The sequence below is a fragment of the Meriones unguiculatus genome, chromosome 5 (genome assembly GCF_030254825.1).
Source record: "Meriones unguiculatus strain TT.TT164.6M chromosome 5, Bangor_MerUng_6.1, whole genome shotgun sequence".
Taxonomy (NCBI): Eukaryota; Metazoa; Chordata; class Mammalia; order Rodentia; family Muridae; genus Meriones; species Meriones unguiculatus.
In genome coordinates this window covers 68,293,175-68,573,117 of record NC_083353.1, presented here as the reverse complement: position 1 = coordinate 68,573,117, position 279,943 = coordinate 68,293,175, and positions in this window count along the sequence as shown.

Sequence of the window (279,943 nt, the reverse complement as noted above, 5' to 3'; positions counted from 1 at the left end):
ACGAAATCAACCCAGAGTACAAAAAATTCCCTTCCTACAAAATGTCTCCAGAGCACAGAAAACACGCTTCCAACGAAATGACCCACTACTTCAAAAATTTGCTTCCATCGAAAAAACCGGAGAACACAAAAAATTCGCTTCCAACGATATTACCCCAGAACACAAAAAATTCTTCTCCAACGAAATCTCCTGAGAAGACAAATATTCGCTTCCAAAGATATCATTCCAGAGCACAAAAAAATTCTCTTTCAACGAAATCACCCTAGAACACAAAATTTCCCTTTCAACGAAATCACCCGAGAACACAAAAAATTCACTTCCAACAAAATTACTCCAGAACACAAAATTCCCTTTCAACGAAATCACCCGAACCCAAAAAATTCGCTTCCAATGAAATCACCCCAGAGCACAAAAAATTCGCTTCCAACGAAATGACTCCTGAGCACAGAAAACATGCTTCCAACGAAATGACCCCCGACTTCAAAAAATTGCTTCCATCGAAAAAACCAGAGAATACAAAAAATTCTCTTCCAACGACATTACCCCAGAAGACAAAAAATTCTTTTCCAACGAAATCACCTGAGAACACAAATATTTGCTTCCAAAGATATCATCCCAGAGCACAACAATTTCGCTTCCAACGAAATCACCCTAGAACACAAAAATTTCCGTTCAAAGAAATCACGTTAGAATACAAAGAATTCGCTTCCAACGAATTTACCCCAGAACACAAAAAATTCACTTGCAACGAAATCTCCTGAGAACACAAACATTCGCTTCCAACGAAATCAACCCAGAGTACAAAAAATTCCCTTCCTACGAAATGTCTCCAGAGCACAGAAAACACGCTTCCAACGAAATGACCCACTACTTCAAAAATTTGCTTCCATCGAAAAAACCGGAGAACACAAAAAATTCGCTTCCAACGATATTACCCCAGAACACAAAAAATTCTTCTCCAACGAAATCTCCTGAGAAGACAAATATTCGCTTCCAAAGATATCATCCCAGAGCACAAAAAATTCTCTTTCAACGAAATCACCCTAGAACACAAAAATTCCCTTTCAACGAAATCACCCGAGAACACGAAAAATTCACTTCCAACAAAATTACTCCAGAACACAAAATTCCCTTTCAACGAAATCACCCGAACCCAAAACATTCGCTTCCAATGAAATCACCCCAGAGCACAAAAAATTCGCTTCCAACGAAATGACGCCTGAGCACAGAAAACATGCTTCCAACGAAATGACCCCCGACTTCAAAAAATTGCTTCCATCGAAAAAACCAGAGAATACAAAAAATTCTCTTCCAACGACATTACCCCAGAAGACTAAAAATTCTTTTCCAACGAAATCACCTGAGAACACAAATATTTGCTTCCAAAGATATCATCCCAGAGCACAACAATTTTGCTTCCAACGAAATCACCCTAGAACACAAAAATTTCCGTTCAAAGAAATCACGTGAGAATACAAAGAATTCGCTTCCAACGAAATTACCCCAGAACACAAAAAATTCACTTGCAACGAAATCTCCTGAGAACACAAACATTCGCTTCCAACGAAATCAACCCAGAGTACAAAAAATTCCCTTCCTACAAAATGTCTCCAGAGCACAGAAAACACGCTTCCAACGAAATGACCCACTACTTCAAAAATTTGCTTCCATCGAAAAAACCGGAGAACACAAAAAATTCGCTTCCAACGATATTACCCCAGAACACAAAAAATTCTTCTCCAACGAAATCTCCTGAGAAGACAAATATTCGCTTCCAAAGATATCATCCCAGAGCACAAAAAATTCTCTTTCAACGAAATCACCCTAGAACACAAAAATTCCCTTTCAACGAAATCACCCGAGAACACGAAAAATTCACTTCCAACAAAATTACTCCAGAACACAAAATTCCCTTTCAACGAAATCACCCGAACCCAAAACATTCGCTTCCAATGAAATCACCCCAGAGCACAAAAAATTCGCTTCCAACGAAATGACGCCTGAGCACAGAAAACATGCTTCCAACGAAATGACCCCCGACTTCAAAAAATTGCTTCCATCGAAAAAACCAGAGAATACAAAAAATTCTCTTCCAACGACATTACCCCAGAAGACTAAAAATTCTTTTCCAACGAAATCACCTGAGAACACAAATATTTGCTTCCAAAGATATCATCCCAGAGCACAACAATTTTGCTTCCAACGAAATCACCCTAGAACACAAAAATTTCCGTTCAAAGAAATCACGTGAGAATACAAAGAATTCGCTTCCAACGAAATTACCCCAGAACACAAAAAATTCACTTGCAACGAAATCTCCTGAGAACACAAACATTCGCTTCCAACGAAATCAACCCAGAGTACAAAAAATTCCCTTCCTACAAAATGTCTCCAGAGCACAGAAAACACGCTTCCAACGAAATGACCCACTACTTCAAAAATTTGCTTCCATCGAAAAAACCGGAGAACACAAAAAATTCGCTTCCAACGATATTACCCCAGAACACAAAAAATTCTTCTCCAACGAAATCTCCTGAGAAGACAAATATTCGCTTCCAAAGATATCATTCCAGAGCACAAAAAAATTCTCTTTCAACGAAATCACCCTAGAACACAAAAATTCCCTTTCAACGAAATCACCCGAGAACACAAAAAATTCACTTCCAACAAAATTACTCCAGAACACAAAATTCCCTTTCAACGAAATCACCCGAACCCAAAACATTCGCTTCCAATGAAATCACCCCAGAGCACAAAAAATTCGCTTCCAACGAAATGACGCCTGAGCACAGAAAACATGCTTCCAACGAAATGACCCCCGACTTCAAAAAATTGCTTCCATCGAAAAAACCAGAGAATACAAAAAATTCTCTTCCAACGACATTACCCCAGAAGACTAAAAATTCTTTTCCAACGAAATCACCTGAGAACACAAATATTTGCTTCCAAAGATATCATCCCAGAGCACAACAATTTTGCTTCCAACGAAATCACCCTAGAACACAAAAATTTCCGTTCAAAGAAATCACGTGAGAATACAAAGAATTCGCTTCCAACGAAATTACCCCAGAACACAAAAAATTCACTTGCAACGAAATCTCCTGAGAACACAAACATTCGCTTCCAACGAAATCAACCCAGAGTACAAAAAATTCCCTTCCTACGAAATGTCTCCAGAGCACAGAAAACACGCTTCCAACGAAATGACCCACTACTTCAAAAATTTGCTTTCATCGAAAAAACCGGAGAACTCAAAAAATTCGCTTCCAACGATATTACCCCAGAACACAAAAAATTCTTCTCCAACGAAATCTCCTGAGAAGACAAATATTCGCTTCCAAAGATATCATTTTTGAAGTAGGGGGTCATTTCGTTGGAAGCGTGTTTTCTGTGCTCTGGAGTCATTTCTATGGAAGCGAATTTTTTGTGTTCTGGGGTGATTTGGTTGGAAGTGAATATATGTGTTCTCAGAAGATTTCGTTGCAAGCGAATTTTTTGTGTTCTGGGGTGATTTCCTTGGAAGCAAAATTTTTGTGTTCTCGGGTGATTTCGTTGAAAGGAAATTTTTGTGTTCTAGGGTGATTTTTTTGGAAGCAAATTTTTTGTACTAGGGAATGATATATTTGGAAGCGAATATTTGTGTTCTCAGGAGATTTCGTTGGAAAAGAATTTTTTGTCTTCTGGGGTAAATTCGTTGGAAGAAAATTTTTTGTGATCTCCGGTCTTTTCGAAGGAAGCAAAGTTTTGATGTAGGGGGTCATTTCTTTGGAAGCGTGTTTTCTGTGCTCTGGAGTCATTTCGTTGGAAGCGAATTTTTTGTGCTCTGGGGAGATTTCGTTGGAAGCAAATTTTTTGTGCTCTGGGATGAAATCTTTGGAAGCGAATATTTGTGCTCTGGGGTGATTTCGTTGAAAGCCAATATTTGTGTTCTCAAGAGATTTCGTTGCAAGCGAATTTTTTGTGTTCTGGGTTGATTTCCTTGGAAGCAAAATTTTTGTGTTCTCGGGTGATTTCGTGGAAAGGGAATTTTTGTGTTCTAGGGTGATTTTGTTGGAAGCAAATTTTTTGTGCTCTGGGATGATATCTTTGGAAGCGAATATTTGTGTTCTCAGGAGATTTCGTTGGAAAAGTATTTATTGTCTTCTGGGGTAATATTGTGGGAAGATAATTTTTTGTGTTCTCCGGTCTTTTCGATGGAAGCAAATTTTTGAAGTAGGGGGTCATTTCGTTGGAAGCATGTTTTCTGTGCTATGGAGTCATTTCATTGGAAGCGAATTTTTTGTGTTCCAGGGTGATTTCGAGGAAGTGAATTTTTTTGTGCTCTGTGGTGATTCTGTTGGAAGCGAATTTTTTGTGTTCTCAGGTGATTTCGTTTAAAATTAATTTTTTGTGCTCTAGCGTGATTGCGTTGGAAGCGAATTTTTTGTGCTCTGTGGTGATTTCGTTGGAAGCGAATTTTTGTGTTCTCCGGAGATTTCATTGCAAGCGTATTTTCTGTGTTCTGGGTTGATTTTGTTGAAAGCGAATTTTTTGTGTTCTGGGGAGATTTCGTTGGAAGCGAATTTTTTGTGTTCTCGGGTGATTTTCTTGAAAGGGAATTTTTGTGTTCTAGGGTGATTTCGTTGGAAGCGAATTTTTTGCACTCTGGGATGATATCTTTGGAAGCGAATATATGTTTTTTTTGGAGATTACGTTGGAAAAGAATTTTTTTTTCTTCTGGGGTAATATCGTTGGAAGAGACATTTTTGTGTTTTCCGGTCTTTTCGATGGAAGCAAATTTTTGAAGTTAAGGGTCATTTTTTTTGGACGCGTGTTTTCTCTGCTCTGGAGTCATTCCGTTCGAAATGAATTTTTTGTGTTCTGCGGTGATTTGGTTGGAATCGAATTTTTTGTGTTCTGGGGTAATTTCGTTGGAAGCGAATTTTTTGTGTTCTGGGGTGATTTCCATGGTAGCAAATTTTTTCTGTTCTGGGGTGATTTCTTTCGAAGTAATTTTTTGTGTTCTTGGGGGATTTCATTGAAAGGGAATTTTTGTGTTCTAAGGTGATTTCGTTGGAAGCGATTTTTTTCTATTCTGTGATGATATCATTGGAAGTGAATATTTTTGTTGTCAGGAGATTTCGTTGGAAAGGAATTTTTTGTCTTCTGGGGTAATATTGTTGGAAGATTTTTTTGTGTTCTCCGGTTTTTTCGATGGTAGCAAATTTTTGAAATAGGGGGTCATTTCGTTGGAAGCGTCATTTTGTGGGAAGTGAATTTTTTGTGTTCTGGGGTGATTTGGTTGGAAGTGAATATATGTGTTCTCAGAAGATTTCGTTGCAAGCGAATTTTTTGTGTTCTGGTGTCCTCTCATTGGAAGCGTGTTTTCTGTGGTTTGGAGTAATTTCATTGGAAGCGAATATTTTGTGCTCTGTCTTGATTTCGTTGAAAGCGATTTCTTTGTGATCTCAGGTGATTTCGATGGAAGCAAATATTTTCTGTTCTGTGGTAATTTCGTTGGACGTGAATTTTTTGTGTTCTCGGGTGATTTCATGAAAGGGAATTTTTTTGTTCTAGGGTGATTTTGTTGGAAGCAAATATTTTGTGCTTTGGGATGATATCTTTGGAAGTGAATATTTGTGTTCTCAGGAGATTTTGTAGGAAAAGAATTTTTGTCTTCAGGGGTAATATCTTTGGAAGAGAATTTTTTGTGTTCTCCTGTTTTTTCAATGGAAGCAAATTTTTGAAGTAGATGGTCTTTTCATTGGAAGCGTGTTTTCTGTGCTCTGGAGTCATTTCGTTGGAAGCGAATTTTTTATGCTCTGGGGTGATTTCGTTCGAAGCGAATTTTGTGCTCTGGTGTGATTTGGTTGGAAGCGAATTTTTTGTCTTCTGTGGTGATTTCGATGGAAGCGAAGTTTTTATGTTTTAGGGTGATTTCGTTGGAGGCGAATTTTTTGTGTTCAGGGGTCATTTCATTGGAAGCGTGCTTTTTGTGCTCTGGAGTCATATCTTTGGAAGCGAATTTTTGTGCTCTGGGGTGATTTCGTTGGAAGGAAATTTTTTGTGTTCTCGGGGGATTTTGTTGAAAGGGAATTTTTGTGTTCTAGGGTGATTTCGTTTAAAGCTAATTTTTTGTGTTCTAGCGTGATTGCGTTGGAAGCAAATATTTTATGCTCTGGGGTGATTTCGATCGAAGCAAATTTTTTTCTGTTCTGTGGTAATTTCATTGCACGTGAATATTTGTGTTACCAGGTGATTTCGTTGAAAGGGAATTTTTTGTTTTCTAGGGTGATTTTGTTGGTATCGAATTTTTTGTGTTCTGGGGTAATTTCGTTGGAATCGAATTTTTTGTGTTCTGGGGTAATTTCGTTGGAAGCAAATTTTTTGTGTTCTGGGGTGATTTCGTTGAAAGGGAATTTTTGTGTACTAGGGTGATTTCGTTGGAAGCTAATTTTTTGTGCTCTGGGATGATATCTTGGGAAGCGAATATGTGTTCTCAGAAGATATCGCTGCAAGCGAATTTTTTGCTTTCAGGGGTCATTGGGTTGGAAGCGAATTTTTTGTGTTCTGGGGTAATTTCTTTGGAAGCGAATTTTTTGTATTCTCCGGTTTTTTCGATGGAAGCAAATTTTTGAAGTAGGGGGTCATTTCGTTGGAATCGTGTTTTCTGTGCTCTGGTATCATTTCTTTGGAAGGGAATTTTTTTGCGCTATGGGCTGATTTCTTTGGAACTGATTTTTTGGGCTCTGGGATGATTTCTTTGGAAGCGAATATTTGTGTTCTCAGGAGATTTCGTTGGAAGCGAATTTTTTGTGTTCTGTGGTGATTTCTATGGAAGCGAATTTTTTATGTTTTAGGGTGATTTCGTTGGAGGCGAATTTTTTGTGTTCAGGGGTCATTTCATTGGAAGCGTGCTTTCTGTGCTCTGGAGTCATATCTTTGGAAGCGAATTTTTGTGCTCTGGGATGATTTCGTTGGAAGGAAATTTTTTGTGTTCTCGGGGGATTTTGTTGAAAGGGAATTTTTGTGTTCTAGGGTGATTTTTTTGGAAGCGATTCTTTTCTGCTCTGTGATGATATCTTTGGAAACGATTATTCGTGTTCTCAGGAGATGTTGTTGGAAAAGAATTTTTTGTCTTCTTGTGTAATATTGTTGGAAGATTTTTTTGTGTTCTCCGGTTTTTTCGATGGAAGCAAATTTTTGAAGTAGGGGTTCATTTCGTTGGAAGCCTGTTTTCTGTGCTCTAGAGTCATTTTGTTGGAAGCGAATTTTTTTGTGCTCTGGGGTGATTTCGTTGGAAGCGAATATATGTGTTCTCAGGAGATTTCGTTGCAAGCGAATTTTTTGTGTTCTAGGGTGATTTCGTCGGAAGCGAATTTTTTGTGCTTTGGGATGACAATTTTGGAAGCAAATATTTGTGCTCTCAGGAGATTTCGTTGGAAAAGAATTTTTTGTCTTCTGGGGTAATATCATTAGTGAAGAATTTTTTTGTGTTTTCCGGTATTTCGATGGAAGCAAATTTTTGAAGTAGGGGGTCATTGCGTTGGAAGCATGTTTTCTGTGCTCTGGAGTCATTTCGTTGGAAGCGAATTTTTTGTGTTCTGGGGTAATTTCGTTGGAAGCGAATTTATTGTGTTCTCGGGTGATTTCGTTGCAAGCAAATTTTTTGTGTTCTGGGGTAACTTCGTTGGAAGCGAATTTTTTGTGTTCTGGGGTGATTTCGATTGTAGGAAATTTTTGAAGTATGGGATCATTTCGTTGGAAGTGTGTTTTCTGTGCTCTGGAGTCATTTCGTTTGAAGCGAATTTTTTGTGTTCTGGGGTGAGTTCGATGGAAGCAAATATTTGTGTTCTCAGAAGATTTCGTTGCTAGCGACTTATTTGTGGTCTGGGGAAATTGATTTGGAAGGGAATTTTTTGTGTCCTCATGTGATTTCAATGGAAGCAAATTTTTGAAGTATACGGTCATTTCGTTGGAAGCAAATTTTTTCTGCTGTGGGGTGATTTTGTTGGAAGCGAATTTATTGTGCTCTTGGGTGATATGGTTGGAAGCGAATTTTTTGTCTCTGTGGTGATTTCGATGGAAGCGATTTTTTTATGTTCTAGGGTGATTTCGTTGGAAGGGAATTTTTTGTGTTCTGGGGTCATTTCATTGGAATGTGTTTTCTGTGCTCTGGAGTCATTTCGTTGGAAGGGAATTTTTTGTGCTCTGGGGTGATTTCGTTGGAAGCGAATTTTTTGTGTTCTAGGCTGATTTCGTTCCAAGCTTATTTTTTGTGTTCTGGGGTGATTTGGTTGGAAGCGAATTTTTTGTCTTCTGTGGTGATTTCGATGGAAGCGAATTTTTTATGTTCTAGGGTGATTTCGTTGGAAGCGAATTTTTTCTACTCTGGAATGATATCTTTTGAAGCAAATATTTGTGTTCTCAACGAAATTTCGTTTTCCGTGCTCTCGAGTCATTTCGTTGGAAGCAAATTTTTTGTGCTCTGGGGTGATTTCGTTGGAATCGAATATTTGCGTTCTCAGGAGATTACGTTGCATGCGAATTTTTTGTGTTCTGGGGTGATTTCGTTGGAAGCGAATTTTTTTGTTCTCGGGTGATTTCGTTGGAAGGGAATTTTTGTGCTATAGGGTGATTTCGTTGGAAGCGAATTTTTTGTGCTCTGGGATGATATCTTTGGAAGCGAATGTTTGTGTTCTCAGGAGATTTCGTTGGAAAAGAATTTTTGTCTTCTGGGGTAATATCATTGGAAGAGAATTTTTTGTGTTCTCCAGTTTTTTCGATGGAAGCAAATTTTTGAAGTAGGGGGTCATTTCGTTAGAAGTGTGTTTTCTGTGCTCTGGAGTCATTTCTTTGGAAGCGAATTTTTTGTGCTCTGGGGTGATTTCGTTGGAAGCGAATATTGGTGTTCTCAGGAGATTTCGTTGCAAGTGAATTTTTTGTGTTCTGGGGTAATATCGTTGGAAGAGAACTTTTGTGTTCTCCGGTTTTTTCAATGGGAGTAAATTTTTGAAGTAGGTGGTCATTTCGTTGGAAGCATGTTTTCTGTGCTCTGGAGTTTTTTCGTTGGAAGCGAATTTTTTGTGCTCTGGGTTGGTTTCGTTGGAAGCGAATTTTTTGTGTTCTGGGGTGATATCGTTGAAAGGGAATTTTTTGTGTTTGGGGTGATTTCGTTGGAAGCAAATTTTTCATGCCCCAGGATGTTTTCTTTGGAAGCGAATATTTGTGTTCTCAGGAAATTTCGTTGGAAGCAAATTTTTTGTGTTCTGGGGTAATTTCGTTGGAAGAGAAATTTTTGTGTGCTCAGGATTTTTCGATGGAAGCAAATTTTTAAAGTAGGGAGTCATTTCGTTGGAAGCGTGTTTTCTGTGTTTTGGAGTCATTTCGTTGGAAGTAAATTTTTTGTGTTCTGGGGTGATTTCTTTGGAAGCGAATTTATTGTGTTCTGGGGTAATTTCGTTGGAAGCGAATGTTTTGTGTTATCTGGTGATTTCGTTGAAAGGGAATTTTTTGTGTTCTAGGGTGATTTCTTTGGAATCAAATATTTTGTGTTCTGCTTTGATTTCAATGGAAGCAAATATTTTCTGTTCTGTGGTAATTTCGTTGGGCATAAACTTTTTGTGTTCTCTGGTGATTTCGTTGAAAGGGAATATTTTGTGTTCCAGGGTGATTTCTCTAAAAGGGAATTTTTGTGTGCTAGGGTGATTTCGTTGGAAGGGAATTTTTTGTGCTCTGGGATGATATCTTTGGAAGCGAATATTTGTGTTCTCAGGAGATTTCATTGTAAAAGAATTTTTTCTCTTCTGGGGTAATATCGTTGGAAGAGAATTTTTTGTGTTCTCCGGTTTCTTCAATGGAAGCAAATATTTGAAGTAAGGGGTCATTTCGTTCGAAACGAATTTTCTGTGCTCTGGAGTCATTTCATTGGAAGCGAATTTTTTGTGCTCTGGGGTGATTTCGTTGGAAGAGAATTTTTTGTTTTCTTGGGTGATTTCTCTAAAAGGGAATTTTTGTGTTCTAGGGTGATTTCGTTGGAAGCGAAATTTTTGTGCTCTGGGATGATATCTTTGGAAGCGAATTTTTGTGTTTTCAGGAGATTTCGTTGGAAAAGAACTTTTTCTCTTCTGGGGTAATATCGTTGGAAGAGAATTTTTTGTGTTCTCCGGTTTCTTCAATGGAAGCAAATTTTTGAAGTAAGGGGTCATTTCGTTCGAAACGAGTTTTCTGTGCTCTGGAGTCATTTCTTTGGAAGCGAATTTTTTGTTTTCTGAGATGATTTCAAGGGAAACAAATTTTTGAAGTATGGTATCATTTCGTTCGAAGCGTGTTTTCTGTGCTCTGGAGTCATTTCGTTGGAAGCGAATATTTTGTGTTCTGGGGAGATTTCGTTGGAAGCGAATATTTGTGTTCTCAGAAGATTTCGTAGCAAGCGAATTTTTTCTGTTCTCCGGTTTTTTCGATGGAAGTAAATTTTTGAAGTAGGAGGTCATTTCGTTGGAAGCGAATTTTTTGTGTTCTCAGATGATTTCAACGGAAACAAATTTTTGAAGTATGGTATCATTTCGTTCGAAGCGTGTTTTCTGTGCTCTGGAGTCATTCCGTTTAAAAGCGAATTTTTTGTATTCTGGGGTGATTTCGTTGGAAGCGAATTTTTTGTTTTCTCCGGTTTTTTCGATGGAAGCAAATTTTTGAAGTAGGGTTTCATTTCGTTGGAAGCCTGTTTTCTGTGCTCTGGAGTAATTTCGTTGGAAAGGAATTTTTTGTGCTTTGGGCTGATTTCTTTGGACGCGAATTTTTTGTGTTCTTGTGTGATTTCGTTGAAAGGGAATTTTTTGTCTTCTAGGGTGATTTTGTTCGAAGCGAATTTTTTGTGTTCTGTGGTGATTTCGATGGAAGCAATTTTTTTCTGTTCTGTGGTAATTTGGTTGGATGTGAATTTTTGGTTTTCTCCTTTTTTTTGATGGAAGCAAATTTTTGAAGCAGGGGGTCATTTCGTTGGAGGTGTGCTTTGTGTGCTCTGGAGTCATTTCGTTGGAAGCGAATTTTTTGTGCTCTGGGGTGATTTCGTTGGAAGAGAATTTTTTGTTTTCTTGGGTGATTTCTTTAAAAGGGAATTTTTGTGTTCTAGGGTGATTTCGTTGGAAGCGAAATTTTTGTGCTCTGGGATGATATCTTTGGAAGCGAATATTTGTGTTTTCAGGAGATTTCGTTGGAAAAGAACTTTTTCTCTTCTGGGGTAATATCGTTGGAAGAGAATTTTTTGTGTTCTCCGGTTTCTTCAATGGAAGCAAATTTTTGAAGTAAGGGGTCATTTCGTTCGAAACGAGTTTTCTGTGCTCTGGAGTCATTTCTTTGGAAGCGAATTTTTTGTTTTCTGAGATGATTTCAACGGGAACAAATTTTTGAAGTATGGTATCATTTCGTTCGAAGCGTGTTTTCTGTGCTCTGGAGTCATTTCGTTGGAAGCGAATATTTTGTGTTCTTGGGAGATTTCGTTGGAAGCGAATATTTGTGTTCTCAGAAGATTTCGTAGGAAGCGAATTTTTTCTGTTCTCCGGTTTTTTCAATGGAAGTAAATTTTTGAAGTAGGAGGTCATTTCGTTGGAAGCGAACTTTTTGTGTTCTCAGATGATATCAACGGAAACAAATTTTTGAAGTATGGTATCATTTCGTTCGAAGCGTGTTTTCTGTGCTCTGGAGTCATTCCGTTTAAAAGCGAATTTTTTGTATTCTGGGGTGATTTCGTTGGAAGCAAATTTTTTGTTTTCTCCGGTATTTTCGATGGAAGCAAATTTTTGAAGCAGGGGGTCATTTCATTGGAAGTGTGTTTTCTGTGCTATGGAGTCATTTCGTTGGAAGCGAATTTTTTGTGTTCTGGGGTGATTTCATGGAAGGAAATTTTTTGTGTTCTGGGGTAATTTCGTTGGAAGCGAATTTTTTGTGTTCTGGGGTCATTTCGTTGGAAGCAAATTTTTTGTGTTCTGGGGTAATTTCGTTGGAAGTGAATTTTATGTGTTCTCGGGTCATTTCAATGGAAGCAAATTTTTGAAGTATGGTATCATTTCGTTCGAAGCGTGTTTTCTGTGCTCTGGAGTCATTTCGTTGGAAGCGAATATTTGTGTTCTCAGACGATTTCGTTGCAAGCGAATTTTTTGTGTTCTCCGGTTTTTTCGATGGAAGCAAATTTTTGAAGTAGGGGGTCATTTCGTTGGAAGCTCGTTTTCTGTGCTCTGGAGTAATTTCGTTGGAAAGGAATTTTTTGTGCTTTGGGCTGATTTCGTTGGATGCGAATTTTTTGTGTTCTTGTGTGATTTCGTTGAAAGGGAATTTTTTGTCTTCTAGGGTGATTTTGTTGGAAGCCAATTTTTTGTGTTCTGTGGTGATTTCGATGGAAGCAATTTTTTTCTGTTCTGTGGTAATTTGGTTGGATGTGAATTTTTGGTTTTCTCCTGTTTTTTTGATGGAAGCAAATTTTTGAAGCAGGGGGTCATTTCGTTGGTGGTGTGCTTTCTGTGCTCTGGAGTCATTTCGTTGGAAGCGAATTTTTTGTGTTCTTGGGTGATTTCGTTGGAAGCGAATTTTTTGTGCTCTGGGGTGATTTGATTGGAAGCTAATATTTGTGTTCTCAGGATATTTCGTTGCAAGCAAATTTTTTGTGTTCTGGGGTAATTTCGTTGGAAGCGAATTTTTTGTGTTCTCCGGTTTTTTCGATGGAAGCAAATTTTTTAAGTAGAGGGTCATTTCGTTGGAAGCGTGTGTTCTGTGCTCTGGAGTCATTTCTTTGGCAGTGAATATTTTGTGCTCTGGGGTGAATACGTTGGAAGCGAATTTTTTCTATTCTTGGGTGATTTCGTTGAAAGCGAATTTTTTATGTTCTACAGTGATTTCTTTGGAAGCGAATTTTTTGTGTTCTCGGGTCATTTCATTGGTATATTGTTTTCTGTGCACTGGAGTCATTTCATTGGAAGCGAAATTTTTGTGTTCTAGGGTGATTTCGTTGAAAGGGAATTTTTGCGTTCTAGGGTGATTTCGTTGGAAGCGAATTTTTTGTGCTCTGGGATGATATCTTTGGAAGCGAATATTTGTGTTCTCAGGAGTTTTTGTTGGAAAAGAATTTTTTGTCTTCTGGGGTAATATCGTTGGAAGAGAATTTTTTGTGTTCTCTGGTCTTTTCGATGGAAGCAAATTTTGAAATAGTGTGTCATTTCGTTGGAAGCATGTTTTCTGTGCTCTGGAGTCATTTCGTTGGAAGCGAATATTTTGTATCTGTGGTGATTACATTGGAAGTGAATTTTTTGTGTTCTCGGTTGATTTCGTTGAAAGGGAATTTTTTGTGTTCTGGGGTCATCTCTTTGGAAGCCTGTTTTCTGTGCTCTGGAGTCATTTCGTTGGAAGCGTATTTTTTGTGTTCTGGGGTGATTCCGTTGGAAGCGAATTTTTTGTGTTCTGTGGAAATTTTGTTGGAAGCAAATTTTTTGTGTTCTCCGGTTTTCTCGATGGAAGCCAATTTTTGAAGTAGGGGGTCAATTTGTTGGAAGCGTGTTTTCTGTGCTCTGGTGTCACTTGGTTGGAAGAGAATTTTGGTGCTCTGGAGTGATTTCGTTGGAAGCGATTTTTTTGTGTTCTGGGGTGATTTCGTTGGAAGCGAATTTTGTGAGTTCTGGGGTAATTTCGATAGAAGCGATTTTTTTGTGTCTGGGGTCATTTTGTTGGAAGAGAATTTTTTGTGTTCTGGTGTGATTTCGTTGGAAGCAAATTTTTTGTGTTCTGGGGTGATTTCGTTGAAAGCAAATTTTTTGTGTTCCCAGGTGATTTCAATGGAAGCAAATTTTTGAAGTATGGGATCATTTCTTTGGGAGCGTGTATTCTGTGCTCTGGAGTCATTCCGTTTAAAAGCGAATTTTTTGTGTTCTGGGGTGATTTCGTTGGAAGCGAATATTCGTGTTCTCAGAAGATTTCGTTGGAAGCGAATTTTTTGTTTTCTCTGTTTTTTTCAATGGAAGCAAATTTTTGAATCAGGGGTTCATTTCGTTGGAAGTGTGTTTTCTATGCTCTGGAGTCATTTCGTTGGAAGCGAATTTTTTGTGTTTTGGGGTGATTTCATGGAAGCAAATTTTTAGTGTTCTGGGGTAATTTCGTTGGAAGCAATTTTTTGTGTTCTCGGGTCATTTCAATGGAAGCAAATTTTTGAAGTATGGTATCATTTCGTTCGAAGCGTGTTTTCTATGCTCTGGAGTCATTTTGTTGGAAGCGAATATTTGTGTTCTCACACGATTTCGTTGCAAGCGAATTTTTTGAGTTCTCAGGTTTTTTCGATGGAAGCAAATTTTTGAAGTAGGGGGTCATTTTGTTGGAAGCTTGTTTTCTATGCTTTGGAGTAATTTCGTTGGAACGGAATTTTTTGTGCTTTGGGCTGATTTCTTTGGAAGCGAATTTTTTGTGTTCTAGCGTGATTTCATTGGAAGCGAATTTTTTGTGTTGTTGGGTTATTTCGATGGAAGCAAATATTTTCTCTTCTGTGGTAATTTCGTTGGACGTGAATTTTTTGTGTTCTCTGGTGATTTCGTTGAAAGGGAATTTTCTTGTGTTCTAGGGTGATTTCGTTGGAAGCGATTTTTTTGTGCTCTGGGATGATTTCTTTGGAAGCGAATATTTGTGTTCCCAGGAGATTTCTTTGGAAGCGATTTTTTTGTGTTCTGGGGTATTTTATTTGGAAGCGAATTTTTTGTGTTCTCGGGTGATTTCGATGGAAGTGAATTTCTTCTGCTCTGGGGTGCTTTGGTTGGAAGCAAATTTTTTGTCTTCTGTGGTGATTTCGATGGAAGCGAATTTTTTATGTTCTACGGTGATTTCGTTGGAAGCGAAGTTTTTGTGTTCTCGGGTCTTTTTGATGGAAGCAAATTTTTGAAATAGGAGGTCATTTCGTTGGAAGTATGTTTTCTGTGCTCTGGAGTCATTTCGTTGGAAGCGAATTTTTAGTGCTCTGAGGTCATTTTGTTGGAAGCAAATATTTGTGTTCTCAGGAGATTTTGTTGCAAGCAAATTTTTTGTGTTCTGCGGTGATTTCGTTGGAAGGGAATTTTTTGTGTTCTTGGGTGATATCGTTGAAAGGGAATTTTTTGTGTTCTGGGATAAATTCATTGGAAGCGAATTTTTTGTGTTCTCGGGTGATTTAGTTGGAAGCGAATATTGGTGTTCTAAGGAGATTTCGTTGCAGGCAAATTTTTCGTGCTCTTTGGTGATTTTGTTGGAAGCGAATATTTGTGTTCACAGGAGATTTCATTGCAAGCGAATTTTTTGTGTTCTAGGGTAATTTCTTTGGAAGCGAATTTTTCGTACTCTGGGATCATATCTTTGGAAGGGAATATTTGTGTTCTCAGGAGATTTCGTTGGAAAAGAATTTTTTGTCTTCTGGGGTAATATCGTTTGAATAGAATTTTTTATGTTCTCCGGTTTTTTTGATGGAAGCAAATTTTTGATGTAGGGGGTCATTTTGTTGGAAGCGTGTTTTCTGTGCTCTGGAGTCACTTGTTTGGAAGAGAATTTTTTGTGTTCTGGGTTGATTACTTTGGAAGTGAATTTTTTCGTGCTCTGGAGTGATTTCGTTGGAAGCGAATTTTTTGTGTTCTTGGGTGATTTCGTTGAAAACTGATTTTCTGTGTTCTAGCATGATTTCCTTGGAAGCGAATTTTTTGTGTTCCTGGGTGATTTCGATGGAAGCAAATTTTTTCTGTTCTATGGTAATTTTGTTGGATGTGAATCGTTTGTGTTCTCAGGTGATTTCGTCGAAAGGGAATTTTTTGTGTTAGAGGGTGATTTTGTTGGAAGCGAATAATTTTGTACTCTGGAATGATTTGTTTGGAAGCGAATATTTGTGTTTTCAGGAGATTTCGTTGGAAGAAAATTTTTTTGTGTTCTGGGGTAATTTTGTTGGAAGCGAATTATTTGTGTTCCTGGGTGATTTCGATGGAAGCACATTTTTGAAATATCGGGTCATTTCGTGTAAAGCTTGTTTTCTGTGCTCTGGAGTAATTTCGTTGGAAGCAAATTTTTTGTGTTCTGGGGAGATTTCGTTGGAAGCGAATATTTTTGTTCTCAGAAAATTTCGTTGCAAGCGAATTTTTTGTGTTCTGGGGTAATTTCGTTGGAAGCGAATTTTTTATGTTCTCTGGTTTTTCGATGGAAGAAAATTTTTGAAGTAGGGGGTCATTTCGTTGGAATCGTGTTTTCTGTGCTCTGGAGTCATTTCGTTGGAAGGGAATTTTTTGTGCTCTGGGGTGATTTCGATGGAAGCAAATTTTTTCTGTTCTGTGGTAATTTTGTTGGACGTGAATTTTTTGTGTTCTCGGGTGATTTCGTTGAAAGGGAATTTTTTGTGTTCTATGGTGATTTCGTTGGAAGCGAATTTTTTGTGCTCTGGGATGATTTCTTTGGAAGCGAATTTTTTGTGTTCTCGGGTGATTTCGATGGAAGCAAATTTTTAAAGTATGGGGTCATATCGTTGGAAGCATGTTTTCTGTGCTCTGGAGTCATTTCTTTGGAAGCGAATTTTTCGTGCTCTGGGGTGCTTTCGTTGGAAGCGAATTTTTTGTGCTCTGGGATGATTTCTTTGGAAGTGAATATTTGTGTTCTCAGGAGATTTCGTTGGAAAAGAATTTTTTGTCTTCTTGGGTAATCTCGTTGGAAGAGAATTTTTTGTGTTCTCTGGTTTATTCGATGGAAGCAAATTTTTGAATTAGGGGGTCATTTCGTTGCAAGCGTGTTTTCTGTGCTCTGGAGTCATTTCTTTGGATGTGAATTTTTTGTGCTTTGGTGTGATTTCGCTGGAAGCGAATATTTGTGTTCTCAGGAGATTTCATTGCAAGCGAATTTTTTGTGTTCTGGGGTAATTTCGTTGGAAGCGAATTTTTTGTGTTCTCGGGTGATTTCGATGGAAACACATATTTGAAATAGGGGGTCATTTCGTTGGAATCGTGTTTTCTGTGCTCTGGAGTCCTTTCGTTGGAAGGGAATTTTTTGTGTTCTCGGGTGATTTCAATGGAAGCAAATTTTTGAAGTATGGGATCATTTCGTTGGAAGCTCGTTTTCTTTGCTCTGGAGTCATTTCATTTGAAGCCTATTTTTTGTGTTCTGGGTTAAATTCGTTGGAAGCAAATTTTTTGTGTTCTCCGGTTTTTTCAATGGAAGCAAATTATTGAAATAGGGGGTCATTTCATTGGAAGCGTGTTTTCTGTGCTCTGGAGTCATTTCATTGGAAGCGAATTTTTTGTGTTCTGGGGTGATTTCGTTGGAAGCGATTATATGTGTTCTCAGACGATTTCGTTGCAGGCGAATTTTTTGTGTTCTGGGGTAATTTCTTTGGAAGCGAATTTTTTGTGTTCTCAGGTGATATCGTTGAAAGCGAATTTTTTTATTCTAGGGTGATTTCTTTGGAAGCGAATTTTTTGTGCTCTGGGGTGAGTTCGTTGGAAGCGAATATTTGTGTTCTCAGGAGGTTTCATTGGAAAAGAAATTTTTGTCTTCGGGGGTAATTTCGTTGAAAGCGAATTTTTTGTGTTCTCGGGTGATTTCGATGGAAGCAAATATATGAAATGGGGGACATTTCGTTGGAATCGTGTTTTCTGTGCTCTGGAGTCCTTTCGTTGGAAGGGAATATTTTGTGCTCTGGAGTGATTTCGTAGGAAGCAATTTTTTTGTGTTCTCGGGTGATTTCATTGAAAGGGGATTTTTGCGTTCTAGGGTGATTTCATTGGAAGCAAATTTTTTGTGCTCTGGGATGATTTCGTTGGAAGCGAATATTTGTGTTCTCAGGAGATTTCATTGCAAGCGAATTTTTTGTGTTCTGGGGTGATTTCATTGGAAGCGAATTTTTTGTGTTCTCGGGTGATTTCTTTGAAAGGAAATTTTGTGTTTTCGGGTGATTTATTTGAAAAAGCTAATTTTTTGTGTTGTAGCGTGAGTTCGTTGCAAGCAATTTTTTTTTTATTCTGGGGTGATTTCGATGGAAGCAAATTTTTTCTGTTCTGTGATAATTTCGTTGGACGTGAATTTTTTGTGTTATCGGGTGCTTTCGCTGGAAGCGAATATATGTGTCCTCAGAAGATTTCGTTGAAAGCGAATTTTTTGTGCTCTGGGGTGATTTCTTTGGAAGCGAATATTTGTGTTCTCAGGAGATTTCGTTGCAAGCGAATTTTTTGTGTTCTGGGGTAATTTCGTTGGAAGCGTATTTTTGTGTTCTCCGGTTTTTTCGATGGAAGCGAATTTTTTAAGTAGGGGGTCATTTCGTTTGAAGCGTGTTTTCTGTGCTCTGGAGTCATTTCGTTGGAAGCGAATTTTTTGTGTTCTCTGGTGATTTCGATGGAAGCAAATTTTTGAAGTATGAGATCATTTTGTTGAAAGCATGTTTTCTGTGCTCTGGAGTAATTTCGTTGGAAGCAAATTTTTTGTGTTCTGGTGTGATTTCGTCGGAAGCAAATTTTTGTGTTCTCAGAAAATTTTGTTGCAAGCGAATTTTTTGTGTTCTGGGGTAATTTCGTTGGAAGCGAATATTTGTGTTCTCAGAAATTTTCGTTGCAAGCGAATTTTTTTGTTCTGGGGTGATTTCGTTGGAAGCGAATATATGTGTTCTCAGAAAATTTCGTTGCAAGCGAATTTTTTGTGTTCTGGGGTAATTTATTTGAAAGCGAATTTTTTATGTTCTCCGGTTTTTCGATGGAAGCAAATTTTTTAAGTAGGGGGTCATTTCGTTGGATTCGTGTTTTATGTGCTCTGGAGTCATTTCGTTGGAAGAGAATTTTTTGTGCTCAGGGGTGATTTCATTGAACGCTAATTTTTTGGGTTCTAGCGTAATTTCTTTGGAAGAGAATTTTTGTGTTCTCGGGTGATTTCGATGGATGCAAATTTTTTCTGTTCTGTGGTAATTTCGTTGGACGTGACTTTTTTGTGTTCTCAGGTGATTTTGTTGAAAGGAAATTTTTTGTGTTCTAGGGTGAATTCTTTGGAAGCGAATTTTCTGTGCTCTGGAGTCATTTCGTTGGAAGCTATTTTTTTGTGTTCTCGGGTGATTTCGTTGAAAGGGAATGTTTTGTGTTCTAGGGTGATTTCGTTGGCAGCTAATTTTTTGTGTTCAGGGGTGATTTTGATGGAAGCAAATTTTTGAAGTATGGGGTCATATCATTGGAAGCGTATTTTCTGTGCTCTGGAGTCATTTCTTTGGAAGCGAATTTTTCGTGCTCTTGGGTGATTTCGTTCGAAGGGAATTTTTTGTGCTCTGGGATGATATCTTTGGAAGCGAATATTTGTGTTCTCACGAGATTTCGTTTGAAAAGAAGTTTTTGTCTTCTGGGGTAATATCATTGGAAGAGAATTTTTTGTCTTCTGTGGTGATTTCGATGGAAGCTATTTTTTTTGTTCTATGGTGTTTTCATTGGAAGCGAATTTTTTGTGTTCTTGGGTGATTTCATTGAAAGGGAATTTTTGTGTTCTAGGGTAATTTCGTTGGAAGCGAATTTTTTGTGCTCTGGGACGATTTCGTTGGAAGCGAATTTTTGTGTTCTCAGGAGATTTCATTGCAAGCGAATTTTTTGTGTTCTGGGGTGATTTCATTGGAAGCGAATTTTTTGTGTTCTCACGTGATTTCTTTGAAAGGAAATTTTGTGTTTTCGGGTGATTTCGTTGAAAAAGCTAATTTTTTGTGTTCTAGCGTGATTTCGTTGGAAGCAAATTTTTTTTATTCTGGGGTGATTTCGATGGAAGCAAATTTTTTTCTGTTCTGTGATAATTTCGTTGGACGTGAATTTTTTGTGTTATCGGGTGCTTTCGTTGGAAGCGAATTTTTTTGTACTCTGGGATGATTTCTTTGGAAGCGAATATTTGTGTTCTCAGGAGATTTCATTGGAAAAGAATTTTTTGTCTTCTGGGGTAATCTCGTTGGAAGAGAATTTTTTGTGTTCTCCGGTTTATTCGCTGGAAGCAAATTTTTGAAGTAGGGGGTCATTTCGTTGCAAGCGTGTTTTCTGTGCTCTGGAGTCACTTCGTTGGATGCGAATTTTTTGTGCTTTGGTGTGATTTCGCTGGAAGCGAATATTTGTGTTCTCAGGAGATTTCGTTGCAAGCGAATTTTTTGTGTTCTGAGGTGATTTCGTTGGAAGTGAATTTTTTGTGTTCTCAGGTGATTTCGATGAAAACAAATTTTTGAAGTAGGGGGTCATTTCGTTGGAAGTGTGTTTTCTGTGCTCTGGAGTCATTTCCTTTCAAGGGAATTTTTTGTGCTCTCGGGTGATTTCATTGCAAGTGAATTTTTTGTGTTCTCGGGTGATTTCGTTGAAAAAGCTAATTTTTTGTGTTCTAGCATGATTTGGTTGGAAGCAAATTTTTTGTATTATGGGGTGATTTCGATGAAAGCAAATTTTTCTGTTCTGTGATAATTTCGTTGGACTTGAATTTTTTGTGTCATCGGGTGATTTTGTTGGAAGCGAATTTTTTTGTGCTCTGGGATGATATCTTTGGAAACGAATATTTGTGTTTTCAGGAGATTTCATTGGAAAAGAATTTTTTGTCTTCTGGGGTAATATCGTTGGAAGAGAATTTTTTGTGTTCTCCGGTTTTTTTGATTAAAGGAAATTTTTGAAGTAGGGGGTCATTTCGTTGCAAGCGTGTTTTCTGTGCTCTGGAGTCATTTCGTTGCAAGAGAAATTTTTGTGTTCTGGGGTGATTTCAAAGGAAGCCAATATTTGTGTTCTCGGGTGATTTTGTTGGAAGGGAATTTTTGTACTCTGGGGTGATTTCTTTGGAAGCAAATTTTTTGTGCTAAGGGTGATTTCTTTGGAAGCGAATATTTGTGTTCTTAGGTGATTTCGTTGGAAGCAAATTTTTTCTGTTCTGTGGTAATTTTGTTGGACGTGAATTTTTTGTGTTCTCGGGTGATTTCGTTGAAAGGGAATTTTTTGTGTTCTATGGTGATTTCGTTGGAAGCGAATTTTTTGTGCTCTGGGATGATTTCTTTGGAAGCGAATTTTTTGTGTTCTCGGGTGATTTCGATGGAAGCAAATTTTTAAAGTATGGGGTCATATCGTTGGAAGCATGTTTTCTGTGCTCTGGAGTCATTTCTTTGGAAGCGAATTTTTCGTGCTCTGGGGTGCTTTCGTTGGAAGCGAATTTTTTGTGCTCTGGGATGATTTCTTTGGAAGTGAATATTTGTGTTCTCAGGAGATTTCGTTGGAAAAGAATTTTTTGTCTTCTTGGGTAATCTCGTTGGAAGAGAATTTTTTGTGTTCTCTGGTTTATTCGATGGAAGCAAATTTTTGAATTAGGGGGTCATTTCGTTGCAAGCGTGTTTTCTGTGCTCTGGAGTCATTTCTTTGGATGTGAATTTTTTGTGCTTTGGTGTGATTTCGCTGGAAGCGAATATTTGTGTTCTCAGGAGATTTCATTGCAAGCGAATTTTTTGTGTTCTGGGGTAATTTCGTTGGAAGCGAATTTTTTGTGTTCTCGGGTGATTTCGATGGAAACACATATTTGAAATAGGGGGTCATTTCGTTGGAATCGTGTTTTCTGTGCTCTGGAGTCCTTTCGTTGGAAGGGAATTTTTTGTGTTCTCGGGTGATTTCAATGGAAGCAAATTTTTGAAGTATGGGATCATTTCGTTGGAAGCTCGTTTTCTTTGCTCTGGAGTCATTTCATTTGAAGCCTATTTTTTGTGTTCTGGGTTAAATTCGTTGGAAGCAAATTTTTTGTGTTCTCCGGTTTTTTCAATGGAAGCAAATTATTGAAATAGGGGGTCATTTCATTGGAAGCGTGTTTTCTGTGCTCTGGAGTCATTTCATTGGAAGCGAATTTTTTGTGTTCTGGGGTGATTTCGTTGGAAGCGATTATATGTGTTCTCAGACGATTTCGTTGCAGGCGAATTTTTTGTGTTCTGGGGTAATTTCTTTGGAAGCGAATTTTTTGTGTTCTCAGGTGATATCGTTGAAAGCGAATTTTTTTATTCTAGGGTGATTTCTTTGGAAGCGAATTTTTTGTGCTCTGGGGTGAGTTCGTTGGAAGCGAATATTTGTGTTCTCAGGAGGTTTCATTGGAAAAGAAATTTTTGTCTTCGGGGGTAATTTCGTTGGAAGCGAATTTTTTGTGTTCTCGGGTGATTTCGATGGAAGCAAATATATGAAATGGGGGACATTTCGTTGGAATCGTGTTTTCTGTGCTCTGGAGTCCTTTCGTTGGAAGGGAATATTTTGTGCTCTGGAGTGATTTCGTAGGAAGCAATTTTTTTGTGTTCTCGGGTGATTTCATTGAAAGGGGATTTTTGCGTTCTAGGGTGATTTCATTGGAAGCAAATTTTTTGTGCTCTGGGACGATTTCGTTGGAAGCGAATATTTGTGTTCTCAGGAGATTTCATTGCAAGCGAATTTTTTGTGTTCTGGGGTGATTTCATTGGAAGCGAATTTTTTGTGTTCTCGGGTGATTTCTTTGAAAGGAAATTTTGTGTTTTCGGGTGATTTATTTGAAAAAGCTAATTTTTTGTGTTGTAGCGTGAGTTCGTTGCAAGCAATTTTTTTTTATTCTGGGGTGATTTCGATGGAAGCAAATTTTTTCTGTTCTGTGATAATTTCGTTGGACGTGAATTTTTTGTGTTATCGGGTGCTTTCGCTGGAAGCGAATATATGTGTCCTCAGAAGATTTCGTTGAAAGCGAATTTTTTGTGCTCTGGGGTGATTTCTTTGGAAGCGAATATTTGTGTTCTCAGGAGATTTCGTTGCAAGCGAATTTTTTGTGTTCTGGGGTAATTTCGTTGGAAGCGTATTTTTGTGTTCTCCGGTTTTTTCGATGGAAGCGAATTTTTTAAGTAGGGGGTCATTTCGTTTGAAGCGTGTTTTCTGTGCTCTGGAGTCATTTCGTTGGAAGCGAATTTTTTGTGTTCTCTGGTGATTTCGATGGAAGCAAATTTTTGAAGTATGAGATCATTTTGTTGAAAGCATGTTTTCTGTGCTCTGGAGTAATTTCGTTGGAAGCAAATTTTTTGTGTTCTGGTGTGATTTCGTCGGAAGCAAATTTTTGTGTTCTCAGAAAATTTTGTTGCAAGCGAATTTTTTGTGTTCTGGGGTAATTTCGTTGGAAGCGAATATTTGTGTTCTCAGAAATTTTCGTTGCAAGCGAATTTTTTTGTTCTGGGGTGATTTCGTTGGAAGCGAATATATGTGTTCTCAGAAAATTTCGTTGCAAGCGAATTTTTTGTGTTCTGGGGTAATTTATTTGAAAGCGAATTTTTTATGTTCTCCGGTTTTTCGATGGAAGCAAATTTTTTAAGTAGGGGGTCATTTCGTTGGATTCGTGTTTTATGTGCTCTGGAGTCATTTCGTTGGAAGAGAATTTTTTGTGCTCAGGGGTGATTTCATTGAACGCTAATTTTTTGGGTTCTAGCGTAATTTCTTTGGAAGAGAATTTTTGTGTTCTCGGGTGATTTCGATGGATGCAAATTTTTTCTGTTCTGTGGTAATTTCGTTGGACGTGACTTTTTTGTGTTCTCAGGTGATTTTGTTGAAAGGAAATTTTTTGTGTTCTAGGGTGAATTCTTTGGAAGCGAATTTTCTGTGCTCTGGAGTCATTTCATTGGAAGCTATTTTTTTGTGTTCTCGGGTGATTTCGTTGAAAGGGAATGTTTTGTGTTCTAGGGTGATTTCGTTGGCAGCTAATTTTTTGTGTTCAGGGGTGATTTTGATGGAAGCAAATTTTTGAAGTATGGGGTCATATCATTGGAAGCGTATTTTCTGTGCTCTGGAGTCATTTCTTTGGAAGCGAATTTTTCGTGCTCTTGGGTGATTTCGTTCGAAGGGAATTTTTTGTGCTCTGGGATGATATCTTTGGAAGCGAATATTTGTGTTCTCACGAGATTTCGTTTGAAAAGAAGTTTTTGTCTTCTGGGGTAATATCATTGGAAGAGAATTTTTTGTCTTCTGTGGTGATTTCGATGGAAGCTATTTTTTTTTTGTTCTATGGTGTTTTCATTGGAAGCGAATTTTTTGTGTTCTTGGGTGATTTCATTGAAAGGGAATTTTTGTGTTCTAGGGTAATTTCGTTGGAAGCGAATTTTTTGTGCTCTGGGACGATTTCGTTGGAAGCGAATTTTTGTGTTCTCAGGAGATTTCATTGCAAGCGAATTTTTTGTGTTCTGGGGTGATTTCATTGGAAGCGAATTTTTTGTGTTCTCACGTGATTTCTTTGAAAGGAAATTTTGTGTTTTCGGGTGATTTCGTTGAAAAAGCTAATTTTTTGTGTTCTAGCGTGATTTCGTTGGAAGCAAATTTTTTTTATTCTGGGGTGATTTCGATGGAAGCAAATTTTTTTCTGTTCTGTGATAATTTCGTTGGACGTGAATTTTTTGTGTTATCGGGTGCTTTCGTTGGAAGCGAATTTTTTTGTACTCTGGGATGATTTCTTTGGAAGCGAATATTTGTGTTCTCAGGAGATTTCATTGGAAAAGAATTTTTTGTCTTCTGAGGTAATCTCGTTGGAAGAGAATTTTTTGTGTTCTCCGGTTTATTCGCTGGAAGCAAATTTTTGAAGTAGGGGGTCATTTCGTTGCAAGCGTGTTTTCTGTGCTCTGGAGTCACTTCGTTGGATGCGAATTTTTTGTGCTTTGGTGTGATTTCGCTGGAAGCGAATATTTGTGTTCTCAGGAGATTTCGTTGCAAGCGAATTTTTTGTGTTCTGAGGTGATTTCGTTGGAAGTGAATTTTTTGTGTTCTCAGGTGATTTCGATGAAAACAAATTTTTGAAGTAGGGGGTCATTTCGTTGGAAGCGTGTTTTCTGTGCTCTGGAGTCATTTCCTTTCAAGGGAATTTTTTGTGCTCTCGGGTGATTTCATTGCAAGTGAATTTTTTGTGTTCTCGGGTGATTTCGTTGAAAAAGCTAATTTTTTGTGTTCTAGCATGATTTGGTTGGAAGCAAATTTTTTGTATTATGGGGTGATTTCGATGAAAGCAAATTTTTCTGTTCTGTGATAATTTCGTTGGACTTGAATTTTTTGTGTCATCGGGTGATTTTGTTGGAAGCGAATTTTTTTGTGCTCTGGGATGATATCTTTGGAAACGAATATTTGTGTTTTCAGGAGATTTCATTGGAAAAGAATTTTTTGTCTTCTGGGGTAATATCGTTGGAAGAGAATTTTTTGTGTTCTCCGGTTTTTTTGATTAAAGGAAATTTTTGAAGTAGGGGGTCATTTCGTTGCAAGCGTGTTTTCTGTGCTCTGGAGTCATTTCGTTGCAAGAGAAATTTTTGTGTTCTGGGGTGATTTCAAAGGAAGCCAATATTTGTGTTCTCGGGTGATTTTGTTGGAAGGGAATTTTTGTACTCTGGGGTGATTTCTTTGGAAGCAAATTTTCTGTGCTAAGGGTGATTTCTTTGGAAGCGAATATTTGTGTTCTTAGGTGATTTCGTTGGAAGCAAATTTTTTTTTTCTTCTGGGGTAATATCTTTGGAAGCGAATTTTTTGTGTTCTGGGGTGATTTCGTGGAAGGCGAATTCTTTGTGTCTCCGGTTTTTTCGAATGAAGCAAATTTTTGAAATAGGGGGTCATTTCGTTGGAAGCGTGTTTTTTTACGTGCTCTGGAGTCTTTTCGTTGGACGTGAATTTTAGTGTTTTGCGGTGATTTCGATGGAAGCGAAATTTTTGTTTTCTAGGGTCATTTCACTGGAAGCGTGTTTTCTGTGATCTGGAGTCATTTCGTTGGATGTGAATTTTTTGTGTTCTAGGATGATTTCTTTGGAAGCGAATTTTTTGTGTTCTCAGGTGATTTCGTTGGTAGCATTTTTTCTTTGTTCTGGAGTCTTTTCGTTCGATGTGAATTTTTGTGGTTTGCAGTGATTTCGATGGAAGCGAAATATTTGTTTTCTGGGGTCATTTCATTGGAAGTGTGTTTTCTGTGCTCTGGAGTCATTTCGTTGGATGCGAATTTTTTGTGTTCTAGGATGATTTCGTTGGAAGCGAATTTTTTGTTTTCTCGAGTGATTTTGTTGGTAGCGTTTTTTCTGTGTTCTGGAGTCATTTCTTTGGAAGCGAAATTTTTGTGTTCTGGGGTGATTTCGATGGAAGCGAAATTTTTGTGTTCTGGGGTGATTTCGATGGAAGCAAATTTTTTCTGTTCTGGGGTAATTTCGTTGTTAGCAAATATTTGTGTTCTTGGGTGATTTTGTTGGAAGGGAATTTTTTGTGCTCTGGGTTGATTCGGTTGGAAGTAATTTTTTTCTATTCTGGGTTAATTTTTTTGGATGCGAATTTTTTGTGTTCTTCGGTTTTCGTCGGAAGCGAATATTTGTTTTCTCAGGAGATTTCGTTGCAAGCTATTTTTTTGTGTTTTGGGGTAATTTCATTGGAAGCTAATTTTTTGTGTTAGCTGGTTTTTTCGATGGAAGAAAATTTTTCAAGTAGGGGGTCATTTCGTTGGAAGCATGTTTTCTGTGCTTTGGAGTCTTTTCGTTGGAGGTGAATTTTTGTGTTTTGCGGTGATTTCGATGGAAGCGAATTTTTTATGTTCTAGGGTGATTTCGCTGGAAGCGAAATTTTTGTTTTCAGGTTCATTTCATTAAAGCGTGTTTTCTGTGCTCTGGAGTCATTTCGTTGGAAGCGAATTTTTTATGTTCTCCGGTTTTTTCGATGGAAGCAAATTTTGGAGTTAGGGGGTCATTTCGTTGGAAGCGTGTTTTCTGTGCTCTGGAGTCATTTCGTTCGAAGGGAATTTTTTGTGCTCTGGGGTGATTTCGTTGGAAGCAAATATATGTGTTCTCAGAAGATTTCGTTGCAAGCGAATTTTTTGTGTTCTGGGGTAATTTCGTGGGAAGCGAATTTTTTATGTTCGGTTTTTCGATGGAAGCAAATTTTTTAAGTAGGGTGTCATTTCGTTGGAAACGTGTTTTATGTGCTCTGGAGTCATTTCGTTCGAAGGGAATTTTTTGTGCTCTGGGGTGATTTCATTGAAAGCTAATTTTCGATGGAAGAGTATTTTTTCTGTTCTGTGATAATTTCGCTGGATATGAATTTTTTGTGTTATCGGATGATTTCGTTGAAAGGGAATTTTATGTGTTCTTGGTTGATTTCGTAGGAAGCGAATTTTTTTGTGCTCTGGGATGATTTCTTTGGAAGCGAATATTTGTGTTCTCAGGAGATTTCGTTGAAACGAATTTTTTGTGTTCTGGGGTAATTTCGTTGGAAGCGAATTTTTTGTGCTCTGGGATTATAACTTTGGAAGCGAATGTTTGTGTTCTGATGTAATTACGTTGGAAGAGAATGTTTTGTGTTTTGTGGTGATTTCGTTGGAAGCGTGTTTTCTGTGCTCTGGAGTCCTTTCGTTGGAAGCGAACATTTATGTTCTCAGGAGATTTCATTGCAAGCGAATTTTTTGTGCTCTGGGGTGATTTCATTGGAAGCGAATTTTTTGTGTTCTCGGGTGATTTCGTTGAAAAAGATAATTTTTTGTGTTCTAGCGTGATTTCGTTGGAAGCGAATTTTTTGTGTTCTGGTGTGATTACATTGGGAACGAATATTTCGTGCCCTGTGGTGACTACGATAGAAGCAAATTTTTTCTCTCCTGGTGTAATTTCGTTGAAAGGGAATTTTTTGTGTTCTAGGATGATTTTGTTGATATCGAATTTTTTGTGCTTTAGGGTGATTTCGTTGGAAGCGAATTTTTTGTGCTTTGGGGTGATTTCGTTGGAAGCAAATGTTTTCTGCTCTGGGATAATTTCGTTGGACGAGAATATTTTTAAGTATGGGGTGATTTCGTTAGAAGCGTGTTTTCTGTGCTCAGGAGTCATTTCGTTGGAAGCGAATGTTTTACGTTCTGGGGTGATTTCGTTGGAAGCGAATTTTTTGTGTTCTCGGGTGCTTTAATGGAAGCAAATGTTTGAAGTAGGGGGTCATTTCGTTCAAAGCGTGTTTTCTAGCTATGGAGTCATTTCGTTGGAAGCAAATTTTTTGTGCTCTGGGTTGATTTCGTTGGAAGCGAAATTTTGTGTTCTGGGGTAATTTCATTGGAAGCAAATTTTTTGTGTTCTCGGGTGATTTTGTTGAAAGCCAATTTTTTGTGTTCCAGGGTGATTTCGTTGGAAACGAATTTTTTGTGCTCTGGGGCGATTTTCTTGGAAGAGTATTTCTTGTGTTCTGGGGTAATTTTGTTGTAATCGAATTTTTTGTGCTCTGGGGTGATTTAGTTGAAAGAAAAAGATTTTGTTCTGGGGTGATTTTGTTGGAAGCGAATTTTTTTGAAGTATGGGGTTCTTTCGTTGGTAGGGTGTTTTCTGTTCTCTAGAGTAATTTTTTGGAAGCAAATTTTTTGTGCTCTGGGGTGATTTCGTTGGAGGCGAATTCTTTGTGTCTCCGGTTTTTTCGAATGAAGCAAATTTTTGAAATAGGGGGTCATTTTCTGTGCTCTGGAGTCTTTTTATTGGATGTGAATTTTTGTGTTTTGTGGTGATTTCGATGGAAGCGAAATTTTTGTTCTCTGGGGTCATTTCATTGGAAGCATGTTTTCTGTGCTCTGGAGTCATTTCTTTGGAAGCGAATTTTTTGTGTTCTCAGGTGATTTCGTTGAAAGCGAATTTTTTATGTTCTAGGGTGATTTTGTTGGAAGCAAATTTTTTGTGCTCAGGAGGGCTTTAGTTGGAAGCGTGTTTTCTGTGCTCTGGAGTCATTTCTTTGGAAGCAAATTTTTTGTGCTCTGGGGTGATTTTGTTGGAAGCAAATTTTTTGTGTTCTCTGGTTTTTTCAATTGAAGCAAATTTTTGAAGTAGGGGGTCTTTCGTTGGAAGCGTGTTTTCATTGCTCTGGAGTCATTTGTTGGAAGCCAATTTTTTGTGCTCTGGGGTGATTTCTATGGAAGCAAATTTTTTGTGTTCTCTGGTGATTTCATAGAAATCGAATATTTGTGTTCCCAGGTGATTTCATTGGAAGCGAATTTTTTGTCTTCTGGGGTAATATCGTTGGAAGAGAATTTTTTCTGTTCTCCGGTTTTTTCGATGGAAGCAAATTTTTGCAATACGGGGTCATTTCGTTGGAAGCATGTTTTCTGTGCTCTGGAGTCACTTCGTTGGAAGCGAATTTTTTGTGCTCTGGGGTGATTTCGTTGGAAGCGAATTTTTTGTGTTCTCGCGTGATTTCGTTGAAAGGGAATTTTTGCGTTCTAGGGTGATTTCGTTGGAAGCAAATATTTTGTGCTCTGGGATGATATTTTTGGAAGCAAATATTTGTGTTCTCAGGAGATTTCGTTGGAAAAGAATTTTTTGTCTTCTGGGGTAATATCGTTGGAAGAGAATTTTTTGTGTTCTCCGGTTTTTTTGATCGAAGCAAATTTTTGAAGTATGGGGTCATTTCGTTTGTAGCGTGTTTTCTGTGCTCTGGAGTCGTTTCTTTGGAAGCGAATTTTTTGTGTTCTGGGGTGATTTCTTTGGAAGCGAATTTTTTGTGTTCTGTTGTAATTTCGTTGGAAGCGAATTTTTTGTGCTTTGGTGTGATTTCGTTGGAAGCGAATTTCTTGTGTTCTGGGGTATTTTAGTTGGAAGCTAATTTTTTGTGTTTTAAGGTGATTTCGATGAAAGCAAATTTTTGAAGTATGGGTAATTTCATTGGAAGCGAATTTTTTTGTGTTCTTGGTGATTTCGGTGGTCCCGAATTTCTTGTGTTCTGGGTAGATGTCGTTGGAAGCGAATTTTTTGTGTTCTGGGGTAAGTACGTTGGAAGCAAATTTTTTGTGTTTTGGGGTGATTTCGTTGGAAGCATGTTTTCTGTACATTGGAGTCATTTCCTTGGAAGCAAATTTTTTGTGTTCTGGGGTGATTTTGTTGGAAGCCAATTTTTTGTGTTCTAGGGTGATTTCTTTGAAGCAATTTTTTTGTGCTCTGCGGGAATTTCTTTGGAAGCGAATTTTTTTGTGTTCTGGGTGATTTCGATGGAAGTAAAAATTTTCCGTTCTGGGGTAATTTCGTTGGAAGCCAATATTTGTGTTCTCGGGTGATTTTTTTTGGAAGGGAATTTTTTGTGCTCAGGCTTGATTTGGGTGGAAGTAAATTTATCTATTCTGGGGAAATTTCTTGGGAAGCATATTTTTTCTGTTCTCGGGTGATTTGGATAGAAGCTCATTTTTTGTGTTCTGGGTTGATTTTGTTGGAAGCGAATTTTTTGTGCTCTTGGGTGATTTCATTGGAAGCATGTTTTCTGTGTTTTGGAGTCATTTCGTTGGAAGGGAAATTTTTATGTTCTGTGTGATTTCTTTGGATGCGAATTTTTTGTGTTCTGGGTTGATTTGTTTGGACACGAATTTTTTGTGTTCTCAGGTGATTTCGTTGAAAGTGAATTTTTTTTTTTTTTGCCTTTCGTAAATTCGTTGGAAGCGAATTTTTTGTGCTCTGGGTTGATTTCTTTGGAAGGGAATATTTGTGTTCTCAGAAGATTTCATTGGAAGCAAATTTTTTTGTGTTCTGGGGTGATTTCGTTGGAAGCGAATTTTTTGTGTTCTTAGGTGATTTCGATGGAAGCAAATTTTTGAAGTATGGGCTCATTTCGTTGAAAGCGAATTTTTTGTGCTTGGTGTGATTTTGTTGGAAGCGAATTTTTTGTGCTCTGGGGTGATTTCTTTGGAAGCGAATATTTGTCTTCTCAGGACATTTCTTTGCAAGCGAATTTTTTTGTGTTCTGGGGTTATTTCGTGGAAGTGAATTTTTTGTGTTCTGGGGTGATTTTGATGGAAGCGAATATTTTGTGTTCTGGGTTGATTTCGTTGGAAGAGAATTTTTTGTGTTCTGGGGCAATTTTTTGAAAGCGAATTTTTTTGAATTACGGGGTGATTTCGTTGGAAACGTGTTTTCTGTGCATTGGAGTCATTTCTTTGGAAGCAATTTTTTTGTGTTCTGGGGTGATTTTGTTGGAAGCGAATTTTTTGTGTTCTAGGGTGATTTCTTTCTAAGCATTTTTTTTGTGCTCTGCGGGGATTTCGATGGAAGCGAATTTTTTGTATTCTGGGTTAATTTCTTTGGAAGCAAATTTTTTCTGTTCTCAGGTGATTTGGATAGAAGCAAATTTTTTGTGTTCTAGGTTGATTTTGTTGGAAGCAAATTTTTTGTGCTCTGGGGTGATTTCATTGGAAGCGTGTTTTCTGTGTTTTGGAGTCATTTCGTTGGAAGGGAAATTTTTGTGTTCTGAGTGATTTCTTTGGATGCGAATTTTTTGTGTTCTAGGTTGATTTCATTGGACACGAATTTTTTGTGTTCTCAGGTGATTTCGTTGAAAGTGAAATTTTTTTCCTTAGGGATTATTTCGTTGGAAGTGAATTTTTGGTGCTCTGGGGTGATTTCTTTGGAAGCGAATATTTGTGTTCTCAGGAGATTTCGTTGGAAAAGAATTGTTTGGTTTTAGGGTGATTTCATTGGAAGCTAATATTTGTGTTCCCGGGTGATTTCGTTAGAAGCGAACTTTTTCTGTTCTCGGGTGATTTCGATGGAAGCAAATTTTTTGTGTTCTGGGTTGATTTCGTTGGAAGCGAATTTTTTGTGTTCTGGGGCAATTTAGTTGGAAGTGAATTTTTCTGAAGTATGGGGTGATTTCATTGGAAGCGTGTTTTCTGTGCTGTGGAGTCATTTCTTTGGAAGCAAATTTTTTGTGTTCTGGGGTGATTTCCTTGGAGGCGAATTTTTGTGTTCTGGGGTAATTTCTTTGGAAGCGAATATTTGTCTTCTCAGGAGATTTCTTTGCAAGCGAATTTTTTGTGTTCTGGGGTAATTTCGTTGGAAGCGAATTTTTGGTGTTCTTGGGTAATTTCGATGGAAGCAAATTTTTGAAGTATGGGATCATTTCGTTGGAAGCGTGTTTTCTGTACTCTGGAGTCATTTCGTTGGCAGCGAATTTTATGGGCTCTGCGGTGATTTCTTTGGAAGCGAATATTTTGTGTTCTCGGGTGATTTCGTTGAAAGCGAATTTTTTATGTTCTAGGGTAATTTCGTAAAAGCGAATTTTTTGAGCTCTGGGCTGATTTGGTTGGAAGTGAATTTTTTGTCTTCTGTGGTGATTTCGATGGAAGCGAATTTTTTATGTTCTAGGGTAATTTCATTTGAAGCTTGTTTTCTCTGCTCTGGAGTCATTTCGTTGGAAGCGATTTTTTTGTGCTCTGCGGTGATTTCGTTGGAAGCGAAATTTGTGTTCTCTGGGGATTTCGATGGAAGCGAATTTTTGAAATATGGGGTCATTTCATTGGAATTATGTTTTCTGTGCTCTGGAGTCATTTCTTTGGAAGCGAATTTTTATGCTCTGTGGTGATTTCGTTGGAAGCGAATTTTTTGTGTTCTCAGGTGATTTCGTTGAAAGGGAATTTTTGTGTTCTAGGGTGATTTAATTGGAAGCAATTTTTTTCTAATCTGGGATGATATCTTTGGAAGTGAATATTGGTGTTCTCAGGAGATTTCCTGGGAAAAGATTTTTTTTTGTCTTCTGGGGTAATATCTTTAAAAGAGAATTTTTTGTGTTACGGTCTTTTCGATGGAAGCAAATTTTTGAAGTAGGGGGTCATTTCATTGGAAGCGTGTTTTCTGTGCTCTGGAGTCATTTCTTTGGAATCGAATTTTTTGTGCTCTGCGGCGATTTCTTTGTAAGCGAATATTTGTGTTCTCAGGAGATTTCGTTAGAAGTGAATTTTTTGTGTTCTGGGGTGATTTCGATGGAAGCAAATTTTTTGAAGTATGTGGTCATTGCGTTGGAAGCATGTTTTCTGTGCTCTGGAGTCATTTCGATGAAAGCGAATTTTTTGTGCTCTGCGGTGATTTCCTTGGAAGCGAATATTTTCTTCTCAGGAGATTTCGTTGCTAGCAAATTTTTTGTGTTCTCGGGTGATTCCTTTGGCAGCGAATATTTGTGTTCTCAGAAGATTTCGTTGCAAGCGAATTTTTTGTGTTCTCCGGTTTTTTGGATGGAAGTAAATTTTTGAAGTATGGGGTCATTTCTTTTGAAGCATGTTTTCTGTGCTCTGGAGTCATTTCGTTGGAAGGGATTTTTTTTTGCTCTGGGGTGAATTTGTTTGAAGCGAATATTTGTGTTCTTAGGAGATTTCATTGCAAGCGAATTATTTGTGTTCTTAGGTGATTTCGTTGAAAGGGAATTTTTTGTGTTCTCGGGTGATTTCGTTGAAAGGGATTTTTTTGTGTTCTAGGGAGATTTCGTTGGAAGCGAATTTTTTGGTGCTCTGCGATGATTTCTGTGGAAGCGAATATATGTGTGCTCAGAAGATTTCGTTGCAAGCGAATTCTTTGTGTTCTGGGGTAATTTCGTTGGAAGCGAATTTTTTGTGTTCTTGGGTGATTTCGATGGAAGCAAATTTTTGAAGTATGGGGTCATTTCGTTGGAAGCGTGTTTTCTGTGCTCTGGAGTCATTTCGTTGGCAGCGAATTTTTTGTGCTCTCGGGTGATTTCGTTGGAAGCGAATATTTTGTGTTCGCGGGTGATTTCGTTGAAAGCGAATTTTTTATGTTCTAGGGTAATTTCGTAAAAGTGAATTTTTTGAGCTCTGGGGTGATTTGGTTGGAATCGAATTTTTTTATCTTCTGTGGTGATTTTGAAGGAAGCGAATTTTTAATGTTCTAGGGTGATTTCGTTGGAAGCGAATTTTTTGTGTTCTGGGGTAATTTCATTTGAAGCTTGTTTTCTGTGCTCTGGAGTCATTTCGTTGGAAGCGAATTCTTTGTGCACTGGGGAGATTTCATTGGAAACGAATTTTTTGTCTTCTGTGGTGATTTCCATGGAAGCGAATTTTTTATGTACTAGGGTGATTTCGTTGGAATAATTTTTGTGTTCTGGATTCATTTTTTTGGAAGCGTGTTTTCTGTGCTTCGGAGTCATTTTGGTGGAAGCAAATTTTTTCTGCTCTGGGGTGATTTCTTTGGAAGGGATTTTTTTTGTTCTAGGGTGATTTCGTTGGGAGCGAAATTTTGTGCTCTGGGATGATATCTTTGGAAGAGAATATTTGTGTTCTCAGGAGATTTTGTTGGAAAAGAATATTTTGTCTTCTGGGGTAATATGGTTGGAAGCGAATTTTTTGTGTTCTCGGGTTTTTTCGATGGATGCAAATTCTTGAAGTAGGGGTTCATTTCGTTGGAAGCATTTTTTCTGTGCTCTGGAGTCATTTCATTGGAAGCGATTTTTTTGTGCTCCGCGGTGATTTCGTTTGAAGCGAATATTTGTGTTCTCAGGAGATTTCGTTGCAAGCGAACTTTTTGTGTTCTGGGGTAATTTCGTTGGAAGCGAATTTTTTGTGTTCTCTGGTGATTTCGTTGAAAGCGAATTTTTTATGTTCTATGGTGATTTCTTTGGAAGTGATTTTTTTTGTCTTCTGGGGTCCTTTCATTGGAAGCGTGTTTTCTGTGCTCTGCAGTCATTTCATTGGAACCAAATTTTTTGTGTTCTGGGGTGATTTCGTTGGAAGTGAATTTTTTGTGTTCTGGGTTGATTTCTTTGGAAGCGAATTTTTTTGTGTTCTGGGGTAATTACGTTGGAAGAGAATATTTTGTATTCTCGGGTGATTTCGATGGAAGCAAATTTTTGAAGTATGGTATCATTTCGTTCGAAACGTGTTTTCTGTGCTCTGGAGTCAGTTCGTTGGAAGTGAATTTTTTGTGCTCTGGTGTGATTTCGTTGGATGCGAATTTTTTGTTTTCTCAGGTGATTTCCTTAAAAGCTAATTTTTTTGTGTTCTAGCGTGATTTCGTTGGAAGCGAATTTTTTGTGTTCTGGGGTGATTTCGATGGGAGCAAGTTTTTTCTGTTCTGTGGTAATTTCGTTGGACGTGAATTTTTGTGTTCTCGGGTCATTTCGTTGAAAGGGAATTTTTTATGTTCTAGGGTGATTTCATTCGAAGCGAATTTTTTGTGCTCTGGGGTGATTTGGTTAGAAGCGAATTTTTTGTCTTCTGTGGTGATTTCGATGGAAGTGAATTTTTTATGTTCTAGGGTGATTTCGTTGGAGGCAAATTTTTTGTGTTCTGGGGTCATTTCATTGGAAGCGTTTTTTCTGTGCTCTGGAGTCATTTCGTTGGAAGTGAATTTTTTGTGCTCTGTGGTGATTTCATTGGAAGCAAATATTTTGTGTTCTTGGGTGATTTCTTTGAAAGGGAATTTTTTGTGTTCTAGGGTGATTTCGTTGGAAGCGAATTTTTTGTGATCTGGGATGTTTTCTTTGGATGCGAATATTTGTGTTCTCAGGAGATTTAGTTGCAAGCGAAATTTTGTGTTCTGGGGTAATTTCGTTGGCAGCGAATTTTATGTGTTCTCGGGTGATTTCGTTGAAAGCGAATTTTTTATGTTCTATGGTGATTTCTTTGGAAGTGATTTTTTTTGTCTTCTGGGGTCCTTTCATTGGAAGCGTGTTTTCTGTGCTCTGCAGTCATTTCATTGGAACCAAATTTTTTTTGTTCTGGGGTGATTTCGTTGGAAGCGAATTTTTTTGTGTTCTGGGGTAATTTCGTTGGAAGAGAATATTTTGTATTCTCGAGTGATTTCGATGAAAGCAAATTTTTGAAGTATGGTATCATTTCGTTCGAAATGTGTTTTCTGTGCTCTGGAGTCAGTTCGTTGGAAGCGAATTTTTTGTGTTGTGGTGTGATTCCGTTGGAAGCGAATATATGTGTTCTCAGACGATTTTGTTGCAAGCGAATTTTTTGTGTTCTCGGGTGATTTCGTTGAAAGGGAATTTTTTATGTTCTAGGGTGATTTCATTCGAAGCGAATTTTTTTGTGCTCTGGGGTGATTTGGTTAGAAGCGAATTTTTTGTCTTCTGTGGTGATTTCGAAGGAAGTGAATTTTTTATGTTCTAGGGTGATTTCGTTGGAGGCAAATTTTTTGTGTTCTGGGGTCATTTCATTGGAAGCGTTTTTTCTGTGCTCTGGAGTCATTTCGTTGGAAGCGAATTTTTTGTGCTCTGTGGTGATTTCGTTGGAAGCAAATATTTTGTGTTCTTGGGTGATTTCGTTGAAAGGGATTTTTTTGTGTTCTAGGGTGATTTCGTTGGAAGTGAATTTTTTGTGATCTGGGATGTTTTCTTTGGAAGCGAATATTTGTGCTCTCAGGAGATTTAGTTGCAAGCGAAATTTTGTGTTCTGGGGTAATTTCATTGGAATCAAATTTTTGTTTTCTCCGGTTTTTTCGATGGAAGCAAATTTTTCAAGTATGGACTCATTTCGTTGAAAACGAATTTTTTTTGCTTTGGGTGATTTCGTTGGAAGCGAATTTTTTGTGCTCTGCGGTGATTTCTTTGGAAGCGAAAATTTGTCTTCTCAGGAGATTTCTTTGCAAGCGAATTTTTTGTGTTCTGGGGTAATTTCGTTGGAAGCGAATTTTTTGTCTTCTCAGGTAATATTGATGGAAGCAAATTTTTGAAGTATAGGGACATTTTGTTGGAAGCGAATTTTTTGTCCTTTGGGGTGATTTCATTGGAAGCGAATTTCTTGTGTTCTGGGATAATTTCGTTGGAAGCGAATTTTTTTGTGTTCTCGGGTGATTTCGATGGAAGCGAATTTTTTATGTTCCTGGGTGATGTCGTTGGAAGCAAATATTTGTGTTCCCTGGTGATTTCGTTTGAAGCTAATTTTTTATGTTCTGGGGTATTTTTCTTGGAAGCGAATTTTTTTCTGTTCTCGGGTGATTTCGATAGAAGCAAATTTTTCGTGTTCTGGGTTGATTTCTTTGGAAGTAAATTTTTTGTGTGTTGGGGTGATTTCGTTGGAAGCGAATTTTTTGTGTTCTCTGGGGATATCGATGGAAGCAAATTTTTGAAATATGGGGTCATTTCTTTGGAATCATGTTTTCTGTGCCCTGGAGTCTTTTCTTTGGAAGCGAATTTTTTGTGTTCTGTGGTGATTTCGTTGGAAGCGAATTTTTTGTGTTCTCGGGTGATTTCGTTGAAAGGGAATTTTTGTGTTCTAGGGTGATTTAATTGGAAGCAATTTTTTTCTGATCTGGGATGATATCTTTGGAAGTGAATAATGGTGTTCTCAGGGGATTTCCTTGGAAAAGATTTTCTTGTCTTCTGGGGTAATATCTTTAAAAGAGAATTTTTTGTGTACTACGGTCTTTTCGATGGAAGCAAATTTTTGAAGTAGGGGGTCATTTCATTGGAAGCATGTTTTCGGTGCTCTGGAGTAATTTCGTTGGAAGCGAATTTTTTGTGCTCTGCGGTGATTTCGTTGGAAGCGAATGTTTGTGTTCTCAGGAGATTTCGTTGGAAGCGAATTTTTTGTGTTCTGGGGTGATTTCGATGGAAGCAAATTATTGAAGTATGTGGTCATTTCGTTGGAAGCGTGTTTTCTGTGCTCTGGAGTCATTTGGTTGGAGGCGAATTTTTTGTGCTCTGGGGTGATTTCTTTGGAAGCGAATTTTTTGTGTTCTCGGGTGATTTCGATGGAAGCAAATTTTTGAAGTATGGGGTCTTTTCTTTGGAAGCGTGTTTTCTGTGCTCTGGAGTCATTTCGTTGGAAGCGACTTTTTTGTGTTGTGGTGTGATTCCGTTGGAAGCGAATATATGTTTTCTCAGACGATTTTGTTGCAAGCGAATTTTTTGGGTTCAGGGGTAATTTCGTTGGAAGCAAATTTTTTATGTTCTCGGATGATTTCAATGGAAGCAAATTTTTGAAGTTTGGGGTCATTTTGTTGGAAGCGTGTTTTCTGTGCTCTGGAGTCATTTCGTTGGCAGCGAATTTTTTATGTTTAAGGGTGATTCCTTTGGAAGCGAATTTTTTGTGCTCTGGGGTGATTTCCTTGGAAGCGAATATTTTCTTCTCAGGAGATTTCGTTGCTAGCAAATTCTTTGTGTTCTTGGGTGATTTCGTTGGCAGCGAATATTTGTGTTCTCAGAAGATTTCGTTGCAAGCGAATTTTTTGTGTTCTCCGGTTTTTTGGATGGAAGTAAATTTTTGAAGTATGGGGTCATTTCTTTTGAAGCATGTTCTCTGTGCTCTGGAGTAATTTCGTTGGAAGGGAATTTTTTTTGCTATGGGGTGAATTCGTTTGAAGCGAATATTTGTGTTCTTAGGAGATTTCATTGCAAGCGAATTATTTGTGTTCTTAGGTGATTTCGTTGAAAGGGAATTTTTTGTGTTCTCGGGTGATTTCGTTGAAACGGAATTTTTTGTGTTCTAGGGAGATTTCGTTGGAAGCAAATTTTTTGGTGCTCCGCGATGATTTCTGTGGAAGCGAATATATGTGTGCTCAGAAGATTTCGTTGCAAGCGAATTCTTTGTGTTCTGGGGTAATTTCGTTGGAAGCAATTTTTTTGTGTTCTTGGGTGATTTCGATGGAAGCAAATTTTTGAAGTATGGGGTCATTTCGTTGGAAGCGTGTTTTCTGTGCTCTGGAGTCATTTCGTTGGCAGCGAATTTTTTGTGCTCTCGGGTGATTTCGTTGGAAGCGAATATTTTGTGTTCTCGGGTGATTTCGTTGAAAGCGAATTTTTTATGTTCTAGGGTAATTTCGTAAAAGCGAATTTTTTGAGCTCTGGGCTGATTTGGTTGGAAGCGAATTTTTTATCTTCTGTGGTGATTTCGAAGGAAGCGAATTTTTAATGTTCTAGGGTGATTTCGTTGGAAGCGAATTTTTTGTGTTCTGGGGTAATTTCATTTGAAGCTTGTTTTCTGTGCTCTGGAGTCATTTCGTTGGAAGCGAATTCTTTGTGCTCTGGGGTGATTTCATTGGAAACGAATTTTTTGTCTTCTGTGGTGATTTCCATGGAAGTGAATTTTTTATGTACTAGGGTGATTTCGTTGGAATAATTTTTGTGTTCTGGATTCATTTTTCTGGAAGCGTGTTTTCTGTGCTTTGGAGTCATTTCGGTGGAAGCAAATTTTTTCTGCTCTGGGGTGATTTCTTTGGAAGGGATTTTTTTTGTTCTAGGGTGATTTCGTTGGGAGCGAAATTTTGTGCTCTGGGATGATATCTTTGGAAGAGAATATTTGTGTTCTCAGGAGATTTCTTTGGAAAAGAATATTTTGTCTTCTGGGGTAATATGGTTGGAAGAGAATTTTTTGTGTTCTCGGGTTTTTTTGATGGATGCAAATTTTTGAAGTAGGGGGTCATTTCGTTGGAAGCATTTTTTCTGTGCTCTGGAGTCATTTCATTGGAAGCGAATTTTTTGTGCTCCGCGGTGATTTCGTTTGAAGCGAATATTTGTGTTCTCAGGAGATTTCGTTGCAAGCGAACTTTTTGTGTTCTGGGGTAATTTCGTTGGAAGCGAATTTTATGTGTTCTCGGGTGATTTCGTTGAAAGCGAATTTTTTATGTTCTATGGTGATTTCTTTGGAAGTGATTTTTTTTGTCTTCTGGGGTCCTTTCATTGGAAGCGTGTTTTCTGTGCTCTGCAGTCATTTCATTGGAACCAAATTTTTTTTGTTCTGGGGTGATTTCGTGGGAAGCAAATTTTTTTGTGTTCTGGGGTAATTTCGTTGGAAGAGAATATTTTGTATTCTCAAGTGATTTCGATGAAAGCAAATTTTTGAAGTATGGTATCATTTCGTTCGAAACGTGTTTTCTGTGCTCTGGAGTCAGTTCGTTGGAAGCGAATTTTTTGTGTTGTGGTGTGATTCCGTTGGAAGCGAATATATGTGTTCTCAGACGATTTTGTTGCAAGCGAATTTTTTGTGTTCTCGGGTGATTTCATTGAAAGGGAATTTTTTATGTTCTAGGGTGATTTCATTCGAAGCGAATTTTTTGTGCTCTGGGGTGATTTGGTTAGAAGCGAATTTTTTGTCTTCTGTGTTGATTTCGATGGAAGTGAATTTTTTATGTTCTAGGGTGATTTCGTTGGAGGCAAATTTTTTGTGTTCTGGGGTCATTTCATTGGAAGCGTTTTTTTCTGTGCTCTGGAGTCATTTCGTTGGAAGCGAATTTTTTGTGCTCTGTGGTGATTTCGTTGGAAGCAAATATTTTGTGTTCTTGGGTGATTTCGTTGAAAGGGATTTTTTTGTGTTCTAGGGTGATTTCGTTGGAAGTGAATTTTTTGTGATCTGGGATGTTTTCTTTGGAAGCGAATATTTGTGCTCTCAGGAGATTTAGTTGCAAGCGAAATTTTGTGTTCTGGGGTAATTTCATTGGAATCAAATTTTTGTTTTCTCCGGTTTTTTCGATGGAAGCAAATTTTTCAAGTATGGACTCATTTCGTTGAAAACAATTTTTTTTTGCTTTGGGTGATTTCGTTGGAAGCGAATTTTTTGTGCTCTGCGGTGATTTCTTTGGAAGCGAATATTTGTCTTCTCAGGAGATTTCTTTGCAAGCGAATTTTTTGTGTTCTGGGGTAATTTCGTTGGAAGCGAATTTTTTGTCTTCTCAGGTAATTTCGATGGAAGCAAATTTTTGAAGTATAGGGACATTTTGTTGGAAGCGAATTTTTTGTCCTTTGGGGTGATTTCATTGGAAGCGAATTTCTTGTGTTCTGGGGTAATTTCGTTGGAAGCGAATTTTTTTGTGTTCTCGGGTGATTTCGATGGAAGCGAATTTTTTATGTTCCTGGGTGATGTCGTTGGAAGCAAATATTTGTGTTCCCTGGTGATTTCGTTTGAAGCTAATTTTTTATGTTCTGGGGTATTTTTCTTGGAAGCGAATTTTTTTCTGTTCTCGGGTGATTTCGATAGAAGCAAATTTTTCGTGTTCTGGGTTGATTTCTTTGGAAGTAAATTTTTTTGTGTGTTGGGGTGATTTCGTTTGAAGCAAATTTTTTGTGTTCTCTGGGGATTTCGATGGAAGCGAATTTTTGAAATATCGGGTCATTTCGTTGGAATCATGTTTTCTGTGCCCTGGAGTCATTTCTTTGGAAGCGAATTTTTTGTGCTCTGTGGTGATTTCGTTGGAAGGGAATTTTTGTGTTCTAGGGTGATTTAATTGGAAGTAATTTTTTTCTGATCTGGGAGGATATCTTTGGAAGTGATTATTGGTGTTCTCAGGAGATTTCCTTGGAAAAGATTTTTTTGTCTTCTGGGGTAATATCTTTAAAAGAGAATTTTTTGTGTACTACGGTCTTTTCGATGGAAGCAAATTTTTGAAGTAGGGGGTCATTTCATTGGAAGCATGTTTTCGGTGCTCTGGAGTCATTTCGTTGGAAGCGAATTTTTTGTGCTCTGAGGTGATTTCGTTGGAAGCGAATATTTGTGTTCTCAGGAGATTTCGTTGTAAGCGAATTTTTTGTGTTCTGGGGTGATTTCGTTGGAAGCGAATATTTGTGTTCTCAGGAGATTTCGTTGGAAGCGAATTTTTTGTGTTCTGGGGTGATTTCGATAGAAGCAAATTTTTGAAGTATGTGGTCATTTCGTTGGAAGCGTGTTTTCTGTGCTCTGGAGTCATTTGGTTGGAAGCAAATTTTTTGTGCTCTGGGGTGATTCCGTTGGAAGCGAATATATGTGTTCTCAGACGATTTTGTTGCAAGCGAATTTTTTGGGTTCTGGGGTAATTTCGTTGGAAGCAAATTTTTCATGTTCTCGGATGATTTCAATGGAAGCAAATTTTTGAAGTTTGGGGTCATTTTGTTGGAAGCGTGTCTTCTGTGTTCTGGAGTCATTTTGTTGGCAGCGAATTTTTTATGTTTAAGGGTGATTCCTTTGGAAGCGAATTTTTTGTGCTCTGGGGTGATTTCCTTGGAAGCGAATATTTTCTTCTCAGGAGATTTCGTTGCTAGCAAATTTTTTATGATCTCGGGTGATTTCGTTGGCAGCGAATATTTGTGTTCTCAGAAGATTTCGTTGCAAGCGAATTTTTTGTGTTCTCCGGTTTTTTGGATGGAAGTAAATTTTTGAAGTATGGGGTCATTTCTTTTGAAGCATGTTTTCTGTGCTCTGGAGTCATTTCGTTGGAAGGGAATTCTTTTTGCTCTGGGGTGATTCGTTTGAAGCGAATATTTGTGTTCTTAAGAGATTTCATTGCAAGCGAATTATTTGTGTTCTAAGGTGATTTCGTTGAGAGGGAATTTTTTGTGTTCTCGGGTGATTTCGTTGAAAGGGAATTTTTGTGTTCTAGGGAGATTTCGTTGGAAGCGAAATTTTTTGTGCTCCGCGATGATTTCTGTGGAAGCGAATATATGTGCTCAGAAGATTTCGTTGCAAGCGAATTTTTTGTGTTCTGGGGTAATTTCGTTGGAAGCGAATTTTTTGTGTTCTCGGGTGATTTCGTTGAAAGCGAATTTTTTATGTTCTATGGTGATTTCGTTGGAAGCGAATTTTTTTGTGTTCTGGGGTAATTTCGTTGGAAGAGAATATTTTGTATTCTCAAGTGATTTCGATGGAAGCAAATTTTTGAAGTATAGTATCATTTCGTTCGAAACGTGTTTTCTGTGCTCTGGAGTGAGTTCGTTGGAAGCGAATTTTTTGTGTTCTCGGGTGATTTATTTGAAAGCGAATTTTTTATGTTCTAGGGTGATTTTGTTGGAAGCGAATTTTTTGTGCTCAGGAGGGCTTTAGTTGGAAGCGTGTTTTCTGTGCTCTGGAGTCATTTCGTTGGAAGCAAATTTTTGTGCTCTGGGGTGATTTTGTTGGAAGCGAATTTTTTGTGTTCTGGGGTAATTTCGTTGGAAGGGAATTTTTTGTGCTCTGGGTTGATTTCGTTGGAAGCAATTTTTTTCTGTTCTGGGGTAATTTCGTTGGAAGTGATTTTGAAGTATGGGGTGATTTCGTTAGTAGCTTGTTTTCTGTGTTCTGAAGTCATTTTGTTGGAAGCGAATATTTGTGTTCCGGGTGATTTTGTTGGAAGCGAATTTTTTGTGTTCTGTGGTAATTACGTTGGAAGCAAATTTTTTGTGTTCACGGGTGATTTCTTTGAGAGCGAATTTTTTGTGTTGTAGGGTGATTTTGTTGGCAGCGAATTTTTTGTGTTCTGTGGTTATTTCCTTGGAAGCGTGTTTTCTGTGCTCTGGAGTCATTTCGTTGGTAGAGAATATTTTGTGCTCTGGAGTTGTTTCATTGGAAGCGAATTTTTTGTGTTCCTGGGTGACTTTTTTAAGTGTGTTTTCTGTGTTAAGGTGTCATTTCGTTGAAAGCGAATTTTTTGTGCTCTGGGGTGATTTCTTTGGAAGCAAATATTTGTGTTTTCTGGAGCTTTCGTTGGAAGCGAATTTTTTGTCTTCTGGGGTAATATCGTTGGAAGAGAATTTTTTGTGTTCTGGGGTGATTTCGTTGGAAGTGAAATTTTTGTGTTCTGGGGTGATTTCGATGGAAGCAAATTTTTTCTGTTCTGGGGTAATTTCGTTGTTAGCAAATATTTGCGTACTCGGGTGATTTTATTGGAAGGGAATTTTTTGTGCTCTGGGTTGATATGGTTGGAAGTAAATTTTCTCTATTGTGGGGTAATTTCGTTGGCCGCGAATTTTTTGTGTTCTCGAGTGATTTCATTGTAAGCGAATTTTTTGTGTTCTAGGGTGATTTCGTTGGAAGCTAATTTTTTGTGTTCTCAGGTGATTTCGTTGAAAGGGAATCTTTTGTGTTCTAGGGTGATTTCGTTGGAAGCGAATATTTGTGTTCTCAGAAGATTTCGTTACGAGCGAATTTTTTTTTCTGGGGCAATTTCATTGCAAGCGACTTTTTTGTGTTCTCCGGTTTTTTCGATGGAAGCAAATTTTGATGTAGGGGGTCATTTCTTTGGAAGCGTTTTTTCTGTGCTCTGGAGCCATTTCATTGGAAGCGAATTTTTTGTGCTCTAGGATAATTTCGTTGGAAACGAAGTTTTTGTGTTCTCAGGTGATTTCGTTGAAAGGGAATCTTTTGTATTCTAGGGTGATTTCGTTGGAAGCGAATTTTTTGTGCTCTGGGATGATATCTTTGAAAGCGAATATTTGTGTTCTCAGGAGATTTCGTTGAAAATGAATTTTTTTGTTCTGGGGTAATATCTTTGGAAGCGAATTTTTTGTGTTCTCGGGTGATTTCGATGGAAGCAAGTTTTTGAAGTATGGGGTCATTTCGTTGGAAGCGTGTTTTCTGTGCTCTGGAGTCATTTCTATGAGAGCGAATTTTTTGTGCGCTGTGATGATTTCGTTGGAAGCGAATATTGGTGTTCTCAGGAGATTTCATTGCAAGCAATTTTTTGTGTTCTGCGTAAATTTCGGTGGATGCGAATTTTTTGTGTTCTCCGGTTTTTTCGATTGAAGCAAATTTTTGAAGTTGGTGGTCATATCATTAGAATCGTGTTTTCTGTGCCCTGGAGTCATTTCGCTGGAATCGTGTTTTTTGTGCTCTGGGGTGATTTCGTTGGAAGCGAATATTTGTGTTCTCAGGAGATTTTGTTAGAAAAGAATTTTTTGTCTTCTGGGGTAATTTTGTTGAAAGCGAATTTTTTGTGTTCTCCGGTTTTTTCGATGGAAGCAAATTTTTGAAGTAGGGGGTCATTTCGTTGGAATTGTGTTTTCTGTGCTCTGGAGTCATTTAGTTGGAAGCTAATTTTTTGTGTTCTGGGGTGATTTCGTTGGAAGCGAATTTTTTGTGTTCTCTGGTTTTTTCGATTGAAGCAAATTTTTGAAGTAGGGGGTCATTTCGTTGGAAGCGTGTTTTCAATGCTCTGGAGTCATTGGTTGGAAGCCAATTTTTTGTGCTCTGGTTTGATTTCGTTGGAAGCAAATTTTGTGTGTTCTCGGGTGATTTCGTTGAAAGGGAATTTTTGCGTTCTAGGGTGATTTCGTTGGAAGCGAATTTTTTGTGCTCTGGAATATTTTTGGAAGCGAATATTTGTGTTCTCAGGAGATTTAGTTGGAAGCGAATTTTTTGTCTTCTGGGGTAATATCGTTGGAAGAGAATTTTTTGTTTTCTCCTTTTTTTTCGATGGAAGCAAGTTTTTGAAGTAGGGGGTCATTTCGTTGGAAGCGTGTTTTCTGTGCTCTGGAGTCATTTCGTTGGATGCAAAATTTTTGTGTTCTGTGGTGATTTCTTTGGAAGCGAATTTTTTTGTGTTCTGGGGTAATTTCAATAGAAGCAATTTTTGTGTTCTGGGGTAATTACTTTGGAATCGAATTTTTTGTTTTCTGGGGTGATTTTGATGGAAGCGAATTGGGTGATTTTGATGGAAGCGAATATTTTGTGTTCTGGGTTGATTTCGTTGGAAGAGAATTTTTTGTGTTCTCGGGCAATTTTGTTGAAAGTGATTTTTTTTGAAGTATGGGGTGATTTCGTTGGAAGCATGTTTTCTGTGCATTGGAGTCATTTCCTTGGAAGCAAATTTTTTGTGTTCTGTGGTGATTTTGTTGGAAATGAATTTTTTGTGTTCTAGGGTGATTTCTTTGGAAGCAATTTTTTGTGCTCTGCGGGAATTTCGTTGGAAGCGAATTTTTTTTTGTTCTGGGGTGATTTCGATGGAAGTAAAAATTTTCCGTTCTGGGGTAATTTCGTTGGAAGCCAATATTTGTGTTCTCGGGTGATTTTTTTGGAAGGGAATTTTTTGTGCTCTTGCTTGATTTGGGTGGAAGTAAGTTTATCTATTCTGGGGTAATTTCTTTGGAAGCGAATTTTTTCTGTTCTCGGGTGATTTGGGTAGAAGCACATTTTTTGTGTTCTGGGTTGATTTTGTTGGAAGCGAATTTTTTGTGCTCTTGGGTGATTTCATTGGAAGCATGTTTTCTGTGTTTTGGAGTCATTTCGTTGGAAGGGAAATTTTTGTGTTCTGGGTGATTTCTTTGGATGCGAATTTTTTGTGTTCTGGGTTGATTTTGTTGGATACGAATTTTTTGTGTTCTCAGGTGATTTCGTTGAAAGTGAATTTTTTTTTTTGCCTTTGGGTAAATTCGTTGGAAGGGAATTTTTTGTGCTTTAGGATGATCATTGGAAGCTAATATTTGTGTTCGCGGGTGATTTCGTTAGAAACGAATTTTTTCTGTTCTCGGGTGATTTTGATGGAAGCAAATTTTTTGTGTTCTGGGTTGATTTCGTTGGAAGCGAATTTTTTTGAAGTATGGGGTGATTTCATTGGAAGCGTGTTTTCTGTGCTCTGGAGTCATTTCTTTGGAATCACATTTTTTGTGTTCTGGGGTGATTTCGTTGGAAGGGAATTTTTGTGTTCTGGGGTAATTTCGTTGGAAGCGAATTTTTTGTGTTCTTAGGTGATTTCGATGGAAGCAAATTTTTGAAGTATGGGCTCATTTCGTTGAAAGCGAATTTTTTGTGCTTGGTGTGATTTTGTTGGAAGTGAATTTTTTGTGCTCTGGGGTGATTTCTTTGGAAGCGAATATTTGTCTTCTCAGGACATTTCTTTGCAAGCGAATTTTTGTGTTCTGGGGTAATTTCGTGGAAGTAAATTTTTTGTGTTCTGGGGTGATTTTGATGGAAGCGAATATTTTGTGTTCTGGGTTGATTTCGTTGGAAGAGAATTTTTGTGTTCTGGGGCAATTTTTTGAAAGCGAATTTTTTTTAATTATGGGGTGATTTTGTTGGAAGCGTGTTTTCTGTGCATTGGAGTCATTTCTTTGGAAGCAAATTTTTTGTGCTCTGCAGGGATTTCGATGGAAGCGAATTTTTTGTATTCTGGGGTAATTTCTTTGGAAGCGAATTTTTTCTGTTCTCAGGTGATTTGGATAGAAGCAAATTTTTTGTGTTCTAGGTTGATTTAGTTGGAAGCGAATTTTTTGTGCTCTGGGGTGATTTCATTGGAAGCGTGTTTTCTGTGTTTTGGAGTCATTTCGTTGGAAGGGAAATTTTTGTGTTCTGAGTGATTTCTTTGGATGCGAATTTTTTGTTTTCTGGTTTGATTTCATTGGACACGAATTTTTTGTGTTCTCAGGTGATTTTGTTGAAAGTGAAATTTTTTTCCTTAGGGTAATTTCGTTGGAAGCGAATTTTTGGTGCTCTGTGGTGATTTCATTGGAAGCGTGTTTTCTGTGTTTTGGAGTCATTTCGTTGGAAGGGAAATTTTTGTGTTCTGAGTGATTTCTTTGGATGCGAATTTTTTGTTTTCTGGGTTGATTTCATTGGACACGAATTTTTTGTGTTCTCAGGTGATTTCGTTGAAAGTGAAATTTTTTTCCTTAGGGTAATTTCGTTGGAAGCGAATTTTTGGTGCTCTGGGTTGATTTCATTGGAAGCGTGTTTTCTGTGTTTTGGAGTAATTTCGTTGGAAGGGAAATTTTTGTGTTCTGAGTGATTTCTTTGGATGCGAATTTTTTGTGTTCTGGGTTGATTTCATTGGACACGAATTTTTTGTGTTCTCAGGTGATTTCGTTGAAAGTGAAATTTTTTCCCTTAGGGTAATTTCATTGGAAGCGAATTTTTGGTGCTCTGGGGTGATTTCTGTGGAAGGGAATATTTGTGTTCTCAGGAGATTTCGTTGGAAAAAAATTTTTTGGTTTTAGGGTGATTTCATTGGAAGCTAATATTTGTGTTCCTGGGTGATTTCGTTAGAAGCGAATTTTTTCTGTTCTCGGGTGATTTCAATGGAAGCAAATTTTTTGTGTTCTGGGTTGATTTCGTTGAAAGAGAATATTTTGTGTTCTGGGGCAATTTAGTTGTAAGTGAATTTTTCTGAAGTATGGGGTGATTTCATTGGAAGCGTGTTTTCTGTGCTCTGGAGTCATTTCTTTGGAAGCAATTTTTTTGTGTTCTGGGGTGATTTCCTTGGAAGCGAATTTTTGTGTTCTGCGGTAATTTCGTTGGAAGCGAAATTTTTGTGTTCTCGGGTGATTTCGATGAAGCAAATTTTTCAAGTATGGGCTCATTTCATTGAAAGCGAATTTTTTGTGCTTGGGGTGATTTCGTTGGAAGCGAATTTTTTGTGCTTTGGGGTGATTTCTTTGGAAGCGAATATTTGTCTTCTCAGGAGATTTCTTTGCAAGCGAAATTTTTGTGTTCTGGGGTAATTTTGTTGGAAGCGAATTTTTTGTGTTCTCGGGTGATTTCGATGGAAGCGAATTTTTCATGTTCCTGGGTGATTTCGTTGGAAGCAAATATTTGTGTTCCCTGGTGATTTCGTTGGAACCTAATTTTTTATGTTCTGGGGTATTTTTGTTGGAAGCGAATTTTTTCTGTTCTCGGGTGATTTCGATAGAAGCAAATTTTTCGTGTTCTGGGTTGATTTCTTTGGAAGTAAATTTTTTGTGTGTTGGGGTGATGTCGTTGGAAGCGATTTTTTTTTGTGTTCAGGGGTGATTTCGATGGAAGCAAATTTTTTCTGTTTTGTGGTAATTTCGTTTGACGTGAATTTTTTGTGTTCTCGGGTGATTTTGTTGGAAGCGAATTTGTTTGTTCTCTGGGATGATTTCTTTGGAAGCGCATATTTGTGTTATCAGGAGATTTCATTGGAAGCGAATTTTTTGTGTTCTTGGGTAATTTTGTTGGAAGCGAATTTTTTGTGTTCTTGGGTGATTTCGATGGAAGCAAATTTTTGAAATACGAGGTCATTGCGTTGGAAGCGTGTTTTCTGTGCTCTGGAGTCATTTCGTTGGAAGCGAATTCTTTGTGCTCTGTGGCGATTTCTTTGGATGCGAATTTTTTGTGTTCTCCGGGTATTTCGCTGGAAGCAAATATTTGTGTTCTCAGAAGATTACGTTGCAAGCGAATTTTTTGTGTTCTGGGGTAATTTGGTTGGAATCGAATTTTTTGTGTTCTCTGGTTTTTTCAATGGAAGCAAATTGTTGAAATAGGGGGTCATTTCATTGGAATCGTGTTTTCTGTGCTCTGGAGTCATTTCGTTGGAAGGGAATTTTTTGAGCTCTGGGGTGATTTCATTGGAAGCAAATTTTTTTGTGCTCTGGGATGATTTCTTTGGAAGCGAATATTTGTGTTCTCAGGAGATTTCGTTGGAAGCGAATTTTTTGTGTTCTGGGGTAATTTTTGTTGAAAGTGATTTTTTTGTGTTCTCGGGTGATTTCGATGGAAGCAAATTTTTGAAATATCGGGTCATTTCTTTGAAAGCGTGTTTTCTGTGCTCTGGAGACATTTCGTTGGAAGCGAAATTTTGTGTCCTGGGTTGATTTCGTTGGAAGCAAAATTTTTTTTTAAATATGGGGTGATTTTGTTGGAAGCGTGTCTTCTGTTCTCTGGAGTAATTTTTTGGAAGCAAATTTTTTGTGTTCTGGTGTAATTTCTTTGGAAGCGAATTTTTTGTGTTCTTGGGTGATTTCGATGGAAGCAAACTTTTCCTGTTCTGGGGTAATTTATTTGGAAGCCAATATTTGTGTTCTCGGGTGATTTTGTTGGAAGGGAAATTTTTGTGCTCTGGGTTAATTTGGTTGGATGTAAATTATTTCTATTCTGGGATAATTTCGTAGGATGCAAATTTTTTTTGTCTTTTCATGTAATTTCGTTGAAAGAGAATTTTTTTGTGTTCTAGGGTGATTTCGTTGGAAGCGAATTTTTTGTGCTCTGGGGTGATTTCTTTTGAAACGAATATTTGTGTTCTCAGAAGATTTTGTTGGAACGAATTTTTTGTGTCTGGGGTCATTTTGATGGAAGCGAATTTTTTGTGTTCTCCAGTATTTTCGATGAAAGCAAATTTTTGAAGTAGGGGTTCATTTCGTTGGAAGCGTGTTTTCTGTGCTCTGGAATCATTTCGTTGAAAGCAATTTTTTTGTGTTCTGGGGTAATTTCTTTGGAAGAAAATTTTTCTGTTCTGAGGTAATTTCGTTGGAAGCCAACATTTGTATTCTCGGTTGATTTCGTTGGAAGCAAATTTTTGTGTTCTGGGGTGATTTTGTTGGAAGGGAAGTTTTTGTGCTCTTGGTTGATATCTTTGGAAGCAAATTTTTTCTCTTATGGGGTAATTTCGTTGGAAGCCAATATTTGTGTTCTCGAGTGATTTCGTTGTAAGGGAATTTTTTGTGCTCTAGGGTGATTTCGTTGGAAGCTAATTTTTTGTGCTCTGGGGTGATTTCCTTGGTAGCGAATATTTGTGTTCCTGGGTGATTTTGTTGGAAGCAATTTTTTTTGTGTTCTGGGGTAATTACGTTGGATGCGAATATTTTTGTTTTCGTGTGATTTCGTTGAAAGCGAATTTTTTGTGTTCTAGGGTGATTTGATTGGGAGCGAATTTATTGTGATCTGGGGTGATTTCTGTGGAAGCGAATATTTGTGTACTCAGGAGATTTCGTTGCAAGCGAATTTTTTTGTGTTCTGGGGTAATTTCGTTGGAAGCGAAATTATTGTGTTCTCTGGTTTTTTCGATGGAAGCAAATTTTTGAAGTAGGCGGTTGTTTCGTTGGAAGCGTGTTTTGGTGCTCTGGAGTCATTTTGGTGGAAGCGAATATTTTGTGTTCTGGGGTGATTTCGTTGGAAGCGAATTTTTTGTGTTCTTGGGTAATTTCTTTGGAAGCGAATATTTTGTGTTCTCAGGTGATTTCCATGGAAGCCAATTTTTGAAGTATGGGGACATTTTCTTGGAAGCAAATGTTTTGTGCTTTGGGGTGATTTCGTTAGAAGCGAATTTTTTGTGCTCTGGTGTGATTTCTTTGGAAGTGAATATTTGTGTTATCAGGAGATTTCGTTGCAAGCGAATTTCTTGTGTACTGGGGTAATTTCGTTGGAAGCGATTTTTAATGTGTTCTCGGGTGATTTCGATGGAAGCGAATTTTTCATGTTCTAGGGTTATTTCTTTGGAAGCACATATTTGTGATCCTGAGTGATTTAGATGGAAGCAAATTTCTTCCGTTCTGGGGAAATTTCTTAGGAAGCCAATATTTTAGTTCTCGGGTGATTTTGTTGGAAGGGAATTTTTTGTGCTCGGGGTTGATTTGGTAGGAAGTACATATTTTCTGTTCTGGGGCAATTTCATTGGACACGAATTTTTTGTGTTCTAGGGTGATTTCTTTGGAAGAGAATAGTTGTGTTCTCAGGAGATTTCGTTGGACACGAATTTTATGTGTTCTCGTGTAATTTCGTTGGAAAAGAATTTTTTGTGTTTTCTGGGCTTTTCGAAGGAAGGAAATTTTTGAAGTATGGGGTCATTTCATTGGAAGCGTGTTTTCTGTTCTGTGGAGTCATTTTGTTAGAAGCGAATTTTTTGTACTCTGGGGTGATTTCGTTGGAAGCGAATTTTTTGTGTTCTCGGGTGATTTCTTTGAAAGGAATTTGTGCGTTCTAGGGTGATTTGGTTGAAATGATTTTTTTGTGCTCGGGGATGATATCTTTGGAAGCGAATATTTGTGTTCTCAGGAGATTTCGTTGGAAAAGAAATTTTTGTCTTCGGGGGTAATTTCGTTGGAAGCGAATTTTTTCTGTTCTGGGGTGATTTCGTTGGAAGCGAATTTTTTGTGCTCTGGGATGATTTCGTTGGAAGCGAATATTTGTGTTCTCAGGAGTATTCGTTGTATGCGAATTTTTGGTGTTCTGGGGTGATTTCGTTGGAAGGGAATTTTTGTGTTCTAGGGTGATTTCTTTGGAAGCGAATTTTTTGTGCTCTGGGATGATATCCTTGGAAGCGAATATTTGTATTCTCAGGAGATTTTGTTGGAAAAGAATTTTTTGTCTTCTGGTGTAATATCCTTAGAAAAGAATTTTTTGTGTTCTCCCGTCTTTTCGATGGAAGCAAATATTTGAAGTAAGGGGTCATTTCGTTGGAAGCCTGTTTTCTGTGCTCTGGAGTCATTTCTTTGGAAGCAAATTTTTTGTGCTCTGGGGTGATTTCATTGGAAGCGAATATTTGTGCTCTCAGGAGATTTCATTGCAAGCGAATTTTCTGTGTTCTGGGGTGATTTTGTAGGAATCGAATTTTTTGTGTTCTCTGGTGATTTCGTTGAAAGGGAATTTTTGTGTTCTAGGGTGATTTCTTTGGAAGCGAAGTTTTTGTGCTCTGGGATGATATCTTTGGAAGCGAATATTTGTGTTCTCGGGACATTTCGTTGGAAGCGAATTTTTTGTGTTCTGGTGTAATTTCGTTAGAAACGAATTTTTTGTGTTTTCCAGTCTTTTCGATGGAGCAAATTTTTGAAGTAGGGGGTCATTTCGTTGGAATCATGTTTTCTGTGCTGTGGAGTCATTTTGTTGGAAGCGAATTTTTTGTACTCTGTGGTAATTTCGTTGGAAGCGAACATTTGTGTTCTCAGGAGATTTCGTTGCAAGCGAATTTTTGGTATTCTGGGGTGATTTCGTTGGAAGAGAATTTTTGTGTTCTAGGGTGATTTCTTTGGAAGCGAATTTTTTGTGCTCCGGGATGATAAGATTGGAAGCCAATATTTGTGTTCTCAGGAGATTTCATTGGAAAAGAATTTTTTGTCTTCTGGGGTAATATGGTTGGAAGAGAATTTTTTGTGTTCTCCGATTTTTTTGATGGAAGCAAATTTTAGAAGTAGGGGGTCATTTCGTTGGATGGGTGTTTTCTGTGTCCTGTAGTTATTTCTTTGGAAGCGATTTTTTTGTGCTCTGGGGTGATTTCGTTGGAAGCGAATTTTTTGTGTTCTCGGGTGATTTCTTTGAAAGGGAATTTTTGTGTACTAGGGTGATTTCATTGGAAGCGAATTTTTGGTGCTCTGGGATGATATCCTTTGAAGCGAATATTTGTGTTCTCAGGAGATTTCGTTGGAAAAGAATTTTTTATCTTCTGGGGTAATATCGTTAGAAGAGAATTTTTTGTGTTCTCCAGTCTTTTCGATGGAAGCAAATTTTGAATTATGGGGTCATTTCGTTGGAAGCGTGTTTTCTGTTTCCTGGAGTCATGTCGTTGGAAGCGAATTTTTTGAGCTCTGGGCTCATTTCTTTGGAATCGAATATTTGTGTTCTCAGGAGATTTCGTTGCAAGCTAATTTTTTGTGCTCTGGGGTGATTTCGTTGGAAGCGAATTTTTTGTGTTCTCGCGTGATATCTTTAAAAGGGAATTTTTGCGTTCTTGGGTGATTTCGTTGGAAGCGAATTTTTTGTGCTCTGGGATGATATCTTTGGAAGCAAATATTTGTGTTCTCAGGAGATTTCGTTGGAAAAGAATTTTTTGTCCTCTGGGGTAATGTCGTTGGAAGAGAATTTTTGTGTTCTCCGTTTTTTTCGAGGGAAGCAATTTTTTGAAGTATGGGGTCATTTCGTTGGAAGCGTGTTTTATGTGCTCTGGAGTCATTTCATTGGAAGCGAATTTTTTGTGCTCTGGGGTGATTTGGTGCTAGCGAATATTTGTGTTCTCAGGACATTTCGTTGCAAGCGAATTTTTTGTGTTCTTCGGTTTTTTCGATGGAAGCAAATTTTTGAAGTACGGGGTCATTTCGTTGGAAGCGTGTTTTCTGTGCTCAGGAGTCATTTCGTTGGAAGCGAATATTTTGTGCTCTGGGGTGATTTCGTTGGAAGCGAATATTTTGGGTTCTCGGGTGATTTCGTTGAAAGGGAATTTTTGCCTTCTAAGGTGATTTTGTTGAAATGATTTTTTTGTGCTCTGGGATGATATCTTTTCAAGTCAATATTTGTGTTCTCAGGAGATTTCGTTGGAAAAGAATTTTTTGTCTTCTGGGGTAATATCGTTGGAAGCGAATTTTTTTGTGCTCTGGGATGATATCTTTGGAAGCAAATATTTGTGATCTCAGGAGATTTCGTTGGAAAAGAATTTTTTGTCTTCTGGGGTAATGTCGTTGGAAGAGAATTTTTTGTGTTCTCCGGTTTTTTCGATGCAAGCAATTTTTTGAAGTAGGGGGTCATTTCTTTGGAAGCATGTTTTCTGTGCTCTGGAATCATTTCGTTGGAAGCGAATATTTGTGTTCTCAGGAGATTTCGTTGCAAGCGAATTTTTTGTGTTCTTTGGTTTATTCGATGGAAGCAAATATTTGAAGTAGGGGGTCATTTCGTTGTAAGTGTGTTTTCTGTGCTCAGGAGTCATTTCGTAGTAAGCGAATTTTTTGTGCTCTGGGATGATATCTTTGGAATCGAATATTTGTGTTGTCAGGTGATTTCCTTGGAAAAGAATTTTTTGTCTTCTGGGGTAATGTCATTGGAAGAGAATTTTTTGTGTTCTCCGATTTTTTCGATGGAAGCAATTTTTTGAAGTAGGGGGTCATTTCGTTGGAAGCATGTTTTCTGTGCTCAGGAGTCATTTCGTTGGAAGCGAATTTTTTGTGTTCTCGAGTGATATCGTTGAAAGGGAATTTTTGTGTTCTAGGGTGATTTCGTTGGAAGCGAATTTTTTGGGTTCTCGGGTGATTTTGTTGAAAGGGAATTTTTGCGTTCTAAGGTGATTTTGTTGAAATGATTTTTTTGTGCTCTGGGATGATATCTTTGGAAGTGAATATTTGTGTTCTCAGGAGATTTCGTTGGAAAAGAATTTTTTGTCTTCTGGGGTAATATCGTTGAAAGCGAATTTTTTGTGCTCTGGGATGTTATCTTTGGAAGCGAATATTTGTGTTCTCAGGAGATTTCGTTGGAAAAGAATTTTTTGTCTTCTGGGGTAATGTCGTTGGAAGAGAATTTTTTGTGTTCTCTGGTTTTTTCGATGCTAGCAATTTTTGGAAGTAGGGGGTCATTTCCTTGGAAGCGTGTTTTCTGTGCTCTGGAGTCATTTCGTTGGAAGCCAATATTTGTGTTCTCAGGAGATTTCGTTGCAAGCGAATTTTTTGTGTTCTGGGATGATATCTTTGGAAGCGAATATTTGTGTTCTCAGGAGATTTCGGTGGAAAAGAGTTTTTTGTGTTCTCCGATTTTACGATAGAAACAAATTTTTGAAGTAGGGTATCATTTCGTTGGAAGCGTGTTTTCTGTGTTCTGGAGTCATTTCGTTGGAAGCGAATATTTTTGCTCTCGGGTGATTTCTTTGAAAGGGAATTTTTGTTTTCTGAGGTGATTTCGTTGGAAGCGAATTTTTTGTGTTCTCGGATGATTTCCTTGAATGGGAATTTTTGTGTTGTAGGGTGATTTCTTTGGAAGCGAAGTTTTTGTGCGCTGGGATGACATCTTTGGAAGCAAGTATTTGTGTTATCAGGAGATTTCGTTGGAAAAGAATTTTTTGTCTTCTGGGGTAATATCGTTGGAAGAGAATTTTTTGTGTTCTCCAGTCTTCTCGATGGAAGCAAATTTTTGAAGTAGGGGGTCATTTCGTTGGAAGCGAGTTTTCTGTTCTCTGGAGTCATTTCTTTGGAAGCGAATTTTTTGTATTCTGGGGTAATTTCTTTGGAAGCGAATTTTTTCTGTTCTTGGGTGATTTCGATGGAAGAAAATTTTTGAAATATTGGATCATTTCGTTGGAAGCAAATTTTTCGTGTTCTAAGGTGATTTCGTTGGAAGAGAATTTTTTGTGTTTTCGGGTGATTTCGTTGAAAGGAAATTTTTGTGTTCTCGGGTGATTTCGTTTGAAACGAGTTTTTTATGGTCTAGGGTGATTTCATTGCAAGCGAATTTTTTTGTATTCTGCGGTAATTTCTTTGGAAGCGAATTTGTTGTGTTCTCGGGTGATTTCGTTGAAAGCAAATTTTTTCTGTTCTCGGGTGATTTCGTTGGAAGCGTATTTTCTGTGCTCTGGAGTCATTTCGTTGGAAGCGAATTTTTTGTACTCTGGGGTGATTTCGTTGGAAGCGAATATTTGTGTTCTCAGGAGATTTCGTTGGAAGCGAATTTTTGTGTTCTGGGGTGATTTCGTTGCAAGCGAATTTTTTTGTATTCTGCGGTAATTTCTTTGGAAGCGAATTTGTTGTGTTCTCAGGTGATTTCGTTGAAAGCAAATTTTTTATATTCTAGGGTGATTCGGATGGAAGCGAATTTTCTGTGTTCTCGGGTGATTTCGTTGGAAGCGTGTTTTCTGTGCTCTGGAGTCATTTCGTTGGAAGCAAATTTTTTGTGCTCTGGCGTGATTTCGTTGGAAGCGAAATTTTTGTGTTCTCGGGGGATTTCGTTTGAAGCGAGTTTTTTATGTTCTAGGGTGATATCGTTGCAAGCGAATTTTTTGTGTTCTGGGGTAATATCGTTGGAAGTGAATTTGTTGTGTTCTCGGGTGATTTGTTTGAAAGCAAATTTTTTCTGTTCTCGGGTGATTTCGTTGGAAGCGTGTTTTCTGTGCTCTGGAGTCATTTCGTTGGAAGCGAATTTTTTGTATTCTGGGGTGATTTCGTTGGAAGCGAATATTTGTGTTCTCAGGAGATTTCGATGGAAGCGAATTTTTGTGTTCTGGGGTGATTTCGTTGGAAGCGAATTTTTTTTGTTCTCGGGTGATTTCTTTGAAAGGGAAATTTTGTTTTCTGAGGTGATTTCGTTGGTAGCGAATTTTTCCTGCTCTGGGATGATATCTTTGGAAGCGAATATTTGTGTTCTCAGAAGATTTCGTTGCAAGCGAATTATTTGTTCTGGGCTGATTTCGTTGGAAGCGAATTTTTTTGTGTTCTCTTGTGATTTCGTTTAAAGGGAATTTTTGTGTTCTAGGGTGATTTCTTTGGAAGCGAATTTTTTGTGCTCTGGGATGATATCTTTGGAAGCGAATATTTCTGTTCTCAAGAGATTTCGTTGGAAAAGAATTTTTTGTCTTCTGGGGTAATATCGTTGAAAGCGAATTTTTTGTGTTCTCTGGTTTTTTCGATGGAAGCAAATTTTGAAGTACGGTGTCATTTCATTGGAAGCATGTTTTCTGTGGTCTGGAGTCATTTCGTTGGAAGCGAATTTTTTGTGCTCCGGGGTGATTTCGCTGGAAGCGAATTTGTCTTCTGGGGTAATGTCGTTGGAAGAGAATTTTTTGTGTTCTCCGGTTTTTTCTATGGAAACAATTTTTTGAAGTAGGGGGTCACTTCGTTGGAATCGTGTTTTCTGTGCTCTGGAGTCATTTCTTTGGAAGCGAATTTTGTGTGCTCTGGGGTGATTTCGTTGGAAGGGAATTTTTTTGTGTTCTCAGGTGATTTTTTTTGAAAGGGAATTTTTTTGTTGTAGGGTGATTTCGTTGGAATCGAATTTTTTGTTCTCTGGGATGATATCTTTGGAAGCGAATATATGTGTTCTCAGGAGATTTCGTTGGAAAAAATTTTTTGTCTTCTAGGGTAATATTATTGGAAGAGAATTTTTTGTGTTCTCCGTTTTTTTTCGATGGAAGCAAATTTTTGAAATAGGGGGTCATTTCGTTGGAAGCGAATTTTTTTGTGCTCTGGGGTGATTTCGTTGGAAGCGAATATTTGTGTTCTCAGGAGATTTCGTTGCAAGCGAATTTTTTGTGTTCTGGGGTGATTTCGTTGGAAGCGAATTTTTTGTGTTCTGGGATGATATCTTTGGAAGCGAATATTTGTGTTCTCAGGAGATTTCGGTGAAAAAGAGTTTTTTGTGTTCTCCGGTTTTACGATAGAAGCAAATTTTTGAAGTAGGGGGTCATTTCGTTGGAAGCGTGTTTTCTGTGTTCTGGAGTCATTTCGTTGGAAGCGAATTTTTTTGTTCTAGGGTGATTTTGTTGGAAGCGAATTTTTTTGTTCTCTGGGATGATTTCTTTGGAAGCGAATATTTGTGTTCTCAGGAGATTTCGTTGGAAGCGAATTTTTTGTGTTCTGGGGTAATTTCTTTGCACGCAAATTTTTTTGTATTCTTGGGTGATTTCAATGGAAGCAAATTTTTGAAATATTGGGTCATTTTGTTGGAAGCGTGATTTCTGTGCTCTGGAGTCATTTCGTTGGAAGCGAATTTTTTGTGCTCTGGGGTGATTTCGTTCGAAGCGAATTTTTTGTGGTCTGGGGTGATTTGGTTGGAAGCGAATTTTTTGTCTTCTGTGGTGATTTCGATGGAAGCGAATTTTTTATGTATTAGGGTGATTTCGTTGGAGGCGAATTTTTTTGTGTTCAGGGGTCATTTCATTGGAAGCATGCTTTCTGTGCTCAGGAGTCATATTTTTGGAAGCGAATTTTTTGTGCTCTGGGGTGATTTCGTTGGAAGCAAATTTTTTGTGTTCTCGGGGGATTTCGTTGAAAGGGAGTTTTTGTGTTCTAGGGTGATTTCTTTGGAAGCGATTTTTTTCTACTCTGTGATGATATCTTTGGAAGCGAATATTTGTGTTCTCAGGAGATTTCGTTGGAAAAGAATTTTTTGTCTTCTGGGGTAATATTGTTGGAAGATTTTTTTGTGTTCTCCGGTTTTTTTGATGGAAGCAAATTTTTGAAATAGGGGGTCATTTCGTTGGAAGCGTGTTTTCTGTGTTGTAGAGTCATTTTGTTGGAAGCGAATATATGTGTTCTCAGGAGATTTCGTTGAAAGCGAATTTTTTGTGTTCTAGGGTGATTTCGTTGGAAGCGAATTTTTTGTGTTCTGGGGAGATTTCGATTGTAGGAAATTTTTGAAGTATGTGATCATTTCGTTGGAAGTTTGTTTTCTGTGCTCTGGAGTCATTTCTTTTGAAGCGAATTTTTTGTGTTCTGGGGTGAGTTCGATGGAAGCAAATATTTGTGTTCTCAGAAGATTTCTTTGCAAGCGACTTTTTTGTAGTCTGGGGTAATTGGTTTGGAAGCGAATTTTTGTGTCCTCATGTGATTTCAATGGAAGCAAATTTTTGAAGTATACGGTCATTTCGTTGGAAGCAAATTTTTTCTTCTTTGGGGTGATTTTGTTGGAAGCGAATTTATTGTGCTCTGGGGTGATTTCGTTGGAAGCAAATTTTTTGTCTCTGTGTTGATTTCGATGGAAGCGATTTTTTATGTTCTAGGGTTATTTCGTTGGAAGGGAAAATTTGTGTTCTCGGGTCATTTCATTCGAAGCGTGTTTTCTGTGCTCTGGAGTCATTTCGTTGGAAGCGAATTTTTTGTGTTCTCAGGAGATTTCATTGCAAGCGAATTTTCTGTGTTCTGCGGTGATTTCTTTGGAAGCGAATTTTTTTTGTTCTCGGGGGATTTCAATGAAAGGGAATTTTTGTGTTGTAGGGTGATTTCTTTGGAAGAGAAATTTTTGTGCTCTGGGATGATATCTTTGAGAACGAATATTTGTTTTCTCAGGAGATTTCGTTGCAAAAGAATATTTTGTCTTCTGGGGAAATTTCGTTGGAAGCAAATTGTTTGTGTTCTGGGGTGATTTCGATGGTAGCAAATTTTTGAAGTATGGGGTCATTTTGTTGGACGCGTGTTTTCTATGCTCTGGAGTCATTTCTTTGGAAGCGAATTTTTTGTGCTCTGGGGTGATTTTGTTGGAAGCGAATATTGGTGTTCTCAGGAGATTTCGCTGCAAGCGAATTTTTTGTTTTCTGGGCTAATTTTTTTGGTGCGAATTTTTGGTGTTCTCAGGTGATTTCAATGGAAACAAATTTTTGAAGTAGGGAGTCATTTCGTTGGAAGCCTGTTTTCTGTGCCCTCGAGTCATTTTGTTGGATGCGAATTTTTTGTGCTCTGGGTTGATTTCTTCGGAAGCGAATTTTTTGTGTTCTCGGGTGATTTAGATGGTAGCAAATTTTTGAAGAATTGGGTCATTTCGTTGGAAACAATTTATTTGTGTTCTGAGGTGATTTCGTTGGAAGAGAAATTTTTGTGTGCTCAGGATTTTTCGATGGAAGCAAATTTTTGAAGTAGGGGGTCATTTCGTTGGAAGCGTGTTTTCTGTGCTCTGGAGTCATTTCGTTGGAAGTAAATTTTTTGTGTTCTTTGGTGATTTCGTTGGAAGCGAATTTTTTGTGTTCTGGGGTAATTTCGTTGGAAGCGAATTTTTTGTGTTCTCCGGTGATTTCGTTGAAAGGGAATTTTTTTTGTGTTCTAGGGTGATTTCTTTGGAATCGAATATTTTGTGTTCTGCTTTGATTTCAATGGAAGCAAATATTTTCCGTTCGGTAGTAATTTCGTTGGACGTAACCTTTTTGTGTTCTCTGGTGATTTAGTTGAAAGGGAATTTTTTGTGTTCTAGGGTGATTTCGTTGGAAGCGAATATTTGTGTTCTCAGGAGATTTCTTTGGAAAAGAATTTTTTGTCTTCTGGGGTAATATGGTTGGAAGAGAATTTTTTGTGTTCTCCGGTTTTTTCGATGGAAGCAAATTTTTGAAGTAGGGGGTCATATCGTTGAAAGCGTGTTTTCTTTGCTCTGAAGTCATTTCATTGGAAGCAAATTTTTTGTGCTCTGGGGTGATTTCGTTGGAAGCGAATTTTTTGTTTTCTCGGGTGATTTCTCTAAAAGGGAATTTTTTGTGTTCTGGGGTGATTTCGTTGGAAGCGAATTTTTTTTGCTCTGGGATGATATCTTTGGAAGCGAATATTTGTGTTCTCAGGAGATTTCGTTGGAAAAGAATTTTTTCTCTTCTGGGGTAATATCGTTGGAAGAGAATTTTTTGTGTTCTCCGGTTTCTTCAATGGAAGCAAATTTTTGAAATAAGGGGTCATTTCATTCATAACGACTTTTCTGTGCTCTGGAGTCATTTCTTTGGAAGCGAATTTTTTGTGTTCTCAGATGATTTCAACGGAAACAAATTTTTGAAGTATGGTATCATTTCGTTCGAAGCGTATTTTCTTTGCTCTGGAGTCATTTCTTTGGAAGCGAATATTTTGTGTTCTGGGGAGATTTCGTTGGAAGCGAATATTTGTGTTCTCAGAAGATTTCCTTGCAAGCGAATTTTTTCTGTTCTCCGGTTTTTTCGATGGAAGTAAATTTTTGAAGTAGGAGGTCATTTCGTTGGAAGCATGTTTTCGGAGCTCTGGAGTCATTTCGTTGGAAGTGAATTTTTTGTGCTCTGGGTTGATTTCGTTGGAAGCGAATTTTTTGTGTTCTGGGGTGATTTCGTTGAAAGGGAAATTTTGGTGTTCTGGGGTGATTTCGTTGGAAGTGAAATTTTTGTGCTCTGGGATGTTTTCTTTGGAAGCGAATATTTGTGTTCTCAGGAGATTTCGTTGGAAGCGAATGTTTTGTGTTCTGGGGTAATTTCATTGAAAGGGAATTTTTTATGTTCTAGGGTGATTTCGTTGGAAGCAAATTTTTTGTGCTCTGGAGTGATTTGGTTGGAAGCGAATTTTTTGTCTTCTATGGTGATTTCGATGGATGCGAATATTTTATGTTCTAGAGTGATTTCGTTGAAAGCGAATTTTTTGTGTTCTGGAGTCATTTCATTGGAATCGTGTTTTCTGTGCTCTGGAGTCATTTTGTTAGAAGCGAATTTTTTGTGCTCTGTGATGTTTTCTTTGGAAGCGAATATTTGTGATCTCAGGAGATTTCGTTGGAAGCGAATTTTTTGTGTTCTGGGGTAATTTCGATGGAATAGAAATATTTATGCTCTCAAGATTTTTTGATGGAAGCAAATTTTTGAAGTAGGGAGTCATTTTGTTGGAAGCGTGTTTTCTGTGCTCTGGAGTCATTTCGTTGTAAGCGAATTTTTTTGTGCTCTGGGGTGATTTCGTTGGTAGCGCATTTTCTGTGTTCTGGGATAATTTCGTTGGAAGTGAATTTTTTTTGTTCTCGGGTGATTTCGATGGATGCCAATTTTTGAAGTATGGGATCATTTCCTTGGAAGCGTGTTTTCTGTGCTCTGGAGTCATTTCGTTGGAAGAGAATTTTTTGTTGTCTGCGGTGATTTTGTCGGAAGCGAAATTTTTGTGTTCTAGGGTAATTTCGTTGGAAGCGAATTTCTTGTGTTCTGGTTTAATTTAGTTGGACGTGAATTTTTTGTGTTTTCGGGTGATTTCTTTGAAAGGAAATTTTTTATGTTCGAGGGTGATTTTGTAGGAAGAGAATTTTTTGTGCTCTGGGATGATTTCTTAGAAGTGAATATTTGTGTTCTCAGAAGATTTCGTTGGAAGCAAATTTTTTTGTGTTCTGGGGTCATTTCTTTGGAAATGAATTTTTTGTGTTCTCCGGTTTGTTTGATGGAAGCAAATTTTTGAAGGAAGGGGTCATTTCGTTGGAAGCATGTTTTCTGTGCTCTGGAGTCATTTCATTGGAAGTGAATTTTTTGTCCTCTGGGGTGATTTCGTTGGAAGCGAATTTTTTGTGTTCTCGGGTGATTTCCTTGAAAGGGAATTTTTTGTGTTCTAGGGTCATTTCATTGGAAGCGAATTTTTTGTGCTCTGGGATGTTTTCTTTAGAAGCGAATATTTGTGTTCTCATGAGAATTCGTTGCAAGAGAATTTTTTGTGTTCTGGGGTAATTTCATTGAAAGGGAATTTTATGGAGTGATTTGGTTGGAAGCGATTTTTTTGTCTTCTATGGTGATTTCGATGGAAGCGAATATTTTATGTTCTAGAGTGATTTCGTTGAAAGTGAATTTTTTTGTTCTGGGGTCATTTCATTGGAAGCATGTTTTCTGTGCTCTGGAGTCAATTTGTTGGAAGCGAATTTTTTGTGCTCTGGGTTGATTATGTTGGAATCGAAATTTTTGTATTCTTAGGTGATTTCATTGAAAGGGCATTTTTTGTGTTCTAGGGTGATTTTGTTGGAAGCGAATTTTTTGTGCTCTGGGATGATTTCTTTAGAAGTGAATATTTGTGTTCTCAGAAGATTTCATTGGAAGCGATTTTTTTTGTGTTCTGGGGTCATTTCTTTGGAAATGAATGTTTTGTGTTCTCTGGTTTGTTTGACGGAAGCAAATTTTTGAAGGAGGGAGTCATTTCGTTGGAAGCGTGTTTTCTGTGCTCTGGTGTCATTTCGTTAGAAGTGAATTTTTTGTCCTCTGGAGTGATTTCGTTGGAAGCGAATTTTTTGTGTTCTCGGGTGATTTCCTTGAAAGGGAATTTTTTGTGTTCTGGGGTCATTTCATTGGAAGCGAATTTTTTGTGCTCTGGGATGTTTTCTTTAGAAGCGAATATTTGTGTTCTCATGAGAATTCGTTGCAAGAGAATTTTTTGTGTTCTGGGGTAATTTCATTGAAAGGGAATTTTATGGAGTGATTTGGTTGGAAGCGATTTTTTTGTCTTCTATGGTGATTTCGATGGAAGCGAATATTTTATGTTCTAGAGTGATTTCGTTGAAAGTGAATTTTTTTGTTCTGGGGTCATTTCATTGGAAGCATGTTTTCTGTGCTCTGGAGTCAATTTGTTGGAAGCGAATTTTTTGTGCTCTGGGTTGATTATGTTGGAATCGAAATTTTTGTATTCTTAGGTGATTTCATTGAAAGGGCATTTTTTGTGTTCTAGGGTGATTTTGTTGGAAGCGAATTTTTTGTGCTCTGGGATGATTTCTTTAGAAGTGAATATTTGTGTTCTCAGAAGATTTCATTGGAAGCGATTTTTTTTGTGTTCTGGGGTCATTTCTTTGGAAATGAATGTTTTGTGTTCTCTGGTTTGTTTGACGGAAGCAAATTTTTGAAGGAGGGAGTCATTTCGTTGGAAGCGTGTTTTCTGTGCTCTGGTGTCATTTCGTTAGAAGTGAATTTTTTGTCCTCTGGAGTGATTTCGTTGGAAGCGAATTTTTTGTGTTCTCGGGTGATTTCCTTGAAAGGGAATTTTTTGTGTTCTAGGGTGATTTCGTTGGAAGCAAATTTTTTGTGCTCTGGAGTGATTTGATTGGAAGCGAATTTTTTGTCTTCTATGGTGATTTTGATGGAAGCGAATTTTTTGTGTTCTCGGGTGATTTCGATGGGAGCCAATTTTTGAAGTATGGGATCATTTCCTTGGAATCGTGTTTTCTGTGCTCTTTAGTCATTTCGTTGGAAGCGAATTTTTTGTTTTCTGGGGTGATTTCGTTGGAAGCGAATATTTTGTGTTCTCAGGAGATTTCGTTGCAAGCGAATTTTTTGTGTTCTCCGGTTTTTTCGATGGAAGTAAATTTTTGAAGTAGGAGGTCATTTCGTTGGAAGCATGTTTTCATAGCTCTGGAGTCATATCGTTGGAAGCGAATTTTTTGTGCTCTTGGATGTTTTCTTTGGAAGCGAATTTTTGTGTTCTCAGGAGATTTCGTTGCAAGCGAATTTTTTGTGTTCTGGGTAATTTAATTGAAAGGGAATTTTTTGTCTTCTATGGTGATTTCAATGGAAGCGAATATTTTATGTTCTAGGGTGATTTCGTTGAAAGCGAATTTTTTGTGTTCTGCGGTCATTTCATTGGAAGCGTGTTTTCTGGGCTCTGGAGTCATTTTGTTGGAAGTGATTTTTTTGTGCTCTGGGTTGATTATGTTGGAACCGAATTTTTTGTATTCTCGGGTGATTTCGTTGAAAGAGAATTTTTTGTGTTCTAGGTTGATGTTGTTGGAAGCGAATTTTTTGTGCTCTGGGATAATTTTTTAGAAGTGAATATTTGTGTTCTGGAGTCACTTCATTGGAAGCGTGTTTTCTGTGCTCTGGAGTCATTTTGTTGGAAGCGAATTTTTTGTGCTCTGGGGTAATTTAATGGAATCGAAATTTTTGTCCTCTCAGGACTTTTTGATGGAAGCAAATTTTTGAAGTAGGGAGTCATTTCATTGGAAGCGAATTTTTTGTGCTCTGGGATGCTTTTTTTTGGAAGCGAATATTTTTGTTCTCAGGAGATTTCGTTGGAAGCGAATTTTTTGTGTTCTGGGGTAATTTCGATGGAATAGAATTTTTGTGCTCTCAGGACTTTTCGATGGAAGCAAAGTTTTGAAGTAGGGAGTAATTTCGTTGGAAGCGTGTTTTCTGTGCTCTGGAGTCATTTCGTTGGAAGCGATTTTTTTGTGCTCTGATGTGATTTCGTTGGTAGCGCATTTTCTGTGTTCTGGGATAATTTCGTTGGAAGTGAATTTTTTGTGTTCTCGGGTGATTTCGATGGAAGCCAATTTTTGAAGTATGGGATCATTTCCTTGGAAGCATGTTTTCTGTGCTCTGGAGTCATTTCATTGGTAGAGAATTTTTTGTGGTCTGGGGTGATTTTGTTGGAAGCGAATATTTTGTGCTCTGGAGTGATTTGGTTGGAAGCGAGTTTTTTGTCTTCTATGGTGATTTCGATGGAAGCGAATTTTTTATGTTCTAGGGTGATTTCGTTGAAAGCGAATGTTTTGTGTTCTGGAGTCACTTCATTGGAAGCGTGTTTTCTGTGCTCTGGAGTCATTTTGTTGGAAGAGAATTTTTTGTGCTCTGGGATGTTTTCTTTGGAAGCGAATATTTGTGTTCTCAGGAGATTTCGTTGGAAGCGAATTTTTTTTGTTCTGGGGTAACTTCGATGGAATAGAAATTTTTGTGCTCTCAGGACTTTTTGATGGAAGCAAATTTTTGAAGTAGGGAGTCATTTCATTGGAATCGAATTTTTTGTGCCCTGGGATGGTTTTTTTTTGGAAGCGAATATTTTTGTTCTCAGGAGATTTCGTTGGAAGCGAGTTTTTTGTGTTCTGGGGTAATTTCGATGGAAAAGAAATTTTTGTGCTCTCAGGACTTTTCGATGGAAGCAAATTTTTGAAGTAGGGAGTCATTTCGTTGGAAGCGTGTTTTCTGTGCTCTGGAGTCATTTCGTTGGAAGCGAATTTTTTGTGCTCTGATGTGATTTCGTTGGTAGAGCATTTTCTGTGTTCTGGGATAATTTCGTTGGAAGTGAATATTTGTGTTCTCGGGTGATTTCGATGGAAGCCAATTTTTGAAGTAAGGGATCATTTGCTTGGAAGCGTGTTTTCTGTGCTCTGGAGTCATTTCTTTGGAAGATAATTTTTTGTGGTTGGGGTGATTTCGTTGGAAGCAAATTTTTTGTGTCGTGGGGCAATTTCATGGGAAGCGAATTTTTTCTGTCTTGGTGTGTTTTTGTTGGAAGCGAATTTTTGGTGGTCTGTGGTGATTTCGTTGGAAGCGTGTTTTCTGTGGTCTGGAGTGATTACTTTGGAAGCGAATATTTGTGTTCTCAGGAGATTTCATTGGAAAAGGATTTTTTGTCTTCTGGGGTAATATGGTTGGAAGAGAATTTTTTGTGTTCTCCGTTTTTTTCCATGGAAGCTAATTTTTGAAGTAGGGGGTCATATCGTTGTAAGCATGTTTTCTGTGCTCTGAAGTCTTTTCATTGGAAGCGAATTTTTTGTGCTCTGGGGTGATTTCGTTGAAAGCAAATATTTGTATTCTCAGGAGATTTCGTTGCAAGCTAATTTTTTGTGTTCTAGTTTGATTTCGTTGGAAGCGATTTTTTTGTGCTCTGGGATGATATCTTTGGAAGCGAATGTGTTCTCAGGAGATTTCGTTGGAAAAGAATTTTTTCTGTTTTGGGGTAATATCGTTGGAAGAGAATTTTTTGTGTTCTCCGGTTTCTTCGATGGAAGCAAATTTTTGAAGTAAGGGGTCATTTCGTGAAAGGGTGTTTTCTGTGCTCTGGAGTCATTTCTTTGGAAACGAATTTTTTGTGTTCTCGGGTGATTTCAATGGAAACAAATTTTTGAAGTATGGTATCATTTCGTTCGAAGCGTGTTTTCTGTGCTCTGGAGTCATTTTGTTGGAAGCGAATTTTTTGTGTCCTGGGGAGATTTCGTTGGAAGCGAATATTTGTGTTCTCAGAAGATTACGTTGCAAGCGAATTTTTTCTGTTCTCCGGTTTTTTCGACGGAAGTAAATTTTTGAAGTAGGAGGTCATTTCGTTGGAAGCATGTTTTCAGAGCTCTGGAGACATTTCTTTGGAAGCGAATTTTTTGTGCTCTGGGATGATATCTTTGGAAGCGAATATTTGTGTTCACGGGTGATTTCGTTGAAAGGGAATTTTTTGTGTTCTGGGGTCATTTCGTTGAAAGAAATTTTTGGTGTTCTGGGGTGATTTCGTTGGAAGCGAATTTTTTGTGCTCTGGGATGTTTTCTTTGGAAGCGAATATTTGTGTTCTCAGGAGATTTCGTTGGAAGCGAATTTTTTGTGTTCTGGGGTAATTTCATTGAAAGCGAATTTTTTATGTTCTAGGGTGATTTCGTTGGAAGCAAATTTTTTGTACTCTGGAGTGATTTGGTTGGAAGCGAACTTTTTATCTTCTATGGTGATTTCGATGGAAGCGAATTTTTTATGTTCTAGGGTGATTTCATTGAAAGCGAATTTTTGGTGTTCTGGGGTCATTTCATTGGAATGGTATTTTCTGTGCTCTGGAGTCATTTTGTCGGAATCGAATTTTTTGTGCTCTGTGTTGATTATGTTGGAAGCGAATTTTTTGTATTCTCGGGTGATTTCGTTGAAAGGGAATTTTTTGTGTTCGAGGGTGATTTCGTTGGAAGCGAATTTTTTGTGCTCTGGGATGTTTTCTTTGTAAGCGAATATTTTTGTTCTCAGGTGATTTCGTTGGAAGCGAATTTTTTGTGTTCTGGTATAATTTCGTTGGAATAGAAATTTTTGTGCTCTCAGGATTTTTCGATGGAAGCAAATTTTTGAAGTAGGGAGTCATTTCGTTGGAAGAGTGTTTTCTGTGCTCTGGAGTCATTTCGATGGAAGCGAATTTTATGTGCTCTGGGGTGATTTCGTTGGAAGCACATTTTTAGTGTTCTGGGATAATTTCGTTGGAAGTGAATTTTTTGTGTTCTCGGGTGATTTCGATGGAAGCCAATTTTTGAAGTATGGGATCATTTCCTTGGAAGCGTGTTTTCTGTGCTCTGGTGTCATTTCGTTGGAAGACAATTTTTTGTGCTATGGGGTGATTTTGTTGGAAGCGAAATTTTTGTCTTCTGTGGTAATTTCGATGGAAGCGAATTTTTTATGTTTTAGGGTGATTTCGTTGGAAGCGAATTTTTTGTGCTCTGGGATGATATCTTTGGAAGCCAATATTTGTGTTCTCAGGAGATTTCGTTGGAAAAGAATTTTTTCTTCTGGGGTAATATCGTTGGAAGAGAATTTTTTTGTTCTCCTTTTTCTTAGATGGAAGCAAATTTTTGAAGTAGGGGGTCATTTCGTTGGAAGCGTGTTTTCTGTGCTCTGGAGTCACTTCGTGGGAAGGGAATTTTTGGTGCTCAGGTGTGATTTCGTTGGAAGCACATTTTTTGTGTTCTCGGGTGATTTATTTTACAGAGAATTTTTTGTGTTCTAGGGTGATTTCGTTGGAAGCGAATTTTTTTGTGTTCTCGGGTGATTTCGTGGGAAAACAATTTTTGGTCTTCTTGGGTAATATCTTTGGAAGAGAATTTTCTGTGTTCTTATATTATTTCAATGGAAGAAAATTTTTGAAATATGGGGTCATTTCGTTGGAAGTGTGTTTTCTGTGCTCTAGAGGCATTTCTTTGGAAGCAAATTTTTTTTGTTCTGGGGTAATATCGTTGGAATGGAAATTTTTGTGTTCTCAGGATTTTTCGATGGAAGCAACTTTTTGAAGTAGGGAGTCATTTCGTTGGAAGCATGTTTTCTGTGCTCTGGAGTCACTTCTTTGGAAGCAAATTTTTTGTGCTCTGGGGTGATTTCGTTGGAGACACACTTTTTGTGTTCAGGGATAATTTCGTTGGAAGTGAATTTTTTGTGTTCTCGGGTGATTTCGATGGAAGCCAATTTTTGAAGTAATGAATCATTTCCTTGAAAGCGTGTTTTCTGTGCTCTGGAGTCATTTCGTTGGAATCGAATTTTTTGTGCTCTGGATGTGATTTTGTTGGAAGCGAAATTTTTGTGTTCTCGGGTAATTTCGTTGGAAGCGATTTTATTGTGTTCTGGGGTAATTTCGTTGGACGTGAATTTTTTGTGTTCTAGGGTGATTTTTTTGGAAGTGAATTTTTTTGTGCTCTGGGATGATTTCTTTGGAAGCGAATATTTGTGTTCTCAGAAGATTTCCTTGCAAGCGAATTTTTTTTGTTCTGGGGTGATTTCGTTGGAAGCGAATATTTTGTGTTCTCGGGTGATTTCAATGGAAACAAATTTTTGAAGTATGGTATCATTTCGTTCGAAGCGTGTTTTCTGTGCTCTGGAGTCATTTCGTTGGAAGCAAATTTTTTGTGTTCTTGGGTGACTTCCTGGAAGCGAATATTTGTGTTCTCAGAAGATTTCGTTGCAAGCGAATTTTTTTGTGTTCTGGGGTAATGTTGTTGGAAGCGAATTTTTTGTGTTCTCAGGTTTTTTCCATGGAAGCAAATTTTTGATGTAGGGGGTCATTTCGTTGGAAGCGTGTTTTCTGTGCTCTGGATTCACTTCGTTGGAAGGGAATTTTTGTTGCTCTGGGGTGATTTCGTTGGAAGCGAATTTTTTGTGTTCTCGGGAGATTTCGTTAAAAGGGAATTTTTTGTGTTCTGGGGTCATTTCGTTGGAAGCATGTTTTCTGTGCTCTGGAGTCATTTCGTTGGAAGCGTGTTTTCTGTGCTCTGGAGTCATTTCGTTGGAAGCGAATTTTTTGTTTTCTCGGGTGATTTTGTTAAAAGGGAATTTTTGTGTTCTATGGTCATTTCGTTGGAAGCCTGTTTTCTGTGCTCTGGAGTCATTTCGTTGGAAGCGAATTTTTTGTGTTCTGGGGTGATTTCGTTGTAGGCGAAGTTTTTGTGTTCTGGGGAAATTTCGTCGGACGTGAATTTTTTGTGTTCTAGGGTGATATCGTTGAAAGGGAATTTTTGTATTCTAGGGTGATTTCGATGGAAGCGAATTTTTTGTGGTCTGGGATGATATTGTTGTTAGCGAATTTTTTGAAGTATGGGGTGATTTATTTGGAAGCGTGTTTCCTGTGTTCTGGAGTCATTTTGATGGAAGCGAATTTTTTGTGTTCTGGGTTGATTTCTATCGAAGCGATTTTTTTGTGTTCTGGGGAGGTTTCTGTGGGAGCGAATTTTTGGTGTTCTGGGGTAATTTTGTTGGAAGAGGGTTTTATGTCCTTTGTAGTCATTTCATTGGAAGCGAATTTTTCTCTGTTCTGGTGTGATTTTTTTGGAAACGCATTTTTTTTTTTTGCTCTGGAATGTTTTTGTAGTAAGAGAATGTTTTGCATTCTGGGGTAATTTCATTGGAAGCAAATTTTTTTTGTGTGTGTGTTCTGGGGTGATTTCATTGGAAGGGAAGTTTTTGTGATCTGGGGTAATTTCGTTGGAAGCGGGTTTTATGTTCTTTGGAGTCATTTCGTTAAAAGCGAATTTTTCTCTGTTCTGGTGTGATTTCGTTGGAAATGAAGATTTTGTGATCTGGGGTGATTTCGTTGGTAGCGAATTTTTTGTGGTCTGGTGTGATTTCGTTGGAAACAAACTATTTGTGTTCTAGGGTGATTTTGATGGAAGCGAATTTTTTGTGTTCTGGGGTCATTTCGTTGGTAGCGTGTTTTCTATGCTCAGGAGTCATTTCGTTGGAAGCGAATTTTTTGTGTTCTCGGTTGATTTCGATGGAAGCAAATTTTTGAAGTATGGTATCATTTTATTCGAAGCTTGTTTTCTGTGCTCTGGAGTCATTTCGTTGGAAGCGAATTTTTTGTGTTCCAGGGTGATTTCGAGGAAGTGAATTTTTTTGTGCTCTGGGATGATTTCTTTGGAAGCGTATATTTGTGTTCTCAGGATATTTCGTTGGAAGCGAATTTTTTGTGTTCTTGGGTAATTTCGTTGGAAGCAAATTTATTTTGTGTTCTATGGTGATTTTGATGGAAGCAAATTTTTGAAGTAGGGGGCCATTTTGTTGGAAGCGTGTTTTCTGTGCTCTGGAGTCATTTCGTTGGAAGTTAATTTTTTGTGCTCTGGGGCAAGTTTGTTAGAAGCGAATATTTTGTGTTCTCGGGTGATTTCGTTGGAAGCGAATTTTTTGTGTTATTGGGTGATTTCGTTGGAAGCGAATATTCATGTTCTCAGAAGATTTCATTGCAAGCAAATTTTTTTGTGTTCTGGGGTAATTTCGTTGGAAGCGAATTTTTTGTGTTCTCCGGTTTTTTCGATGAAAGCAAATTTTTGAAGTAGGGGGTCATTTCGTTGGAAGCGTGTTTTCTGTGCTCTGGAGTCACTTCATTGGAAGGGAATTTTTGGTGCTTTGGTGTGATTTCTTTGGAAGCGAATTTTTTGTTTTCTGGGGTAATTACGTTGGAAGCGAATTTTTTGTGTTCTAGGGTGATATCGTTGAAAGGGAATTTTTAGTGTTCTGGTGTCATTTCGTTGGAAGCGTGTATTCTGTGCTCTGGATTCATTTCTTTGGAAGCAAATTTTTTGTGTTCTGGGGTGATTTCGTTGGAAGCGAATTTTTGGTGGTCTGGGGTGATTTCGTTGAAAGGGAATTTTTTGTGTTCTGGGGTCATTTCGTTGGAAGCATGTTTTCTGTGCTCTGGAGTCATTTTGTTGGAAGCGATTTTTTTGTGTCCTGGGGTAATTTCGTTAGAAGCGAATTTTTGTGTTCGGGGGTAATTTCGTTGGAAGCGAATTTTTTGTGTTCTCGGGTGATTTCGATGGAAGCAAATTTTTGAAATATGGTATCATTTCATTCGAAGCGGGTTTCCTGTGCTCTGGAGTCATTTCGTTGGAAGTGAATTTTTTGTGTTCTCCGGTGATTTCGTTGAAAGGGAATGTTTTGTGTTCTAGGGTGATTTCGTTGGAAGCAAATTTTTTGTGTTCTGTGTTGATTTCGTTGGAAGCGAATTTTTTGTGTTCTGGGATGATTTCAGTGGAGGCGAATTTTTCGTGTTCTAGGGTATTTTCGTTGGAAGTGTATTTTTTTTTGTTGTCAGGTTTTCTCGATGGAAGCAAATTATTGAAGTAGGGGGTCATTTCGTTGGAAGCATGTTTTCTGTGCTCTGGAGTCATTTCGTTGGAAGCGAATTTTTTGTGTTCTGGGGTGATTTCCTTGGAAGCGAATTTGTTCTGTTCTGGTATGATTTCGATGGAAGCGAATATTTTGTGTTCAGGGTTGATTTTTTTTGGAAGAGAATTTTTTGTGTTCTGGGGCAATTTTGTTGGAAGCGAATTTTTTGGAAGTATGGGGTGATTTTGTTGAAAGCGTGTTTTCTGTGCTCTGGAGTCATTTCATTGGAAGCAAATTTTTTGTGTTCTGGGTTGATTTCATTGGAAGCAAATTTTTTGTGTTCTGGGGTGATTTCGTTGGAAGGGAATTTTTTGTGTTCTTTTGTGATTTCGTTGGAAGCTAATTTTTTTGTGCTCTGTGATGATTTCTTTCGAAGCGAATATTTGTGTTCTCAGGAGATTTCGTTGGAAGCAAATATTTTGTCTTCTGGGGTAATATCGTTGGAAGAGAATTTTTTGTTTTCTCCAGTTTTTTCGATTGAAGCAAATTTTTGAAGTATGGTATCATTTCATTCGAAGCGTGTTTTCTGTGCTCTGGAGTCATTTCGTAGGAAGCAAATTTTTTGTGTTCTGGGGTGATTTCGTTGGAAGCTAATTTTTTGTGTTCTCGGGTGATTTCGTTGAAAAGGAATGTTTTGTGTTCTAGGGTGATTTCGTTGGCAGCGAATTTTTTTGTGCTCTGGGATGATTTCTTTGGAAGCAAATATTTGTGTTCTCAGGAGATATCTTTGGAAGCGAATTTATTGTGTTCTGGGGTAATTTCGTTGGAAGCAAATTTTTTGTGTTCTGGGGTGATTTCATTGGAAGCGTGTTTTCTGTGCTCTGGAGTCATTTCGTTGGAAGCGAATTTTTTGTGTTCTGCGGTGATTTCGATGGAAGGAAATTTTTTCCGTTCTGGGGTAATTTTGTGGGAAGCCAATATTTTTGTTCTCAGGTGATTTATTGGAAGGGAATTTTTTGTGCTCTGGGTGATTTTGTTGGAAGCAATTTTTTTCTCTTCTGGGGTAATTTCTTTAGAAGCCAATATTTTTGTTCTCGGGTGATTTTGTTGGAAGGGAATTTTTTATGCTCTGGGTTGATTTGGTTGGAAGTAAATTTTTTCTATTCTGGGGTAATTTCGTTGGACGTGAGTTTTTTTGTTCTCAGGTGATTTCGTTGAAAGTGAATTTTTTTTTGCTTTCGGGTGATTTCATTGGATGCGGATTTTTTGTGCTCTGGGGTGATTTCTATGGAAGCGAATATTTGTGTCCTCAGGAGATTTTGTTGGAAGTGAATTTTTTGTGTTCTGGGGTAATTTCGTTGGAAGCAAATTTTTTTGTGTTCTCTGGTTTTTTTGATGGAAGCAAATTTTTATGGTAGGGGGTCACCTCGTTGGAAGCGAAATTTTTTGTGTTCAGGGGTGATTTCGTTGGAAGCGAATGTTTTGTGTTCTGGGGTAATTTGGTTGGAAGCGAATTATTTTGTGTTCTCAGGTGATTTCGATGGAAGCAAATTTTTGAAGTATGGGGACATTTCGTTGGAAGCTATTTTATGTGCTTTGGGGTGATTTCGTCGGAAGCGAATTTCTTGTGTTCAGGGGTAATTTCGTTTGAAGCAAATTTTTTGTGTTCTCGGGTGATTTCGTTGAAAGGGAAGTTTTTGTTTTCGAGGGTGATTTCGTTGGAAGAGAATTTTCTGTGTTCTGGGGTGACTTCGATGGAAGTGAATTTTTTGTGTTCTCCAGTTTTTTCGATGTAAGCAAATTTTTGAAGTAGGGGGTCATTTCGTTATAATCGTGTTTTCTGTGCTTTGGAGTCATTTCGTTGGAAGGGAATTTTTTGCGCTCTGGGGTGATTTCATTGTAAGCGAACTTGTTTGGGCTCTAGGATGATTTCTTTGGAAGCGACTATTTGTGTTCTCAGGAGATTTCATTGGAAGCGAATTTTTTCTGTTCTGTGGTAATTTCGTTGGACGTGAATTTTTTGTTTTCTCTGGTTTTTTTGATGGAAGCAAATTTTTGAAGCAGGGGGTCATTTCGTTGGAAGCGTGTTTTCTGCGCTCTGGAGTCATTTCGTTGGAAGGGAATTATTTGTGCTCTGGGGTGATTTCGTTGGAAGCGAATTTTTTGTGTTCTGGGGTAATTACGTTGGAAGCGAATTTTTTGTGTTCTCGGGTGATTTCGCTGGCTGTGAATTTTTAGTGTTCTGGGGTCATTTCGTTGGAAGCGTGTTTTCTGTGCTATGGAGTCATTTTGTTGGAAGCCAATTTTTTGTACTCTGTGTATATTTCGTTGCAAGTGAATTTTTTGTGTTCTCGGGTGATTTCGTTGGCCGCGAATTTTTAGTGTTCAGAGTGATTTCTTTGGACGCCTGTTTTCTGTGCTCTGGAGTCATTTCGTTGGAAGTGAATTTTTTGTGTTCCGGGGTGATTTCGTTGGAAGCGAATTTTTTGTGTTCTGTGGAAATTTTGTTGGAAGCGAATATTTTGTGTTCTCCGGTTTTTTCGATGGAAGTAAATTTTTGAAGTAGGGGGTCATTTTGTTGGAAGCGTGTTTTCTGTGCTCTGGAGTCACTTAGTTGGAAGAGAATTTTTGGTGCTCTGGTTTGATTTCGTTGGAAGCGAATTTTTTGTGTTCTCGGGTGATTTCATTTAAAGGGAATTTTTTGTGTTCTAGGGTGATTTCGTTGGAAGCGCATTTTTTGTTTTCTGGGGTATTTACGTTGGAAGCGAATTTTTTGTGTTCTCGGGTGATTTCGTTTAAAGGAAATTTTTAGTGTTCTGGCATCATTTCATTGGAAGCGTGTTTTCTGTGCTCTGGAGTCATTTCGTTGGAAGCGAATTTTTGGTGCTCTTGGGTGATTTCGTTGGAAGCGAATATTTTGTGTTCTCGGGTGATTTCATTGAGGGAATTTTTTGTTTTAGGGTGATTTCGTTGAAAGTGAATTTCCTTGTCCTGGGGTGATTTCGATGGAAGGGAATTTTTTGTGTTCTAGGGTGATTTCGTTCGAAGCAAATTTTTTTGTGCTCTGTGATGATTTCTTTGGAAGCAGATATTGTGTTCCCAGGAAATTTCGTTGGAAGCGAATTTATTGTGTTCTGGGGTAATTTCGTTAGAAGCGAATTTTTTGTTTTTTCGGGTGATTTCGATGGAAGCAAATTTTTGAAATATGGGGTCATTTCTTTGGAAGCGTGTTTTCTCTGCTCTGGAGTCATTATGTTGGAAGCTAATTTTTCGTGTTCTGGGGTGATTTCGTTGGAAGCCAATATTCATGTTCTCAGAAGATTTCGTTGGAAGCGAATTTTTTTGTGTTCTGGGGTAATTTCGTTGGAAGCGAATATTTTGTTTTCTCCGGTTTTTTCGATGGAAGCAAATTTTTGAAGCAGGGGGTCATTTCGTTGGAAGTGTGTTTTCTGTGCTCTGGAGTCATTTCGTCGGAAGGGTATTTTTGTGTTCTGGGGTGTTTTCATGGAAGCAATTTTTTGTGTTCTGGGGTAATTTCGTTGGAAGCGAATTTTTTATTGTCTGGGGTCATTTGATTGGAAGCTAATATTTGTGTTCTCAGGATATTTCGTTGCAAGCGAATTTTTTGCCTTCTGGGGTAATGTCGTTGGAAGCGTATTTTTTGCGTTCTCACGTGATTTCTTTGAAAGGGAATTTTTGTGTTCAGTGGTGATTTCGTTGAAATGATTTTTTTGTGCTGTGGGATAATATCTTTGGAAGCGAATATTTGAGTTCTCAGGAGTTTTAGTTGGAAAAGAATTTTTTGTCTTCTGGGGTAATATCGTTGGAAGAGAATTTTTTGTGATCTCCTGTTTTTTCGATGGAAGCAATTTTTTGAAGTAGGGGGTCATATCGTTGGAAGCGACTTTTTTGTGTTCTCGGGTGATATCGTTGAAAGGGAATTTTTGTGTTCTGGGGTGATTTCGATGGAAGCGAATATTTTTTGCTCTGGGATGATAAGTTTGGAAGCGAATATTTGTGTTCTCAGGAGATTTCCTTGCAAAAGAATTTTTTGTCTTCTGGGGTAATGTCGTTGGAAGAGAATTTTTTGGTTTTCCGGTTTTTTCGATGGAAGAAAATTTTGAAGTAGGGGGTCATTACGTTGGAAGCATGTTTTCTGTGCTCTGGAGTCATTTCGTTGGAAGCGAATTTTTTGTGTTCTCGGGTGATTTCCTTGAAAGGGAATTTTTGTGTTCTAGGGTGATTTCTTTGGAAGCGAATTTTTTGTGGTCTGGGATGATATCTTTGGAAGCGAATATTTGTGTTCTCTGGAGATTTCGTTGGAAAAGAATTTTTGTCTTCTGGGGTAATATCGTTGGAAGAGAATTTTTTGTGTTCTCTGGTTTTTTCGATGGAAGCAAATTATTGAAGTAGTGTGTCATTTCGTTGGAAGCGTGTTTTCTGTGCTCTGGAGTCATTTCGTTGCAAGCAAATTTTTTGTACTCCGGGGTGATTTAGTTGGAAGCGAATATTTGTGTTCTCAGGAGATTTCGTTGCAAGTGAATTTTTTGTGTTCTGGGGTAAGTTCGTTGGAAGCGTATTTTTTGTGTTCAAACGTGATTTCGTTGGAAGGGAATTTTTGAGTTCTAGGGTGATTTCGTTGAAATGATTTTTTGTGCTCTGGGACGATATCTTTGGAAGCGAATATTTGTGTTCTCAGGAGATTTCGTTGGAAAAGAATTTTTTGTCTTCTGGGGTAATGTCCTTGGAAGAGAATTTTTTGTGTTCTCCGGTTTTTTCGATCGAAGCAAATTTTTGAAGTAGGGGTCATTTCATTGGAAGCACGTTTTCTGTGCTCTGGAGTCTTTTCGATGGAAGCGGATTTTTTGTGCTCTGGGGTGATTTCGTTGTAATCGAATATTTGTGTTCTCAGGAGATTTCGCTGGAAAAGAATTTTTTGTCTTATGGGGTAATGTTGTTGGAAGAGAATTTTTTGTGTTCTTCGGTTTTTTCGATGGATGCAATTTTTTGAAGTAGAGGGTCATTTCGTTGGAAACATGTTTTGGGTGCTATGGACTCATTTCGTTGAAAGCGAATTTTTTGTGTTCATGCGTGATATCGTTGAAAGGGATTTTTTTGCGTTCTAGTGTGATTTTGTTGGAAGAGAATTTTTTTGTGCTCTGGGATGATATCTTTGGAAGCAAATATTTGTGTTCTCAGGAGAATTCGTTGCAAGCAAATGTTTTGTGTTCTGGGGTAATTTCGTTAGAAGCAAATTTTTTATGTTCTCGGGTGATTTCCTTGAAAGGGAATTTTTGTGTTCTAGGGTGATTTCTTTGGAAGCGAATTTTTTTGTGGTCTGGGATGATATCTTCGGAAGTGAATATTTGTGTTCTCAGGAGATTTCGTTGGAAAAGAAATTTTTCTCTTCTGGGGTAATTTCTTTGGAAGTTAATTTTTTGTGTTCTCGGGTGATTTCCATGGAAGCAAATTTTTGAAGTATGGGATCATTTCGTTGGAGGCATGTTTTCTGTGCTCTGAAGTCATTTCGTTGGAAGCGAATTTTTTGTGTTCTCAGGTGATTTTTTTGAAAGGGAATTTTTTTGTTCTATGGTGATTTCGTTGGAATCAAATTATTTGTGCTCTGGGATGATATCTTTGGAAGCAAATATATGTGTTCTCAGGAGATTTCGTTGGAAAAAATTTTTTGTCTTTTGGGGTAATATCGTTGAAAGAGAATTTTTTGTGTTCTCCTTTTTTTTCGATGGAAGCAAATTTTTGAAGTAGGCGTTCATTTCGTTGGAAGCAAATTTTTTTGTGCTCTGGGGTGATTTCGTTGGAAGCGAATATTTGTGTTCTCAGGAGATTTCGTTGCAAGCGATTTTTTTGTGTTCTGCGTTCATTTCGTTGGAAGCGAATTTTTTGTGTTCTCGGGTGATTTTGTTGAAAGGGAATTTTTATGTTCTAGGGTGATTTTGTTAGAAGTGAATTTTTTATGCTCTGGGGTGAGTTCGTTGGAAGCGAATATTTGTGTTCTCAGGAGATTTCGTTGGAAAAGAAATTTTTGTCTTCGGGGGTAATATTGTTCGAAGCGAATTTTTTGTGTTGTCGGGTGATTTCGATGGAAGCAAATTTTTGAAGTAGGGTTTCATTTCATTGAAAGCATGTTTTCTGTGCTCTGGAGTCATATCGTTGGAAGTGAATTTTTTGTGTTCTGGGGTGATTTCGTTGGAAGCGAATTTTTTGTCTTCTGGGGTAATTTCGTTGAAAGCGAATTTTTTGTGTTCTCGGGTGATTTCGTTGAAAAGTATTTTTTTCTGTTCTAGCATTATTTCGTTGGAAGCGAATTTTTTGTGTTCTGGGGTGATTTCGAAGGAAGGAAATTTTTTCTGTTCTGTGGTAATTTCTTTGCACGTGAATTTTTTGTGTTCTCGGGAGAATTCGTTGAATGGGAATTTTTTGTGTTCTAGGGTGATTTTGTCGGGAGTGAATTTTTTTGTGCTCTGTGATGATTTTTGGAAGCAAACTATTGTGTTCTCAGGAGATTTCTTTGGAAATGAATTTTTTGTGTTATGGGGTAATATTGTTGAAAGAGAATTTTTTGTGTTCTCCGGACTTTTCAATGGAAGCAAATTTTTGAAGTAGGGGGTCATTTCGTTGGAAGCGTGTTTTCTGTGCTCTGGAGTCATTTCGTTGGAAGCAAATTTTTTGTGCTTTGAGGTGATGTCGTTGGAAGCGAATATTTTGTATTCTGGGGTGATTTCGAAGGAAGGAAATTTTTTGTGTTCTCGGGAGATTTCGTTGAAAGGGAATTTTTTGTGCTCTGGGATGATATCTTTGGAAGTGAATATTTGTGTTCTCATGAGATTTCTTGGGAAAAGAATTTTTGTCTTCTGGGGTAATATCGTTGGAAGAGAATTTTTTTACTTCTCTGGTTTTTTCGATGGAAGCAAATTTTTGAAGTATGGGGTCATTTCTTTGGAAGCATATTTTCTGTGCTCTGGGGTGATTTCGTTGGAAGCGAATTTTTTGTGTTCTCGGGTGATTTCTTTGAAATCGAATTTTTGTGTTCTAGGGTGATTTCGTTGGAAGGGAATTTTTTGTGCTCTGGGATGATATCTTTGGAAGCGAATATTTGTGTTCTCAGGAGATTTCGGTGGAAAAGAGTTTTTTGTGTTCTCCGGTTTTACGATAGGAGCAAATTTTTGAAGTAGGGGGTCATTTCGTTGGAAGCGTGTTTTCTGTGTTCTGGAGTCATTTCGTTGGAAGCGAATTTTTTTTGTTCTCGGGTGATTTCTTTGAAAGGGAATTTTTGTTTTCTGAGGTGATTTCATTGGAAGCGAATTTTTTCTGCTCTGGGATGATATCATTGGAAGCGAATATTTGTGTTCTCAGGAGATTTCGTTGCAAGCGAATTTTTTGTTCTGGGGTGATTTCGTTGGAAGCGAATTTTTTGTGTTCTCTTGTGATTTCGTTTAAAGGGAATTTTTGTGTTCTAGGGTGATTTCGTTGGAAGCGAATTTTTTGTGCTCTGGGATGATATCTTTGGAAGCGAATATTTGTGTTTTCAGGAGATTTCGTTGCAAAAGAATTTTTTGTCTTCTGGGGTAATGTCGTTGGAAGAGAATTTTTTGTGTTCGCCGGTTTTTTCGATGGAAACAAATTTTTGAAGTAGGGGGTCATTTCGTTGGAAGCGTGTTTTCTGTGCTCTGGAGTCATTTCGTTGGAATCGAATTTTGTGTGCTCTGGGGTGATTTCGTTGGAAGCGAATTTTTTGTGTTCTCGGGAGATTTCGTTGAAAGGGAATTTTTTGTGTTCTAGAGTGATTTCGTTGGAAGGAAATTTTTTTGTGCTCTGGGATGATTTTTTGGAAGCAAACATTTGTGTTCTCAGGAGATTTCGTTGGAAGCTAATTTTTTGTGTTCTGAGGTAATATTGTTGGAAGAGAACTTTTTGTGTTCTCCGGACTTTTCGATGGAAGCAAATTTTTGAAATAGGCGGTCATTTCATTGGAAGCGTATTTTCTGTGCTCTGGAGTCATTTTGTTGGAAGCAAATTTTTTGTGCTCTGTGGTGATTTCGTTGGAAGCGAATATTTGTGTTCTTAGGAGATTTCGTTGCAAGTGAATTTTTTGTGTTCTGGGGTAAGTTCGTTGGAAGCGTATTTTTTGTGTTCTCACGTGATTTCTTTGAAAGGGAATTTTTGTGTTCTTGGGTGATTTCATTGAAATGATTTTTTTGTGCTCTGGAATGATATCTTTGGAAGCGAACATGTGTGTTCTCAGGAGTTTTCTTTGGAAAAGAATATTTTGTCTTCTGGGGTAATATTGTTGGAAGAGAATTGTTTGAGTTCTCCGGTTTTTTCGATGGAAGCAATTTTTGAAGTATGGGGTCATTTCGTTGGAAGCGTGTTTTCTGTGCTCTGGAGTCATTTCATTGGAAGCGAATTTTTTGTGCTCTGGGGTGATTTCGTTGGATGCGAATTTTTTGTGTTCTCGGGTGATATCATTGAAAGGGAATTTTTGTGTTCTAGGGTGATTTCGTTGGAAGCAAATTTTTTGTGCTCTGGGATGATATCTTTGGAAGCGAATATTTGTGTTCTCAGGAGATTTCTTTGGAAAAGAATTTTTTGTCTTTTGGGGTAATGTCTTTGGAAGAGAATTTTTGTGTTCTCCGGTTTTTTGATCGAAGCAAATTTTTGAAGTAGGTGGTCATTTCGTTGGAAGCGTATTTTCTGTCCTCTGGAGTCATTTTGGTGGATTCGAATTTTTTGTGCTCTGGGATGATTTCGATGGAAGCGTATATTTGTGTTCCCAGGAGATTTCGTTGCAAGTCAATTTTTTGTATTCTGGGGTAATTTTATTGGAAGAGAATTTTTTGTGTTCTCGGGTGATTTCGTTGGAAGGGAATTCGGAGTTCTAGGGTGATTTCGTTGAAATGATTTTTTTGTGCTCTGGGATGATATCTTTGGAAGCGAATATTTGTGTTCTCAGGAGATTTCGTTGGAAAAGAATTTTTTGTCTTCTGGGGTAATATCGTTGGAATACAATTTTTTGTGTTCTCCTGTTTTTTCGATGGAAGCAAATTTTGAAGTAGGGTGTCATTTCATTGGTAGCATGTTTTCTGTGCTCTGGAGTCATTTCGTTGGAAGCGAATTTTTTGTGCTCTGGGGTGATTTCGTTATAATCAAATATTTGTGTTCTCAGGAGATTGCGCTGGAAAAGAATTTTTTGTCTTATGGGGTAATGTTGTTGGAAGAGAATTTTTTTGTGTTCTCCGGTTTTTTCGATGGAAGCAATTTTTTAAGTAGGGGGTCATTTCGTTGGAAGCATGTTTTCGGTGCTTTGGAGTCATTTCGTTGGAAGCTAATTTTTTGTGTTCTCGCGTGATTCCGTTGAAAGGGAATTTTTGTATTCTAGTGTGATTTCTTTGGAAGCGAATTTTTTGTGCTCTGGGATGATATCTTTGGAAGCGAATATTTGTGTTCTAAGGAGATTTCGTTTGAAAAGAATTTTTTGTCTTCTGGAGTAATGTCGTTGGAAGAGAATTTTTTGTGTTCTCCTGTTTTTTCGATGGAAGCAAATTTTAGAAGTAGTGGGTCATTTCTTTGGAAGCATGTTTTCTGTGCTCTGGAATCATTTTGTTGGAAGCGAGTTTTTTGTACTCTGGGGTGATTTCATTTGAAGCGAATATTTGTGTTCTCAGGAGATTTCGTTGCAAGTGAATTTTTTGTGTTCTGGGGTAATTTCGTTGGAAGCGTATTTTTTGTGTTCTCACGTGATTTCTTTGAAAGGGAATTTTTGTGTTCTGGGGTGATTTCGTTGAAATGATTTTTTTGTGCTCTGGGATGATATATTTGGAAGCGAATATTTGTGTTCTCAGGAGATTTCGTTGGAAAAGAATTTTTTGTCTTCTGGGGTAATATCGTTGGAAGAGAATTTTTTGTGATATCCGGTTTTTTCGATGGAAGCAATTCTTTGAAGTAGGGGGTCATTTCGTTGTAAGCGAATTTTTTGTGCTCTGGGGTGATTTCGTTGGAAGCGATTTTTTTTTGCTCTGGGATGATAACTTTGGAAGCGAATATTTGTGTTCTCAGGAGATTTCGTTGCAAACGAATTTTTTGCCTTTTGGGGTAATGTCGTTTGAAGAGAATTATTTGTGTTCTCCGGTTTTTTCGATGGAAGCAAATTTTGAAGTAGGGGGTCATTTCGTTGGAAGCATGTTTTCGGTGCTCTGGACTCATTTCGTTGGAAGCAAATTTTTTGTACTCTGGGGTGATTTCGTTGGAAGCGAATATTTGTGTTCTCAGGAGATTTCGTTGCAAGTGAATTTTTTGTGTTCGGGGGTAATATCGTTGGAAGCGTATTTTTTGCGTTCTCACGTGATTTCTTTGAAAGGGAATTTTTGTGTTCAGTGGTGATTTCGTTGAAATGATTTTTTTGTGCTCTGTGATGACATCTTTGGAAGCGAATATTTGTGTTCTCAGGAGATTTTGTTGAAAAAGAATTTTTTGTCTTCTGGGGTAATGTCGTTGGAAGAGAATTTTTTGTGTTCTCTGGTGATTTCCTTGAAAGGGAATTTTTGTGTTCTGGGGTGAATTCTTTGAAATGATTTTTTTGTGCTCTGGGATAATATCTTTGGAAGCGAATATTTGTGTTCTCAGGAGTTTTCGTTGGAAAAGAATTTTTTGTCTTCTGGGGTAATATCGTTGGAAGAGAATTTTTTGTGATCTCCGGTTATTTCGATGGAAGCAATTTTTTGAAGTAGGGGGTCATATCGTTGGAAGCGACTTTTTTGTGTTCTCGGGTGATATCGTTGAAAGGGAATTTTTGTGTTCTGGGGTGATTTCGATGGAAGCGAATTTTTTTTGCTCTGGGATGATAAGTTTGGAAGCGAATATTTGTGTTCTCAGGAGATTTCATTGCAAAAGAATTTTTTGTCTTCTGGGATAATATTGTTGGATACAATTTTTTTGTTCTCCTGTTTTTTCGATGGAAGAAAATTTTGAAGTAGGGGGTCATTTTTTGGAAGCATGTTTTCTGTGCTCTGGAGTCATTTCGTTGGAAGCGAATTTTTTGTGTTCTCGGGTGATTTCATTGAAAGGGAATTTTTGTGTTCTAGGGTAATTTCGTTGGAAGCAAATTTTTTGGTTTCTCGGGTGATTTTGTTGAAAGGGAATTTTTGCTTTCTAGGGTGATTTTGTTGAAATGATTTTTTTGAGCTCTGGGATGATATCTTTGGAAGCGAATATTTGTGTTCTCAGGAGATTTCGTTGGAAAGAATTTTTTTTCTTCTGGGGTAATATCGTTGGAAGAGAATTTTTTGTGTTCTCTGGTTTTTTCGATGGAAGGAAATTTTTGAATTAGGAGGTCATTTCGTTGGAAGCGTGCTTTCTGTGCTCTGTAGTCATTTCGTTGGAAGCGAATTTTTTGTGTTCTGGTATGATTTCGTTGGAAGCGAATTTTTTGTGTTCTCGGGTGATATCGTTGCAAGCGAATTTTTTGTGTTCTGGGGTAATTTCTTTGGAACCGAATCTTTGTGTTCTAGCGTGATTTCGTTGAAACGGAATTTTTGTGTTCTGGGGTGATTTCGTTGGAAGCGAATTTTTTGTGCTCTGGGATGATATCTTTTGAAACAAATTTTGTGTTCTCAGGAGATTTCGTGGGAAAATAATTTTTTGTCTTCTGGGGTAATATCGTTGGATACAATTTTTTGTGTTCTCCTGTTTTTTCGATGGAAGCAAATTTTGAAGTAGGGTGTCATTTCATTGGAAGCATGTTTTCTGTGCTCTGGAGTCATTTCGTTTGAAGCGAATTTTTTGTGCTCTGGGGTGATTTGGTTGTAATCGAATATTTGTGTTCTCAGGAGATTTCGCTGGAAAAGAATTTTTTGTCTTATGGTGTAATGTCGTTGGAAGAGAATTTATTGTGTTCTCCGGTTTTTTCGATGGAAGCAATTTTTTAAGTAGGGGGTCATTTCGTTGGAAGCATGTTTTCGGTGCTTTGCAGTCATTTCGTTGGAAGTTAATTTTTTGTGTTCTCGCTTGATTTCTTTGAAAGGGAATTTTTGTGTTCTAGTGTGATTTCTTTGGAAGCAAATTTTTTGTGCTCTGGGATGATATCTTTGGAAGCAAATATTTGTGTTCTCAGGAGATTTCGTTGGAAAAGAATTTTTTGTCTTCTGGGGTAATGTCGTTGGAAGAGAATTTTTTGTGTTCTCCGCTTTTTTCGATGGAAGCAAATTTTTGAAGTTGTGGGTCATTTCTTTGGAAGCATGTTTTCTGTGCTCTGGAGTCATTTTGTTGGAAGCGAATTTTTTGTACTCTGGGGTGATTTCATTTGAAGCGAATATTTGTGTTCTCAGGAGATTTCTTTGAAAGTGAATTTTTTGTGTTCTGGGGTAATTTCGTTGGAAGCGTATTTTTTGTGTTCTCACGTGATTTCTTTGAAAGGGAATTTTTGTGTTCTGGGGTGATTTCGTCGAAATGATTTTTTTGTGCTCTGGGATGATATCTATGGAAGCAAATATTTGTGTTCTCAGGAGATTTCGTTGGAAAAGAATTTTTTGTCTTCTGGGGTAATAACGTTGGAAGAGAATTTTTTGTGATCTACGGTTTTTTCGATGGAAGCAATTTTTTGGAGTAGGGTGTCATTTCGTTGTAAGCGAATTTTTTGTGCTCTGGGGTGATTTCGTTGGAAGCGAATTTTTTGTGTTCTCGCGTGATATCGTTGAAAGGTAATTTTTGCATTCTAGTGTGATTTCGTTGGAAGAGAATTTGTTGTGCTCTGGGATGATATCTTTGGAAGCAAATATTTGTGTTCTCAGGAGAATTCGTTGCAAGCAAATGTTTTGTGTTCTGGGGTAATTTCATTGGAAGCGAATTTTTTGTGTTCTCGGGTGATTTCCTTGAAAGGGAATTTTTGTGTTCTAGGGTGATTTCTTTGGAAGCGAATTTTTTGTGTTCTGGGATGATATCTTTGGAAGCGAATATTTGTGTTCTCAGGAGATTCGTTGGAAAAGAATTTTTGTCTTCTGGGGTAATATCGTTGGAAGAGAATTTTTTGTGTTCTCTTGTTTTTTCGATGGAAGCAAATTTTTGAAGTAGTGTGTCATTTCGTTGGAAGCGTGTTTTCTGTGCTCTGGAGTCATTTCGTTGGATGCAAATTTTTTGTACTCTGGGGTGATTTAGTTGGAAGCAAATATTTGTGTTCTCAGGAGATTTCGTTGCAAGTGAATTTTTTGTGTTCTGGGGTAAGTTCGTTGGAAGCGTATTTTTTGTGTTCTCACGTGATTTCTTTGAAAGGGAATTTTTGTGTTCTGGGGTGATTTGATTGAACTGATTTTTTTGTGCTCTGGGATGATATCTTTGGAAGCGAATATGTGTGTTCTCAGGAGTTTTCATTGGAAAAGAATATTTTGTCTTCCTGGGTAATATTGTTGGTAGAGAATTGTTTGTGTTCTCCGGTTTTTTCGATGGAAGCAATTTTTTGAAGTATGGGGTCATTTCGTTGGAAGCGAATTTTTTGTGCTCTGGGGCGATTTCGTTTGAAGCGAATTTTTTGTGTTCTCGGGTGATATCGTTGAAAGGGAATTTTTGTGTTCTAGGGTGATTTCGTTGGAAGCAAATTTTTTGTGCTCGGGGATGATATCTTTGGAAGCGAATATTTGTGTTCTCAGCAGATTTCTTTGGAAAAGAATTTTTTGTCTTTTGGGGTAATGTCGTTGGAAGAGAATTTTTGTGTTCTCCGGTTTTTTTGATCGAAGCAAATTTTTGAAGTAGGTGGTCATTTCGTTGGAAGCATATTTTCTGTCCTCTGGATTCATTTCGGTGGATTAGAATTTTTTGTGCTTTGGGATGATTTCGATGGAAGCGAATATTTGTGTTCTCAGGAGATTTCATTGCAAGTGAATTTTTTGTATTCTGGGGTAATTTCATTGGAAGAGAATTTTTTGTGTTCTCAGGTGATTTCGTTGGAAGGGAATTTTTGAGTTCTAGGGTGATTTCGTTGAAATGATTTTTTTGTGCTCTGGGACGATATCTTTGGAAGCGAATATTTGTGTTCTCAGGAGATTTCGTTGGAAAAGAATTTTTTGTCTTCCGGGGTAATGTCGATGGAAGAGAATTTTTTGTGTTCTCCGGTTTTTTCGATCGAAGGAAATTTTTGAAGAAGGGGGTCATTTCGTTGGAAGCGTGTTTTCTGTGGTCTGGAGTCATTTCGGTGGAAGCGAATTTTTTGTGCTCTGGCGTGATTTCGATGGAAGCGAATATTTGTGTTCTCAGGAGATTTCATTGCAAGCGAATTTTTTGTTTTCTTGGGTCATTTCGTTGGAAGCGATTTTGTTGTGCTCTGGGATGATATCTTTTGAAACAAATTTTGTGTTCTCAGGAGATTATGTGGGTAAAGAATTTTTTGTCTTCTGGGTTAATATCGTTGGAATAGAATTTTTTGTTTCCTCGGGTTTTTCGATGGAAGCAAATTTTTGAAGTAGGGGTCATTTCATTGGAAGCATGTTTTCTGTGCTCTGGAGTCATTTCGTTGGAAGCGAATTTTTTGTGTTCTGGGGTGATTTCGTTGTAATCGAATATTTGTGTTCTCAGGAGATTTCGCTGGAAAAGAATTTTTTGTCTTATGGGGTAATGTCGTTGGAAGAGAATTTTTTGTGTTTTCCGGTTTTTTTCGATGGAAGAAAATTTTGAAGTAGGGGGTCATTACGTTGGAAGCATGTTTTCTGTGCTCTGGAGTCATTTCGTTGGAAGCGAATTTTTTGTGTTCTCGGGTGATTTCATTGAAAGGGAATTTTTGTGTTCTAGGGTAATTTCGTTGGAAGCAAACTTTTTGGTTTCTCGGGTGATTTTGTTGAAAGGGAATTTTTGCGTTCTAGGGTGATTTCGTTGAAATGATTTTTTTGTGCTCTGGGATGATATCTTTGGAAGCGAATATTTGTGTTCTCAGGACATTTCGTTGGAAAGAATTTTTTTTCTTCTGGGGTAATATCGTTGGAAGAGAATTTTTTGTGTTCTCCGGTTTTTTCGATGGAGGGAAATTTTTGAAGTATGGGGTCATTTCGTTGGAAGCGTGTTTTCATTGCTCTGTAGTCATTTTATTGGAAGCGAATTTTTTGTGCTCTGGGGTGATTTCGTTAGAAGCGAATTTTTTGTGTTCTCGGGTGATATCGTTGAAAGGGAATTTTTGTGTTCTAGGGTGATTTCGTTGGAAGGAAATTTTTGTGCTCTGGGTTGATATCTTTGGAAGCGAATATTTGTGTTCTCATGAGATTTCATTGGAAAAGAATTTTTTGTCTTCTGGGGTAATGTCGTTGGAAGAGAATTTTTTGTGTTCTCCGGTTTTTTCGATCGAAGCAAAATTTTGAAGTAGGGGGTCATTTCGTTGGAAGCATGTTTTCTGTGCTCTGGAGTCATTTCGGTGGAAGAGAATTTTTTGTATTCTGGTGTGATTTCGATGGAAGCGAATATTTGTGTTCTCAGGAGATTTCATTGCAAGCGAATTTTTTGTGTTCTGGGGTAATTTCGTTGGAACCTAATTTTTTGTGATCTCGCGTTATTTCGTTGAAAGGGAATTTTTGTGTTCTTGTGTGATTTCGTTGGAAGCGAATTTGTTGTGCTCTGGGATGGTATCTTTAGAAGCGAATATTTGTGTTCTCAGGAGATTTCGTTGGAAAAGAAATTATTGTCTTCGGGGGTAATTTCGTTGGAAGCGAATTTTTGTGTTCTTGGGTGATTTCGATGGAAGCATATTTTTGAAGTATGGGATCATTTCGTTGGAAGCATGTTTTCTGTGCTCTGGAGTCATTTCGTTGGAGGTGAATTTTTTGTGTTCTGAGGTGATTTCGTTGGAAGCGAATTTTTTGTCTTCTGGGGTAATTTCGTTGGAAGCGAATTTTTTGTGTTCTTCGGTTATTTCGTTGAAAACTGATTTTTTTGTGTTCTAGCATGATTTCCTTGGAAGCGAATTTTTTGTGTTCTGGGGTGATTTCGATGGAAGGAAATTTTTTCTGTTCTGCGGTAATTTCGTTGGACGTGAATTTTTTGTGTTCTCGGGAGATTTCGTTGAAAGGGAATTTTTTGTGTTCTAGGGTGATTTCGGTGGAAGCAAATTTTTTTGTGCTCTGGTATGATTTTTTGGAAGCAAACATTTGTGTTCCCAGGAGAATTCGTTGGAAACGAATTTTTTGTGTTCTGGGTAATATTGTTGGAAGAGAATTTTTTGTGTTCTGCGGACTTTTCGATGGAAGCAAATTTTTGAAATAGGTGGTCATTTAGTTGGAAGCGTGTTTTCTGTGCTCTGGAGTCATTTCGTTGGAAGCAAATTTTTTGTGCTCTGTGGTGATTTCGTTGGAAGCGAATATTTATGTTCTCAGGAGATTTCGTTGCAAGCGAATTTTTTGTGTTCTCAGGTGATTTCCTTGAAAGGGAATTTTTGTGTTCTAGGGTGATTTTTTTTGAAGAGAAGTTTTTGTGCCCTGGGAAGATATTTTGGAAGCAAGTATTTGTGTTATCAGGAGATTTCGTTGGAAAAGAATTTTTTGTCTTCTGGGGTAATATCGTTGGAAGAGAATTTTTTGTGTTCTCCGGTCTTTTCGATGGAAGCAAATTTTTGAAGTATGTGGTCATTTCGTTGGAAACGTGTTTGCTGTGCTCTGGAGTCATTTCGTTGGAAGCGAATTTTTTGTGTTTTGGGGTGATTTCGTTGGAAGCGAATTTTTTGTGTCCTGCGGTAATTTCGTTGGAAGCGAATTTTTTGTGTTCTGGGGTGATTTCGTTGGAAGCGAATTTTTTGTGTCCTGGGGTAATTTCGTTGGAAGCGAATTTTTTCTGTTCTCGGGTGATTTCGATGGAAGCAAATTTTTGAAGTATGGGATCATTTCATTGCAAGCGAATTTTTTGTGGTCTGGGATGATATCTTTGGAAGCGAATAATTGTGTTCTCAGTAGATTTCGTTGGAAAAGAAATTTTTGTCTTCGGAGGTAATTTCTTTGGAAGTGAATTTTTTTGTGTTCTCGGGTGATTTCCATGGAAGCAAATTTGTGAAGTATGGGATCATTTCGTTGGAGGCATGTTTTCTGTGCTCTGGAGTCATTTCGTTGGAAGCGAATTTTTTGTGTTCTTGGGTGATTTCGTTGAAAGGGAATTTTTGTGTTTTAGGGTGATTTTGTTGGAAGCAAATTTTTTGTGCTCTGGGATGATATCTTTGGAAGCGAATATTTGTGTTCTCAGGAGATTTCGTTGGAAAAGAATTTATTGTCTTCTGGGGTAATATCGTTGGAAGAGAATTTTTTGTGTTCTCCGGTCTTTTCGATGGAAGCAAATTTTTGAAGTAGGGGGTCATTTCGTTGGAAGCGAATTTGTTGTGTTCTTGGGTGAATTCGTTGAAAGCAAATTTTTTCTGTTCTCGGGTGATTTCGTTGGAAGCGTGTTTTCTGTGCTCTGGAGTCATTTCGTTGGAAACCAATTTTTTGTACTCTGGGGTGATTTCGTTGGAAGCGAATATTTGTGTTCTCAGAAGATTTCTTTGGAAGCGAATTTTTTGTGTTCTGGGCTGATTTCGTTGAAAGCGAATTTTTTGTGTTCTGTGGTAATTTCATTGGAAACGAATTTTTTGTGTTCTGGGGTGATATCGATGGTAGCAAATTTTTGAAGTATGGGGTCATTTCGTTGGAAGCGTGTTTTCTATGCTCTGGAGTCATTTCTTTGGAAGCCAATTTTTTGTGCTCTGGGGTGATTTCGTTGGAAGCGAATTTTTTGTGTTCTGGGGTAATTTCGTTGGAAGCGAATTTTTTCTGTTCTCAGGTGATTTCGATGGAAGCAAATTTTTGAAATATGGGATCATTTCGTTGGAAGCGAATTTGTTGTGTTCTCGGGTGAATTCGTTGAAAGAAAATTTTTTCTGTTCTCGGGTGATTTAGTTGGAAGTGTGTTTTCTGTACTCTGGAGTCATTTCGTTGGAAGCCAATTTTTTGTACTCTGGGGTGATTTCGTTGGAAGCGAATATTTGTGTTCTCAGAAGATTTCGTTGGAAGTGAATTTTTGTGTTCTGGGGTGATTTCGTTGGAAGCGAATTTTTCATTCTCTGGTATGATATATCTGGAAGCGAATATTTGTGTTCTCAGTTGATTTCGTTTTAAAAGAAATTTTTGTCTTCTTTGGTAATTTCGTTGGAGTCAATTTTTTGTGTTCTCGGGTGATTTTGTTGAATGCGAATTTTTTATGTTCTAGGGTAATTTCGTAAAAGTGAATTTTTTGAGCTCTGGGGTCATTTGGTTGGAAGCGAATTTTTTGTCTTCTGAGGTGATTTCGATGGAAGCGATTTTTTTATGTTCTAGGGTGATTTCGTTGGAAGGGAATTTTTTGTGTTCTGGGGTCATTTCATTGGAAGCCTGTTTTCTGTGCTCTGGAATCATTTCGTTGGAAGCGAATTTTTTGTGTTCTCGGGTGATTTCATTTAAAGGGAATTTTTGTGTTCTAGGTTGATTTTTTTGGAAGCGAATTTTTTGTGCGCTGGGATGATATCTTTGGAAGCGAATATTTGTGTTCTCAGGAGATTTCATTGGAAAAGAATTTTTTGTCTTCTGGGGTAATATGGTTGGAAGAGAATTTTTTGTGTTCTCCGGTTTGTTCGATGCAAGCAATCTTATGAAGTATGGGGTCATTTCGTTTGAAGAGTTTGTTCTGTGCTCTGGAGTCATTTCATTGGAAGCGAATTTTTTGTGCTCTGGGGTGATTTCGTTGGAAGCGAATTTTTTGTATTCTCAGGTGATTTCTTAGAAAGGGAATTTTTGTGTTTTAGGGTGATTTCGTTGGAAGCGAATTTTTTGTGCTCTGGGATGATATCTTTGGAAGTGAATATTTGTATTCTCCAGAGATTTCGTTGGAAAAGAATTTTGGTCTTGTGGGGTAATATCGTTGGAAGAGTTTTTTTGTGTTCTAGCGTGATTTCGTTGGAAGCGAATTTTTTGTGTTCTCAGGTGATTTTGATGGAAGCAAATTTTTTTTGTTCTGTGGTAATTTCGTTGGAAGCGAATTTTTTGTGTTTTCAGGTGATTTCGTTGAAAGGGAATTTTTGTGTTCTAGAGTGATTTCTTTGGAAGTGAATTTTTTGTGCTTTGGGATGATATCTTTGGAAGCGAATATTTGTGTTCTCAGGAGGTTTCGCTGGAAAAGAATTTTTTGTCTTCTGGGGTAATATCGTTGGAAGCGAATTTTTTGTGCTCTGTGGTGATTTCGTTGGAAGTGAATTTTTGTGTTCTCAGGAGATTTCGTTGCAAGCGAATTTTTTGTGTTCTGGGTTGATTTTGTTGGAAGCAAATTTTTTGTGTTCTCGGGTGATTTCGATGGAAGCAAATTTTTTCTGTTCTGTGCTAATTTCGTTGGAAGCGAATTTTTTGTGTTTTCGTGTGATTTCTTTGAAAGGGAATTTTTGTGTTCTAGGGTGATTTCGTTGGAAGCGAATTTTTTCTACTCTGTGATGATATCTTTGGAAGCGAATATTTGTGTTCTCAAGAGATTTCGCTGGAAAAGAATTTTTTGTCTTCTGGGGTAACATCGTTGGAAGCGAATTTTTTGTGTTCTCCGGTTTTTTGGATGGAAGCACATTTTTGAAGTAGGCAGTCATTTCGTTGGAAGTGTGTTTTCTGTGCTCTGGAGTCATTTCGTTGGAAGTGAATTTTTTGTGCTCTGGGGTGATTTCGTTGGAGTTGAATTTTTTGTGTTCTGGGGTCATTTCATTTGAAGCGTGCTTTCTGTGCTCTGGAGTCATTTCGTTGGAAGCAAATTTTTTGTGCTCTGGGGTGATTTCGTTGAAAGCGAATTTTTTGTGTTCTCGGGTGATTTCGTTGAAAGGGAATTTTTGTGTTCTAGGGTAATTTTGTTGGAAGCAAATTTTTGTATCTGGGATGATATCTTTGAAAGCAAATATTTGTGTACTCAGGAGATTTCGTTGGAAAAGAATTTTATTTATTCTGGGGTAATATCTTTGGAATAGAATTTTTTGTGTTCACCGGTTTTTTCGATGGAAGCACATTTTTGAAGTAGGGGGTCATTGCGTTGGAAGCGTGTTTTCTGTGCTCTGGAGTCATTTCGTTGGAAGCGAATTTTTTGTGCTCTGGGGTGATTTCGTTGGGAGCGAATTTTTGTGTTCTCGGGAGATTTCATTGCAAGCGAATTTTTTGTGTTCTGGGTTGATTTCGTTGGAAGCATATTTTTTGTGTTCTCTGGTGATTTCATTGAAAGGGAATTTTTGTGTTCTATGTTGATTTCGTTGGAAGTGATTTTTTTGTGCTCTGGGATGATAATTTTGAGAGCGAATATTTGTTTTCTCAGGAGAATACTTTGGAGAATAATTTTTTTTCTCCTAGGGTAATATAGGTGGAAGATAATTTTTTGGGTTCTCTGGTCTTTTCCATGGTAGCAAATTTTTGAAGTAAGGGGTCATTTCGTTGGAAGCGTGTTTTCTATGCTCTGGAGTCATTTCTATGGAAGCCAATTTTTTGTGCTCTGGGGTGATTTCGTTGTAAGCGAATTTTTTGTGCTCTGGGATGATATCTTTGGAAGCGAATATTTGTGTTCTCAGGAGATTTCGTTGGAAAAGAATTTATTGTCTTCTGGGGTAATATCGTTGGAAGAGAATTTTTTGTGTTCTCCGGTCTTTTCGATGGAAGCAAATTTTTGAAGTAGGGGGTCATTTCTTTGGAAGCGTGTTTTCTGTGCTCTGGAGTCATTTCGTTGGAAGTGAATATTTTGTGTTCTCGGGTGATTTCGTTGAAAGCGAATATTTGTGTTTTCAGGAGATTTCTTTGCAAGCGAATTTTTTTGTGTTCTGGGCTGATTTCGTTGGAAGCGAATTTTTTGTGTTCTGTGGTAATTTCATTGGAAGCAAATTTTTTGTGTTCTGGGGTGATTTCGATGCTAGCAAATTTTTGAAGTATGGGGTCATTTCGTTGGAAGCGTGTTTTCTATGCCCTGGAGTCATTTCTTTGGAAGCCAATTTTTGTGCTCTGGGGTGATTTCGTTGGAAGCGAATTTTTGTGTTCTCAGGAGATTTCGTTGCAAGCGAATTTTTTGTGTTCTGGGTTGATTTCGTTGGAAGCGAATTTTTTGTGTTCTCGGGTGATTTCATTGAAAGGGATTTTTTGTATTCTGGGGTGATTTCGTTGGAAGCAAATTTTTTGCTCTGGGATGATAGTTTTGAGACGAATATTTGTTTTCTCAAGAGAATTCGTAGGAAAAGGATTTTTTGTCTCCTGGGGTAATATCGTTGGAAGAGAATTTTTTGTGTTCTCCGGACTTTTCGATGGTAGCAAATTTTTGAAGTAGGGGGTCATTTCTTTGGAAGCGTTTTTTCTATGCTCTGGAGTCATTTCTTTGGAAGCCAATTTTTTGTGCTCTGGGGTGATTTCGTTGGAAGCCAATATTTGTGTTCTCAGGAGATTTCGTTGCAAGCGAATTTTTTGTGTTCAGGGGTAATTTCGTTGAGAGAGAATTTTTTGTGTTCTCAGGTGATCTCGATGGAAACAAATTTTTGAAGTAGGGGGTCATTGCGTTGGAAGCGTGTTTTCTGTGCTCTGGAGTCATTTCGTTGGAAGCGAATTTTTTGTGTTCTGGGGTGATTTCGTTGGAAGCGAATTTTTGTGTTCTGGGGTCCTTTCATTGGAAGCATGTTTTCTGTGCTTTGGAGTCATTTCATTGGAAGTGAATATTTTGTGCTCTCTGGTGATTTTTTTGGAAGCAAATTTTTTGTGTTCTCAGGTGATTTCGATTATAGCTCATTTTTTTGTGTTCTAGCGTGATTGCGTTGGAAGCGAATTTTTTGTGTTCTGGGGTGATTTCGATGGAAGCAAATTTTTTCTGTTCTGTGGTAATTTTGTTGGAAGTGAACTTTTAGTGTTCTCGGGTGATTTCTTTGAAAGCGAATTTTTTGTGTTCTAGGGTGATTTTGTTGGAAGCGAATTTTTTTGTTCTCTGGGATGAATTCTTTGGAAGCGAATATTTGTGTTATCAGGAGATTTCGTTGGAAACGAATTTTTTGTGTTCCGGGGTAATTTCTTTGGACGCGAATTTTTTGTGTTCTGGGGTGATTTCCTTGGAAGCGAATTTGTTCTGTTCTGGTATGATTTCGATGGAAGCGAATATTTTGTGTTCAGGTTTGATTTTTTTTGGAAGAGAATTTTTTGTGTTCTGGGGCAATTTTGTTGGAAGCGAATTTTTTGGAAGTATGGGGTGATTTTGTTGAAAGCGTGTTTTCTGTGCTCTGGAGTCATTTCATTGGAAGCAAATTTTTTGTGTTCTGGGTTGATTTCATTGGAAGCAAATTTTTTGTGTTCTGGGGTGATTTCGTTGGAAGGGAATTTTTTGTGTTCTTTTGTGATTTCGTTGGAAGCTAATTTTTTTGTGCTCTGTGATGATTTCTTTCGAAGCGAATATTTGTGTTCTCAGGAGATTTCGTTGGAAGCAAATATTTTGTCTTCTGGGGTAATATCGTTGGAAGAGAATTTTTTGTTTTCTCCAGGTTTTTCGATTGAAGCAAATTTTTGAAGTATGGTATCATTTCATTCGAAGCGTGTTTTCTGTGCTCTGGAGTCATTTCGTAGGAAGCAAATTTTTTGTGTTCTGGGGTGATTTCGTTGGAAGCTAATTTTTTGTGTTCTCGGGTGATTTCGTTGAAAAGGAATGTTTTGTGTTCTAGGGTGATTTCGTTGGCAGCGAATTTTTTTGTGCTCTGGGATGATTTCTTTGGAAGCAAATATTTGTGTTCTCAGGAGATATCTTTGGAAGCGAATTTATTGTGTTCTGGGGTAATTTCGTTGGAAGCAAATTTTTTGTGTTCTGGGGTGATTTCATTGGAAGCATGTTTTCTGTGCTCTGGAGTCATTTCGTTGGAAGCGAATTTTTTGTGTTCTGCGGTGATTTCGATGGAAGGAAATTTTTTCCGTTCTGGGGTAATTTTGTGGGAAGCCAATATTTTTGTTCTCAGGTGATTTATTGGAAGGGAATTTTTTGTGCTCTGGGTGATTTTGTTGGAAGCAATTTTTTTCTCTTCTGCGGTAATTTCTTTAGAAGCCAATATTTTTGTTCTCGGGTGATTTTGTTGGAAGGGAATTTTTTATGCTCTGGGTTGATTTGGTTGGAAGTAAATTTTTTCTATTCTGGGGTAATTTCGTTGGACGTGACTTTTTTTGTTCTCAGGTGATTTCGTTGAAAGTGAATTTTTTTTTGCTTTCGGGTGATTTCATTGGATGCGGATTTTTTGTGCTCTGGGGTGATTTCTATGGAAGCGAATATTTGTGTCCTCAGGAGATTTTGTTGGAAGTGAATTTTTTGTGTTCTGGGGTAATTTCGTTGGAAGCAAATTTTTTTGTGTTCTCTGGTTTTTTTGATGGAAGCAAATTTTTATGGTAGGGGGTCACCTCGTTGGAAGCGAAATTTTTTGTGTTCAGGGGTGATTTCGTTGGAAGCGAATGTTTTGTGTTCTGGGGTAATTTGGTTGGAAGCGAATTATTTTGTGTTCTCAGGTGATTTCGATGGAAGCAAATTTTTGAAGTATGGGGACATTTCGTTGGAAGCTATTTTATGTGCTTTGGGGTGATTTCGTCGGAAGCGAATTTCTTGTGTTCAGGGGTAATTTCGTTTGAAGCAAATTTTTTGTGTTCTCGGGTGATTTCGTTGAAAGGGAAGTTTTTGTTTTCGAGGGTGATTTCGTTGGAAGAGAATTTTCTGTGTTCTGGGGTGACTTCGATGGAAGTGAATTTTTTGTGTTCTCCAGTTTTTTCGATGTAAGCAAATTTTTGAAGTAGGGGGTCATTTCGTTATAATCGTGTTTTCTGTGCTTTGGAGTCATTTCGTTGGAAGGGAATTTTTTGCGCTCTGGGGTGATTTCATTGTAAGCGAACTTGTTTGGGCTCTAGGATGATTTCTTTGGAAGCGACTATTTGTGTTCTCAGGAGATTTCATTGGAAGCGAATTTTTTCTGTTCTGTGGTAATTTCGTTGGACGTGAATTTTTTGTTTTCTCTGGTTTTTTTGATGGAAGCAAATTTTTGAAGCAGGGGGTCATTTCGTTGGAAGCGTGTTTTCTGCGCTCTGGAGTCATTTCGTTGGAAGGGAATTATTTGTGCTCTGGGGTGATTTCGTTGGAAGCGAATTTTTTGTGTTCTGGGGTAATTACGTTGGAAGCGAATTTTTTGTGTTCTCGGGTGATTTCGTTGGCTGTGAATTTTTAGTGTTCTGGGGTCATTTCGTTGGAAGCGTGTTTTCTGTGCTATGGAGTCATTTTGTTGGAAGCCAATTTTTTGTACTCTGTGTATATTTCGTTGCAAGTGAATTTTTTGTGTTCTCGGGTGATTTCGTTGGCCGCGAATTTTTAGTGTTCAGAGTGATTTCTTTGGACGCCTGTTTTCTGTGCTCTGGAGTCATTTCGTTGGAAGTGAATTTTTTGTGTTCCGGGGTGATTTCGTTGGAAGCGAATTTTTTGTGTTCTGTGGAAATTTTGTTGGAAGCGAATATTTTGTGTTCTCCGGTTTTTTCGATGGAAGTAAATTTTTGAAGTAGGGGGTCATTTTGTTGGAAGCGTGTTTTCTGTGCTCTGGAGTCACTTAGTTGGAAGAGAATTTTTGGTGCTCTGGTTTGATTTCGTTGGAAGCGAATTTTTTGTGTTCTCGGGTGATTTCATTTAAAGGGAATTTTTTGTGTTCTAGGGTGATTTCGTTGGAAGCGCATTTTTTGTTTTCTGGGGTATTTACGTTGGAAGCGAATTTTTTGTGTTCTCGGGTGATTTCGTTTAAAGGAAATTTTTAGTGTTCTGGCATCATTTCATTGGAAGCGTGTTTTCTGTGCTCTGGAGTCATTTCGTTGGAAGCGAATTTTTGGTGCTCTTGGGTGATTTCGTTGGAAGCGAATATTTTGTGTTCTCGGGTGATTTCATTGAGGGAATTTTTTGTTTTAGGGTGATTTCGTTGAAAGTGAATTTCCTTGTCCTGGGGTGATTTCGATGGAAGGGAATTTTTTGTGTTCTAGGGTGATTTCGTTCGAAGCAAATTTTTTTGTGCTCTGTGATGATTTCTTTGGAAGCAGATATTGTGTTCCCAGGAAATTTCGTTGGAAGCGAATTTATTGTGTTCTGGGGTAATTTCGTTAGAAGCGAATTTTTTGTTTTTTCGGGTGATTTCGATGGAAGCAAATTTTTGAAATATGGGGTCATTTCTTTGGAAGCGTGTTTTCTCTGCTCTGGAGTCATTATGTTGGAAGCTAATTTTTCGTGTTCTGGGATGATTTCGTTGGAAGCCAATATTCATGTTCTCAGAAGATTTCGTTGGAAGCGAATTTTTTTGTGTTCTGGCGTAATTTCGTTGGAAGCGAATATTTTGTTTTCTCCGGTTTTTTCGATGGAAGCAAATTTTTGAAGCAGGGGGTCATTTCGTTGGAAGTGTGTTTTCTGTGCTCTGGAGTCATTTCGTCGGAAGGGTATTTTTGTGTTCTGGGGTGTTTTCATGGAAGCAATTTTTTGTGTTCTGGGGTAATTTCGTTGGAAGCGAATTTTTTATTGTCTGGGGTCATTTGATTGGAAGCTAATATTTGTGTTCTCAGGATATTTCGTTGCAAGCGAATTTTTTGCCTTCTGGGGTAATGTCGTTGGAAGCGTATTTTTTGCGTTCTCACGTGATTTCTTTGAAAGGGAATTTTTGTGTTCAGTGGTGATTTCGTTGAAATGATTTTTTTGTGCTGTGGGATAATATCTTTGGAAGCGAATATTTGAGTTCTCAGGAGTTTTAGTTGGAAAAGAATTTTTTGTCTTCTGGGGTAATATCGTTGGAAGAGAATTTTTTGTGATCTCCTGTTTTTTCGATGGAAGCAATTTTTTGAAGTAGGGGGTCATATCGTTGGAAGCGACTTTTTTGTGTTCTCGGGTGATATCGTTGAAAGGGAATTTTTGTGTTCTGGGGTGATTTCGATGGAAGCGAATATTTTTTGCTCTGGGATGATAAGTTTGGAAGCGAATATTTGTGTTCTCAGGAGATTTCCTTGCAAAAGAATTTTTTGTCTTCTGGGGTAATGTCGTTGGAAGAGAATTTTTTGGTTTTCCGGTTTTTTCGATGGAAGAAAATTTTGAAGTAGGGGGTCATTACGTTGGAAGCATGTTTTCTGTGCTCTGGAGTCATTTCGTTGGAAGCGAATTTTTTGTGTTCTCGGGTGATTTCCTTGAAAGGGAATTTTTGTGTTCTAGGGTGATTTCTTTGGAAGCGAATTTTTTGTGGTCTGGGATGATATCTTTGGAAGCGAATATTTGTGTTCTCTGGAGATTTCGTTGGAAAAGAATTTTTGTCTTCTGGGGTAATATCGTTGGAAGAGAATTTTTTGTGTTCTCTGGTTTTTTCGATGGAAGCAAATTATTGAAGTAGTGTGTCATTTCGTTGGAAGCGTGTTTTCTGTGCTCTGGAGTCATTTCGTTGCAAGCAAATTTTTTGTACTCCGGGGTGATTTAGTTGGAAGCGAATATTTGTGTTCTCAGGAGATTTCGTTGCAAGTGAATTTTTTGTGTTCTGGGGTAAGTTCGTTGGAAGCGTATTTTTTGTGTTCAAACGTGATTTCGTTGGAAGGGAATTTTTGAGTTCTAGGGTGATTTCGTTGAAATGATTTTTTGTGCTCTGGGACGATATCTTTGGAAGCGAATATTTGTGTTCTCAGGAGATTTCGTTGGAAAAGAATTTTTTGTCTTCTGGGGTAATGTCCTTGGAAGAGAATTTTTTGTGTTCTCCGGTTTTTTCGATCGAAGCAAATTTTTGAAGTAGGGGTCATTTCATTGGAAGCACGTTTTCTGTGCTCTGGAGTCTTTTCGATGGAAGCGGATTTTTTGTGCTCTGGGGTGATTTCGTTGTAATCGAATATTTGTGTTCTCAGGAGATTTCGCTGGAAAAGAATTTTTTGTCTTATGGGGTAATGTTGTTGGAAGAGAATTTTTTGTGTTCTTCGGTTTTTTCGATGGATGCAATTTTTTGAAGTAGAGGGTCATTTCGTTGGAAACATGTTTTGGGTGCTATGGACTCATTTCGTTGAAAGCGAATTTTTTGTGTTCACGCGTGATATCGTTGAAAGGGAATTTTTTGCGTTCTAGTGTGATTTTGTTGGAAGAGAATTTTTTTGTGCTCTGGGATGATATCTTTGGAAGCAAATATTTGTGTTCTCAGGAGAATTCGTTGCAAGCAAATGTTTTGTGTTCTGGGGTAATTTCGTTAGAAGCAAATTTTTTATGTTCTCGGGTGATTTCCTTGAAAGGGAATTTTTGTGTTCTAGGGTGATTTCTTTGGAAGCGAATTTTTTTGTGGTCTGGGATGATATCTTCGGAAGTGAATATTTGTGTTCTCAGGAGATTTCGTTGGAAAAGAAATTTTTCTCTTCTGGGGTAATTTCTTTGGAAGTTAATTTTTTGTGTTCTCGGGTGATTTCCATGGAAGCAAATTTTTGAAGTATGGGATCATTTCGTTGGAGGCATGTTTTCTGTGCTCTGAAGTCATTTCGTTGGAAGCGAATTTTTTGTGTTCTCAGGTGATTTTTTTGAAAGGGAATTTTTTTGTTCTATGGTGATTTCGTTGGAATCAAATTATTTGTGCTCTGGGATGATATCTTTGGAAGCAAATATATGTGTTCTCAGGAGATTTCGTTGGAAAAAATTTTTTGTCTTTTGGGGTAATATCGTTGAAAGAGAATTTTTTGTGTTCTCCTTTTTTTTCGATGGAAGCAAATTTTTGAAGTAGGCGTTCATTTCGTTGGAAGCAAATTTTTTTGTGCTCTGGGGTGATTTCGTTGGAAGCGAATATTTGTGTTCTCAGGAGATTTCGTTGCAAGCGATTTTTTTGTGTTCTGCGTTCATTTCGTTGGAAGCGAATTTTTTGTGTTCTCGGGTGATTTTGTTGAAAGGGAATTTTTATGTTCTAGGGTGATTTTGTTAGAAGTGAATTTTTTATGCTCTGGGGTGAGTTCGTTGGAAGCGAATATTTGTGTTCTCAGGAGATTTCGTTGGAAAAGAAATTTTTGTCTTCGGGGGTAATATTGTTCGAAGCGAATTTTTTGTGTTGTCGGGTGATTTCGATGGAAGCAAATTTTTGAAGTAGGGTTTCATTTCATTGAAAGCATGTTTTCTGTGCTCTGGAGTCATATCGTTGGAAGTGAATTTTTTGTGTTCTGGGGTGATTTCGTTGGAAGCGAATTTTTTGTCTTCTGGGGTAATTTCGTTGAAAGCGAATTTTTTGTGTTCTCGGGTGATTTCGTTGAAAAGTATTTTTTTCTGTTCTAGCATTATTTCGTTGGAAGCGAATTTTTTGTGTTCTGGGGTGATTTCGAAGGAAGGAAATTTTTTCTGTTCTGTGGTAATTTCTTTGCACGTGAATTTTTTGTGTTCTCGGGAGAATTCGTTGAATGGGAATTTTTTGTGTTCTAGGGTGATTTTGTCGGGAGTGAATTTTTTTGTGCTCTGTGATGATTTTTGGAAGCAAACTATTGTGTTCTCAGGAGATTTCTTTGGAAATGAATTTTTTGTGTTATGGGGTAATATTGTTGAAAGAGAATTTTTTGTGTTCTCCGGACTTTTCAATGGAAGCAAATTTTTGAAGTAGGGGGTCATTTCGTTGGAAGCGTGTTTTCTGTGCTCTGGAGTCATTTCGTTGGAAGCAAATTTTTTGTGCTTTGAGGTGATGTCGTTGGAAGCGAATATTTTGTGTTCTGGGGTGATTTCGAAGGAAGGAAATTTTTTGTGTTCTCGGGAGATTTCGTTGAAAGGGAATTTTTTGTGCTCTGGGATGATATCTTTGGAAGTGAATATTTGTGTTCTCATGAGATTTCTTGGGAAAAGAATTTTTGTCTTCTGGGGTAATATCGTTGGAAGAGAATTTTTTTACTTCTCTGGTTTTTTCGATGGAAGCAAATTTTTGAAGTATGGGGTCATTTCTTTGGAAGCATATTTTCTGTGCTCTGGGGTGATTTCGTTGGAAGCGAATTTTTTGTGTTCTCGGGTGATTTCTTTGAAATCGAATTTTTGTGTTCTAGGGTGATTTCGTTGGAAGGGAATTTTTTGTGCTCTGGGATGATATCTTTGGAAGCGAATATTTGTGTTCTCAGGAGATTTCGGTGGAAAAGAGTTTTTTGTGTTCTCCGGTTTTACGATAGGAGCAAATTTTTGAAGTAGGGGGTCATTTCGTTGGAAGCGTGTTTTCTGTGTTCTGGAGTCATTTCGTTGGAAGCAAATTTTTTTGGTTCTCGGGTGATTTCTTTGAAAGGGAATTTTTGTTTTCTGAGGTGATTTCATTGGAAGCGAATTTTTTCTGCTCTGGGATGATATCATTGGAAGCGAATATTTGTGTTCTCAGGAGATTTCGTTGCAAGCGAATTTTTTGTTCTGGGGTGATTTCGTTGGAAGCGAATTTTTTGTGTTCTCTTGTGATTTCGTTTAAAGGGAATTTTTGTGTTCTAGGGTGATTTCGTTGGAAGCGAATTTTTTGTGCTCTGGGATGATATATTTGGAAGCGAATATTTGTGTTTTCAGGAGATTTCGTTGCAAAAGAATTTTTTGTCTTCTGGGGTAATGTCGTTGGAAGAGAATTTTTTGTGTTCGCCGGTTTTTTCGATGGAAACAAATTTTTGAAGTAGGGGGTCATTTCGTTGGAAGCGTGTTTTCTGTGCTCTGGAGTCATTTCGTTGGAATCGAATTTTGTGTGCTCTGGGGTGATTTCGTTGGAAGCGAATTTTTTGTGTTCTCGGGAGATTTCGTTGAAAGGGAATTTTTTGTGTTCTAGAGTGATTTCGTTGGAAGGAAATTTTTTTGTGCTCTGGGATGATTTTTTGGAAGCAAACATTTGTGTTCTCAGGAGATTTCGTTGGAAGCTAATTTTTTGTGTTCTGAGGTAATATTGTTGGAAGAGAACTTTTTGTGTTCTCCGGACTTTTCGATGGAAGCAAATTTTTGAAATAGGCGGTCATTTCATTGGAAGCGTATTTTCTGTGCTCTGGAGTCATTTTGTTGGAAGCAAATTTTTTGTGCTCTGTGGTGATTTCGTTGGAAGCGAATATTTGTGTTCTTAGGAGATTTCGTTGCAAGTGAATTTTTTGTGTTCTGGGGTAAGTTCGTTGGAAGCGTATTTTTTGTGTTCTCACGTGATTTCTTTGAAAGGGAATTTTTGTGTTCTTGGGTGATTTCATTGAAATGATTTTTTTGTGCTCTGGAATGATATCTTTGGAAGCGAACATGTGTGTTCTCAGGAGTTTTCTTTGGAAAAGAATATTTTGTCTTCTGGGGTAATATTGTTGGAAGAGAATTGTTTGAGTTCTCCGGTTTTTTCGATGGAAGCAATTTTTGAAGTATGGGGTCATTTCGTTGGAAGCGTGTTTTCTGTGCTCTGGAGTCATTTCATTGGAAGCGAATTTTTTGTGCTCTGGGGTGATTTCGTTGGATGCGAATTTTTTGTGTTCTCGGGTGATATCATTGAAAGGGAATTTTTGTGTTCTAGGGTGATTTCGTTGGAAGCAAATTTTTTGTGCTCTGGGATGATATCTTTGGAAGCGAATATTTGTGTTCTCAGGAGATTTCTTTGGAAAAGAATTTTTTGTCTTTTGGGGTAATGTCTTTGGAAGAGAATTTTTGTGTTCTCCGGTTTTTTGATCGAAGCAAATTTTTGAAGTAGGTGGTCATTTCGTTGGAAGCGTATTTTCTGTCCTCTGGAGTCATTTTGGTGGATTCGAATTTTTTGTGCTCTGGGATGATTTCGATGGAAGCGTATATTTGTGTTCCCAGGAGATTTCGTTGCAAGTCAATTTTTTGTATTCTGGGGTAATTTTATTGGAAGAGAATTTTTTGTGTTCTCGGGTGATTTCGTTGGAAGGGAATTCGGAGTTCTAGGGTGATTTCGTTGAAATGATTTTTTTGTGCTCTGGGATGATATCTTTGGAAGCGAATATTTGTGTTCTCAGGAGATTTCGTTGGAAAAGAATTTTTTGTCTTCTGGGGTAATATCGTTGGAATACAATTTTTTGTGTTCTCCTGTTTTTTCGATGGAAGCAAATTTTGAAGTAGGGTGTCATTTCATTGGTAGCATGTTTTCTGTGCTCTGGAGTCATTTCGTTGGAAGCGAATTTTTTGTGCTCTGGGGTGATTTCGTTATAATCAAATATTTGTGTTCTCAGGAGATTGCGCTGGAAAAGAATTTTTTGTCTTATGGGGTAATGTTGTTGGAAGAGAATTTTTTTGTGTTCTCCGGTTTTTTCGATGGAAGCAATTTTTTAAGTAGGGGGTCATTTCGTTGGAAGCATGTTTTCGGTGCTTTGGAGTCATTTCGTTGGAAGCTAATTTTTTGTGTTCTCGCGTGATTCCGTTGAAAGGGAATTTTTGTATTCTAGTGTGATTTCTTTGGAAGCGAATTTTTTGTGCTCTGGGATGATATCTTTGGAAGCGAATATTTGTGTTCTAAGGAGATTTCGTTTGAAAAGAATTTTTTGTCTTCTGGAGTAATGTCGTTGGAAGAGAATTTTTTGTGTTCTCCTGTTTTTTCGATGGAAGCAAATTTTAGAAGTAGTGGGTCATTTCTTTGGAAGCATGTTTTCTGTGCTCTGGAGTCATTTTGTTGGAAGCGAGTTTTTTGTACTCTGGGGTGATTTCATTTGAAGCGAATATTTGTGTTCTCAGGAGATTTCGTTGCAAGTGAATTTTTTGTGTTCTGGGGTAATTTCGTTGGAAGCGTATTTTTTGTGTTCTCACGTGATTTCTTTGAAAGGGAATTTTTGTGTTCTGGGGTGATTTCGTTGAAATGATTTTTTTGTGCTCTGGGATGATATATTTGGAAGCGAATATTTGTGTTCTCAGGAGATTTCGTTGGAAAAGAATTTTTTGTCTTCTGGGGTAATATCGTTGGAAGAGAATTTTTTGTGATATCCGGTTTTTTCGATGGAAGCAATTCTTTGAAGTAGGGGGTCATTTCGTTGTAAGCGAATTTTTTGTGCTCTGGGGTGATTTCGTTGGAAGCGATTTTTTTTTGCTCTGGGATGATAACTTTGGAAGCGAATATTTGTGTTCTCAGGAGATTTCGTTGCAAACGAATTTTTTGCCTTTTGGGGTAATGTCGTTTGAAGAGAATTATTTGTGTTCTCCGGTTTTTTCGATGGAAGCAAATTTTGAAGTAGGGGGTCATTTCGTTGGAAGCATGTTTTCGGTGCTCTGGACTCATTTCGTTGGAAGCAAATTTTTTGTACTCTGGGGTGATTTCGTTGGAAGCGAATATTTGTGTTCTCAGGAGATTTCGTTGCAAGTGAATTTTTTGTGTTCGGGGGTAATATCGTTGGAACCGTATTTTTTGCGTTCTCACGTGATTTCTTTGAAAGGGAATTTTTGTGTTCAGTGGTGATTTCGTTGAAATGATTTTTTTGTGCTCTGTGATGACATCTTTGGAAGCGAATATTTGTGTTCTCAGGAGATTTCGTTGAAAAAGAATTTTTTGTCTTCTGGGGTAATGTCGTTGGAAGAGAATTTTTTGTGTTCTCTGGTGATTTCCTTGAAATGGAATTTTTGTGTTCTGGGGTGAATTCTTTGAAATGATTTTTTTGTGCTCTGGGATAATATCTTTGGAAGCGAATATTTGTGTTCTCAGGAGTTTTCGTTGGAAAAGAATTTTTTGTCTTCTGGGGTAATATCGTTGGAAGAGAATTTTTTGTGATCTCCGGTTATTTCGATGGAAGCAATTTTTTGAAGTAGGGGGTCATATCGTTGGAAGCGACTTTTTTGTGTTCTCGGGTGATATCGTTGAAAGGGAATTTTTGTGTTCTGGGGTGATTTCGATGGAAGCGAATTTTTTTTGCTCTGGGATGATAAGTTTGGAAGCGAATATTTGTGTTCTCAGGAGATTTCATTGCAAAAGAATTTTTTGTCTTCTGGGATAATATTGTTGGATACAATTTTTTTGTTCTCCTGTTTTTTCGATGGAAGAAAATTTTGAAGTAGGGGGTCATTTTTTGGAAGCATGTTTTCTGTGCTCTGGAGTCATTTCGTTGGAAGCGAATTTTTTGTGTTCTCGGGTGATTTCATTGAAAGGGAATTTTTGTGTTCTAGGGTAATTTCGTTGGAAGCAAATTTTTTGGTTTCTCGGGTGATTTTGTTGAAAGGGAATTTTTGCGTTCTAGGGTGATTTTGTTGAAATGATTTTTTTGAGCTCTGGGATGATATCTTTGGAAGCGAATATTTGTGTTCTCAAGAGATTTCGTTGGAAAGAATTTTTTTTCTTCTGGGGTAATATCGTTGGAAGAGAATTTTTTGTGTTCTCTGGTTTTTTCGATGGAAGGAAATTTTTGAATTAGGAGGTCATTTTGTTGGAAGCGTGCTTTCTGTGCTCTGTAGTCATTTCGTTGGAAGCGAATTTTTTGTGTTCTGGTATGATTTCGTTGGAAGCGAATTTTTTGTGTTCTCGGGTGATATCGTTGCAAGCGAATTTTTTGTGTTCTGGGGTAATTTCTTTGGAACCGAATCTTTGTGTTCTAGCGTGATTTCGTTGAAACGGAATTTTTGTGTTCTGGGGTGATTTCGTTGGAAGCGAATTTTTTGTGCTCTGGGATGATATCTTTTGAAACAAATTTTGTGTTCTCAGGAGATTTCGTGGGAAAATAATTTTTTGTCTTCTGGGGTAATATCGTTGGATACAATTTTTTGTGTTCTCCTGTTTTTTCGATGGAAGCAAATTTTGAAGTAGGGTGTCATTTCATTGGAAGCATGTTTTCTGTGCTCTGGAGTCATTTCGTTTGAAGCGAATTTTTTGTGCTCTGGGGTGATTTGGTTGTAATCGAATATTTGTGTTCTCAGGAGATTTCGCTGGAAAAGAATTTTTTGTCTTATGGTGTAATGTCGTTGGAAGAGAATTTATTGTGTTCTCCGGTTTTTTCGATGGAAGCAATTTATTAAGTAGGGGGTCATTTCGTTGGAAGCATGTTTTCGGTGCTTTGCAGTCATTTCGTTGGAAGTTAATTTTTTGTGTTCTCGCTTGATTTCTTTGAAAGGGAATTTTTGTGTTCTAGTGTGATTTCTTTGGAAGCAAATTTTTTGTGCTCTGGGATGATATCTTTGGAAGCAAATATTTGTGTTCTCAGGAGATTTCTTTGGAAAAGAATTTTTTGTCTTCTGGGGTAATATCGTTGGAAGAGAATTTTTTGTGTTCTCCGCTTTTTTCGATGGAAGCAAATTTTTGAAGTTGTGGGTCATTTCTTTGGAAGCATGTTTTCTGTGCTCTGGAGTCATTTTGTTGGAAGCGAATTTTTTGTACTCTGGGGTGATTTCATTTGAAGCGAATATTTGTGTTCTCAGGAGATTTCTTTGAAAGTGAATTTTTTGTGTTCTGGGGTAATTTCGTTGGAAGCGTATTTTTTGTGTTCTCACGTGATTTCTTTGAAAGGGAATTTTTGTGTTCTGGGGTGATTTCGTCGAAATGATTTTTTTGTGCTCTGGGATGATATCTATGGAAGCAAATATTTGTGTTCTCAGGAGATTTCGTTGGAAAAGAATTTTTTGTCTTCTGGGGTAATAACGTTGGAAGAGAATTTTTTGTGATCTACGGTTTTTTCGATGGAAGCAATTTTTTGGAGTAGGGTGTCATTTCGTTGTAAGCGAATTTTTTGTGCTCTGGGGTGATTTCGTTGGAAGCGAATTTTTTGTGTTCTCGCGTGATATCGTTGAAAGGTAATTTTTGCATTCTAGTGTGATTTCGTTGGAAGAGAATTTGTTGTGCTCTGGGATGATATCTTTGGAAGCAAATATTTGTGTTCTCAGGAGAATTCGTTGCAAGCAAATGTTTTGTGTTCTGGGGTAATTTCGTTGGAAGCGAATTTTTTGTGTTCTCGGGTGATTTCCTTGAAAGGGAATTTTTGTGTTCTAGGGTGATTTCTTTGGAAGCGAATTTTTTGTGTTCTGGGATGATATCTTAGGAAGCGAATATTTGTGTTCTCAGGAGATTCGTTGGAAAAGAATTTTTGTCTTCTGGGGTAATATCGTTGGAAGAGAATTTTTTGTGTTCTCTTGTTTTTTCGATGGAAGCAAATTTTTGAAGTAGTGTGTCATTTCGTTGGAAGCGTGTTTTCTGTGCTCTGGAGTCATTTCGTTGGATGCAAATTTTTTGTAATCTGGGGTGATTTAGTTGGAAGCAAATATTTGTGTTCTCAGGAGATTTCGTTGCAAGTGAATTTTTTGTGTTCTGGGGTAAGTTCGTTGGAAGCGTATTTTTTGTGTTCTCACGTGATTTCTTTGAAAGGGAATTTTTGTGTTCTGGGGTGATTTGATTGAACTGATTTTTTTGTGCTCTGGGATGATATCTTTGGAAGCGAATATGTGTGTTCTCAGGAGTTTTCATTGGAAAAGAATATTTTGTCTTCCTGGGTAATATTGTTGGTAGAGAATTGTTTGTGTTCTCCGGTTTTTTCGATGGAAGCAATTTTTTGAAGTATGGGGTCATTTCGTTGGAAGCGAATTTTTTGTGCTCTGGGGCGATTTCGTTTGAAGCGAATTTTTTGTGTTCTCGGGTGATATCGTTGAAAGGGAATTTTTGTGTTCTAGGGTGATTTCGTTGGAAGCAAATTTTTTGTGCTCGGGGATGATATCTTTGGAAGCGAATATTTGTGTTCTCAGCAGATTTCTTTGGAAAAGAATTTTTTGTCTTTTGGGGTAATGTCGTTGGAAGAGAATTTTTGTGTTCTCCGGTTTTTTTGATCGAAGCAAATTTTTGAAGTAGGTGGTCATTTCGTTGGAAGCATATTTTCTGTCCTCTGGATTCATTTCGGTGGATTAGAATTTTTTGTGCTTTGGGATGATTTCGATGGAAGCGAATATTTGTGTTCTCAGGAGATTTCATTGCAAGTGAATTTTTTGTATTCTGGGGTAATTTCATTGGAAGAGAATTTTTTGTGTTCTCAGGTGATTTCGTTGGAAGGGAATTTTTGAGTTCTAGGGTGATTTCGTTGAAATGATTTTTTTGTGCTCTGGGACGATATCTTTGGAAGCGAATATTTGTGTTCTCAGGAGATTTCGTTGGAAAAGAATTTTTTGTCTTCCGGGGTAATGTCGATGGAAGAGAATTTTTTGTGTTCTCCGGTTTTTTCGATCGAAGGAAATTTTTGAAGAAGGGGGTCATTTCGTTGGAAGCGTGTTTTCTGTGGTCTGGAGTCATTTCGGTGGAAGCGAATTTTTTGTGCTCTGGCGTGATTTCGATGGAAGCGAATATTTGTGTTCTCAGGAGATTTCATTGCAAGCGAATTTTTTGTTTTCTTGGGTCATTTCGTTGGAAGCGATTTTGTTGTGCTCTGGGATGATATCTTTTGAAACAAATTTTGTGTTCTCAGGAGATTTTGTGGGTAAAGAATTTTTTGTCTTCTGGGTTAATATCGTTGGAATAGAATTTTTTGTTTCCTCGGGTTTTTCGATGGAAGCAAATTTTTGAAGTAGGGGTCATTTCATTGGAAGCATGTTTTCTGTGCTCTGGAGTCATTTCGTTGGAAGCGAATTTTTTGTGTTCTGGGGTGATTTCGTTGTAATCGAATATTTGTGTTCTCAGGAGATTTCGCTGGAAAAGAATTTTTTGTCTTATGGGGTAATGTCGTTGGAAGAGAATTTTTTGTGTTCTCGGGTGATTTCATTGAAAGGGAATTTTTGTGTTCTAGGGTAATTTCGTTGGAAGCAAACTTTTTGGTTTCTCGGGTGATTTTGTTGAAAGGGAATTTTTGCGTTCTAGGGTGATTTCGTTGAAATGATTTTTTTGTGCTCTGGGATGATATCTTTGGAAGCGAATATTTGTGTTCTCAGGACATTTCGTTGGAAAGAATTTTTTTTCTTCTGGGGTAATATCGTTGGAAGAGAATTTTTTGTGTTCTCCGGTTTTTTCGATGGAGGGAAATTTTTGAAGTATGGGGTCATTTCGTTGGAAGCGTGTTTTCATTGCTCTGTAGTCATTTTATTGGAAGCGAATTTTTTGTGCTCTGGGGTGATTTCGTTAGAAGCGAATTTTTTGTGTTCTCGGGTGATATCGTTGAAAGGGAATTTTTGTGTTCTAGGGTGATTTCGTTGGAAGGAAATTTTTTGTGCTCTGGGTTGATATCTTTGGAAGCGAATATTTGTGTTCTCATGAGATTTCATTGGAAAAGAATTTTTTGTCTTCTGGGGTAATGTCGTTGGAAGAGAATTTTTTGTGTTCTCCGGTTTTTTCGATCGAAGCAAAATTTTGAAGTAGGGGGTCATTTCGTTGGAAGCATGTTTTCTGTGCTCTGGAGTCATTTCGGTGGAAGAGAATTTTTTGTATTCTGGTGTGATTTCGATGGAAGCGAATATTTGTGTTCTCAGGAGATTTCATTGCAAGCGAATTTTTTGTGTTCTGGGGTAATTTCGTTGGAACCTAATTTTTTGTGATCTCGCGTTATTTCGTTGAAAGGGAATTTTTGTGTTCTTGTGTGATTTCGTTGGAAGCGAATTTGTTGTGCTCTGGGATGGTATCTTTAGAAGCGAATATTTGTGTTCTCAGGAGATTTCATTGGAAAAGAAATTATTGTCTTCGGGGGTAATTTCGTTGGAAGCGAATTTTTGTGTTCTTGGGTGATTTCGATGGAAGCATATTTTTGAAGTATGGGATCATTTCGTTGGAAGCATGTTTTCTGTGCTCTGGAGTCATTTCGTTGGAGGTGAATTTTTTGTGTTCTGAGGTGATTTCGTTGGAAGCGAATTTTTTGTCTTCTGGGGTAATTTCGTTGGAAGCGAATTTTTTGTGTTCTTCGGTTATTTCGTTGAAAACTGATTTTTTTGTGTTCTAGCATGATTTCCTTGGAAGCGAATTTTTTGTGTTCTGGGGTGATTTCGATGGAAGGAAATTTTTTCTGTTCTGTGGTAATTTCGTTGGACGTGAATTTTTTGTGTTCTCGGGAGATTTCGTTGAAAGGGAATTTTTTGTGTTCTAGGGTGATTTCGGTGGAAGCAAATTTTTTTGTGCTCTGGTATGATTTTTTGGAAGCAAACATTTGTGTTCCCAGGAGAATTCGTTGGAAACGAATTTTTTGTGTTCTGGGTAATATTGTTGGAAGAGAATTTTTTGTGTTCTGCGGACTTTTCGATGGAAGCAAATTTTTGAAATAGGTGGTCATTTAGTTGGAAGCGTGTTTTCTGTGCTCTGGAGTCATTTCGTTGGAAGCAAATTTTTTGTGCTCTGTGGTGATTTCGTTGGAAGTGAATATTTATGTTCTCAGGAGATTTCGTTGCAAGCGAATTTTTTGTGTTCTCAGGTGATTTCCTTGAAAGGGAATTTTTGTGTTCTAGGGTGATTTTTTTTGAAGAGAAGTTTTTGTGCCCTGGGAAGATATTTTGGAAGCAAGTATTTGTGTTATCAGGAGATTTCGTTGGAAAAGAATTTTTTGTCTTCTGGGGTAATATCGTTGGAAGAGAATTTTTTGTGTTCTCCGGTCTTTTCGATGGAAGCAAATTTTTGAAGTATGTGGTCATTTCGTTGGAAACGTGTTTGCTGTGCTCTGGAGTCATTTCGTTGGAAGCGAATTTTTTGTGTTTTGGGGTGATTTCGTTGGAAGCGAATTTTTTGTGTCCTGCGGTAATTTCGTTGGAAGCGAATTTTTTGTGTTCTGGGGTGATTTCGTTGGAAGCGAATTTTTTGTGTCCTGGGGTAATTTCGTTGGAAGCGAATTTTTTCTGTTCTCGGGTGATTTCGATGGAAGCAAATTTTTGAAGTATGGGATCATTTCATTGCAAGCGAATTTTTTGTGGTCTGGGATGATATCTTTGGAAGCGAATAATTGTGTTCTCAGTAGATTTCGTTGGAAAAGAAATTTTTGTCTTCGGAGGTAATTTCTTTGGAAGTGAATTTTTTTGTGTTCTCGGGTGATTTCCATGGAAGCAAATTTGTGAAGTATGGGATCATTTCGTTGGAGGCATGTTTTCTGTGCTCTGGAGTCATTTCGTTGGAAGCGAATTTTTTGTGTTCTTGGGTGATTTCGTTGAAAGGGAATTTTTGTGTTTTAGGGTGATTTTGTTGGAAGCAAATTTTTTGTGCTCTGGGATGATATCTTTGGAAGCGAATATTTGTGTTCTCAGGAGATTTCGTTGGAAAAGAATTTATTGTCTTCTGGGGTAATATCGTTGGAAGAGAATTTTTTGTGTTCTCCGGTCTTTTCGATGGAAGCAAATTTTTGAAGTAGGGGGTCATTTCGTTGGAAGCGAATTTGTTGTGTTCTTGGGTGAATTCGTTGAAAGCAAATTTTTTCTGTTCTCGGGTGATTTCGTTGGAAGCGTGTTTTCTGTGCTCTGGAGTCATTTCGTTGGAAACCAATTTTTTGTACTCTGGGGTGATTTCGTTGGAAGCGAATATTTGTGTTCTCAGAAGATTTCTTTGGAAGCGAATTTTTTGTGTTCTGGGCTGATTTCGTTGAAAGCGAATTTTTTGTGTTCTGTGGTAATTTCATTGGAAACGAATTTTTTGTGTTCTGGGGTGATATCGATGGTAGCAAATTTTTGAAGTATGGGGTCATTTCGTTGGAAGCGTGTTTTCTATGCTCTGGAGTCATTTCTTTGGAAGCCAATTTTTTGTGCTCTGGGGTGATTTCGTTGGAAGCGAATTTTTTGTGTTCTGGGGTAATTTCGTTGGAAGCGAATTTTTTCTGTTCTCAGGTGATTTCGATGGAAGCAAATTTTTGAAATATGGGATCATTTCGTTGGAAGCGAATTTGTTGTGTTCTCGGGTGAATTCGTTGAAAGAAAATTTTTTCTGTTCTCGGGTGATTTAGTTGGAAGTGTGTTTTCTGTACTCTGGAGTCATTTCGTTGGAAGCCAATTTTTTGTACTCTGGGGTGATTTCGTTGGAAGCGAATATTTGTGTTCTCAGAAGATTTCGTTGGAAGTGAATTTTTGTGTTCTGGGGTGATTTCGTTGGAAGCGAATTTTTCATTCTCTGGTATGATATATCTGGAAGCGAATATTTGTGTTCTCAGTTGATTTCGTTTTAAAAGAAATTTTTGTCTTCTTTGGTAATTTCGTTGGAGTCAATTTTTTGTGTTCTCGGGTGATTTTGTTGAATGCGAATTTTTTATGTTCTAGGGTAATTTCGTAAAAGTGAATTTTTTGAGCTCTGGGGTCATTTGGTTGGAAGCGAATTTTTTGTCTTCTGAGGTGATTTCGATGGAAGCGATTTTTTTATGTTCTAGGGTGATTTCGTTGGAAGGGAATTTTTTGTGTTCTGGGGTCATTTCATTGGAAGCCTGTTTTCTGTGCTCTGGAATCATTTCGTTGGAAGCGAATTTTTTGTGTTCTCGGGTGATTTCATTTAAAGGGAATTTTTGTGTTCTAGGTTGATTTTTTTGGAAGCGAATTTTTTGTGCGCTGGGATGATATCTTTGGAAGCGAATATTTGTGTTCTCAGGAGATTTCATTGGAAAAGAATTTTTTGTCTTCTGGGGTAATATGGTTGGAAGAGAATTTTTTGTGTTCTCCGGTTTGTTCGATGCAAGCAATCTTATGAAGTATGGGGTCATTTCGTTTGAAGAGTTTGTTCTGTGCTCTGGAGTCATTTCATTGGAAGCGAATTTTTTGTGCTCTGGGGTGATTTCGTTGGAAGCGAATTTTTTGTATTCTCAGGTGATTTCTTAGAAAGGGAATTTTTGTGTTTTAGGGTGATTTCGTTGGAAGCGAATTTTTTGTGCTCTGGGATGATATCTTTGGAAGTGAATATTTGTATTCTCCAGAGATTTCGTTGGAAAAGAATTTTGGTCTTGTGGGGTAATATCGTTGGAAGAGTTTTTTTGTGTTCTAGCGTGATTTCGTTGGAAGCGAATTTTTTGTGTTCTCAGGTGATTTTGATGGAAGCAAATTTTTTTTGTTCTGTGGTAATTTCGTTGGAAGCGAATTTTTTGTGTTTTCAGGTGATTTCGTTGAAAGGGAATTTTTGTGTTCTAGAGTGATTTCTTTGGAAGTGAATTTTTTGTGCTTTGGGATGATATCTTTGGAAGCGAATATTTGTGTTCTCAGGAGGTTTCGCTGGAAAAGAATTTTTTGTCTTCTGGGGTAATATCGTTGGAAGCGAATTTTTTGTGCTCTGTGGTGATTTCGTTGGAAGTGAATTTTTGTGTTCTCAGGAGATTTCGTTGCAAGCGAATTTTTTGTGTTCTGGGTTGATTTTGTTGGAAGCAAATTTTTTGTGTTCTCGGGTGATTTCGATGGAAGCAAATTTTTTCTGTTCTGTGCTAATTTCGTTGGAAGCGATTTTTTTGTGTTTTCGTGTGATTTCTTTGAAAGGGAATTTTTGTGTTCTAGGGTGATTTCGTTGGAAGCGAATTTTTTCTACTCTGTGATGATATCTTTGGAAGCGAATATTTGTGTTCTCAAGAGATTTCGCTGGAAAAGAATTTTTTGTCTTCTGGGGTAACATCGTTGGAAGCGAATTTTTTGTGTTCTCCGGTTTTTTGGATGGAAGCACATTTTTGAAGTAGGCAGTCATTTCGTTGGAAGTGTGTTTTCTGTGCTCTGGAGTCATTTCGTTGGAAGTGAATTTTTTGTGCTCTGGGGTGATTTCGTTGGAGTTGAATTTTTTGTGTTCTGGGGTCATTTCATTTGAAGCGTGCTTTCTGTGCTCTGGAGTCATTTCGTTGGAAGCAAATTTTTTGTGCTCTGGGGTGATTTCGTTGAAAGCGAATTTTTTGTGTTCTCGGGTGATTTCGTTGATAGGGAATTTTTGTGTTCTAGGGTAATTTTGTTGGAAGCGAATTTTTGTATCTGGGATGATATCTTTGAAAGCAAATATTTGTGTACTCAGGAGATTTCGTTGGAAAAGAATTTTATTTATTCTGGGGTAATATCTTTGGAATAGAATTTTTTGTGTTCACCGGTTTTTTCGATGGAAGCACATTTTTGAAGTAGGGGGTCATTGCGTTGGAAGCGTGTTTTCTGTGCTCTGGAGTCATTTCGTTGGAAGCGAATTTTTTGTGCTCTGGGGTGATTTCGTTGGGAGCGAATTTTTGTGTTCTCGGGAGATTTCATTGCAAGCGAATTTTTTGTGTTCTGGGTTGATTTCGTTGGAAGCATATTTTTTGTGTTCTCTGGTGATTTCATTGAAAGGGAATTTTTGTGTTCTATGTTGATTTCGTTGGAAGTGATTTTTTTGTGCTCTGGGATGATAATTTTGAGAGCGAATATTTGTTTTCTCAGGAGAATACTTTGGAGAATAATTTTTTTTCTCCTAGGGTAATATAGGTGGAAGATAATTTTTTGGGTTCTCTGGTCTTTTCCATGGTAGCAAATTTTTGAAGTAAGGGGTCATTTCGTTGGAAGCGTGTTTTCTATGCTCTGGAGTCATTTCTATGGAAGCCAATTTTTTGTGCTCTGGGGTGATTTCGTTGTAAGCGAATTTTTTGTGCTCTGGGATGATATCTTTGGAAGCGAATATTTGTGTTCTCAGGAGATTTCGTTGGAAAAGAATTTATTGTCTTCTGGGGTAATATCGTTGGAAGAGAATTTTTTGTGTTCTCCGGTCTTTTCGATGGAAGCAAATTTTTGAAGTAGGGGGTCATTTCTTTGGAAGCGTGTTTTCTGTGCTCTGGAGTCATTTCGTTGGAAGTGAATATTTTGTGTTGTCGGGTGATTTCGTTGAAAGCGAATATTTGTGTTTTCAGGAGATTTCTTTGCAAGCGAATTTTTTTGTGTTCTGGGCTGATTTCGTTGGAAGCGAATTTTTTGTGTTCTGTGGTAATTTCATTGGAAGCAAATTTTTTGTGTTCTGGGGTGATTTCGATGGTAGCAAATTTTTGAAGTATGGGGTCATTTCGTTGGAAGCGTGTTTTCTATGCCCTGGAGTCATTTCTTTGGAAGCCAATTTTTGTGCTCTGGGGTGATTTCGTTGGAAGCGAATTTTTGTGTTCTCAGGAGATTTCGTTGCAAGCGAATTTTTTGTGTTCTGGGTTGATTTCGTTGGAAGCGAATTTTTTGTGTTCTCGGGTGATTTCATTGAAAGGGATTTTTTGTATTCTGGGGTGATTTCGTTGGAAGCAAATTTTTTGCTCTGGGATGATACTTTTGAGACGAATATTTGTTTTCTCAAGAGAATTCGTAGGAAAAGGATTTTTTGTCTCCTGGGGTAATATCGTTGGAAGAGAATTTTTTGTGTTCTCCGGACTTTTCGATGGTAGCAAATTTTTGAAGTAGGGGGTCATTTCTTTGGAAGCGTTTTTTCTATGCTCTGGAGTCATTTCTTTGGAAGCCAATTTTTTGTGCTCTGGGGTGATTTCGTTGGAAGCCAATATTTGTGTTCTCAGGAGATTTCGTTGCAAGCGAATTTTTTGTGTTCAGGGGTAATTTCATTGAGAGAGAATTTTTTGTGTTCTCAGGTGATCTCGATGGAAACAAATTTTTGAAGTAGGGGGTCATTGCGTTGGAAGCGTGTTTTCTGTGCTCTGGAGTCATTTCGTTGGAAGCGAATTTTTTGTGTTCTGGGGTGATTTCGTTGGAAGCGAATTTTTGTGTTCTGGGGTCCTTTCATTGGAAGCATGTTTTCTGTGCTTTGGAGTCATTTCATTGGAAGTGAATATTTTGTGCTCTCTGGTGATTTTTTTGGAAGCAAATTTTTTGTGTTCTCAGGTGATTTCGATTATAGCTCATTTTTTTGTGTTCTAGCGTGATTGCGTTGGAAGCGAATTTTTTGTGTTCTGGGGTGATTTCGATGGAAGCAAATTTTTTCTGTTCTGTGGTAATTTTGTTGGAAGTGAACTTTTAGTGTTCTCGGGTGATTTCCTTGAAAGCGAATTTTTTGTGTTCTAGGGTGATTTTGTTGGAAGCGAATTTTTTTGTTCTCTGGGATGAATTCTTTGGAAGCGAATATTTGTGTTATCAGGAGATTTCGTTGGAAACGAATTTTTTGTGTTCCGGGGTAATTTCTTTGGACGCGAATTTTTTGTGTTCTTGGGTGATTTCAAAGGAAGCAAATTTTTGAAATATGGGGTCATTTCGTTGGAAGCGTGTTTTCTGTGCTCTGGAGTCATTTCGTTGGAAGCGAATTTTTTGTACTCTGGGGTGATTTCGTTCGAAGCGAATTTTTTGTGCTCTGGGGTGATTTGTTTGGAAGCGAATTTTTTGTCTTCTGTGGTGAATTCGATGGAAGGGAATTTTTTATGTTTTAGGGTGATTTTGTTGGAGGCGAATTTTTTGTGTTCAGGGGTCATTTCATTGGAAGCATGCTTTCTGTGATCTGGAGTCATATCTTTGGAAGCAAATTTTTTGTGTTCTCGGGGGATTTCGTTGAAAGGGAATTTTTGTGTTCTAGGGTGATTTCTTTGGAAGCGATTTTTTTGTACTCTGTGATGATATCTTTGGAAGCAAATATTTGTGTTCTCAGGAGATTTCGATGGAAAAGAATTTTTTGTCTTCTGGGGTAATATCGTTGGAAGAGATTTTTTTGTGTTCTCCGGTTTTTTCGATGGAAGCAAATTTTTGAAATATCAGGTCATTTCTTTGGAAGCGTGTTTTCTGTGCTCTGGAGTCACTTCGTTGGAAGCAAATTTTTTGTGTTCTGAGTTTATTTCGTTGGAACCGAATATATGTGTTTTTCGGAAGATTTCGTTGCAAGTAAATTTTTTGTATTCTGGGGTAATTTCGTTGGAAGCAAATTTTTTGTGTTCTCGGGTGATTTCGTTGAAATCGATTTTTTTATGTTCTAGGGTGATTTCGTTGGAAGGGAATTTTTTGTGCTCTTGGGTGATTTGTTTGGAAGTGAATTTTTTGTCTTCTGTGGTCATTTCGAAGGCAGCGAGTGTTTTATATTCTAGGGTGATTTTGTTGGAAGGGAATTTTTTGGGTTCTGGGGTCATTTCATTGGAAGCGTGTTTTGTGTGCTCTGGAGTCATTTCATTGGAAGCAAATTTTTTTGTGCTCTGGGGTGATTTCGTTGGAAGCGAATATTTGTGTTCTCAGGAGATTTCGTTGCGAGGGAATTTTTTGTGTTCTGGGTTCCTTTCATTGGAAGCATGTTTTCTGTGCTTTGGAGTCATTTCATTGGAAGCGAATATTTTGTGCTCTGTGGTGATTTTGTTGGAAGCGAATTTTTTGTGTTCTCAGGTGATTTCGTTTATAGCTCATTTTTTGTGTTCTAGCGTGATTGCTTTGGAAGCGAATTTTTTGTGTTCTGGGGTGATTTTGATGGAAGCAAATTTTTTCTGTTCTGTGGTAATTTTGTTGGAAGTGAATTTTAGTGTTCTCGGGTAATTTCGTTGAAAGCGAATTTTTTGTGTTCTAGGGTGATTTTGTTGGAAGCGAATTTTTTTGTGCTCTGGGATGATTTCTTTGGAAGCGAATATTTGTGTTATCAGGAGATTTCGTTGGAAGCGAATTTTTTGTGTTCTGGGGTAATTTCTTTGGACGCAAATTTTTTGTGTTCTTGGGTTATTTCAATGGAAGCAAATTTTTGAAATATCTGGTCATTTCATTGGAAGCGTGTTTTCTGTGCTCTGGAGTCATTTCGTTGGAAGCGAATTTTTTCTGCTCTGGGGTGATTTCGTTCGAAGCGAATTTTTTTGTGCTCTGGGGTGATTTGGTTGGAAGCGAATTTTTTGTCTTCTGTGGTGATTTCGATGGAAGCGAATTTTTTATGTTTTAGGGTGATTTGGTTGGAGGCGAATTTTTGTGTTCTCAGGAGAATTCGTTGCAAGCGAATTTTTTGTGTTCTGGGGTAATTTCATTGAAAGGGAATTTTTTATGTTCTACGGTGATTTCGTTGGAAGAGAATTTTTTGTCTTCTGTGGTGATTTCGAAGGAAGCGAATTTTTTGTCTTCTATGGTGATTTCGATGGAAGCCAATATTTTATGTTCTAGGGTGATTTCGTTGAAAGCGAAATTTTTGTGTCCTGGGGTCATTTCATTGGAAGCATGTTTTCTGTAATCTGGAGTCAATTTGTTGGAAGCGAATTTTTTGTGCTCTGGGATGATTTCTTTAGAAGTTAATATTTGTGTTCTCAGAAGATTTCATTGGAATCGAATTTTTTTTGTGTTCTGGTGTCATTTCTTTGGAAATGAATTTTTTGTGTTCTCTGGTTTGTTTGACGGAAGCAAATTTTTGAAGGAGGTAGTCATTACGTTGGAAGCGTGTTTTCTGTGCTCTCGAGTCATTTCGTTAGAAGCGAATTTTTTGTCCTCTGGAGTGATTTCATTGGAAGCAAATTTTTTGTGTTCCCGTGTGATTTCCTTGAAAGGGAATTTTTTGTGTTCTGGGGTCATTTTGTTGGAAGCGAATTTTTTGTGCTCTGGGATGTTTTCTTTGGAAGCGAATATTTGTGTTCTCAGGAGATTTCGTTGCAAGTGAATTTTTTGTGTTCTGGTGTAATTTCATTGAAAGGGAATTTTTTATGTTATAGGGTGATTTCGTTGGAAGCAAATTTTTTGTGCTCTGGAGTGATTTGGTTGGAAGCGAATTTTTTGTTTTCTATGGTGATTTCGATGGAAGCGAATTTTTTATGTTCTAGGGTGATTTCGTTGAAAGTGAATTTTTTGTGTTTTGGAGTCACTTCTTTGGAAGCGTGTTTTCTGTGCTCTGGAGTCATTTTGTTGGAAGCGAATTTTTTGTGCTCTGGGTTGATTATGTTGGAAGCGAATTTTTTGTATTCTCGGGTGATTTCGTTGAAAGGGAATTTTTTTGTGTTCTAGGGTGATTTTGTTGGAAGCGAATTTTTTGTGCTCTGGGATGATTTCTTTAGAAGTGAATATTTGTGTTCTCAGAAGATTTCATTGGAAGAGAATTTTTTGTGTTCTGGGGTCATTTCTTTGGAAATGAATTTTTTGTGTTCTCTGGTTTGTTTGATGGAAGCAAATTTTTGAAGGAGGGGGTCATTTCGTTGGAAGCGTGTTTTCTGTGCTCTGGAGTCATTTCGTTAGAAGCGATTTTTTGTCCTCTGGAGTGATTTCGTTAGAAGCGAATTTTTTGTGTTCTCGGGTGATTTCCTAGAAAGGGAATTTTTTGTGTTCTGGGGTCATTTCGTTGTAAGCGAATTTTTTGTGCTCTGGGGTGATTTCGTTGGTAGCGCATTTTCTGTGTTCTGGGATAATTTCGTTGGAAGTGAATTTTTTGTGTTCTAGGGTGATTTCGATGGAAGCCAATTTTTGAAGTATGGGATCATTTCCTTGGAAGCGTGTTTTCTGTGCTCTGGAGTCATTTCATTGGAAGAGAATTTTTTGTGCTCTGGGGTGATTTTGTTGGAAGCGAAATTTGTGTGTTCTAGGGTAATTTCGTTGGAAGCGAATTTCTTGTGTTCTGGGGGAATTTCGTTGGACGTGAATTTTTTGTGTTCTCGGGTGATTTCTTTGAAAGGAAATTTTTTATGTTCGAGGGTGATTTTGTTGGAAGCGATTTTTTTGTGCTCTGGGATGATTTCTTTAGAAGTGAATATTTGTGTTCTCAGAAGATTTCGTTGGAAGCGAATTTTTTTGTGTTCTGGGGTCATTTCTTTGGAAAGGAATTTTTTTGTGTTCTCTGGTTTGTTTGATTGAAGCAAATTTTTGAAGGAGGGGGTCATTTCGTTGGAAGTGTGTTTTCTGTGCTCTGGAGTCTGTTCGTTGGTAGCGAATTTTTTGTGTTCTCGGGTGATTTCATTGAAAGGGAATTTTTGTATTCTAGGGAGATTTCGTTGGAAGCGAATTTTTTGTGCTCTAGGGTGATTTCGTTAGAAGCGAATTTTTTGTGTTCTCGCGTGATTTCTTTGAAAGGAAATTTTTGTGTTCTGGGGTGATTTCGTTGAAAGGATTTTTATGTGCTCTGGGATGATATCTTTGGAAGAGAATATTTGTGTTCTCAGGAGATTTCTTTGGAAAAGAATTTTTGGTCTTCTGGGGTAAGATCGTTGGAAGCGAATTTTTTATGTTCTCCGGTTTTTTCGATGGAAGCAAATTTTTGAAGTAGGGGGTCATTTCGTTGGAAGCGTGTTTTCTGTGCTCAGGAGTCATTTCGTTGGAAGCGAATTTTTTGTGCTCTGGGGAAATTTTGTTGGAAGCGAATTTTTGTGTTCTCACGTGATTTCTTTGAAAGGGAATTTTTGTGTTCTAGGGTGATATCGTTGGAAGCGAATTTTCTGTGCTCTGGGATGATATCTTTGGAAGCGAATATTTGTGTTCTCAGGTGATTTCGTTGGAAAAGAATTTTGTCTTCTGGGGTAATATCGTTGGAACAGAATTTTTTGTGTTCTCCGGTTTTTACGTTGGAAGCAATTTTTTGAAGTACGGGGTCATTTCGTTGGAAGCGCGTTTTCTCTGCTCAGGAGTCATTTCGTTGGGAGCAAATTTTTTGTGCTCTGAGGTGATTTCGTTGGAAGCGAATTTTTTGGGTTCTCGGGTGATTTTGTTGAAAGGGAATTTTTGTGTTCTGGGGTGATTTTGTTGAAATGATTTTTTTTGTGTTCTGGTATGATATCTTTGGAAGAGAATATTTGTTTTCCCAGGAGATTTCGTTGGAAAAGAATTTTTTGTCCCCTGGGGTAATGTCGTTTGAAGCGAATTTTTTGTGTTCTCCGGTTTTTTGGATGGAAGCAAATTTTGAAGTAGGGTGTCATTTCGTTGGAAGCATGATTTCTGTGCTCTGGAGTCATTTCGGTGAAGCGAATTTTTTTGTGTTCTCGGGTGATTTCCTTGAAAGGGAATTTTTGCGTTCTAGGTTGATTTCGTTGAAATGATTTTTTGGGCTCTGGGATGATATCTTTGGAAGCGAATATTTGTGTTCTCAGGAGATTTCGTTGGAAAAGAATTTTTTGTTTTCTCGGGTAATATCATTGGAAGAGAATGTTTTGTGTTCTCCGGGTTTTCGATGGAAGCAAATATTTGAAATAGGGGGTCATTTCTTTGGAAGCATGTTTTCTGTGCTCAACAGTCATTTCATTGGAAGCAAATTTTTTGTGCTCTGGGGTGATTTCGTTGGAAGCCAATTTTTTGGGTCTCGGGTGATTTCGTTGAAAGGGAATATTTGCTTTCTAGGGTGATTTCGTTGGAAGCGAATTTTTTGGGTCTCAGGTGATTTCGTTGAAAGGGAATATTTGCGTTCTAGGGTGATTTCATTAGAAGCGAATTTATTGTGCTCTGGAGTCATTTCGTTGGAAGTGAATTTTTTGTGCTTTTTTGTGATTTCGTTGGAAGCGAATATTTGTGTTCTCAGGAGATTTCGTTGCAAGTGAATTTTTTGTGTTCTGGGGTAATTTCGTTGGAAGCGAATTTTTTGTTCTCGGGTGATTTCGTTGAAAGGGAATTTTTGCATTCTTGGGTGATTTCGTTGGAATCGAATTTTTTTGCTCTGGGATGATATCTTTGGAAGCGAATATTTGTATTCTCAGGAGATTTCGTTGCAAGCGAATTTTTTGTGTTCTGGGGTAATATCGTTCGAAGCGAATTTTTTGTGTTCTCCGGTGTTTCCGATGAAAGCAAATTTTTTAAGTAGGGGCTCATTTGTTTGGAAGCATGTTTTCTGTGCTCTGGAGTCATTTCGTTGGAAGCAAATTTTTTGTGCTCTGAGATGATATCGTTGGAAGCGAATATTTGTGTTCTCAGGATATTTCATTGGAAAAGAATTTTTTGTCTTCTGGGGTAATATCGTTGGAAGAGAATTTTTTGTGTTCTCCAGTTGTTTCGATGGAAGGAAATTTTTGAAGTATTGGGTCAATTCGTTGGAAGCGTGTTTTCTGTGCTCTGCAGTCATTTCTTTGGAAGCGAATTTTTTGTGCTCTGTGGTGATTTCGTTGGAAGCGAATATTTGTGTTCTCAGGAGATTTCGTTGCAAGTGAATTTTTTGTGTTCTGGGGTAATTTCGTTGGAAACGAATTTTTTGTGCTCTGAGATGATATCGTTGGAAGCGAATATTTGTGTTCTCAGGAGATTTCGTTGCAAGCGAATTTTTTGTGTTCTGGAGTAATTTCTTTGGAAGCGAATTTTTTCTTTTCTCGGGTGATTTCGTTGGAAGGGAATTTTTGTGTTCTAGGGTGATTTCGTTCAAAGAGAATTTTTTGTGCTCTGAGATGATATCTTTGGAAGCAAATATTTGTGTTCTCAGGAAATTTCGTTGGAAGCGAATTTTTTGTGTTCTGGGGTAATTTCGTTGGAAGCGAATTTTTTGTGTTCTCGGGTGATATCCTTGAAAGGGAATTTTTGCGTTCTAGGGTGATTTCATTGGAAGCGAATTTTTTGTGCTCTGGGATGATATCTTTGGAAGCGAATATTTGTGTTCTCAGGAGATTTCGTTGGAAAAGAATTTTTTGTCTTCTGGGGTAATATCGTTGGAAGAGAATTTTTTGTGTTCTCCTGTTTTTTCGATGGAAGCAAATTTTTGAAGTAGGGGGTCAGTTCGTTGGAAGCGTGTTTTCTGTACTCTGGAGACATCGTTGGAAGCAAATTTTTTGTGCTCTGAGGTGATTTCGTTGGAAGTGATTTTTTGGGTTCTCGGGTGATTTTGTTGAAAGGGAATTTTTGTGTTCTGGGGTGATTTCTTTGAAATGATTTTTTTGTGTTCTGGCATGATATCTTTGGAAGAGAATATTTGTGTTCCCAGGAGATTTCGTTGGAAAAGAATTTTTTGTCTTCTGGGGTAATGTCGTTTGAAGCGAATTTTTTGTGTTCTCCGGTTTTTTGGATGGAAGCAAATTTTGAAGTAGGGTGTCATTTCCTTGGACGCATGATTTCTATGCTCTGGAGTCATTTCGTTGAAGCCAATTTTTGTGTTCTCGGGTGATTTCCTTGAAAGGGAATTTCTGCGTTCTAGGGTGATTTCGTTGAAATGATTTTTTTTTTGCTCTAGGATGATTTCTTTGGAAGCGAATATTTGTGTTCTCAGGAGATTTCGTTGCAAAAGAATTTTTTGTTTTCTGGGGTAATATCGTTGGAAGAGAATTTTTTGTGTTCTCCGGTTTTTTCGAAGGAAGCTAATTTTTAAAGTAGGGGGTCATTTCTTTGGAAGCATGTTTTCTGTACTCTGGAGTCATTTCGTTGAAAGCGAATTTTTTGTACTCTGTGGTGATTTCGTTGTAAGTGAATTTTTTGTGTTCTCGGGTGATTTCGATGGAAGCCAATTTTTGAAGTATGGGATCATTTCCTTGAAAGCGTGTTTTCTATGCTCTGGAGTCATGTCATTGGAAGAGAATTTTTGTGGTCTGGGGTGATTTTGTTGGAAGCGAAATTTTTGTCTTCTGTGGTGATTTCGATGGAAGCCAATTTTTTATGTTCTAGTGTGATTTCGTTGGAAGCGAATTTTTTGTGCTCTGGGGTGATTGCGTTGGAAGTGAATTTTTTGTGTTCTCGGGTGATTTCTTTGAAAGCGAATTTTTTGTGCTCTGGGGTCATTTCTTTGGAAGCCTGTTTTCTGTGCTCTGGAGTCATTTCGTTGGAAGCGAATTTTTTGTGTTCTGGGATGATTTCGTTGAAAGCGAATTTTTTGTGTTCTGTGGAAATTTTGTTGGAAGCAAATTTTTTGTGTTCTCTGGTTTTTTCGATGGAAGCAAATTTTTGAAATAGGGGGTCATTTTGTTGGAAGCATGTTTTCTGTGCTCTGGAGTCACTTGGTTGGAAGAGAATTTTTGGTGCTCTGGAGTGATTTCGTTGGAAACAAATTTTTTGTGTTCTCGTATGGTTTCATTTAAAGGGATTTTTTTGTGTTCTAGGGTGATTTCGTTTGAAGCGCATTTTTTGTTTTCTGGGGTAATTACGTTGGAATCGAATTTTTTTTGTTCTGGGGTAATTTCGTTGGAAGCAAATTTTTTGTGTTCTCCGGTTTTTCGATGGAAGCAAATTTTTTAAGTAGAGGGTCATTTCGTTGGAAGCGTGTTTTCTGTGCTCTGGAGTCATTTCTTTGGCAGTGAATTTTTTGTGCTCTGGGGTGATTTCGTTGGAAGCAAATTTTTTCTATTCTCGTGTGATTTCGTTTAAAGCGAATTTTTTATGTTCTAGGGTGATTTCGTTGGAAGCGAATTTTTTGTGCTCTGGGGTGATTTGGTTAGAAGGGAATTTTTTGTCTTCTGTGGTTATTTCGATGGAAGCCAATTTTTTATGTTCTAGGGTGATTTCGTTGGAAGCAAATTTTTTGTGTTCTTGGATGATATCTTTGGAAGCGAATCTTTGTGTTCTCAGGAGTTTTCGTTGGAAAAGAATTTTTTGTCTTCTGGGGTTATATCGATGGAAGAGAATTTTTTTGTGTTCTCCGGTCTTTTCGATGGAAGCCTTTTTTCTGTGCCCTGGAGTCATTTCGTTGGAAGGGAATTTTTTGTGCTCTAGGGTGATTGCGTTGGAAGCGAATTTTTTTGTTCTCGGGTGATTTCGTTCAAAGGGAATTTTTTGTGTTCAAGGTTGATTTCGTTGGAAGTGAATTTTTTTGTTCTGGGGTAATTACGTTGGAAGCGACTTTTTTGTGTTCTTGGGTGATTTCTTTGGCCGCGAATTTTTAGTGTTCTGGGGTCATTTAGTTGGAAGCGTGTTTTCTGTGCTCTGGAGTCATTTCGATGGAAGCGAATTTTTTGTGCTCTGGGGTGATTTCTTTGGAAGCAAATTTTTTGTGTTCTGGGTGATTTCATTGGAAGCGAATTTTTTGTGTTCTGGGGTAATTTCGTTGGAAGCGAATTTTTTGTGTTCTGGGGTCATTTCATTGGAAGCAAATTTTTTGTGTTCTGGGGTATTTTCATTCGAAGGGAATTTTTTGTGTTCTCGGGTCATTTCAATGGAAGCAAATTTTTGAAGTATGGTATCATTTCGTTCGAAGCGTGTTTTCTGTGCTCTGGAGTCATTTCGTTGGAACGAATTTTTTGTGTTCTAGTGTGATTTCGTTTAAAGGGAGTTTTTCTGTTCTAGGGTGATTTCGTTGGAAGCGAATTTATTGTGTTCTGGGGTGATTTCGATGGAAGCAAATTTTTTCTGTTCTGTGGTAATTTCGTTGGACGTGAATTGTTTGTGTTCTCGGGTGATTTCGTTGAACGGGAATTTTTTTGTGCTCTGGGATGATTTCTTTCGAAGCGAATATTTGTGTTCTCAGGAGATTTCTTTGGAAGCCAATATTTTGTCTTCTGGGGTAATATCGTTGAAAGAGAATTTTTTGTTTTCTCCGGTTTTTTCGATTGAAGCAAATTTTCGAAGTATAGTATCATTTCGTTGGAAGCGTGTTTTCTATGCTCTGGAGTCATTTCGTTGGAAGCGAATTTTTTGTGTTCTGGGGTGATTTCGTTGGAAGCGAATTTTTTGTGCTCTGGGGTGATTTGATTGGAAGCTAATATTTGTGTTCTCAGGATATTTCGTTGCAAGCGAATTTTTTGTGTTCTGGGGTAATTTCGTTGGAAGCGAATTTTTTGTGTTCTCCGGTTTTTTCGATGGAAGCAAATTTTTTAAGTAGAGGGTCATTTCGTTGGAAGCGTGTTTTCTGTGCTCTGGAGTCATTTCTTTGGCAGTGAATTTTTTGTGCTCTGGGGTGATTTCGTTGGAAGCGAATTTTTTCTATTCTCGGATGATTTCATTGAAAGCGAATTTTTTATGTTCTAGGGTGATTTTGTTGGAAGCGAATTTTTTGTGCTCTGGGGTGATTTGGTTAGAAGGGAATTTTTTTTCTTCTGTGGTTATTTCGATGGAAGCCAATTTTTACGTTCTAGGGTGATTTCTTTGGAAGCGAATTTTTTGTGTTCTCGGGTCATTTCATTGCTTCATTGTTTTCTGTCTTCTGGAGTCATTTCGTTGGAAGCGAATTTTTTGTACTCTTGGGTGATTTCATTGGAAGCGATATTTTGGTGTTCTCGGGTGATTTCTTTGAAAGGGAATTTTTGTGTTCTTGGGTGATTTCGTTGGATGCGAATTTTTTGTGCTCTGGGATGATATCTTTGGAAGCGAATATTTGTGTTCTCAGGAGTTTTCGTTGGAAAAGAATTTTTTGTCGTCTGGGGTAATATCGTTGGAAGAGAATTTTTTCTGTTCTCCGGTCATTTCGATGGAAGCAAATTTTAAAATAGTGTGTCATTTCGTTGGAAGCATGTTTTCTGTGCTCTGGAGTCATTTCGTTGGTAGCGAATTTTTTGTACTCTGTGGTGATTTCGTTGGAAGTGAATTTTTTGTGTTCTCGGGTGATTTCGTTGAAAGGGAATTTTTTGTGTTCTGGGGTCATTTCTTTGGAAGCCTGTTTTCTGTGCTCTGGAGTCATTTCGTTGGAAGCGAAATTTTTGTGTTCTGGGGTGATTTCATTGGAAGCGAATTTTTAGTGTTCTGTGGAAATTTTCTTGGAAGCGAATTTTTTGTGTTCTCCGGTTTTTTCGATGGAAGCAAATTTTTGAAGTAGGGGGTCATTTTGTCGGAAGCATGTTTTCTGTGCTCTGGAGTCCCTTGGTTGGAAGAGAATTTTTGGTGCTCTGGCGTGATTTCGTTGGAAGCGAATTTTTTGTGTTCTCGGGTGATTTCATTTCAAGGGATTTTTTTGTGATCTGGGGTGATTTCGTTGGAAGCGCATTTTTTGTATTCTGGGGTAATTACTTTGGAAGCGAATTTTTTGTGTTCTCGGGTGATTTCATTGAAAGGAAATTTTTAGTGTTTTGGCATCATTTCATTGGAAGCGTGTTTTCTGTGCTCTGGAATCATTTCGTTGGAAGCTAATTTTTTGTGCTCTTGGGTGATTTCGTTGGAAGCAATTTTTTTGGGTTCTAGGGTGATTTCGTTGAAAGGGAATTTTTTGCGTTCTGGGGTCATTTCGTTGGAAGGAATTTTTTTGTGCTCTGGGGTGATTGTGTTGGAAGCATGTTTTCTGTGCTCTGTAATCATTTCGTTGGAAGCGAATTTTTTGTGTTCTGCGATGATTTCGATGGAAGGAATTTTTTTCCGTTCTGGGGTAATTTTGTGGGAAGCGAATATTTTTGTTCTCAGGTGATTTATTGGAAGGGAATTTTTTGTGCACTGGGGTGATTTCGTCGGAAGCAAATTTTTTCTATTCTGGGGTAATTTCGTTGGACGTGAATTTTTTTGTTCTCAGGTGATTTCATTGAAAGTGAATTTTTTGTGTTCTCGGGTCTTTTCATTGCTACATTGTTTTCTGTGCTCTGGAGTCATTTCGTTAGAAGCAAATTTTTTGTGTTCTCGGTTGATTTCTTTGGCCGCGAATTTTTAGTGTTCTGGGGTCATTTAGTTGGAAGCGTGTTTTTTGTGTTCTGGAGTCATTTCGATGGAAGCGAATTTTTTGTGCTCTGGGGTGATTTCGTTGGAAGCAAATTTTTTGTGTTCTGGGTGATTTCGTTGGAAGCCAATTTTTTGTGTTCTGGGGTAATTTCGTTGGAAGCGAATTTTTTGTGTTCTTGGGTATTTTTGATGGAAGCAAATTTTTTGTGTTCTGGGGTGATTTCGTTGGAAGCGAATGTATGTGCTTTCAGAACATTTCGTTGCAAGCGAATATTTCGTGTTCTGGCGTAATTTCGTTGGAAGCGAATTTTGTGTGTTCTCGGGTGATTTCGATGGAAGCAAATTTTTGAAGATTGGGATCATTTCGTTGGGAGTGTGTTTTCTGTGCACTGGAGTCATTGCGTTGAAAGCGAATTTTTTGTGTTCTGGGGTGATTTCGTTGGAAGCGAATATTCGTGTTCTCAGAAGATTTCGTTGCAAGCGAATTTTTTTGTGTTCTGGGGTAATTTCTTTTGAAGTGAATTTTTTGTTTTCTCCGGTTTTTTCCAATGAAGCAAATTTTTGAAGCAGGGGGTCATTTCGTTGGAAGTGTGTTTTCTGTGCTCTGGAGTCATTTCGTTGGAAGCGAAATTTTTGTGTTCTGCGGTGATTTCGTTGGGAGCAAATTTTTTGTGTTCTGGGGCAATTTCGTTGGAAGCGAATTTTTTGTGTTCTGGGGTGATTTCGTTGGAAGCGAATTTTTGGTGGTCTGGGGTGATTTCGTTGGAAGCCTGTTTTCTGTGCTCTGGAGTCATTTGGTTGGAAGCGAATATTTTGGGTTCTGGGGTGAATTGGTTGGAAGCTAATTTTTTGTGTTCTTGGGTGATTTCTTTGGCCGCGAATTTTTAGTGTTTTGGGGTCATTTCGTTGGAAGCGTGTTTTCTGTGCTCTGGAGTCATTTCGTTGGAAGCGAATATTTGTGTTCTCAGACGATTTCGTTGCAAGCGAATTTTTTGTGTTCTCCGGTTTTTTCGATGGAAGCAAATTTTTGAAGTAGGGGCCATTTGTTTGGAAGCTCGTTTTCTGTGCTCTGGAGTAATTTCGTTGGAAGGGAATTTTTTGTGCTTTGGGCTGTTTTCGTTGGAAGCGAATTTTTTGTGTTCTGGTGTGATTTCGTTGGAAGCGAATTTTTGGTGCTCTGGGGTGATTTGATTGGAAACTAATATTTGTGTTCTCAGGATATTTCATTGCAAGCAAATTTTTTGTGTTCTGGGGTATTTTCGTTGGAAGCGAATTTTTTGTGTTCTCTGGTTTTTTCGATGGAAGCAAATTTTTTAAATAGAGGGTCATTTCGTTGGAAGCGTGTTTTCTGTGCTCTGGAGTCATTTCTTTGGCAGTGAATATTTTGTGCTCTGGGGTGATTTTGTTGGAAGCGAAATTTTTGTGTTCTCGGGTGATTTCGTTGAAAGGGAATTTTTTGTGTTCCAGGGTGATTTCGTTGGAAGCGAATTTTTGTGCTCTGGGATGATTTCTTTGGAAGCAAATATTTGTGTTCTCAGGAGAGATCGTTTGAAGCGAATATTGTGTTCTGGGGTAATTTCGTTGGAAGCGAATTTTTTGTGTTTTCGGGTGATTTCGATAGAAGCAAATTTTTGGAATATGGGGTCATTTCGTTGGAACCGTGTTTTCTCTGCTCTGGAGTCATTATGTTGGAAACTAATTTTTTGTGTTCTGGGGTGATTTCGTTGGAAGCGAATTTTTTGTGTTCTCGGGTGATTTCAATGGAAGCAAATTTTTGAATTATGGGATCATTTCTTTGGGAGCGTGTTTTCTGTGCTCTGGAGTTATTCCGTTTAAAAGCGAATTTTTTGTGTTCTGGGGTGATTTCGTTGGAAGTGAATATTCTTGTTCTCAGAAGATTTCGTTGGAAGCGAATTTTTTGTTTTCTCCGGTTTTTTCAATGGAAGCTAATTTTTGAAGCCGGGGGTCATTTCGTTGGAAGTGTGTTTTCTATGCTCTGGAGTCATTTCGTTGGAAGCGAATTTTTTGTGTTTTGGGGTGATTTCATGGAAGCAAATTTTTTTTGTTCTGGGGTAATTTCGTTGGAAGCAATTTTTTGTGTTCTGGGGTCATTTCGTTGGAAGTAAATTTTTTGTGTTCTGGGGTCATTTCGTTGGAAGTAAATTTTTTGTGTTCTGGGGTTATTTCATTGGAAGTGTGTTTTCTATGCTCTGGAGTCATTTCGTTGGAAGCGAATTTTTTGTGTTCTGGGGTAATTTCGTTGGAAGTGAATTTTTTGTGTTCTCGGGTCATTTCAATGGAAGCAAATTTTTGAAGTATGGTATCATTTCGTTCGAAGCGTGTTTTCTGTGCTCTGGAGTCATTTCGTTGGAAGCGAATATTTGTGTTCTCAGACGATTTCGTTGCAAGCGAATTTTTTGTGTTCTCAGGTTTTTTCGATGGAAGCAAATTTTTGAAGTAGGGGATCATTTCTTTGGAAGCTTGTTTTCTGTGCTCTGGAGTAATTTCATTGGAACGGAATTTTTTTTGCTTTTGGCTGATTTCGTTGGAAGCAAATTTTTTGTGTTCTAGTGTGATTTCGTTGAAAGGGAATTTTTTGTGTTCTAGGGTGATTTTGTTGGAAGCAAATTTTTTGTGCTCTGTGGTGATTTCGAAGGAACCAAATTTTTTCTGTTCTGTGGTAATTTTGTTGGACCTAAATTTTTGGTTTTCTCCGGTTTTTTTGATGGAAGCAAATTTTTGAAGCAGGGGGTCATTTCGTTGGAAGCGTGTTTTCTGTGCTCTGGAGTCATTTCGTTGGAAGCGAATTTTTGTGTTCTGGGGTGATTTCGTTGGAAGCAAATTTTTTGTGTTCTGGGGTAATTTCGTTGGAAGCGAATTTTTTGTGCTATGGAGTCATTTTGATGGAAGCCAATTTTTGAAATAGGGGGACATTTCGTTGGAAGCTTGTTTTCTGTGCTCTGGAGTCAGATCGTTTGAAGGGAATTTTTTGTGCTTTGGGGTGATTTCGTTGGAAGCCAATTTTTTGTGTTCTAGTGTGATTTCGTTGAAAGGAAATTTTTTGTTTTTTTAGGGTGATTTCGTTGGACATGAATTTTTTGTTTTCTCGGGTGATTTCATCGAAAGGGAATTTTTGGTGTTCTAGGGTGATTTCGTTGAAAGCGAACTTTTTTTGCTGTGGGATGATTTCTTTGGAAGCGAATATCTGTGTTCTCAGGAGATTTCGTTGCAAGCGAATTTTTTTTGTTCTGGGGTAATTTCGTTGGAAGCGAATTTTTTGTATTCTCAAGTGATTTCGATGGAAGCAAATTTTTGAAATATGAGGTCATTTCGCTGGAAGCATGTTTTCTGTGCTTTGGAGTCATTTCTTTGGAAGCGAATTTTTTGTGCTCTGGGGTGATTTCTTTGGAAGCTAATATTTGTGTTCTCAGGACATTTCGTTGCAAGCGAATTTTTTGTGTTCTGGGGTAATTTCTTTGGAAGCGAATTTTTTGTGTTCTCTGGTGATTTCGATGGAAGCAAATTTTTGAAGTATGGGATCATTTAGTTGGAAGCGTGTTTTCTGTGCTCTGGAGTCATTTCGTTGGAAGCGAATTTTTTGTGTTCTGGGGTGATGTCGTTGGAAGCGAATATTTGTGTTCTCAAAAAATTTTGTTGCAAGCGAATTTTTTTTTGTTCTGTGGTAATTTCATTGGAAGCGAATTTTTTATGTTCTCCGGTTTTTCGGTGGCAGCAAATTTTTTAAGTAGGGGGTCATTTCGTTGGAATCGTGTTTTATGTGCTCTGGAGTCATTTCGTTGGAAGGGAATGTTTTGTGCTCTGGGGTGATTTCATTGAAAGCTAATTTTTTTGTGTTCTAGCGTGATTTCGTTGGAAGCGAATTTTTTGTGTTGTGGGGTTATTTTGATGGAAGCAAATATTTTCTGTTCTGTGGTAATTTCGTTGGACGTGAATTTTTTGTGTTCTCAGGTGATTTCGTTGAAAGGGAATTTTTTGTGTTCTAGGGTGATTTCGTTGGAAGCGAATTTTTTGTGCTCTGGGATGATTTCTTTGGAAGCGAATATTTGTGTTCCCAGGAGATTTCGTTGGAAGCGATTTTTTTGTGTTCTGGGGTAATTTCTTTGGAAGCGCATTTTTTTGTGTTCTCGGTTGATTTCGATGGAAGCAAATTTTTGAAGTATGGGGTCATATCGTTGGAAGTGTGTTTTCTGTGCTCTGGAGTCATTTCGTTGGAAGCGAATTTTTCGTGCTCTGGGGTGATTTCATTGGAAGTGAATATTTGTGTTCTCAGGAGATTTCGTTGCAAGCGAATTTTTTGTGTTCTGGGGTAATTTCGTTGGCAGCGAATTTTTTGTGCTCTGGGGTGATTTAGTTGGAAGCAAATTTTTTATGTACTAGGGTGATTTCGTTGGAAGTGAATTTTTTCTGCTCTGGGGTGCTTTGGTTGGAAGCGAATTTTTTGTCTTCTGTGGTGATTTCGATGGAAGCGAATTTTTTATGTTCTACGGTGATTTCGTTGGAAGTGAAATTTTTGTACTCTGGGATGATATTTTTGGTAGCGAATATTTGTGCTCACAGGAGATTCCTTGGAAAAGAATTTTTTGTCTTCTGGGGTTTTATCGTTGGAAGAGAATTTTTTGTCTTCTCCGGGTTTTTCGATGGAAGCAAATTTTTGAAATAGGGGGTCATTTCGTTGGAATCATGTTTTCTGTGCTCTGGAGTCATTTTTTTGGAAGGGAAGTTTTTGTGCTCTGGGGTGATTTCGTTGGAAGTGAATTTTTTGTGTTCTCGGGTGATTTCATTGAAAAAGCTTATTTTTTGTGTTCTAGCATGTTTTCGTTGGAAGCAAATTTTTTTGTATTCTGGGGTGATGTCGTTGGAAGCGAATTTTTTTGTGCTCTGGGATGATTTCATTGGAAGCGAATATTTGTGTTCTCAGGAGTTTTCGTTGGAAAAGAATTTTTTTCTCCTGTGGTAATAGCGTTGGAAGAGAATTTTTTGTGTTCTATGGTTTTTTTGATGGAAGCAAATTTTTGAAGTAGGGGGTCATTTCGTTGCGAGCGTGTTTTCTGTGCTCTGGAGTCATTTCGTTTGAAGAGAAATTTTTGTGCTCTGGGATGATTTCTTTGGAAGCCAATATTTGTATTCTCAAGAGATTTCTTTAGAAGTGAATTTTTTCTGTTCACGTGTAATTTCGTTGGAAGCGAATTTTATCTGTTCTCTGGTCTTTTCGATGGAAGAAAATTTTTGAAGTCTGAGGTCATTTCTTTGGAAGCGAATTTTTTGTGCTTTGGGGTGATTTTGTTGGAAGCGAATTTTTTGTGTTTTCGGGTGATTTCGATGGAAACAAATTTTTGAAGTACGGGGTCATTTCTTTGCAAGCGTGTTTTCTGTGCTCTGGAGTCACTTCGTTGTAAGCAAATTTTTTGTGCTCTGGTGTGATTTCTTTGGAAGCGAATATTTGTGTTCTCTGGAGATTTGCTTTCAAGCGAATTTTTTATTTTTTGGGTAATTTCGTTGGAAGTGAATTTTTTGTGTTCTACTGTTTTTCAATGGAAGAAAATTTTTGACGTAGGGGGTCATTTCGTTGGAAGAGAATTTTTTGTGCTCTGGGGTGATTTCGTTGGAAGCGAATTTTTTGTATCCCCTGTTCATTTTGTTGAAAGCGAATTTTTTATGTTCCAGGGTGATTTCGTTGTAAGCAAATTTTTTGCGCTCTGGGGTGATTTGGTTGGAAGCGAATATTTTGTCTTCTCTGGTGATTTCGATTGAAGCGAATTTTTTATGTTCTAGGGTCATTTTACGGGAAGCAAATTTTTTGTGCTCTGTGGTGATTGCGTTGGAAGTGAATTTTTTTTTCTCGGGTGATTTTGTTGAAAGCGAATTATTTGTGTTCGAGGTGATTTTGTTGGTAGCGAATTTTTTGTGTTCTGGGGTCATTTCTTTGGAAGCGTGTTTTCTGTGCTCTGGAGTCATTTCGTTGGAAGCTAATTTTTGTGCTCTGGTGTAATTTTGTTGAAAGCGAATTATTTGTGTTCGAGGTGATTTTGTTGGCAGCAATTTTTTTGTGTTCTGGGGTGATTTCGTTGAAAGAGAATTTTTTGTGTTCTCGGGTGATTTCGTTGAAAGGAATTTTTATGTTCAAGGGTGCTTTCGTTGGAAGCGAGTTTTTTGTGCTCTGGGATGATATCTTTGGAAGCGAATATTTTTGTTCTCAGGAGATTTCGTTGGAAAAGAATTTTTTGTCTTCTGCGGTAATCTTGTTGGAAGAGAATTTTTTGTGTTCCCCGGTATTTCTATGGAAGCAAATTTTTGATATAGGGGGTCATTGCCTTGGAAGCGTGTTTTTCTGCTCTGGAGTCATTTCGTTGGAAGCAAATTTTTTGTGTTCTGGGGTAACTTCATTGGAAGCGAATTTTTTGTGTTCTGGGGTGATTTCGATTGTAGGAAATTTTTGAAGTATGGGATCATTTCGTTGGAAGTGTTTTTTTTGTGCTCTGGGTTGATTATGTTGGAAGCGAATTTTTTGTATTCTCAGGTGATTTTGTTGAAAGGGAATTTTTTGTGTTCTAGGGTGATTTTGTTGGAAGCGAATTTTTTGTGCTCTGGGATGATTTCTTTAGAAGTGAATATATATTTGTGTTCTCAGAAGATTTCATTGGAAGCGAATTTTTTTTTTGTGTTCTGGGGTCATTTCTTTGGAAATGAATTTTTTGTGTTCTCTGGTTTGTTTGATGGAAGCAAATTTTTGAAGGAGGGGGTCATTTCGTTGGAACCGTGTTTTCTGTGCTTTGGAGTCATTTCGTTAGAAGCAAATTTTTTGTCCTCTGGAGTGATTTCTTTGGAAGCGAATTTTCTGTGTTCTGCTGTACTTTCTTTGGAAGTGAATTTTTTGTGTTCTCGGGTGATTTCGATGGAAGCCAATTTTTTAAGTATGGGATCATTTCCTTAGAAGCATGTTTTCTGTGCTCTGGAGTCATTTCATTGGGAGAGAATTTTTTGTGGTCTGGGGTGATTTTGTTGGAAGCGAATTTTTTGTGTTCTAGGTTAATTTCGTTGGAAGCGAATTTTTTGTGTTCTGGGGTGATTTCGTTGAAAGGGAAATTTTGGTGTTCTGGGGTTATTTTGTTGGAAGCGAATTTTTTGTACTCTGGTATGTTTTCTTTGGAATCGAATATTTGTGTTCTCAGGAGATTTCGTTGGAAGCGAATTTTTTGTGTTCTGGGGTAATTTCGATGGAATAGAAATTTTTGTGCTCTCAGGATTTTTCGATGGAAGCAAATTTTTGAAGTAGGGAGTCATTTTTTTGGAAGCGTGATTTCTGTGCTCTGGAGTCATTTCGTTGGAAGCGAATATTTTGTTCTCTGGGGTGATTTCGTTGGTAGCGCATTTTCTGTGTTCTGGGATCATTTCGTTCGAAGTGAATTTTTTGTGTTCTCGGGTGATTTCGATGGAAGCCAATTTTTGAAGTATGGGATAATTTCCTTGGAAGCGTGTTTTCTGTGCTCTGGAGTCATTTCGTTGGAAGAGAATGTTTTGTGGTTTGGGGTGATTTTGTTGGAAGCGAAATTTTTGTGTTCTAGGGTAATTTAGTTGGAAGTGAATTTCTTGTGTTCTGGGGTAATTTCGTTGGACGTGAATTTTTTGTGTTCTCGGGTGATTCTTTGAAAGGAAATTTTTTATGTTCTAGGGTTATTTTGTTGGAAGCGAATTTTTTTGTGCTCTGGGCTGATTTCTTTAGAAGTGAGTATTTGTGTTCTCAGAAGATTTCGTTGGAAGCGAATTTTTTTGTGTTCTGGGGTCATTTCTTTGGAAATGAATTTTTTGTGTTCACCGGTTTGTTTGATGGAAGCAAATTTTTGAAGGAAGGGGTCATTTCGTTGGAAGCGTGTTTTCTGTGCTCTGGAGTCATTTCGTTGGAAGCGAATTTTTTGTCCTCTTGGGTGGTTTCGTTGGAAGCGAATTTTTTGTGTTCTCAGGTGATTTCCTTGAAAGGGAACTTTTTGTGTCCTGGGGTCATTGCGTTGGAAGCAAATTTTTTGTGTTCTGGGGTGATTTCGTTGGAAGCGAATATTTTGTGTTCTGGGGAGATTTCGTTGGAAGCGAATTTCGTTGCAAGCGAATTTTTTCTGTTCTCCGGTTTTTTCGATGGAAGTAAATTTTTGAAGTAGGAGGTCATTTCGTTGGATGCATGTTTTCGGAGCTCTGGAGACATTTCGTTGGACGTGAATTTTTTGTGCTCTGGGTTGATTTCGTTGGAAGCAAATTTTTTGTGCTCTGGGGTGATTTCGTTGGAAGCGAATTTTTTGTGTTCTGGGGTGATTTCGTTGAAAGGGAATATTTGGTGTTCTGGGGTGATTTCGTTGGAAGTGAATTTTTTGTGCTCTGGGATGTTTTCTTTGGAAGCGAATATTTGTGTTCTCAGGAGATTTTGTTGCAAGCGAAATTTTTGTGTTCCGGGGTAATTTCATTGAAATGGAATTTTTTATGTTCTAGGGTGATTTGGTTGGAAGCGAATTTTTTGTCTTCTATGGTGATTTCGATAGAAGCGAATTTTTTATGTTCTAGAGTGATTTCGTTGAAAGCAAATTTTTTGTGTTCTGGAGTCATTTCATTGGAAGCGTGTTTTCTGTGCTCTGGAGTCATTTTGTTGGAAGCGAATTTTTTGTGCTCTGGGTTGATTATGTTGGAAGCGAATTTTTTGTATGCTTGGGTGATTTCGTTGAAAGGGAATTTTTTGTGTTCTAGGGTGATTTTGTTGGAAGCGAATTTTTTGTGCTCTGGGATGATTTCTTTAGAAGTGAATATTTGTGTTCTCAGAAGATTTCATTGGAAGCGAATTTTTTTGTGTTCTGGGGTCATTTCTTTGGAAATGAATTTTTTGTGTTCTCTGGTTTGTTTGATGGAAGCAAATTTTTGAAGGAGGGGGTCATTTCGTTGGAAGCGTGTTTTCTGTGCTCTGGAGTCATTTCGTTTGAAGCGAATTTTTTGTCCTCTGGGGTGATTTCGTTGGAAGCGAATTTTTTGTGTTCTCAGGTGATTTCCTTGAAAGGGAATTTTTTGTGTTCTGGTGTGATTTCGTTGGAAGCGAATATTTTGTGTTCTGGGGAGATTTCATTGGAAGCGAATATTTGTGTTCTCAGAAGATTTCGTTGCAAGCGATTTTTTTCTGTTCTCTGGTTTTTTCGATGGAAGTAAATTTTTGAAGTGGGAGGCCATTTTGTTTAAAGCATGTTTTCGGAGCTCTGGTGTCATTTCGTTGGAAGAGAATTTTTTGTGCTCTGGGTTGATTTCGTTGGAAGCGAATTTTTTGTGTTCTGGGGTGATTTCGTTGAAAGGGAATTTTTGGTGTTCTAGGGTGATTTCGTTGGAAGCGAATTTTTTGTGCTCTGGGATGTTTTCTTTGGAAGCGAATATTTGTGTTCTCAGGAGATTTTGTTGCAAGCGAATTTTTTGTGTTCTGGGGTAATTTCATTGAAAGGGAATTTTATATGTTCTAGGGTGATTTCGTTGGAAGCAAATTTTTTGTGCTCTGTAGTGATTTGGTTGGAAGCGATTTTTTTTGTCTTTTATGGTGATTTCGATGGAAGCGAATTTTTTATGATCTAGGGTGATTTCGTTGAAAGCGAATTTTTTGTGTTCTGGAGTCACTTCATTGGAAGCGTGTTTTCTGTGCTCTGGAGTCATTTTGTTGGAAGCGAATTTTTTGTGCTCTGGGATGTTTTCTTTGGAAGCGAATATTTTTGTTCTCAGGAGATTTCATTGGAAGCGAATTTGTTGTGTTCTGGGGTAATTTCGATGGAATAGAAATTTTTGTGCTCTCACGACTTTTGGATGGAAGCAAATTTTTGAAGTAGGGAGTCATTTCGTTGGAAGCGTGTTTTCTGTGCTCTGGAGTCATTTCGTTGGAAGCGAATTTTTTGTGCTCTAATATGATTTCGTTGGTAGCACATTTTCTGTATTCTGGGATAATTTCGTTGGAAGTGAATTTTTGTGTTCTCGGGTGATTTCGATGGAAGCCAATTTTTGAAGTATGGGATCATTTCCTTGGAAGCGTGTTTTCTATGCTCTGGAGTCATGTCATTGGAAGAGAATTTTTGTGGTCTGGGGTGATTTTGTTGGAAGCGAAATTTTTGTGTTCTAGGGTAATTTCGTTGGACGTGAATTTTTCGTGTTCCCGGGTGATTTCTTTGAAAGGAAATTTTTTATGTTCTTGGGTGATTTTATTGGAAACGAATTTTTTTGTGCTCTGGGATGATTTCTTTAGAAGTGAATATTTGTGTTCTCAAAAGATTTCATTGGAAGCAGATTTTTTTGTGTTCTGTGGTAATTTCTTTGGAAATGAATTTTTTGTGTTCTCCGGTTTGTTTGATGGAAGCAAATTTTTGAAGGAGGCGGTCATTTCGTTGGAAGCGTGTTTGCTGTGCTCTGGAGTTATTTCGTTGGAAGCGAATTTTTTGTGTTCTCGGGTGATTTCCTTGAAAGGGAATTTTTTGTGTTCTGGGGTCATTTCGTTGGAAGTGAATTTTTTGTGTTCTGGAGTGATTTCGTTGGAAGCGAATATTTTGTTTTCTGGGGAGATTTCGTTGGAAGCGAATATTTGTGTTCTCAGTAGATTTCGTTGCAAGCGAATTTTTCTGTTCTCCGGTTTTTTCGATGGAAGTAAATTTTTGATGTAGGAGGTCATTTCGTTGGAAGCATGTTTTCAGAGCTCTGGAGTCATTTCGTTGGAAGCGAATTTTGTGTGCTCTAGGTTGATTTCGTTGGAAGCGAATTTTTTGTGTTCTGGGGTGATTTCGTTGAAAGGGTATTTTAGGTGTTCTGGGGTGATTTCGTTGGAAGCGAATTTTTTGTGATCTGGGATGTTTTCTTTGGAAGCGAATATTTGTGTTCTCAGAAGATTTCCTTGCAAGCGAATTTTTTGTGTTCTGGGGTAATTTCATTGAAAGGGAATTTTTTATGTTCTAGGGTGATTTCTTTGGAAGCAAATTTTTGTGCTCTGGAGTCATTTCATTGGAAGCGTGTTTTCTGTGCTCTGGAGTCATTTTTTGGAAGCAAATTTTTTGTGCTCTGGGTTGATTATGTTGGAAGCGAATTTTTTGTATTCTCGGGTGATTTTGTTGAAAGGGAATTTTTTGTGTTCGAGGGTGATTTCGTTGGAAGCGAATTTTTTGCGCTCTGGGATGTTTTCTTTGGAAGTGAATATTTGTATTCTCAGGAGATTTCGTTGGAAGCGAATTTTTTGTGCTCTGGGTTGATTTCGTTGAAAGTGAATTTTGGGTGTTTTGGGGTGATTTCGTTGGAAGCGAATTTTTTGTGTTCTGGGGTGATTACGTTGAAAGGGAATTTGGGTGTTCTGGGGTGATTTCGTTGGAAGCGAATTTTTTGTGCTCTGGGATGTTTTCTTTGGAAGCGAATATTTGTGTTCTCAGGAGATTTCATTGCAAGCTAATTTTTTGTGTTCTGGGGTAATTTCATTGAAAGGGAATTTTTTATGTTCTAGGGTGATTTCATTGAAAGCAAATTTTTTGTGCTCAGGAGTGATTTGCTTGGAAGTGAATTTTTTGTCTTCTATGGTGATTTCGATGGAAGCGAATATTTTATTTTCTAGGGTGATTTCGTTGAAAGCTAATTTTTTGTGCTCTTGGATGTTTTCTTTGGAATAGAATATTTTTGTTCTCAGGTGATTTCGTTGGAAGCGAATTTTTTGTGTTCTGTGGTAATATCATTGGAATAGAAATTTTTGTGCTTTCAGGATTTTTCGATGGAAGCAAATTTTTGAAGTAGGGAGTCATTTCGTTGGAAGCGTGTTTTCTGTGCTCTGGAGTCAATTCGATGGAAGCGAATTTTTGGTGCTCAGGGGTGATTTCGTTGGAAGCACATTTTTTTGTGTTCTCGGGTGATTTCTTTAAAAGAGAATATTTTGTGTTCTAGGGTGATTTCGTTGGAAGCGCATTTTTTGTGTTCTGGGATCATTTCGTTGGAAGTGAATTTTTGTGTTCTCGGGTGATTTCGATGGAAGCCAATTTTTGAAGTATGGGATCATTTCCTTGGAAGCGTGTTTTCTGTGCTCTGGAGTCATTTCGTTGGAAGACAATTTTTTGTGCTCTGGAGTGATTTTGTTGGAAGTGAAAATTTGTCTTCTGTGGTGATTGCGATGGAAGCGAATTTTTTATGTTTTAGGGTGATTTCGTTGGAAGCGAATTTTTTGTGCTCTGGGATGGTATCTTTGGAAGCGAATATTTGTGTTCTCAGGATATTTCGTTGGAAAAGAATTTTTTCTTCTGGGGTAATATCGTTGGAAGTGAATTTTTTGTGTTCTCCTTTTTCTTCTATGGAAGCAAATTTTTGAAGTAGGGGGTCATTTCGTTGGAAGCCTGTTTTCTGTGCTCTGGAGTCACTTCGTTGGAAGGGAATTTTTGGTGCTCAGGGGTGATTTCGTTGGAAGCACATTTTTTTGTGTTCTCGGGTGATTTCTTTAAAAGAGAATATTTTGTGTTCTAGGGTGATTTCGTTGGAAGCGAATTTTTTGTGTTCTCGGGTGATTTCGTGGGAAAACAATTTTTTGTCTTCTTGGGTAATATCTTTGGAAGAGAATTTTCTGTGTTCTTATATTATTTCAATGGAAGCAAATTTTGAAATATGTGGTCATTTCGTTGGAAGAGTGTTTTCTGTGCTCTAGAGGCATTTCTTTGGAAGCGAATTTTTTTTGTTCTGGGGTAGATTTGGTTGGAAGCGAATATATGTATTCTCAGAAGATTTCATTGCAAGCGAATTTTAGTGATCTTGGGTAATTTCTTTGAAAGAGAATTTTTTATGTTCTAGGGTAATTTCGTGGGAAGAGAAGTTTTTGTGTTCTCAGGATTTTTTGATGGAAGCAAATTTTTGAAGTACGGAGTCATTTTGTTGGAAGCGTGTTTTCTGTGCTCTGGAGTCACTTCGTTGGAAGCAAATTTTTTGTGCTCTGGGGTGATTTCGTTGGAAGCGCATTTTTTGTGTTCAGGGATAATTTCGTTGGAAGTGAATTTTTTGTGTTCTCGGGTGATTTCGATGGAAGCCAATTTTTGAAGTATTGGATCATTTCCTCGGAAGCGTGTTTTCTGTGCTCTGGAGTCATTTCGTTGGAATCGAATTTTTTGTGCTCTGGGGTGATTTTGTCGGAAGCGAAATTTTTGTGTTCTCGGGTAATTTCGTTGGAAGCGATTTTCTTGTGTTCTGGGGTAATTTCCTTGGAAGCGAATTTTTTTGTGCTCTGGGATGATTTCTTTGGAAGCGAATATTTGTGTTCTCTAAAGATTTCCTTGCAAGTGAATTTTTTGTGTTCTGGGGTCATTTCGTTGGAAGCGAATTTTTTGTGTTCTTGGGTGATTTCGTTGGAAGCGAATATTTTGTGTTCTCGGGTGATTTCAATGGAAACAAATTTTTGAAGTATGGTATCATTTCGTTCGAAGCGTGTTTTCTGTGCTCTGGAGTCATTTCGTTGGAAGCGAATTTTTTGTGTTCTGGGGAGATTTCGTTGGAAGCGAATATTTGTGTTCTCAGAAGATTTCGTTGCAATCGAAATTTTCTGTTCTCCGGTTTTTTGATGGAAGTAAATTTTTGAAGTAGGAGGTCATTTCGTTGGAAGAATGTTTTCGGTGCTCTGGAGTCATTTCGTTGGAAGCGAATTTTTTGTGCTCTGTGTTTATTTCTTTGGAAGCGAATTTTTTTGTTCTCGGGTGATTACTTTGAAAGGGAATTATTTGTGTTCTAGGGTGATTTCGTTGGAAGCGAATTTTTTTGTGCTCTGGGATGATTTCTTTCGAAGGGAATATTTGTGTTCTCAGGAGATTTCGTTGGAAGCGAATATTTTGTGTTCTGGGGTAATTTCATTGAAAGCGAATTTTTTGTGTTCTCGGGTGATTTCAATGGAACCAAATTTTTGAAATATGGGGTCATTTCGTTGGAAGCTTGTTTTCTCTGCTCTCGAGTCATGTTGGAAGTGAATTTTTTGTGTTCTGGGGTGATTTCGTTGGAAGCGAATGTATGTGCTTTCAGAACATTTCGTTGCAAGCGAATATTTCGTGTTCTGGAGTAATTTCGTTGGAAGCGAATTTTGTGTGTTCTCGGGTGATTTCGATGGAAGCAAATTTTTGAAGATTGGGATCATTTCGTTGGGAGTGTGTTTTCTGTGCACTGGAGTCATTGCGTTGAAAGCGAATTTTTTGTGTTCTGGGGTGATTTCGTAGGAAGCGAATATTCGTGTTCTCAGAAGATTTCGTTGCAAGCGAATTTTTTTGTGTTCTGGGGTAATTTCCTTTGAAGGGAATTTTTTGTTTTCTCCGGTTTTTTCCAATGAAGCAAATTTTTGAAGCAGGGGGTCATTTCGTTGGAAGTGTGTTTTCTGTGCTCTGGGGTGATTTCGTTGGAAATGAATTTTTTGTGTTCTCTGGTGATTTCGATGGAAGCGAATTTTTTGTGGTCTGGGATGATATCGTTGTTAGCGAATTTTTTGAAGTATGGGGTGATTTATTTGGAAGCGTGTTTCCTGTGCTCTGGAGTCATTTTGATGGAAGCGAATTTTTTGTGTTCTGGGTTGATTTTGATCGAAGCGATTTTTTTGTTTTCTGGGGAGATTTCAGTGAGAGCGAATTTTTGGTGTTCTGGGGTAATTTTGTTGGAAGAGGGTTTTATGTCCTTTGTAGTCATTTCATTGGAAGCGAATTTTTCTCTGTTCTGGTGTGATTTTGTTGGAAACACATTTTTTTTGCTCTGGAATGTTTTCGTTGTAAGAGAATGTTTTGTGTTCTGGGGTAATTTCATTGGAAGCGAATTTTTTGTGTGTGTGTGTTCTGGGGTTATTTCATTGGAAGGGAATTTTTTGTGATCTGGGCTAATTTCGTTGGAAGCGGGTTTTATGTCCTTTGGAGTCATTTCGTTAAAAGCGAATTTTTCTCTGTTCTGGTGTGATTTCGTTGGAAATGAAGTTTTTGTGATCTGGGGTGATTTCGTTGGTAGCGAATTTTTTGTGGTCTTGTGTGATTTCTTTGGAAACAAACTTTTTGTGTTCTAGGGTGATTTGATGGAAGCGAGTTTTTTGTGTTCTGGGGTCATTTCGTTGGTAGCGTGTTTTCTGTGCTCAGGAGTCATTTCGTTGGAAGCGAATTTTTTGTGTTCTCGGTTGATTTCGATGGAAGCAAATTTTTGAAGTATGGTATCATTTTGTTCGAAGCTTGTTTTCTGTGCTCTGGAGTCATTAAGTTGGAAGCGAATTTTTTGTGTTCCAGGGTGATTTCGTTGGAAGCGAATTTTTTTGTGCTCTGGGATGATTACATTGGAAGCGAATATTTGTGTTCTCAGGATATTTCTTTGGAAGCGAATTTTTTGTGTTCTTGGGTAATTTCGTTGGAAGCAAATTTTTTGTGTTCTAGGGTGATTTTGATGGAAGCAAATTTTTGAAGTAGAGGGCCATTTTGTTGGAAGCGTGTTTTCTGTGCTCTGGAGTAATTTCATTGGAAGTTAATTTTTTGTGCTCTGGGGCGATTGCGTTGGAAGCGAATATTTTGTTTTCTCGGGTGATTTCGTTGGAAGCGAATTTTTTGTGTTCTTTGGTGATTTACTTGAAAGCAAATTTTTTGTGTTCTGGGGTAATTTCGTTGGAAGCGAATTTTTTGTGTTCTCGGGTGATTTCGATGGAAGCAAATTTTTGAAGTATGGGATCATTTCGTTGGAAGCGTGTTTTCTGTGCTCTAGAGTCATTTTGTTGGAAGCGAATTTTTTGCGTTCTTGGGTGATTTCGTTGGAAGCGAATATTCGTGTTCTCAGAAGATTTCGTTGCAAGCGAATTTTTTTGTGTTCTGGGGTAATTTCGTTGGAAGCGAATTTTTTGTGTTCTACGGTTTTTTCGATGAAAGCAAATTTTTGAAGTAGGGGGTCATTTCGTTGGAAGCGTGTTTTCTGTGCTCTGGAGTTACTTCATTGGAAGGGAATTTTTGGTGCTCTGGGGTGATTTCTTTGGAAGCAAATTTTTTGTTTTCTGGGGTAATTACGTTGGAAGCGAATTTTTTGTGTTCTCGGGTGATTATGTTGAAAGGGAATTTTTAGTGTTTTCTGTGGTCTGGAGTGATTACTTTGGAAGCGAATATTTGTGTTCTCCGGAGATTTCGTTGGAAGCGAATTTTTTGTGTTCTGGGGTAATATCCTTGGAAGCAGGTTTTATGTCCTTTGGAGTCATTTTGTTAGAAGCGAATTATTCTCTGTTTTGGTTTGATTTCTTTGGAAATGAAGTTTTTGAGATCTGGGTTGATTTGGTTGGAAGCGAATTTTTTGTGTTCTGGTGTGATTTCTTTGGAAAGAATTTCTTGTCCTCTGGGATGATTTCATTGGAAGAAAATTTCATCTGTTCTGGGGTAATTTTGTTGGAAGCGATTGTTTTCTGCTCTGGGATGGTTTCCTTGGAAGCGAATTTTTTGTGTTCTCTGGTTATTTCGATGGAAGCGAATTTTTTTGTTCTGGGTTGATTTCGTTGGAAGCGAATTTTTTGTGTTCTGGGATGATTTCAGTGGATTCAAATTTTTGGTGTTCTGGCGTAATTTCTTAGGAAGCAGGTTTTATGTCCTTTGGAGTAATTTCGTTAGAAGCGAATTTTTCTCTGTTCTGGTGTGATTTTTTTGGAAATGAAGTTTTTGTGATCTGCGGTGATTTCGTTGGAAATGAATTTTTTGTGCTCTGGGGTGATTTCCTTTGAAGCGAATTTTTTGCCTTCTTGGGTAATTTCATTGGTAGCTAATTTTTTGTGTTCTCCGGTGATTTCTTTGTAAGCTAATTTTTTGTGATCTCGGGTGATTTCGATGGAAGCAAATTTTTTGTGATCTTGATTTTGTTGGAAATGATGTTTTTGTGATCGGGGTAATTTTTTTTGGAAGCGATCTTTTTTGTTCTGGGTTGATTTCGATCGAAGTGAATTTTTTTTGTGTTGTGGGGTGATTTCTTTGGAAGCGAATTCTTTTTGTTCTGGGGTAATATCTCTGGAAGCAGGTGTTATGTCCTTTGGAGTCATTTCATTAGAAGCAAATTTTTCTCTTTTCTGGTGTGATTTCTTTGGAAATGAAGTTTTTGTGATCTGGGGTGATTTCGTTGGAAGAGAATTTTTTGTGTTCTGGTGTGATTTCTTTGGAAACGAATTTTTTGTCCTCTGTGGTGATTTCGTTGGAAGCAAATTTTTGTGTTCTGGGGTAATTTGTTTGGAAGCAAATTTTTTGCATTCTCGGGTGATTTCGTTGGAAGCAAATTATTTGTGTTGTAGGGTGTTTTCGTTGAAAACGAATTTTTTGTGCTCTGGGGTGATTTTGTTGGAAGCGAATATTTTGTGTTCCTCTGGTGATTTCGATGGAAGTGAATTTTTTGTTTTCTGGGGTAATTTCGTTGGAAGCGAATTTTTTGTGTTCTCAGGTGATTTCAATCAAAACAAAGTTTTGAAGTATGGGTTCATTTCGTTGGAAGCGAATTTCTTGTGTTCTGGTGTAATTTCGTTGGAATTAAATTATTCTGTGTTCTCTAGTGATTTCGATTGAAGCGAATTTTTTCTGTTCTCAGGTGATTTCGATGGAAGGAAATTTTTTTGTTTTCTGGATTGATTTCGTTGGAAGCAAATTTTTTGTGTTCAGAGGTAATTTCCTTGGAAGATAATTTTTTGTGTTCTAGGGTGATTTCTTAGGAAGCGAATTTTTGTGTTCTGGGGTGATTTCTTTGGAAGCAAATTTTTTGTGTTCTGTTGTGATTTGGATGGAAGCAAATTTTTTCTGTTCTGGGATAATTATGTTGGAAGCCATTTTTTTGTGTTCTCGGGTGATTTCGTTGAAAGCGAATTTTTTGTGCTCTCAGGTAATTTCGTTGGAAGCGTAGTTTTTTGTTCTCCATTTTTTTCGATGGAAGCAAATTTTTGAAGTAGTGGGTCATTTCGTTGGAAGCATGTTTTCTGTGCTCTGGAGTAATTTCGTTGGAAGTGAGTGTTTTGTGTTCTGGGGTGATTTCATTGGAAGCGAATTTTTTGTGTTCTGGGGCAATTTCATTGGAAGCGAACTTTTCGTATTCTCGGGTGATTTCGATGGAACCAAATTTTTTTGTGTTCTGGGTTGATTTCGTTGGAAGAGAATTTTTTGTGTTCTGGGGTGATTTCCTTGGAAGCATGTTTTCTGTGCCCTGCAGTCATTTCGTTGGAAGCTAAATTTTTGTGCTCTGGGTTGATTTTGTTGGAAGCGAATATTTGTGTTCTCAGGAGATTTCGTTGGAAAAGAATTTTTTGTCTTCTGGGGTAATTTCGTTGGAAGTGAATTTTTTGTTTTCTGGGGTGATTTCCTTGGATGCGTGTTTTCTGTGCTCTGGAGTCATGTCATTGGAAGCTAAATTTTTGTCTTCTGCGGTGATTTCTTTGCAAGCAAATATTTGTGTTCACCGGTGATTTCGTTGGAAGCGAATTTTTTGTGTTTTGTGGTAATTTCGTTGGAAGCGAAATTTTTGATTTCTGGGGCTATTTTGTTGGAAGTGAATTTTTGTGTTCTGGGGTAATTTCTTTGGAAGCGAATATTTTTGTTTTCTGGGGTGATTTCGTTGGAAGGCAATATTTGCGTTCTCTGGTGATTTCGTTGGAAGCGAATATTTGTGTTTCCGGTAATTTTGTTGGAAGCGAATTTTTTGTGTTCTCAGGTGATTTCGATGGAAGCAAAATTTTGAAGTATGGGGTCATTTCGTTGGAAGCGTGTTTTCTGTGCTCTGGAGACATTTCTTTGGAAGCGAATTTTTTGTTCTCTGGGGTGATTTCATTGGAAGCGAATTTTTTGTTCTCTGGGGTGATTTCGTTGGAAGCGAATATTTGTGTTCTCAGGAGATTCCGTTGCAAGCGAATTATTTGTGTTCTGTGGTAATTTCGTTGAAAGCGAATTTTTTGTGTTCGCCGTTTTTTTCGATGGAAGCAAATTTTTGAAGTAGGGGGTCATTTCATTGGAAGCGTGTTTTCTGTGCTCTGGAGTCATTTCGTGGGAAGCGAATTTTTTGTGCTCTGGGGTGATTTATTTGTTAGCGAATTTTTTGTTTCTTGGGTGATTTCATTGAAAGCGAATTTTTTGTGTTCGAGGGTGATTTTGTTGGAAGCGAATTTTTAGTGCTCTGGGGTGATTTCATTGGAAGCGATTTTCTTGTGTTCTGGGGTAATTTCGTTGGAAGCGAATTTTTTGTGTCTGGGGTAATTTCGTTGGAAGCTAATTTTTTCTGTTCTCGGGTGATTTCGAGGGAAGCAAAGTTTTGAAGTATGGGGTCTATTCGTTGGAAGCTAATTTCTTGTGTTCTGGGGAAATTTCATTGGAATTGAATTTTTCTGTGTTCTCTGGTGATTTAGATTGAAGAGAATTTTTTCTGTTCTCAGGTGATTTCGATGGAAGGAAATTTTTTTGTTTTCTGGATTGATTTCGTTGGAAGCGAATTTTTTGTGTTCTGGGGTGATTTCTTTGGAAGCGTGTTTTCAGTGTTATGGAGTCATTTCGTTGGAAGCAAAATTTTTGTGTTCTAGGGTGATTTCTTTGGAAGCGATTTTTTTCTGTTCTGGGGTGATTTCGTTGGAAGCGAATTTTTTGTGTTCTGTTGTGATTTGGATGGAAGCAAATTTTTTCTATTCTGGGATAATTACGTTGGAAGGCAATTTTTTGTGTTCTCAGGTGATTTCGTTGAAAGCAAATTTTTTGTGTTCTAGTGTGATTTCGTTGAAAGCGAATTTTTTGTGTTCTGGGGTAATTTCGTTGGAAGCGAATTTTTTCTGTTCTAGGGTGATTTCGATGGAAACAAAGTTTTGAAGTATGGGGTCATTTCGTTGGAAGCGCATTTCTTGTGTTCTGGGGTAATTTCGTTGGAATTGAATTTTTCTGTGTTCTCTGGTGATTTCGATTGAAGCGAATTCTTTCTGTTCTCAGGTGATTTCGATGGAAGGAAATTTTTTTGTTTTCTGGATTGATTTCGTTGGAAGCGAATTTTTTGTGCTCTGGGCTGATTTTGTTTGAAACAAATATTTGTGTTCTCAGGACATTACGTAGCAAGCGAATTTTTTTGTGTTCTGGGGTAATTTCGTTGGAAGCGAATTTTTTGTGTTCTCGGGTGATTTCGATGGAAGCAAATTTTTGAAGTATGGGGTTATTTATTTGGAAGGGAATAATTTGTGCTCTGGGGTGATTTCGTTGGAAGCGAATTTCTTGTCTTCTGGGGTAATTTCTAAGGAAGCGAATTTTTTTGTGTTCTGGGTTAATTTTGTTGGAAGCAAATATTTTGTGCTCGGGGGTGATTTCGTTGGAAGCGAATTTTTTGTGTTCTGGCGTGATTTCCTTGGAAGCGTGTTTTCAGTGTTCTGGAGTCATTTCGTTGGACACGAAATTTTTGTGTTCTAGGGTGATTTCTTTGGAAGCAAATTCTTTGTTTTCTGGGGAGATTTCGATGGAAGATAATTTTTTATGTTCTAGGGTGATTTCTTTGGAAGCGAATTTTTTGTTCTTTGGGGTGATTTCATTAGAAGCAAATGTTTGTGTTCCTGGGTGATTTTGTAGGAAGCGAATTTTTTGTGTTCTGAGGTAATTACGTTGGAAGCAAATTTTTTTGTATTCTCGGGTGATTTCGTTGAAAGCGAATTTTTTGTGTTCTACAATGATGTCGTTGGCAGCGAATTTTTTGTGTTCTGGGGTAATTTCTTTGGAAGCGAATTTTTTGTGTTCTCGGGTGATTTCGATGGAAGCAAATTTTTCAAGTAGGGGGTCATTTTGTTGGAAGCGTGTTTTCTGTGCTCTGGAATCGTTGCTTTGGAAGCGAATATTTTGTGTTCTGGGGTGATTTCTTTGGAAGCAAATTTTATGTGTTCTGGGGTAATTTCGTTGGAAGTCTATATTTGTGTTCTCGAGTGATTTTGGTGGAAGGGAATTTTTTGTGCTCTGGGGTTATTTCTTTGGAAGCGAATTTATTGTGTTTTCGGGTGATTTGATTAAAAGTGAATTTTTTGTGTTTTAGGGTTATTTCGTTGGAAGCGAATTTTTTGTACTTTGGTGTGATTTTTTGGAAGCGAATTTCTTGACTTCTGAGGTAATTTCTTTGGAAGTGAATTTTTTGTGTTCTCGGGTGATTTCGATGGAAACGAATTTTTTATGTTTTAGGGGGATTTCGTTGGAGGCGAATTTTTTGTGCTCTGTGGTGATTTCATTGGAAGCGAATATTTGTGTTCCTTAGTAATTTTGTTGGAAGCGAATTTTTTGTGTTCTCCGGTTTTTTTGATGGAAGGAAATTTTTGAAGTAGGGGGTCATTTGGTTGGAAGCATGTTTTCTGTGCTCTAGAGTCGTTTCGTTGCAAGCGAATTTTTTATGTTCTCGGAGGATTTCGTTGGATGCAAATTTTTTGTGCTTTGTGGTGATTTTGTTGGAAGCAAATTTCTTGTGTTCTGGGGTAATTTCTTGGAAGCAAATTTTTTGTGTTCTGGGGTGATTTCGATGGAAGGCAATATTTGTGTTCTCTGGTGATTTCGTTGGAAGCGAATATTTGTGTTTCCGGTAATTTCCTTGGAAGCGTGTCTTCTGTGCTCTGGAGTCATGTCATTGGAAGCTAAATTTTTGTGTTCTGCGGTGATTTCTTTGTAAGCAAATATTTGTGTTCACCGGTGATTTCGTTGGAAGGGAATTTTTTGTGTTTTGTGGTAATTTCGTTGGAAGCGAAATTTTTGATTTCTGGGGCTATTTCGTTGGAAGTGAATTTTTGTGTTCTGGGTTAATTTCTTTGGAAGCGAATTTTTTTGTCTTCTGGGGTGATTTCGATGGAAGGCAATATTTGTGTTCTCTGGTGATGTCGTTGGAAGCGAATATTTGTGTTTCCGGTAATTTTGTTGGAAGCGAATTTTTTGTGTTCTCGGGTGATTTCGATGGAAGCAAAATTTTGAAGTATGGGGACATTTCGTTAGAAGCGTGTTTTCTGTGCTCTGGAGACATTTCGTTGGAAGCGAATTTTTGGTTCTCTGGGGTGATTTCGTTGGAAGCGAATTTTTTGTTCTCTGGGGTGATTTCGTTGGAAGCGAATATTTGTGTTCTCAGGAGATTTCGTTGCAAGCGAATTTTTTGTGTTCTGGGGTAATTTCGTTGGAAGCGAATTTTTTGTGTTCGCCGTTTTTTTCGATGGTAGCAAATTTTTGAAGTAGTGGGTCATTTCCTTGGAAGCGTGTTTTCTGTGCACTGGAGTCATTTTGTTGGAAGCAAATTTTTTGTGCTCTGGGGTGATTTATTTGGAAGCGAATTTTTTGGGTTTTTTTTGGGTTATTTCATTGAAAGCGAATTTTTTTGTGTTCGAGGGTGATTTCGTTGGAAGCGAATTTTTTGTGCTCTGGGGTGATTTCATTGGAAGCGATTTTCTTGTGTTCTGGGGTAATTTCGTTGGAAGCGAATTTTTTGTTTTCTGGGGTAATTTCGTTGGAAGCGAATTTTTTGTGTTCTCAGGTAATTTCGTTGGAAACAAAGTTTTGAAGTATGGGGTCATTTCGTTGGAAGCGATTTTCTTGTGTTCTGGGGTAATTTTGTTGGAATTGAATTTTTCTGTGTTCTCTGGTGATTTCGATTGAAGCGAATTTTTTCTGTTCTCAGGTGATTTCGATGGAAGGAAATTTTTTTGTTTTCTGGATTGATTTCGTTGGAAGCAAATTTTTTGTGTTCTGGGGTAATTTCCTTGGAAGAGAATTTTTTGTGTTCTGTGGTGATTTCGTTGGAAGCGTGTTTTCAGTGTTATGGAGTCATTTCTTTGGAAGAGAAATTTTTGTGTTCTAGGGTGATTTCTTTGGAAGCGAATTTTTTCTGTTCTGGGGTGATTTCGTTGGAAGCGAATTTTTGTGTTCTGGGGTAATTTATTTGGAAGCAAATTTTTTTTTCTGGGGTGATTTCGTTGGAAGCGAATGTTTGTGTTTCCAGGTGATTTTTTTTGGAAGCGAATTTTTTGTGTTCTCCATTTTTCTCGATGAAAGCAAATTTTTGAAGTAGGGGGTCATTTCGTTGGAAGCGGGTTTTCTGTGCTCTGGAGTCATTTCATTGGAAGCAATTTTTTGGGATTCTTGGGTCATTTCGTTGGAAGCGAATTTTTTGTGTTCTGGGGTAATTTTGTTGGAAGCGAATTTTTTGTGTTCTTATGTGATTTCGATGGAAGCAAATTTTTGAAGTATGGGGTCATTTCTTTGGAAGCGAATAATTTGTGCTCTGGAGTGATTTCGTTGGAAGCGAATTTCTTGTCTTCTGGGGTAATTTCTAAGGAAGCAAATTTTTTTGTGTTCTGGGTTAATTTTGTTGGAAGCAAATTTTTTGTGCTCGGTGGTGATTTCGTTGGAAGCGAATTTTTTGTGTTCTGGGGTGATTTCGTTGGAATCATGTTTTCAGTGTTCTGGAGTCATTTCGGTGGATGCGAAATTTTTGTGTTCTAGGGTGATTTCTTTGGAAGCAAATTTTTTGTGTTCTGGGGAGGTTTCGTTGGAAGCAAATTTTTGTATTCTGGGGTAATTTTTTGGAAGTAAATTTTTTTGTTCTGGGGTGATTTCGATGGAAGATAATTTTTTATTTTCTAGGGTGATTTCTTTGGAAGCGAATTTTTTGTGTTCTGGGGTAATTTCTTTGGAAGCGAAATTTTTGTGTTCTCGGGTGATTTCGATGGAAGCAAATTTTTCAAGTAGGGGGTCATTTTGTTGAAAGCATGTTTTCTGTGCTCTGGAGTCATTGCGTTGGGAGCGAATTTTTTGTGTTCTGGGGTGATTTCTTTGGAAGCGAATTTTTTGTGTTCTGGGGTCATTTCTTTGGAAGTCTATATTTGTGTTCTCGAGTGATTTTGTTGGAAGGGAATTTTTTTTGCTCTGGGGTGATTTCTTTGGAAGTGAATTTATTGTGTATTCGGGTGATTTGATTGAAATCAAATTTTTTGTGTTTTAGGGTTATTTCGTTGGAAGCGAATTTTTTGTGCTTTGGTTTGATTTTGTTGGAAGCGAATTTCTTGACTTCTGGGGTAATTTCTTTGGAAGCGAATTTTTTGTGTTCTCGGGTGTTTTCGATGGAAGCGAATTTTTTATATTCTAGGGGGATTTCGTTGGAAGCGAATTTTTTGCTTTGGGGTGATTTCGTTTTAAGCGAATTTCTTGTGTTCTTGCGTAATTTCGTTGGAAACGAATTTTTTGTGTTCTCGGTTGATTTCGATGGAAGCGAATTTTTGAAGTAGGGGGTCATTTCGTTGGAAGCATGTTTTCTGTGCTCTAGAGTCGTTTCATTGCAAGCGAATTTTTTATGTTCTCGGGGGATTTCGTTGCAAGCGAATTTTTTGTGCTCTGGCGTCATTTCGTTGGAAGCGAATATTTGTGTTCCTGAGTAATTTTGTTGGAAGCGAATTTTTTGTGTTCTCCATTTTTTTCGATGGAAGCAAATTTTTGAAGTAGGGGTTCATTTCGTTGGAAGCGTGTTTTCTTTGCTCTGGAGTCATTTCGTTGGAAGCAAATTTTTGGGATTCTGGGGTCATTTCGTTGGCTGCGAATTTTTTGTGTTCTGTGGTAATTTCGTTGGAAGCGAATTTTTTGTGTTCTGGGGTAATTTCGTTGGAAGCGAATTTTTTGTGTTCTTATGTGATTTCGATGGAAGCAAATTTTTGAAGTATGGGGTCATTTCTTTGGAAGCGAATAATTTGTGCTCTGGGGTGATTTCGTTGGAAGCGACTTTCTTGTCTTCTGGGGTAATTTCTAAGGAAGCGAATTTTTTTGTGTTCTGGGTTAATTTTGTTGGAAGCAAATTTTTTGTGCTCGGGGTTGATTTCGTTGGAAGCGAATTTTTTGTGTTCTGGGGTGATTTCTTTGGAATTGTGTTTTCAGTGTTCTGGAGTCATTTCGTTGGATGCGAAATTTTTGTGTTTTAGGGTGATTTCTTTGGAAGCAAATTTTTTGTGTTGTAGGGCGGTTTCATTGGAAGCGAATTTTTGTGTTCTGGGTAATTTTTTGGAAGCAAATTTTTTGGTTCTGGGGTGATTTCGATGGAAGATAATTATTTATGTTCTAGGGTGATTTCTTTGGAAGCGAATTTTTTGTGTTTCGGGTGATTTCGTTAGAAGCGAATGTTTGTGTTCCCAGGTGATTTTGTCGGAAGCGAATTTTTTGTGTTCTGAGGTAATTACGTTGGAAGCAATTTTTTTGTATTCTCGGGTGATTTCGTTGAAAGCGAATTTTTTGTGTTCTACAATGATGTCGTTGGCAGCGAATTTTTTGTGTTCTGGGGTAATTTCTTTGGAAGCGAATTTTTTGTGTTCTCGGGTGATTTCGATGGAAGCAAATTTTTGAAGTAGGGGGTCATTTCGTTCTAAGCGTGTTTTCTGTGCTCTGGAGTCATTTGTTTGGAAGCCAAGTTTTTGTGCTCTGGGGTGATTTCGTTGGAAATGAATATTTGTGTTCTCAGGAGACTTCGTTGGAAATGAATTTTTTGTCTTCTTGGGTAATATCTTTGGAAGAGAATTTTTTTGTGTTCTTCGGTTTTTTCGATGTAAGCAAATTTTTGAAGTGGGGGTCATTTCGTTGGAAGCATGTTTTCTGTGCTCTGGAGTCATTTCGTTGGGAGCAAATTTTTGGGGTTCTGGGGTGACTTCGTTGGAAGCGAATTTCTTGTGTTCTGGGGTAATTTCTTTGGAAGCGAATTTTTTTGTGTTCTGGGGTAATTTTGTTGGAATCAAATTTTTTGTGTTCTGGGGTAATATTGTTGGAAGCGAATTTTTTGTGTTCTGGGATGATTTCGTTGGAAGCCTGTTTTCTCTGTTCTGGATTCATTTCGATGGAATGGAAATTTTTGTGTTCTGTGGTGATTTCTTTGGAAGCAAATTTTTTGTGTTCTGGGATGATTTCGTTGGAAGCGAATTTTTTGTATTCTGTTGTAATTAACTTGGAAGCCAATTTTTTGTGTTCTCGGTTGATTTCGTTGAAAGAGAATTTTTTGTGTTCTAGGGTGATTTCGTTGAAAGGGAATTTTTGTGTTTTGGGGTGATTTCTTTGGAAGCAAATTTTTCTGTTCTGGGATGATTTCGTTGGAAGCGAATTTTTTGTATTCTGTTGTAATTAACTTGGAAGCCAATTTTTTGTGTTCTCGGTTGATTTCGTTGGAAGCAAATTTTTTGTGCTCTGTGGTGATTTCGTTGGAAGCGAATTTTTTGTGTTCTGGGATGATTTCGATGGAAGCAAATTTTTGAAATATGGTATCATTTCGTTCAAAGCGGGTTTCCTGTGCTCTGGTGTCATTTCTTTGGAAGCGAATTTTTTGTGTTCTCGGGTGATTTCGTTGAAAGGGAATGTTTTGTTTTCTAGGGTGATTTCGTCGGAAGCGAATTTTTTGTGTTCTGGGTTGATTTCGTTGGAAGCTAATTTTTTGTGTTCTGGGATGATTTCAGTGGAGGCGAATTTTTTGTGTTCTAGGGTATTTTCGTTGGAAGTGTATTTTTTGTGTTCTCAGGTTTTCTCGATGGAAGCAAATTTTTTGAAGTAGGGGGTCATTTCGTTTGAAGCATGTTTTCTGTGCTCTGGAGTCATTTCGTTGGAAGCAAATTTTTTGTGTTCTGGGGTGATTTCCTTGGAAGCGAATTTGTTCTGTTCTGGGGTAATTTCTTTGGACGCGATTTTTTTGTGTTCTGGGGTGAGTTTTTTGGAAGAGAATTTTTTGTGTTCTGGGGCAATTTCGTTGAAAGGGAATTTTTTGGAAGTATGGGGTGATTTCGTTGAAAGAGTGTTTTCTTTGCTCTGGAGTCATTTCTTTGGAAGCAAATTTTTTGTGTTCTGAGTTGATTTCATTGGAAGCAAATTTTTTGTGTTCTGGGGTATTTTCGTTGGAAGCGAATTTTTTTGTGTTCTCCGGTTTTTTCGATGGAAGCAAATTTTTGAAGTAGGGGGTCACCTCGTTGGAAGTGAAATTTTTTGTGTTCAGGGGTGATTTCGTTGGAAGCGAATGTTTTGTGTTCTGGGGTAATTTCGTTGGAAGCGAATTATTTTGTGTTCTCAGGTGATTTCGATGGAAGCAAATTTTCGAAGTATGGGGACATTTCGTTGGAAGCTAATTTATGTGCTTTGGTGTGATTTCGTTGGAAGCGAATTTCTTGTGTTCAGGGGTAATTTCTTTTGAAGCAAATTTTTTGTGTTCTGGGGTGATTTCGATGGAAGCGAATATATTGTGTTCTGTGTTGATTTCATTGGAAATGAATATTTGTGTTATTAGGAGATTTCGTTGCAAGCGAATTTTTTGTGCTCTGGGGTGATTTCGTTGGAAGGGAATTTTTTGTGTTCTGGGGTGATTCCGTTGATAGGGAATTTTTTGTGTTCTGGGGTCATTTCGTTGGAAGCGTGTTTTCTGTGCTCTGGAGTCATTTCTTTGGAAGGGAATTTTTTGTGCTCTGGGGTGATTTCGTTGGAAGCGAATTTTTTGTGTTCTCAGGTGATTTTGTTGAAACGGAATTTTTTGTGTTCTAGGGTGATTTCGTTGGAAGAGAATTTTCTCTGTTATGGGGTGACTTCGATGGAAGTGAATTTTTTGTGTTCTCCGGTTTTTTCGAAGTAGGGGGTGATTTCATTAGAATCGTGTTTTCTGTGCTTTGGAGTCATTTCGTTGGAAGGGAATTTTTTGTGCTCTGTGGTGATTTCGATGTAAGCAAATTTTTTCTGTTCTGTGGTAATTTCGTTGGACGTGAATTTTTTGTTTTCTCTGGTTTTTTTGATGGAAGCAAATTTTTGAAGCAGGGGGTCATTTCGTTGGAAGCGTGTTTTCTGTTCTCTGGAGTCATTTCGTTGGGAGCGAATTTTTTTGTGCTCTGGGATGATTTCTTTGGAAGCAAATATTTGTGTTCTCAGGAGGTATCGTTGGAAGCGAATTTATTGCGTTCTGGGGTAATTTCGTTGGAAGCAAATTATTGAAGTATGGGATCATTTCGTTGAAAGCGTGTTTTCTCTGCTCTGGAGTCATTATGTTGGAAGCTAATTTTTTGTGTTCTGGGATGATTTCGTTGGAAGCGAATATATTGTTCTCAGAAGATTTTGTTGCAAACGAATTTTTTGTGTTCTGGCGTAATTTCTTTGGAAGCGATTCTTTTGTGTTCTCGGGTGATTTCGATGGAAGCAAATTTTTGAAGTATGGGATCATTTCGTTGGGAGCGTGTTTTCTGTGCTCTGGAGTCATTTTGTTGGAAGCGAATTTTTTGTGTTCTGAGGTGATTTCATTGAAGCAAATTTTTTGTGTTCTGGGGTAATTTCGTTGGAAGCGAATTTTTTGTGTTCTGGGGTGATTTCATTGGAAGCAAATTTTTTGTGTTCTGGGGTATTTTCGTTCGAAGGGAATTTTTTGTGTTCTCGGGTCATTTCAATGGAAGCAAATTTTTGAAGTATGGTATCATTTCGTTCGAAGCGTGTTTTCTGTGCTCTGGTGTCATTTCGTTGGAAGCGAATATTTGTGTTCTCAGACGATTTCGTTGCAAGCGAATTTTTTGTGTTCTCCGGTTTTTTCGATGGAAGCAAATTTTTGAAGTAGGGGGTCATTTCGTTGGAAGCTTGTTTTCTGTGCTCTGGAGTAATTTCATTGGAAGGGAATTTTTTGTGTTTTGGGCTGATTTCGTTGGAAGCGAATTTTTTGTGTTCTAGTGTGATTTCGTTGAAAGGGAATGTTTTGTGTTCTAGGGTGATTTTGTTGGAAGCGAATTTTTTGTGTTCTGTGGTGATTTCGATGGAAGCAATTTTTTTCTGTTCTGTGGTAATTTCGTTGGACGTGAATTTTTGGTTTTCTCCGTTTTTTTTGATGGAAGCAAATATTTGAAGCAGGGGGTCATTTCGTTGGAAGCGTGTTTTCTGTGCTCTGGAGTCATTTCGTTGGAAGCGAATTTTTTGTGTTCTGGGGTGATTTCGTTGGAAGCAAATTTTTTGTGCTCTGGGGTAATTTCGTTGGAAGCGAATTTTTTGTGTTCTCCGATTTTTTCGATGGAAGCAAATTTTTTAAGTAGAGGGTCATTTCATTGGAAGCGTGTTTTCTGTGCTCTGGAGTCATTTCTTTGGCAGTGAATTTTTTATGCTCTGGGGTGATTTCGTTGGAAGCGAATTTTTTCTATTCTCCCGTGATTTCATTGAAAGCGAATTTTTTATGTTCTAGGGTGATTTCGTTGGAAGCGAATTTTTTGTGCTCTGGGGTGATTTGGTTAGAAGGGAATTTTTTTCTTCTGTGGTTATTTCGATGGAAGCCAATTTTTTATGTTCTAGGGTGATTTCTTTGGAAGCGAATTTTTTGTGTTCTCGGGTCATTTCATTGGTACATTGTTTTCTGTGCTCTGAAATCATTTCGTTGGAAGCGAATTTTTTGTGTTCTGTGGTGATTTCGATGGAAGCAATTTTTTTCTGTTCTGTGGTAATTTCGTTGGACGTGAATTTTTGGTTTTCTCCGGTTTTTTTGATGGAAGCAAATATTTGAAGCAGGGGGTCATTTCGTTGGAAGCGTGTTTTCTGTGCTCTGGAGTCATTTCGTTGGAAGCGAATTTTTTGTGCTCTGGGGTGATTTGATTGGAAGCTAATATTTGTGTTCTCAGGATATTTCGTTGCAAGCGAATTTTTTGTGTTCTGGGGTAATTTCGTTGGAAGCGAATTTTTTGTGTTCTCCGATTTTTTCGATGGAAGCAAATTTTTTAAGTAGAGGGTCATTTCATTGGAAGCGTGTTTTCTGTGCTCTGGAGTCATTTCTTTGGCAGTGAATTTTTTATGCTCTGGGGTGATTTCGTTGGAAGCGAATTTTTTCTATTCTCCCGTGATTTCATTGAAAGCGAATTTTTTATGTTCTAGGGTGATTTCGTTGGAAGTGAATTTTTTGTGCTCTGGGGTGATTTGGTTAGAAGGGAATTTTTTTCTTCTGTGGTTATTTCGATGGAAGCCAATTTTTTATGTTCTAGGGTGATTTCTTTGGAAGCGAATTTTTTGTGTTCTCGGGTCATTTCATTGGAACATTGTTTTCTGTGCTCTGGAATCATTTCGTTGGTAGCGAATTTTTTGTGCTCTCGGGTGATTTCATTGGAAGCGTTATTTTTGTATTCTCGGGTGATTTCGTTGAAAGGGAATTTTTGTGTTCTAGGCTGATTTCGTTGGTAGCGAATTTTTTGTGCTCTGGGATGATATCTTTGGAAGCGAATTTTTGTGTTCTCAGGAGTTTTCGTTGGAAAAGAATTTTTTGTCTTCTGGGGTAATATCGTTGGAAGAGAATTTTTTCTGTTCTCCGGTATTTTCGATGGAAGCAAATTTTGAAATAGTGTGTCATTTCCTTGGAAGCATGCTTTCTGTGCTCTGGAGTCATTTCGTTGGAAGCGAATTTTTTGTACTCTTTGGTATTTTCATTGGAAGTGAATTTTTTGTGTTCTCGGGTGATTTCGTTGAAAGGGAATTTTTTGTGTTCTGGGGTCATTTCTTTGGAAGCCTGTTTTCTGTGCTCTGGAGTCATTTCGTTGGAATCGAATTTTTTTGTGTTCTGGGGTGATTTCGATGGAAGCAAATTTTTTGTGTTCTCGGGTGATTTCGATGGAAGCAAATTTTTGAAGTATGTTATCATTTCGTTCGAAGCGTGTTTTCTGTGCTCTGGAGTCATTTCGTTGGAAGCGAATTTTTTGTGTTCTTGGGTGATTTCGTTGAAAGGGAATGTTTAGTTTTCAGGGTGATTTCGTGGAAGCGATTTTTTGTGTTCTGAGTTGATTTCGTTGGAAGCGAATTTTTTGTGTTCTGGAATGATTTCAGTGGAGGCGAATTTTTTGTGTTCTAGGGTGTTTTTGTTGGAAGCGTATTTTTTGTGTTTTCAGGTTTTCTCGATGGAAGCAAATTTTTGATGTAGGGGGTCATTTCGTTGGAAGCATGTTTTCTGTGCTCTGGAGTCATTTCGTTGGAAGCGAATTTTTTGTGTTCTGGGGTGATTTCCTTGGAAGCGAATTTATTTTGTTCTGGGGTAATTTAGTTGGAAGCGAATTTTTTGTGTTCTCGGTTGATTTCGATGGAAGCAAATTTCTGAAGTATGGTATCATTTCATTCAAAGCGTGTTTTCTGTGCTCTGGAGTCATTACGTTGGAGCGAATTTTTTCTGTTCTAGGGTGATTTCGTTGAAAGGGAGTTTTTCTATTGTAGGGTGATTTCGTTGGAAGCGAATTTATTGTGTTCTGGGGTGATTTCAATGGAAGCAAATTTTTTCTGTTCTGTGGTAATTTCGTCGGACGTGAATTTTTTGTTTTCTCGGGTGATTTCGTTGAAAGGGAATTTTTTGTGCTCTATTGTTATTTCGTTGGAAGTGAATTTTTTGTGCTCTGGGATGATTTCTTTCGAAACGAATATTTGTGTTCTCAGGAGATTTCGTTGGAAGCGAATTTTTTGTGTTCTTCGGTTTTTCGATGGAACCAAAATTTTTGAAGTAGGGGGTCATTTCGTTGGAAGCGTGTTTTCTGGAGTGCTCTGGAGTCATTTCGTTGGAAGGGAATTTTTTGTGCTCTTCGGTGATTTCGTTGGAAGCAAATTTTTTGTGTTCTCAGATGATTTCGTTTAAAGGGAATTTTTCGTGTTCTCGGTGATTTGGTTGGAAGCGAATTTTTTGTGTTCTGGGGTCATTTCGTCGGAAGCGTGTTTTCTGTGCTCTGGAGTCAGTTTGTTGGAAGCGAATTTTTTGTGCTCTGGTGTGATTTCGTTGGAAGCGAATTTTTTGTGTTCTCACGTGATTTCCTTTAAAGCTAATTTTTTGTGTTCTAGGGTGATTTCGTTGGCAGCGAATTTTTTGTGTTCAGGGGTGATTTCGATGGAAGCAAAATTTTTCTGTTCTGTGGTAATTTCGTTGGACGTGAATTTCTTGTGTTCTCGGGTGATTTGGTTGAAAGGGAGTTTTTTGTGTTCCAGGGTGATTTCATTGGAAACGATTTTTTTTGTGCTCTGGGATGATTTCTTTGGAAGCAAATATTTGTGTTCTTAGGAGGTATCGTTGGAAGCGAATTTACTGTGTTCTGGGGTAATTTCGTTGGAAGTGAATTTTTTGTGTTTTCGAGTGATTTCGATGGAAGCAAATTTTTGAAATATGGGGTCATTTCGTTGGAAGCGTGTTTTCTCTGCTCTGGAGTCATTATGTTGGAAGCTAATTTTTTGTGTTCTGGGGTGATTTCGTTGGAAGCGAATTTTTTGTGTTCTCGGGTGATTTCGATGGAAGCAAATTTTTGAAGTAATGGATCATTTCGTTGGGAGCCTGTTTTCTGTGCTCTGGAGTCATTCCGTTGAAAGCGAATTATTTATGTTCTGGGGTGATTTCGTTGGAAGCGAATATTCGTGTTCTCAGAAGATTTCGTTGCAAGCAAATTTTTTTGTGTTCTAGGGTAATTTCGTTCGAAGCGAATTTTTTGTTTTCTCCGGTTTTTTCGATGGAAGCAAATTTTTGAAGCAGGGGGTCATTTCATTGGAAGTGTGTTTTCTGTGCTCTGGAGTTCTTTCGTTGGAAGCGAATTTTTTGTGTTCTAGGGTGATTTCATGGAAGCAAATTTTTTGTGTTCTGCGGTAATTTCGTTGGAAGTGAATTTTTTGTGTTCTCGGGTCATTTCAATGGAAGCAAATTTTTGAAGTATGGTATCATTTCGTTCGAAGCGTGTTTTCTGTGCTCTGGAGTCATTTCGTTGGAAGCGAATATTTGTGTTCTCAGACGATTTCGTTGCAAGCGAATTTTTTGTGTTCTCCGGTTTTTTCGATGGAAGAAAATTTTTGAAGTAGGGGGTCATTTCGTTGGAAGCTCGTTTTCTGTGCTCTGGAGTAATTTTGTTGGAAGGGAATTTTTTGTGCTTTGGGCTGATTTCGTTGGAAGCGAATTTTTTGTGTTCTAGTGTGATTTCGTTGAAAGGGAATTTTTTGTCTCCTAGGGTGATTTTGTTGGAAGCCAATTTTTTGTGTTCTGTGGTGATATTTCGATAGAAGCAATTTTTTTCTGTTCTGTGGTAATTTGGTTGGATGTGAATTTTTTGTTTTCTCCTGTTTTTTTGAAGGAAGCAAATTTTTGAAGCAGGGGGTCATTTCGTTGGGGGCGTGCTTTCTGTGCTCTGGAGTCATTTCGTTGGAAGCGAATTTTTTGTGTTCTGGGTTGATTTCGTTGGAAGCGAATTTTTGGTGCTCTGGGGTGATTTGATTGGAAGCTAATATTTGTGTTCTCAGGATATTTCGTTGCAAGCAAATTTTTTGTGTTCTGGTGTAATTTCGTTGGAAGCGAATTTTTTGTGTTCTCCGGTTTTTTCGATGGAAGCAAATTTTTTAAGTTGAGGGTCATTTTGTTGGAAGCATGTTTTCTGTGCTCTGGAGTCATTTCTTTGGCAGTGAACATTTTGTGCTCTGGGGTGATTTCGTTGGAAGCGAAATTTTTGTGTTCTCGGGTGATTTCATTGAAAGGGAATTTTTGCGTTCTAGGGTGATTTCGTTTGAAGCGAATTTTTTGTGCTCTAGGATGATATCTTTGGAAGCGAATACTTGTGTTCTCAGGAGTTTTTGTTGGAAAAGAATTTTTTGTCTTCTGGGGTAATATCTTTGGAAGAGAATTTTTTGTGTTCTCTGGTCTTTTCGATGGAAGCAAATTTTGAAATAGTGTGTCATTTCGTTGGAAGCATGTTTTCTGTGCTCTGGAGTCATTTCGTTGGAAGCGAATATTTTGTACTCTGTGGTGATTTCGTTGGAAGTGAATTTTTTGTGTTCTCGGGTGATTTCGTTGAAAGGGAATTTTTTGTGTTCTGGGGTCATCTCTTTGGAAGCCTGTTTTCTTTGCTCTGGAGTCATTTCTTGGAAGCGTATTTTTTGTGTTCTCTGGTGATTTCGTTGGAAGCGAGTTTTTTGTGTTCTGTGGAAATTTTGTTGGAAGCGAATTTTTTGTGTTCTCCGGTTTTGTCGATGGAAGCAAATTTTTGAAGTATGGGGTCATTTTGTTGGAAGCGTGTTTTCTGTGCTCTGGAGTCACTTGGTTGGAAGAGAATTTTTGGTGCTCTGGAGTGATTTCGTTGGAAACGAATTTTTTGTGTTCTGGGGTGATTTCGTTGGAAACAAATTTTGTGAGTTCTGGGGTAATTTCGATAGAAGCGATTTTTTTGTTTCTGGGGTCATTTCGTTGGAAGAGAATTTTTTGTGTTCTTGGGTAATTTCGTTTTTTTGTGCTTTGGGCTGATTTCTTTGGAAGCGAATTTTTTGTGTTCTAGTGTGAATTCGTTGAAAGGGAATTTTTTGTGTTCTAGGGTGATTTTGTTGGAAGCAAATTTTTTGTGCTCTGTGGTGATTTCGATGGAAGCAAATTTTTTCTGTTCTGTGGTAATTTTGTTGGACCTGAATTTTTGGTTTTCTCCGGTTTTTTTGATGGAAGCAAATTTTTGAAGCAGGGGGTCATTTCATTGGAAGCGTGTTTTCTGTGCTCTGGAGTCATTTCGTTGGAAGCAAATTTTTTGTTTTCTGGGGTGATTTCGTTGGAAGCAAATTTTTTGTGTTCTGGGGTGATTTCGTTGGAATCATGTTTTCAGTGTTCTGGAGTCATTTCGGTGGATGCGAAATTTTTGTGTTCTAGGGTGATTTCTTTGGAAGCAAATTTTTTGTGTTCTGGGGAGGTTTCGTTGGAAGCAAATTTTTGTATTCTGGGGTAATTTTTTGGAAGTAAATTTTTTTGTTCTGGGGTGATTTCGATGGAAGATAATTTTTTATTTTCTAGGGTGATTTCTTTGGAAGCGAATTTTTTGTGTTCTGGGGTAATTTCTTTGGAAGCGAAATTTTTGTGTTCTCGGGTGATTTCGATGGAAGCAAATTTTTCAAGTAGGGGGTCATTTTGTTGAAAGCATGTTTTCTGTGCTCTGGAGTCATTGCGTTGGGAGCGAATTTTTTGTGTTCTGGGGTGATTTCTTTGGAAGCGAATTTTTTGTGTTCTGGGGTCATTTCTTTGGAAGTCTATATTTGTGTTCTCGAGTGATTTTGTTGGAAGGGAATTTTTTTTGCTCTGGGGTGATTTCTTTGGAAGTGAATTTATTGTGTATTCGGGTGATTTGATTGAAATCAAATTTTTTGTGTTTTAGGGTTATTTCGTTGGAAGCGAATTTTTTGTGCTTTGGTTTGATTTTGTTGGAAGCGAATTTCTTGACTTCTGGGGTAATTTCTTTGGAAGCGAATTTTTTGTGTTCTCGGGTGTTTTCGATGGAAGCGAATTTTTTATATTCTAGGGGGATTTCGTTGGAAGCGAATTTTTTGCTTTGGGGTGATTTCGTTTTAAGCGAATTTCTTGTGTTCTTGCGTAATTTCGTTGGAAACGAATTTTTTGTGTTCTCGGTTGATTTCGATGGAAGCGAATTTTTGAAGTAGGGGGTCATTTCGTTGGAAGCATGTTTTCTGTGCTCTAGAGTCGTTTCATTGCAAGCGAATTTTTTATGTTCTCGGGGGATTTCGTTGCAAGCGAATTTTTTGTGCTCTGGCGTCATTTCGTTGGAAGCGAATATTTGTGTTCCTGAGTAATTTTGTTGGAAGCGAATTTTTTGTGTTCTCCATTTTTTTCGATGGAAGCAAATTTTTGAAGTAGGGGTTCATTTCGTTGGAAGCCTGTTTTCTTTGCTCTGGAGTCATTTCGTTGGAAGCAAATTTTTGGGATTCTGGGGTCATTTCGTTGGCTGCGAATTTTTTGTGTTCTGTGGTAATTTCGTTGGAAGCGAATTTTTTGTGTTCTGGGGTAATTTCGTTGGAAGCGAATTTTTTGTGTTCTTATGTGATTTCGATGGAAGCAAATTTTTGAAGTATGGGGTCATTTCTTTGGAAGCGAATAATTTGTGCTCTGGGGTGATTTCGTTGGAAGCGACTTTCTTGTCTTCTGGGGTAATTTCTAAGGAAGCGAATTTTTTTGTGTTCTGGGTTAATTTTGTTGGAAGCAAATTTTTTGTGCTCGGGGTTGATTTCGTTGGAAGCGAATTTTTTGTGTTCTGGGGTGATTTCTTTGGAATTGTGTTTTCAGTGTTCTGGAGTCATTTCGTTGGATGCGAAATTTTTGTGTTTTAGGGTGATTTCTTTGGAAGCAAATTTTTTGTGTTGTAGGGCGGTTTCATTGGAAGCGAATTTTTGTGTTCTGGGTAATTTTTTGGAAGCAAATTTTTTGGTTCTGGGGTGATTTCGATGGAAGATAATTATTTATGTTCTAGGGTGATTTCTTTGGAAGCGAATTTTTTGTGCTTTCGGGTGATTTCGTTAGAAGCGAATGTTTGTGTTCCCAGGTGATTTTGTCGGAAGCGAATTTTTTGTGTTCTGAGGTAATTACGTTGGAAGCAATTTTTTTGTATTCTCGGGTGATTTCGTTGAAAGCGAATTTTTTGTGTTCTACAATGATGTCGTTGGCAGCGAATTTTTTGTGTTCTGGGGTAATTTCTTTGGAAGCGAATTTTTTGTGTTCTCGGGTGATTTCGATGGAAGCAAATTTTTGAAGTAGGGGGTCATTTCGTTCTAAGCGTGTTTTCTGTGCTCTGGAGTCATTTGTTTGGAAGCCAAGTTTTTGTGCTCTGGGGTGATTTCGTTGGAAATGAATATTTGTGTTCTCAGGAGACTTCGTTGGAAATGAATTTTTTGTCTTCTTGGGTAATATCTTTGGAAGAGAATTTTTTTGTGTTCTTCGGTTTTTTCGATGTAAGCAAATTTTTGAAGTGGGGGTCATTTCGTTGGAAGCATGTTTTCTGTGCTCTGGAGTCATTTCGTTGGGAGCAAATTTTTGGGGTTCTGGGGTGACTTCGTTGGAAGCGAATTTCTTGTGTTCTGGGGTAATTTCTTTGGAAGCGAATTTTTTTGTGTTCTGGGGTAATTTTGTTGGAATCAAATTTTTTGTGTTCTGGGGTAATATTGTTGGAAGCGAATTTTTTGTGTTCTGGGATGATTTCGTTGGAAGCCTGTTTTCTCTGTTCTGGATTCATTTCGATGGAATGGAAATTTTTGTGTTCTGTGGTGATTTCTTTGGAAGCAAATTTTTTGTGTTCTGGGATGATTTCGTTGGAAGCGAATTTTTTGTATTCTGTTGTAATTAACTTGGAAGCCAATTTTTTGTGTTCTCGGTTGATTTCGTTGAAAGAGAATTTTTTGTGTTCTAGGGTGATTTCGTTGAAAGGGAATTTTTGTGTTTTGGGGTGATTTCTTTGGAAGCAAATTTTTCTGTTCTGGGATGATTTCGTTGGAAGCGAATTTTTTGTATTCTGTTGTAATTAACTTGGAAGCCAATTTTTTGTGTTCTCGGTTGATTTCGTTGGAAGCAAATTTTTTGTGCTCTGTGGTGATTTCGTTGGAAGCGAATTTTTTGTGTTCTGGGATGATTTCGATGGAAGCAAATTTTTGAAATATGGTATCATTTCGTTCAAAGCGGGTTTCCTGTGCTCTGGTGTCATTTCTTTGGAAGCGAATTTTTTGTGTTCTCGGGTGATTTCGTTGAAAGGGAATGTTTTGTTTTCTAGGGTGATTTCGTCGGAAGCGAATTTTTTGTGTTCTGGGTTGATTTCGTTGGAAGCTAATTTTTTGTGTTCTGGGATGATTTCAGTGGAGGCGAATTTTTTGTGTTCTAGGGTATTTTCGTTGGAAGTGTATTTTTTGTGTTCTCAGGTTTTCTCGATGGAAGCAAATTTTTGAAGTAGGGGGTCATTTCGTTTGAAGCATGTTTTCTGTGCTCTGGAGTCATTTCGTTGGAAGCAAATTTTTTGTGTTCTGGGGTGATTTCCTTGGAAGCGAATTTGTTCTGTTCTGGGGTAATTTCTTTGGACGCGATTTTTTTGTGTTCTGGGGTGAGTTTTTTGGAAGAGAATTTTTTGTGTTCTGGGGCAATTTCGTTGAAAGGGAATTTTTTGGAAGTATGGGGTGATTTCGTTGAAAGAGTGTTTTCTTTGCTCTGGAGTCATTTCTTTGGAAGCAAATTTTTTGTGTTCTGAGTTGATTTCATTGGAAGCAAATTTTTTGTGTTCTGGGGTATTTTCGTTGGAAGCGAATTTTTTTGTGTTCTCCGGTTTTTTCGATGGAAGCAAATTTTTGAAGTAGGGGGTCACCTCGTTGGAAGTGAAATTTTTTGTGTTCAGGGGTGATTTCGTTGGAAGCGAATGTTTTGTGTTCTGGGGTAATTTCGTTGGAAGCGAATTATTTTGTGTTCTCAGGTGATTTCGATGGAAGCAAATTTTCGAAGTATGGGGACATTTCATTGGAAGCTAATTTATGTGCTTTGGTGTGATTTCGTTGGAAGCGAATTTCTTGTGTTCAGGGGTAATTTCTTTTGAAGCAAATTTTTTGTGTTCTGGGGTGATTTCGATGGAAGCGAATATATTGTGTTCTGTGTTGATTTCATTGGAAATGAATATTTGTGTTATTAGGAGATTTCGTTGCAAGCGAATTTTTTGTGCTCTGGGGTGATTTCGTTGGAAGGGAATTTTTTGTGTTCTGGGGTGATTCCGTTGATAGGGAATTTTTTGTGTTCTGGGGTCATTTCGTTGGAAGCGTGTTTTCTGTGCTCTGGAGTCATTTCTTTGGAAGGGAATTTTTTGTGCTCTGGGGTGATTTCGTTGGAAGCGAATTTTTTGTGTTCTCAGGTGATTTTGTTGAAACGGAATTTTTTGTGTTCTAGGGTGATTTCGTTGGAAGAGAATTTTCTCTGTTATGGGGTGACTTCGATGGAAGTGAATTTTTTGTGTTCTCCGGTTTTTTCGAAGTAGGGGGTGATTTCATTAGAATCGTGTTTTCTGTGCTTTGGAGTCATTTCGTTGGAAGGGAATTTTTTGTGCTCTGTGGTGATTTCGATGTAAGCAAATTTTTTCTGTTCTGTGGTAATTTCGTTGGACGTGAATTTTTTGTTTTCTCTGGTTTTTTTGATGGAAGCAAATTTTTGAAGCAGGGGGTCATTTCGTTGGAAGCGTGTTTTCTGTTCTCTGGAGTCATTTCGTTGGGAGCGAATTTTTTTGTGCTCTGGGATGATTTCTTTGGAAGCAAATATTTGTGTTCTCAGGAGGTATCGTTGGAAGCGAATTTATTGCGTTCTGGGGTAATTTCGTTGGAAGCAAATTATTGAAGTATGGGATCATTTCGTTGAAAGCGTGTTTTCTCTGCTCTGGAGTCATTATGTTGGAAGCTAATTTTTTGTGTTCTGGGATGATTTCGTTGGAAGCGAATATATTGTTCTCAGAAGATTTTGTTGCAAACGAATTTTTTGTGTTCTGGCGTAATTTCTTTGGAAGCGATTCTTTTGTGTTCTCGGGTGATTTCGATGGAAGCAAATTTTTGAAGTATGGGATCATTTCGTTGGGAGCGTGTTTTCTGTGCTCTGGAGTCATTTTGTTGGAAGCGAATTTTTTGTGTTCTGAGGTGATTTCATTGAAGCAAATTTTTTGTGTTCTGGGGTAATTTCGTTGGAAGCGAATTTTTTGTGTTCTGGGGTGATTTCATTGGAAGCAAATTTTTTGTGTTCTGGGGTATTTTCGTTCGAAGGGAATTTTTTGTGTTCTCGGGTCATTTCAATGGAAGCAAATTTTTGAAGTATGGTATCATTTCGTTCGAAGCGTGTTTTCTGTGCTCTGGTGTCATTTCGTTGGAAGCGAATATTTGTGTTCTCAGACGATTTCGTTGCAAGCGAATTTTTTGTGTTCTCCGGTTTTTTCGATGGAAGCAAATTTTTGAAGTAGGGGGTCATTTCGTTGGAAGCTTGTTTTCTGTGCTCTGGAGTAATTTCATTGGAAGGGAATTTTTTGTGTTTTGGGCTGATTTCGTTGGAAGCGAATTTTTTGTGTTCTAGTGTGATTTCGTTGAAAGGGAATGTTTTGTGTTCTAGGGTGATTTTGTTGGAAGCGAATTTTTTGTGTTCTGTGGTGATTTCGATGGAAGCAATTTTTTTCTGTTCTGTGGTAATTTCGTTGGACGTGAATTTTTGGTTTTCTCCGTTTTTTTTGATGGAAGCAAATATTTGAAGCAGGGGGTCATTTCGTTGGAAGCGTGTTTTCTGTGCTCTGGAGTCATTTCGTTGGAAGCGAATTTTTTGTGTTCTGGGGTGATTTCGTTGGAAGCAAATTTTTTGTGCTCTGGGGTAATTTCGTTGGAAGCGAATTTTTTGTGTTCTCCGATTTTTTCGATGGAAGCAAATTTTTTAAGTAGAGGGTCATTTCATTGGAAGCGTGTTTTCTGTGCTCTGGAGTCATTTCTTTGGCAGTGAATTTTTTATGCTCTGGGGTGATTTCGTTGGAAGCGAATTTTTTCTATTCTCCCGTGATTTCATTGAAAGCGAATTTTTTATGTTCTAGGGTGATTTCGTTGGAAGCGAATTTTTTGTGCTCTGGGGTGATTTGGTTAGAAGGGAATTTTTTTCTTCTGTGGTTATTTCGATGGAAGCCAATTTTTTATGTTCTAGGGTGATTTCTTTGGAAGCGAATTTTTTGTGTTCTCGGGTCATTTCATTGGTACATTGTTTTCTGTGCTCTGAAATCATTTCGTTGGAAGCGAATTTTTTGTGTTCTGTGGTGATTTCGATGGAAGCAATTTTTTTCTGTTCTGTGGTAATTTCGTTGGACGTGAATTTTTGGTTTTCTCCGGTTTTTTTGATGGAAGCAAATATTTGAAGCAGGGGGTCATTTCGTTGGAAGCGTGTTTTCTGTGCTCTGGAGTCATTTCGTTGGAAGCGAATTTTTTGTGCTCTGGGGTGATTTGATTGGAAGCTAATATTTGTGTTCTCAGGATATTTCGTTGCAAGCGAATTTTTTGTGTTCTGGGGTAATTTCGTTGGAAGCGAATTTTTTGTGTTCTCCGATTTTTTCGATGGAAGCAAATTTTTTAAGTAGAGGGTCATTTCATTGGAAGCGTGTTTTCTGTGCTCTGGAGTCATTTCTTTGGCAGTGAATTTTTTATGCTCTGGGGTGATTTCGTTGGAAGCGAATTTTTTCTATTCTCCCGTGATTTCATTGAAAGCGAATTTTTTATGTTCTAGGGTGATTTCGTTGGAAGTGAATTTTTTGTGCTCTGGGGTGATTTGGTTAGAAGGGAATTTTTTTCTTCTGTGGTTATTTCGATGGAAGCCAATTTTTTATGTTCTAGGGTGATTTCTTTGGAAGCGAATTTTTTGTGTTCTCGGGTCATTTCATTGGAACATTGTTTTCTGTGCTCTGGAATCATTTCGTTGGTAGCGAATTTTTTGTGCTCTCGGGTGATTTCATTGGAAGCGTTATTTTTGTATTCTCGGGTGATTTCGTTGAAAGGGAATTTTTGTGTTCTAGGCTGATTTCGTTGGTAGCGAATTTTTTGTGCTCTGGGATGATATCTTTGGAAGCGAATTTTTGTGTTCTCAGGAGTTTTCGTTGGAAAAGAATTTTTTGTCTTCTGGGGTAATATCGTTGGAAGAGAATTTTTTCTGTTCTCCGGTATTTTCGATGGAAGCAAATTTTGAAATAGTGTGTCATTTCCTTGGAAGCATGCTTTCTGTGCTCTGGAGTCATTTCGTTGGAAGCGAATTTTTTGTACTCTTTGGTATTTTCATTGGAAGTGAATTTTTTGTGTTCTCGGGTGATTTCGTTGAAAGGGAATTTTTTGTGTTCTGGGGTCATTTCTTTGGAAGCCTGTTTTCTGTGCTCTGGAGTCATTTCGTTGGAATCGAATTTTTTTGTGTTCTGGGGTGATTTCGATGGAAGCAAATTTTTTGTGTTCTCGGGTGATTTCGATGGAAGCAAATTTTTGAAGTATGTTATCATTTCGTTCGAAGCGTGTTTTCTGTGCTCTGGAGTCATTTCGTTGGAAGCGAATTTTTTGTGTTCTTGGGTGATTTCGTTGAAAGGGAATGTTTAGTTTTCAGGGTGATTTCGTGGAAGCGATTTTTTGTGTTCTGAGTTGATTTCGTTGGAAGCGAATTTTTTGTGTTCTGGAATGATTTCAGTGGAGGCGAATTTTTTGTGTTCTAGGGTGTTTTTGTTGGAAGCGTATTTTTTGTGTTTTCAGGTTTTCTCGATGGAAGCAAATTTTTGATGTAGGGGGTCATTTCGTTGGAAGCATGTTTTCTGTGCTCTGGAGTCATTTCGTTGGAAGCGAATTTTTTGTGTTCTGGGGTGATTTCCTTGGAAGCGAATTTATTTTGTTCTGGGGTAATTTAGTTGGAAGCGAATTTTTTGTGTTCTCGGTTGATTTCGATGGAAGCAAATTTCTGAAGTATGGTATCATTTCATTCAAAGCGTGTTTTCTGTGCTCTGGAGTCATTACGTTGGAGCGAATTTTTTCTGTTCTAGGGTGATTTCGTTGAAAGGGAGTTTTTCTATTGTAGGGTGATTTCGTTGGAAGCGAATTTATTGTGTTCTGGGGTGATTTCAATGGAAGCAAATTTTTTCTGTTCTGTGGTAATTTCGTCGGACGTGAATTTTTTGTTTTCTCGGGTGATTTCGTTGAAAGGGAATTTTTTGTGCTCTATTGTTATTTCGTTGGAAGTGAATTTTTTGTGCTCTGGGATGATTTCTTTCGAAACGAATATTTGTGTTCTCAGGAGATTTCGTTGGAAGCGAATTTTTTGTGTTCTTCGGTTTTTCGATGGAAGCAAAATTTTTGAAGTAGGGGGTCATTTCGTTGGAAGCGTGTTTTCTGGAGTGCTCTGGAGTCATTTCGTTGGAAGGGAATTTTTTGTGCTCTTCGGTGATTTCGTTGGAAGCAAATTTTTTGTGTTCTCAGATGATTTCGTTTAAAGGGAATTTTTCGTGTTCTCGGTGATTTGGTTGGAAGCGAATTTTTTGTGTTCTGGGGTCATTTCGTCGGAAGCGTGTTTTCTGTGCTCTGGAGTCAGTTCGTTGGAAGCGAATTTTTTGTGCTCTGGTGTGATTTCGTTGGAAGCGAATTTTTTGTGTTCTCACGTGATTTCCTTTAAAGCTAATTTTTTGTGTTCTAGGGTGATTTCGTTGGCAGCGAATTTTTTGTGTTCAGGGGTGATTTCGATGGAAGCAAAATTTTTCTGTTCTGTGGTAATTTCGTTGGACGTGAATTTCTTGTGTTCTCGGGTGATTTGGTTGAAAGGGAGTTTTTTGTGTTCCAGGGTGATTTCATTGGAAACGATTTTTTTTGTGCTCTGGGATGATTTCTTTGGAAGCAAATATTTGTGTTCTTAGGAGGTATCGTTGGAAGCGAATTTACTGTGTTCTGGGGTAATTTCGTTGGAAGTGAATTTTTTGTGTTTTCGAGTGATTTCGATGGAAGCAAATTTTTGAAATATGGGGTCATTTCGTTGGAAGCGTGTTTTCTCTGCTCTGGAGTCATTATGTTGGAAGCTAATTTTTTGTGTTCTGGGGTGATTTCGTTGGAAGCGAATTTTTTGTGTTCTCGGGTGATTTCGATGGAAGCAAATTTTTGAAGTAATGGATCATTTCGTTGGGAGCCTGTTTTCTGTGCTCTGGAGTCATTCCGTTGAAAGCGAATTATTTATGTTCTGGGGTGATTTCGTTGGAAGCGAATATTCGTGTTCTCAGAAGATTTCGTTGCAAGCAAATTTTTTTGTGTTCTAGGGTAATTTCGTTCGAAGCGAATTTTTTGTTTTCTCCGGTTTTTTCGATGGAAGCAAATTTTTGAAGCAGGGGGTCATTTCATTGGAAGTGTGTTTTCTGTGCTCTGGAGTTCTTTCGTTGGAAGCGAATTTTTTGTGTTCTAGGGTGATTTCATGGAAGCAAATTTTTTGTGTTCTGCGGTAATTTCGTTGGAAGTGAATTTTTTGTGTTCTCGGGTCATTTCAATGGAAGCAAATTTTTGAAGTATGGTATCATTTCGTTCGAAGCGTGTTTTCTGTGCTCTGGAGTCATTTCGTTGGAAGCGAATATTTGTGTTCTCAGACGATTTCGTTGCAAGCGAATTTTTTGTGTTCTCCGGTTTTTTCGATGGAAGAAAATTTTTGAAGTAGGGGGTCATTTCGTTGGAAGCTCGTTTTCTGTGCTCTGGAGTAATTTTGTTGGAAGGGAATTTTTTGTGCTTTGGGCTGATTTCGTTGGAAGCGAATTTTTTGTGTTCTAGTGTGATTTCGTTGAAAGGGAATTTTTTGTCTCCTAGGGTGATTTTGTTGGAAGCCAATTTTTTGTGTTCTGTGGTGATATTTCGATAGAAGCAATTTTTTTCTGTTCTGTGGTAATTTGGTTGGATGTGAATTTTTTGTTTTCTCCTGTTTTTTTGAAGGAAGCAAATTTTTGAAGCAGGGGGTCATTTCGTTGGGGGCGTGCTTTCTGTGCTCTGGAGTCATTTCGTTGGAAGCGAATTTTTTGTGTTCTGGGTTGATTTCGTTGGAAGCGAATTTTTGGTGCTCTGGGGTGATTTGATTGGAAGCTAATATTTGTGTTCTCAGGATATTTCGTTGCAAGCAAATTTTTTGTGTTCTGGTGTAATTTCGTTGGAAGCGAATTTTTTGTGTTCTCCGGTTTTTTCGATGGAAGCAAATTTTTTAAGTTGAGGGTCATTTTGTTGGAAGCATGTTTTCTGTGCTCTGGAGTCATTTCTTTGGCAGTGAACATTTTGTGCTCTGGGGTGATTTCGTTGGAAGCGAAATTTTTGTGTTCTCGGGTGATTTCATTGAAAGGGAATTTTTGCGTTCTAGGGTGATTTCGTTTGAAGCGAATTTTTTGTGCTCTAGGATGATATCTTTGGAAGCGAATACTTGTGTTCTCAGGAGTTTTTGTTGGAAAAGAATTTTTTGTCTTCTGGGGTAATATCTTTGGAAGAGAATTTTTTGTGTTCTCTGGTCTTTTCGATGGAAGCAAATTTTGAAATAGTGTGTCATTTCGTTGGAAGCATGTTTTCTGTGCTCTGGAGTCATTTCGTTGGAAGCGAATATTTTGTACTCTGTGGTGATTTCGTTGGAAGTGAATTTTTTGTGTTCTCGGGTGATTTCGTTGAAAGGGAATTTTTTGTGTTCTGGGGTCATCTCTTTGGAAGCCTGTTTTCTTTGCTCTGGAGTCATTTCTTGGAAGCGTATTTTTTGTGTTCTCTGGTGATTTCGTTGGAAGCGAGTTTTTTGTGTTCTGTGGAAATTTTGTTGGAAGCGAATTTTTTGTGTTCTCCGGTTTTGTCGATGGAAGCAAATTTTTGAAGTATGGGGTCATTTTGTTGGAAGCGTGTTTTCTGTGCTCTGGAGTCACTTGGTTGGAAGAGAATTTTTGGTGCTCTGGAGTGATTTCGTTGGAAACGAATTTTTTGTGTTCTGGGGTGATTTCGTTGGAAACAAATTTTGTGAGTTCTGGGGTAATTTCGATAGAAGCGATTTTTTTGTTTCTGGGGTCATTTCGTTGGAAGAGAATTTTTTGTGTTCTTGGGTAATTTCGTTTTTTTGTGCTTTGGGCTGATTTCTTTGGAAGCGAATTTTTTGTGTTCTAGTGTGAATTCGTTGAAAGGGAATTTTTTGTGTTCTAGGGTGATTTTGTTGGAAGCAAATTTTTTGTGCTCTGTGGTGATTTCGATGGAAGCAAATTTTTTCTGTTCTGTGGTAATTTTGTTGGACCTGAATTTTTGGTTTTCTCCGGTTTTTTTGATGGAAGCAAATTTTTGAAGCAGGGGGTCATTTCATTGGAAGCGTGTTTTCTGTGCTCTGGAGTCATTTCGTTGGAAGCAAATTTTTTGTTTTCTGGGGTGATTTCGTTGGAAGCAAATTTTTTGTGTTCTGGGGTGATTTCGTTGGAATCATGTTTTCAGTGTTCTGGAGTCATTTCGGTGGATGCGAAATTTTTGTGTTCTAGGGTGATTTCTTTGGAAGCAAATTTTTTGTGTTCTGGGGAGGTTTCGTTGGAAGCAAATTTTTGTATTCTGGGGTAATTTTTTGGAAGTAAATTTTTTTGTTCTGGGGTGATTTCGATGGAAGATAATTTTTTATTTTCTAGGGTGATTTCTTTGGAAGCGAATTTTTTGTGTTCTGGGGTAATTTCTTTGGAAGCGAAATTTTTGTGTTCTCGGGTGATTTCGATGGAAGCAAATTTTTCAAGTAGGGGGTCATTTTGTTGAAAGCATGTTTTCTGTGCTCTGGAGTCATTGCGTTGGGAGCGAATTTTTTGTGTTCTGGGGTGATTTCTTTGGAAGCGAATTTTTTGTGTTCTGGGGTCATTTCTTTGGAAGTCTATATTTGTGTTCTCGAGTGATTTTGTTGGAAGGGAATTTTTTTTGCTCTGGGGTGATTTCTTTGGAAGTGAATTTATTGTGTATTCGGGTGATTTGATTGAAATCAAATTTTTTGTGTTTTAGGGTTATTTCGTTGGAAGCGAATTTTTTGTGCTTTGGTTTGATTTTGTTGGAAGCGAATTTCTTGACTTCTGGGGTAATTTCTTTGGAAGCGAATTTTTTGTGTTCTCGGGTGTTTTCGATGGAAGCGAATTTTTTATATTCTAGGGGGATTTCGTTGGAAGCGAATTTTTTGCTTTGGGGTGATTTCGTTTTAAGCGAATTTCTTGTGTTCTTGCGTAATTTCGTTGGAAACGAATTTTTTGTGTTCTCGGTTGATTTCGATGGAAGCGAATTTTTGAAGTAGGGGGTCATTTCGTTGGAAGCATGTTTTCTGTGCTCTAGAGTCGTTTCATTGCAAGCGAATTTTTTATGTTCTCGGGGGATTTCGTTGCAAGCGAATTTTTTGTGCTCTGGCGTCATTTCGTTGGAAGCGAATATTTGTGTTCCTGAGTAATTTTGTTGGAAGCGAATTTTTTGTGTTCTCCATTTTTTTCGATGGAAGCAAATTTTTGAAGTAGGGGTTCATTTCGTTGGAAGCGTGTTTTCTTTGCTCTGGAGTCATTTCGTTGGAAGCAAATTTTTGGGATTCTGGGGTCATTTCGTTGGCTGCGAATTTTTTGTGTTCTGTGGTAATTTCGTTGGAAGCGAATTTTTTGTGTTCTGGGGTAATTTCGTTGGAAGCGAATTTTTTGTGTTCTTATGTGATTTCGATGGAAGCAAATTTTTGAAGTATGGGGTCATTTCTTTGGAAGCGAATAATTTGTGCTCTGGGGTGATTTCGTTGGAAGCGACTTTCTTGTCTTCTGGGGTAATTTCTAAGGAAGCGAATTTTTTTGTGTTCTGGGTTAATTTTGTTGGAAGCAAATTTTTTGTGCTTGGGGTTGATTTCGTTGGAAGCGAATTTTTTGTGTTCTGGGGTGATTTCTTTGGAATTGTGTTTTCAGTGTTCTGGAGTCATTTCGTTGGATGCGAAATTTTTGTGTTTTAGGGTGATTTCTTTGGAAGCAAATTTTTTGTGTTGTAGGGCGGTTTCATTGGAAGCGAATTTTTGTGTTCTGGGTAATTTTTTGGAAGCAAATTTTTTGGTTCTGGGGTGATTTCGATGGAAGATAATTATTTATGTTCTAGGGTGATTTCTTTGGAAGCGAATTTTTTGTGCTTTCGGGTGATTTCGTTAGAAGCGAATGTTTGTGTTCCCAGGTGATTTTGTCGGAAGCGAATTTTTTGTGTTCTGAGGTAATTACGTTGGAAGCAATTTTTTTGTATTCTCGGGTGATTTCGTTGAAAGCGAATTTTTTGTGTTCTACAATGATGTCGTTGGCAGCGAATTTTTTGTGTTCTGGGGTAATTTCTTTGGAAGCGAATTTTTTGTGTTCTCGGGTGATTTCGATGGAAGCAAATTTTTGAAGTAGGGGGTCATTTCGTTCTAAGCGTGTTTTCTGTGCTCTGGAGTCATTTGTTTGGAAGCCAAGTTTTTGTGCTCTGGGGTGATTTCGTTGGAAATGAATATTTGTGTTCTCAGGAGACTTCGTTGGAAATGAATTTTTTGTCTTCTTGGGTAATATCTTTGGAAGAGAATTTTTTTGTGTTCTTCGGTTTTTTCGATGTAAGCAAATTTTTGAAGTGGGGGTCATTTCGTTGGAAGCATGTTTTCTGTGCTCTGGAGTCATTTCGTTGGGAGCAAATTTTTGGGGTTCTGGGGTGACTTCGTTGGAAGCGAATTTCTTGTGTTCTGGGGTAATTTCTTTGGAAGCGAATTTTTTTGTGTTCTGGGGTAATTTTGTTGGAATCAAATTTTTTGTGTTCTGGGGTAATATTGTTGGAAGCGAATTTTTTGTGTTCTGGGATGATTTCGTTGGAAGCCTGTTTTCTCTGTTCTGGATTCATTTCGATGGAATGGAAATTTTTGTGTTCTGTGGTGATTTCTTTGGAAGCAAATTTTTTGTGTTCTGGGATGATTTCGTTGGAAGCGAATTTTTTGTATTCTGTTGTAATTAACTTGGAAGCCAATTTTTTGTGTTCTCGGTTGATTTCGTTGAAAGAGAATTTTTTGTGTTCTAGGGTGATTTCGTTGAAAGGGAATTTTTGTGTTTTGGGGTGATTTCTTTGGAAGCAAATTTTTCTGTTCTGGGATGATTTCGTTGGAAGCGAATTTTTTGTATTCTGTTGTAATTAACTTGGAAGCCAATTTTTTGTGTTCTCGGTTGATTTCGTTGGAAGCAAATTTTTTGTGCTCTGTGGTGATTTCGTTGGAAGCGAATTTTTTGTGTTCTGGGATGATTTCGATGGAAGCAAATTTTTGAAATATGGTATCATTTCGTTCAAAGCGGGTTTCCTGTGCTCTGGTGTCATTTCTTTGGAAGCGAATTTTTTGTGTTCTCGGGTGATTTCGTTGAAAGGGAATGTTTTGTTTTCTAGGGTGATTTCGTCGGAAGCGAATTTTTTGTGTTCTGGGTTGATTTCGTTGGAAGCTAATTTTTTGTGTTCTGGGATGATTTCAGTGGAGGCGAATTTTTTGTGTTCTAGGGTATTTTCGTTGGAAGTGTATTTTTTGTGTTCTCAGGTTTTCTCGATGGAAGCAAATTTTTGAAGTAGGGGGTCATTTCGTTTGAAGCATGTTTTCTGTGCTCTGGAGTCATTTCGTTGGAAGCAAATTTTTTGTGTTCTGGGGTGATTTCCTTGGAAGCGAATTTGTTCTGTTCTGGGGTAATTTCTTTGGACGCGATTTTTTTGTGTTCTGGGGTGAGTTTTTTGGAAGAGAATTTTTTGTGTTCTGGGGCAATTTCGTTGAAAGGGAATTTTTTGGAAGTATGGGGTGATTTCGTTGAAAGAGTGTTTTCTTTGCTCTGGAGTCATTTCTTTGGAAGCAAATTTTTTGTGTTCTGAGTTGATTTCATTGGAAGCAAATTTTTTGTGTTCTGGGGTATTTTCGTTGGAAGCGAATTTTTTTGTGTTCTCCGGTTTTTTCGATGGAAGCAAATTTTTGAAGTAGGGGGTCACCTCGTTGGAAGTGAAATTTTTTGTGTTCAGGGGTGATTTCGTTGGAAGCGAATGTTTTGTGTTCTGGGGTAATTTCGTTGGAAGCGAATTATTTTGTGTTCTCAGGTGATTTCGATGGAAGCAAATTTTCGAAGTATGGGGACATTTCGTTGGAAGCTAATTTATGTGCTTTGGTGTGATTTCGTTGGAAGCGAATTTCTTGTGTTCAGGGGTAATTTCTTTTGAAGCAAATTTTTTGTGTTCTGGGGTGATTTCGATGGAAGCGAATATATTGTGTTCTGTGTTGATTTCATTGGAAATGAATATTTGTGTTATTAGGAGATTTCGTTGCAAGCGAATTTTTTGTGCTCTGGGGTGATTTCGTTGGAAGGGAATTTTTTGTGTTCTGGGGTGATTCCGTTGATAGGGAATTTTTTGTGTTCTGGGGTCATTTCGTTGGAAGCGTGTTTTCTGTGCTCTGGAGTCATTTCTTTGGAAGGGAATTTTTTGTGCTCTGGGGTGATTTCGTTGGAAGCGAATTTTTTGTGTTCTCAGGTGATTTTGTTGAAACGGAATTTTTTGTGTTCTAGGGTGATTTCGTTGGAAGAGAATTTTCTCTGTTATGGGGTGACTTCGATGGAAGTGAATTTTTTGTGTTCTCCGGTTTTTTCGAAGTAGGGGGTGATTTCATTAGAATCGTGTTTTCTGTGCTTTGGAGTCATTTCGTTGGAAGGGAATTTTTTGTGCTCTGTGGTGATTTCGATGTAAGCAAATTTTTTCTGTTCTGTGGTAATTTCGTTGGACGTGAATTTTTTGTTTTCTCTGGTTTTTTTGATGGAAGCAAATTTTTGAAGCAGGGGGTCATTTCGTTGGAAGCGTGTTTTCTGTTCTCTGGAGTCATTTCGTTGGGAGCGAATTTTTTTGTGCTCTGGGATGATTTCTTTGGAAGCAAATATTTGTGTTCTCAGGAGGTATCGTTGGAAGCGAATTTATTGCGTTCTGGGGTAATTTCGTTGGAAGCAAATTATTGAAGTATGGGATCATTTCGTTGAAAGCGTGTTTTCTCTGCTCTGGAGTCATTATGTTGGAAGCTAATTTTTTGTGTTCTGGGATGATTTCGTTGGAAGCGAATATATTGTTCTCAGAAGATTTTGTTGCAAACGAATTTTTTGTGTTCTGGCGTAATTTCTTTGGAAGCGATTCTTTTGTGTTCTCGGGTGATTTCGATGGAAGCAAATTTTTGAAGTATGGGATCATTTCGTTGGGAGCGTGTTTTCTGTGCTCTGGAGTCATTTTGTTGGAAGCGAATTTTTTGTGTTCTGGGGTGATTTCATTGAAGCAAATTTTTTGTGTTCTGGGGTAATTTCGTTGGAAGCGAATTTTTTGTGTTCTGGGGTGATTTCATTGGAAGCAAATTTTTTGTGTTCTGGGGTATTTTCGTTCGAAGGGAATTTTTTGTGTTCTCGGGTCATTTCAATGGAAGCAAATTTTTGAAGTATGGTATCATTTCGTTCGAAGCGTGTTTTCTGTGCTCTGGTGTCATTTCGTTGGAAGCGAATATTTGTGTTCTCAGACGATTTCGTTGCAAGCGAATTTTTTGTGTTCTCCGGTTTTTTCGATGGAAGCAAATTTTTGAAGTAGGGGGTCATTTCGTTGGAAGCTTGTTTTCTGTGCTCTGGAGTAATTTCATTGGAAGGGAATTTTTTGTGTTTTGGGCTGATTTCGTTGGAAGCGAATTTTTTGTGTTCTAGTGTGATTTCGTTGAAAGGGAATGTTTTGTGTTCTAGGGTGATTTTGTTGGAAGCGAATTTTTTGTGTTCTGTGGTGATTTCGATGGAAGCAATTTTTTTCTGTTCTGTGGTAATTTCGTTGGACGTGAATTTTTGGTTTTCTCCGTTTTTTTTGATGGAAGCAAATATTTGAAGCAGGGGGTCATTTCGTTGGAAGCGTGTTTTCTGTGCTCTGGAGTCATTTCGTTGGAAGCGAATTTTTTGTGTTCTGGGGTGATTTCGTTGGAAGCAAATTTTTTGTGCTCTGGGGTAATTTCGTTGGAAGCGAATTTTTTGTGTTCTCCGATTTTTTCGATGGAAGCAAATTTTTTAAGTAGAGGGTCATTTCATTGGAAGCGTGTTTTCTGTGCTCTGGAGTCATTTCTTTGGCAGTGAATTTTTTATGCTCTGGGGTGATTTCGTTGGAAGCGAATTTTTTCTATTCTCCCGTGATTTCATTGAAAGCGAATTTTTTATGTTCTAGGGTGATTTCGTTGGAAGTGAATTTTTTGTGCTCTGGGGTGATTTGGTTAGAAGGGAATTTTTTTCTTCTGTGGTTATTTCGATGGAAGCCAATTTTTTATGTTCTAGGGTGATTTCTTTGGAAGCGAATTTTTTGTGTTCTCGGGTCATTTCATTGGAACATTGTTTTCTGTGCTCTGGAATCATTTCGTTGGTAGCGAATTTTTTGTGCTCTCGGGTGATTTCATTGGAAGCGTTATTTTTGTATTCTCGGGTGATTTCGTTGAAAGGGAATTTTTGTGTTCTAGGCTGATTTCGTTGGTAGCGAATTTTTTGTGCTCTGGGATGATATCTTTGGAAGCGAATTTTTGTGTTCTCAGGAGTTTTCGTTGGAAAAGAATTTTTTGTCTTCTGGGGTAATATCGTTGGAAGAGAATTTTTTCTGTTCTCCGGTATTTTCGATGGAAGCAAATTTTGAAATAGTGTGTCATTTCCTTGGAAGCATGCTTTCTGTGCTCTGGAGTCATTTCGTTGGAAGCGAATTTTTTGTACTCTTTGGTATTTTCATTGGAAGTGAATTTTTTGTGTTCTCGGGTGATTTCGTTGAAAGGGAATTTTTTGTGTTCTGGGGTCATTTCTTTGGAAGCCTGTTTTCTGTGCTCTGGAGTCATTTCGTTGGAATCGAATTTTTTTGTGTTCTGGGGTGATTTCGATGGAAGCAAATTTTTTGTGTTCTCGGGTGATTTCGATGGAAGCAAATTTTTGAAGTATGTTATCATTTCGTTCGAAGCGTGTTTTCTGTGCTCTGGAGTCATTTCGTTGGAAGCGAATTTTTTGTGTTCTTGGGTGATTTCGTTGAAAGGGAATGTTTAGTTTTCAGGGTGATTTCGTGGAAGCGATTTTTTGTGTTCTGAGTTGATTTCGTTGGAAGCGAATTTTTTGTGTTCTGGAATGATTTCAGTGGAGGCGAATTTTTTGTGTTCTAGGGTGTTTTTGTTGGAAGCGTATTTTTTGTGTTTTCAGGTTTTCTCGATGGAAGCAAATTTTTGATGTAGGGGGTCATTTCGTTGGAAGCATGTTTTCTGTGCTCTGGAGTCATTTCGTTGGAAGCGAATTTTTTGTGTTCTGGGGTGATTTCCTTGGAAGCGAATTTATTTTGTTCTGGGGTAATTTAGTTGGAAGCGAATTTTTTGTGTTCTCGGTTGATTTCGATGGAAGCAAATTTCTGAAGTATGGTATCATTTCATTCAAAGCGTGTTTTCTGTGCTCTGGAGTCATTACGTTGGAGCGAATTTTTTCTGTTCTAGGGTGATTTCGTTGAAAGGGAGTTTTTCTATTGTAGGGTGATTTCGTTGGAAGCGAATTTATTGTGTTCTGGGGTGATTTCAATGGAAGCAAATTTTTTCTGTTCTGTGGTAATTTCGTCGGACGTGAATTTTTTGTTTTCTCGGGTGATTTCGTTGAAAGGGAATTTTTTGTGCTCTATTGTTATTTCGTTGGAAGTGAATTTTTTGTGCTCTGGGATGATTTCTTTCGAAACGAATATTTGTGTTCTCAGGAGATTTCGTTGGAAGCGAATTTTTTGTGTTCTTCGGTTTTTCGATGGAAGCAAAATTTTTGAAGTAGGGGGTCATTTCGTTGGAAGCGTGTTTTCTGGAGTGCTCTGGAGTCATTTCGTTGGAAGGGAATTTTTTGTGCTCTTCGGTGATTTCGTTGGAAGCAAATTTTTTGTGTTCTCAGATGATTTCGTTTAAAGGGAATTTTTCGTGTTCTCGGTGATTTGGTTGGAAGCGAATTTTTTGTGTTCTGGGGTCATTTCGTCGGAAGCGTGTTTTCTGTGCTCTGGAGTCAGTTCGTTGGAAGCGAATTTTTTGTGCTCTGGTGTGATTTCGTTGGAAGCGAATTTTTTGTGTTCTCACGTGATTTCCTTTAAAGCTAATTTTTTGTGTTCTAGGGTGATTTCGTTGGCAGCGAATTTTTTGTGTTCAGGGGTGATTTCGATGGAAGCAAAATTTTTCTGTTCTGTGGTAATTTCGTTGGACGTGAATTTCTTGTGTTCTCGGGTGATTTGGTTGAAAGGGAGTTTTTTGTGTTCCAGGGTGATTTCATTGGAAACGATTTTTTTTGTGCTCTGGGATGATTTCTTTGGAAGCAAATATTTGTGTTCTTAGGAGGTATCGTTGGAAGCGAATTTACTGTGTTCTGGGGTAATTTCGTTGGAAGTGAATTTTTTGTGTTTTCGAGTGATTTCGATGGAAGCAAATTTTTGAAATATGGGGTCATTTCGTTGGAAGCGTGTTTTCTCTGCTCTGGAGTCATTATGTTGGAAGCTAATTTTTTGTGTTCTGGGGTGATTTCGTTGGAAGCGAATTTTTTGTGTTCTCGGGTGATTTCGATGGAAGCAAATTTTTGAAGTAATGGATCATTTCGTTGGGAGCCTGTTTTCTGTGCTCTGGAGTCATTCCGTTGAAAGCGAATTATTTATGTTCTGGGGTGATTTCGTTGGAAGCGAATATTCGTGTTCTCAGAAGATTTCGTTGCAAGCAAATTTTTTTGTGTTCTAGGGTAATTTCGTTCGAAGCGAATTTTTTGTTTTCTCCGGTTTTTTCGATGGAAGCAAATTTTTGAAGCAGGGGGTCATTTCATTGGAAGTGTGTTTTCTGTGCTCTGGAGTCATTTCGTTGGAAGCGAATTTTTTGTGTTCTAGGGTGATTTCATGGAAGCAAATTTTTTGTGTTCTGGGGTAATTTCGTTGGAATCGAATTTTTTGTATTCTGGGGTCATTTCGTTGGAAGCAAATTTTTTGTGTTCTGCGGTAATTTCGTTGGAAGTGAATTTTTTGTGTTCTCGGGTCATTTCAATGGAAGCAAATTTTTGAAGTATGGTATCATTTCGTTCGAAGCGTGTTTTCTGTGCTCTGGAGTCATTTCGTTGGAAGCGAATATTTGTGTTCTCAGACGATTTCGTTGCAAGCGAATTTTTTGTGTTCTCCGGTTTTTTCGATGGAAGAAAATTTTTGAAGTAGGGGGTCATTTCGTTGGAAGCTCGTTTTCTGTGCTCTGGAGTAATTTTGTTGGAAGGGAATTTTTTGTGCTTTGGGCTGATTTCGTTGGAAGCGAATTTTTTGTGTTCTAGTGTGATTTCGTTGAAAGGGAATTTTTTGTCTCCTAGGGTGATTTTGTTGGAAGCCAATTTTTTGTGTTCTGTGGTGATATTTCGATAGAAGCAATTTTTTTCTGTTCTGTGGTAATTTGGTTGGATGTGAATTTTTTGTTTTCTCCTGTTTTTTTGAAGGAAGCAAATTTTTGAAGCAGGGGGTCATTTCGTTGGGGGCGTGCTTTCTGTGCTCTGGAGTCATTTCGTTGGAAGCGAATTTTTTGTGTTCTGGGTTGATTTCGTTGGAAGCGAATTTTTGGTGCTCTGGGGTGATTTGATTGGAAGCTAATATTTGTGTTCTCAGGATATTTCGTTGCAAGCAAATTTTTTGTGTTCTGGTGTAATTTCGTTGGAAGCGAATTTTTTGTGTTCTCCGGTTTTTTCGATGGAAGCAAATTTTTTAAGTTGAGGGTCATTTTGTTGGAAGCATGTTTTCTGTGCTCTGGAGTCATTTCTTTGGCAGTGAACATTTTGTGCTCTGGGGTGATTTCGTTGGAAGCGAAATTTTTGTGTTCTCGGGTGATTTCATTGAAAGGGAATTTTTGCGTTCTAGGGTGATTTCGTTTGAAGCGAATTTTTTGTGCTCTAGGATGATATCTTTGGAAGCGAATACTTGTGTTCTCAGGAGTTTTTGTTGGAAAAGAATTTTTTGTCTTCTGGGGTAATATCTTTGGAAGAGAATTTTTTGTGTTCTCTGGTCTTTTCGATGGAAGCAAATTTTGAAATAGTGTGTCATTTCGTTGGAAGCATGTTTTCTGTGCTCTGGAGTCATTTCGTTGGAAGCGAATATTTTGTACTCTGTGGTGATTTCGTTGGAAGTGAATTTTTTGTGTTCTCGGGTGATTTCGTTGAAAGGGAATTTTTTGTGTTCTGGGGTCATCTCTTTGGAAGCCTGTTTTCTTTGCTCTGGAGTCATTTCTTGGAAGCGTATTTTTTGTGTTCTCTGGTGATTTCGTTGGAAGCGAGTTTTTTGTGTTCTGTGGAAATTTTGTTGGAAGCGAATTTTTTGTGTTCTCCGGTTTTGTCGATGGAAGCAAATTTTTGAAGTATGGGGTCATTTTGTTGGAAGCGTGTTTTCTGTGCTCTGGAGTCACTTGGTTGGAAGAGAATTTTTGGTGCTCTGGAGTGATTTCGTTGGAAACGAATTTTTTGTGTTCTGGGGTGATTTCGTTGGAAACAAATTTTGTGAGTTCTGGGGTAATTTCGATAGAAGCGATTTTTTTGTTTCTGGGGTCATTTCGTTGGAAGAGAATTTTTTGTGTTCTTGGGTAATTTCGTTTTTTTGTGCTTTGGGCTGATTTCTTTGGAAGCGAATTTTTTGTGTTCTAGTGTGAATTCGTTGAAAGGGAATTTTTTGTGTTCTAGGGTGATTTTGTTGGAAGCAAATTTTTTGTGCTCTGTGGTGATTTCGATGGAAGCAAATTTTTTCTGTTCTGTGGTAATTTTGTTGGACCTGAATTTTTGGTTTTCTCCGGTTTTTTTGATGGAAGCAAATTTTTGAAGCAGGGGGTCATTTCATTGGAAGCGTGTTTTCTGTGCTCTGGAGTCATTTCGTTGGAAGCAAATTTTTTGTTTTCTGGGGTGATTTCGTTGGAAGCAAATTTTTTGTGTTCTGGTGTAATTTCGTTGAAAGCGAATTTTTTGTGTTCTGGGGTCATTTCGATGGAAGCAAATTTTTGAAGTAGGGGGACTTTTCGTTGGAAGCTTGTTTTCTGTGCTCTGGAGTCAGATCGTTGGAAGGGAATTTTTTGTGCTTTGGGGTGATTTCGTTGGAAGCGATTTTTTTGTGTTCTAGTGTGATTTCGTTGAAAGGAAATTTTTTGTGTTCTAGGGTGATTTCGTTGGACATAAATTTTTTGTGTTCTCGGGTGCTTTCATCGAAAGGGAATTTTTTGTGTTCTAGGGTGATTTCGTTGGAAGCGAACTTTTTTTTGCTCTGGGATGATTTCTTTGGAAGCGAATATCTGTGTTCTCAGGAGATTTCGTTGCAAGCGAATTTATTTTTTTCTGGGGTAATTTCGTTGGAAGCTAATTTTTTGTATTCTCAAGTGATTTCGTTGGAAGCAAATTTTTGAAATATGGGGTCATTTCGCTAGAAGCATGTTTTCTGTGCTTTGGAGTCATTTCTTTGGAAGCAAATTTTTTGTGCTCTGGGGTGATTTCTTTGGAAGCTAATATTTGTGTTCTCAGGACATTTCGTTGCAAGTGAATTTTTTGGGTCCTGGGCTAATTTCTTTGGAAGCGAATTTTTTGTGTTCTCCGGTTTTTTCGATGGAAGCAAATTTTTTAAGTAGAGGGTCATTTCGTTGGAAGCGTGTTTTCTGTGCTCTGGAGTCATTTCTTTGGTAGCGAATTTTTTGTGCTCTGGGGTGATTTCGTTGGAAGCGAATATTTGTGTTCTCAGGAGATTTCATTGCAAGCGAATTTTTTGTGTTCTGGGGTAATTTCGTTGGAAGCGTATTTTTGTGTTCTCCGGTTTTTTTGATGGAAGTGAATTTTTAAAGTAGGGGGTCATTTCATAGGAAGCCTGTTTTCTGTACTCTGGAGTCATTTCGTTGGAAGGGAATTTTTTGTGTTCTGGGGTGATTTCGTTGGAAGTGAATATTTGTTTTCTCAGAAAATTTTGTTGCATGCGAATTTTTGGTGTTCTGTGGTAATTTTTTTGGAAGCGAATTTTTTATGTTCTGCGGTTTTTCGATGGCAACAAATTTTTTAAGTAGGGGGTCATTTCGTTGGAATCGTGTTTTATGTGCTCTGGAGTCATTTCGTTGGAAGGGAATTTTTTGTGCTCTGGGGTGATTTCATTGAAAGCTAACTTTTTTGTGTTCCAGCTTGATTTCGTTGGAAGCGAATTTTTTGTGTTGTGGGGTTATTTCGATGGAAACAAATATTTTCTGTTCTGTGGTAATTTCGTTGGACGTGAATATTTTGTGTTCTCAGGTGATTTCGTTGAAAGGGAAGTTTTTGTGTTCTAGGGTGATTTCGTTGGACATAAATTTTTTGTGTTCTCGGGTGCTTTCATCGAAAGGGAATTTTTTGTGTTCTAGGGTGATTTCGTTGGAAGCGAACTTTTTTTTGCTCTGGGATGATTTCTTTGGAAGCGAATATCTGTGTTCTCAGGAGATTTCGTTGCAAGCGAATTTATTTTGTTCTGGGGTAATTTCGTTGGAAGCTAATTTTTTGTATTCTCAAGTGATTTCAATGGAAGCAAATTTTTGAAATATGGGGTCATTTCGCTGGAAGCATGTTTTCTGTGCTTTGGAGTCATTTCTTTGGAAGCGAATTTTTTGTGCTCTAGGGTGATTTCTTTGGAAGCTAATATTTGTGTTCTCAGGACATTTCGTTGCAAGCGAATTTTTTGGGTTCTGGGGTAATTTCTTTGGAAGCGAATTTTTTGTGTTCTCCGGTTTTTTCGATGGAAGCAAATTTTTTAAGTAGAGGGTCATTTCGTTGGAAGCATGTTTTCTGTGCTCTGGAGTCATTTCTTTGGTAGCGAATTTTTTGTGCTCTGGGGTGATTTCGTTGGAAGCGAATATTTGTGTTCTCAGGAGATTTCATTGCAAGCGAATTTTTTGTGTTCTGGGGTAATTTCGTTGGAAGCGTATTTTTGTGTTCTCCGGTTTTTTTGATGGAAGCGAATTTTTTAAGTAGGGGGTCATTCCATAGGAAGCGTGTTTTCTGTGCTCTGGAGTCATTTCGTTGGAAGGGAACTTTTTGTGTTCTGGGGTGATTTCGTTGGAAGCGAATATTTGTTTTCTCAGAAAATTTCGTTGCAAGCGAATTTTTTGTGTTCTGTGGTAATTTTGTTGGAAGCGAATTTTTTATGTTCTCCGGTTTTTCGATGGCAACAAATTTTTAAAGTAGGGGGTCATTTCGTTGGAATCGTGTTTTATGTGCTCTGGAGTCATTTCGTTGGAAGGGAATTTTTTGTGCTCTGGGGTGATTTCATTGAAAGCTAACTTTTTTGTGTTCTAGCGTGATTTCTTTGGTAGCGAATTTTTTGTGCTGTGGGGTTATTTCGATGGAAGCAAATATTTTCTCTTCTGTGGTAATTTCGTTGGACGTGAATTTTTTGTGTTATCAGGTGATTTCGTTGAAAGGGATTTTTTGTGTTCTAGGGTGATTTCGTTGTAAGCGAATTTTTTGTGCTCTGGGATTATTTCTTTGGAAGCGAATATTTGTGTTCTCAGGAGACTTCGTTGCAAACGATTTTTTTGTGTTCTTGGTTAATTTCGTTGGAAGCGTATTTTTGTGTTCTCCGGTTTTTTCGATGGAAGCGAATTTTTTAAGTAGGGGGTCATTTCGTTGGAAGCGTGTTTTCTGTACTCTGGAGTCATTTCCTTGGAAGCGAATTTTTTGTGTTCTCTGGTGATTTCGAAGGAAGCAAATTTTTTAAGTATGAGATCATTTTGTTGAAAGCATGTTTTCTGTGCTCTGGAGTAATTTCGCTGGAAGCGAATTTTTTTTGTTCTGGAGTGATTTCGTTGGAAGCGAATATTTGTGTTCTCAGAAAATTTCGTTGCAAGCAAATTTTTTGTGTTCTGGGGTAATTTCGTTGGAAGCTAATTTTTTGTGTTCTCCGGTTTTTTCAATGGAAGCAAATTATTGAAATAGGGGGTCATTTCATTGGAAGCGTGTTTTCTGTGATCTGTAATCATTTCAATGGAAGCGAATATTTTGTGTTCTGGGGTGATTTCGTTGGAAGCGAATATATGTGTTCTCAGAAGATTTCATTGAAAGCGAATTTTTTGTGCTCTGGGGTGATTGCTTTGGAAGCGAATATTTGTGTTCTCAGGAGACTTCGTTGCAAGCAAATTTTTTGTGTTCTGGGGTAATTTCGTTGGAAGCTAATTTTTTGTGTTCTCCGGTTTTTTCAATGGAAGCAAATTATTGAAATAGGGGGTCATTTCATTGGAAGCGTGTTTCTGTGATCTGGAGTCATTTCAATGGAAGCGAATTTTTTGTGTTCTGGGGTGATTTCGTTGGAAGCGAATATATGTGTTCTCAGAAGATTTCGTTGAAAGCGAATTTTTTGTGTTCTGGGGTAATTTCGTTGGAAACGTATTTTTGTGTTCTCCGGTTTTTTTCGATGGAAGCAAATTTTTTAAGTAGGGGGTCATTTCGTTGCAAGTGTGTTTTCTGTGCTCTGGAGTCATTTCGTTGGAAGTGAATTTTTTGTGTTCTCGGGTGATTTCGATGGAAGCAAATTTTTGAAGTAAGGGTTCATTTCGTTGGAAGCATGTTTTCTGTGCTCTGGGGTAATTTCGTTGGAAGCTTATTTTTTGTGTTCTGGGGTGATTTCGTTGGAAGCGAATATTTGTGTTCTCAGAAAATTTTGTTGCAAGCAAATTTTTTGTGTTCTGGGGTTATTTCGTTGGAAGCGAATTTTTTATCTTCTCCGGTTTTTCGATGTAAGCAAGTTTTTGAAGTAGGGGGTCATTTCGTTGGAATCGTGTTTTCTGTGCTCTGGAGTCATTTCGTTGGAAGGGAATTTTTTGTGCTCTGGGATGATATCTTTGGAAGCGAATATTTGTGTTCTCAGGAGATTTCGTTGGAAAAGAATTTTTTCTTCTGGGGTAATATCGTTGGAAGTGAATTTTTTGTGTTCTCCTTTTTCTTTGATGGAAGCAAATTTTTGAAGTAGGGGGTCATTTCATTGGAAGCCTGTTTTCTGTGCTCTGGAGTCACTTCGTTGGAAGGGAATTTTTGGTGCTCAGGGGTGATTTCGTTGGAAGCACTTTTTTTTGTGTTCTCGGGTGATTTCTTTAAAAGAGAATATTTTGTGTTCTAGGGTGATTTCATTGGAAGCGAATATTTTGTGTTCTTTGGTGATTTCGTGGCAAAAGAATTTTTTGTCTTCTTGAGTAATATCTTTGGAAGAGAATTTTCTGTGTTCTTATATTATTTCAATGGAAGCAAATTTTTGAAATATGGGGTCATTTCGTTGGAAGAGTGTTTTCTGTGCTCTAGAGTCATTTCTTTGGAAGCGAATTTTTTTTGTTCTGGGGTGATTTGGTTGGAAGCGAATATATGTGTTCTCAGAAGATTTCATTGCAAGCGAATTTTTGTGATCTTGGGTAATTTCTTTGAAAGAGAAATTTTTATGTTCTAGGGTAATTTCGTTGGAAGAGAAGTTTTTGTGTTCTCAGGATTTTTCGATGGAAGCAAATTTTTGAAGTACGGAGTCATTTCGTTGGAAGCGTGTTTTCTGTGCTCTGGAGTCACTTTGTTGGAAGCAAAATTTTTGTGCTCTGGGGTGATTTTGTTGGAAGCGCATTTTTTGTGTTCAGGGATAATTTCGTTGGAAGTGAATTTTTTGTGTTCTCGGGTGATTTCGATGGAAGCCAATTTTTGAAGTATTGGATCATTTCCTCGGAAGCGTGTTTTCTGTGCTCTGGAGTCATTTCGTTGGAATCGAATTTTTTGTGCTCTGGGGTGATTTTGTTGGAAGTGAAATTTTTGTGTTCTCAGGTAATTTCGTTGGAAGCGATTTTCTTGTGTTCTGGGGTAATTTCCTTGGAAGCGATTTTTTTTGTGCTCTGGGATGATTTCTTTGGAAGCAAATATTTGTGTTCTCAGAAGATTTCCTTGCAAGCGAATTTTTTGTGTTCTGGGGTAATTTCGTTGGAAGCCAATTTTTTGTGTTCTGGGGTGATTTCGTTGGAAGCGAATATTTTGTGTTCTCGGGTGATTTCAATGGAAACAAATTTTTGAAGTATGGTATCATTTCGTTCGAAGCGTGTTTTCTGTGCTCTGGAGTCATTTCGTTGGAAGCGAATTTTTTGTGTTCTGGGGAGATTTCGTTGGAAGTGAATATTTGTGTTCTCAGAAGACTTCATTGCAATCGAATTTTTTCTGTTCTCCGGTTTTTTCGATGGAAGTAAATTTTTGAAGTAGGAGGTCATTTCATTGGAAGCGTGTTTTCGGTGCTCTGGAGTCATTTCGTTGGAAGCGAATTTTTTGTGCTCTGGGTTGATTTCGTTGGAAGCGAATTTTTTGTGTTCTCGGGTGATTTCTTTGAAAGGGAATTATTTTTATGTTCTAGGGTGATTTCGTTGGAAGCTAATTTTTTTGTGCTCTGGGATGATTTCTTTCGAAGCGAATATTTGTTTTCTCAGGAGATTTCGTTGGAAGCGAATATTTTGTGTTCTGGGGTAATTTCGTTGAAAGCGAATTTTTTGTGTTCTTGGGTGATTTCAATGGAAGCAAATTTTTGAAATATGGGGTCATTTCGTTGGAAGCCTGTTTTCTGTGCTCTGGAGTCATTTCGTTGGAAGCGATTTTTTTGTGTTCTGGGGTGATTTCGTTGGAAGCGAATTTTTTCTGTTCAGGGGTGATTTCGATGGAAGCAAATTTTTTCTATTCCGTGTTAATTTCGTTGGATGTGAATTTTTTGTGTTCTCGGGTGATTTGGTTGAAAGGGAATGTTTTGTGTTCCAGGGTGATTTCATTGGAAGCGATTTTTTTTGTGCTCTGGGATGATTTCCTTGGAAGCAAATATTTGTGTTCTTAGGAGGTATCGTTGGAAGCGAATTTATTGTGTTCTTCGGATTTTCGATGGAAGCAAATTTTTGAAGTAGGGGGTCATTTCATTGGAAGCGTGTTTTCTGGAGTACTCTGTAGTCATTTCATTGGAAGGGAATTTTTTGTGCTCTGGGGTGATTTCGTTGGAAGCAAATTTTTTGTGTTCTCAGATGATTTCGTTTAAAGGGAATTTTTCGTGTTCTCGGTGATTTCGTTGGAAGCGAATTTTTTTTGTTCTGGGGTCATTTCGTCGGAAGCGTGTTTTCTGTGCTCTGGAGTCAGTTCGTTGGAAGCGAATTTTTTGTGCTCTGGTGTGATTTCATTGGAAGCGAATTTTTTGTGTTCTCAGGTGATTTCCTTTAAAGCTAATTTTTTATGTTCTAGGGTGATTTCGTTGGCAGCGAATTTTTTGTGTTCAGGGGTGATTTTGATGGAAGCAAAATTTTTCTGTTCTGTGGTAATTTCGTTGGACGTGAATTTTTTGTGTTCTCGGGTGATTTGTTTGTAAGGGATTTTTTTGTGTTCCAGGGTGATTTCATTGGAAGCGATTTTTTTTGTGCTCTGGGATGATTTCCTTGGAAGCAAATATTTGTGTTCTTAGGAGGTATCGTTGGAAGCAAATTTATTGTGTTCTGGGGTAATTTCGTTGGAAGTGAATTTTTTGTGTTTTCGGGTGATTTCTATGTAAGCAAGTTTTTGAAATATGGGGTCATTTCGTTGGAACCGTGTTTTCTCTGCTCTGGAGTCATTATGTTGGAAGCTAATTTTTTGTGTTCTGGGGTAATTTCGTTGGAAGAGAATATATTGTTCTCAGAAGATTGTGTTGCAAGCAAATTTTTTGTGTTCTGGCGTAATTTCGTTGGAAGCAAATTTTTTGTTTTCTCGGGTGATTTCTATGGAAGCAAATTTTTGAAGTATGGGATCATTTCGTTGGGAGCGTGTTTTCTGTGCTCTGGAGTCACTTGGTTGGAAGAGAATTTTTGGTGCTCTGGAGTGATTTCGTTGGAAGCGAATTTTGTGAGTTCTGGGGTAATTTCGATAGAAGCGATTTTTTTGTCTCTGGGGTCATTTTGTTGGAAGAGAATTTTTTGTGTTCTGGTGTGATTTCGTTGGAAGCAAATTTTTTGTGTTCTGGGGTAATTTCGTAGGAAGCGAATTTTTTGTCTTCTCGGGGGATTTCGAAGGAAGCAAATTTTTGAAGTAGGGGGACATTTCGTTGGAAGCTTGTTTTCTGTGCTCTGGAGTCATATCTTTGGAAGGGAATTTTTTATGCTTTGGGGTGATTTCGTTGGAAGCGAATTTTTTGTGTTCTAGTGTGATTTCGTTGAAAGGGAATTTTTTGTGTTCTAGGGTGATTTAGTTGGACATGAATTTTTTGTGTTCTCGGGTGATTTCGTCGTAAGTGAATTTTTTGTGTTCTAGGGTGATTTCGTTGAAAGGGAATTTTTTTGTGTTCTAGGGTGATTTCGTTGAAAGGGAATTTTTTGTGTTCTCGGGTCATTTCGTTGGAATCGTGTTTTCTGTGCTATGGAGTCATTTTGTTGGAAGGGAATTTTTTGTACTCTGTGGTGATTTCATTGGAAGTGAATTTTTTGTGTTCTCCTGTGATTTCGTTGAAAGGGAATTTTTGGTGTTCTGGGGTCATTTCGTTGGAAGCCTGTTTTCTGGGTTCTAGAGTCATTTGTTTGGAAGCGAATTTTTTGTGTTCTGCTGTGATTTCGTTGGAAGCTAATTTTTTGTGTTCTCGGGTGATTTTGTCGAAAGGGAATTTTTGTGTTCCAGGGTGATTTCGTTGGAAGCGAATTTTTTTGTGCTCTGGGATGATTTCTTTGGAAGCAGATATTTGTGTTCTCAGGAGAGATTGTTTTAAGCGAATTTATTGTGTTCTGGGGTAATTTCGTTGGAAGCGAATTTTTTGTGTTTTCGGGTGATTTCGATGGAAGCAAATTTTTGAAATATGGGGTCATTTCGTTGGAACCGTGTTTTCTCTGTTCTGGAGTCATTATGTTGGAAACTAATTTTTTGTGTTCTGGGGTGATTTCGTTGGAAGCAAATTTTTTGTGTTCCCGGGTGATTTCAATGGAAGCAAATTTTTGAAGTATGGGATCATTTCTTTGGGAGCATGTATTCTGTGCTCTGGAGTCATTCCGTTTAAAAGCGAATTTTTTGTGTTCTGGGGTGATTTCGTTGGAAGCGATTATTCGTGTTCTCAGAAGATTTCGTTGGAAGCGAATTTTTTGTTTTCTCCGGTTTTTTCAATGGAAGCAAATTTTTGAAATATGGGGTCATTTCGTTGGAAGTGTGTTTTCTATGCTCTGGAGTCATTTCGTTGGAAGCGAATTTTTTGTGTTTTGGGGTGATTTCGTTGGAAGCGAATTTTTTGTGTTCTAGTGTGATTTCGTTGAAAGGAAATTTTTTGTGTTCTAGGGTGATTTCGTTGGAAATGAATTTTTTTGTTCTCGGGTGATTTCATCGAAAGGGAATTTTTTGTGTTCTAGGGTGATTTCGTTGGAAGCGAACTTTTTTTTGCTCTGGGATGATTTCTTTGGAAGCGAATATCTGTGTTCTCAGGAGATTTCGTTGCAAGCGAATTTATTTTGTTCTGGGGTAATTTCGTTGGAAGCTAATTTTTTGTATTCTCAAGTGATTTCGATGGAAGCAAATTTTTGAAATATGGGGTCATTTCCCTGGAAGCATGTTTTCTATGCTTTGGAGTCATTTCTTTGGAAGCAAATTTTTGTGCTCTGGGGTGATTTCTTTGGAAGCTAATATTTGAGTTCTCAGGACATTTCGTTGCAAGCGAATTTTTTGGGTTCTGCGGTAATTCTTTGTAAGCGAATTTTTTGTGTTCTCCGGTTTTTTTGATGGAAGCAAATTTTTTAAGTAGAGGGTCATTTCGTTGAAAGCGTGTTTTCTGTGCTCTGGAGTCATTTCTTTGGTAGCGAATTTTTTGTGCTCTGGGGTGATTTCGTTGGAAGCAAATATTTGTGTTCTCAGGAGATTTCGTTTCAAGCGAATTTTTTGTGTTCTGGGGTAATTTCGTTGGAAGCGTATTTTTGTGTTCTTCGGATTTTTTGATGGAAGCGAATATTTTAAGTAGGGGGTCATTTCATTGGAAGCGTGTTTTCTGTGCTCTGGAGTCATTTCGTTGGAAGGGATTTTTTTGTGTTCTGGGGTGATTTCGTTGGAAGCGAATATTTGTTTTCTCAGAAAATTTCGTTGCAAGTGAATTTTTTGTGTTCTGTGGTAATTTTGTTCGAAGCGAATTTTTTATGTTCTCCGGTTTTTCGATGGCAGCAAATTTTTTAAGTAGGGGGTCATTTCGTTGGAATCGTGTTTTATGTGCTCTGGAGTCATTTCCTTGGAAGGGAATTTTTTGTGCTCTGGGGTGATTTCATTGAAAGCGAATTTTTTGGGGTTCTAGCGTGATTTCGTTGGAAGCGAATTTTTTGTGTTGTGGGGTTATTTCGATGGAAGCAAATATTTTCTCTTCTGTGGTAATTTCGTTGGACGTGAATTTTTTGTGTTCTCAGGTGATTTCATTGAAAGGGAATTTTTTGTGCTCTGGGATGATTTCTTTGGAAGCGAATATTTGTGTTCCCAGGAGATTTCGTTGGAAGCGATTTTTTTGTTCTCAGGAGATTTCGTTGGAAAAGAATTTTTTTGTCCTCTGGGGTAATATCATTGGAAGAGAATTTTTTATGTTGTTCGGTTTTTTCGATGGAAGCAAATTTTTGATGTAGGGGGTCATTTCTTTGTAAGCGTGTTTTCTGTGCTCTGGAGTCATTTCGTTGGAAGCAAATTTTTTGTGCTCTGGGGTGCTATGGTTGGAATCGAATTTTTTGTGTTCTCGGGTGATTTCGATTGAAGCAAATTTTTGAAGTAAGGGATCATTTCATTGGAAGCGTGTTTTCTGTGCTCTGGAGCAATTTCGTTGGAAGCAAATTTTTTGTGTTCTGGGGAGATTTCGTTGGAAGCGAATATTCGTGTTCTGAGAAGATTTCGTTGCAAGCGAATTTTTTGTGTTCTGGGGTAATTTCGTTGGAAGCGTATTTTTGTGTTCTTCGGTTTTTTTGATGGAAGCGAAATTTTTAAGTAGGGGGTCATTTCATTGGAAGCATGTTTTCTGTGCTCTGGAGTCATTTCGTTGGAAGGGATTTTTTTGTGTTATGGGGTGATTTCGTTGGAAGCGAATATTTGTTTTCTCAGAAAATTTCGTTGCAAGTGAATTTTTTGTGTTCTGTGGTAATTTTGTTGGAAGCGAATTTTTTATGTTCTCCGGTTTTTCGATGGCAGCAAATTTTTTAAGTAGGGGGTCATTTCGTTGGAATCGTGTTTTATATGCTCTGGAATCATTTCCTTGGAAGGGAATATTTTGTGCTCTGGGGTGATTTCATTGAAAGCGAATTTTGGGGGGTTCTAGTGTGATTTCGTTGGAAGCGAATTTTTTGTGTTGTGGGGTTATTTCGATGGAAGCAAATATTTTCTCTTCTGTGGTAATTTCGTTGGACGTGAACTTTTTGTGTTCTCAGGTGATTTCATTGAAAGGGAATTTTTTGTGCTCTGGGATGATTTCTTTGGAAGCGAATATTTGTGTTCCCAGGAGATTTCGTTGGAAGCGATTTTTTTGTTCTCAGGAGATTTCGTTGGAAAAGAATTTTTTTGTCCTCTGGGGTAATATCATTGGAAGAGAATTTTTTATGTTGTTCGGTTTTTTCGATGGAAGCAAATTTTTGAAGCAGGGGGTCATTTCATTGGAAGTGTGTTTTCTGTGCTCTGGAATCATTTCGTTGGAAGCGAATTTTTTGTGTTCTGGCGTGATTTCATGGAAGCGAATTTTTTGTGTTCTGGGGTGATTTTGTTGGAAGCGAATTTTTTGTGATCTGGGGTGATTTCGATGGTAGCAAATTTTTGAAGTACGAGGTCATTTCGTTGGAAGCGTGTTTTCTATGATCTGGAGTCATTTCTTTGGAAGTGAATTTTTTGTGCTCTGGGGTGATTTCCTTGGAATCGAATATTTGTGTTCTCGGGAGATTTCATTACAAGCGAATTTGTTGTGTTCTTGGGTAATTTCGTTGGAAGCGAATTTTTTGTGTTCTCGTGTGATTTCGTTGAAAAGGAATTTTTTATGTTTTAGGGTGATTTCATTGGAAGCGAATTTTTTTTTGTTCTAGGGTCATTTCATTGGAAGCATGTTGTCTGTGCTGTGGAGTCATTTCATTGGAAGTGAATTTTTTTTGCTCTTGGTTGATTTCGTTGGAAGCCAATTTTTTGTCTTCTCGGGTGATTTCTTTGAAAGCTAATTTTTTGTGTTTTAGCGTTGTTTCGTTGGAAGCGAAGTTTTTTTGTTCTGGGTTGATTTCGTTGGAAGCAAATTTTTTCTGTTCTGTGGGAATTTCATTGGACGTGTATTTTTTGTGTTCTTTGGTGATTTATTTGAAAGGGAATTTTTTGTGTTCTAGGGTGATTTCCTTGGAAGTGAAGTTTTTTCTACTCTGGGGTGATTTGGTTGGAAGCGAATTTTTTGTCTTCTGTGGTGATTTCGATGGAAGCGAATTTTTTATGTTCTAGGGTGATTTCGTTGGAAGCGAATTTTTTGTGCTCTGGGGTGATTTAGTTGGAAGCGAATTTTTTCTGTTCTCGTGTGATTTCGTTTAAAGGAAATTTTTGTGTTCTGGGGTAATTTCGTTGGAAGCATATTTTTGTGTTCTCCGGTTTTTTCGATGGAAGCGAATTTTTTAAGTAGGGGGTCATTTCGTTGGAAGTGTGTTTTCTGTGCTCTGGAGTCATTTCGTTGGAAGCGAATTTTTTGTGTTCTCGGGTGATTTAGATGGAAGCAAATTTTTGAAGTAAGGGTTCATTTCGTTGGAAGCATGTTTTCTGTGCTCTGGGGTAATTTCGTTGGAAGCTAATTTTTTGTGTTCTGGGGTGATTTCGTTGGAAGCGAATATTTGTGTTCTCAGAAAATTTTGTTGCAAGCAAATTTTTTGTGTTCTGGGGTTATTTCGTTGGAAGCGAATTTTTTATATTCTCCGGTTTTTCGATGGAAGCAAGTTTTTGAAGTAGGGGGTCATTTCGTTGGAATCGTGTTTTCTGTGCTCTGGAGTCATTTCGTTGGAAGGGAATTTTTCGTGCTATGGGGTGATTTCATTGGAAGCCTATTTTTTGTATTCTCGGGTGATTTCATTGAAAGCTAATTTTTGTGTTCTAGCGTGATTTCATTAGAAGCGAATTTTTTGTGTTCTGGGGTGATTTCGATGGAAGCAAATTATTTCTGTTCTGTGGTAATTTCGTTGGACGTGAATTTTTTGTGTTCTCGGGTGATTTCGTTGAAAGGGAATATTTTGTGTTCTATGGTGATTTCGTTGGAAGCGAATTTTTTTGTGCTCTGTGATGATTTCTTTGGAAGCAGATATTGTGTTCCCAGGAAATTTCGTCGGAAGCGATTTTTTGTGTTCTGGGTAATTTCGTTGGAAGCGAAATTTTTGTGTTCTCGGGTGATTTCGATGGAAGCAAATTTTTGAAATATGGGGTCATATCGTTGGAAGCATGTTTTTGGTGCTCTGGAGTCATTTCTTTGGAAGTGAATTTTTCGTACTCTAGGGTGATTTCGTTCAAAGCGAATTTTTTGTGCTCTTGAATGATATCTTTGGAAGCGAATATTTGTGCTCTCAGGAGATTTTGTTGGAAAAGAATTTTTTGTCTTCTGGGGTAATATCGTTGGAAGAGAATTTTTTGTGTTCTCGGTTGATTTCGATGGAAGAAAATTTTTGAAATAAGGGGGTCATTTTGTTGGAAGCGTGTTTTCTGTGCTCTGGAATCATTTCGTTCGAAGCGAATTTTTTGTGCTCTGGCGTGTTATTGTTGGAAGCGAATTTTTTGTGCTCTAGGAGGATATCTTTGGAAGAGAATATTTGTGTTCTCAGGAGATTTCATTTGAAAAGAATTTTTGTCTTCTGGGGTAATATCTTTGAAAGAGAATTTTTTGTGTTCTCAGGTGATTTCGATGGAAGCAAATTTTTGAAGTATGGGGTCAAATCGTTGGAAGCGTGTTTTCTGTGCTCTGGAATCATATCTTTGGAAGCAAATTTTTCATGCCCTGGGGTGATTTTGTTGGAAGCGAATTTTTTGTGTTCTAGGGTGATTTCGTTGGAAGTGAATATTTTTCTGCTCTGGGGTGATTTGATTGGAAGCGAGTTTTTTGGCTTCTGTAGTGATTTCGATGGAAGCGAATTTTTATGTTCTAGGGTGTTTTCGTTGGAAGCGATTTTTTGTGCTCTGGGGTGATTTCGTTGGAAGCGAATTTTATGTGTTCCCCGGTGATTTCGTTGAAAGTGAATTTTTGTGTTCTGGGGTAATTTCGTTGGAAGCGTATTTTTGTGTTCTCCGGTTTTTTCGATGGAAGCGAATTTTTTACGTAGGGGGTCATTTCGTTGGAAGTGTGTTTTCTGTGCTCTGGAGTCATTTCGTTGGAAGCGAATTTTTTGTGTTCTCGGGTGATATCGATGGTAGCAAATTTTTGAAGTAAGGGATTATTTCGTTGGAAGCGTGTTTTCTGTGCTCAGAAGTAATTTCGTTGGAAGCGAAGTTTTTGTGTTCTGGGGTGATTTCGTTGGAAGCGAATATTTGTGTTCTCAGAAAATTTCGTTGCAAGCAAATTTTTAGTGTTCTGGGGTTATTTCTTTGGAAGCAACTTTTTTATGTTCTCTGGTTTTTCGATGGAAGCAAATTTTTGAAGTAGGGGGTCATTTCGTTGGGATCGTGTTTTCTGTGCTCTGGAGTCATTTCGTTGGAAGGGAATTTTTTGTGCTCTGGGGGGATTTTGTTGGAAGCCAATTTTTTGTGTTCTCGGGTGATTTCATTGAAAGCTAATTTTTGTGTTCTAGTGTGATTTCGTGGGAAGCGAATTTTTTTGTGCTCTAGGATGATTTCTTTGGAAGCGAATATTTGTGTTCCCAGGAGATTTCGTTGGAAGCGAATTTATTCTGTTCTGGGGTAATTTCGTTGGAAGCGAATTTTTTGTGTTCTCGGGTGATTTCGATGGAAGCAAATTTTTCAAATATGGGGTCAATTCATTGTAAGCGTGTTTTCTGTGCCCTGGAGTCATTTCGTTGGAAGCGAATTTTTTGTGTTCTGGTGTGCTTTCGTTGAAAGCGAATATGTGTGTTCTCAGAAAATTTCGTTGCAAGCGAATTTTTTGTGTTCTGGGGTAATTTCTTTGGAAGCGAATTTTTTATGTTCTCCGGTTTTTCGATGGCAGCAAATTTTTTAAGTAGAGGGTCATTTCGTTGGAATCATGGTTTATGTGCTCTGGAGTCATTTCTTTGGAAGGGAATTTTTTGTGCTCTGGGGTGATTTCATTTTAAGCTAATTTTTTTGTGTTCTAGCATGATTTCGTTGGAAGCGAATTTTTTGTGTTCTGGGGTTATTTCGATGGAAGCAAATATTTTCTATTCTGTGGTAATTTCGTTGGACGTGAATTTTTTGTGTTCTCGAGTGATTTCGTAGAAAGGGAATTTTTTGTGTTCTTGGATGATTTCTTTGGAAGCGAATATTTGTGTTCCCAGGAGATTTCGTTGGAAGCAATTTTTTTGTGTTCTGGGGTAATTTTGTTGGAAGCGAATTTTTTGTATTCTACGGGTTTTTCGATGGAAGCAAATTTTTTAAGTAGGCGGTCATTTCGTTGGAACTGTATTTTCTGTGCTCTGGAGTCATTTCGTTGGCAGCGAATTTTTGTGCTCTGGGGTGATTTATTTGGAAGCGAATTTTTTATGTACTAGGGTGATTTCGTTGGAAGTGAATTTTTTCTGCTCTGGGGTGATTTGGTTGGAAGCGAATTTTTTGTCTTCTGTGGTGATTTCAATGGAAGCGAATATTTTATGTTCTACGGTGATTTCGTTGGAAGCGAATTTTTTATGCTCTGGGATGATATTTTTGGAAGCGAATATTTGTGCTCTCAGGAGATTTCATTGGAAAAGAATTTTTTGTGTTCTGGGACAAATTCGTTGGAAGCGAATTTTTTGTGCTCTGGGGAGATTTCGTTGGAAGCAAATTTTTTGTGCTCTGGGATGAAATCTTTGGAAGCGAATATTTGTGCTCTGGGGTGATTTCGTTGAAAGCCAATATTTGTGTTCTCAAGAGATTTCGTTGCAAGCGAATTTTTTGTGTTCTGGGTTGATTTCCTTGGAAGCAAAATTTTTGTGTTCTCGGGTGATTTCGTGGAAAGGGAATTTTTGTGTTCTAGGGTGATTTTGTTGGAAGCAAATTTTTTGTGCTCTGGGATGATATCTTTGGAAGCGAATATTTGTGTTCTCAGGAGATTTCGTTGGAAAAGTATTTATTGTCTTCTGGGGTAATATTGTGGGAAGATAATTTTTTGTGTTCTCCGGTCTTTTCGATGGAAGCAAATTTTTGAAGTAGGGGGTCATTTCGTTGGAAGCATGTTTTCTGTGCTATGGAGTCATTTCATTGGAAGCGAATTTTTTGTGTTCCAGGGTGATTTCGAGGAAGTGAATTTTTTTGTGCTCTGTGGTGATTCTGTTGGAAGCGAATTTTTTGTGTTCTCAGGTGATTTCGTTTAAAATTAATTTTTTGTGCTCTAGCGTGATTGCGTTGGAAGCGAATTTTTTGTGCTCTGTGGTGATTTCGTTGGAAGCGAATTTTTGTGTTCTCCGGAGATTTCATTGCAAGCGTATTTTCTGTGTTCTGGGTTGATTTTGTTGAAAGCGAATTTTTTGTGTTCTGGGGAGATTTCGTTGGAAGCGAATTTTTTGTGTTCTCGGGTGATTTTCTTGAAAGGGAATTTTTGTGTTCTAGGGTGATTTCGTTGGAAGCGAATTTTTTGCACTCTGGGATGATATCTTTGGAAGCGAATATATGTTTTTTTTGGAGATTACGTTGGAAAAGAATTTTTTTTTCTTCTGGGGTAATATCGTTGGAAGAGACATTTTTGTGTTTTCCGGTCTTTTCGATGGAAGCAAATTTTTGAAGTTAAGGGTCATTTTTTTTGGACGCGTGTTTTCTCTGCTCTGGAGTCATTCCGTTCGAAATGAATTTTTTGTGTTCTGCGGTGATTTGGTTGGAATCGAATTTTTTGTGTTCTGGGGTAATTTCGTTGGAAGCGAATTTTTTGTGTTCTGGGGTGATTTCCATGGTAGCAAATTTTTTCTGTTCTGGGGTGATTTCTTTCGAAGTAATTTTTTGTGTTCTTGGGGGATTTCATTGAAAGGGAATTTTTGTGTTCTAAGGTGATTTCGTTGGAAGCGATTTTTTTCTATTCTGTGATGATATCATTGGAAGTGAATATTTTTGTTGTCAGGAGATTTCGTTGGAAAGGAATTTTTTGTCTTCTGGGGTAATATTGTTGGAAGATTTTTTTGTGTTCTCCGGTTTTTTCGATGGTAGCAAATTTTTGAAGTAGGGGGTCATTTCGTTGGAAGCGTCATTTTGTGGGAAGTGAATTTTTTGTGTTCTGGGGTGATTTGGTTGGAAGTGAATATATGTGTTCTCAGAAGATTTCGTTGCAAGCGAATTTTTTGTGTTCTGGTGTCCTCTCATTGGAAGCGTGTTTTCTGTGGTTTGGAGTAATTTCATTGGAAGCGAATATTTTGTGCTCTGTCTTGATTCCGTTGAAAGCGATTTCTTTGTGATCTCAGGTGATTTCGATGGAAGCAAATATTTTCTGTTCTGTGGTAATTTCGTTGGACGTGAATTTTTTGTGTTCTCGGGTGATTTCATGAAAGGGAATTTTTTTGTTCTAGGGTGATTTTGTTGGAAGCAAATATTTTGTGCTTTGGGATGATATCTTTGGAAGTGAATATTTGTGTTCTCAGGAGATTTTGTAGGAAAAGAATTTTTGTCTTCAGGGGTAATATCTTTGGAAGAGAATTTTTTGTGTTCTCCTGTTTTTTCAATGGAAGCAAATTTTTGAAGTAGATGGTCTTTTCATTGGAAGCGTGTTTTCTGTGCTCTGGAGTCATTTCGTTGGAAGCAAATTTTTTATGCTCTGGGGTGATTTCGTTCGAAGCGAATTTTGTGCTCTGGTGTGATTTGGTTGGAAGCGAATTTTTTGTCTTCTGTGGTGATTTCGATGGAAGCGAAGTTTTTATGTTTTAGGGTGATTTCGTTGGAGGCGAATTTTTTGTGTTCAGGGGTCATTTCATTGGAAGCGTGCTTTTTGTGCTCTGGAGTCATATCTTTGGAAGCGAATTTTTGTGCTCTGGGGTGATTTCGTTGGAAGGAAATTTTTTGTGTTCTCGGGGGATTTTGTTGAAAGGGAATTTTTGTGTTCTAGGGTGATTTCGTTTAAAGCTAATTTTTTGTGTTCTAGCGTGATTGCGTTGGAAGCAAATATTTTATGCTCTGGGGTGATTTCGATCGAAGCAAATTTTTTTCTGTTCTGTGGTAATTTCATTGCACGTGAATATTTGTGTTACCAGGTGATTTCGTTGAAAGGGAATTTTTTGTTTTCTAGGGTGATTTTGTTGGTATCGAATTTTTTGTGTTCTGGGGTAATTTCGTTGGAATCGAATTTTTTGTGTTCTGGGGTAATTTCGTTGGAAGCAAATTTTTAGTGTTCTGGGGTGATTTCGTTGAAAGGGAATTTTTGTGTACTAGGGTGATTTCGTTGGAAGCTAATTTTTTGTGCTCTGGGATGATATCTTGGGAAGCGAATATGTTTTCTCAGAAGATATCGCTGCAAGCGAATTTTTTGCTTTCAGGGGTCATTGGGTTGGAAGCGAATTTTTTGTGTTCTGGGGTAATTTCTTTGGAAGCGAATTTTTTGTATTCTCCGGTTTTTTCGATGGAAGCAAATTTTTGAAGTAGGGGGTCATTTCGTTGGAATCGTGTTTTCTGTGCTCTGGTATCATTTCTTTGGAAGGGAATTTTTTTGCGCTATGGGCTGATTTCTTTGGAACTGATTTTTTGGGCTCTGGGATGATTTCTTTGGAAGCGAATATTTGTGTTCTCAGGAGATTTCGTTGGAAGCGAATTTTTTGTGTTCTGTGGTGATTTCTATGGAAGCGAATTTTTTATGTTTTAGGGTGATTTCGTTGGAGGCGAATTTTTTGTGTTCAGGGGTCATTTCATTGGAAGCGTGCTTTCTGTGCTCTGGAGTCATATCTTTGGAAGCAAATTTTTGTGCTCTGGGATGATTTCGTTGGAAGGAAATTTTTTGTGTTCTCGGGGGATTTTGTTGAAAGGGAATTTTTGTGTTCTAGGGTGATTTTTTTGGAAGCGATTCTTTTCTGCTCTGTGATGATATCTTTGGAAACGATTATTCGTGTTCTCAGGAGATGTTGTTGGAAAAGAATTTTTTGTCTTCTTGTGTAATATTGTTGGAAGATTTTTTTGTGTTCTCCGGTTTTTTCGATGGAAGCAAATTTTTGAAGTAGGGGTTCATTTCGTTGGAAGCCTGTTTTCTGTGCTCTAGAGTCATTTTGTTGGAAGCGAATTTTTTTGTGCTCTGGGGTGATTTCGTTGGAAGCGAATATATGTGTTCTCAGGAGATTTCGTTGCAAGCGAATTTTTTGTGTTCTAGGGTGATTTCGTCGGAAGCGAATTTTTTGTGCTTTGGGATGACAATTTTGGAAGCAAATATTTGTGCTCTCAGGAGATTTCGTTGGAAAAGAATTTTTTGTCTTCTGGGGTAATATCATTAGTGAAGAATTTTTTTGTGTTTTCCGGTATTTCGATGGAAGCAAATTTTTGAAGTAGGGGGTCATTGCGTTGGAAGCATGTTTTCTGTGCTCTGGAGTCATTTCGTTGGAAGCGAATTTTTTGTGTTCTGGGGTAATTTCGTTGGAAGCGAATTTATTGTGTTCTCGGGTGATTTCGTTGCAAGCAAATTTTTTGTGTTCTGGGGTAACTTCGTTGGAAGCGAATTTTTTGTGTTCTGGGGTGATTTCGATTGTAGGAAATTTTTGAAGTATGGGATCATTTCGTTGGAAGTGTGTTTTCTGTGCTCTGGAGTCATTTCGTTTGAAGCGAATTTTTTGTGTTCTGGGGTGAGTTCGATGGAAGCAAATATTTGTGTTCTCAGAAGATTTCGTTGCTAGCGACTTATTTGTGGTCTGGGGAAATTGATTTGGAAGGGAATTTTTTGTGTCCTCATGTGATTTCAATGGAAGCAAATTTTTGAAGTATACGGTCATTTCGTTGGAAGCAAATTTTTTCTGCTGTGGGGTGATTTTGTTGGAAGCGAATTTATTGTGCTCTTGGGTGATATGGTTGGAAGCGAATTTTTTGTCTCTGTGGTGATTTCGATGGAAGCGATTTTTTATGTTCTAGGGTGATTTCGTTGGAAGGGAATTTTTTGTGTTCTGGGGTCATTTCATTGGAATGTGTTTTCTGTGCTCTGGAGTCATTTCGTTGGAAGGGAATTTTTTGTGCTCTGGGGTGATTTCGTTGGAAGCGAATTTTTTGTGTTCTAGGCTGATTTCGTTCCAAGCTTATTTTTTGTGTTCTGGGGTGATTTGGTTGGAAGCGAATTTTTTGTCTTCTGTGGTGATTTCGATGGAAGCGAATTTTTTATGTTCTAGGGTGATTTCGTTGGAAGCGAATTTTTTCTACTCTGGAATGATATCTTTTGAAGCAAATATTTGTGTTCTCAACGAAATTTCGTTTTCCGTGCTCTCGAGTCATTTCGTTGGAAGCAAATTTTTTGTGCTCTGGGGTGATTTCGTTGGAATCGAATATTTGCGTTCTCAGGAGATTACGTTTCATGCGAATTTTTTGTGTTCTGGGGTGATTTCGTTGGAAGCGAATTTTTTTGTTCTCGGGTGATTTCGTTGGAAGGGAATTTTTGTGCTATAGGGTGATTTCGTTGGAAGCGAATTTTTTGTGCTCTGGGATGATATCTTTGGAAGCGAATGTTTGTGTTCTCAGGAGATTTCGTTGGAAAAGAATTTTTGTCTTCTGGGGTAATATCATTGGAAGAGAATTTTTTGTGTTCTCCAGTTTTTTCGATGGAAGCAAATTTTTGAAGTAGGGGGTCATTTCGTTAGAAGTGTGTTTTCTGTGCTCTGGAGTCATTTCTTTGGAAGCGAATTTTTTGTGCTCTGGGGTGATTTCGTTGGAAGCGAATATTGGTGTTCTCAGGAGATTTCGTTGCAAGTGAATTTTTTGTGTTCTGGGGTAATATCGTTGGAAGAGAACTTTTGTGTTCTCCGGTTTTTTCAATGGGAGTAAATTTTTGAAGTAGGTGGTCATTTCGTTGGAAGCCTGTTTTCTGTGCTCTGGAGTAATTTCGTTGGAAAGGAATTTTTTGTGCTTTGGGCTGATTTCTTTGGACGCGAATTTTTTGTGTTCTTGTGTGATTTCGTTGAAAGGGAATTTTTTGTCTTCTAGGGTGATTTTGTTCGAAGCGAATTTTTTGTGTTCTGTGGTGATTTCGATGGAAGCAATTTTTTTCTGTTCTGTGGTAATTTGGTTGGATGTGAATTTTTGGTTTTCTCCTTTTTTTTGATGGAAGCAAATTTTTGAAGCAGGGGGTCATTTCGTTGGAGGTGTGCTTTGTGTGCTCTGGAGTCATTTCGTTGGAAGCGAATTTTTTGTGCTCTGGGGTGATTTCGTTGGAAGAGAATTTTTTGTTTTCTTGGGTGATTTCTTTAAAAGGGAATTTTTGTGTTCTAGGGTGATTTCGTTGGAAGCGAAATTTTTGTGCTCTGGGATGATATCTTTGGAAGCGAATATTTGTGTTTTCAGGAGATTTCGTTGGAAAAGAACTTTTTCTCTTCTGGGGTAATATCGTTGGAAGAGAATTTTTTGTGTTCTCCGGTTTCTTCAATGGAAGCAAATTTTTGAAGTAAGGGGTCATTTCCTTCGAAACGAGTTTTCTGTGCTCTGGAGTCATTTCGTTGGAAGCGAATATTTTGTGTTCTTGGGAGATTTCGTTGGAAGCGAATATTTGTGTTCTCAGAAGATTTCGTAGCAAGCGAATTTTTTCTGTTCTCCGGTTTTTTCAATGGAAGTAAATTTTTGAAGTAGGAGGTCATTTCGTTGGAAGCGAATTTTTTGTGTTCTCAGATGATATCAACGGAAACAAATTTTTGAAGTATGGTATCATTTCGTTCGAAGCGTGTTTTCTGTGCTCTGGAGTCATTCCGTTTAAAAGCGAATTTTTTGTATTCTGGGGTGATTTCGTTGGAAGCAAATTTTTTGTTTTCTCCGGTATTTTCGATGGAAGCAAATTTTTGAAGCAGGGGGTCATTTCATTGGAAGTGTGTTTTCTGTGCTATGGAGTCATTTCGTTGGAAGCGAATTTTTTGTGTTCTGGGGTGATTTCATGGAAGGAAATTTTTTGTGTTCTGGGGTAATTTCGTTGGAAGCGAATTTTTTGTGTTCTGGGGTCATTTCGTTGGAAGCAAATTTTTTGTGTTCTGGGGTAATTTCGTTGGAAGTGAATTTTATGTGTTCTCGGGTCATTTCAATGGAAGCAAATTTTTGAAGTATGGTATCATTTCGTTCGAAGCGTGTTTTCTGTGCTCTGGAGTCATTTCGTTGGAAGCGAATATTTGTGTTCTCAGACGATTTCGTTGCAAGCGAATTTTTTGTGTTCTCCGGTTTTTTCGATGGAAGCAAATTTTTGAAGTAGGGGGTCTTTTCGTTGGAAGCTCGTTTTCTGTGCTCTGGAGTAATTTCGTTGGAAAGGAATTTTTTGTGCTTTGGGCTGATTTCGTTGGATGCGAATTTTTTGTGTTCTTGTGTGATTTCGTTGAAAGGGAATTTTTTGTCTTCTAGGGTGATTTTGTTGGAAGCCAATTTTTTGTGTTCTGTGGTGATTTCGATGGAAGCAATTTTTTTCTGTTCTGTGGTAATTTGGTTGGATGTGAATTTTTGGTTTTCTCCTGTTTTTTTGATGGAAGCAAATTTTTGAAGCAGGGGGTCATTTCGTTGGAGGTGTGCTTTCTGTGCTCTGGAGTCATTTCGTTGGAAGCGAATTTTTTGTGTTCTTGGGTGATTTCGTTGGAAGCGAATTTTTTGTGCTCTGGGGTGATTTGATTGGAAGCTAATATTTGTGTTCTCAGGATATTTCGTTGCAAGCAAATTTTTTGTGTTCTGGGGTAATTTCGTTGGAAGCGAATTTTTTGTGTTCTCCGGTTTTTTCGATGGAAGCAAATTTTTTAAGTAGAGGGTCATTTCGTTGGAAGCGTGTGTTCTGTGCTCTGGAGTCATTTCTTTGGCAGTGAATATTTTGTGCTCTGGGGTGAATACGTTGGAAGCGAATTTTTTCTATTCTTGGGTGATTTCGTTGAAAGCGAATTTTTTATGTTCTACAGTGATTTCTTTGGAAGCGAATTTTTTGTGTTCTCGGGTCATTTCATTGGTATATTGTTTTCTGTGCACTGGAGTCATTTCATTGGAAGCGAAATTTTTGTGTTCTAGGGTGATTTCGTTGAAAGGGAATTTTTGCGTTCTAGGGTGATTTCGTTGGAAGCGAATTTTTTGTGCTCTGGGATGATATCTTTGGAAGCGAATATTTGTGTTCTCAGGAGTTTTTGTTGGAAAAGAATTTTTTGTCTTCTGGGGTAATATCGTTGGAAGAGAATTTTTTGTGTTCTCTGGTCTTTTCGATGGAAGCAAATTTTGAAATAGTGTGTCATTTCGTTGGAAGCATGTTTTCTGTGCTCTGGAGTCATTTCGTTGGAAGCGAATATTTTGTATCTGTGGTGATTACATTGGAAGTGAATTTTTTGTGTTCTCGGTTGATTTCGTTGAAAGGGAATTTTTTGTGTTCTGGGGTCATCTCTTTGGAAGCCTGTTTTCTGTGCTCTGGAGTCATTTCGTTGGAAGCGTATTTTTTGTGTTCTGGGGTGATTCCGTTGGAAGCGAATTTTTTGTGTTTTGTGGAAATTTTGTTGGAAGCAAATTTTTTGTGTTCTCCGGTTTTCTCGATGGAAGCCAATTTTTGAAGTAGGGGGTCAATTTGTTGGAAGCGTGTTTTCTGTGCTCTGGTGTCACTTGGTTGGAAGAGAATTTTGGTGCTCTGGAGTGATTTCGTTGGAAGCGATTTTTTTGTGTTCTGGGGTGATTTCGTTGGAAGCGAATTTTGTGAGTTCTGGGGTAATTTCGATAGAAGCGATTTTTTTGTGTCTGGGGTCATTTTGTTGGAAGAGAATTTTTTGTGTTCTGGTGTGATTTCGTTGGAAGCAAATTTTTTGTGTTCTGGGGTGATTTCGTTGAAAGCAAATTTTTTGTGTTCCCAGGTGATTTCAATGGAAGCAAATTTTTGAAGTATGGGATCATTTCTTTGGGAGCGTGTATTCTGTGCTCTGGAGTCATTCCGTTTAAAAGCGAATTTTTTGTGTTCTGGGGTGATTTCGTTGGAAGCGAATATTCGTGTTCTCAGAAGATTTCGTTGGAAGCGAATTTTTTGTTTTCTCTGTTTTTTTCAATGGAAGCAAATTTTTGAATCAGGGGTTCATTTCGTTGGAAGTGTGTTTTCTATGCTCTGGAGTCATTTCGTTGGAAGCGAATTTTTTGTGTTTTGGGGTGATTTCATGGAAGCAAATTTTTAGTGTTCTGGGGTAATTTCGTTGGAAGCAATTTTTTGTGTTCTCGGGTCATTTCAATGGAAGCAAATTTTTGAAGTATGGTATCATTTCGTTCGAAGCGTGTTTTCTATGCTCTGGAGTCATTTTGTTGGAAGCGAATATTTGTGTTCTCAGACGATTTCGTTGCAAGCAAATTTTTTGAGTTCTCAGGTTTTTTCGATGGAAGCAAATTTTTGAAGTAGGGGGTCATTTTGTTGGAAGCTTGTTTTCTATGCTTTGGAGTAATTTCGTTGGAACGGAATTTTTTGTGCTTTGGGCTGATTTCTTTGGAAGCGAATTTTTTGTGTTCTAGCGTGATTTCATTGGAAGCGAATTTTTTGTGTTGTTGGGTTATTTCGATGGAAGCAAATATTTTCTCTTCTGTGGTAATTTCGTTGGACGTGAATTTTTTGTGTTCTCCGGTGATTTCGTTGAAAGGGAATTTTCTTGTGTTCTAGGGTGATTTCGTTGGAAGCGATTTTTTTGTGCTCTGGGATGATTTCTTTGGAAGCGAATATTTGTGTTCCCAGGAGATTTCTTTGGAAGCGATTTTTTTGTGTTCTGGGGTATTTTATTTGGAAGCGAATTTTTTGTGTTCTCGGGTGATTTCGATGGAAGTGAATTTCTTCTGCTCTGGGGTGCTTTGGTTGGAAGCAAATTTTTTGTCTTCTGTGGTGATTTCGATGGAAGCGAATTTTTTATGTTCTACGGTGATTTCGTTGGAAGCGAAGTTTTTGTGTTCTCGGGTCTTTTTGATGGAAGCAAATTTTTGAAATAGGAGGTCATTTCGTTGGAAGTATGTTTTCTGTGCTCTGGAGTCATTTCGTTGGAAGCGAATTTTTAGTGCTCTGAGGTCATTTTGTTGGAAGCAAATATTTGTGTTCTCAGGAGATTTTGTTGCAAGCAAATTTTTTGTGTTCTGCGGTGATTTCGTTGGAAGGGAATTTTTTGTGTTCTTGGGTGATATCGTTGAAAGGGAATTTTTTGTGTTCTGGGATAAATTCATTGGAAGCGAATTTTTTGTGTTCTCGGGTGATTTAGTTGGAAGCGAATATTGGTGTTCTAAGGAGATTTCGTTGCAGGCAAATTTTTCGTGCTCTTGGGTGATTTTGTTGGAAGCGAATATTTGTGTTCACAGGAGATTTCATTGCAAGCGAATTTTTTGTGTTCTAGGGTAATTTCTTTGGAAGCGAATTTTTCGTACTCTGGGATCATATCTTTGGAAGGGAATATTTGTGTTCTCAGGAGATTTCGTTGGAAAAGAATTTTTTGTCTTCTGGGGTAATATCGTTTGAATAGAATTTTTTATGTTCTCCGGTTTTTTTGATGGAAGCAAATTTTTGATGTAGGGGGTCATTTTGTTGGAAGCGTGTTTTCTGTGCTCTGGAGTCACTTGTTTGGAAGAGAATTTTTTGTGTTCTGGGTTGATTACTTTGGAAGTGAATTTTTTCGTGCTCTGGAGTGATTTCGTTGGAAGCGAATTTTTTGTGTTCTTGGGTGATTTCGTTGAAAACTGATTTTCTGTGTTCTAGCATGATTTCCTTGGAAGCGAATTTTTTGTGTTCCTGGGTGATTTCGATGGAAGCAAATTTTTTCTGTTCTATGGTAATTTTGTTGGATGTGAATCGTTTGTGTTCTCAGGTGATTTCGTCGAAAGGGAATTTTTTGTGTTAGAGGGTGATTTTGTTGGAAGCGAATAATTTTGTACTCTGGAATGATTTGTTTGGAAGCGAATATTTGTGTTTTCAGGAGATTTCGTTGGAAGAAAATTTTTTTGTGTTCTGGGGTAATTTTGTTGGAAGCGAATTATTTGTGTTCCTGGGTGATTTCGATGGAAGCACATTTTTGAAATATCGGGTCATTTCGTGTAAAGCTTGTTTTCTGTGCTCTGGAGTAATTTCGTTGGAAGCAAATTTTTTGTGTTCTGGGGAGATTTCGTTGGAAGCGAATATTTTTGTTCTCAGAAAATTTCGTTGCAAGCGAATTTTTTGTGTTCTGGGGTAATTTCGTTGGAAGCGAATTTTTTATGTTCTCTGGTTTTTCGATGGAAGAAAATTTTTGAAGTAGGGGGTCATTTCGTTGGAATCGTGTTTTCTGTGCTCTGGAGTCATTTCGTTGGAAGGGAATTTTTTGTGCTCTGGGGTGATTTCGATGGAAGCAAATTTTTTCTGTTCTGTGGTAATTTTGTTGGACGTGAATTTTTTGTGTTCTCGGGTGATTTCGTTGAAAGGGAATTTTTTGTGTTCTATGGTGATTTCGTTGGAAGCGAATTTTTTGTGCTCTGGGATGATTTCTTTGGAAGCGAATTTTTTGTGTTCTCGGGTGATTTCGATGGAAGCAAATTTTTAAAGTATGGGGTCATATCGTTGGAAGCATGTTTTCTGTGCTCTGGAGTCATTTCTTTGGAAGCGAATTTTTCGTGCTCTGGGGTGCTTTCGTTGGAAGCGAATTTTTTGTGCTCTGGGATGATTTCTTTGGAAGTGAATATTTGTGTTCTCAGGAGATTTCGTTGGAAAAGAATTTTTTGTCTTCTTGGGTAATCTCGTTGGAAGAGAATTTTTTGTGTTCTCTGGTTTATTCGATGGAAGCAAATTTTTGAATTAGGGGGTCATTTCGTTGCAAGCGTGTTTTCTGTGCTCTGGAGTCATTTCTTTGGATGTGAATTTTTTGTGCTTTGGTGTGATTTCGCTGGAAGCGAATATTTGTGTTCTCAGGAGATTTCATTGCAAGCGAATTTTTTGTGTTCTGGGGTAATTTCGTTGGAAGCGAATTTTTTGTGTTCTCGGGTGATTTCGATGGAAACACATATTTGAAATAGGGGGTCATTTCGTTGGAATCGTGTTTTCTGTGCTCTGGAGTCCTTTCGTTGGAAGGGAATTTTTTGTGTTCTCGGGTGATTTCAATGGAAGCAAATTTTTGAAGTATGGGATCATTTCGTTGGAAGCTCGTTTTCTTTGCTCTGGAGTCATTTCATTTGAAGCCTATTTTTTGTGTTCTGGGTTAAATTCGTTGGAAGCAAATTTTTTGTGTTCTCCGGTTTTTTCAATGGAAGCAAATTATTGAAATAGGGGGTCATTTCATTGGAAGCGTGTTTTCTGTGCTCTGGAGTCATTTCATTGGAAGCGAATTTTTTGTGTTCTGGGGTGATTTCGTTGGAAGCGATTATATGTGTTCTCAGACGATTTCGTTGCAGGCGAATTTTTTGTGTTCTGGGGTAATTTCTTTGGAAGCGAATTTTTTGTGTTCTCAGGTGATATCGTTGAAAGCGAATTTTTTTATTCTAGGGTGATTTCTTTGGAAGCGAATTTTTTGTGCTCTGGGGTGAGTTCGTTGGAAGCGAATATTTGTGTTCTCAGGAGGTTTCATTGGAAAAGAAATTTTTGTCTTCGGGGGTAATTTCGTTGGAAGCGAATTTTTTGTGTTCTCGGGTGATTTCGATGGAAGCAAATATATGAAATGGGGGACATTTCGTTGGAATCGTGTTTTCTGTGCTCTGGAGTCCTTTCGCTGGAAGGGAATATTTTGTGCTCTGGAGTGATTTCGTAGGAAGCAATTTTTTTGTGTTCTCGGGTGATTTCATTGAAAGGGGATTTTTGCGTTCTAGGGTGATTTCATTGGAAGCAAATTTTTTGTGCTCTGGGACGATTTCGTTGGAAGCGAATATTTGTGTTCTCAGGAGATTTCATTGCAAGCGAATTTTTTGTGTTCTGGGGTGATTTCATGGAAGGAAATTTTTTGTGTTCTGGGGTAATTTCGTTGGAAGCGAATTTTTTGTGTTCTGGGGTCATTTCGTTGGAAGCAAATTTTTTGTGTTCTGGGGTAATTTCGTTGGAAGTGAATTTTATGTGTTCTCGGGTCATTTCAATGGAAGCAAATTTTTGAAGTATGGTATCATTTCGTTCGAAGCGTGTTTTCTGTGCTCTGGAGTCATTTCGTTGGAAGCGAATATTTGTGTTCTCAGACGATTTCGTTGCAAGCGAATTTTTTGTGTTCTCCGGTTTTTTCGATGGAAGCAAATTTTTGAAGTAGGGGGTCTTTTCGTTGGAAGCTCGTTTTCTGTGCTCTGGAGTAATTTCGTTGGAAAGGAATTTTTTGTGCTTTGGGCTGATTTCGTTGGATGCGAATTTTTTGTGTTCTTGTGTGATTTCGTTGAAAGGGAATTTTTTGTCTTCTAGGGTGATTTTGTTGGAAGCCAATTTTTTGTGTTCTGTGGTGATTTCGATGGAAGCAATTTTTTTCTGTTCTGTGGTAATTTGGTTGGATGTGAATTTTTGGTTTTCTCCTGTTTTTTTGATGGAAGCAAATTTTTGAAGCAGGGGGTCATTTCGTTGGAGGTGTGCTTTCTGTGCTCTGGAGTCATTTCGTTGGAAGCGAATTTTTTGTGTTCTTGGGTGATTTCGTTGGAAGCGAATTTTTTGTGCTCTGGGGTGATTTGATTGGAAGCTAATATTTGTGTTCTCAGGATATTTCGTTGCAAGCAAATTTTTTGTGTTCTGGGGTAATTTCGTTGGAAGCGAATTTTTTGTGTTCTCCGGTTTTTTCGATGGAAGCAAATTTTTTAAGTAGAGGGTCATTTCGTTGGAAGCGTGTGTTCTGTGCTCTGGAGTCATTTCTTTGGCAGTGAATATTTTGTGCTCTGGGGTGAATACGTTGGAAGCGAATTTTTTCTATTCTTGGGTGATTTCGTTGAAAGCGAATTTTTTATGTTCTACAGTGATTTCTTTGGAAGCGAATTTTTTGTGTTCTCGGGTCATTTCATTGGTATATTGTTTTCTGTGCACTGGAGTCATTTCATTGGAAGCGAAATTTTTGTGTTCTAGGGTGATTTCGTTGAAAGGGAATTTTTGCGTTCTAGGGTGATTTCGTTGGAAGCGAATTTTTTGTGCTCTGGGATGATATCTTTGGAAGCGAATATTTGTGTTCTCAGGAGTTTTTGTTGGAAAAGAATTTTTTGTCTTCTGGGGTAATATCGTTGGAAGAGAATTTTTTGTGTTCTCTGGTCTTTTCGATGGAAGCAAATTTTGAAATAGTGTGTCATTTCGTTGGAAGCATGTTTTCTGTGCTCTGGAGTCATTTCGTTGGAAGCGAATATTTTGTATCTGTGGTGATTACATTGGAAGTGAATTTTTTGTGTTCTCGGTTGATTTCGTTGAAAGGGAATTTTTTGTGTTCTGGGGTCATCTCTTTGGAAGCCTGTTTTCTGTGCTCTGGAGTCATTTCGTTGGAAGCGTATTTTTTGTGTTCTGGGGTGATTCCGTTGGAAGCGAATTTTTTGTGTTTTGTGGAAATTTTGTTGGAAGCAAATTTTTTGTGTTCTCCGGTTTTCTCGATGGAAGCCAATTTTTGAAGTAGGGGGTCAATTTGTTGGAAGCGTGTTTTCTGTGCTCTGGTGTCACTTGGTTGGAAGAGAATTTTGGTGCTCTGGAGTGATTTCGTTGGAAGCGATTTTTTTGTGTTCTGGGGTGATTTCGTTGGAAGCGAATTTTGTGAGTTCTGGGGTAATTTCGATAGAAGCGATTTTTTTGTGTCTGGGGTCATTTTGTTGGAAGAGAATTTTTTGTGTTCTGGTGTGATTTCGTTGGAAGCAAATTTTTTGTGTTCTGGGGTGATTTCGTTGAAAGCAAATTTTTTGTGTTCCCAGGTGATTTCAATGGAAGCAAATTTTTGAAGTATGGGATCATTTCTTTGGGAGCGTGTATTCTGTGCTCTGGAGTCATTCCGTTTAAAAGCGAATTTTTTGTGTTCTGGGGTGATTTCGTTGGAAGCGAATATTCGTGTTCTCAGAAGATTTCGTTGGAAGCGAATTTTTTGTTTTCTCTGTTTTTTTCAATGGAAGCAAATTTTTGAATCAGGGGTTCATTTCGTTGGAAGTGTGTTTTCTATGCTCTGGAGTCATTTCGTTGGAAGCGAATTTTTTGTGTTTTGGGGTGATTTCATGGAAGCAAATTTTTAGTGTTCTGGGGTAATTTCGTTGGAAGCAATTTTTTGTGTTCTCGGGTCATTTCAATGGAAGCAAATTTTTGAAGTATGGTATCATTTCGTTCGAAGCGTGTTTTCTATGCTCTGGAGTCATTTTGTTGGAAGCGAATATTTGTGTTCTCAGACGATTTCGTTGCAAGCAAATTTTTTGAGTTCTCAGGTTTTTTCGATGGAAGCAAATTTTTGAAGTAGGGGGTCATTTTGTTGGAAGCTTGTTTTCTATGCTTTGGAGTAATTTCGTTGGAACGGAATTTTTTGTGCTTTGGGCTGATTTCTTTGGAAGCGAATTTTTTGTGTTCTAGCGTGATTTCATTGGAAGCGAATTTTTTGTGTTGTTGGGTTATTTCGATGGAAGCAAATATTTTCTCTTCTGTGGTAATTTCGTTGGACGTGAATTTTTTGTGTTCTCCGGTGATTTCGTTGAAAGGGAATTTTCTTGTGTTCTAGGGTGATTTCGTTGGAAGCGATTTTTTTGTGCTCTGGGATGATTTCTTTGGAAGCGAATATTTGTGTTCCCAGGAGATTTCTTTGGAAGCGATTTTTTTGTGTTCTGGGGTATTTTATTTGGAAGCGAATTTTTTGTGTTCTCGGGTGATTTCGATGGAAGTGAATTTCTTCTGCTCTGGGGTGCTTTGGTTGGAAGCAAATTTTTTGTCTTCTGTGGTGATTTCGATGGAAGCGAATTTTTTATGTTCTACGGTGATTTCGTTGGAAGCGAAGTTTTTGTGTTCTCGGGTCTTTTTGATGGAAGCAAATTTTTGAAATAGGAGGTCATTTCGTTGGAAGTATGTTTTCTGTGCTCTGGAGTCATTTCGTTGGAAGCGAATTTTTAGTGCTCTGAGGTCATTTTGTTGGAAGCAAATATTTGTGTTCTCAGGAGATTTTGTTGCAAGCAAATTTTTTGTGTTCTGCGGTGATTTCGTTGGAAGGGAATTTTTTGTGTTCTTGGGTGATATCGTTGAAAGGGAATTTTTTGTGTTCTGGGATAAATTCATTGGAAGCGAATTTTTTGTGTTCTCGGGTGATTTAGTTGGAAGCGAATATTGGTGTTCTAAGGAGATTTCGTTGCAGGCAAATTTTTCGTGCTCTTGGGTGATTTTGTTGGAAGCGAATATTTGTGTTCACAGGAGATTTCATTGCAAGCGAATTTTTTGTGTTCTAGGGTAATTTCTTTGGAAGCGAATTTTTCGTACTCTGGGATCATATCTTTGGAAGGGAATATTTGTGTTCTCAGGAGATTTCGTTGGAAAAGAATTTTTTGTCTTCTGGGGTAATATCGTTTGAATAGAATTTTTTATGTTCTCCGGTTTTTTTGATGGAAGCAAATTTTTGATGTAGGGGGTCATTTTGTTGGAAGCGTGTTTTCTGTGCTCTGGAGTCACTTGTTTGGAAGAGAATTTTTTGTGTTCTGGGTTGATTACTTTGGAAGTGAATTTTTTCGTGCTCTGGAGTGATTTCGTTGGAAGCGAATTTTTTGTGTTCTTGGGTGATTTCGTTGAAAACTGATTTTCTGTGTTCTAGCATGATTTCCTTGGAAGCGAATTTTTTGTGTTCCTGGGTGATTTCGATGGAAGCAAATTTTTTCTGTTCTATGGTAATTTTGTTGGATGTGAATCGTTTGTGTTCTCAGGTGATTTCGTCGAAAGGGAATTTTTTGTGTTAGAGGGTGATTTTGTTGGAAGCGAATAATTTTGTACTCTGGAATGATTTGTTTGGAAGCGAATATTTGTGTTTTCAGGAGATTTCGTTGGAAGAAAATTTTTTTGTGTTCTGGGGTAATTTTGTTGGAAGCGAATTATTTGTGTTCCTGGGTGATTTCGATGGAAGCACATTTTTGAAATATCGGGTCATTTCGTGTAAAGCTTGTTTTCTGTGCTCTGGAGTAATTTCGTTGGAAGCAAATTTTTTGTGTTCTGGGGAGATTTCGTTGGAAGCGAATATTTTTGTTCTCAGAAAATTTCGTTGCAAGCGAATTTTTTGTGTTCTGGGGTAATTTCGTTGGAAGCGAATTTTTTATGTTCTCTGGTTTTTCGATGGAAGAAAATTTTTGAAGTAGGGGGTCATTTCGTTGGAATCGTGTTTTCTGTGCTCTGGAGTCATTTCGTTGGAAGGGAATTTTTTGTGCTCTGGGGTGATTTCGATGGAAGCAAATTTTTTCTGTTCTGTGGTAATTTTGTTGGACGTGAATTTTTTGTGTTCTCGGGTGATTTCGTTGAAAGGGAATTTTTTGTGTTCTATGGTGATTTCGTTGGAAGCGAATTTTTTGTGCTCTGGGATGATTTCTTTGGAAGCGAATTTTTTGTGTTCTCGGGTGATTTCGATGGAAGCAAATTTTTAAAGTATGGGGTCATATCGTTGGAAGCATGTTTTCTGTGCTCTGGAGTCATTTCTTTGGAAGCGAATTTTTCGTGCTCTGGGGTGCTTTCGTTGGAAGCGAATTTTTTGTGCTCTGGGATGATTTCTTTGGAAGTGAATATTTGTGTTCTCAGGAGATTTCGTTGGAAAAGAATTTTTTGTCTTCTTGGGTAATCTCGTTGGAAGAGAATTTTTTGTGTTCTCTGGTTTATTCGATGGAAGCAAATTTTTGAATTAGGGGGTCATTTCGTTGCAAGCGTGTTTTCTGTGCTCTGGAGTCATTTCTTTGGATGTGAATTTTTTGTGCTTTGGTGTGATTTCGCTGGAAGCGAATATTTGTGTTCTCAGGAGATTTCATTGCAAGCGAATTTTTTGTGTTCTGGGGTAATTTCGTTGGAAGCGAATTTTTTGTGTTCTCGGGTGATTTCGATGGAAACACATATTTGAAATAGGGGGTCATTTCGTTGGAATCGTGTTTTCTGTGCTCTGGAGTCCTTTCGTTGGAAGGGAATTTTTTGTGTTCTCGGGTGATTTCAATGGAAGCAAATTTTTGAAGTATGGGATCATTTCGTTGGAAGCTCGTTTTCTTTGCTCTGGAGTCATTTCATTTGAAGCCTATTTTTTGTGTTCTGGGTTAAATTCGTTGGAAGCAAATTTTTTGTGTTCTCCGGTTTTTTCAATGGAAGCAAATTATTGAAATAGGGGGTCATTTCATTGGAAGCGTGTTTTCTGTGCTCTGGAGTCATTTCATTGGAAGCGAATTTTTTGTGTTCTGGGGTGATTTCGTTGGAAGCGATTATATGTGTTCTCAGACGATTTCGTTGCAGGCGAATTTTTTGTGTTCTGGGGTAATTTCTTTGGAAGCGAATTTTTTGTGTTCTCAGGTGATATCGTTGAAAGCGAATTTTTTTATTCTAGGGTGATTTCTTTGGAAGCGAATTTTTTGTGCTCTGGGGTGAGTTCGTTGGAAGCGAATATTTGTGTTCTCAGGAGGTTTCATTGGAAAAGAAATTTTTGTCTTCGGGGGTAATTTCGTTGGAAGCGAATTTTTTGTGTTCTCGGGTGATTTCGATGGAAGCAAATATATGAAATGGGGGACATTTCGTTGGAATCGTGTTTTCTGTGCTCTGGAGTCCTTTCGCTGGAAGGGAATATTTTGTGCTCTGGAGTGATTTCGTAGGAAGCAATTTTTTTGTGTTCTCGGGTGATTTCATTGAAAGGGGATTTTTGCGTTCTAGGGTGATTTCATTGGAAGCAAATTTTTTGTGCTCTGGGACGATTTCGTTGGAAGCGAATATTTGTGTTCTCAGGAGATTTCATTGCAAGCGAATTTTTTGTGTTCTGGGGTGATTTCATGGAAGGAAATTTTTTGTGTTCTGGGGTAATTTCGTTGGAAGCGAATTTTTTGTGTTCTGGGGTCATTTCGTTGGAAGCAAATTTTTTGTGTTCTGGGGTAATTTCGTTGGAAGTGAATTTTATGTGTTCTCGGGTCATTTCAATGGAAGCAAATTTTTGAAGTATGGTATCATTTCGTTCGAAGCGTGTTTTCTGTGCTCTGGAGTCATTTCGTTGGAAGCGAATATTTGTGTTCTCAGACGATTTCGTTGCAAGCGAATTTTTTGTGTTCTCCGGTTTTTTCGATGGAAGCAAATTTTTGAAGTAGGGGGTCTTTTCGTTGGAAGCTCGTTTTCTGTGCTCTGGAGTAATTTCGTTGGAAAGGAATTTTTTGTGCTTTGGGCTGATTTCGTTGGATGCGAATTTTTTGTGTTCTTGTGTGATTTCGTTGAAAGGGAATTTTTTGTCTTCTAGGGTGATTTTGTTGGAAGCCAATTTTTTGTGTTCTGTGGTGATTTCGATGGAAGCAATTTTTTTCTGTTCTGTGGTAATTTGGTTGGATGTGAATTTTTGGTTTTCTCCTGTTTTTTTGATGGAAGCAAATTTTTGAAGCAGGGGGTCATTTCGTTGGAGGTGTGCTTTCTGTGCTCTGGAGTCATTTCGTTGGAAGCGAATTTTTTGTGTTCTTGGGTGATTTCGTTGGAAGCGAATTTTTTGTGCTCTGGGGTGATTTGATTGGAAGCTAATATTTGTGTTCTCAGGATATTTCGTTGCAAGCAAATTTTTTGTGTTCTGGGGTAATTTCGTTGGAAGCGAATTTTTTGTGTTCTCCGGTTTTTTCGATGGAAGCAAATTTTTTAAGTAGAGGGTCATTTCGTTGGAAGCGTGTGTTCTGTGCTCTGGAGTCATTTCTTTGGCAGTGAATATTTTGTGCTCTGGGGTGAATACGTTGGAAGCGAATTTTTTCTATTCTTGGGTGATTTCGTTGAAAGCGAATTTTTTATGTTCTACAGTGATTTCTTTGGAAGCGAATTTTTTGTGTTCTCGGGTCATTTCATTGGTATATTGTTTTCTGTGCACTGGAGTCATTTCATTGGAAGCGAAATTTTTGTGTTCTAGGGTGATTTCGTTGAAAGGGAATTTTTGCGTTCTAGGGTGATTTCGTTGGAAGCGAATTTTTTGTGCTCTGGGATGATATCTTTGGAAGCGAATATTTGTGTTCTCAGGAGTTTTTGTTGGAAAAGAATTTTTTGTCTTCTGGGGTAATATCGTTGGAAGAGAATTTTTTGTGTTCTCTGGTCTTTTCGATGGAAGCAAATTTTGAAATAGTGTGTCATTTCGTTGGAAGCATGTTTTCTGTGCTCTGGAGTCATTTCGTTGGAAGCGAATATTTTGTATCTGTGGTGATTACATTGGAAGTGAATTTTTTGTGTTCTCGGTTGATTTCGTTGAAAGGGAATTTTTTGTGTTCTGGGGTCATCTCTTTGGAAGCCTGTTTTCTGTGCTCTGGAGTCATTTCGTTGGAAGCGTATTTTTTGTGTTCTGGGGTGATTCCGTTGGAAGCGAATTTTTTGTGTTTTGTGGAAATTTTGTTGGAAGCAAATTTTTTGTGTTCTCCGGTTTTCTCGATGGAAGCCAATTTTTGAAGTAGGGGGTCAATTTGTTGGAAGCGTGTTTTCTGTGCTCTGGTGTCACTTGGTTGGAAGAGAATTTTGGTGCTCTGGAGTGATTTCGTTGGAAGCGATTTTTTTGTGTTCTGGGGTGATTTCGTTGGAAGCGAATTTTGTGAGTTCTGGGGTAATTTCGATAGAAGCGATTTTTTTGTGTCTGGGGTCATTTTGTTGGAAGAGAATTTTTTGTGTTCTGGTGTGATTTCGTTGGAAGCAAATTTTTTGTGTTCTGGGGTGATTTCGTTGAAAGCAAATTTTTTGTGTTCCCAGGTGATTTCAATGGAAGCAAATTTTTGAAGTATGGGATCATTTCTTTGGGAGCGTGTATTCTGTGCTCTGGAGTCATTCCGTTTAAAAGCGAATTTTTTGTGTTCTGGGGTGATTTCGTTGGAAGCGAATATTCGTGTTCTCAGAAGATTTCGTTGGAAGCGAATTTTTTGTTTTCTCTGTTTTTTTCAATGGAAGCAAATTTTTGAATCAGGGGTTCATTTCGTTGGAAGTGTGTTTTCTATGCTCTGGAGTCATTTCGTTGGAAGCGAATTTTTTGTGTTTTGGGGTGATTTCATGGAAGCAAATTTTTAGTGTTCTGGGGTAATTTCGTTGGAAGCAATTTTTTGTGTTCTCGGGTCATTTCAATGGAAGCAAATTTTTGAAGTATGGTATCATTTCGTTCGAAGCGTGTTTTCTATGCTCTGGAGTCATTTTGTTGGAAGCGAATATTTGTGTTCTCAGACGATTTCGTTGCAAGCAAATTTTTTGAGTTCTCAGGTTTTTTCGATGGAAGCAAATTTTTGAAGTAGGGGGTCATTTTGTTGGAAGCTTGTTTTCTATGCTTTGGAGTAATTTCGTTGGAACGGAATTTTTTGTGCTTTGGGCTGATTTCTTTGGAAGCGAATTTTTTGTGTTCTAGCGTGATTTCATTGGAAGCGAATTTTTTGTGTTGTTGGGTTATTTCGATGGAAGCAAATATTTTCTCTTCTGTGGTAATTTCGTTGGACGTGAATTTTTTGTGTTCTCCGGTGATTTCGTTGAAAGGGAATTTTCTTGTGTTCTAGGGTGATTTCGTTGGAAGCGATTTTTTTGTGCTCTGGGATGATTTCTTTGGAAGCGAATATTTGTGTTCCCAGGAGATTTCTTTGGAAGCGATTTTTTTGTGTTCTGGGGTATTTTATTTGGAAGCGAATTTTTTGTGTTCTCGGGTGATTTCGATGGAAGTGAATTTCTTCTGCTCTGGGGTGCTTTGGTTGGAAGCAAATTTTTTGTCTTCTGTGGTGATTTCGATGGAAGCGAATTTTTTATGTTCTACGGTGATTTCGTTGGAAGCGAAGTTTTTGTGTTCTCGGGTCTTTTTGATGGAAGCAAATTTTTGAAATAGGAGGTCATTTCGTTGGAAGTATGTTTTCTGTGCTCTGGAGTCATTTCGTTGGAAGCGAATTTTTAGTGCTCTGAGGTCATTTTGTTGGAAGCAAATATTTGTGTTCTCAGGAGATTTTGTTGCAAGCAAATTTTTTGTGTTCTGCGGTGATTTCGTTGGAAGGGAATTTTTTGTGTTCTTGGGTGATATCGTTGAAAGGGAATTTTTTGTGTTCTGGGATAAATTCATTGGAAGCGAATTTTTTGTGTTCTCGGGTGATTTAGTTGGAAGCGAATATTGGTGTTCTAAGGAGATTTCGTTGCAGGCAAATTTTTCGTGCTCTTGGGTGATTTTGTTGGAAGCGAATATTTGTGTTCACAGGAGATTTCATTGCAAGCGAATTTTTTGTGTTCTAGGGTAATTTCTTTGGAAGCGAATTTTTCGTACTCTGGGATCATATCTTTGGAAGGGAATATTTGTGTTCTCAGGAGATTTCGTTGGAAAAGAATTTTTTGTCTTCTGGGGTAATATCGTTTGAATAGAATTTTTTATGTTCTCCGGTTTTTTTGATGGAAGCAAATTTTTGATGTAGGGGGTCATTTTGTTGGAAGCGTGTTTTCTGTGCTCTGGAGTCACTTGTTTGGAAGAGAATTTTTTGTGTTCTGGGTTGATTACTTTGGAAGTGAATTTTTTCGTGCTCTGGAGTGATTTCGTTGGAAGCGAATTTTTTGTGTTCTTGGGTGATTTCGTTGAAAACTGATTTTCTGTGTTCTAGCATGATTTCCTTGGAAGCGAATTTTTTGTGTTCCTGGGTGATTTCGATGGAAGCAAATTTTTTCTGTTCTATGGTAATTTTGTTGGATGTGAATCGTTTGTGTTCTCAGGTGATTTCGTCGAAAGGGAATTTTTTGTGTTAGAGGGTGATTTTGTTGGAAGCGAATAATTTTGTACTCTGGAATGATTTGTTTGGAAGCGAATATTTGTGTTTTCAGGAGATTTCGTTGGAAGAAAATTTTTTTGTGTTCTGGGGTAATTTTGTTGGAAGCGAATTATTTGTGTTCCTGGGTGATTTCGATGGAAGCACATTTTTGAAATATCGGGTCATTTCGTGTAAAGCTTGTTTTCTGTGCTCTGGAGTAATTTCGTTGGAAGCAAATTTTTTGTGTTCTGGGGAGATTTCGTTGGAAGCGAATATTTTTGTTCTCAGAAAATTTCGTTGCAAGCGAATTTTTTGTGTTCTGGGGTAATTTCGTTGGAAGCGAATTTTTTATGTTCTCTGGTTTTTCGATGGAAGAAAATTTTTGAAGTAGGGGGTCATTTCGTTGGAATCGTGTTTTCTGTGCTCTGGAGTCATTTCGTTGGAAGGGAATTTTTTGTGCTCTGGGGTGATTTCGATGGAAGCAAATTTTTTCTGTTCTGTGGTAATTTTGTTGGACGTGAATTTTTTGTGTTCTCGGGTGATTTCGTTGAAAGGGAATTTTTTGTGTTCTATGGTGATTTCGTTGGAAGCGAATTTTTTGTGCTCTGGGATGATTTCTTTGGAAGCGAATTTTTTGTGTTCTCGGGTGATTTCGATGGAAGCAAATTTTTAAAGTATGGGGTCATATCGTTGGAAGCATGTTTTCTGTGCTCTGGAGTCATTTCTTTGGAAGCGAATTTTTCGTGCTCTGGGGTGCTTTCGTTGGAAGCGAATTTTTTGTGCTCTGGGATGATTTCTTTGGAAGTGAATATTTGTGTTCTCAGGAGATTTCGTTGGAAAAGAATTTTTTGTCTTCTTGGGTAATCTCGTTGGAAGAGAATTTTTTGTGTTCTCTGGTTTATTCGATGGAAGCAAATTTTTGAATTAGGGGGTCATTTCGTTGCAAGCGTGTTTTCTGTGCTCTGGAGTCATTTCTTTGGATGTGAATTTTTTGTGCTTTGGTGTGATTTCGCTGGAAGCGAATATTTGTGTTCTCAGGAGATTTCATTGCAAGCGAATTTTTTGTGTTCTGGGGTAATTTCGTTGGAAGCGAATTTTTTGTGTTCTCGGGTGATTTCGATGGAAACACATATTTGAAATAGGGGGTCATTTCGTTGGAATCGTGTTTTCTGTGCTCTGGAGTCCTTTCGTTGGAAGGGAATTTTTTGTGTTCTCGGGTGATTTCAATGGAAGCAAATTTTTGAAGTATGGGATCATTTCGTTGGAAGCTCGTTTTCTTTGCTCTGGAGTCATTTCATTTGAAGCCTATTTTTTGTGTTCTGGGTTAAATTCGTTGGAAGCAAATTTTTTGTGTTCTCCGGTTTTTTCAATGGAAGCAAATTATTGAAATAGGGGGTCATTTCATTGGAAGCGTGTTTTCTGTGCTCTGGAGTCATTTCATTGGAAGCGAATTTTTTGTGTTCTGGGGTGATTTCGTTGGAAGCGATTATATGTGTTCTCAGACGATTTCGTTGCAGGCGAATTTTTTGTGTTCTGGGGTAATTTCTTTGGAAGCGAATTTTTTGTGTTCTCAGGTGATATCGTTGAAAGCGAATTTTTTTATTCTAGGGTGATTTCTTTGGAAGCGAATTTTTTGTGCTCTGGGGTGAGTTCGTTGGAAGCGAATATTTGTGTTCTCAGGAGGTTTCATTGGAAAAGAAATTTTTGTCTTCGGGGGTAATTTCGTTGGAAGCGAATTTTTTGTGTTCTCGGGTGATTTCGATGGAAGCAAATATATGAAATGGGGGACATTTCGTTGGAATCGTGTTTTCTGTGCTCTGGAGTCCTTTCGCTGGAAGGGAATATTTTGTGCTCTGGAGTGATTTCGTAGGAAGCAATTTTTTTGTGTTCTCGGGTGATTTCATTGAAAGGGGATTTTTGCGTTCTAGGGTGATTTCATTGGAAGCAAATTTTTTGTGCTCTGGGACGATTTCGTTGGAAGCGAATATTTGTGTTCTCAGGAGATTTCATTGCAAGCGAATTTTTTGTGTTCTGGGGTGATTTCATTGGAAGCGAATTTTTTGTGTTCTCAGGTGATTTCTTTGAAAGGAAATTTTGTGTTTTCGGGTGATTTATTTGAAAAAGCTAATTTTTTGTGTTGTAGCGTGAGTTCGTTGCAAGCAATTTTTTTTTTTCATTCTGGGGTGATTTCGATGGAAGCAAATTTTTTCTGTTCTGTGATAATTTCGTTGGACGTGAATTTTTTGTGTTATCGGGTGCTTTCGTTGGAAGCGAATATATGTGTCCTCAGAAGATTTCGTTGAAAGCAAATTTTTTGTGCTCTGGGGTGATTTCTTTGGAAGCGAATATTTGTGTTCTCAGGAGATTTCGTTGCAAGCGAATTTTTTGTGTTCTGGGGTAATTTCGTTGGAAGCGTATTTTTGTGTTCTCCGGTTTTTTCGATGGAAGCGAATTTTTTAAGTAGGGGGTCATTTCGTTTGAAGCGTGTTTTCTGTGCTCTGGAGTCATTTCGTTGGAAGCGAATTTTTTGTGTTCTCTGGTGATTTCGATGGAAGCAAATTTTTGAAGTATGAGATCATTTTGTTGAAAGCATGTTTTCTGTGCTCTGGAGTAATTTCGTTGGAAGCAAATTTTTTGTGTTCTGGTGTGATTTCGTCGGAAGCAAATTTTTGTGTTCTCAGAAAATTTTGTTGCAAGCGAATTTTTTGTGTTCTGGGGTAATTTCGTTGGAAGCGAATATTTGTGTTCTCAGAAATTTTCGTTGCAAGCGAATTTTTTTGTTCTGGGGTGATTTCGTTGGAAGCGAATATATGTGTTCTCAGAAAATTTCGTTGCAAGCGAATTTTTTGTGTTCTGGGGTAATTTATTTGAAAGCGAATTTTTTATGTTCTCCGGTTTTTCGATGGAAGCAAATTTTTTAAGTAGGGGGTCATTTCGTTGGATTCGTGTTTTATGTGCTCTGGAGTCATTTCGTTGGAAGAGAATTTTTTGTGCTCAGGGGTGATTTCATTGAACGCTAATTTTTTGGGTTCTAGCGTAATTTCTTTGGAAGAGAATTTTTGTGTTCTCGGGTGATTTCGATGGATGCAAATTTTTTCTGTTCTGTGGTAATTTCGTTGGACGTGACTTTTTTGTGTTCTCAGGTGATTTTGTTGAAAGGAAATTTTTTGTGTTCTAGGGTGAATTCTTTGGAAGCGAATTTTCTGTGCTCTGGAGTCATTTCGTTGGAAGCTATTTTTTTGTGTTCTCGGGTGATTTCGTTGAAAGGGAATGTTTTGTGTTCTAGGGTGATTTCGTTGGCTGCTAATTTTTTGTGTTCAGGGGTGATTTCGATGGAAGCAAATTTTTGAAGTATGGGGTCATATCATTGGAAGCGTATTTTCTGTGCTCTGGAGTCATTTCTTTGGAAGCGAATTTTTCGTGCTCTTGGGTGATTTCGTTCGAAGGGAATTTTTTGTGCTCTGGGATGATATCTTTGGAAGCGAATATTTGTGTTCTCACGAGATTTCGTTTGAAAAGAAGTTTTTGTCTTCTGGGGTAATATCATTGGAAGAGAATTTTTTGTCTTCTGTGGTGATTTCGATGGAAGCTATTTTTTTTTTGTTCTATGGTGTTTTCATTGGAAGCGAATTTTTTGTGTTCTTGGGTGATTTCATTGAAAGGGAATTTTTGTGTTCTAGGGTAATTTCGTTGGAAGCGAATTTTTTGTGCTCTGGGACGATTTCGTTGGAAGCGAATTTTTGTGTTCTCAGGAGATTTCATTGCAAGCGAATTTTTTGTGTTCTGGGGTGATTTCATTGGAAGCGAATTTTTTGTGTTCTCACGTGATTTCTTTGAAAGGAAATTTTGTGTTTTCGGGTGATTTCGTTGAAAAAGCTAATTTTTTGTGTTCTAGCGTGATTTCGTTGGAAGCAAATTTTTTTTATTCTGGGGTGATTTCGATGGAAGCAAATTTTTTTCTGTTCTGTGATAATTTCGTTGGACGTGAATTTTTTGTGTTATCGGGTGCTTTCGTTGGAAGCGAATTTTTTTGTACTCTGGGATGATTTCTTTGGAAGCGAATATTTGTGTTCTCAGGAGATTTCATTGGAAAAGAATTTTTTGTCTTCTGGGGTAATCTCGTTGGAAGAGAATTTTTTGTGTTCTCCGGTTTATTCGCTGGAAGCAAATTTTTGAAGTAGGGGGTCATTTCGTTGCAAGCGTGTTTTCTGTGCTCTGGAGTCACTTCGTTGGATGCGAATTTTTTGTGCTTTGGTGTGATTTCGCTGGAAGCGAATATTTGTGTTCTCAGGAGATTTCGTTGCAAGCGAATTTTTTGTGTTCTGAGGTGATTTCGTTGGAAGTGAATTTTTTGTGTTCTCAGGTGATTTCGATGAAAACAAATTTTTGAAGTAGGGGGTCATTTCGTTGGAAGCGTGTTTTCTGTGCTCTGGAGTCATTTCCTTTCAAGGGAATTTTTTGTGCTCTCGGGTGATTTCATTGCAAGTGAATTTTTTGTGTTCTCGGGTGATTTCGTTGAAAAAGCTAATTTTTTGTGTTCTAGCATGATTTGGTTGGAAGCAAATTTTTTGTATTATGGGGTGATTTCGATGAAAGCAAATTTTTCTGTTCTGTGATAATTTCGTTGGACTTGAATTTTTTGTGTCATCGGGTGATTTTGTTGGAAGCGAATTTTTTTGTGCTCTGGGATGATATCTTTGGAAACGAATATTTGTGTTTTCAGGAGATTTCATTGGAAAAGAATTTTTTGTCTTCTGGGGTAATATCGTTGGAAGAGAATTTTTTGTGTTCTCCGGTTTTTTTGATTAAAGGAAATTTTTGAAGTAGGGGGTCATTTCGTTGCAAGCGTGTTTTCTGTGCTCTGGAGTCATTTCGTTGCAAGAGAAATTTTTGTGTTCTGGGGTGATTTCAAAGGAAGCCAATATTTGTGTTCTCGGGTGATTTTGTTGGAAGGGAATTTTTGTACTCTGGGGTGATTTCTTTGGAAGCAAATTTTTTGTGCTAAGGGTGATTTCTTTGGAAGCGAATATTTGTGTTCTTAGGTGATTTCGTTGGAAGCAAATTTTTTTTTTCTTCTGGGGTAATATCTTTGGAAGCGAATTTTTTGTGTTCTGGGGTGATTTCGTGGAAGGCGAATTCTTTGTGTCTCCGGTTTTTTCGAATGAAGCAAATTTTTGAAATAGGGGGTCATTTCGTTGGAAGCGTGTTTTTTTACGTGCTCTGGAGTCTTTTCGTTGGACGTGAATTTTAGTGTTTTGCGGTGATTTCGATGGAAGCGAAATTTTTGTTTTCTAGGGTCATTTCACTGGAAGCGTGTTTTCTGTGATCTGGAGTCATTTCGTTGGATGTGAATTTTTTGTGTTCTAGGATGATTTCTTTGGAAGCGAATTTTTTGTGTTCTCAGGTGATTTCGTTGGTAGCATTTTTTCTTTGTTCTGGAGTCTTTTCGTTCGATGTGAATTTTTGTGGTTTGCAGTGATTTCGATGGAAGCGAAATATTTGTTTTCTGGGGTCATTTCATTGGAAGTGTGTTTTCTGTGCTCTGGAGTCATTTCGTTGGATGCGAATTTTTTGTGTTCTAGGATGATTTCGTTGGAAGCGAATTTTTTGTTTTCTCGAGTGATTTTGTTGGTAGCGTTTTTTCTGTGTTCTGGAGTCATTTCTTTGGAAGCGAAATTTTTGTGTTCTGGGGTGATTTCGATGGAAGCTAAATTTTTGTGTTCTGGGGTGATTTCGATGGAAGCAAATTTTTTCTGTTCTGGGGTAATTTCGTTGTTAGCAAATATTTGTGTTCTTGGGTGATTTTGTTGGAAGGGAATTTTTTGTGCTCTGGGTTGATTCGGTTGGAAGTAATTTTTTTCTATTCTGGGTTAATTTTTTTGGATGCGAATTTTTTGTGTTCTTCGGTTTTCGTCGGAAGCGAATATTTGTTTTCTTAGGAGATTTCGTTGCAAGCTATTTTTTTGTGTTTTGGGGTAATTTCATTGGAAGCTAATTTTTTGTGTTAGCTGGTTTTTTCGATGGAAGAAAATTTTTCAAGTAGGGGGTCATTTCGTTGGAAGCGTGTTTTCTGTGCTCTGGAGTCATTTCTATGGAAGCGAATTTTTTGTGTTCTGGGGTGATTTGGTTGGAAGTGAATATATGTGTTCTCAGAAGATTTCGTTGCAAGCGAATTTTTTGTGTTCTGGGGTGATTTCCTTGGAAGCAAAATTTTTGTGTTCTCGGGTGATTTCGTTGAAAGGAAATTTTTGTGTTCTAGGGTGATTTTTTTGGAAGCAAATTTTTTGTACTAGGGAATGATATATTTGGAAGCGAATATTTGTGTTCTCAGGAGATTTCGTTGGAAAAGAATTTTTTGTCTTCTGGGGTAAATTCGTTGGAAGAAAATTTTTTGTGATCTCCGGTCTTTTCGAAGGAAGCAAAGTTTTGATGTAGGGGGTCATTTCTTTGGAAGCGTGTTTTCTGTGCTCTGGAGTCATTTCGTTGGAAGCGAATTTTTTGTGCTCTGGGGAGATTTCGTTGGAAGCAAATTTTTTGTGCTCTGGGATGAAATCTTTGGAAGCGAATATTTGTGCTCTGGGGTGATTTCGTTGAAAGCCAATATTTGTGTTCTCAAGAGATTTCGTTGCAAGCGAATTTTTTGTGTTCTGGGTTGATTTCCTTGGAAGCAAAATTTTTGTGTTCTCGGGTGATTTCGTGGAAAGGGAATTTTTGTGTTCTAGGGTGATTTTGTTGGAAGCAAATTTTTTGTGCTCTGGGATGATATCTTTGGAAGCGAATATTTGTGTTCTCAGGAGATTTCGTTGGAAAAGTATTTATTGTCTTCTGGGGTAATATTGTGGGAAGATAATTTTTTGTGTTCTCCGGTCTTTTCGATGGAAGCAAATTTTTGAAGTAGGGGGTCATTTCGTTGGAAGCATGTTTTCTGTGCTATGGAGTCATTTCATTGGAAGCGAATTTTTTGTGTTCCAGGGTGATTTCGAGGAAGTGAATTTTTTTGTGCTCTGTGGTGATTCTGTTGGAAGCGAATTTTTTGTGTTCTCAGGTGATTTCGTTTAAAATTAATTTTTTGTGCTCTAGCGTGATTGCGTTGGAAGCGAATTTTTTGTGCTCTGTGGTGATTTCGTTGGAAGCGAATTTTTGTGTTCTCCGGAGATTTCATTGCAAGCGTATTTTCTGTGTTCTGGGTTGATTTTGTTGAAAGCGAATTTTTTGTGTTCTGGGGAGATTTCGTTGGAAGCGAATTTTTTGTGTTCTCGGGTGATTTTCTTGAAAGGGAATTTTTGTGTTCTAGGGTGATTTCGTTGGAAGCGAATTTTTTGCACTCTGGGATGATATCTTTGGAAGCGAATATATGTTTTTTTTGGAGATTACGTTGGAAAAGAATTTTTTTTTCTTCTGGGGTAATATCGTTGGAAGAGACATTTTTGTGTTTTCCGGTCTTTTCGATGGAAGCAAATTTTTGAAGTTAAGGGTCATTTTTTTTGGACGCGTGTTTTCTCTGCTCTGGAGTCATTCCGTTCGAAATGAATTTTTTGTGTTCTGTGGTGATTTGGTTGGAATCGAATTTTTTGTGTTCTGGGGTAATTTCGTTGGAAGCGAATTTTTTGTGTTCTGGGGTGATTTCCATGGTAGCAAATTTTTTCTGTTCTGGGGTGATTTCTTTCGAAGTAATTTTTTGTGTTCTTGGGGGATTTCATTGAAAGGGAATTTTTGTGTTCTAAGGTGATTTCGTTGGAAGCGATTTTTTTCTATTCTGTGATGATATCATTGGAAGTGAATATTTTTGTTGTCAGGAGATTTCGTTGGAAAGGAATTTTTTGTCTTCTGGGGTAATATTTTTGGAAGATTTTTTTGTGTTCTCCGGTTTTTTCGATGGTAGCAAATTTTTGAAGTAGGGGGTCATTTCGTTGGAAGCGTCATTTTGTGGGAAGTGAATTTTTTGTGTTCTGGGGTGATTTGGTTGGAAGTGAATATATGTGTTCTCAGAAGATTTCGTTGCAAGCGAATTTTTTGTGTTCTGGTGTCCTCTCATTGGAAGCGTGTTTTCTGTGGTTTGGAGTAATTTCATTGGAAGCGAATATTTTGTGCTCTGTCTTGATTTCGTTGAAAGCGATTTCTTTGTGATCTCAGGTGATTTCGATGGAAGCAAATATTTTCTGTTCTGTGGTAATTTCGTTGGACGTGAATTTTTTGTGTTCTCGGGTGATTTCATGAAAGGGAATTTTTTTGTTCTAGGGTGATTTTGTTGGAAGCAAATATTTTGTGCTTTGGGATGATATCTTTGGAAGTGAATATTTGTGTTCTCAGGAGATTTTGTAGGAAAAGAATTTTTGTCTTCAGGGGTAATATCTTTGGAAGAGAATTTTTTGTGTTCTCCTGTTTTTTCAATGGAAGCAAATTTTTGAAGTAGATGGTCTTTTCATTGGAAGCGTGTTTTCTGTGCTCTGGAGTCATTTCGTTGGAAGCGAATTTTTTATGCTCTGGGGTGATTTCGTTCGAAGCGAATTTTGTGCTCTGGTGTGATTTGGTTGGAAGCGAATTTTTTGTCTTCTGTGGTGATTTCGATGGAAGCGAAGTTTTTATGTTTTAGGGTGATTTCGTTGGAGGCGAATTTTTTGTGTTCAGGGGTCATTTCATTGGAAGCGTGCTTTTTGTGCTCTGGAGTCATATCTTTGGAAGCGAATTTTTGTGCTCTGGGGTGATTTCGTTGGAAGGAAATTTTTTGTGTTCTCGGGGGATTTTGTTGAAAGGGAATTTTTGTGTTCTAGGGTGATTTCGTTTAAAGCTAATTTTTTGTGTTCTAGCGTGATTGCGTTGGAAGCAAATATTTTATGCTCTGGGGTGATTTCGATCGAAGCAAATTTTTTTCTGTTCTGTGGTAATTTCATTGCACGTGAATATTTGTGTTACCAGGTGATTTCGTTGAAAGGGAATTTTTTGTTTTCTAGGGTGATTTTGTTGGTATCGAATTTTTTGTGTTCTGGGGTAATTTCGTTGGAATCGAATTTTTTGTGTTCTGGGGTAATTTCGTTGGAAGCAAATTTTTTGTGTTCTGGGGTGATTTCGTTGAAAGGGAATTTTTGTGTACTAGGGTGATTTCGTTGGAAGCTAATTTTTTGTGCTCTGGGATGATATCTTGGGAAGCGAATATGTGTTCTCAGAAGATATCGCTGCAAGCGAATTTTTTGCTTTCAGGGGTCATTGGGTTGGAAGCGAATTTTTTGTGTTCTGGGGTAATTTCTTTGGAAGCGAATTTTTTGTATTCTCCGGTTTTTTCGATGGAAGCAAATTTTTGAAGTAGGGGGTCATTTCGTTGGAATCGTGTTTTCTGTGCTCTGGTATCATTTCTTTGGAAGGGAATTTTTTTGCGCTATGGGCTGATTTCTTTGGAACTGATTTTTTGGGCTCTGGGATGATTTCTTTGGAAGCGAATATTTGTGTTCTCAGGAGATTTCGTTGGAAGCGAATTTTTTGTGTTCTGTGGTGATTTCTATGGAAGCGAATTTTTTATGTTTTAGGGTGATTTCGTTGGAGGCGAATTTTTTGTGTTCAGGGGTCATTTCATTGGAAGCGTGCTTTCTGTGCTCTGGAGTCATATCTTTGGAAGCGAATATTTGTGCTCTGGGATGATTTCGTTGGAAGGAAATTTTTTGTGTTCTCGGGGGATTTTGTTGAAAGGGAATTTTTGTGTTCTAGGGTGATTTTTTTGGAAGCGATTCTTTTCTGCTCTGTGATGATATCTTTGGAAACGATTATTCGTGTTCTCAGGAGATGTTGTTGGAAAAGAATTTTTTGTCTTCTTGTGTAATATTGTTGGAAGATTTTTTTGTGTTCTCCGGTTTTTTCGATGGAAGCAAATTTTTGAAGTAGGGGTTCATTTCGTTGGAAGCCTGTTTTCTGTGCTCTAGAGTCATTTTGTTGGAAGCGAATTTTTTTGTGCTCTGGGGTGATTTCGTTGGAAGCGAATATATGTGTTCTCAGGAGATTTCGTTGCAAGCGAATTTTTTGTGTTCTAGGGTGATTTCGTCGGAAGCGAATTTTTTGTGCTTTGGGATGACAATTTTGGAAGCAAATATTTGTGCTCTCAGGAGATTTCGTTGGAAAAGAATTTTTTGTCTTCTGGGGTAATATCATTAGTGAAGAATTTTTTTGTGTTTTCCGGTATTTCGATGGAAGCAAATTTTTGAAGTAGGGGGTCATTGCGTTGGAAGCATGTTCTCTGTGCTCTGGAGTCATTTCGTTGGAAGCGAATTTTTTGTGTTCTGGGGTAATTTCGTTGGAAGCGAATTTATTGTGTTCTCGGGTGATTTCGTTGCAAGCAAATTTTTTGTGTTCTGGGGTAACTTCGTTGGAAGCGAATTTTTTGTGTTCTGGGGTGATTTCGATTGTAGGAAATTTTTGAAGTATGGGATCATTTCGTTGGAAGTGTGTTTTCTGTGCTCTGGAGTCATTTCGTTTGAAGCGAATTTTTTGTGTTCTGGGGTGAGTTCGATGGAAGCAAATATTTGTGTTCTCAGAAGATTTCGTTGCTAGCGACTTATTTGTGGTCTGGGGAAATTGATTTGGAAGGGAATTTTTTGTGTCCTCATGTGATTTCAATGGAAGCAAATTTTTGAAGTATACGGTCATTTCGTTGGAAGCAAATTTTTTCTGCTGTGGGGTGATTTTGTTGGAAGCGAATTTATTGTGCTCTTGGGTGATATGGTTGGAAGCGAATTTTTTGTCTCTGTGGTGATTTCGATGGAAGCGATTTTTTTATGTTCTAGGGTGATTTCGTTGGAAGGGAATTTTTTGTGTTCTGGGGTCATTTCATTGGAATGTGTTTTCTGTGCTCTGGAGTCATTTCGTTGGAAGGGAATTTTTTGTGCTCTGGGGTGATTTCGTTGGAAGCGAATTTTTTGTGTTCTAGGCTGATTTCGTTCCAAGCTTATTTTTTGTGTTCTGGGGTGATTTGGTTGGAAGCGAATTTTTTGTCTTCTGTGGTGATTTCGATGGAAGCGAATTTTTTATGTTCTAGGGTGATTTCGTTGGAAGCGAATTTTTTCTACTCTGGAATGATATCTTTTGAAGCAAATATTTGTGTTCTCAACGAAATTTCGTTTTCCGTGCTCTCGAGTCATTTCGTTGGAAGCAAATTTTTTGTGCTCTGGGGTGATTTCGTTGGAATCGAATATTTGCGTTCTCAGGAGATTACGTTGCATGCGAATTTTTTGTGTTCTGGGGTGATTTCGTTGGAAGCGAATTTTTTTGTTCTCGGGTGATTTCGTTGGAAGGGAATTTTTGTGCTATAGGGTGATTTCGTTGGAAGCGAATTTTTTGTGCTCTGGGATGATATCTTTGGAAGCGAATGTTTGTGTTCTCAGGAGATTTCGTTGGAAAAGAATTTTTGTCTTCTGGGGTAATATCATTGGAAGAGAATTTTTTGTGTTCTCCAGTTTTTTCGATGGAAGCAAATTTTTGAAGTAGGGGGTCATTTCGTTAGAAGTGTGTTTTCTGTACTCTGGAGTCATTTCTTTGGAAGCGAATTTTTTGTGCTCTGGGGTGATTTCGTTGGAAGCGAATATTGGTGTTCTCAGGAGATTTCGTTGCAAGTGAATTTTTTGTGTTCTGGGGTAATATCGTTGGAAGAGAACTTTTGTGTTCTCCGGTTTTTTCAATGGGAGTAAATTTTTGAAGTAGGTGGTCATTTCGTTGGAAGCATGTTTTCTGTGCTCTGGAGTTTTTTCGTTGGAAGCGAATTTTTTGTGCTCTGGGTTGGTTTCGTTGGAAGCGAATTTTTTGTGTTCTGGGGTGATATCGTTGAAAGGGAATTTTTTGTGTTTGGGGTGATTTCGTTGGAAGCAAATTTTTCATGCCCCAGGATGTTTTCTTTGGAAGCGAATATTTGTGTTCTCAGGAAATTTCGTTGGAAGCAAATTTTTTGTGTTCTGGGGTAATTTCGTTGGAAGAGAAATTTTTGTGTGCTCAGGATTTTTCGATGGAAGCAAATTTTTAAAGTAGGGAGTCATTTCGTTGGAAGCGTGTTTTCTGTGTTTTGGAGTCATTTCGTTGGAAGTAAATTTTTTGTGTTCTGGGGTGATTTCTTTGGAAGCGAATTTATTGTGTTCTGGGGTAATTTCGTTGGAAGCGAATGTTTTGTGTTATCTGGTGATTTCGTTGAAAGGGAATTTTTTGTGTTCTAGGGTGATTTCTTTGGAATCAAATATTTTGTGTTCTGCTTTGATTTCAATGGAAGCAAATATTTTCTGTTCTGTGGTAATTTCGTTGGGCATAAACTTTTTGTGTTCTCTGGTGATTTCGTTGAAAGGGAATATTTTGTGTTCCAGGGTGATTTCTCTAAAAGGGAATTTTTGTGTGCTAGGGTGATTTCGTTGGAAGGGAATTTTTTGTGCTCTGGGATGATATCTTTGGAAGCGAATATTTGTGTTCTCAGGAGATTTCATTGTAAAAGAATTTTTTCTCTTCTGGGGTAATATCGTTGGAAGAGAATTTTTTGTGTTCTCCGGTTTCTTCAATGGAAGCAAATATTTGAAGTAAGGGGTCATTTCGTTCGAAACGAATTTTCTGTGCTCTGGAGTCATTTCATTGGAAGCGAATTTTTTGTGCTCTGGGGTGATTTCGTTGGAAGAGAATTTTTTGTTTTCTTGGGTGATTTCTCTAAAAGGGAATTTTTGTGTTCTAGGGTGATTTCGTTGGAAGCGAAATTTTTGTGCTCTGGGATGATATCTTTGGAAGCGAATTTTTGTGTTTTCAGGAGATTTCGTTGGAAAAGAACTTTTTCTCTTCTGGGGTAATATCGTTGGAAGAGAATTTTTTGTGTTCTCCGGTTTCTTCAATGGAAGCAAATTTTTGAAGTAAGGGGTCATTTCGTTCGAAACGAGTTTTCTGTGCTCTGGAGTCATTTCTTTGGAAGCGAATTTTTTGTTTTCTGAGATGATTTCAAGGGAAACAAATTTTTGAAGTATGGTATCATTTCGTTCGAAGCGTGTTTTCTGTGCTCTGGAGTCATTTCGTTGGAAGCGAATATTTTGTGTTCTGGGGAGATTTCGTTGGAAGCGAATATTTGTGTTCTCAGAAGATTTCGTAGCAAGCGAATTTTTTCTGTTCTCCGGTTTTTTCGATGGAAGTAAATTTTTGAAGTAGGAGGTCATTTCGTTGGAAGCGAATTTTTTGTGTTCTCAGATGATTTCAACGGAAACAAATTTTTGAAGTATGGTATCATTTCGTTCGAAGCGTGTTTTCTGTGCTCTGGAGTCATTCCGTTTAAAAGCGAATTTTTTGTATTCTGGGGTGATTTCGTTGGAAGCGAATTTTTTGTTTTCTCCGGTTTTTTCGATGGAAGCAAATTTTTGAAGCAGGGGGTCATTTCATTGGAAGTGTGTTTTCTGTGCTATGGAGTCATTTCGTTGGAAGCGAATTTTTTGTGTTCTGGGGTGATTTCATGGAAGCAAACTTTTTGTGTTCTGGGGTAATTTCGTTGGAAGCGAATTTTTTGTGTTCTGGGGTCATTTCGTTGGAAGCAAATTTTTTGTGTTCTGGGGTAATTTCGTTGGAAGTGAATTTTATGTGTTCTCGGGTCATTTCAATGGAAGCAAATTTTTGAAGTATGGTATCATTTCGTTCGAAGCGTGTTTTCTGTGCTCTGGAGTCATTTCGTTGGAAGCGAATATTTGTGTTCTCAGACGATTTCGTTGCAAGCGACTTTTTTGTGTTCTCCGGTTTTTTCGATGGAAGCAAATTTTTGAAGTAGGGTTTCATTTCGTTGGAAGCCTGTTTTCTGTGCTCTGGAGTAATTTCGTTGGAAAGGAATTTTTTGTGCTTTGGGCTGATTTCGTTGGAAGCGAATTTTTTGTGTTCTAGTGTGATTTCGTTGAAAGGGAATTTTTTGTCTTCTAGGGTGATTTTGTTGGAAGCCAATTTTTTGTGTTCTGTGGTGATATTTCGATAGAAGCAATTTTTTTCTGTTCTGTGGTAATTTGGTTGGATGTGAATTTTTTGTTTTCTCCTGTTTTTTTGAAGGAAGCAAATTTTTGAAGCAGGGGGTCATTTCGTTGGGGGCGTGCTTTCTGTGCTCTGGAGTCATTTCGTTGGAAGCGAATTTTTTGTGTTCTGGGTTGATTTCGTTGGAAGCGAATTTTTGGTGCTCTGGGGTGATTTGATTGGAAGCTAATATTTGTGTTCTCAGGATATTTCGTTGCAAGCAAATTTTTTGTGTTCTGGTGTAATTTCGTTGGAAGCGAATTTTTTGTGTTCTCCGGTTTTTTCGATGGAAGCAAATTTTTTAAGTTGAGGGTCATTTTGTTGGAAGCATGTTTTCTGTGCTCTGGAGTCATTTCTTTGGCAGTGAACATTTTGTGCTCTGGGGTGATTTCGTTGGAAGCGAAATTTTTGTGTTCTCGGGTGATTTCATTGAAAGGGAATTTTTGCGTTCTAGGGTGATTTCGTTTGAAGCGAATTTTTTGTGCTCTAGGATGATATCTTTGGAAGCGAATACTTGTGTTCTCAGGAGTTTTTGTTGGAAAAGAATTTTTTGTCTTCTGGGGTAATATCTTTGGAAGAGAATTTTTTGTGTTCTCTGGTCTTTTCGATGGAAGCAAATTTTGAAATAGTGTGTCATTTCGTTGGAAGCATGTTTTCTGTGCTCTGGAGTCATTTCGTTGGAAGCGAATATTTTGTACTCTGTGGTGATTTCGTTGGAAGTGAATTTTTTGTGTTCTCGGGTGATTTCGTTGAAAGGGAATTTTTTGTGTTCTGGGGTCATCTCTTTGGAAGCCTGTTTTCTTTGCTCTGGAGTCATTTCTTGGAAGCGTATTTTTTGTGTTCTCTGGTGATTTCGTTGGAAGCGAGTTTTTTGTGTTCTGTGGAAATTTTGTTGGAAGCGAATTTTTTGTGTTCTCCGGTTTTGTCGATGGAAGCAAATTTTTGAAGTATGGGGTCATTTTGTTGGAAGCGTGTTTTCTGTGCTCTGGAGTCACTTGGTTGGAAGAGAATTTTTGGTGCTCTGGAGTGATTTCGTTGGAAACGAATTTTTTGTGTTCTGGGGTGATTTCGTTGGAAGCAAATTTTGTGAGTTCTGGGGTAATTTCGATAGAAGCGATTTTTTTGTTTCTGGGGTCATTTCGTTGGAAGAGAATTTTTTGTGTTCTTGGGTAATTTCGTTTTTTTGTGCTTTGGGCTGATTTCTTTGGAAGCGAATTTTTTGTGTTCTAGTGTGAATTCGTTGAAAGGGAATTTTTTGTGTTCTAGGGTGATTTTGTTGGAAGCAAATTTTTTGTGCTCTGTGGTGATTTCGATGGAAGCAAATTTTTTCTGTTCTGTGGTAATTTTGTTGGACCTGAATTTTTGGTTTTCTCCGGTTTTTTTGATGGAAGCAAATTTTTGAAGCAGGGGGTCATTTCATTGGAAGCGTGTTTTCTGTGCTCTGGAGTCATTTCGTTGGAAGCAAATTTTTTGTTTTCTGGGGTGATTTCGTTGGAAGCAAATTTTTTGTGTTCTGGTGTAATTTCGTTGAAAGCGAATTTTTTGTGTTCTGGGGTCATTTCGATGGAAGCAAATTTTTGAAGTAGGGGGACTTTTCGTTGGAAGCTTGTTTTCTGTGCTCTGGAGTCAGATCGTTGGAAGGGAATTTTTTGTGCTTTGGGGTGATTTCGTTGGAAGCGATTTTTTTGTGTTCTAGTGTGATTTCGTTGAAAGGAAATTTTTTGTGTTCTAGGGTGATTTCGTTGGACATAAATTTTTTGTGTTCTCGGGTGCTTTCATCGAAAGGGAATTTTTTGTGTTCTAGGGTGATTTCGTTGGAAGCGAACTTTTTTTTGCTCTGGGATGATTTCTTTGGAAGCGAATATCTGTGTTCTCAGGAGATTTCGTTGCAAGCGAATTTATTTTTTTCTGGGGTAATTTCGTTGGAAGCTAATTTTTTGTATTCTCAAGTGATTTCGTTGGAAGCAAATTTTTGAAATATGGGGTCATTTCGCTAGAAGCATGTTTTCTGTGCTTTGGAGTCATTTCTTTGGAAGCAAATTTTTTGTGCTCTGGGGTGATTTCTTTGGAAGCTAATATTTGAGTTCTCAGGACATTTCGTTGCAAGTGAATTTTTTGGGTCCTGGGCTAATTTCTTTGGAAGCGAATTTTTTGTGTTCTCCGGTTTTTTCGATGGAAGCAAATTTTTTAAGTAGAGGGTCATTTCGTTGGAAGCGTGTTTTCTGTGCTCTGGAGTCATTTCTTTGGTAGCGAATTTTTTGTGCTCTGGGGTGATTTCGTTGGAAGCGAATATTTGTGTTCTCAGGAGATTTCATTGCAAGCGAATTTTTTGTGTTCTGGGGTAATTTCGTTGGAAGCGTATTTTTGTGTTCTCCGGTTTTTTTGATGGAAGTGAATTTTTTAAGTAGGGGGTCATTTCATAGGAAGCCTGTTTTCTGTGCTCTGGAGTCATTTCGTTGGAAGGGAATTTTTTGTGTTCTGGGGTGATTTCGTTGGAAGTGAATATTTGTTTTCTCAGAAAATTTCGTTGCATGCGAATTTTTTGTGTTCTGTGGTAATTTTTTTGGAAGCGAATTTTTTATGTTCTGCGGTTTTTCGATGGCAACAAATTTTTTAAGTAGGGGGTCATTTCGTTGGAATCGTGTTTTATGTGCTCTGGAGTCATTTCGTTGGAAGGGAATTTTTTGTGCTCTGGGGTGATTTCATTGAAAGCTAACTTTTTTGTGTTCCAGCTTGATTTCGTTGGAAGCGAATTTTTTGTGTTGTGGGGTTATTTCGATGGAAACAAATATTTTCTGTTCTGTGGTAATTTCGTTGGACGTGAATATTTTGTGTTCTCAGGTGATTTCGTTGAAAGGGAAGTTTTTGTGTTCTAGGGTGATTTCGTTGGACATAAATTTTTTGTGTTCTCGGGTGCTTTCATCGAAAGGGAATTTTTTGTGTTCTAGGGTGATTTCGTTGGAAGCGAACTTTTTTTTGCTCTGGGATGATTTCTTTGGAAGCGAATATCTGTGTTCTCAGGAGATTTCGTTGCAAGCGAATTTATTTTGTTCTGGGGTAATTTCGTTGGAAGCTAATTTTTTGTATTCTCAAGTGATTTCAATGGAAGCAAATTTTTGAAATATGGGGTCATTTCGCTGGAAGCATGTTTTCTGTGCTTTGGAGTCATTTCTTTGGAAGCGAATTTTTTGTGCTCTAGGGTGATTTCTTTGGAAGCTAATATTTGTGTTCTCAGGACATTTCGTTGCAAGCGAATTTTTTGGGTTCTGGGGTAATTTCTTTGGAAGCGAATTTTTTGTGTTCTCCGGTTTTTTCGATGGAAGCAAATTTTTTAAGTAGAGGGTCATTTCGTTGGAAGCGTGTTTTCTGTGCTCTGGAGTCATTTCTTTGGTAGCGAATTTTTTGTGCTCTGGGGTGATTTCGTTCTAAGCGAATATTTGTGTTCTCAGGAGATTTCATTGCAAGCGAATTTTTTGTGTTCTGGGGTAATTTCGTTGGAAGCGTATTTTTGTGTTCTCCGGTTTTTTTGATGGAAGCGAATTTTTTAAGTAGGGGGTCATTCCATAGGAAGCGTGTTTTCTGTGCTCTGGAGTCATTTCGTTGGAAGGGAACTTTTTGTGTTCTGGGGTGATTTCGTTGGAAGCGAATTTTTTGTGTTCTTATGTGATTTCGATGGAAGCAAATTTTTGAAGTATGGGGTCATTTCTTTGGAAGCGAATAATTTGTGCTCTGGAGTGATTTCGTTGGAAGCGAATTTCTTGTCTTCTGGGGTAATTTCTAAGGAAGCAAATTTTTTTGTGTTCTGGGTTAATTTTGTTGGAAGCAAATTTTTTGTGCTCGGTGGTGATTTCGTTGGAAGCGAATTTTTTGTGTTCTGGGGTGATTTCGTTGGAATCATGTTTTCAGTGTTCTGGAGTCATTTCGGTGGATGCGAAATTTTTGTGTTCTAGGGTGATTTCTTTGGAAGCAAATTTTTTGTGTTCTGGGGAGGTTTCGTTGGAAGCAAATTTTTGTATTCTGGGGTAATTTTTTGGAAGTAAATTTTTTTGTTCTGGGGTGATTTCGATGGAAGATAATTTTTTATTTTCTAGGGTGATTTCTTTGGAAGCGAATTTTTTGTGTTCTGGGGTAATTTCTTTGGAAGCGAAATTTTTGTGTTCTCGGGTGATTTCGATGGAAGCAAATTTTTCAAGTAGGGGGTCATTTTGTTGAAAGCATGTTTTCTGTGCTCTGGAGTCATTGCGTTGGGAGCGAATTTTTTGTGTTCTGGGGTGATTTCTTTGGAAGCGAATTTTTTGTGTTCTGGGGTCATTTCTTTGGAAGTCTATATTTGTGTTCTCGAGTGATTTTGTTGGAAGGGAATTTTTTTTGCTCTGGGGTGATTTCTTTGGAAGTGAATTTATTGTGTATTCGGGTGATTTGATTGAAATCAAATTTTTTGTGTTTTAGGGTTATTTCGTTGGAAGCGAATTTTTTGTGCTTTGGTTTGATTTTGTTGGAAGCGAATTTCTTGACTTCTGGGGTAATTTCTTTGGAAGCGAATTTTTTGTGTTCTCGGGTGTTTTCGATGGAAGCGAATTTTTTATATTCTAGGGGGATTTCGTTGGAAGCGAATTTTTTGCTTTGGGGTGATTTCGTTTTAAGCGAATTTCTTGTGTTCTTGCGTAATTTCGTTGGAAACGAATTTTTTGTGTTCTCGGTTGATTTCGATGGAAGCGAATTTTTGAAGTAGGGGGTCATTTCGTTGGAAGCATGTTTTCTGTGCTCTAGAGTCGTTTCATTGCAAGCGAATTTTTTATGTTCTCGGGGGATTTCGTTGCAAGCGAATTTTTTGTGCTCTGGCGTCATTTCGTTGGAAGCGAATATTTGTGTTCCTGAGTAATTTTGTTGGAAGCGAATTTTTTGTGTTCTCCATTTTTTTCGATGGAAGCAAATTTTTGAAGTAGGGGTTCATTTCGTTGGAAGCGTGTTTTCTTTGCTCTGGAGTCATTTCGTTGGAAGCAAATTTTTGGGATTCTGGGGTCATTTCGTTGGCTGCGAATTTTTTGTGTTCTGTGGTAATTTCGTTGGAAGCGAATTTTTTGTGTTCTGGGGTAATTTCGTTGGAAGCGAATTTTTTGTGTTCTTATGTGATTTCGATGGAAGCAAATTTTTGAAGTATGGGGTCATTTCTTTGGAAGCGAATAATTTGTGCTCTGGGGTGATTTCGTTGGAAGCGACTTTCTTGTCTTCTGGGGTAATTTCTAAGGAAGCAAATTTTTTTGTGTTCTGGGTTAATTTTGTTGGAAGCAAATTTTTTGTGCTCGGGGGTGATTTCGTTGGAAGCGAATTTTTTGTGTTCTGGGGTGATTTCTTTGGAATTGTGTTTTCAGTGTTCTGGAGTCATTTCGTTGGATGCGAAATTTTTGTGTTTTAGGGTGATTTCTTTGGAAGCAAATTTTTTGTGTTGTAGGGCGGTTTCATTGGAAGCGAATTTTTGTGTTCTGGGTAATTTTTTGGAAGCAAATTTTTTGGTTCTGGGGTGATTTCGATGGAAGATAATTATTTATGTTCTAGGGTGATTTCTTTGGAAGCGAATTTTTTGTGCTTTCGGGTGATTTCGTTAGAAGCGAATGTTTGTGTTCCCAGGTGATTTTGTCGGAAGCGAATTTTTTGTGTTCTGAGGTAATTACGTTGGAAGCAATTTTTTTGTATTCTCGGGTGATTTCGTTGAAAGCGAATTTTTTGTGTTCTACAATGATGTCGTTGGCAGCGAATTTTTTGTGTTCTGGGGTAATTTCTTTGGAAGCGAATTTTTTGTGTTCTTCGGTTTTTTCGATGTAAGCAAATTTTTGAAGGAGGGGGTCATTTCGTTCTAAGCGTGTTTTCTGTGCTCTGGAGTCATTTGTTTGGAAGCCAAGTTTTTGTGCTCTGGGGTGATTTCGTTGGAAATGAATATTTGTGTTCTCAGGAGACTTCGTTGGAAATGAATTTTTTGTCTTCTTGGGTAATATCTTTGGAAGAGAATTTTTTTGTGTTCTTCGGTTTTTTCGATGTAAGCAAATTTTTGAAGTGGGGGTCATTTCGTTGGAAGCATGTTTTCTGTGCTCTGGAGTCATTTCGTTGGGAGCAAATTTTTGGGGTTCTGGGGTGACTTCGTTGGAAGCGAATTTCTTGTGTTCTGGGGTAATTTCTTTGGAAGCGAATTTTTTTGTGTTCTGGGGTAATTTTGTTGGAATCAAATTTTTTGTGTTCTGGGGTAATATTGTTGGAAGCGAATTTTTTGTGTTCTGGGATGATTTCGTTGGAAGCCTGTTTTCTCTGTTCTGGATTCATTTCGATGGAATGGAAATTTTTGTGTTCTGTGGTGATTTCTTTGGAAGCAAATTTTTTGTGTTCTGGGATGATTTCGTTGGAAGCGAATTTTTTGTATTCTGTTGTAATTAACTTGGAAGCCAATTTTTTGTGTTCTCGGTTGATTTCGTTGAAAGAGAATTTTTTGTGTTCTAGGGTGATTTCGTTGAAAGGGAATTTTTGTGTTTTGGGGTGATTTCTTTGGAAGCAAATTTTTCTGTTCTGGGATGATTTCGTTGGAAGCGAATTTTTTGTATTCTGTTGTAATTAACTTGGAAGCCAATTTTTTGTGTTCTCGGTTGATTTCGTTGGAAGCAAATTTTTTGTGCTCTGTGGTGATTTCGTTGGAAGCGAATTTTTTGTGTTCTGGGATGATTTCGATGGAAGCAAATTTTTGAAATATGGTATCATTTCGTTCAAAGCGGGTTTCCTGTGCTCTGGTGTCATTTCTTTGGAAGCGAATTTTTTGTGTTCTCGGGTGATTTCGTTGAAAGGGAATGTTTTGTTTTCTAGGGTGATTTCGTCGGAAGCGAATTTTTTGTGTTCTGGGTTGATTTCGTTGGAAGCTAATTTTTTGTGTTCTGGGATGATTTCAGTGGAGGCGAATTTTTTGTGTTCTAGGGTATTTTCGTTGGAAGTGTATTTTTTGTGTTCTCAGGTTTTCTCGATGGAAGCAAATTTTTGAAGTAGGGGGTCATTTCGTTTGAAGCATGTTTTCTGTGCTCTGGAGTCATTTCGTTGGAAGCAAATTTTTTGTGTTCTGGGGTGATTTCCTTGGAAGCGAATTTGTTCTGTTCTGGGGTAATTTCTTTGGACGCGATTTTTTTGTGTTCTGGGGTGAGTTTTTTGGAAGAGAATTTTTTGTGTTCTGGGGCAATTTCGTTGAAAGGGAATTTTTTGGAAGTATGGGGTGATTTCGTTGAAAGTGTGTTTTCTTTGCTCTGGAGTCATTTCTTTGGAAGCAAATTTTTTGTGTTGTGAGTTGATTTCATTGGAAGCAAATTTTTTGTGTTCTGGGGTATTTTCGTTGGAAGCGAATTTTTTTGTGTTCTCCGGTTTTTTCGATGGAAGCAAATTTTTGAAGTAGGGGGTCACCTCGTTGGAAGTGAAATTTTTTGTGTTCAGGGGTGATTTCGTTGGAAGCGAATGTTTTGTGTTCTGGGGTAATTTCGTTGGAAGCGAATTATTTTGTGTTCTCAGGTGATTTCGATGGAAGCAAATTTTCGAAGTATGGGGACATTTCGTTGGAAGCTAATTTATGTGCTTTGGTGTGATTTCGTTGGAAGCGAATTTCTTGTGTTCAGGGGTAATTTCTTTTGAAGCAAATTTTTTGTGTTCTGGGGTGATTTCGATGGAAGCGAATATATTGTGTTCTGTGTTGATTTCATTGGAAATGAATATTTGTGTTATTAGGAGATTTCGTTGCAAGCGAATTTTTTGTGCTCTGGGGTGATTTCGTTGGAAGGGAATTTTTGTGTTCTGGGGTGATTCCGTTGATAGGGAATTTTTTGTGTTCTGGGGTCATTTCGTTGGAAGCGTGTTTTCTGTGCTCTGGAGTCATTTCTTTGGAAGGGAATTTTTTGTGCTCTGGGGTGATTTCGTTGGAAGCGAATTTTTTGTGTTCTCAGGTGATTTTGTTGAAACGGAATTTTTTGTGTTCTAGGGTGATTTCGTTGGAAGAGAATTTTCTCTGTTATGGGGTGACTTCGATGGAAGTGAATTTTTTGTGTTCTCCGGTTTTTTCGAAGTAGGGGGTGATTTCATTAGAATCGTGTTTTCTGTGCTTTGGAGTCATTTCGTTGGAAGGGAATTTTTTGTGCTCTGTGGTGATTTCGATGTAAGCAAATTTTTTCTGTTCTGTGGTAATTTCGTTGGACGTGAATTTTTTGTTTTCTCTGGTTTTTTTGATGGAAGCAAATTTTTGAAGCAGGGGGTCATTTCGTTGGAAGCGTGTTTTCTGTTCTCTGGAGTCATTTCGTTGGGAGCGAATTTTTTTGTGCTCTGGGATGATTTCTTTGGAAGCAAATATTTGTGTTCTCAGGAGGTATCGTTGGAAGCGAATTTATTGCGTTCTGGGGTAATTTCGTTGGAAGCAAATTATTGAAGTATGGGATCATTTCGTTGAAAGCGTGTTTTCTCTGCTCTGGAGTCATTATGTTGGAAGCTAATTTTTTGTGTTCTGGGATGATTTCGTTGGAAGCGAATATATTGTTCTCAGAAGATTTTGTTGCAAACGAATTTTTTGTGTTCTGGCGTAATTTCTTTGGAAGCGATTTTTTTGTGTTCTCGGGTGATTTCGATGGAAGCAAATTTTTGAAGTATGGGATCATTTCGTTGGGAGCGTGTTTTCTGTGCTCTGGAGTCATTTTGTTGGAAGCGAATTTTTTGTGTTCTGGGGTGATTTCATTGAAGCAAATTTTTTGTGTTCTGGGGTAATTTCGTTGGAAGCGAATTTTTTGTGTTCTAGGCTGATTTCGTTCCAAGCTTATTTTTTGTGTTCTGGGGTGATTTGGTTGGAAGCGAATTTTTTGTCTTCTGTGGTGATTTCGATGGAAGCGAATTTTTTATGTTCTAGGGTGATTTCGTTGGAAGCGAATTTTTTCTACTCTGGAATGATATCTTTTGAAGCAAATATTTGTGTTCTCAACGAAATTTCGTTTTCCGTGCTCTCGAGTCATTTCGTTGGAAGCAAATTTTTTGTGCTCTGGGGTGATTTCGTTGGAATCGAATATTTGCGTTCTCAGGAGATTACGTTGCATGCGAATTTTTTGTGTTCTGGGGTGATTTCGTTGGAAGCGAATTTTTTTGTTCTCGGGTGATTTCGTTGGAAGGGAATTTTTGTGCTATAGGGTGATTTCGTTGGAAGCGAATTTTTTGTGCTCTGGGATGATATCTTTGGAAGCGAATGTTTGTGTTCTCAGGAGATTTCGTTGGAAAAGAATTTTTGTCTTCTGGGGTAATATCATTGGAAGAGAATTTTTTGTGTTCTCCAGTTTTTTCGATGGAAGCAAATTTTTGAAGTAGGGGGTCATTTCGTTAGAAGTGTGTTTTCTGTACTCTGGAGTCATTTCTTTGGAAGCGAATTTTTTGTGCTCTGGGGTGATTTCGTTGGAAGCGAATATTGGTGTTCTCAGGAGATTTCGTTGCAAGTGAATTTTTTGTGTTCTGGGGTAATATCGTTGGAAGAGAACTTTTGTGTTCTCCGGTTTTTTCAATGGGAGTAAATTTTTGAAGTAGGTGGTCATTTCGTTGGAAGCATGTTTTCTGTGCTCTGGAGTTTTTTCGTTGGAAGCGAATTTTTTGTGCTCTGGGTTGGTTTCGTTGGAAGCGAATTTTTTGTGTTCTGGGGTGATATCGTTGAAAGGGAATTTTTTGTGTTTGGGGTGATTTCGTTGGAAGCAAATTTTTCATGCCCCAGGATGTTTTCTTTGGAAGCGAATATTTGTGTTCTCAGGAAATTTCGTTGGAAGCAAATTTTTTGTGTTCTGGGGTAATTTCGTTGGAAGAGAAATTTTTGTGTGCTCAGGATTTTTCGATGGAAGCAAATTTTTAAAGTAGGGAGTCATTTCGTTGGAAGCGTGTTTTCTGTGTTTTGGAGTCATTTCGTTGGAAGTAAATTTTTTGTGTTCTGGGGTGATTTCTTTGGAAGCGAATTTATTGTGTTCTGGGGTAATTTCGTTGGAAGCGAATGTTTTGTGTTATCTGGTGATTTCGTTGAAAGGGAATTTTTTGTGTTCTAGGGTGATTTCTTTGGAATCAAATATTTTGTGTTCTGCTTTGATTTCAATGGAAGCAAATATTTTCTGTTCTGTGGTAATTTCGTTGGGCATAAACTTTTTGTGTTCTCTGGTGATTTCGTTGAAAGGGAATATTTTGTGTTCCAGGGTGATTTCTCTAAAAGGGAATTTTTGTGTGCTAGGGTGATTTCGTTGGAAGGGAATTTTTTGTGCTCTGGGATGATATCTTTGGAAGCGAATATTTGTGTTCTCAGGAGATTTCATTGTAAAAGAATTTTTTCTCTTCTGGGGTAATATCGTTGGAAGAGAATTTTTTGTGTTCTCCGGTTTCTTCAATGGAAGCAAATATTTGAAGTAAGGGGTCATTTCGTTCGAAACGAATTTTCTGTGCTCTGGAGTCATTTCATTGGAAGCGAATTTTTTGTGCTCTGGGGTGATTTCGTTGGAAGAGAATTTTTTGTTTTCTTGGGTGATTTCTCTAAAAGGGAATTTTTGTGTTCTAGGGTGATTTCGTTGGAAGCGAAATTTTTGTGCTCTGGGATGATATCTTTGGAAGCGAATTTTTGTGTTTTCAGGAGATTTCGTTGGAAAAGAACTTTTTCTCTTCTGGGGTAATATCGTTGGAAGAGAATTTTTTGTGTTCTCCGGTTTCTTCAATGGAAGCAAATTTTTGAAGTAAGGGGTCATTTCGTTCGAAACGAGTTTTCTGTGCTCTGGAGTCATTTCTTTGGAAGCGAATTTTTTGTTTTCTGAGATGATTTCAAGGGAAACAAATTTTTGAAGTATGGTATCATTTCGTTCGAAGCGTGTTTTCTGTGCTCTGGAGTCATTTCGTTGGAAGCGAATATTTTGTGTTCTGGGGAGATTTCGTTGGAAGCGAATATTTGTGTTCTCAGAAGATTTCGTAGCAAGCGAATTTTTTCTGTTCTCCGGTTTTTTCGATGGAAGTAAATTTTTGAAGTAGGAGGTCATTTCGTTGGAAGCGAATTTTTTGTGTTCTCAGATGATTTCAACGGAAACAAATTTTTGAAGTATGGTATCATTTCGTTCGAAGCGTGTTTTCTGTGCTCTGGAGTCATTCCGTTTAAAAGCGAATTTTTTGTATTCTGGGGTGATTTCGTTGGAAGCGAATTTTTTGTTTTCTCCGGTTTTTTCGATGGAAGCAAATTTTTGAAGCAGGGGGTCATTTCATTGGAAGTGTGTTTTCTGTGCTATGGAGTCATTTCGTTGGAAGCGAATTTTTTGTGTTCTGGGGTGATTTCATGGAAGCAAACTTTTTGTGTTCTGGGGTAATTTCGTTGGAAGCGAATTTTTTGTGTTCTGGGGTCATTTCGTTGGAAGCAAATTTTTTGTGTTCTGGGGTAATTTCGTTGGAAGTGAATTTTATGTGTTCTCGGGTCATTTCAATGGAAGCAAATTTTTGAAGTATGGTATCATTTCGTTCGAAGCGTGTTTTCTGTGCTCTGGAGTCATTTCGTTGGAAGCGAATATTTGTGTTCTCAGACGATTTCGTTGCAAGCGACTTTTTTGTGTTCTCCGGTTTTTTCGATGGAAGCAAATTTTTGAAGTAGGGTTTCATTTCGTTGGAAGCCTGTTTTCTGTGCTCTGGAGTAATTTCGTTGGAAAGGAATTTTTTGTGCTTTGGGCTGATTTCGTTGGAAGCGAATTTTTTGTGTTCTAGTGTGATTTCGTTGAAAGGGAATTTTTTGTCTTCTAGGGTGATTTTGTTGGAAGCCAATTTTTTGTGTTCTGTGGTGATATTTCGATAGAAGCAATTTTTTTCTGTTCTGTGGTAATTTGGTTGGATGTGAATTTTTTGTTTTCTCCTGTTTTTTTGAAGGAAGCAAATTTTTGAAGCAGGGGGTCATTTCGTTGGGGGCGTGCTTTCTGTGCTCTGGAGTCATTTCGTTGGAAGCGAATTTTTTGTGTTCTGGGTTGATTTCGTTGGAAGCGAATTTTTGGTGCTCTGGGGTGATTTGATTGGAAGCTAATATTTGTGTTCTCAGGATATTTCGTTGCAAGCAAATTTTTTGTGTTCTGGTGTAATTTCGTTGGAAGCGAATTTTTTGTGTTCTCCGGTTTTTTCGATGGAAGCAAATTTTTTAAGTTGAGGGTCATTTTGTTGGAAGCATGTTTTCTGTGCTCTGGAGTCATTTCTTTGGCAGTGAACATTTTGTGCTCTGGGGTGATTTCGTTGGAAGCGAAATTTTTGTGTTCTCGGGTGATTTCATTGAAAGGGAATTTTTGCGTTCTAGGGTGATTTCGTTTGAAGCGAATTTTTTGTGCTCTAGGATGATATCTTTGGAAGCGAATACTTGTGTTCTCAGGAGTTTTTGTTGGAAAAGAATTTTTTGTCTTCTGGGGTAATATCTTTGGAAGAGAATTTTTTGTGTTCTCTGGTCTTTTCGATGGAAGCAAATTTTGAAATAGTGTGTCATTTCGTTGGAAGCATGTTTTCTGTGCTCTGGAGTCATTTCGTTGGAAGCGAATATTTTGTACTCTGTGGTGATTTCGTTGGAAGTGAATTTTTTGTGTTCTCGGGTGATTTCGTTGAAAGGGAATTTTTTGTGTTCTGGGGTCATCTCTTTGGAAGCCTGTTTTCTTTGCTCTGGAGTCATTTCTTGGAAGCGTATTTTTTGTGTTCTCTGGTGATTTCGTTGGAAGCGAGTTTTTTGTGTTCTGTGGAAATTTTGTTGGAAGCGAATTTTTTGTGTTCTCCGGTTTTGTCGATGGAAGCAAATTTTTGAAGTATGGGGTCATTTTGTTGGAAGCGTGTTTTCTGTGCTCTGGAGTCACTTGGTTGGAAGAGAATTTTTGGTGCTCTGGAGTGATTTCGTTGGAAACGAATTTTTTGTGATCTGGGGTGATTTCGTTGGAAGCAAATTTTGTGAGTTCTGGGGTAATTTCGATAGAAGCGATTTTTTTGTTTCTGGGGTCATTTCGTTGGAAGAGAATTTTTTGTGTTCTTGGGTAATTTCGTTTTTTTGTGCTTTGGGCTGATTTCTTTGGAAGCGAATTTTTTGTGTTCTAGTGTGAATTCGTTGAAAGGGAATTTTTTGTGTTCTAGGGTGATTTTGTTGGAAGCAAATTTTTTGTGCTCTGTGGTGATTTCGATGGAAGCAAATTTTTTCTGTTCTGTGGTAATTTTGTTGGACCTGAATTTTTGGTTTTCTCCGGTTTTTTTGATGGAAGCAAATTTTTGAAGCAGGGGGTCATTTCATTGGAAGCGTGTTTTCTGTGCTCTGGAGTCATTTCGTTGGAAGCAAATTTTTTGTTTTCTGGGGTGATTTCGTTGGAAGCAAATTTTTTGTGTTCTGGTGTAATTTCGTTGAAAGCGAATTTTTTGTGTTCTGGGGTCATTTCGATGGAAGCAAATTTTTGAAGTAGGGGGACTTTTCGTTGGAAGCTTGTTTTCTGTGCTCTGGAGTCAGATCGTTGGAAGGGAATTTTTTGTGCTTTGGGGTGATTTCGTTGGAAGCGATTTTTTTGTGTTCTAGTGTGATTTCGTTGAAAGGAAATTTTTTGTGTTCTAGGGTGATTTCGTTGGACATAAATTTTTTGTGTTCTCGGGTGCTTTCATCGAAAGGGAATTTTTTGTGTTCTAGGGTGATTTCGTTGGAAGCGAACTTTTTTTTGCTCTGGGATGATTTCTTTGGAAGCGAATATCTGTGTTCTCAGGAGATTTCGTTGCAAGCGAATTTATTTTTTTCTGGGGTAATTTCGTTGGAAGCTAATTTTTTGTATTCTCAAGTGATTTCGTTGGAAGCAAATTTTTGAAATATGGGGTCATTTCGCTAGAAGCATGTTTTCTGTGCTTTGGAGTCATTTCTTTGGAAGCAAATTTTTTGTGCTCTGGGGTGATTTCTTTGGAAGCTAATATTTGAGTTCTCAGGACATTTCGTTGCAAGTGAATTTTTTGGGTCCTGGGCTAATTTCTTTGGAAGCGAATTTTTTGTGTTCTCCGGTTTTTTCGATGGAAGCAAATTTTTTAAGTAGAGGGTCATTTCGTTGGAAGCGTGTTTTCTGTGCTCTGGAGTCATTTCTTTGGTAGCGAATTTTTTGTGCTCTGGGGTGATTTCGTTGGAAGCGAATATTTGTGTTCTCAGGAGATTTCATTGCAAGCGAATTTTTTGTGTTCTGGGGTAATTTCGTTGGAAGCGTATTTTTGTGTTCTCCGGTTTTTTTGATGGAAGTGAATTTTTTAAGTAGGGGGTCATTTCATAGGAAGCCTGTTTTCTGTGCTCTGGAGTCATTTCGTTGGAAGGGAATTTTTTGTGTTCTGGGGTGATTTCGTTGGAAGTGAATATTTGTTTTCTCAGAAAATTTCGTTGCATGCGAATTTTTTGTGTTCTGTGGTAATTTTTTTGGAAGCGAATTTTTTATGTTCTGCGGTTTTTCGATGGCAACAAATTTTTTAAGTAGGGGGTCATTTCGTTGGAATCGTGTTTTATGTGCTCTGGAGTCATTTCGTTGGAAGGGAATTTTTTGTGCTCTGGGGTGATTTCATTGAAAGCTAACTTTTTTGTGTTCCAGCTTGATTTCGTTGGAAGCGAATTTTTTGTGTTGTGGGGTTATTTCGATGGAAACAAATATTTTCTGTTCTGTGGTAATTTCGTTGGACGTGAATATTTTGTGTTCTCAGGTGATTTCGTTGAAAGGGAAGTTTTTGTGTTCTAGGGTGATTTCGTTGGACATAAATTTTTTGTGTTCTCGGGTGCTTTCATCGAAAGGGAATTTTTTGTGTTCTAGGGTGATTTCGTTGGAAGCGAACTTTTTTTTGCTCTGGGATGATTTCTTTGGAAGCGAATATCTGTGTTCTCAGGAGATTTCGTTGCAAGCGAATTTATTTTGTTCTGGGGTAATTTCGTTGGAAGCTAATTTTTTGTATTCTCAAGTGATTTCAATGGAAGCAAATTTTTGAAATATGGGGTCATTTCGCTGGAAGCATGTTTTCTGTGCTTTGGAGTCATTTCTTTGGAAGCGAATTTTTTGTGCTCTAGGGTGATTTCTTTGGAAGCTAATATTTGTGTTCTCAGGACATTTCGTTGCAAGCGAATTTTTTGGGTTCTGGGGTAATTTCTTTGGAAGCGAATTTTTTGTGTTCTCCGGTTTTTTCGATGGAAGCAAATTTTTTAAGTAGAGGGTCATTTCGTTGGAAGCGTGTTTTCTGTGCTCTGGAGTCATTTCTTTGGTAGCGAATTTTTTGTGCTCTGGGGTGATTTCGTTCTAAGCGAATATTTGTGTTCTCAGGAGATTTCATTGCAAGCGAATTTTTTGTGTTCTGGGGTAATTTCGTTGGAAGCGTATTTTTGTGTTCTCCGGTTTTTTTGATGGAAGCGAATTTTTTAAGTAGGGGGTCATTCCATAGGAAGCGTGTTTTCTGTGCTCTGGAGTCATTTCGTTGGAAGGGAACTTTTTGTGTTCTGGGGTGATTTCGTTGGAAGCGAATTTTTTGTGTTCTTATGTGATTTCGATGGAAGCAAATTTTTGAAGTATGGGGTCATTTCTTTGGAAGCGAATAATTTGTGCTCTGGAGTGATTTCGTTGGAAGCGAATTTCTTGTCTTCTGGGGTAATTTCTAAGGAAGCAAATTTTTTTGTGTTCTGGGTTAATTTTGTTGGAAGCAAATTTTTTGTGCTCGGTGGTGATTTCGTTGGAAGCGAATTTTTTGTGTTCTGGGGTGATTTCGTTGGAATCATGTTTTCAGTGTTCTGGAGTCATTTCGGTGGATGCGAAATTTTTGTGTTCTAGGGTGATTTCTTTGGAAGCAAATTTTTTGTGTTCTGGGGAGGTTTCGTTGGAAGCAAATTTTTGTATTCTGGGGTAATTTTTTGGAAGTAAATTTTTTTGTTCTGGGGTGATTTCGATGGAAGATAATTTTTTATTTTCTAGGGTGATTTCTTTGGAAGCGAATTTTTTGTGTTCTGGGGTAATTTCTTTGGAAGCGAAATTTTTGTGTTCTCGGGTGATTTCGATGGAAGCAAATTTTTCAAGTAGGGGGTCATTTTGTTGAAAGCATGTTTTCTGTGCTCTGGAGTCATTGCGTTGGGAGCGAATTTTTTGTGTTCTGGGGTGATTTCTTTGGAAGCGAATTTTTTGTGTTCTGGGGTCATTTCTTTGGAAGTCTATATTTGTGTTCTCGAGTGATTTTGTTGGAAGGGAATTTTTTTTGCTCTGGGGTGATTTCTTTGGAAGTGAATTTATTGTGTATTCGGGTGATTTGATTGAAATCAAATTTTTTGTGTTTTAGGGTTATTTCGTTGGAAGCGAATTTTTTGTGCTTTGGTTTGATTTTGTTGGAAGCGAATTTCTTGACTTCTGGGGTAATTTCTTTGGAAGCGAATTTTTTGTGTTCTCGGGTGTTTTCGATGGAAGCGAATTTTTTATATTCTAGGGGGATTTCGTTGGAAGCGAATTTTTTGCTTTGGGGTGATTTCGTTTTAAGCGAATTTCTTGTGTTCTTGCGTAATTTCGTTGGAAACGAATTTTTTGTGTTCTCGGTTGATTTCGATGGAAGCGAATTTTTGAAGTAGGGGGTCATTTCGTTGGAAGCATGTTTTCTGTGCTCTAGAGTCGTTTCATTGCAAGCGAATTTTTTATGTTCTCGGGGGATTTCGTTGCAAGCGAATTTTTTGTGCTCTGGCGTCATTTCGTTGGAAGCGAATATTTGTGTTCCTGAGTAATTTTGTTGGAAGCGAATTTTTTGTGTTCTCCATTTTTTTCGATGGAAGCAAATTTTTGAAGTAGGGGTTCATTTCGTTGGAAGCGTGTTTTCTTTGCTCTGGAGTCATTTCGTTGGAAGCAAATTTTTGGGATTCTGGGGTCATTTCGTTGGCTGCGAATTTTTTGTGTTCTGTGGTAATTTCGTTGGAAGCGAATTTTTTGTGTTCTGGGGTAATTTCGTTGGAAGCGAATTTTTTGTGTTCTTATGTGATTTCGATGGAAGCAAATTTTTGAAGTATGGGGTCATTTCTTTGGAAGCGAATAATTTGTGCTCTGGGGTGATTTCGTTGGAAGCGACTTTCTTGTCTTCTGGGGTAATTTCTAAGGAAGCAAATTTTTTTGTGTTCTGGGTTAATTTTGTTGGAAGCAAATTTTTTGTGCTCGGGGGTGATTTCGTTGGAAGCGAATTTTTTGTGTTCTGGGGTGATTTCTTTGGAATTGTGTTTTCAGTGTTCTGGAGTCATTTCGTTGGATGCGAAATTTTTGTGTTTTAGGGTGATTTCTTTGGAAGCAAATTTTTTGTGTTGTAGGGCGGTTTCATTGGAAGCGAATTTTTGTGTTCTGGGTAATTTTTTGGAAGCAAATTTTTTGGTTCTGGGGTGATTTCGATGGAAGATAATTATTTATGTTCTAGGGTGATTTCTTTGGAAGCGAATTTTTTGTGCTTTCGGGTGATTTCGTTAGAAGCGAATGTTTGTGTTCCCAGGTGATTTTGTCGGAAGCGAATTTTTTGTGTTCTGAGGTAATTACGTTGGAAGCAATTTTTTTGTATTCTCGGGTGATTTCGTTGAAAGCGAATTTTTTGTGTTCTACAATGATGTCGTTGGCAGCGAATTTTTTGTGTTCTGGGGTAATTTCTTTGGAAGCGAATTTTTTGTGTTCTTCGGTTTTTTCGATGTAAGCAAATTTTTGAAGGAGGGGGTCATTTCGTTCTAAGCGTGTTTTCTGTGCTCTGGAGTCATTTGTTTGGAAGCCAAGTTTTTGTGCTCTGGGGTGATTTCGTTGGAAATGAATATTTGTGTTCTCAGGAGACTTCGTTGGAAATGAATTTTTTGTCTTCTTGGGTAATATCTTTGGAAGAGAATTTTTTTGTGTTCTTCGGTTTTTTCGATGTAAGCAAATTTTTGAAGTGGGGGTCATTTCGTTGGAAGCATGTTTTCTGTGCTCTGGAGTCATTTCGTTGGGAGCAAATTTTTGGGGTTCTGGGGTGACTTCGTTGGAAGCGAATTTCTTGTGTTCTGGGGTAATTTCTTTGGAAGCGAATTTTTTTGTGTTCTGGGGTAATTTTGTTGGAATCAAATTTTTTGTGTTCTGGGGTAATATTGTTGGAAGCGAATTTTTTGTGTTCTGGGATGATTTCGTTGGAAGCCTGTTTTCTCTGTTCTGGATTCATTTCGATGGAATGGAAATTTTTGTGTTCTGTGGTGATTTCTTTGGAAGCAAATTTTTTGTGTTCTGGGATGATTTCGTTGGAAGCGAATTTTTTGTATTCTGTTGTAATTAACTTGGAAGCCAATTTTTTGTGTTCTCGGTTGATTTCGTTGAAAGAGAATTTTTTGTGTTCTAGGGTGATTTCGTTGAAAGGGAATTTTTGTGTTTTGGGGTGATTTCTTTGGAAGCAAATTTTTCTGTTCTGGGATGATTTCGTTGGAAGCGAATTTTTTGTATTCTGTTGTAATTAACTTGGAAGCCAATTTTTTGTGTTCTCGGTTGATTTCGTTGGAAGCAAATTTTTTGTGCTCTGTGGTGATTTCGTTGGAAGCGAATTTTTTGTGTTCTGGGATGATTTCGATGGAAGCAAATTTTTGAAATATGGTATCATTTCGTTCAAAGCGGGTTTCCTGTGCTCTGGTGTCATTTCTTTGGAAGCGAATTTTTTGTGTTCTCGGGTGATTTCGTTGAAAGGGAATGTTTTGTTTTCTAGGGTGATTTCGTCGGAAGCGAATTTTTTGTGTTCTGGGTTGATTTCGTTGGAAGCTAATTTTTTGTGTTCTGGGATGATTTCAGTGGAGGCGAATTTTTTGTGTTCTAGGGTATTTTCGTTGGAAGTGTATTTTTTGTGTTCTCAGGTTTTCTCGATGGAAGCAAATTTTTGAAGTAGGGGGTCATTTCGTTTGAAGCATGTTTTCTGTGCTCTGGAGTCATTTCGTTGGAAGCAAATTTTTTGTGTTCTGGGGTGATTTCCTTGGAAGCGAATTTGTTCTGTTCTGGGGTAATTTCTTTGGACGCGATTTTTTTGTGTTCTGGGGTGAGTTTTTTGGAAGAGAATTTTTTGTGTTCTGGGGCAATTTCGTTGAAAGGGAATTTTTTGGAAGTATGGGGTGATTTCGTTGAAAGTGTGTTTTCTTTGCTCTGGAGTCATTTCTTTGGAAGCAAATTTTTTGTGTTCTGAGTTGATTTCATTGGAAGCAAATTTTTTGTGTTCTGGGGTATTTTCGTTGGAAGCGAATTTTTTTGTGTTCTCCGGTTTTTTCGATGGAAGCAAATTTTTGAAGTAGGGGGTCACCTCGTTGGAAGTGAAATTTTTTGTGTTCAGGGGTGATTTCGTTGGAAGCGAATGTTTTGTGTTCTGGGGTAATTTCGTTGGAAGCGAATTATTTTGTGTTCTCAGGTGATTTCGATGGAAGCAAATTTTCGAAGTATGGGGACATTTCGTTGGAAGCTAATTTATGTGCTTTGGTGTGATTTCGTTGGAAGCGAATTTCTTGTGTTCAGGGGTAATTTCTTTTGAAGCAAATTTTTTGTGTTCTGGGGTGATTTCGATGGAAGCGAATATATTGTGTTCTGTGTTGATTTCATTGGAAATGAATATTTGTGTTATTAGGAGATTTCGTTGCAAGCGAATTTTTTGTGCTCTGGGGTGATTTCGTTGGAAGGGAATTTTTGTGTTCTGGGGTGATTCCGTTGATAGGGAATTTTTTGTGTTCTGGGGTCATTTCGTTGGAAGCGTGTTTTCTGTGCTCTGGAGTCATTTCTTTGGAAGGGAATTTTTTGTGCTCTGGGGTGATTTCGTTGGAAGCGAATTTTTTGTGTTCTCAGGTGATTTTGTTGAAACGGAATTTTTTGTGTTCTAGGGTGATTTCGTTGGAAGAGAATTTTCTCTGTTATGGGGTGACTTCGATGGAAGTGAATTTTTTGTGTTCTCCGGTTTTTTCGAAGTAGGGGGTGATTTCATTAGAATCGTGTTTTCTGTGCTTTGGAGTCATTTCGTTGGAAGGGAATTTTTTGTGCTCTGTGGTGATTTCGATGTAAGCAAATTTTTTCTGTTCTGTGGTAATTTCGTTGGACGTGAATTTTTTGTTTTCTCTGGTTTTTTTGATGGAAGCAAATTTTTGAAGCAGGGGGTCATTTCGTTGGAAGCGTGTTTTCTGTTCTCTGGAGTCATTTCGTTGGGAGCGAATTTTTTTGTGCTCTGGGATGATTTCTTTGGAAGCAAATATTTGTGTTCTCAGGAGGTATCGTTGGAAGCGAATTTATTGCGTTCTGGGGTAATTTCGTTGGAAGCAAATTATTGAAGTATGGGATCATTTCGTTGAAAGCGTGTTTTCTCTGCTCTGGAGTCATTATGTTGGAAGCTAATTTTTTGTGTTCTGGGATGATTTCGTTGGAAGCGAATATATTGTTCTCAGAAGATTTTGTTGCAAACGAATTTTTTGTGTTCTGGCGTAATTTCTTTGGAAGCGATTTTTTTGTGTTCTCGGGTGATTTCGATGGAAGCAAATTTTTGAAGTATGGGATCATTTCGTTGGGAGCGTGTTTTCTGTGCTCTGGAGTCATTTTGTTGGAAGCGAATTTTTTGTGTTCTGGGGTGATTTCATTGAAGCAAATTTTTTGTGTTCTGGGGTAATTTCGTTGGAAGCGAATTTTTTGTGTTCTAGGCTGATTTCGTTCCAAGCTTATTTTTTGTGTTCTGGGGTGATTTGGTTGGAAGCGAATTTTTTGTCTTCTGTGGTGATTTCGATGGAAGCGAATTTTTTATGTTCTAGGGTGATTTCGTTGGAAGCGAATTTTTTCTACTCTGGAATGATATCTTTTGAAGCAAATATTTGTGTTCTCAACGAAATTTCGTTTTCCGTGCTCTCGAGTCATTTCGTTGGAAGCAAATTTTTTGTGCTCTGGGGTGATTTCGTTGGAATCGAATATTTGCGTTCTCAGGAGATTACGTTGCATGCGAATTTTTTGTGTTCTGGGGTGATTTCGTTGGAAGCGAATTTTTTTGTTCTCGGGTGATTTCGTTGGAAGGGAATTTTTGTGCTATAGGGTGATTTCGTTGGAAGCGAATTTTTTGTGCTCTGGGATGATATCTTTGGAAGCGAATGTTTGTGTTCTCAGGAGATTTCGTTGGAAAAGAATTTTTGTCTTCTGGGGTAATATCATTGGAAGAGAATTTTTTGTGTTCTCCAGTTTTTTCGATGGAAGCAAATTTTTGAAGTAGGGGGTCATTTCGTTAGAAGTGTGTTTTCTGTACTCTGGAGTCATTTCTTTGGAAGCGAATTTTTTGTGCTCTGGGGTGATTTCGTTGGAAGCGAATATTGGTGTTCTCAGGAGATTTCGTTGCAAGTGAATTTTTTGTGTTCTGGGGTAATATCGTTGGAAGAGAACTTTTGTGTTCTCCGGTTTTTTCAATGGGAGTAAATTTTTGAAGTAGGTGGTCATTTCGTTGGAAGCATGTTTTCTGTGCTCTGGAGTTTTTTCGTTGGAAGCGAATTTTTTGTGCTCTGGGTTGGTTTCGTTGGAAGCGAATTTTTTGTGTTCTGGGGTGATATCGTTGAAAGGGAATTTTTTGTGTTTGGGGTGATTTCGTTGGAAGCAAATTTTTCATGCCCCAGGATGTTTTCTTTGGAAGCGAATATTTGTGTTCTCAGGAAATTTCGTTGGAAGCAAATTTTTTGTGTTCTGGGGTAATTTCGTTGGAAGAGAAATTTTTGTGTGCTCAGGATTTTTCGATGGAAGCAAATTTTTAAAGTAGGGAGTCATTTCGTTGGAAGCGTGTTTTCTGTGTTTTGGAGTCATTTCGTTGGAAGTAAATTTTTTGTGTTCTGGGGTGATTTCTTTGGAAGCGAATTTATTGTGTTCTGGGGTAATTTCGTTGGAAGCGAATGTTTTGTGTTATCTGGTGATTTCGTTGAAAGGGAATTTTTTGTGTTCTAGGGTGATTTCTTTGGAATCAAATATTTTGTGTTCTGCTTTGATTTCAATGGAAGCAAATATTTTCTGTTCTGTGGTAATTTCGTTGGGCATAAACTTTTTGTGTTCTCTGGTGATTTCGTTGAAAGGGAATATTTTGTGTTCCAGGGTGATTTCTCTAAAAGGGAATTTTTGTGTGCTAGGGTGATTTCGTTGGAAGGGAATTTTTTGTGCTCTGGGATGATATCTTTGGAAGCGAATATTTGTGTTCTCAGGAGATTTCATTGTAAAAGAATTTTTTCTCTTCTGGGGTAATATCGTTGGAAGAGAATTTTTTGTGTTCTCCGGTTTCTTCAATGGAAGCAAATATTTGAAGTAAGGGGTCATTTCGTTCGAAACGAATTTTCTGTGCTCTGGAGTCATTTCATTGGAAGCGAATTTTTTGTGCTCTGGGGTGATTTCGTTGGAAGAGAATTTTTTGTTTTCTTGGGTGATTTCTCTAAAAGGGAATTTTTGTGTTCTAGGGTGATTTCGTTGGAAGCGAAATTTTTGTGCTCTGGGATGATATCTTTGGAAGCGAATTTTTGTGTTTTCAGGAGATTTCGTTGGAAAAGAACTTTTTCTCTTCTGGGGTAATATCGTTGGAAGAGAATTTTTTGTGTTCTCCGGTTTCTTCAATGGAAGCAAATTTTTGAAGTAAGGGGTCATTTCGTTCGAAACGAGTTTTCTGTGCTCTGGAGTCATTTCTTTGGAAGCGAATTTTTTGTTTTCTGAGATGATTTCAAGGGAAACAAATTTTTGAAGTATGGTATCATTTCGTTCGAAGCGTGTTTTCTGTGCTCTGGAGTCATTTCGTTGGAAGCGAATATTTTGTGTTCTGGGGAGATTTCGTTGGAAGCGAATATTTGTGTTCTCAGAAGATTTCGTAGCAAGCGAATTTTTTCTGTTCTCCGGTTTTTTCGATGGAAGTAAATTTTTGAAGTAGGAGGTCATTTCGTTGGAAGCGAATTTTTTGTGTTCTCAGATGATTTCAACGGAAACAAATTTTTGAAGTATGGTATCATTTCGTTCGAAGCGTGTTTTCTGTGCTCTGGAGTCATTCCGTTTAAAAGCGAATTTTTTGTATTCTGGGGTGATTTCGTTGGAAGCGAATTTTTTGTTTTCTCCGGTTTTTTCGATGGAAGCAAATTTTTGAAGCAGGGGGTCATTTCATTGGAAGTGTGTTTTCTGTGCTATGGAGTCATTTCGTTGGAAGCGAATTTTTTGTGTTCTGGGGTGATTTCATGGAAGCAAACTTTTTGTGTTCTGGGGTAATTTCGTTGGAAGCGAATTTTTTGTGTTCTGGGGTCATTTCGTTGGAAGCAAATTTTTTGTGTTCTGGGGTAATTTCGTTGGAAGTGAATTTTATGTGTTCTCGGGTCATTTCAATGGAAGCAAATTTTTGAAGTATGGTATCATTTCGTTCGAAGCGTGTTTTCTGTGCTCTGGAGTCATTTCGTTGGAAGCGAATATTTGTGTTCTCAGACGATTTCGTTGCAAGCGACTTTTTTGTGTTCTCCGGTTTTTTCGATGGAAGCAAATTTTTGAAGTAGGGTTTCATTTCGTTGGAAGCCTGTTTTCTGTGCTCTGGAGTAATTTCGTTGGAAAGGAATTTTTTGTGCTTTGGGCTGATTTCGTTGGAAGCGAATTTTTTGTGTTCTAGTGTGATTTCGTTGAAAGGGAATTTTTTGTCTTCTAGGGTGATTTTGTTGGAAGCCAATTTTTTGTGTTCTGTGGTGATATTTCGATAGAAGCAATTTTTTTCTGTTCTGTGGTAATTTGGTTGGATGTGAATTTTTTGTTTTCTCCTGTTTTTTTGAAGGAAGCAAATTTTTGAAGCAGGGGGTCATTTCGTTGGGGGCGTGCTTTCTGTGCTCTGGAGTCATTTCGTTGGAAGCGAATTTTTTGTGTTCTGGGTTGATTTCGTTGGAAGCGAATTTTTGGTGCTCTGGGGTGATTTGATTGGAAGCTAATATTTGTGTTCTCAGGATATTTCGTTGCAAGCAAATTTTTTGTGTTCTGGTGTAATTTCGTTGGAAGCGAATTTTTTGTGTTCTCCGGTTTTTTCGATGGAAGCAAATTTTTTAAGTTGAGGGTCATTTTGTTGGAAGCATGTTTTCTGTGCTCTGGAGTCATTTCTTTGGCAGTGAACATTTTGTGCTCTGGGGTGATTTCGTTGGAAGCGAAATTTTTGTGTTCTCGGGTGATTTCATTGAAAGGGAATTTTTGCGTTCTAGGGTGATTTCGTTTGAAGCGAATTTTTTGTGCTCTAGGATGATATCTTTGGAAGCGAATACTTGTGTTCTCAGGAGTTTTTGTTGGAAAAGAATTTTTTGTCTTCTGGGGTAATATCTTTGGAAGAGAATTTTTTGTGTTCTCTGGTCTTTTCGATGGAAGCAAATTTTGAAATAGTGTGTCATTTCGTTGGAAGCATGTTTTCTGTGCTCTGGAGTCATTTCGTTGGAAGCGAATATTTTGTACTCTGTGGTGATTTCGTTGGAAGTGAATTTTTTGTGTTCTCGGGTGATTTCGTTGAAAGGGAATTTTTTGTGTTCTGGGGTCATCTCTTTGGAAGCCTGTTTTCTTTGCTCTGGAGTCATTTCTTGGAAGCGTATTTTTTGTGTTCTCTGGTGATTTCGTTGGAAGCGAGTTTTTTGTGTTCTGTGGAAATTTTGTTGGAAGCGAATTTTTTGTGTTCTCCGGTTTTGTCGATGGAAGCAAATTTTTGAAGTATGGGGTCATTTTGTTGGAAGCGTGTTTTCTGTGCTCTGGAGTCACTTGGTTGGAAGAGAATTTTTGGTGCTCTGGAGTGATTTCGTTGGAAACGAATTTTTTGTGATCTGGGGTGATTTCGTTGGAAGCAAATTTTGTGAGTTCTGGGGTAATTTCGATAGAAGCGATTTTTTTGTTTCTGGGGTCATTTCGTTGGAAGAGAATTTTTTGTGTTCTTGGGTAATTTCGTTTTTTTGTGCTTTGGGCTGATTTCTTTGGAAGCGAATTTTTTGTGTTCTAGTGTGAATTCGTTGAAAGGGAATTTTTTGTGTTCTAGGGTGATTTTGTTGGAAGCAAATTTTTTGTGCTCTGTGGTGATTTCGATGGAAGCAAATTTTTTCTGTTCTGTGGTAATTTTGTTGGACCTGAATTTTTGGTTTTCTCCGGTTTTTTTGATGGAAGCAAATTTTTGAAGCAGGGGGTCATTTCATTGGAAGCGTGTTTTCTGTGCTCTGGAGTCATTTCGTTGGAAGCAAATTTTTTGTTTTCTGGGGTGATTTCGTTGGAAGCAAATTTTTTGTGTTCTGGTGTAATTTCGTTGAAAGCGAATTTTTTGTGTTCTGGGGTCATTTCGATGGAAGCAAATTTTTGAAGTAGGGGGACTTTTCGTTGGAAGCTTGTTTTCTGTGCTCTGGAGTCAGATCGTTGGAAGGGAATTTTTTGTGCTTTGGGGTGATTTCGTTGGAAGCGATTTTTTTGTGTTCTAGTGTGATTTCGTTGAAAGGAAATTTTTTGTGTTCTAGGGTGATTTCGTTGGACATAAATTTTTTGTGTTCTCGGGTGCTTTCATCGAAAGGGAATTTTTTGTGTTCTAGGGTGATTTCGTTGGAAGCGAACTTTTTTTTGCTCTGGGATGATTTCTTTGGAAGCGAATATCTGTGTTCTCAGGAGATTTCGTTGCAAGCGAATTTATTTTTTTCTGGGGTAATTTCGTTGGAAGCTAATTTTTTGTATTCTCAAGTGATTTCGTTGGAAGCAAATTTTTGAAATATGGGGTCATTTCGCTAGAAGCATGTTTTCTGTGCTTTGGAGTCATTTCTTTGGAAGCAAATTTTTTGTGCTCTGGGGTGATTTCTTTGGAAGCTAATATTTGAGTTCTCAGGACATTTCGTTGCAAGTGAATTTTTTGGGTCCTGGGCTAATTTCTTTGGAAGCGAATTTTTTGTGTTCTCCGGTTTTTTCGATGGAAGCAAATTTTTTAAGTAGAGGGTCATTTCGTTGGAAGCGTGTTTTCTGTGCTCTGGAGTCATTTCTTTGGTAGCGAATTTTTTGTGCTCTGGGGTGATTTCGTTGGAAGCGAATATTTGTGTTCTCAGGAGATTTCATTGCAAGCGAATTTTTTGTGTTCTGGGGTAATTTCGTTGGAAGCGTATTTTTGTGTTCTCCGGTTTTTTTGATGGAAGTGAATTTTTTAAGTAGGGGTTCATTTCATAGGAAGCCTGTTTTCTGTGCTCTGGAGTCATTTCGTTGGAAGGGAATTTTTTGTGTTCTGGGGTGATTTCGTTGGAAGTGAATATTTGTTTTCTCAGAAAATTTCGTTGCATGCGAATTTTTTGTGTTCTGTGGTAATTTTTTTGGAAGCGAATTTTTTATGTTCTGCGGTTTTTCGATGGCAACAAATTTTTTAAGTAGGGGGTCATTTCGTTGGAATCGTGTTTTATGTGCTCTGGAGTCATTTCGTTGGAAGGGAATTTTTTGTGCTCTGGGGTGATTTCATTGAAAGCTAACTTTTTTGTGTTCCAGCTTGATTTCGTTGGAAGCGAATTTTTTGTGTTGTGGGGTTATTTCGATGGAAACAAATATTTTCTGTTCTGTGGTAATTTCGTTGGACGTGAATATTTTGTGTTCTCAGGTGATTTCGTTGAAAGGGAAGTTTTTGTGTTCTAGGGTGATTTCGTTGGACATAAATTTTTTGTGTTCTCGGGTGCTTTCATCGAAAGGGAATTTTTTGTGTTCTAGGGTGATTTCGTTGGAAGCGAACTTTTTTTTGCTCTGGGATGATTTCTTTGGAAGCGAATATCTGTGTTCTCAGGAGATTTCGTTGCAAGCGAATTTATTTTGTTCTGGGGTAATTTCGTTGGAAGCTAATTTTTTGTATTCTCAAGTGATTTCAATGGAAGCAAATTTTTGAAATATGGGGTCATTTCGCTGGAAGCATGTTTTCTGTGCTTTGGAGTCATTTCTTTGGAAGCGAATTTTTTGTGCTCTAGGGTGATTTCTTTGGAAGCTAATATTTGTGTTCTCAGGACATTTCGTTGCAAGCGAATTTTTTGGGTTCTGGGGTAATTTCTTTGGAAGCGAATTTTTTGTGTTCTCCGGTTTTTTCGATGGAAGCAAATTTTTTAAGTAGAGGGTCATTTCGTTGGAAGCGTGTTTTCTGTGCTCTGGAGTCATTTCTTTGGTAGCGAATTTTTTGTGCTCTGGGGTGATTTCGTTCTAAGCGAATATTTGTGTTCTCAGGAGATTTCATTGCAAGCGAATTTTTTGTGTTCTGGGGTAATTTCGTTGGAAGCGTATTTTTGTGTTCTCCGGTTTTTTTGATGGAAGCGAATTTTTTAAGTAGGGGGTCATTCCATAGGAAGCGTGTTTTCTGTGCTCTGGAGTCATTTCGTTGGAAGGGAACTTTTTGTGTTCTGGGGTGATTTCGTTGGAAGCGAATTTTTTGTGTTCTTATGTGATTTCGATGGAAGCAAATTTTTGAAGTATGGGGTCATTTCTTTGGAAGCGAATAATTTGTGCTCTGGAGTGATTTCGTTGGAAGCGAATTTCTTGTCTTCTGGGGTAATTTCTAAGGAAGCAAATTTTTTTGTGTTCTGGGTTAATTTTGTTGGAAGCAAATTTTTTGTGCTCGGTGGTGATTTCGTTGGAAGCGAATTTTTTGTGTTCTGGGGTGATTTCGTTGGAATCATGTTTTCAGTGTTCTGGAGTCATTTCGGTGGATGCGAAATTTTTGTGTTCTAGGGTGATTTCTTTGGAAGCAAATTTTTTGTGTTCTGGGGAGGTTTCGTTGGAAGCAAATTTTTGTATTCTGGGGTAATTTTTTGGAAGTAAATTTTTTTGTTCTGGGGTGATTTCGATGGAAGATAATTTTTTATTTTCTAGGGTGATTTCTTTGGAAGCGAATTTTTTGTGTTCTGGGGTAATTTCTTTGGAAGCGAAATTTTTGTGTTCTCGGGTGATTTCGATGGAAGCAAATTTTTCAAGTAGGGGGTCATTTTGTTGAAAGCATGTTTTCTGTGCTCTGGAGTCATTGCGTTGGGAGCGAATTTTTTGTGTTCTGGGGTGATTTCTTTGGAAGCGAATTTTTTGTGTTCTGGGGTCATTTCTTTGGAAGTCTATATTTGTGTTCTCGAGTGATTTTGTTGGAAGGGAATTTTTTTTGCTCTGGGGTGATTTCTTTGGAAGTGAATTTATTGTGTATTCGGGTGATTTGATTGAAATCAAATTTTTTGTGTTTTAGGGTTATTTCGTTGGAAGCGAATTTTTTGTGCTTTGGTTTGATTTTGTTGGAAGCGAATTTCTTGACTTCTGGGGTAATTTCTTTGGAAGCGAATTTTTTGTGTTCTCGGGTGTTTTCGATGGAAGCGAATTTTTTATATTCTAGGGGGATTTCGTTGGAAGCGAATTTTTTGCTTTGGGGTGATTTCGTTTTAAGCGAATTTCTTGTGTTCTTGCGTAATTTCGTTGGAAACGAATTTTTTGTGTTCTCGGTTGATTTCGATGGAAGCGAATTTTTGAAGTAGGGGGTCATTTCGTTGGAAGCATGTTTTCTGTGCTCTAGAGTCGTTTCATTGCAAGCGAATTTTTTATGTTCTCGGGGGATTTCGTTGCAAGCGAATTTTTTGTGCTCTGGCGTCATTTCGTTGGAAGCGAATATTTGTGTTCCTGAGTAATTTTGTTGGAAGCGAATTTTTTGTGTTCTCCATTTTTTTCGATGGAAGCAAATTTTTGAAGTAGGGGTTCATTTCGTTGGAAGCGTGTTTTCTTTGCTCTGGAGTCATTTCGTTGGAAGCAAATTTTTGGGATTCTGGGGTCATTTCGTTGGCTGCGAATTTTTTGTGTTCTGTGGTAATTTCGTTGGAAGCGAATTTTTTGTGTTCTGGGGTAATTTCGTTGGAAGCGAATTTTTTGTGTTCTTATGTGATTTCGATGGAAGCAAATTTTTGAAGTATGGGGTCATTTCTTTGGAAGCGAATAATTTGTGCTCTGGGGTGATTTCGTTGGAAGCGACTTTCTTGTCTTCTGGGGTAATTTCTAAGGAAGCAAATTTTTTTGTGTTCTGGGTTAATTTTGTTGGAAGCAAATTTTTTGTGCTCGGGGGTGATTTCGTTGGAAGCGAATTTTTTGTGTTCTGGGGTGATTTCTTTGGAATTGTGTTTTCAGTGTTCTGGAGTCATTTCGTTGGATGCGAAATTTTTGTGTTTTAGGGTGATTTCTTTGGAAGCAAATTTTTTGTGTTGTAGGGCGGTTTCATTGGAAGCGAATTTTTGTGTTCTGGGTAATTTTTTGGAAGCAAATTTTTTGGTTCTGGGGTGATTTCGATGGAAGATAATTATTTATGTTCTAGGGTGATTTCTTTGGAAGCGAATTTTTTGTGCTTTCGGGTGATTTCGTTAGAAGCGAATGTTTGTGTTCCCAGGTGATTTTGTCGGAAGCGAATTTTTTGTGTTCTGAGGTAATTACGTTGGAAGCAATTTTTTTGTATTCTCGGGTGATTTCGTTGAAAGCGAATTTTTTGTGTTCTACAATGATGTCGTTGGCAGCGAATTTTTTGTGTTCTGGGGTAATTTCTTTGGAAGCGAATTTTTTGTGTTCTTCGGTTTTTTCGATGTAAGCAAATTTTTGAAGGAGGGGGTCATTTCGTTCTAAGCGTGTTTTCTGTGCTCTGGAGTCATTTGTTTGGAAGCCAAGTTTTTGTGCTCTGGGGTGATTTCGTTGGAAATGAATATTTGTGTTCTCAGGAGACTTCGTTGGAAATGAATTTTTTGTCTTCTTGGGTAATATCTTTGGAAGAGAATTTTTTTGTGTTCTTCGGTTTTTTCGATGTAAGCAAATTTTTGAAGTGGGGGTCATTTCGTTGGAAGCATGTTTTCTGTGCTCTGGAGTCATTTCGTTGGGAGCAAATTTTTGGGGTTCTGGGGTGACTTCGTTGGAAGCGAATTTCTTGTGTTCTGGGGTAATTTCTTTGGAAGCGAATTTTTTTGTGTTCTGGGGTAATTTTGTTGGAATCAAATTTTTTGTGTTCTGGGGTAATATTGTTGGAAGCGAATTTTTTGTGTTCTGGGATGATTTCGTTGGAAGCCTGTTTTCTCTGTTCTGGATTCATTTCGATGGAATGGAAATTTTTGTGTTCTGTGGTGATTTCTTTGGAAGCAAATTTTTTGTGTTCTGGGATGATTTCGTTGGAAGCGAATTTTTTGTATTCTGTTGTAATTAACTTGGAAGCCAATTTTTTGTGTTCTCGGTTGATTTCGTTGAAAGAGAATTTTTTGTGTTCTAGGGTGATTTCGTTGAAAGGGAATTTTTGTGTTTTGGGGTGATTTCTTTGGAAGCAAATTTTTCTGTTCTGGGATGATTTCGTTGGAAGCGAATTTTTTGTATTCTGTTGTAATTAACTTGGAAGCCAATTTTTTGTGTTCTCGGTTGATTTCGTTGGAAGCAAATTTTTTGTGCTCTGTGGTGATTTCGTTGGAAGCGAATTTTTTGTGTTCTGGGATGATTTCGATGGAAGCAAATTTTTGAAATATGGTATCATTTCGTTCAAAGCGGGTTTCCTGTGCTCTGGTGTCATTTCTTTGGAAGCGAATTTTTTGTGTTCTCGGGTGATTTCGTTGAAAGGGAATGTTTTGTTTTCTAGGGTGATTTCGTCGGAAGCGAATTTTTTGTGTTCTGGGTTGATTTCGTTGGAAGCTAATTTTTTGTGTTCTGGGATGATTTCAGTGGAGGCGAATTTTTTGTGTTCTAGGGTATTTTCGTTGGAAGTGTATTTTTTGTGTTCTCAGGTTTTCTCGATGGAAGCAAATTTTTGAAGTAGGGGGTCATTTCGTTTGAAGCATGTTTTCTGTGCTCTGGAGTCATTTCGTTGGAAGCAAATTTTTTGTGTTCTGGGGTGATTTCCTTGGAAGCGAATTTGTTCTGTTCTGGGGTAATTTCTTTGGACGCGATTTTTTTGTGTTCTGGGGTGAGTTTTTTGGAAGAGAATTTTTTGTGTTCTGGGGCAATTTCGTTGAAAGGGAATTTTTTGGAAGTATGGGGTGATTTCGTTGAAAGTGTGTTTTCTTTGCTCTGGAGTCATTTCTTTGGAAGCAAATTTTTTGTGTTCTGAGTTGATTTCATTGGAAGCAAATTTTTTGTGTTCTGGGGTATTTTCGTTGGAAGCGAATTTTTTTGTGTTCTCCGGTTTTTTCGATGGAAGCAAATTTTTGAAGTAGGGGGTCACCTCGTTGGAAGTGAAATTTTTTGTGTTCAGGGGTGATTTCGTTGGAAGCGAATGTTTTGTGTTCTGGGGTAATTTCGTTGGAAGCGAATTATTTTGTGTTCTCAGGTGATTTCGATGGAAGCAAATTTTCGAAGTATGGGGACATTTCGTTGGAAGCTAATTTATGTGCTTTGGTGTGATTTCGTTGGAAGCGAATTTCTTGTGTTCAGGGGTAATTTCTTTTGAAGCAAATTTTTTGTGTTCTGGGGTGATTTCGATGGAAGCGAATATATTGTGTTCTGTGTTGATTTCATTGGAAATGAATATTTGTGTTATTAGGAGATTTCGTTGCAAGCGAATTTTTTGTGCTCTGGGGTGATTTCGTTGGAAGGGAATTTTTGTGTTCTGGGGTGATTCCGTTGATAGGGAATTTTTTGTGTTCTGGGGTCATTTCGTTGGAAGCGTGTTTTCTGTGCTCTGGAGTCATTTCTTTGGAAGGGAATTTTTTGTGCTCTGGGGTGATTTCGTTGGAAGCGAATTTTTTGTGTTCTCAGGTGATTTTGTTGAAACGGAATTTTTTGTGTTCTAGGGTGATTTCGTTGGAAGAGAATTTTCTCTGTTATGGGGTGACTTCGATGGAAGTGAATTTTTTGTGTTCTCCGGTTTTTTCGAAGTAGGGGGTGATTTCATTAGAATCGTGTTTTCTGTGCTTTGGAGTCATTTCGTTGGAAGGTAATTTTTTGTGCTCTGTGGTGATTTCGATGTAAGCAAATTTTTTCTGTTCTGTGGTAATTTCGTTGGACGTGAATTTTTTGTTTTCTCTGGTTTTTTTGATGGAAGCAAATTTTTGAAGCAGGGGGTCATTTCGTTGGAAGCGTGTTTTCTGTTCTCTGGAGTCATTTCGTTGGGAGCGAATTTTTTTGTGCTCTGGGATGATTTCTTTGGAAGCAAATATTTGTGTTCTCAGGAGGTATCGTTGGAAGCGAATTTATTGCGTTCTGGGGTAATTTCGTTGGAAGCAAATTATTGAAGTATGGGATCATTTCGTTGAAAGCGTGTTTTCTCTGCTCTGGAGTCATTATGTTGGAAGCTAATTTTTTGTGTTCTGGGATGATTTCGTTGGAAGCGAATATATTGTTCTCAGAAGATTTTGTTGCAAACGAATTTTTTGTGTTCTGGCGTAATTTCTTTGGAAGCGATTTTTTTGTGTTCTCGGGTGATTTCGATGGAAGCAAATTTTTGAAGTATGGGATCATTTCGTTGGGAGCGTGTTTTCTGTGCTCTGGAGTCATTTTGTTGGAAGCGAATTTTTTGTGTTCTGGGGTGATTTCATTGAAGCAAATTTTTTGTGTTCTGGGGTAATTTCGTTGGAAGCGAATTTTTTGTGTTCTGGGGTGATTTCATTGGAAGCAAATTTTTTGTGTTCTGGGGTATTTTCGTTCGAAGGGAATTTTTTGTGTTCTCGGGTCATTTCAATGGAAGCAAATTTTTGAAGTATGGTATCATTTTGTTCGAAGCGTGTTTTCTGTGCTCTGGTGTCATTTCGTTGGAAGCGAATATTTGTGTTCTCAGACGATTTCGTTGCAAGCGAATTTTTTGTGTTCTCCGGTTTTTTCGATGGAAGCAAATTTTTGAAGTAGGGGGTCATTTCGTTGGAAGCTTGTTTTCTGTGCTCTGGAGTAATTTCATTGGAAGGGAATTTTTTGTGTTTTGGGCTGATTTCGTTGGAAGCGAATTTTTTGTGTTCTAGTGTGATTTCGTTGAAAGGGAATGTTTTGTGTTCTAGGGTGATTTTGTTGGAAGCGAATTTTTTGTGTTCTGTGGTGATTTCGATGGAAGCAATTTTTTTCTGTTCTGTGGTAATTTCGTTGGACGTGAATTTTTGGTTTTCTCCGTTTTTTTTGATGGAAGCAAATATTTGAAGCAGGGGGTCATTTCGTTGGAAGCGTGTTTTCTGTGCTCTGGAGTCATTTCGTTGGAAGCGAATTTTTTGTGTTCTGGGGTGATTTCGTTGGAAGCAAATTTTTTGTGCTCTGGGGTAATTTCGTTGGAAGCGAATTTTTTGTGTTCTCCGATTTTTTCGATGGAAGCAAATTTTTTAAGTAGAGGGTCATTTCATTGGAAGCGTGTTTTCTGTGCTCTGGAGTCATTTCTTTGGCAGTGAATTTTTTATGCTCTGGGGTGATTTCGTTGGAAGCGAATTTTTTCTATTCTCCCGTGATTTCATTGAAAGCGAATTTTTTATGTTCTAGGGTGATTTCGTTGGAAGCGAATTTTTTGTGCTCTGGGGTGATTTGGTTAGAAGGGAATTTTTTTCTTCTGTGGTTATTTCGATGGAAGCCAATTTTTTATGTTCTAGGGTGATTTCTTTGGAAGCGAATTTTTTGTGTTCTCGGGTCATTTCATTGGTACATTGTTTTCTGTGCTCTGAAATCATTTCGTTGGAAGCGAATTTTTTGTGTTCTGTGGTGATTTCGATGGAAGCAATTTTTTTCTGTTCTGTGGTAATTTCGTTGGACGTGAATTTTTGGTTTTCTCCGGTTTTTTTGATGGAAGCAAATATTTGAAGCAGGGGGTCATTTCGTTGGAAGCGTGTTTTCTGTGCTCTGGAGTCATTTCGTTGGAAGCGAATTTTTTGTGCTCTGGGGTGATTTGATTGGAAGCTAATATTTGTGTTCTCAGGATATTTCGTTGCAAGCGAATTTTTTGTGTTCTGGGGTAATTTCGTTGGAAGCGAATTTTTTGTGTTCTCCGATTTTTTCGATGGAAGCAAATTTTTTAAGTAGAGGGTCATTTCATTGGAAGCGTGTTTTCTGTGCTCTGGAGTCATTTCTTTGGCAGTGAATTTTTTATGCTCTGGGGTGATTTCGTTGGAAGCGAATTTTTTCTATTCTCCCGTGATTTCATTGAAAGCGAATTTTTTATGTTCTAGGGTGATTTCGTTGGAAGTGAATTTTTTGTGCTCTGGGGTGATTTGGTTAGAAGGGAATTTTTTTCTTCTGTGGTTATTTCGATGGAAGCCAATTTTTTATGTTCTAGGGTGATTTCTTTGGAAGCGAATTTTTTGTGTTCTCGGGTCATTTCATTGGAACATTGTTTTCTGTGCTCTGGAATCATTTCGTTGGTAGCGAATTTTTTGTGCTCTCGGGTGATTTCATTGGAAGCGTTATTTTTGTATTCTCGGGTGATTTCGTTGAAAGGGAATTTTTGTGTTCTAGGCTGATTTCGTTGGTAGCGAATTTTTTGTGCTCTGGGATGATATCTTTGGAAGCGAATTTTTGTGTTCTCAGGAGTTTTCGTTGGAAAAGAATTTTTTGTCTTCTGGGGTAATATCGTTGGAAGAGAATTTTTTCTGTTCTCCGGTATTTTCGATGGAAGCAAATTTTGAAATAGTGTGTCATTTCCTTGGAAGCATGCTTTCTGTGCTCTGGAGTCATTTCGTTGGAAGCGAATTTTTTGTACTCTTTGGTATTTTCATTGGAAGTGAATTTTTTGTGTTCTCGGGTGATTTCGTTGAAAGGGAATTTTTTGTGTTCTGGGGTCATTTCTTTGGAAGCCTGTTTTCTGTGCTCTGGAGTCATTTCGTTGGAATCGAATTTTTTTGTGTTCTGGGGTGATTTCGATGGAAGCAAATTTTTTGTGTTCTCGGGTGATTTCGATGGAAGCAAATTTTTGAAGTATGTTATCATTTCTTTCGAAGCGTGTTTTCTGTGCTCTGGAGTCATTTCGTTGGAAGCGAATTTTTTGTGTTCTTGGGTGATTTCGTTGAAAGGGAATGTTTAGTTTTCAGGGTGATTTCGTGGAAGCGATTTTTTGTGTTCTGAGTTGATTTCGTTGGAAGCGAATTTTTTGTATTCTGGAATGATTTCAGTGGAGGCGAATTTTTTGTGTTCTAGGGTGTTTTTGTTGGAAGCGTATTTTTTGTGTTTTCAGGTTTTCTCGATGGAAGCAAATTTTTGATGTAGGGGGTCATTTCGTTGGAAGCATGTTTTCTGTGCTCTGGAGTCATTTCGTTGGAAGCGAATTTTTTGTGTTCTGGGGTGATTTCCTTGGAAACGAATTTATTTTGTTCTGGGGTAATTTAGTTGGAAGCGAATTTTTTGTGTTCTCGGTTGATTTCGATGGAAGCAAATTTCTGAAGTATGGTATCATTTCATTCAAAGCGTGTTTTCTGTGCTCTGGAGTCATTACGTTGGAGCGAATTTTTTCTGTTCTAGGGTGATTTCGTTGAAAGGGAGTTTTTCTATTGTAGGGTGATTTCGTTGGAAGCGAATTTATTGTGTTCTGGGGTGATTTCAATGGAAGCAAATTTTTTCTGTTCTGTGGTAATTTCGTCGGACGTGAATTTTTTGTTTTCTCGGGTGATTTCGTTGAAAGGGAATTTTTTGTGCTCTATTGTTATTTCGTTGGAAGTGAATTTTTTGTGCTCTGGGATGATTTCTTTCGAAACGAATATTTGTGTTCTCAGGAGATTTCGTTGGAAGCGAATTTTTTGTGTTCTTCGGTTTTTCGATGGAAGCAAAATTTTTGAAGTAGGGGGTCATTTCGTTGGAAGCGTGTTTTCTGGAGTGCTCTGGAGTCATTTCGTTGGAAGGGAATTTTTTGTGCTCTGGGGTGATTTCGTTGGAAGGGAATTTTTTGTGTTCTGGGGTGATTCCGTTGAAAGGGAATTTTTTGTGTTCTAGGGTCATTTCGTTGGAAGCGAATTTTTTGTGCTCTGGTGTGATTTCGTTGGAAGCGAATTTTTTGTGTTCTCACGTGATTTCCTTTAAAGCTAATTTTTTGTGTTCAGGGGTGATTTCGATGGAAGCAAAATTTTTCTGTTCTGTGGTAATTTCGTTGGACGTGAATTTTTTGTGTTCTCGGGTGATTTGGTTGAAAGGGAGTTTTTTGTGTTCCAGGGTGATTTCATTGGAAACGATTTTTTTTGTGCTCTGGGATGATTTCTTTGGAAGCAAATATTTGTGTTCTTAGGAGGTATCGTTGGAAGCGAATTTACTGTGTTCTGGGGTAATTTCGTTGGAAGTGAATTTTTTGTGTTTTCGAGTGATTTCGATGGAAGCAAATTTTTGAAATATGGGGTCATTTCGTTGGAAGCGTGTTTTCTCTGCTCTGGAGTCATTATGTTGGAAGCTAATTTTTTGTGTTCTGGGGTGATTTCGTTGGAAGCGAATTTTTTGTGTTCTCGGGTGATTTCGATGGAAGCAAATTTTTGAAGTAATGGATCATTTCGTTGGGAGCCTGTTTTCTGTGCTCTGGAGTCATTCCGTTGAAAGCGAATTATTTATGTTCTGGGGTGATTTCGTTGGAAGCGAATATTCGTGTTCTCAGAAGATTTCGTTGCAAGCAAATTTTTTTGTGTTCTAGGGTAATTTCGTTGGAAGCGAATTTTTTGTTTTCTCCGGTTTTTTCGATGGAAGCAAATTTTTGAAGCAGGGGGTCATTTCATTGGAAGTGTGTTTTCTGTGCTCTGGAGTCATTTCGTTGGAAGCGAATTTTTTGTGTTCTAGGGTGATTTCATGGAAGCAAATTTTTTGTGTTCTGGGGTAATTTCGTTGGAATCGAATTTTTTGTATTCTGGGGTCATTTCGTTGGAAGCAAATTTTTTGTGTTCTGCGGTAATTTCTTTGGAAGTGAATTTTTTGTGTTCTCGGGTCATTTCAATGGAAGCAAATTTTTGAAGTATGGTATCATTTCGTTCGAAGCGTGTTTTCTGTGCTCTGGAGTCATTTCGTTGGAAGCGAATATTTGTGTTCTCAGACGATTTCGTTGCAAGCGAATTTTTTGTGTTCTCCGGTTTTTTCGATGGAAGAAAATTTTTGAAGTAGGGGGTCATTTCGTTGGAAGCTCGTTTTCTGTGCTCTGGAGTAATTTTGTTGGAAGGGAATTTTTTGTGCTTTGGGCTGATTTCGTTGGAAGCGAATTTTTTGTGTTCTAGTGTGATTTCGTTGAAAGGGAATTTTTTGTCTCCTAGGGTGATTTTGTTGGAAGCCAATTTTTTGTGTTCTGTGGTGATATTTCGATAGAAGCAATTTTTTTCTGTTCTGTGGTAATTTGGTTGGATGTGAATTTTTTGTTTTCTCCTGTTTTTTTGAAGGAAGCAAATTTTTGAAGCAGGGGGTCATTTCGTTGGGGGCGTGCTTTCTGTGCTCTGGAGTCATTTCGTTGGAAGCGAATTTTTTGTGTTCTGGGTTGATTTCGTTGGAAGCGAATTTTTGGTGCTCTGGGGTGATTTGATTGGAAGCTAATATTTGTGTTCTCAGGATATTTCGTTGCAAGCAAATTTTTTGTGTTCTGGTGTAATTTCGTTGGAAGCGAATTTTTTGTGTTCTCCGGTTTTTTCGATGGAAGCAAATTTTTTAAGTTGAGGGTCATTTTGTTGGAAGCATGTTTTCTGTGCTCTGGAGTCATTTCTTTGGCAGTGAACATTTTGTGCTCTGGGGTGATTTCGTTGGAAGCGAAATTTTTGTGTTCTCGGGTGATTTCATTGAAAGGGAATTTTTGCGTTCTAGGGTGATTTCGTTTGAAGCGAATTTTTTGTGCTCTAGGATGATATCTTTGGAAGCGAATACTTGTGTTCTCAGGAGTTTTTGTTGGAAAAGAATTTTTTGTCTTCTGGGGTAATATCTTTGGAAGAGAATTTTTTGTGTTCTCTGGTCTTTTCGATGGAAGCAAATTTTGAAATAGTGTGTCATTTCGTTGGAAGCATGTTTTCTGTGCTCTGGAGTCATTTCGTTGGAAGCGAATATTTTGTACTCTGTGGTGATTTCGTTGGAAGTGAATTTTTTGTGTTCTCGGGTGATTTCGTTGAAAGGGAATTTTTTGTGTTCTGGGGTCATCTCTTTGGAAGCCTGTTTTCTTTGCTCTGGAGTCATTTCTTGGAAGCGTATTTTTTGTGTTCTCTGGTGATTTCGTTGGAAGCGAGTTTTTTGTGTTCTGTGGAAATTTTGTTGGAAGCGAATTTTTTGTGTTCTCCGGTTTTGTCGATGGAAGCAAATTTTTGAAGTATGGGGTCATTTTGTTGGAAGCGTGTTTTCTGTGCTCTGGAGTCACTTGGTTGGAAGAGAATTTTTGGTGCTCTGGAGTGATTTCGTTGGAAACGAATTTTTTGTGTTCTGGGGTGATTTCGTTGGAAACAAATTTTGTGAGTTCTGGGGTAATTTCGATAGAAGCGATTTTTTTGTTTCTGGGGTCATTTCGTTGGAAGAGAATTTTTTGTGTTCTTGGGTAATTTCGTTTTTTTGTGCTTTGGGCTGATTTCTTTGGAAGCGAATTTTTTGTGTTCTAGTGTGAATTCGTTGAAAGGGAATTTTTTGTGTTCTAGGGTGATTTTGTTGGAAGCAAATTTTTTGTGCTCTGTGGTGATTTCGATGGAAGCAAATTTTTTCTGTTCTGTGGTAATTTTGTTGGACCTGAATTTTTGGTTTTCTCCGGTTTTTTTGATGGAAGCAAATTTTTGAAGCAGGGGGTCATTTCATTGGAAGCGTGTTTTCTGTGCTCTGGAGTCATTTCGTTGGAAGCAAATTTTTTGTTTTCTGGGGTGATTTCGTTGGAAGCAAATTTTTTGTGTTCTGGTGTAATTTCGTTGAAAGCGAATTTTTTGTGTTCTGGGGTCATTTCGATGGAAGCAAATTTTTGAAGCAGGGGGTCATTTCATTGGAAGCGTGTTTTCTGTGCTCTGGAGTCATTTCGTTGGAAGCAAATTTTTTGTTTTCTGGGGTGATTTCGTTGGAAGCAAATTTTTTGTGTTCTGGTGTAATTTCGTTGAAAGCGAATTTTTTGTGTTCTGGGGTGATTTCGTTGGAAGCGATTTTTTTGTGTTCTAGTGTGATTTCGTTGAAAGGAAATTTTTTGTGTTCTAGGGTGATTTCGTTGGACATAAATTTTTTGTGTTCTCGGGTGCTTTCATCGAAAGGGAATTTTTTGTGTTCTAGGGTGATTTCGTTGGAAGCGAACTTTTTTTTGCTCTGAGATGATTTCTTTGGAAGCGAATATCTGTGTTCTCAGGAGATTTCGTTGCAAGCGAATTTATTTTTTTCTGGGGTAATTTCGTTGGAAGCTAATTTTTTGTATTCTCAAGTGATTTCGTTGGAAGCAAATTTTTGAAATATGGGGTCATTTCGCTAGAAGCATGTTTTCTGTGCTTTGGAGTCATTTCTTTGGAAGCAAATTTTTTGTGCTCTGGGGTGATTTCTTTGGAAGCTAATATTTGTGTTCTCAGGACATTTCGTTGCAAGTGAATTTTTTGGGTCCTGGGCTAATTTCTTTGGAAGCGAATTTTTTGTGTTCTCCGGTTTTTTCGATGGAAGCAAATTTTTTAAGTAGAGGGTCATTTCGTTGGAAGCGTGTTTTCTGTGCTCTGGAGTCATTTCTTTGGTAGCGAATTTTTTGTGCTCTGGGGTGATTTCGTTGGAAGCGAATATTTGTGTTCTCAGGAGATTTCATTGCAAGCGAATTTTTTGTGTTCTGGGGTAATTTCGTTGGAAGCATATTTTTGTGTTCTCCGGTTTTTTTGATGGAAGTGAATTTTTTAAGTAGGGGGTCATTTCATAGGAAGCCTGTTTTCTGTACTCTGGAGTCATTTCGTTGGAAGGGAATTTTTTGTGTTCTGGGGTGATTTCGTTGGAAGTGAATATTTGTTTTCTCAGAAAATTTCGTTGCATGCGAATTTTTTGTGTTCTGTGGTAATTTTTTTGGAAGCGAATTTTTTATGTTCTGCGGTTTTTCGATGGCAACAAATTTTTTAAGTAGGGGGTCATTTCGTTGGAATCGTGTTTTATGTGCTCTGGAGTCATTTCGTTGGAAGGGAATTTTTTGTGCTCTGGGGTGATTTCATTGAAAGCTAACTTTTTTGTGTTCCAGCTTGATTTCGTTGGAAGCGAATTTTTTGTGTTGTGGGGTTATTTCGATGGAAACAAATATTTTCTGTTCTGTGGTAATTTCGTTGGACGTGAATATTTTGTGTTCTCAGGTGATTTCGTTGAAAGGGAAGTTTTTGTGTTCTAGGGTGATTTCGTTGGACATAAATTTTTTGTGTTCTCGGGTGCTTTCATCGAAAGGGAATTTTTTGTGTTCTAGGGTGATTTCGTTGGAAGCGAACTTTTTTTTGCTCTGGGATGATTTCTTTGGAAGCGAATATCTGTGTTCTCAGGAGATTTCGTTGCAAGCGAATTTATTTTGTTCTGGGGTAATTTCGTTGGAAGCTAATTTTTTGTATTCTCAAGTGATTTCAATGGAAGCAAATTTTTGAAATATGGGGTCATTTCGCTGGAAGCATGTTTTCTGTGCTTTGGAGTCATTTCTTTGGAAGCGAATTTTTTGTGCTCTAGGGTGATTTCTTTGGAAGCTAATATTTGTGTTCTCAGGACATTTCGTTGCAAGCGAATTTTTTGGGTTCTGGGGTAATTTCTTTGGAAGCGAATTTTTTGTGTTCTCCGGTTTTTTCGATGGAAGCAAATTTTTTAAGTAGAGGGTCATTTCGTTGGAAGCGTGTTTTCTGTGCTCTGGAGTCATTTCTTTGGTAGCGAATTTTTTGTGCTCTGGGGTGATTTCGTTCTAAGCGAATATTTGTGTTCTCAGGAGATTTCATTGCAAGCGAATTTTTTGTGTTCTGGGGTAATTTCGTTGGAAGCGTATTTTTGTGTTCTCCGGTTTTTTTGATGGAAGCGAATTTTTTAAGTAGGGGGTCATTCCATAGGAAGCGTGTTTTCTGTGCTCTGGAGTCATTTCGTTGGAAGGGAACTTTTTGTGTTCTGGGGTGATTTCGTTGGAAGCGAATATTTGTTTTCTCAGAAAATTTCGTTGCAAGCGAATTTTTTGTGTTCTGTGGTAATTTTGTTGGAAGCGAATTTTTTATGTTCTCCGGTTTTTCGATGGCAACAAATTTTTAAAGTAGGGGGTCATTTCGTTGGAATCGTGTTTTATGTGCTCTGGAGTCATTTCGTTGGAAGGGAATTTTTTGTGCTCTGGGGTGATTTCATTGAAAGCTAACTTTTTTGTGTTCTAGCGTGATTTCTTTGGTAGCGAATTTTTTGTGCTGTGGGGTTATTTCGATGGAAGCAAATATTTTCTCTTCTGTGGTAATTTCGTTGGACGTGAATTTTTTGTGTTATCAGGTGATTTCGTTGAAAGGGATTTTTTGTGTTCTAGGGTGATTTCGTTGTAAGCGAATTTTTTGTGCTCTGGGATTATTTCTTTGGAAGCGAATATTTGTGTTCTCAGGAGACTTCGTTGCAAACGATTTTTTTGTGTTCTTGGTTAATTTCGTTGGAAGCGTATTTTTGTGTTCTCCGGTTTTTTCGATGGAAGCGAATTTTTTAAGTAGGGGGTCATTTCGTTGGAAGCGTGTTTTCTGTACTCTGGAGTCATTTCCTTGGAAGCGAATTTTTTGTGTTCTCTGGTGATTTCGAAGGAAGCAAATTTTTTAAGTATGAGATCATTTTGTTGAAAGCATGTTTTCTGTGCTCTGGAGTAATTTCGCTGGAAGCGAATTTTTTTTGTTCTGGAGTGATTTCGTTGGAAGCGAATATTTGTGTTCTCAGAAAATTTCGTTGCAAGCAAATTTTTTGTGTTCTGGGGTAATTTCGTTGGAAGCTAATTTTTTGTGTTCTCCGGTTTTTTCAATGGAAGCAAATTATTGAAATAGGGGGTCATTTCATTGGAAGCGTGTTTTCTGTGATCTGTAATCATTTCAATGGAAGCGAATATTTTGTGTTCTGGGGTGATTTCGTTGGAAGCGAATATATGTGTTCTCAGAAGATTTCATTGAAAGCGAATTTTTTGTGCTCTGGGGTGATTGCTTTGGAAGCGAATATTTGTGTTCTCAGGAGACTTCGTTGCAAGCAAATTTTTTGTGTTCTGGGGTAATTTCGTTGGAAGCTAATTTTTTGTGTTCTCCGGTTTTTTCAATGGAAGCAAATTATTGAAATAGGGGGTCATTTCATTGGAAGCGTGTTTCTGTGATCTGGAGTCATTTCAATGGAAGCGAATTTTTTGTGTTCTGGGGTGATTTCGTTGGAAGCGAATATATGTGTTCTCAGAAGATTTCGTTGAAAGCGAATTTTTTGTGTTCTGGGGTAATTTCGTTGGAAACGTATTTTTGTGTTCTCCGGTTTTTTTCGATGGAAGCAAATTTTTTAAGTAGGGGGTCATTTCGTTGCAAGTGTGTTTTCTGTGCTCTGGAGTCATTTCGTTGGAAGTGAATTTTTTGTGTTCTCGGGTGATTTCGATGGAAGCAAATTTTTTAAGTAAGGGTTCATTTCGTTGGAAGCATGTTTTCTGTGCTCTGGGGTAATTTCGTTGGAAGCTTATTTTTTGTGTTCTGGGGTGATTTCGTTGGAAGCGAATATTTGTTTTCTCAGAAAATTTCGTTGCAAGCGAATTTTTTGTGTTCTGTGGTAATTTTGTTGGAAGCGAATTTTTTATGTTCTCCGGTTTTTCGATGGCAACAAATTTTTAAAGTAGGGGGTCATTTCGTTGGAATCGTGTTTTATGTGCTCTGGAGTCATTTCGTTGGAAGGGAATTTTTTGTGCTCTGGGGTGATTTCATTGAAAGCTAACTTTTTTGTGTTCTAGCGTGATTTCTTTGGTAGCGAATTTTTTGTGCTGTGGGGTTATTTCGATGGAAGCAAATATTTTCTCTTCTGTGGTAATTTCGTTGGACGTGAATTTTTTGTGTTATCAGGTGATTTCGTTGAAAGGGATTTTTTTGTGTTCTAGGGTGATTTCGTTGTAAGCGAATTTTTTGTGCTCTGGGATTATTTCTTTGGAAGCGAATATTTGTGTTCTCAGGAGACTTCGTTGCAAACGATTTTTTTGTGTTCTTGGGTAATTTCGTTGGAAGCGTATTTTTGTGTTCTCCGGTTTTTTCGATGGAAGCGAATTTTTTAAGTAGGGGGTCATTTCGTTGGAAGCGTGTTTTCTGTACTCTGGAGTCATTTCCTTGGAAGCGAATTTTTTGTGTTCTCTGGTGATTTCGAAGGAAGCAAATTTTTTAAGTATGAGATCATTTTGTTGAAAGCATGTTTTCTGTGCTCTGGGGTAATTTCGTTGGAAGCTTATTTTTTGTGTTCTGGGGTGATTTCGTTGGAAGCGAATATTTGTGTTCTCAGAAAATTTTGTTGCAAGCAAATTTTTTGTGTTCTGGGGTTATTTCGTTGGAAGCGAATTTTTTATCTTCTCCGGTTTTTCGATGTAAGCAAGTTTTTGAAGTAGGGGGTCATTTCGTTGGAATCGTGTTTTCTGTGCTCTGGAGTCATTTCGTTGGAAGGGAATTTTTTGTGCTCTGGGATGATATCTTTGGAAGCGAATATTTGTGTTCTCAGGAGATTTCGTTGGAAAAGAATTTTTTCTTCTGGGGTAATATCGTTGGAAGTGAATTTTTTGTGTTCTCCTTTTTCTTTGATGGAAGCAAATTTTTGAAGTAGGGGGTCATTTCATTGGAAGCCTGTTTTCTGTGCTCTGGAGTCACTTCGTTGGAAGGGAATTTTTGGTGCTCAGGGGTGATTTCGTTGGAAGCACTTTTTTTTGTGTTCTCGGGTGATTTCTTTAAAAGAGAATATTTTGTGTTCTAGGGTGATTTCATTGGAAGCGAATATTTTGTGTTCTTTGGTGATTTCGTGGCAAAAGAATTTTTTGTCTTCTTGAGTAATATCTTTGGAAGAGAATTTTCTGTGTTCTTATATTATTTCAATGGAAGCAAATTTTTGAAATATGGGGTCATTTCGTTGGAAGAGTGTTTTCTGTGCTCTAGAGGCATTTCTTTGGAAGCGAATTTTTTTTGTTCTGGGGTGATTTGGTTGGAAGCGAATATATGTGTTCTCAGAAGATTTCATTGCAAGCGAATTTTTGTGATCTTGGGTAATTTCTTTGAAAGAGAAATTTTTATGTTCTAGGGTAATTTCGTTGGAAGAGAAGTTTTTGTGTTCTCAGGATTTTTCGATGGAAGCAAATTTTTGAAGTACGGAGTCATTTCGTTGGAAGCGTGTTTTCTGTGCTCTGGAGTCACTTTGTTGGAAGCAAAATTTTTGTGCTCTGGGGTGATTTTGTTGGAAGCGCATTTTTTGTGTTCAGGGATAATTTCGTTGGAAGTGAATTTTTTGTGTTTTCGGGTGATTTCGATGGAAGCCAATTTTTGAAGTATTGGATCATTTCCTCGGAAGCGTGTTTTCTGTGCTCTGGAGTCATTTCGTTGGAATCGAATTTTTTGTGCTCTGGGGTGATTTTGTTGGAAGTGAAATTTTTGTGTTCTCAGGTAATTTCGTTGGAAGCGATTTTCTTGTGTTCTGGGGTAATTTCCTTGGAAGCGATTTTTTTTGTGCTCTGGGATGATTTCTTTGGAAGCAAATATTTGTGTTCTCAGAAGATTTCCTTGCAAGCGAATTTTTTGTGTTCTGGGGTAATTTCGTTGGAAGCCAATTTTTTGTGTTCTGGGGTGATTTCGTTGGAAGCGAATATTTTGTGTTCTCGGGTGATTTCAATGGAAACAAATTTTTGAAGTATGGTATCATTTCGTTCGAAGCGTGTTTTCTGTGCTCTGGAGTCATTTCGTTGGAAGCGAATTTTTTGTGTTCTGGGGAGATTTCGTTGGAAGTGAATATTTGTGTTCTCAGAAGACTTCATTGCAATCGAATTTTTTCTGTTCTCCGGTTTTTTCGATGGAAGTAAATTTTTGAAGTAGGAGGTCATTTCATTGGAAGCGTGTTTTCGGTGCTCTGGAGTCATTTCGTTGGAAGCGAATTTTTTGTGCTCTGGGTTGATTTCGTTGGAAGCGAATTTTTTGTGTTCTCGGGTGATTTCTTTGAAAGGGAATTATTTTTATGTTCTAGGGTGATTTCGTTGGAAGCTAATTTTTTTGTGCTCTGGGATGATTTCTTTCGAAGCGAATATTTGTTTTCTCAGGAGATTTCGTTGGAAGCGAATATTTTGTGTTCTGGGGTAATTTCGTTGAAAGCGAATTTTTTGTGTTCTTGGGTGATTTCAATGGAAGCAAATTTTTGAAATATGGGGTCATTTCGTTGGAAGCCTGTTTTCTGTGCTCTGGAGTCATTTCGTTGGAAGCGATTTTTTTGTGTTCTGGGGTGATTTCGTTGGAAGCGAATTTTTTCTGTTCAGGGGTGATTTCGATGGAAGCAAATTTTTTCTATTCCGTGTTAATTTCGTTGGATGTGAATTTTTTGTGTTCTCGGGTGATTTGGTTGAAAGGGAATGTTTTGTGTTCCAGGGTGATTTCATTGGAAGCGATTTTTTTTGTGCTCTGGGATGATTTCCTTGGAAGCAAATATTTGTGTTCTTAGGAGGTATCGTTGGAAGCGAATTTATTGTGTTCTTCGGATTTTCGATGGAAGCAAATTTTTGAAGTAGGGGGTCATTTCATTGGAAGCGTGTTTTCTGGAGTACTCTGTAGTCATTTCATTGGAAGGGAATTTTTTGTGCTCTGGGGTGATTTCGTTGGAAGCAAATTTTTTGTGTTCTCAGATGATTTCGTTTAAAGGGAATTTTTCGTGTTCTCGGTGATTTCGTTGGAAGCGAATTTTTTTTGTTCTGGGGTCATTTCGTCGGAAGCGTGTTTTCTGTGCTCTGGAGTCAGTTCGTTGGAAGCGAATTTTTTGTGCTCTGGTGTGATTTCATTGGAAGCGAATTTTTTGTGTTCTCAGGTGATTTCCTTTAAAGCTAATTTTTTATGTTCTAGGGTGATTTCGTTGGCAGCGAATTTTTTGTGTTCAGGGGTGATTTTGATGGAAGCAAAATTTTTCTGTTCTGTGGTAATTTCGTTGGACGTGAATTTTTTGTGTTCTCGGGTGATTTGTTTGTAAGGGATTTTTTTGTGTTCCAGGGTGATTTCATTGGAAGCGATTTTTTTTGTGCTCTGGGATGATTTCCTTGGAAGCAAATATTTGTGTTCTTAGGAGGTATCGTTGGAAGCAAATTTATTGTGTTCTGGGGTAATTTCGTTGGAAGTGAATTTTTTGTGTTTTCGGGTGATTTCTATGTAAGCAAGTTTTTGAAATATGGGGTCATTTCGTTGGAACCGTGTTTTCTCTGCTCTGGAGTCATTATGTTGGAAGCTAATTTTTTGTGTTCTGGGGTAATTTCGTTGGAAGAGAATATATTGTTCTCAGAAGATTGTGTTGCAAGCAAATTTTTTGTGTTCTGGCGTAATTTCGTTGGAAGCAAATTTTTTGTTTTCTCGGGTGAT